This window comes from Cygnus atratus, chromosome 1 (genome assembly GCF_013377495.2).
Source record: "Cygnus atratus isolate AKBS03 ecotype Queensland, Australia chromosome 1, CAtr_DNAZoo_HiC_assembly, whole genome shotgun sequence".
NCBI classification, from domain to species: Eukaryota; Metazoa; Chordata; class Aves; order Anseriformes; family Anatidae; genus Cygnus; species Cygnus atratus.
Window position 1 is genome coordinate 128,877,588 of NC_066362.1, and position 288,358 is coordinate 129,165,945.

General features: G+C 38.6%; 3 protein-coding genes across 3 annotated transcripts; 1 reads left to right on the plus strand and 2 right to left on the minus strand.

Annotated features, from left to right (window-relative positions):
- Positions 1–3,453: 3,453 nt before the first annotated feature.
- On the minus strand, positions 3,454–38,785 carry MOSPD2 (motile sperm domain containing 2). Its single transcript, XM_035542194.2, has 15 exons — positions 38,736–38,785; positions 38,496–38,559; positions 29,911–30,066; positions 29,087–29,173; positions 26,596–26,750; positions 23,211–23,271; positions 21,897–21,935; positions 20,745–20,869; positions 15,369–15,539; positions 12,458–12,570; positions 8,876–8,972; positions 7,963–8,059; positions 7,193–7,322; positions 5,980–6,082; positions 3,454–5,471 (listed from the first exon to the last, which is right to left on the minus strand). Exons 1-15 carry the CDS (start codon positions 38,742–38,744, stop codon positions 5,325–5,327), a joined length of 1,554 nt encoding a protein of 517 aa, XP_035398087.1. The 5' UTR covers positions 38,745–38,785; the 3' UTR covers positions 3,454–5,324.
- Positions 38,786–39,176: 391 nt separating this feature from the next.
- FANCB (FA complementation group B) lies at positions 39,177–52,543 on the plus strand. The gene is made up of 8 exons (XM_035542048.1): positions 39,177–39,980; positions 40,986–41,138; positions 41,648–41,740; positions 46,205–46,333; positions 47,203–47,372; positions 49,399–49,853; positions 50,708–50,945; positions 52,047–52,543. Exons 1-8 carry the CDS (start codon positions 39,177–39,179, stop codon positions 52,465–52,467), a joined length of 2,463 nt encoding a protein of 820 aa, XP_035397941.1. The 3' UTR covers positions 52,468–52,543.
- Positions 52,544–87,039: 34,496 nt separating this feature from the next.
- Positions 87,040–217,848, minus strand: GLRA2 (glycine receptor alpha 2). Its single transcript, XM_035542117.2, has 10 exons — positions 217,781–217,848; positions 215,430–215,563; positions 196,729–196,796; positions 188,246–188,469; positions 173,558–173,640; positions 171,935–172,072; positions 168,993–169,207; positions 116,253–116,402; positions 114,225–114,344; positions 87,040–88,423 (listed from the first exon to the last, which is right to left on the minus strand). Exons 1-10 carry the CDS (start codon positions 217,846–217,848, stop codon positions 88,145–88,147), a joined length of 1,479 nt encoding a protein of 492 aa, XP_035398010.1. The 3' UTR covers positions 87,040–88,144.
- Positions 217,849–288,358: the final 70,510 nt, after the last annotated feature.

Consider the following 288,358-nt stretch of genomic DNA (forward strand, 5'->3'; position numbering starts at 1 on the left):
AAACAGGGGAAAGAATTAGATACCCTTCCTCAGATGCTTTTGCAATTTCTCCTCAACTTGGGAACCTGCTGGAGGAAATGGATGCTCTCTCTGAAGGCTCCCAGAACAGCATGACTGCACATGCTCCCCATATTCCCCATCCATGTACCACCAGCACAGGACAGTCAGCACAGGAATACTGGGATGGACTCTCTGCACAGGCTGCAAGTAAATTTCTTAACACCTGCTCCAAAACCCAGCAGGCATCCAGTGTGAGGGACAGGAAGAAGCACCATGTCAATCACAGTGTCTGCTAGTAAAGCAATATCCAGGATTACTACATACCAACATAATTTGTTCAAGATATCATTTAATTTTTTTTTTTTTTTTATGGTATAATGCAACGGACTGGCATAAATGAATATTGCTTTTCTAAGGTTTCCCAGCAATTTCCAGACTAGAATGAGAACCCACATTTGTACAGCCTCCTTGTAGAACAAAGCCTGTCTAGCTGCAAACTCCAGAAGAAAATACCGTTTTCCTTTAAAAGGCACTACAGAATCTTGAGTCACCACCATCAGCTGCATGCTTAAATTTAGGAAAAAAAATAAGAAAAATATGGTAAATGCTACTTGACTACATGAAAATGCACTTCACAGTATAGGGATCATAGTCGTTCACTCATGCCAGTAGGTTAAGCACCAATCTGTAAATGTTAGTTGTACCAGATTAATGAAGCATCTGTGGTGGTTGCCCAGATTGGCTTTCCTTTCAGCAATTTATCAATTGTAGCATTCTAGACAATAAAAGCTTAACAAATTCTGTTTATGCTTCTTTTTCACACTACCGTTGTCATCTATATTTATTTAAATGATGCTCCTCATTTCTGACACTTTCCCTGGAGCCTGAAGAACAGGTGTTCAGATATAGCTCCCAGCTGTCAAAAATGAAACTGGTAATGGTTAACAGATACGGGGCTAAGGAAATACAAGAAAGTTGTAATTCTGAAAAATTAACCACCACACAGGGTTTGTTAGACTGCATCGTCATTACCCAAAGGACATCTTAATTCAGATTTCATCATACACACAAAATGGGACCGTGATCCTCGTGGGACTGATACTGGAAACTTGGATTTGAGTTCTTGTGTCTGAAGAGTTTCTTTGCAAATCTAAGGAAACCATGTTGGATTGGAACCAAAACTATCAGAATTGCTTTTATTCCTTCTCCTGGGCCCTAGGGGAACACTTGCTCTAGAGAGACCACTTACACAACTGGCTGTGAGAACACACCGTGCGGCATTGATCCGCCTTGCACTCCTGGATTTCTAGATGAAATTGATACATGGGTTGAATCTCTACCACTTTCTTTCTCTTCAAGCAGCAATGCTAGTTTGTTGTTTTGGCTACTGTACTGGAATATACATATATACTGGAATAACGTGAGTAGATGTAACCCATATTGGCTCTGCAACACAAAGTACATATTGTACTATCTGTTCTTTCTGGTAAGTTCTAACAGGATAAGTCTTTTTGCTCCTTCCTAAAATAAGTTTGTGCAGGCACATTTATTTCAGGGGCAAGGTCTTGTTCAGACCTTGAGACTAAAGGAAACAGGCACAGCAACTTAATGTTTTTGAAGAATATTTCAAGGCACTCACTGTTTCTTGCTAGTTGAATCGCATCCTGGCATATCCCACGGGCTCATCAAGATGAGCAAAATGCATAATTTACATTTCTTCTAAGAAAGTATTTTCAGCAAGGGGCAAAACCTCCAAACATATTTTGCAAAAAAACACCAAGTGACATTAAAATAATAAATACATTCTACTGTGGAAAATAAAAGATAAATAAACAAAAGTTACAGGCTTTTTTTTTCTTATTCAACTTTTTCTAAATTTCAACCAACTCCAGTACAGTCCTAATGTAACTGATATGAGAATTAAAATTGGACAAAGGAATTATTACTAATAAATCAAGAGACCCACTGGCATAATGAAGAACTTAACAGCCCTTTGAGTGGGCTACCGCTATACTTTGGACTGTGCTGAAGACTGCAATGACTGGCAACTGAGAGGGTTTTGTGTTGTGCCCCCACAAAAAGGGCTTTGTGTTTGGACTTCATTATTAACTTCAGCTATACCATGACAATGAATTGCCTACTGCAATTTAAAAAACAACCAACCAAAAAAACACAAGTGCTATTAGCTGCAATCACCCAGCAATAACTGAATGCTCTCCAGCTGTTAGCCCAGCATTTCTTTCAATGTTTAGGAAAACAGAAGTGACTTAGAGCATGTAAAGTAGGTAGTTTGATGCACCAGCCTGGCAAATGAAGTAAATCAGGAGTTGAGATTGCTACTGGTAAAAATCTGGTAAGCTGCTCACTCGTTGCTCATGCAACTCAGGTATTTCAGTACTTCTACTCAGAAGTAGCAAAGTAGTAATTGCAAAGCTTGACTAGGAAACAATCTGAATCAGTCATCTGAATCAGTCTCAGCCAAGGCCAGCATGTGGAACTGCACTCACCTGCTCTGCGAAGAAGAAAAACCTCACTAGAGCCATGCTTCTTGCGAGGTAGATTTTCAGTACTTTATTTTCTAAGTAGTCTCTATGTGTAATACTGTACGCATTTACCATAAAAGTGGCAAAAACAAGATTTGTGAAGTTTGAGTTGAAAAGCAAGTCTGAAATAATTTAGAAAACTGAAAATGGGAGGCTATGATTCTCATCAGCTGCAGGAAACACAAACCCAGAAGCTGTCAATGCTGGAAAGTGCCTGGGAAATAGGCATGAGAATTCCAAAGGTTATACTGAAAAAAGTTAGCTTGAAACACTAACTTATAATCCCTTACCTTTGTTCCACCTATCATGGCAATGTAGCAACTGACACAACACCGAGTCAGTTACTCCTCAGGGACCCACCTTCCAGGGAACGATGAGCCACACACTCCAGAAACTCATATAAGATGTTTTTTTTTAGCCTCACAGAAGAGCCCACAACATGTTCCTCTTGGCTTATTAATTACTTTTTCCAAAACTAATGCATAAACTGGAAATACAGACTTCATGACTCAGGCACAGTATCTTGTGAAACTGCCACAGGATGTAAAGCAGTGAGCTCTTACCTGTAATGCATTTTGTTGAACAGTGCTGTATGGACAAATTTAAATTTGTTCTATTATTAATATTTAAACCATATAGTTATGTTTACCAAGATACGCATATTTGTATTGTGTGGATTTGCATTACTTCTGCCATGGTATTATCATGTGATATCTGTTTATCTTACTCTGCCTAAGAATTTAAGGTGATCTATTTTACTTTTGTCTGGTAAATATCATCAAAACTTCTGTTATGCAACAGACTATGGGTCATTACCATATTGACCCCTACTTCATGTTAAGTATCTGTAGACTAATGAGAACCATACCCAAAGATGGAGCTACTTTAAAAACACTAAACATTCAAAACTATGTATTTCCTCAATTTTATTTTGTAACTGCATTTTTCTGAAACATATTAAAATAGAAAAAAATGTTCATCTGATTCATCATACAAAGAAAATACCAACATAGTAATAAAATACTGAAAATATTTATGAAAGCACCAAAACATTAAAATATTCATATTGGCAAAGACTCTAAGAATATACTTCTTGCAATTTTACAGTAAAGTGCTATTCAATCCACTGAAATTAAGGAATCATTTTAATAGCATGGTTAGCAAGTATTATCTGAAGGTTACAAATTAGTTACCTTTGTCAACAAGACAACAATCCATTTTGCTCAAAGCAAGCATCTGAATTTTGTGCATGTGGAAATAATTTACACAAAAGTTTCATAGTAAGCAGTGAACAATGTAAGTTGCCAATTCATTAAGAAAACCAAATGTTGAGAAGCAAAATGTACAGAAATGAGATTAGTGAAAAATTAAGAAAACGCAGATATAGTAAAACTGTATAAAATAAGAAAGTACAGAAGACCATGCACCAAACAATTCTGAAGACTTGCCTTTTACATAGTAGTTTTTTAGTAATCATATTCAATCACTGCTGCTTTATTAGTTAATCAGTTTACCAGCATATTTTCTAAACTGCCTGTTTCTATTTCCTAGAAATGGTACTACATCTACAACACATTGGAGAGATACTGTCAGCAAACAGACAGTGGCAGAGTATTACCTTTATTTTTCCCCAATAATCTCTTCTTGTCTATTGAAGTCAACAAATCAAAACTAAATAATCTATTACAAAGTAAATTTGTAGCAAAAACTAATTCTAGTAAAGAAATTATTTTAAAATTTTAGACTTCATCTAGAGTGAAAAAAATAAATGTATGAAAGATACCATCAGTCTCCTTTAAGGTGTTTAGCATTTTAATATACATATTTACAGCCACGAATACAAAGAATCCTTATTAGAATAAATTCACACTAGCTTCATACACCATTTCTACAACAGTTTCAGAGAAATGGCAGATATAACACTTTTATGTTGCCTTCAATAACATTTAATCTTCCTGACTTGACTGTCTTTTTTCACGAATTCATCTGTGATTTAAGCATATTGCACATCTCAGAGTAAGTCCTTAAACTATTTATTAGCCTTTTTAGGAACCATAACTAGGTCATCAAAAGTCAACTGCTACACTCCTCCTGCAATCTGACTAGGATCTTTGGAATTGAACAAGGGTTATTTTCCTGGTCAACATGGCTGTGTGAATGTTATTTGTTTACGAAATATTTACAGTACGTTTGCATTCAGGAAAAGCACAAAAATAAGGAATTTAACTAATGAAAGCAATGACCCTGAAGTACCAAAATAATTACTAACAACAAATACCTTCTTTTATACGTGAATGTACATAGATTATACAAAAAATCTGCCTGTTCTACATAATTTCTGTAAATTTTCCTGAATGAACAAGTAAACCTTTAGAATACACTAAGCAGACTGCTTACACCTTCTATTAGAGTAATTCTGAATGTAAGAATATGATGAAAAGAAATTAAATACTGTATTTAAAGTACTTGAATAGAATAGAGGAAAAAAAAGTTTTAAATTATATTGTTGTACTTGGTTTCCTCCTTCCAGTTCAGTAGTATTAAGTTGTACAGTGAAAATAACTCCAAGCTCTAACATCTTCATGAACTGTTTTAAGCGTCAAGTTTCAGTAATTTCCTTTGCCAGTCATTCATTCCTTTTTTCAGAAAATTTTATCATCACTCATTGCTGTGGGCTCACAAACCTCATTTTGGCAGTTCCAGAATCTAAGAGCAGTACTGAAACCTTTTCCACTCACGTCCAACATCATAAGCAGCACCTTCAGAGCAAAGCAGTTTGTTTCAGCCTCTCTGGGTATACACCAGGTAGAAGCAGAAGGCAACAACAGTAATTGATAATAATGATAAAACGACTGACAACTGCTGGAACCAGAGGCAGCGATCAATCTGTTCGTGAAGTCTTTTATTAATTTGCAGTAAATGAGTTAGCTGAAATGAGAAATAGTTTCATTAATTTAAAATTACTACAAAGGAAAGTATTTGATGATTTAGAGCTATTTAGCCACAATAACTTTAAGCACAGTAAAAATATAAAAACGACTTCTCTTAGTGATACATTTTCTATCACAACACACTTCAGGACACTCTTCTCCTAAAGAAACTTAGAACTTCTAAGAGTTACAAATTATTTATATTGCCTATATCAAGCAGGTGACATCTTTATGCTAGGAAGCAGTAGATACTGCTGAGTTTCATTCATACCTGAGATCATACAAAAAAGAGAAATGAATAAAATGCATTGAAAACATATTTTATTAAATCATTAGCACTCAAAGTAAAAAAAAAAAAAAATTACTATCACTGGTTTAGTTACTCTCAAGTACTAAAGTTTTTCAAACAGTCTAACCTACAAAGTACCAAAGAAGTTTAGTACAAGAAGTTATTTTTATCTCTATCATATTTTAAGTTTATTCATCACAAAGGAATATACTATTACCTGCATATGTAAATCTTCATTGGTTTTTGCTGGAATATTAAATGCATTCTCTTTTAACGTAAGAGTAGAAGGCTTACTACTTTCTATGACATGACACCTGAGCCTGTTTAAAGGTTTAAAAAAAAAAAGGACACGTGAAACATTGTAAGTTTAATGTAACATTGAAAAATTAATAGGGAAAGTAAACAGTCCAAACAACTGTTATGTACTTTATCGTCTGTTCTGCTTGATGAATTTTATAAATAACCATTGTAACAATAGTCTGAATAGGCTTCCTCAGACCACCAATTACATTTAGACAGTTTTTCATACGTGAAGACAGCCCATAACAACCTGTAAGCTCAGGTAAAATATACCTTCCTCATTTAAAATTTGTAATACTGGATCCATTGGATTATTTAGTCAAAAACTTACTACCAAAGATGCAACAAGTTATTAAACAGCAAACAAAAACCAAAGGTTTTCCTTCCATTTTCATCTTTAGCAACAATATTTTTCACGTACACCGCCTTTCCTGCAGTTGAATATGCAGGAACAGAATTTCGTGCCATTATGAAAGACAGTGGAATCCTACACAATTTATAAATGCAGCAGAAGTTCCCCTAATCACATGCATACTTTTCCTAAAGATGTGCAGTGACATCACTAGATGTGAACAGATGTAAGAAAGGAGTAACAGGCATATTTAAAACAGTATATTGAGATACTTATTTTCCTACTGGTATTTTTCCACCGTTATACAAGGAAAACATACATATTAACAGGTGATGGGTTTTACAGAGATCTTCTCTACAATTATTTTTCCTAAGCAGTTAGGGAGTATTTTCTAATATTTCACAGAAAATAATTTTGCATTGTTAATTCTTTCCTTGCATGTTTCTTTTTAGAAAACTAAAGGGGCATATTCTTATTAAAAATATGTATCTACTGTACATGTGTATTTCCCGTCCATTGACATTATTTCCACTTATTTTTAAAGCAGTGCAAAAAAGCAACAATATAAAGAAAAGCATGTCCAGAACACCATGATGCTTTACATGTTAAAAAACTCCTCTAATCACTTCAAACAGAGAGGAAGTCACAGTGATATACTTCAGTCAGCAAGCGCACAACTGGGGTTTGTAGAATCCTTCACTGATTATGATAATGCAAATGCTAAAAATCAGATAAACGATGGCTAAAAAAACCTGTCAACAGAAAACCCTATGCTCACCTATGTTCCATCACTTTGGTCCTAGGAACTTCTTTCCAAAACTGAGACAGATCTTGTACACCTGATCCAAAAGACTGGTCCACTTCTGCTGCCATTATAAGGAAACGATCCTGCAGAGATGCTGCAAAACCTGCCCTCAAAGGAAAAAAGTAAAAATAAAAATAAGCAAAAAGGGTGCTTGGATAAAATAACAGTACGACAAAACATATATGGAGCATTTTTGAACAAAAACCTTATGAAATGAGAGCTTGTTTAGGGCAGGACATTAGACACTGACTTACTAGAAATAAAAATGATGAAATAATTCTCTTATGCTCAACAATTTTCACTATATTTTTTTCCAAAATTATGCAGTTGCTTTTTAACAGAGTTTCATGTGAATGATTCAATGGCAACCCACAATTTTGTAATGAAAGCATTCTCCAGCAAATTCACCTGCCCTTGCAACAATTTAGAAAACTTGATTTACTACAGATAAACTTTCACTGTAAGAGAGTGAGCCAGCTGCCCCTGTCTTTTTTTGTTTGTTTGTTTGTTTGTTTAAGACAAGAAACAGAATCAGTTGCAGTCAACATCTGGTTATGGCTAGCTGTAGTAAACCAGTATGGGCAGTCACTCAAATGCTGTCTGACAGTAACAAATGGTAACACTATCATACTTCAGTCAGGAGTTTCAGTCATCCTTACTACCAAACAAAGGTTTGTATCCAAAGTAGTTAGCCTGTTAATCCTCCAGACTTTGTAAAAATTCTACAATAAGATTTTACTTACCACCATGAAGAGAGACTATTATGTCTAATGATGTGCCAGGTTCACAGCTACTGTTACTGGGTTTAACTCTGTATTTTTCAGGAGCAGTTGTTCTCACCTAAATACAAAAAGTAACAAGCAAGCATATAGTTTATACATACAAACTATGACCTTTTCATGACCCAATTCTGCAATGACTAAAAATACCAAAACTGTAAAATATTGTTTAATACACAATGATGCATATGGTCTTTAAATTATCATACTCTGTAGGAATAATCACATTGTTTCATTTTTTCCTCTAAACCACTTTTATTCTTTCCTGTCTGGTATATCCTATTATTGTCTCTCTTATATGCATAAGTAAAAGCCAAGAATATCAAATGGACTATCTGTCAAAATCCTTAACAGGATTACGGAAACTATAGTTTATCTGTGTGTGAAGAGAACACAAACGATGTGGTGGAAAACCAAATCAAGATGCGAGTCAACTCAGAATTTCTGAAGCACACATAACTGCATTCATTCCTTTGATGGCGACATTTGCAGACGGAGCTGCATCATTATTGAGCATTACGAACTTGTTTCCAGCCAAGATCTAAAATGGCAAAAAGTTATAAAAAGATCCATTTTCAAAGCTCTAAGCATTTTTTTTTTAAGTGAAGTATTAGACTACCACCGAAGAACTAACAACTGCAATAGCTGTTTTTCTGTCAATGCTTCAAAGATTTGTATTGCTGATTATCCCCTTTGGTGTGGTACACCATATGCACAAATTCAGCCAAAAGATTTATTTTATCTGCTTCAAATACCCCAACAGAATGAAAATTTAGACTGGGAAAGTGGCTTAATAGTATTTCCACCTCCTTACCGAGAACTATGCAAAAAGTTACACGTTTCATAAAGTAAACCAGGTCATGCTTAAGATATTTACCTTAAAAGCTACTACGTTTTTAGTGACGTTTGTCAGAACTATCAAACACTTTTTTTCTCCGGTTTCTTTGGATCCAAAATATAGTTCTTCTGCAGGGCTAGTAAGAAATATTAAAAGAATTGTTTTATTCAAATCATCTTTACCATATATCATTGAAATAAACTGGCCACACATACAAGAAAATAAAATACTTTCAATCTTTCAGCTACAGTCACTATAAACAGTTTTACATTTAAAAAGTTGTGAAAAAAATGCAAAAATTTGTAGTGAAGCTTAGGGCTGACTCAGTGTCCACACGTGGGTGGATCTAGATGCAACAGTTGACTACTGCCCTTGACTGCTTCCATCTGGAAGAGCATGACCATCTGCAACAGCAGGGCTGGCAGACGTATATATAGTCACTTCACTCTCTGCATTTTATAATCGTATGCTAAGGGAAAACATAATTAGTTTCAATTAATGCTAATATGAAAGGCTATAAGCTGTTACAGCCTACTAGCAATTTCCACCTTGTATGTCTACCCTCGGTAATGGCCATCGTACACACATAAGAGGAGTAGGCGGGTATCTGTGAGGTATCTCAGCCACTACTGCTAAATTGACTTGTACTTATTAGTCAGTCTTCACATACATCTGAAGACGCATGCATAAAAAAAATCTAAATGCTTTGCTTATTTTTAACATTCTTGTGAAATTACGAGTCATGCATAAAGACTTTTAAAACACTGTTAAACTACTACAATTTATTCTGGATTTAGCATTCAAATGAACACTACTAGACTACTAGACGAGCAGGGCATGCTCGTATACTATAATTTCAGAGGAAACTAGAAACAAATGAAAAACATGTTTTCTTTAAATATGCCACATTAGGAATTTGCAAAGAACTCCCACAGTACGCAGTACTACAGAACTGGGTATTCTTTGACAGAAAACATTTTGCAGAAATGAATGTTACTTTACTTCTGCTCCCCCCCTTTTTAGAATGTCAGTTTCGCATTTGACCTCTTCCTCAAATGATCTCCTTTCATAACGCCAATTCCTTCTTCTCTCTCATTTAAACATACAATTGTATTAGCTAAGAAGAAAAATCCTTGGTGCTGGATGGCAAGCCTGAACTGCTATGCTAGAATAGGAGTCCAAAGGTGATTGTGTGGGGGAGGAAGGTGCCTATGTTTTGCAATGCATTAGGCAGTTCACATTCTTGGCGGTGAGGAAGGAATTGTGCTAAGGAAGGCAGAAAGCAAGAAACTGATGTGTAAAAACTGACTAATAGGGTAACTATCTCCTCCTCTCAGCTCTTTTATTCCTGTTCCCAAATTGTCAGCTTCAATAACCAACAGCAGTAAGGAAAAAGAATGAAGAAATTTCAGTTATCTTAATACCACGTTACTGCAGCTGTGAACATTACAGAAACTGCAAGATAAATCATAATTAGTATTGGAAAGCATTAACTAGTGTCAAAATAGGCAAAGAAACTAGCTGGAGGAAAAGAATATTGTGCCATAGCCTTTTTTTTTTTTTTTTTTTCCCCTACCACCAACTGTGGCAACTGACAAAAAAAAATAACACACACTTCAGGGCCAACTCTGAACGTTTGTTGTCTGTCAAGTCAAACAGTTGCACAGTATGGGATGGGGGTGGTATTTTAAATTAACACCAAAGCTCTTTCATTTCATACTACTTTCTTTACTATCTGATGTGTGCGGGAATAAAGCAGTTCAGATCATACTACAAATTCCAGTCTCCAAACATACTACAACATGAGCTAGTCTTGTGCCAGACAGTGCAGTGAACCACTGCTTTTTTTTTTCGTTTGTTTTGCCTTACCGAATGTAGTCATTTATTCATCAGGAAGGCCAAGAGAGATCTATCTTCCCTAGCAAGGAATGCAAAGCAAATGCAATAGTGATCTAAACCAGGAAGAGACGAATCGCTTGTGACCACAACTATGCATGAGCAAACAAGAGCCCAAGTTTGCCAGTTCTGCTTGGTTACTCAGCTTTGGCCGTCCACCAAAGCCACCAAATAGTAAGCAGACACCGGTTAAGAAGTATCTGTGCAGGGGGTACTTTGCAGCAGCACTTGGGCACAAAAATGCTACCGGTTGTTAGTGACTTCACAGTACGAGCACCGTTGTGCCTCAGCTCCCTCTTCAGTCTCTATAGGACTCCCTTGACAGGGTAATGCTAGTATCAGCAAACATAAGCTAACTTTACTGGCAGAGATTCCAATCATGCCTCACCTGTGATATAGGTGTTTGTGAGTGAAAAATCTGCTGGTTATTTGGTTATAAAGTAAAATACATAATGTCAACTCAATGCCATGAGAAAGACTCCAGGGAAATCAAAACTAGGTCTAGCTTCTACAAAGTGACAGCATCAATAAAGAACAACAACTGTGCATACTCCTTCAAGAGTTTACTCAAGGAACAAACAGCAAAAACAATAAAGAAACCAGTATTTTATTTTTCCATGACAGCAAGTATTAGCACCACTGTAATTGACTAAGTTTATTCTTCTTGAAATTTACATGATCTCCAACACCTCTATTCCAACAGCAGAACTTCAAAGATTAAGAGAAAAAAGGCACTTTATTTTTAATTTTTTTTTTTTTAAATGGACAGAAGGACGCAGCTTCTTTTGTCACACGGAGAGAAAGGAAAATATTTCATCTGAATTCTCTTCACACAAAACCTAAGTAGACGTCCATGGATTTCAGAAATTCTTTTAAGATAATGACTCTGCAGTCTATGCCTTTGTACAGCTATACAAGAAACTAGGACTATAAATAGATTTTTTTGCAAATAACTAATTTTCATTTCAGACATCAGGAAAATTTGACATACACAAAATGTTTAGATGCTAATAAACATGTCATTATTCAAATTCATTCAAAATCTAATTCAGTGTAGCATTTATGAAATTAGCTAAGGAATACCTATATATTATTTTCTTCATTCACCTAATAGCAAACTGGAAATGAAAAATAAAAGTTAACGTCTAAATCATTTTCTAAACAAGCAGGTGGTGAAAAGAAAAATAAAATTTCCTGATTGTTTTTTCTTAAACTTTCCAGATAAGAAGCACATTAACTGTGAGACATAAGAATCTTGGATGCCAAAATCTTCTAAGCAGATATACCATTTATACACAGCACTTCCCACAGGAAGAATTTTGTACCCTTTCATTTAAATTGGTTCTAACTACTAGTGTAGATGTTTACACATCTTAAGTTAAAACAAAAGAAGATTTAACAGTATTAGCTGTTTTCTCAAATGCTATTTCATTGGCTTAAGAAATTAGTGGCAAACCATTGACGGTTCTTATTACACATATTCACAAATTTAGAGCCAATGAGTTTCCCAATAGAAATGAAATATATACCTATTAATTAGCACAAAAGGCATGCCAATGGTTACACCAAAAGATTCACTGAAGATTCACATAAAACCAGAAAAATTGTAAAAATTTGTTTGTTTACAACTACTGTGCTGTTTAATAGTCTAAAAACAATTTAAAAAAATCACTGTTCAAGTGTCCAAGGCACATTGTTGAAAAAATTAAAGAAAATTAATATTACCTGATATGTAATAAAGGTCCTTTAAAAGTGGTTAGTGCTTTCTTTGCATTTTTTGGTTTGAACTCTGTTTTGTCACTTTCCTCTGATTTGGAATTTTGTTCTATAGAATTCATCTGAGTAAAAATCATAGTTATAATGATTAACTAGAAGACTGGGTTACACACACTACAGATTCATGCACGTATTTCAAGGAACATGAGGCTTATTTCAATTTATATATTACAGACCAAGCTTAATGTGCATTCATTCTTTAAGGATGATGAATGTCCACTGCGTTAAAAAAATGCATATTAGAAGTTACTTTATATTTTAAACATGAATGATGAAGCTTTTTTGCCTTCCCCGCCCTTGAGTATTTCCCTGATGCCTAATTGGATTATTTTTGAAAATCCCAGAAATAAAAGTTGCAGTACTTCAAATATCAGTTTACCAAGCACTGATGTTACTCTTCCACTGAAAAACCTTTCAAAGCAGACACCTCAATACAATCACTGCAACACTGAACAGCAAACACAGCAACAGTTCCACACTTCGTTGCATTTAAGAGATGCTAAACAAATCTTCATTATTTTTAAATGGAACTCTGAAGTACTGGACTTAAAAGAAGTAACAATGATGGAACTGGTACATAGGAAACTGCAGAGATACTGTAGGTTCCAAAGTTTTTCCTCAATATATTAAGAAGCTATATACATGTCAACAGGCTTGGATGTCCACATCATAATTTTAGAGTTCTTTATTTTCAACAAAGTGCAAAACAGGGAAAAAACAGAGAATCAGAAGCATTAGTGGTATGATGAAGATCAGCTACCTAGCTAAGCAGTTTGCTTAGCCTTGTGTTTATTCCACTTGAAATACTGACAGAAGAGAATCCAGATAATGTAAATTTGAAGTATGGGAATTAAAGAAATAGTTTTATAGAAAATAAACATAAAAAACACACAGCTTTTTTTTTTTTTTTTTTAATAGTTGTGGTTATATTAGAAGGTTATTGTGTAAATACACTGCACTGGTCATGTGTTTGAATTTATTCTAAATAACTGATTTAAATTACCAGAAAAAAATACTACTGTAGTGTACTTTAGAGGTGGAATCTCTTTCCAAACATCAGCGTTGATAGGAAAGGCACTTACAATTAAGTTTATCACTCATGGCTCCCTCTACGCTGTGAAATAACTAGGCATTTCTATGGGATGACAGGAGGCACACATAAAAAATAAATCAGACAAATTCTTGATGATGACAAAAAACTGCAGATAAACATTGGTACCACAATAAATAATAATGAAGAAAAATTCTCAAAGATCACTTGAAACCTGTCACTTTGGAAGCTGGCCTTATTCAAAAATAGTTAATTATTTATATTTAAAACACACAAGTACAAAATAGCTTAGGACTAAGAAATATCAACCATTCACAAAATAAGGGACTGTGTCTGAAAAACATTTTGGAACAGGATGCAGTATTGAAGTGGCAAACTGACATACTTGCTGTGTAAGAAATATAAAGTATTATTCTTAAATACGTGAACAGAACAGCAAATTGAAGAAAAACAATTCACTTTTTGTATTTTTCAGAACAGGAACAGTGAGATCTATAACCCAAAATTTTTAAAGTATACTAAAGGTGAGGCCTTAAACATGCCTCAAAGTTAATTGATACATGAGTAAAAATATCAGTCTGCTTAACTAATTAAAAAAGAGTAGCACCTTGATTATACTGTACAAAAACAGAAGATACCATAAACCAAACCATTATTTTTAACACTGTAATAGACAGAAATACTGTAAGTATAAAGCTGAAATCAACCAAGCAAATCAGATAGTAATTAAATAGAAATATTGAGGCTATTAAGCACCAAAGCCAACTCTCACACTAAGCAGGGATTCCTAATGTGTCCGTATCTGAGAGTCAGATCTTAGGAGACGTGCTATAACCAAAACAAGCTAGAGCCCAGTGGTCATGAAGCCACAATAGTTACATATTGCCTCCTTTTGACCTTAAAATCAGTGAAATAATCTTTTTATTTTGAATAGAATGCCAAGTTGCAAAAAACTGAACAGTGTAAAGTTAGCTGTGTGCTTCAAGTGATTCTGACAAAAGTTTAAAACAGTAAATGAAACCAAAATTAATACTAATAAAATATTTAAGTGCTCCACTCCATTAAATAGAAGTTTTACAATTCATATTCCAATATTAATTATGGCACTGGTGAATGAATTTCAGACTTCTCTGTTTTTTTCCTGCCATTTTTAAAAACAATATCCCCACTGACTATGACTGCATATTCTGAAGTATAACGTCATGCACTTATATAAAATAATGCCTTATATTTGTGGATAAACAACACTGCAGGAAGATTGTGTTGTCAGCACAGAACTGATAGATTAGCGATAAAATTTCTCCTGAGATTAAGTGATTACTTTCACGTGTTTAAATTTTACCAATAATTTTTAAAAGTTAGCTTTCAGTAAGGCATAAATAATTATTTTCTCACGTGTGTACTGATTTAAGCATCTGAGAACAACAGATGTATTTTAAAGTGTCTGCCACAAAATAACCCAAGCTTAAAAATCTACTAGCTAGAAAGACAAGCTTTGAAAACAGTACACAGACCTTTTAAATATTACTGTGCAATTCACTAAACTCCAGACATATTAAGTACTTAGTACAGACTTTACTCATTCAGAAGCACAAAGCTGGTCTTAACAGTCAAATCTGTGCAAACTAAGAAGCAAGGTTGAACCTGCAATTATATTTTTCAGGTTTACTCTGAACTTATTTCAAACTAAAAAAAAAACAAAACAAAAAAAAAAAAAACAAAGCAAAAGCCTGAGCAGAAAAAAAATTACGACTCCTATCTTACTTCGTAAACATAACATTAGTTCTGCCTCAGCCTTCAGTTAGATACCTTTTTCTGATTAAGATTTTGTTCTTCATTCAGATCCCCAGTTTCTTTGGCATCTGCATCTATCTCTTCTTTACTTTCATGCTCATCTTCACTAGTAATGGGCCCATTTTCACATAAAGGTGTTTGAAAATCATCATCAACCAGCGGAGGATAACTGTACTTGAAAGAATCCTAAAACATAAGGAGATTTATAAGAGACCACTTAGAATGATGAGAAGTACCTTCTGTAGTTTTTTTTTTTTTTTTTAATGGAAGCACTATCAATTCATTTTGTTTCATATGACTTGCAGATTTCATTTATCTATTTTATATTAGGTCCCTGTGCAGAAAGCTGATACTACAAATAGATTTGATTTTATCATCATTAATAAACAAACCCGTAATAAAGCCATTAAATTATAGCAACTGTTATTTATAGAGCCACACAGAACCATAGCATTAGGTCTGTCAAGGATCAGGATTCAAAGTCTTAGCGCTCAATTTTTTTTTGTTAGGTTTTATACCATGTTTCCTACAACTATGACAGCTTAGGACATGAAGAAACAGTCTCAAGGTGTACCGGGGAGAATTAGATTGGACATTAGGAAGAATTTCTTCATGGAGAGGGTGGTCAAGCACTGGAACAGGCTGCCCTGGGCAATGACGAAAAGAGACATGTGGACATGGCACTAAGGGACATGGCTTAGTGGTGGAATTCTGTAAGGTTAGGTTGACGGTTGGACTCAGTGATCTTGAAGGTCTTTTCCGCCCATGATGATTATTGTATGTTTCTGAAGGACGTTCAAAGTGATTAAAAAAAACTTCAGATCTTTGTATTTTAAGTTGCATAATATCCACAGCTTAAAAGAAATGTATTAATCCTTCAAGTTTAATCCAGTGTGTGGACAGCTCAAACTTTGGCATGCCAAAGCAATTCAAAGACCGCCTTCCAGAGAACTGAGGAACATAGAAGCAGCATACCAACATTCTCAAAGCTTCCACAGTGAAGATATCTTTTCTATTACATGACAAGTAGAAGCTAGATTTTGTTAATTAGAACTGCTCTTTATATTCTTAAATTAGTTTTTAATGTTAGAAACAATGTCTAAATAGGGCACTCTGTTTCTACTACAGTTTCAGTTTTAAACGCCAACTAAACTGAGATAGTTGGTCAGCTTTTCCAGTGGAAAAGGAAAATATCAAAGCTTTGACTTCTGTGAGGCAGACTTGAGCCATGCCCACAGTTTCCAAAGTCTGCCACCAGCAGAGTTAAAACAAAAAAGTTTTGTCTTCTCAAAACAGAAGCAACAATGTGATGTTAGGAAGGAAAAAAAAAAAAAAAAAGAGATGCTATGTTTGCTGCACATTTCACTTCACCACATTAATCCGTGATGCTGGGTAATGTCATCAGCTGACGTGAATCTCATCACTGTGACAACTCAAAGTCCCACACTTCCCAATCACAATCCATCAGTTTCAGTGACATGGGCTTACCTACTAACAAGGCTGAAGCCTCAGACAGGTAAACAAGACAGATTTATCCAATGCTCGATACATCCATTCCACAGAATGATGGCTTTCTTTCAAGGTGAACACAGACTTTACACAGCTGTGTTTGTCAGTAATGGTAGAGGTTTTAATCATGGTAGTGGTATTTTCTAAGACCACATGTACACAATGGCCATGAAATAGCATGCAAAAGGCCCACTAATACCTTAAACTTCAGGCCACTGACCTATAAAAGGTTCTTCCAAGAAAACCTAAGCTATAGGCTGTCAGTTCAGACCAGTGAATAGTGCAGCATTCTAGTCGCACACACTGTTCAATGCTGGCACCAGTGGAGGGAACCTTGAATTTAACAGGGGTGAACTGCTCACCTCTGACAAAAGAAAACTGGGCAAATAAACAAGCTTAATAATCCTATGAAATGTGCACATACTCGATCCTGTACAAAATGTTATTGAACTGGCAACAAATTTCCCTGGCCAGATAGAAACCTGTGTCTAACGAACTGTTCTATCATTATCTTCAAGAGCTGGAACTGTTCTTGTAGAATGTGGACTACAAAGGATTGTGAATCTAGGCAAACAAGTTTTGAATACATTTACTACTATATGCAAAGTATTAGGGAATGTTTTTTGTGCACCTGACTCAATGTCACAAACTGCTTATCATTAACTTGTTCCTAAATCTGTTTTGGGCAATTTCAACAAGTTCTTCAAGACACACGCACCCCTTGTAAAGAGAGAGAGACCTATGCAGCAGAGACAAGAAACGCTCAAAGCCAGGTACACGATACATAGCCCCTCTTTGATTAGCAGCACAGAAACAGTGACAGTCAACAGATATTGATGGGAACTCAGATATAACTTGCAAAGTATATGTGCAAATTCCTGCAAAAAACACAGTTCTGTTTTCCATTATTAGTATTAATGCTTTGGATGCCCTGAAGACACCTTTATCCACTAGTTGTCCAAAAATAATTAGGTCATTTTCCTCCTTTCTCAGCTGGGTGACAGCTGATTGAAGGATTTTCATGCTAAGGGAAGCCACAAATTTATCCTGTGAGTGACCCATGTCACAGCAAAACCAAAACATACTTGAAGACAACCTGACAGATGGAGACACAGAACAGTTCCCTTGATTAAGCAGAACAATTGGTGACTCCAAGGTCAACAATTCAAGCTGTATTACCAAACCAGACTTGATTTTTTATTTAATTCCAAAACTGGTCTCTAAAAACCATTCTTTTTGGACACCTGGATTCCATAGCACACACTTTCCCCAAAATGACCAAGTGACCTGCTCCACTAGCTGTTTACATCTGGCAAAATGAGGAAGATGAATCTCATGAAATGAAATGAATCTCAAGAAATGAAATGAATCTGTCAGCCTATGAGGAAAGGCTGAGAGACCTGTGTCTGTTCAGCCTGGAGAAGAGAAGACAGAGGGGATCTCATCAGTGTTTACAAATATCTTAAGTGTGGGAGACAGAGGGATTTGGCCAACCTCTTTTCAGTGGTTTGTGGGGACAGGACAAGGGGCAATGGCCACAAAATGGAGCACAGGAAGTTCCGCACCAACACACGAAAGAACTTCTGCACGGTGAGGGTGATGGAGCACTGGAACAGGCCGCCCAGGGAGGTTGTGAGTCTCCTTCTTTGGAGATATTCAAGGCCCGTCTGGACGCCTACCTGGGCAGCCTGCTCTAGGGAACCTGCTTTGGCAGGGGGGTTGGACCCGATGATCTCCTGAGGTCCCTTCCAACCCCTGCAATTCTTTGATTCTGTGACAACCTGACTCTACAGGATGGATCCTAGTAGGAAACTAGGAGAGAAAGGAGAGTCTACTTATGGCTAGAGTACTGAATAAAAACAGAACAGATACGCTGTGTTCTTTCACCTGCACTATGCTGGTTGCAAAGCTGAGCATGTTCTTAAATGACTGGAAAATCATTAAAAGAGGAAATGGATATAGGGAAAGATGCTTCAGCGGAAAGTGGAAGAAATTAGTTTTTTTACACATCAGATACCTTAAAAAAAATGAACAACCCCCCCCCAACAGGCCTGTCAACACTAATACTAGTAGATGCACTTCCTCTTCAGACTCAAGTTGTAAGTTGTCTCAGGAGAAAGCAAGCTTGATCACATCAAGAAAAAACATGCTCTCAGAAAAAGTGCTGGAGACGAACTGAATACTTGCTAACAACACTTCCAGATGGTGACAGTTCTGAGGTAAAAAGTTCAGAACACCTATTAAGCGTTTAAATACTGAAGAGACTCAATAGTTAGACAAAACATCTGCTGGTTCAAAATACAGAACTTAATAAACAGGAATGTTTTTTCTGATATAAATACACTTAAGAGTCCTTGTCAAACAGATGTACTCCTGCTCTACTAATTTATTACTGTCACTACAACTTAGCACCACAGCTAAGTAGGTTGGCCAACATGGGGCCAGCTTGGTCACTATCACTAGCTAGCACTGAGACCTTTCAGGACCAAGGCGGGATAAAGGAAAACTAACTCTGTGTGCTCAGTATAGGGGGACAGAGGATGCAAAAGGATATTTAGCAAAGCAACAAGATTCTGTCTTTGAAAAGGGAATTATCTACCAGATACAACAGTATAAAGCAGACAGGAGACACTGAGGTCTAAGAATGAAGAGAAGAACTTTCCCTGCTATTGCAACAGTAGAACAACAACTTGGAAGTTAGGCCCAGAAAGAGCCATTGCTGTTCAAATCCTTACCGAGGTCAGTAAAGACACCATCAGTCCTTCCCTCAGTGTCTACTACTGAAGTTCAGAGATTTCAACTTTCTCTAACATGAGCAAGTTCTTACACAAGACTGTGGAGTTTAGGCAGCAATTTTCTATGGAGAAGGATACCATCTTTTCAGGTGTTTTGTGATAGCAGTATCATTTTAAAAGTGCTTTTTACAGGGTGCTACTTTCAGTTGAATAAAAACAAAGTAACACTATGTACATTCTCAAAATGGTTTTGCATGATGTTCTGGCTACCAGCACTCTGCTTCGAGCTTAAATACTAAGGAACAAACTTCTACTTTGGCTGGAGTAGAATCTTCCTTTTCTCCATGTTGTTACTGTTTAACAGCAAAAACATTCAGGAGTAAAAGTAAAAATGAAAAAAAAGAAACATGTAAAGATTACTACAATGGGTTTATTCCATTAAAAACTGTTTGCAAAAGTTTTAAAGAAAAAAAATCCTCTTTCTGCAGATTCTATTAAAATTACGCAAAATTATTTACTAGCTTTACAAAAAATGAAGCTTGTTGCGCAAGAGCCTTGTGCTGTTTTGCCATTTAGATCATACTAGAATAGGATCCAGCTTCTGTCAAAGCAATACTGGATTGAAAAATACTTTGGAGTATGCTCTCTAACATACTCTTAAAAAGTCTTCTATAGAGTCTTAGAAAATGCAGCCCTAGGGACAACAAAGGAAAAATAATTGCAATACTTTCTTTACTGAACCATGGCTTTGGAGCAGGATGAAATCTATTTTCTGTTTGCAGAACCTGTATCATAAACCAACACAATCCCTCTTTAATTCATCAGGTAGGGGAAGAGTGGAAAAAGGCATTTAAAATGGATGGATATTTTTTGCTGTCGAAGGTCTGAAAACAAGATTTCTTATGACTTGAAAATGAATGATTAAAATCATTCATGAAACTGATTTCTGCGTTTCAGACTGCAAGATACCAATTTCTTATAAAATTAATCCATTTTTTACTAATGTGATTTAGAAAATACCATTTTGACAGAACGATCTGAAGGAATTTCAAATCCATGAAGTGCCAAGTTGCAACACCACATACGTTACTTAAATAAGCATGGCTCAACCTATCTCAAAAGGATCATGAAGTGTTAATATACTTACAGTTCCACCCATGTGAGGTGGCAGATATTCTCCACTGATGTATTCCTGTACATCACTCTTGTTTGTGAACTTTAACATGCTTATTGCATCTGGGCCAAGCCAACCCTTCACAATTTTAAAAGCAGCTTTATAATGGAAAAAAAAAAAAGCATATGTAAGATGTCAAGGTATTTTTCCCACAGTGTATCAGTAGACTTAATGAAACAAGTGAGCTACGCCCCATAAATACGGGCCTGTTCTGAAAATATCTGTTATAATGTGGGGACATGATGCAACGAAAAAAAATAATATTTACAAAGAAAACATTTTATGGACAGTGTTTTCCTATAGCAGAATGCAGACTTATCACAGACTTCAAGGGAAGAGAGTCTTCAATTTAACTAATGATGATCCCCTTGTCTCGGAGTTTAAACTAGCAAGTTCTGGAGAAAGTGGGGGATTGCGGTGACACACGGGAGAGTTGTAAAGCAATTGTATTTCCAAATCTGTATGAGGGAGGTTGGGAAAGTTACATATACACTCCTCCCATTTTAAACATTTTGCTGCTTTAAATTGCTCTGGTTTAGAGCTTTAAAACACCATAGTTATTTTACTGGTGGTAAAACTTAAATATACAGGAAGAACATAGAGCTAACATAAGAGGTATGTATTTTAAATAGCATAGATACTGGAATAACCTGCTTATCATATACATTATAATTAATGATAAATATTGAAGTATACATCAGAATACATGCATATAACAATTGCCATGTCCAGTGTCAGGCAGGCATCTGCCTTAAATTGTACAACCTAGTTTTTGGCTGGTCATTAGTGCTCAATGTTGATGACAGCATTCTTAAATCATGAACTCATCTAACTTTAAAGAATTACAGTTGGAAACATTCACAGAACAGACTGTTTACCAAAGTCTCCCAAGTTTTAAAGGTAACAGGACGAATTTTTACCCCATTTAAAAGTGTAACCCAAAATACAACACTAGACAGAAAAACATCAACGTGCAGCCTACACATCAACAGATTTAAAGATGACCATATAACAAATCCACCATTTAACTGTATCTAGAGAAAAAGATGAAAGATGCTTCTTGTTCACTCTGATTTTAAAGAGTTGTCATGATGTTAAGAAAACAAACCAAAAAAAATGACTTACCATTCATTATCCATGGCATTTCAAAGATCACTATCTTTGCTGAAAAGAAAAGGAAACAATGTTAGGTATTTCTGTTTAACAGGGAGTACAGTAATAAAGGTAATGTAAAAAGGGAATACTTCATTTTTTGAAACTGCCATGCTTACTTCCTTGAAGAAATTAGTTTATAGCATGTATAAGCCTATTTCTATTACTATATGAAGGCGGTAAGTATTTATGTGGAAACTGTTTACAGATCTCTCTGGCTTATTGTTTTTCTGACATATTGTTACCATAAGTAATTACCCCAGTAAGGCAGAGAAAGGTAAGGATTTATCCCGATCTAGAAAAGTAACTGCTTAACGGAAAAGAAAGAAGGTTAACAGGCATATTCTGCACCTCTTCTTCCCAAACAAATAGCAAGTCTCTGCTACACTTGTTCTCATTTTTTTTTTTTTTGTTTTAGGAGAGAAGCCTGAAAAGTTAGTGCCTTGACTCAAACATCCCCAAACATTTTTCTCAAATGTCAAAATTAAAACAAAAACATTGCTGCACTTCTATTTAAGTTCAATCTTTGACCAAAGTTCAAAACTTTTGTCAGTAAACTGAAATCTCATTTTGAGAGTTTAAGCAACTGCTGTTACAAAGCTCCAAAATTCAGACACTTTCACTCACATACAACAAGCTGGCAAAAGTGATTCAATTTTCATCTATTCATAAAAAATTAGTAGGCAACTATGCAGTTTTTTGCCAAGTTCACATACCAACATGCCTTAATCCTGTTCTGAGGAAGCAGACCATGGCTACTGAAGACTTTCTATAGCCAGTATTTTTTTGTTCCCTAAAGACTCCTAAAGGATACCACTTGTCATATAAGTTTCCAAAGCTTCACCCCAGACTAAAAAAAAAAAAAAAAAACGAAAGATAAAAAGGCTAATTCAATTGTATTAGATATATATAGTGATTTTCAATCTGCAAAAACATGCGGATTGAAAACTGGTAAATACAAAGCAAATTATTCATGTGTCTTGAAAAGTCAGCTCATTTTAGATATATTGTAAATAAACTTTATTTTCAAAATTGTGCTGATTTTAAGAGTGCAAAAATATCCTGAATCTACAATGTCAAAGTGTTCCATGCGCTTAGGCTTTATTTAAAAATCAAATCTTACCTTATAGTCAGAACACTAAATTCCAAGGACAAACCTTCCACTTATTTCTAAAAACCACATAAAGAGCATGCAAAAAGACTTCAAAAAAAGTCTCCCCCCTCATCTGCCACATTATTAAACGCTTCTGTTAAACAAGTCTATAGTGCTTCATATACAATACTTACTGAGAAAGTTTGGATAATAATCTGTAAAACAGTTGACAATAAAGCGAACAAAATCCAAGTCCTAAAATAAAAACAAAGTAAATAAAATGTAAATCAAAACATTAAAATATAAGCTCAGTTAAGATAAAACATTTATTGAATAGTACAAGATAAGTATCTTGTAGTCATCTGTATTCCTCATCTTAGACATTACAAACATTATCCAAATATGTATAATGCTTCTCATTTCATTAAATTGCTGCAGAACTGTGGTCAGACAGGCTTAGCTTTATGATATAACAGAAATTAACAGACTTATTATCAACACAATAGATTAGGTAATAAAGAAACTACTGATATTAACAAAATTTACGCTGTACAGGAAACACATGAAGGAAAAATAAAGCTTTAGCTCTAGGGAACCTGACAGATTACTGTTAGCTGACTTATAAAGCTTTAAACACACTGAAATTTCAATTGAATAACTCATATACCAAAAGGCATGCAAGATAACTTCATTCAGAATCTACCAGAAGGAAAAAGAAAATTTCATTTTAAGAGCATTTTTGTTGTTGGCATTAGTTAGTGCTATGTTGACAAATTATAGGCAGAGGCAGCACCCAACAAAACTGCCTGCATACCACCCACTGTAGGGGTGCTCCTGTCCAATGAGCAGCAGGTAAGATACAGCACAACCGAGTCTCCACTGCAAAATCCTGCTATAATGGGACTACAAAATAAAGAGCAAAAAGGGCATTCTATGAAACTGATATAGACAATACAGTAAGAGTTACCTTATCACAATAAATTACTTTGGTTAGGTGGGAAGCCTGCCACAAGCACTTATTTTCCTCAAACCCTCTAACAGAAAATTACCTAACAAGGAGACTTTCAGAGGCAGGACAAAACATATTACTGATAGAGGATCCCCCGATGCCTGTCACATAAAAACAGTAAAATGCTATAGGGAACTGGCTCCTAAAGTGATGTAAACACATTATTACTACATTTGCAGATAAAGTGATAAAGAAAAGCTGTATGAACAGGATTACCCACGACCTGAAAGCTTCATTAGGAGCTTCAGTAATTATCAACTAACTGAAAGCTTGGATATCTTTAAAGGAAGAAGATAGCATTTTGCAGAAGCATTTATCTCAACTAGCAGTTGCTTGTACCAAAACAGTATCTCCTACTTAACAGTATAAACAGTGATAGATTTTCAAGTAATGATTAGCATCTCTTGTGCATTATTAGCAAGGACACTGATCTTATTTCTGCTGTCTAGCCAAAAGCAACACTATCAGATATAAGGAGGTTGAATCCATTATTTTGATGAAAATCTGGAAATAAGAGTTTGAATTTGAGCAGACCATTCAATAACTGCATCAATTCTAGTTACCTGAAATGCCTCAACGAGGCATGAGCTATCAGAATTATCTGACTACATATCAATGACAGAAGCTGACATAGCAGATGAGACAACATTAACAATGGAACAAAAAATGTGCTCTGGAAAAGAACTAAAAACCCCAAGTTCTTTTAGGATAACTTTTATCCATTATTCTACATGGCTACAAATAGCCATAAAAAATATTCCTTGCAAACTGAGACTGTGCAATGGAAGACTTATGAACAGCACTTGCAGAGACTGTCTCTGGGAGCCTCAAACACAATGGAAATAAGTTGCTTCAGGATATGTTCCACAAATTAAAAAAAAAAAATCTAGCATGTTTTTTTTTTTTGTTTTCAACCATAAAGGCAATCATATTCTAGTCTTTCATTTTTATTATATAAAAACCATTGCTTCAGTATTATCTTAGGATGATAGATAGGCAGCTCTCAACTAACAGGTAAGAACTCCAATTCAGTTTTGTAAGTTAGGATTGGCCCACACTTATTTGTAAAAATGTCTTCTCAAAAGCTTATAGCCCTGTATAGCATGGCTGCAAGGTCCTAACGCAACACTGGGTTTTGCTCATTTTTAAAAGGCATTTCCACCATATAAACAAAAATGTAAGACATGTTCTAGCCATTCTTATAAAAGGATGGCGTGGCATTATGTAAGAAAAAAATCCAATGATTTTACCCAGTCACTGAGATTTCTAGTTACTGGGTATCTATAGATTCAATCTAATGACAGGCAAGAGCTCCACCTTACAATCTTAAACAGTTTAGATTCTGCTCCTGAGAGCGGATTCTAAAAACGCACTTCTCTGCTCAATTCAGCTGAAGAAAATGACCCACAGAACTCTGCAGATATTTACTCAAACGTCCCTTCCTCTCCCACATCCCCTTACCCCCCAAAATATCCTGATTTCAGGGATAAGTTAATAAGTTAAGGACTGGTAAAAATGTAGGCAGTGACAATGTTTTATTCCTCTAAACAAGTTTCTACAAAGAAATTCTTAAAGAAGATGGCTGCAATTAACAGGTAAAAAAAAAAAAAGACCTAAAGTAAGAGGTACAACACACATTCCCTCCTAAATCTATATAAATTGAAAAAAGCATTTTTGTGTCCTAAATGTTATCATTTTGAAGTTCGAACAGACCCATTGCTTCTTCTATACCATTACTAAACGGTTCTACTAATTGTAGTAGTGTCTCATTCAGCCTGCATTCACAACTGCAAATAAGGCTGCATAGAAGCAGACTCATATCTAACATGGATCACAAAAAAAACAGACTTGGGCTCCTTTTGTAAAGATGAGGAAAAAAGAAGTGCCTACTTGATAAATTGTTCTTATGTATCAAGCTAACTTCTCTTCACAAGAAAATTCAGTAAGTGAAGATGCATGCAGGGTCTTCAGAAACACACAGTTTAAACATACACGGCATGCAGGATGGACAGACAGAAACAGAATCAGAATTGTCAACTGAACATGCTGACTTTTCAGAACAGATCATCATTCTCAGCTATCGCATCTAAGGTCTCAATACTTCACCATTACCCCATTTTTCCTTCCTTCGCTCTTGACAAACTTTGATTTGTTGAAAGAAAAGACAACAATGAGATTTGAACTGTTAAGGAAGAGGTAGCAACTATATTCATTATAAGAGGTCTCAACTTAATTTTTAAGTACCTAAAAGGCAGTAAGTTCCACTATCATCATCCATAACAAGTGACAAACTAAGCTTGTGAGCAACTACTACACAGAGTCCATTTGGCTCCATCACTTACCAAATTAAAAGGAAGTTTTCAATGTGCTCTACAAGACTGAAAAACAGTTTAATATGTAACAATGGATTTCTGAAACTGTTTATGTCTTGGGAACAACCCCTACATATCACTGCTGTTAACTGTTAAGTTACTTCAGTTTAAATGACTGCACAAGAATCCTCTTCTGGGGAGAAGAGGACATAGATTAAATAATTGAGAAAGCAATCAGAAAAAAATAAACATACTTACTATGTGACTGATTCCAGTTTCGGCCATGTCAAATACCACTGTTAAGGGCTTTCCATGATCTCTCTTGGCGTAATGTTCTAACCAAAAAGCTACCAGTTTCTTTTTCTCAAGTTGCTGTTTTTGATCTCTTATATGAAGTTTCACTCTAAACCAAACTTGGGAGAATAAAGGAAGAAAAACACACAAAAATTGAAACAACAGATGCGGATTAGCGGGAAACATTTTCATAACCATACAGGATGCACTGTGAAATTTACTAATCCCTCTTTGTTTGTATTCTACATCCTTACTGATTTTGTGGTCACACAACAGTCAGAACAACTGGATACTTTTTTCCTTTTCTTTCATTTTTTTTGCGCATTTTTTTTTAATTATGAAAATGTTACAAATTACAGCAAGTAAGGGACAGTAGAGAATACTTTTCATGTATTTAAAGACTTCTACTACTTATTAAGAGTATTATTCAATAACTTCAAATTAAATGCATGCAGTCCTCAGCTACTGTGTTCTGAAGACTGTCATTATGACATTTACACTTCTTTTTCTGCTTAAGTTTTCTATGTTCTTGTAGTTGTCATGTCCTGAAAAAAAACTATTTATACACAAGTTATTATGAATTATATAACAAGCGACAGACCTTCCTAAAATAAAACTAAGAAGTTCAGAAGATGAACATTACTTAAATGAAAGCCTGATATATATCCTTCTGGAATAAGAAATGAGTCACACAGAGACAAGTTTCTCATGTAAGTAGCGTATTTCAAAGTAAGACTTCATAAAAGTGCCTGCAACCAAATGACTGACTATACAATTAAGTGATAAAAGAATTATTCAGGGGCCCAACATCAAGAGATGCCTTCATTTGTGGTACATCTACAATAGAAAAAATAGATAAGACCCGAAAATAGCAGTAGATGAGCTAATATTTTTCTCCTTGAAACGTCAAGAAGTTTTACTTAAAATCAGCTTTTCAGCTTGTGTAGAGACAGTTTTTTTATTTATCTATTTATAACTCCAGCACATTAACTGGATTCTGTAAACGCAGAATTTCAGAAAGATATCCTACTCGAACACAGGACTCTTTGGAAAGCAACCAATTCTTGAAAAGTTTCTTTATAGCTTAAAAGGTCTATTTCACGTAATAGTTAAAATGGAGTGTGTGGCCCAAGAAATATTTCTCAAATGCTCAGTAACCAGTAACTCTTTACAACACAATCTCAACTTGCATACTGAGATATTCTAACGCAGTAACATTCACAGAAGAAACACTTTGGGGATAGGAAATTGAGACATTGGTTATCATTCAGTGACAATAAAATCAGAAATTGTTATTCAGCCATCTGACTTGCACATTCCTATCACACAACTGAAGTATTCTAAGTCTGACCACCAATGCAAAAGTATCATGTCTTCCTACTTCATTTTCCCACCCTCTTCAATCTCATCAAATTGAGCCACCCAGTATAACGAGTTCAGCTTTATAAATAAGTGCTATAAAAATGTATCACCACCACTTAGCCTTCATTACTTACCTTGGAGGCTATACGAAAATCATGAAGCATAAAAATGCATCAACTTTTCATAAAGCACTTCTATCTTACAATAGTAAGAAAGGGGACAATTTGACAAAATACAGCTTATATTCCATGGCTGTATTTTTCTGGTCATTATTTTATCGGAAAACTAGCATATTAGTGTTTAAAACAGTCATTTCTATAACAGACTGGATTGTTAATGCATTTCTGGAGGTACAACCTGGCCTTGGTAAAAGAAGGAAAGTACAATTGCAGACTTAAAGGCTTTCCCCTCTCCCTACCCCCCATCATTCAAAATTATTGCCTGGATAGTCTATCAGGTGATTTGTTTTAAAAGACTCTTTGATTTTACAGCCTTTAAAGTTATTTCTGTCAGATGTTATACCAAATTCATTTATAGAAAATACTGCCCATCTACTACACACTCAAACCCAAGAGCACTTCAGGAAATATTTACTGTTTCTCTACAAGTCTTACTCCTTATTGCTAAGTTAATCACACAATTTGGGAGTTCATTCTCCACCAATTTTCAGCTGCTCACACTATTACTGAACATTCCAATGTCAAAAGAAAACAAAACAAAAATCAGCGAACCCCTGTAAGTATGTAAGAATGTGGGCTGCTAGAAAAGCAATGACAATGCACTGCAATAATCAATGTTTCTTCTACTTATATACTCAACACAGTAGATACAAAAATAACGCACTTCAACAGGGAAGATAAAAAAACCCATTGACAATTACAATTGAAGGTTTATGATTTTTGAAAATTGATGATGAAATTAATTATTCACTTCTGCGATCCAAAGAAATAATGGAAGTTACCAACTTCTCACAATACAGGCAGTTGCTAATACATACATACTTTTATTTTTAAAACATTTATTTTTCAAAACTGAAATGCTGGAAACAAAAAGTAATGAAGGATGACTGAATATTATGTTTTGTGTAACTTACATAATTTATAGCCTTCTTTATCATATCCGTGCAGAAAAAGAGAGCCATTTTCAAGTAATGATTTTGGAAGGACAGATTCAGTCAAGTCTGAAAAGCCAAAGGAAAAATTATTTCAGCCTTCACATTAATAATCACATTTCAACTTACCAGATGTCACTAAAAATGCAGAAGTCTAACAATATAAAAGTGTTTTCATAAACCACCTCCCACGTCATTTTGGAAATTAATGCAAAAATTGAGCTCATATGAGAATTTCATTATCTTCTTCCTCTCAGGCTGTATGATTGGATCTGTTTAGGAAGACAGAAGAATAAAATTCTGAGGGAAGAAAAAAATGCTGCAAGTGTTTATTTTTTGCTCAGATCTACAGCCCTTCTTGCTCTATCCTTCCTTAATTCAGATTGTGAAGTCTTGTAGATGAAGTTCATCTTCAAAACACTCGAGGAAAAAAAATCTGATCCATTCTACCTGGGGTGACAGGCCAATGTCAGCGTGATAAACTTGTATCACAACATCAGAGATATGAATTTCATTTATTTATTAGGACGCCATTTTAGCACACAAACACAAAACAAGAGATAGCTATTTTCCCTTCTTCCCCTTAAACAACATTGTAATAGATATATAGAAGTACAATGTTACAGTACTGGTTTATATAAGAAGCAATTTTTTTTTAACTGAGTAGAAAAGTTCTTGCTTAGTACTCTGTGGTATTTTCACAACCTTTGAGAGCAAGAAATGTAATGAAATTAAGCACAGAGGTTAGATGTAGTTCAACAGGAAAGCAACATTCGCCACCACAAGAATTACATAACATAGCTTACCATTAACAGTATATTCTTTCCTCCACTGAAAGCTTTGATCAATCATCTTTAATGTATCATCCACAACATCTTGACGCCAAATCAGGTAATTTTCAACCCATTTGTCATCTTGCTGAAGTCTTTCCACATCTCTGGAATCATATTTATCTGATTTATCTAGCAAATAAATCAATTCTTGTAAGAATATAGCATTTGCAATGAAAATAGAAAAAGAGATTTGTCAAGTTTCAACAGGCATTTACTAAATGTACAGGATTTCTTTTGCAGTCTCATACTTAAGGAGATAAAAATTTTCGATTAATTTTCTTGCCCATGCCATCTATCTACTGTGAAGATATATTACAAACACTACTGGATTACTCTCACTAGAAAGAGCAATTTCTTATTCAAAGAAAAAACATTAGAAATCAAGGTGTGTGTGTTGAGGAGTGGGGAGGTATAATTTTCCATAGACAAAAACAGTTTTTTGCAGTTAACACAAAAAGGTGTATAGTCTAAGAATCTGCGTAGTAACGGATGCGTATGTATTAAGAATTAGTAACTCAAGCTTGAGCTCTCTAAGCATCAGCATGACAGATCACAAAGTGTGGTATAAAAATTACTAGTTTTCACTGTGCTTTATATATCATTACATTCAACAATTATTTCACTTAAAAAGGAAATTATAGATTTTCCTTTAAAAAAATCTATACTTGCTATAGATTGTTACCTTACTGAACACAAAATACGTGCTACTCTAGAATAGTACAAATCCCCCAAGCCTCATATTCTTCTTATATCATGTTAACAAGACAACAGGTTAACACGCTTTAGGAAGTATTTATGATGAAACAGGAGTTGTTGGTACCCTTTGCTTTATTATTAATAAATAGCTTTTTTTGTCGTTGTTGTTTTGTCTTTAAACAGGGAAGTTTGTAAAATACAAATGCCTAAGTGAACACACTTTTATTGTAAACATGCTTAAAGGACAGCTCAGTTTTTAGATCAATGTTCCCCTTTCTCTGAACAATCTGCATCACTGGAATGTAAATCAAGAAAGAGCAATAGAAACAGGCTTCTGAAAGCAACAGACACTGAGAAGCACCTTTGCTAACCAACAAAAAATGTAAGCTCTTTTAACTATTCACTTAAACTGGTTAGTGACTTGACTGCTTTATGGCTAGCTTGAGAAAATTTAAGACTGTTCTTAAAATAGATGTTAATTTTCACATACTGGAACAACCGTTCCTCTCCCAGCAGCAAGAAATTCAAAGTAAATGCTTTCAGGGAGGGCCATCACAACTGAAATGAAGTATTTATAACTGTTAGTGGACGGTTTAGTGATGCCTATTTCACTTAGACCATAACGCTGCACAAGATGCTAAAAAAAACAACAAAACACCACACCATTAAATTCTAATATTTTTAGTTTAACTACCTACTTGTAATGATTTGACCCATTTTACTGATCTTTTAATTTATACTTTCAATTTTGTACAACATAAATTCAACTTAAATGCAAGAACACATCCCTTCTTCCTCCTCTCTGCCCACTAGCCTCTCATCCACTAAAAGCTCTCTTGCTCTTCCAATTCCCTCTCTGATCATTTCTATAATCGCACCAGACAACTTATTCCCTATAGTCTCACTAAGTCCAGGTCTGAACATCCAGCACACAAAAGACTGAAATGCTTTTCAACTTCCCTGTGGTTCTAGGTCAAGCACAGCTGGAACACTGTGCAAAGATTTTGAGCATTAAGTTCCGTAAAGTCTCAACTGCTTATTTGAAATTTGATTATTCCTACAGTGATTTATGATTTGGGTAGTTTTGTCTGAGAAAGATTAACAGTATCTAGTTTCGAGTTAGAATTCAAAAAAAAAAAAACACCACCCACAACAAACACCAGAGAGGATTTCTGCTCTCAGCATGGCTAATTCACCAGTTCAAACAGGTCACCACCTTCCTCAGTCAAGTCTTGAAAAGTAAAAGGGTAGAAAATTCCACCACCTCTCCTGGTGTAATATGCATTCCAATTCAAATCCCCTTCAAATATACTGTGACATACAGTAACTAAGCTGGCACATCCACTTGGAGCTAAAATAAGAGAACCGCTGCCTTCTGTTAGCCATGGCATATTAGCTATCCCTATGCCATGGACTATTCAATAGGGCATTGTGGCTACTCAGGCCATTTATGACTACTCAGAGCCACAGCAAGCTAGAGCTCTGCAAGACCAAAGAGTGAGTTAGTATCAGCCTTACATGTCTAGTGCCTGAGCTACGTAACTTGGCTTAACAACATCTAACATGCACTAGCTTACACTTAAGGATGACTGAGGTTAATAAGCAAAACATGTTTCCAAGACCCGTTCCACGTATGCCCTAGTTGTGAAAGGGATTTGGGTACAGTGCAATTAAAGAAAAATAACACGCCACCAGATAGAAACTAAAAGGATTCAAACTGTTTTCTGTGACTTTCTGTTCTCATTATGGACAACCAACAGAATGACAGAATAGTGCATCTTGTATCAAGTAATCATTTGAAAACGTCCACATATTATGCGAAACATGCCTCAATACACATTTGTGGGCCAGTGACAAATTTTTCCCAAACTGTGAACTTAGATAATATTGAAAAATATAAATTTAACTTAATGTTTTACAAAAATGAAAGAGAAATGGAGAAAACGTTTCAAACTGACTTTCAACATCACAATGTAAAGCAAGCTGGGTTGAGAGGTAAGAAAAGCAGAAAAATGCATTCCCACCCCTCCTTCAGCAACCAAGCTCTCTACAAAGTGACAGTCTAACTTTATGTATATGCAGCGCTCAAACATGTCAAACTAGTCAAATTCTGCTTCCACATGCACTTGAAGAATTTCAATCAGGTAAGCTCAGCAAGACTGATAGAACAACATGAGTACTGATTGCTATTTTAACCTTACCTGATTTATCCAATTCTTGCTACAAAACAAATAAAATTTAGAATGAGATTGTAAACCCAAAATACAATTGTATCTTACACACGCAAAACATTGAAAAGAGATTGCCACAGTCCTTCCAATACTGAAGTTATTGAAAGTATGTCAATTTAAAGGAGGAATTCCTTTTCAAATCCATGCGCTGCCCATAACTCCACAGACATTTGGAAACTTATTTTCAAACAACACTGTAAAAGAATCAGAAAGCTTCTCATTTTAAGTTACTCATGCAACATTTAACTGTAGCTACTGGATTATTAGGAATTTCTGGAGTTTTCTACCAGAATTAGTTAAAAAAAAAAATAGACATTTCTAGTTCTCAACATATAATTTAAACATCCTGCACAACAGTTGATAGGACAAAACAAAGCATCTTACCTCAGACAAAATCTCTAAGCCTAACCACTTAAGACACCCATGAATGCCTATTTATGTTTTTTTGTTTGTTTGTTTGTTTTTCTCCACTAGGAGGTTATGCTCATTTCCTCACACCTGCAGAACTATCACAAAGATGCTAAGACACTGAGTTCAGTCATCCTTTGCTGAGGGAGATGGGCATCTCTATCATTTAGTTCATAACCAACACTTCCTAAGGTACTCGGAACACTCCCCAGCTGCCCTGAGATTAAAATACAAGGAACAGCATTCACAGCTACTTCTGTTCAGAAAGAGCAAGCAAAAGCTGCAAATGGAACTGCAGTACTAGGTTTCTGTGACACGTTTAATAGGTAAGACAACTACCCAGAAGCTTGGAAGCCTGGTTCATCCTTCAGCCCAAGAGATTCATGCCCTATTGTTCATCCAGAGGAGTGCCACAACCAGCAGAAGACACACAGCCGGGATGCTGCAAGACTCTTCTGTTGAGCTGACGGGCTGTGTAGATACTAATCGAGACTCAGGTTCAGAAAAGAAAGAGAGCATGCAGTGCTTAGTTATGCAAATTGGCCAGAGAGCATTAAAACCAAATTCTACATTATATCTGAGGGAATAACAGTCACAACAGCAAGGAGAAGAATCCAAAACTAGCTCTCTTTCTTCTCACAGACAATAAGCCTTGAAAAATTTGAAGGGAAATTTGAAAGAACAAGAAGACAGTTACTTGAAGTTACTTCCATCTTCTCATTGGACATGTGGGATAAGGGGAGAAAAGACTAGAAGACCAAAAAAAAGTTCAGTTTGAACAACCACTTCTTCCTCTTACTCAGCTTCCTTTCTTCTTGTCTAAGTGAGGAGTTATTTATTATGGACACGTTCTGCCCTTTAAGTAGTAGTTGTCTTTAAGCTAAGAAACTTAAGGTGAAAACCATGGCTCAGCTAGCATCTTTGAAGACAGCGGACTCTATACTAAAAAACGAACAGCTCAACTCCTCAAGCATGTAAAACTAAACAAACATGAGTTTCACTGCAACACTTCTTCCGGAAGAATTCATGAAATTCTCTGATGCACAAATTGAGACGTCCTTTCTCTCTTTTTGCGTGCGTGTCAGTGCCATCTGCATTAACAGGAGATTGAAGCTGCACTGCTGTGCTTTCTTCTGGCATTCATGCTTTAGAAGTAGCAGATATGTGATGCAATTCAATAAGATAGAAGAAAACTATACTGCCTCTTTTCCAGTCTTGCAGTCCAGGTAGAAAGAAGATGATACTGAATAAGAGTCATCCACAAAGCTAAGAAGTAGGAATAGCAACCTACATGCCTCCAAACAATAATTAAAAAACTAAGTACTTTATTGTACAAAAGAATTGGAATAAGCAACTTATCAGATCATGTAAAATTTCCCATTAAACAAAGCCTTTCAGTTTAACTAATTTTTTCTAAAAGATATGTCAGTCAAGAAGTCTTGAGTCTGAAACAGTTATAATTACTCCTCCAGCCTTAGAAAGAGGAAACCCACTGTAATTGACTGTTGCCTTCTAACATGTTAAGATAACCACTTATAACCACTTAGATATGTGCCTTCGATGGTTAAGCAAGGAAATTGACAGGGCTGAAAGCAATTTAGGAATGTCAGTAGCCATACACAGACTGGGAGGAAGAAAAAAACATTTCCACCCAATAAGGAGTTGTTTCAATAGAAATAAAACTGCAAAATACAAATAAAATATGTGCCTCCAACAAGAGGTAATAAATTTAAACTTCCAGCAAAAACTTACACTATTGGTGATGATAAAAGCTACTTTGAATGGAAAGGGCAAGCACTAGTATCACATAGCTTTCGGTAGAAGTATGTTTGCTATCTTATCCATACATGTTTCCTATCTTATCCTCACAAAATTTCTCAGCCTTAAAGCCATGAATCTGAAAAAAAAAAAAAAAAACAAAAAACAGATTTTTCGGAGCATAAGCAAAGAAAAGCAGCTATTCAAAACATTACCTTAAGAGTTTTCTATGACAGTCATATCACTATGCTTTCTTGAGGATGCCCCAGACATCTAAAACCATATTTGCAATTGTCCCATATAGTTAATAAAACACATTTTGCCATTGGCTTGAAGTCATGATGAAATTTAATCTGTAAATTGCTGTGGGAAACCTCTCTTGCAAAGTTTTTTTGTGAAAATTAAGCTTTCCCTGAAGGAAAACGCAAGAGGATGCAAATGTGGAGGAACAAGGAATACAGACAAGAAAAGTAAACGTGCAAAAGGAAGCACGGAAAACAGACTTCTTGAATGGGAAAACCTACTAAGATTTCTAAAATCTAAAACCCACCAAGAATTATAAATAAATTCTATTGCAACATGAAAATGGAAGTTAATAGTCCGGGAATAAAAGCTAGTTTCAGAAATCCTCTAATGAGCGAAATCCACCAATGAATGAGAAAAGACTGTTTGCTAGAAAACATTGCTAGTACCAGTCAGTACTGGAAAATAATCTTTTGTTTTCGTTGTTCCTGTCACCACGCAGACCACTTACATCACCAACTCTCACAAAGAATCCAAACAGGCAAACAGAAATCAGGCACCAAACTGCCAGGACAACGTGCTGTCCACCTACCACATCAGACAGTACTAAGAAGATACTTTTCAAAGGCATACTTCCAATACTGAAAAGGAAGAGTTTTAATTACTAGGGGTATACATTCTTCACAAGCACTGAAGTTTTGTCTTCCAAATACAGCTTGAAAATTTACTGTGAGGGGAAAAAAAAGCACAAGATAACAGTTATCATAAAACACTGTTTTGCAGATAAGATCTCACAATAGCTAAGTTTTCCTTCTAAAGCCCCTCCAGGGCCACATGAGTTCAACAACTTCAGCAAGAAAATTCTCATGCAAACTTCAGGGAAATGAGCCAGTAAGGTTCTCTGACACTATTTTCCAAACTGTATCTAACTATTAAAACCATTCTTTGACTTAGTCACATAAATGAGAAACAGCCATTTAATTCAGAAACAGATTTATAGTGTTTTTATATGAAAATGACTGTCCCCACTTTACCTTGAAAATTGTCAAAACTGTAGCATACAATTTGATTATAACTTCTACATGAGACATTCCAACATGCAGTATTAAATCTGGAAGTTTAACATGAGACTTTTCTCAGTCAGATATACTTTGAGATATTTTAACATATTCTGCTTTAATCTAAAACACTGTATTGTGCCAATAAATTTCAACCAAAATAAAGATTTCCAAAGAACCTTTACATTTTCATTTCACAACAAAAATAAACACTACTGCAGGACCACCACAGCATATGTGGCCATTAGCAAATCATCCTGCATGGGGGGAGGAAATCCAGTAACTGTGAGTTCCACAAAGTGGCTCTTTGACATTTTAACACAAACACCAAGTGTCTAGAATAATCACTACCACTGTTTTCTTCAGACAGAAAATAAAGCAGCAGCAGCTGCAACTCCCCAGAAATAAAAGCTGCCTGAAAGTTTTATTCAACTATTACCACTTACAGCTCACTTGTAAATGGAATTAGGATCATTCTGTGGAGGCTGACAATTCTATAACCACACCGAACTTTCTATGAAAGCATCAGTTTCCCAATGTACCTTACCTTGACAGTGACCTTACTTTTTCAAGCAGACTACACTTGCTGAATATCAAGCAATCATTTGTACCTTTACAACTTAAAAGGTCACAGGTTTGGGGGTGTCTGTATCTGTGCCCCTCTGCATCCCTTTTCAAATAAGAAAGGATAGAAGAATACATTTTAGAATATATACAGTAAAGGCAGAAGGACCACAGTCACACTAAAACTTTGTGTTTTTCACACTTGAACTGAATGGGACAATATTAATTTGCTTGTGGCATTTCTAAATTTAAGGTAAGGACTTAAGAATGTAAACTCAAAAAAACCCTAATCCGATTTTCTTGAAAGGGCTGAGAGCCCTAAACCACAACCTGAAAAGGGAGCTTACTCAGAAAGTGTGTGTTCCAAATACTGCAGGCAGGATTAGAGCTCACCTTGCAACAGTGTTGAATTATTTTAGAGACTATGACAACCAGCCCAACAGCGGCTTCATTACAACTAAAGTAGTTTGTGGAGTTACAGGATTCTAATGGATAGTTCAAGTGAAAAGATAATACTCTCTTTGAGCAGCAACTGGTCTCAAAGCAGTTTAAAGCTAAGTAGGTTTTTTTCAGGGGGTTGTTTCTGAACAGCAAGTGTAGCTCTAGGATAACAGATGCATCTATCACAGAAAAACAACACATTAATTGAAAACATTCGTAGCCGAAAGAATTTATAGTTGAAGATTCTTCATTCTCCTGAGTTTCAAGGCTGCTAAAGAACTCAATTCACAAATCAAAAGGTAAAATAAACTCTTTCTCCCCTTCAAGACATTATTCTAATAATTTTATCATTACACTAGAAATACACGCCATGGCTAAACATGGGTCAAAGTAATTTCTTTATGACTATGAGAAGGACAAACATATGAAACAAAGTCATACCACATTCAAGATCCTCCAGAATTTATGAAGATAAGTACTCTAAGCGCTAATCACGAAGAAATTTTAGAGGTGTGGAAGCCTTATGAAAAAGTGGTAAGAAACTTCAATAGTTCTGATCAGGCACCTTAATGCACAGCATGTGCTTGCAGGATTTGGACTTATAGGACATGAATGCAACTCCTACGCTACTGGGCTCTTGCTGTATTTGCATTCAAAATTGGGCAGGAGAATGTTTGTAGGAGAGAGCCTTTACACAGTCACAGCTCTGCTTCCTGCAGCTGTTCGCAGACTGCCCTACCTGCTGTACAGCCTTCTACCCTAAGCAATGCAAATCGACTCCGGATTGAGCAAAAAGCCCTGCAGGCTTCCCTAGGTTCCCTCTCCCCCGGGGCTCCCCAGCACTCCCTGCCTTTCATTTACCAGTCCAAACGCCTCCGAAGCTAGAAGCCGGCCACGCAGCACAGCTTTAATTAGGATCAGCATTAAGTTAAGGTTCGAGATGCTCCAGAAAACCAGCTCCTTCCCCACACAAGCCGGCCTAGGGCAGGACGTTTTTACCCTAGGGCCGAGAAGCACCGAGCCCAGCACCACAAGCAGCCAAGGCGAGGGTCCCCGGCACCCCAAAAGAGAAACCCCTGAGGCAAAGCAGGGCAAAGCGGCGAGCACCGGGCGCACGAAGCCGCCGGTTCGGCGGCCGCCATCTCGGGACGGAGCTCACCTGGCAGGTACTCGGCCTCGAACCGCCGCCTCGTCTCGCTGACCAGCGCCGCCTTGTCCCGGTGCTGCCGAGGGCGAACGACAAAGGGGGAGAGAGAGAAAGAAAGAAAGAAAGAAAGAGGGGGAGACGTGAGGAGGGCCCGCGGCACCCCCCAACCATCGCCAACCGCCCCCCGTGAGGGAGGGAATGGGAGCAGCGGAGGAGGGGGGGGGGGGGGGGGGAGAGCGCGAGCCCACTCACGTCAGCCATGCTCCAGGGGGCAGGAAGGAATGGGGAGGGGCGGGGCTCGGAGCCGCGTGACCCCGCGGGAGGGGCGGGGAAACGAGGGGAAAGGGGCGGGGCTTACAGGCGGAGGCCCCGCCCCGCTCCCCCTCCCATCGTGCCCCGCGCGCGGCGGGAGTTTCGGACGGTTGCGCGCTGCCTCCCCTCCCCCCCCCCCCCCCCCACTTTCCGTTAGTCCGTGAGGGCTCCGAGGCCCCGCTGCACCCTCCCCTCCCCCCCCCCTCCCCGGGCTGGGTCCCTCCGCAGGAGCGGGCAGCGGGGCCCAGGATGGCCGCGGTGCCCCCGGGCGACGGGGAGCATGCCCTGCCCTACGGCGGCGAGGTGCTGGTGCTGTGGCTGGCGGGAGCGGGAGCGGGAGCGGGGCGGGCGGAGGCAGCGGCGGAGCTGCGCGTCAGGAGGATGGCGCTGGGCGCCGGGCGCTTCGCGCACAGGTCGAGCGGGGCGTTTGGCGTGAGGGGCAGGCGCCGCGACACCGGGATCGTCTGCTGCGGCTGCGCCACGCATTCCCCAACGGGCGTCGTCCTTCCCTGCGTGCTGCTGAGAAGGAAGAAAAGGAGCAGTGTTGTCAAGTACCTGCTGCTCTCGCTCCACGGCTCCAACCGGTTTGAGCTGTCCTGTCAGTTTGAACTGGACTACGAGCTGAAAGAGGACGTCAGGCTGTTCGGCGGCCCCTCGGTGCTGTGGAGGCACGCCGACAGGCTCTTCTACATCTCCTCTGACACCCGCACGGTGCTAAGCGCTCCTGTCCAACTTTCTTCTGTTGTGTGGGCAGGTGAAATTGAAGGGGAAGGCACTGTAGTCTTAGGGGTAAGAACCGCTCGCCTGCAAGAGAGCGAAGCTGAGGATGAGTTCTCCACTTCGGACAGAGCCATCTGGGGCACTGAGTTCTTTGGATACGCGATCGAAGCGCAAAAAATGCTGGCTAGCACGTGCTTCATGCCTCACGCGTACAGCAGGGTGGTATCTTCTGTCCACGTCTGTAAGAGCGAGATGCTGAAAGAACAGCTCAGAACATCAGTCGTTGCCGTCACCCACAAGAATCAACTCATCTGGTTCCAAGATGGTCGCCCTAAAGGTGTTTGTGAGCTTCCTTATGAGAAACCATGTTCAATAAAAACAGCCGTAACCAGTGGCAATCAGTTGCTATTTATTGTGTCTTTTGCCTCTGGGAATATATGTGTTGTACGGAGTGAGAACTTACAGGTATTTGTGGCCTTCAATAGCTCCCTTTTACTATCCTATCTTCTTTTTTTTTTTTTGTATGTATTGTTTTATCTGAAGCTTCTGCAAGTGAGAAGCTACATGTTCAAGTTCTATAGGTTTTTTGTTGTTGATTCTGTTAAAATTTGTTTTAAGTATGAATAATGATAAACTTTCATTTATTTCTTATATATTTGAAAATAAATCCTAGATTCTAATATTTAGTAATGCATTTTATAAGTCTGAGCCAAAGCTTCTGTTGATAATTAAAAACTTCCATAGTATGAGGACTTAAAGTTATAAGATGGTTACGAATGGGTTTACGTAATTTAGGTTAAAATGATAGTAAATTTGTATCGTTTTAAAGCATAACCTTCTTGAAATTGAGAAGCTTTTGAGTCTCACTTCCCAGTCACAAAAAAAAAACACTGCTCCTAAGGAATCATAGAATGGTTTGTGTTAGAAGGGACCACAAAGATCATGTAACTCCAACCTCGCTTTCCTTTCCTGAAGTCAGTAGTTACAAAACTACTAGGGTTTTGTAATACTCTGTCAAGAAGACACATAACTCAGGAAATGAAAGTGTCTGGTCCTCAGCATTTTATAGACATTGTTACTGTACAACTTTGGCTTTACATCTCAGTTATCTGTGTTGCATATAGTTACACATATTTCTGAATGTTAAAGGTATCATATCTGTAAGTGATCTGAAAGTATTATGAGTTCTAAATAACTTGTACAGCTTTCAGCTATTCATCTGTTTGAGTACACTGAAAAAGTGCAATCTTTGCCACCTGTGTTCTGGAAAGTGGCCTTCAAAGAGGAGTGGCTAAACTTTCCCAGTGTTACTGAGGCTCCAAATGATGGATTAAGGTCTTGGAACTTCTGAAAGGACTGTATTCCAGATGCTTGATTAGGGTGCCTCATTCTAAAAAGCAAGCTTCATCAAAACAACATCTCACGTACAAGACTTATTCCAATATATTTATTTTGAAACTTCTACTTTAGGTTGCTTCCAAATGGCAGAAGGTGAAGTCTGTTCTGGTAGATGATTTTGTTGGCTCTGGAACTGAGCAACTGTTGCTGCTTTTTAAGGATGACTCCAATACAGACTTGTTAAGTACATTCAAAATAACGGATTTGGGAAAAGTCAGCTATGAAGTAAGTTCAGTTTGCCTTTTCTCAGCTGCTCAGCCTGCGCTTACTAAATTAAAAAAAACTTAAGAAATTATTAAGGTACTGGTGCAAAGTGAAATTGGATGTATGTTGTGAAATGCCCTGAAATTTGAATACAACACTCTCTATCTGAATTGCAATGTAAGTTATCTGAGGAGATTGTTCTACTTCCTGGATAGTATCAGCATTTTTTCAGGAATTTAAAATAATGTGGTTGAAAATGTTTCAGATTTGCAACAGGTTTGCTACAATGCTTAGCTTTTAGCTAAGAAAATTAAGGTAAATTATCTGTCAATTATCTTCTCATAATTGGGTCTTTGTTATGTACTTTCAAACCCGAATTGCTTTCATAAGATAAGATTTTTCTTTTAGAATGCATGCTGTTACTCTTATGGTGTTCCCTGTCACCCCCCCCCCCTTTATTTTAGTAGGATGTAATAGCCTGTACCTTTCTTTCAGATTTTTACTTTTTTAATGTTTTCTTTTTTTTTTAGAGTGGCATTAATTACAAAGATGATGTTCCTGCTGCAGAAGGATTGCAAGAGAATGGTTTGCTTACCATCCAAGCTCTTGAAAAAAGATTACAGGTTTGTACTGGATAATTCTGCCTCTGTATTTTCTCCACGTTACTTTATCATTACATTATCCAAAGGGTAAGGTTAATGATACTGGTTTTTTTATTGGAGAAGTGATTCGTGGAGAAAACAATGTTATTTATTGTCCATTCTTGAATTGGTGGTAGTCTGTTTCAGTTCTCTCAGTTATAAATGCATATGGGTAATCGGAAGGGTCTAATTTAATTTTAACTAAAATTTTGAGATAACGCTGACGCTATCTTGTAAAGGCTTTGTAACAGTCATCTTACTGTTAGATATTGAACAACCAGTTTTATAAAATCAGAGTGGCTACTTATTTTGCTCAGCATTACATGCTTTGAGACAGCATAGTGTCAGGTTCCCAAAAGAGTGCCAATGAGCAGCAGCTAATCCTGAAAGAATCAACTTTTCCTCTGTCTATGGACTTCAGTCAAGTCAGCTTTGACTTTTGCCCTACTTAGTGACCACGTTTATTTCATCACCTGCTGACGGTTTTCTTCCAGTTATTAGCAGCTTTCTTAGGCTAATATTGCAAAGTAGAGTGAGTGAAGTTAAAATGCATCCTTTTAATTAGCTTCATTTATAAACCAGGCTGGGGGAAACTTGCTGGAGTATAAGTAATAATGGGAATATATTGTTGGCTGCTAGTGAAACATGAAAATACAACTTTCTAACTTTCATTCTGTTAATAAACCTCCAGCGTGCTCTCCAATATGTTCTTTTTCGGTATTGTGTGTGGTTACTTTGGTCTAAAGGAGATGGTTAGTAATTGACTAAATAGGGAAATTAAAAACAACATCAAATCCCAGCAACTTTAGGAGATAGTGTAAATCTCAAAGTGAGCCAATGATGTAAGAATGTAGTTAGTTTGTTGAGAGTGCTTTAAGTACGAGATAGGAGGTAATTATTCTGTTCATTTGAGAATTAGTGAAAACTTCAGTGTTGTGGCAGATGGATCTTCAGCCCTTAAAAATTGAAGCAAGTTGACTGGGGAAAAAAATTAGAACTCAAATAAAAGCAGGAATCCTATCTATTAGGGAAAGATTAAAAAAATATGTTACTGTTTTTAAATGACAAAAGAGATGTTTAGAGGTGCATCTTTCAAAAGATAAGAACTGTTGTTTGGAAAACACTGAACAATGGATTTGTCTTTCCTGGAAGGCAGAAGAAAGTAGTTTGATTCATTCCAAAGACCTCAGGAGGTCCCTTCCAACCCTAGATTTTTACAGCTCTTCGCTTTGCGCATTAGAGGCCTATTGGCTTTCACATACATAAGTGCATGTTTCCTTCACAATACACTACTTTCTCTTTTTAGACTCTTTCGATGGTCAGATATTTTAAAATTGAATTATTTGCTCCTGTTGTCTCTCCTTGCTCATTAAGTTACTTTCTCCCTCTACCAGACAGACATTAGTTTTCCATCTTGTTTGTTGATCCTTCCGCTTTTGTCATGAAGATCGTCTGCCCTGCCACTGATTGCTAACTGTTTTATGTAACTTGTCTTTTGACATTGTTCTTTTTAAATACCAGCTGTTTTTCTGTTTTACATCTTGGTGGATCTGTGCTAGGATCAAATGAATACTCTGTTTTGCACATTCTAATGGTTCTGGTAGAAGCAAGCCACTGGCTAAAGTTTTCATGTATCATCTGCTGATACAGTCCTTCTGACAGAAACACAGAATCCTTCATAAGACTTTTTTTTTTAAGTAGTAGATCTCTAATTTTCAAAGCCACATGCTAGCTCCAGCACTACAAGCGAGTCAAAAATCCTCTTATGTTTTAATGCTGTAAATCTTTGCCATTGCCATGGTGATGAATTTGGACGTAGGTGCCTTGGTGTTGCTTCCCTGTTGAGATCTCCGCTATTCTGTGTGTTTCCCTGAATAGTAAAGTGCTGTTGCTGCTTTGTTGCAATCTGATTTATTACTGAATTTCAAGGATGGTTGTTTTGATGCAATAGTGCATGGATCCTGCTTAGCTTGGAAATTTCCAAAAGTTATTTAGCCTTGGAGTGGGGGCTCTGATATTCATCATCAAAATTCGGGTCCTGTAGAAATTTGCAATTTAATCGTGCTTTGACAGTCTCTGTGGTATCTCCTATGTTAGGGCAAAGTGAAATAGCAATGCAGCCCTTTTTCATACCTCTGTTGTTACCCCTAAATATTTTACACTCATGTAGCTGTTTCCTAGCCACGTGAAAACTTTGGCAGGACTGAGTTGTGCTCCACTGCATAAAAATAGGCTGCACTTAAATTATACACGGTAATACATGTAAGCTGCATTTTACAGATGGTAAAACTGAAAAATCTGTAAGTCTATTTTTGGAACTGTTCTAAGTTTCTCATGCATTCATTCTTCCTTAACACTTTTTATAGTATCTTCTCAAGAAAACTTCCTTTGGCAGAGTAGTGCAGCTACGCTACAACAGCCACAGTTACAGGGTTTCTGATGATTTTAGTTGGCTGTTCTGGCAGGAATACTGGCCCGTTCTACCTCCAGCTACTGAACAATTTTGTAAGGATTATAATGCCACGTTCTTTTAACTGTGATAAAATTGCTCCCTTCAACCTGGCTTGCCTATTTCGAGGCCGGGTTGGTGGTTGTTTTTTCTTCTCACATCCTTCTGATTTATTGAATTGCTACAATGTCTAATTGTTTCTGTTCCCGTTCTAGTAATGTTGATTTGGTAGTGGGTGGGAAGTTATTCAAGAAATGTTATGTACAACTAATTTTTTATTAGTATTTTTAGTCTGAGCTTTCAGTAGTTTTTTTCTATCTTTGCTGTAAATCGATCCTTTTTTCTGTTTGTTTTCTCATAACAGATTTTAGTCACTAGAAAACCACAGAGCCTGTTACTTACAATAGCAGCAGCTTCAGACTCTAGGCCTCTGAATTATGTTTCCCTTTGGCTTTGTCTACTTTTTCTGTTTCACCTTTACTTTTCACAGTATTTTAAGTCTTACAGTCTTATAATGAATCTTCCTTTTCATTCTCTGCCCTTTGCAAAAAGGCCACAATTCTTGGTATTTTTAGCTTTGTTATTTATTTATTTAATTATGAGTGTTGTAACTTTAATTGCAGTGTGTCAAAGCACTGGCTGTTTTACTTGCAACTAAGTCTCTGCCTTAATTTGTTTTGTTTCTTATAGTGATTCATCTGTTCTGCTGTTTGTGCTGGATTTTCTCTTAGCTCTGTTGTATTCAGCTCTGTACTGCAATGTTTTCGTGTTGATATTTATCTTCTGTTTTAAAGTGATGCACTCTTATTTTCTCAGTTTCACAGCGCAAAGGTTGTGACTTCTGCTGACGCTTGTTGGTCAGTACATCTTGGGATATGAAACAAAGAATGTGCATTTCCCTTCTTCCAGAGACAACAGTAGCCAAGCGTTAGTCTAGTTTTGCCATGTGATAAATTTCAGTTCTCATTCTTGTGTCGCTTTGTGAGGGGAAGGAGAACTTGCAAAAGTTACATGATGGGTCAGCAAGCATAGATGAGCGAATCCTTGGTGGTTTTGACTTTTTCTTAGTCTGTGTTTCCCTGTTTGTTTTCTGTTTATTAGTTGCTCACTCAGGAGTTACTCACCAGTGGGACTGAGTAATGTTTTTATGATGACTGTAGTTAGGAAGAGATTATAGAAACATCTTTCTTCTTAACTTTTGCTTTTCTTTCGCCACCTCAAATCTGACACTGGAGTATTTTGTGGAATCTGGTACTTTGGACACATGGTTTGATAGGCGGCCAATCATTTTGTTTTATGATGGGTACTACTTGCTCGAAATGCTCTTTGCTGTTGCAGCTTGAGTAAATTTCTGTTTTCATTTCTGTTATTTGAAGTGCTTTTTATTCAGTCTTGCCAGTTGGTGATAACTTATCTTGATGTCTTTTTATTTCTTCATTAATTTAGAGGCTGGTTTTCAGTTCCAAGCTGTGTTCCCATGTCTTTTGTTGACAGTAGCAGACTTCTTGGGATCTTGTTTTCCAGAGGAGAGTTTTGAGGAGTTTTCTTAAACTAATAATCTGGTGCTGGCATGCCTTTTTTTTTTTTTTTTTAAACTGAGAATTAGCTTACATGTTTTTGTGTTTGTAAAACTGTTGACTCTTCAATATATTTACTTGAAAAACAATCAATACAAGTCCTGACAAAGAATCAAAATTGATGTCATTACAAAAGTAGGAGCAATAATGAAAGAGATTATCTACGTGATTTGAGAATATTTACTTTAGAAGTTTAAGTTCAACTCAAGCTTTAATATTAAGAGGCCAGGACTCTTAGATTCATACTTTGGCAGCAGAGTAACCTGACCCAGACAATATTTAGAAGTGCTTTTTGAGGAACAACAGGTTGTGATACTAGCGTAAAATGGAAAGTTAAAGGATATCTTGGTAGCTTCAATACCAATTCTTATTTGCTGTAGACTAAAGCCTAAGTCTGATGATCATTTTTATCTTTTACAGGCTGGTCTTACTTCTGTTCGAGAGCTACAGCAGCATTTGGGCCTCAAAAAGAGGGTTCTTATTGAATCATGCAGAGCATTAATAGATCTTGTTGAAGAAAGAAGCCATATTCTACCAACCGCAAAAAAGGTAAAAAGCAGAAGAGAACACAGACCACTTCTGAGTTCTGCTGAGCCATTTGTAGGGGGTGCTTCCCTCAACCACTTGTTACTTTTACCAGTAGGGATTGCCGCTATCAAAACTCATTAATTTGCTCTAAGTAAAGTCTGGTTCATTCTCTTAACCTGTCAATGTATGTAGATAAGAGTAAATTTAATTGCTTTTCCTTGAAATTGATTTACACAGTACCTCCTGACAACTAGGTTGGATGGAGGTGTAAGCTCTAACAAAGAGTTAGTGACAAACAGCAGGGGGAGTGTACAGTCCTAATTGACACAGTTGCCTAGGTAACATGTTAGATCATGGACAGTTATTTGATATGAAAAATTAGCTGTGATAGATATGTGTAAGCAAAATTGATTTTATAACGGGGGCAGAGCGAACCGCAAGCTAAAAAGATGATGGGGTTTGTGCAAATGTTATTTTAGTATGTTTCTTTAAATAAACATCCTAACTTACCTGAAATGCACTTGATCGTTCAGTTAACGTTGTTGTCCCCTTCAGCCAGGTTTAGACGGCAAATTTTAAGCAATTAATGCAATAATATAACTTCTAATACCTTAAATCTTCTTTGGACAATCAGTTATATTACAGTACAAGATTTATACTCATGCTGCTTAGGAGAGAATGAGTTGCTTTTGTCATTACAGCTTGTTTTTTAAGAAAAGGCAATTATGTATTTTAAATCTATTCTAGAGAATAAACTAGCTTATATAGATTTCATTTTGTGTGTCTTAAAAACACTTCCAGGGAACACTTCTGGTAAAACATTAAATAACGCAATATGAAAAGAACAAGTATATGCACTTAATTTATCTAAACAAACATTTTTCTGTAAGGAAGGTCTTGTCTCTCTCTGGGATGATGTAGAAAATCCTCCTCATTCTCTTAGTAAAGAGGCATCATCAACATCTAAAGTTCCAGACCACTTCGTAGAGAAATTGTGGCAGCGTGTTGTGGGTGAAAGCTTGGTAGTTGGAGTAAAACTGACTGAATCATTTTCCTGTAAGTATACGAATCTAATAATTTCATTCTGTAGTTTTATAGAAATTGAGACTATAAGTTAAGCCCTTCAGTAGCAAGAGTGGATTTTTGAGATTTGACTTCTGTCGTTTGAACATCCGTATATAAATTGTTTCATGTGTGTGTCTTGCCAGTATTGTTGTCTCTCTCTAGCACTGTGCAAAAAATACATTAGATAGCCAAAAATTAGTTGCATCAATGTAACTACATCGTTACTGGAGACTTCTTATAACAGAGCTTTCTTTGACAACAATTATAGTTTTTTATAGTCCCTATCAGCATAAGTAAGGTATACTGACGTCAGCATGTAGTGTAAATTTAGTTCTGTCCTAGCTATAATGTTCCTGCTGCCTTAGTGTTAATATCTTGCCATTCCTAGAGTGTGATTTGCTTAAAAAGAAGCACAGAAGAAAACATTTTAAATTCTCTGATCAACTTAATAGTATTCAGGTATGCTAAAGTCAGATATCCAATCAAATAAAAACATTTGCTAAGCTAATCTATTATGTAAATCACATGGAACAAAGAGGCATTCAATACTTAGTTTCAAAACTGTTTGTTTATTCTTATCGTTGTTGTAATGATTTGTTTATTTTGTACATTGGGATTGCTTAGTTCTGGTAGTAATTACTCCTGATGTCATTTCCCTCTTAGATGGAGGGAGCTAATTTGGAGCATACTTTAAAAAAGCAGAATTACATTAAACAAACTTATGTCGGTGGAGACAGAACTTGCCTTTTGACCTACATTCCCACATGCAGTGTAGCTGAGACTGCATTGGGGTAAGCTTAAAGAGTGTTGATGCCACTGAAAAGAATTCCGGTGGCTGTGAGGGAGCTGACCTATTAGGCCCTTCAGCTGTTCTGCTGGAGCTGTGGGTATATTATTTCTCAACTGCCAGGTTGCTGTAACTTTACAGGAAAGTTGACCTTGTCTTCTTGACAGCCTGTTAAGAGCCACCGAGGCAAGAGATTGGTTTTGCCTTTCCAGTGCTTATTCTTTTAGCTTTGATGACAATTTGGTTTTGAAATTGAAATACCTAATCCCTGTATAGCTTCAGAAGCCCTCAAGATTTGTATCTGTTCTTTAAAATCAGCAGCGATATTGCCCTATCCCCCATTTTTACAGTTGAGAAAAGATCTGTGAAGATGATGTCATTTGTCAAAGGTTACCTGATAGGCTAGCAGCAGAATCTAGGTCTTCTGGTCTCCAGTTCAGTACTCTATACGATAACATGTGGTTCTGGGTAAAAGGGCTTTCTTTCTCTCCACCCCAAAGCTGTAAGTCTTTACTGATTATTTTATTGGCTTCCTACTAATGCAAGATTGTAGTGATATTTTAGATTGCACTGTGAGGTGGTGATACTTCTCTGTGAAGAAAATTAGACATTTATAAGACTTTCAGGCGTCAGTGACATCTTGAGACTGAGTTGATAAAAAAAAAATCTTCATTAAGAGAAGATCAAAAACAGTACTATTAGGATTTCATGAAAGAACCATGTGTTGAATGAACAAAGCACTTCATACGTTTCAGGAAATTACTGAATGTTTAAGGCAATAGTATTTTAAATCTTTTATTTTACTCTCTACACACACTTTTGTTTGAATACCTAAAAAGCAATATAAAATACTAGGATAGCTTTTAGTCCTCAAAGACAGCAGAGTTGATATTTTCTGTATTTTTTATTAAAAGAAGATTTGGATTTTAAAAATAGATTACAAATGGTGTAGAGTATCTTCAAGAGTTATGTAGAACTTTCAACATATTCTGGGGGAATTAAATGCCCAAATTATTTGAGTAAAGTGAGGCATTGAATTCCTAGAAGCTCTTAATACCAAGCTTAGATGAAATAGTCATTCAAAATATGCTCTTTGTGCAGTTTCTGAATTAATTTGGAATGATATTGGAGTTTGGTAGTCTTACAAGTCTGTATATGTCTGAAAAGTTTTGGTTATTTCTCAGAACGCAAAATGCATTCCGTGAGTGCAGTCATCTTACGTGGATTTTTACAGGTCACTGAGTGATGTCAGTTTATCTTTAGTGGTGGATCAAGATTTCTCTTCAATTTCTCCAATTATTGAGTGTCGGAATAAAATCATTAAGCTGAACAAAGCCTTCTCAGCATTATCGGTTTCCTCGTGTCAAATTGAGCCTCCACTGAAAAAGATGAAATTGGACTTGCATAGCAAGAATGATCTGAAAAAAGAGGTTCATAAGAAATGTTCAGAGATTCATCTGGAAGGAGCGAAGACAGTCACTGCTGTTACCAGCCTTTCACCATTATTGGCATTTCATTGTGTATGTTGTGTAGTTCTTCTACATGCAAAGAAACAAAAACATCAAAATGACGGTTTACAGAAGAGCAAAAAGATCACTTTACTCTGTGGGAAAATTTTGTTAAGTCTGGAAGATATCTCAAATGGAAAATATTCAATAAAGATGCTAAGGGATAATAGTTACTGTACAGGTAAATGGCTTGATATGATTTGGGTTCATAAATATATGGTTGATTCTTCTGTTTATTCTAGATGAGGCTAAGTTTTCAGGGTGTAATTATGTCTCTCTCTTGGAACGCAAACTGCATAGATTTTTGAATTTAGAGATGGGTGAAATACAAGGCAGAAGAAACTTATCAAAATGGAAAAAAGCATGACAACGATTGCTATAAGATTTTGTGATAGCTAGCATTGGTGCTGAAGTGCGTCTGGAAAGGTTAACTTTAAAGATAAGTCTGAACATGGAAGGCTGCATCCTGCTTTTTTTCCTCTAAGATATTTACTATTGATTAGACACACGTTTTTCTGACTTAGCATTACTATTTTTCAAATAATACCAAAAGTAATTGTAATTGAAGCTTTTCCTCATCTTCACAGCTATTATTTTTTTTTTTTACTTTTTTTCTTTTAAAGTTCCTGATTCAACTGATTTTGAACTGGACTTTTGCTAATGTAGTGAAATGTCTTTCTGATCATTTTCAATGAATTTTAATTTTTTCCTTTAATGCTATATCATCAGCTAACACCAGCATGTCATCTTACTATAACGGGAGGCTATTAATAGTATTCTTTTGGCAAGGTGGTGCTTATCTTTAGAGCTCTCTTATTATTACAGATGAGGCTCTGTTAATCAGGTAACCATTTTGCTTGACAGAAGTAGGTGTAAGAATTTAGGTGAGAAGAAAATTTCCAGAGAACACTCGAATGCAGGTGCAGACTCTTCAAGTAAAACTAGGAGTGTGAAGCAAAAATCTATTCACATTTACTGCATGCAACCTGATCAAAATATTTAGGTCAAATATCTTTTTATTGTATTTTCTTGCAGGTTCCATGGAAGACATACTTGCTGTCCTTGCAGCATCTATGAGATTTTCCTTTCAGATTCAGTCTTCTGACTTCACATTGACTTCAGTAAATTCATGGTTACTTGGAGAAATGGAGTGCACGCCATTTAAAGAATGCCATGACCATATATTCTGTCATAAAGCAGGAAATGTATACGGTACAGTTTTTAACTGGACCCTGAAAAGTCCATTTGAAGGAGTTCTGACACTATTTTGCAGGTAAAATTGGTCAAAAAGTGTGCAGTATATTTATCTTACATATATGCTTTAAATCATCTTTATGTTGTTTCCTGCTGGTTTGCTACAGCTGCATAGAATTATTTTCATGTCAGAACATGAATTTTAATATTTAATGTTGTCTTTGGTAATACATTAGATTCCAAATATTCTAGTCTCCTTTAATATGCGCTTGGTACTATTTCTTTTTTTCATTTCAGTGTATCATAATTTTATATTCAGTATTCTTACAATAACATACAAATTTTATCAGCACGTTGATTTTCTAAGAAAAAGTTTAAGAGAATGTTAAAAAAAAAAAAACAATTGAATTGAAATTGAACTACAAATAAAAATGTCTTTCTGATCAGTGTGAGAAACCTAGCTACTTAGAGATGCTTGTGGATGCTTTTTGTCTTTTTTTTTTCTGAAATTTCTTAAATTTTTCTTTATAAAAAGACATCTGAGGAGCTCATCTGGCCAAACACAGAAAATAAGACAATTTTGAAAATCTCTGCATTCCTGTTAGAATGAATGTTGATCTGTCACTGTATCGTATATGCTATACAGGTGTCCAGGGAAGTCAGTTCCCTGATGAACACCAACACTGTTTTATCGTGGGTTCTTTCTGATTTTGAATATATGAATCTAAGTGTAACACTTTCTTACCAGTGACCATTCAAAATAGACAAGTGGTGAGCCACCAACCAGCTGTCCAGTGCATACCTCTTGACATCAACAACCTATCAATGACTGACTTTTTTGTTTTTTTGCCCCTGCATGCGGGCCAGGAAACACATTTCTTTGTGTTGTCCCATGTGGTCTTTACATACGATGAATCACTTCGTAAAGAAAGAAGCGATGCTTATGTAACTGTGCATATGTAGAATTAATGGTGGTGAAGCAACAGTTCTTTTGATGTACTTTGTCTAAGTGTGCACTCCATTAGAAAGTCCTTGCTTACAGTTATGTATGCTGTATACATGGTACTTAAAACCGTAATCGTCCAAAGTTTTTTCCCTGCATAAAGTAGCTTTTCTGTAGTTACCACTAAAGAATTTTGAACATACAAGGTAGGTTAATAATAATACTCTTATTTTACAGAAGTCTGACAGTCTTGTTCCAGTGCCTTCATAGCCTTACTAGAGTTCTCCCACCAAGCTGTGATGTAAAACTCCTGAAATCTGGAAGCAAAGGTGTACTTACCGAGCAGTTAGCACTGGCTTTGGAAAAAGAAATGCTCACCTCACGGACTTCTCTCTCCTCAAAAGAAAGTAAAGCTGAAAACAGTTTGACAAGGCAGAATGAGCCTGCCAAAAATATCAGTGATGCTCCTGTGGCTTCTTTACTGGACAGTGAGGACAAAGTTCAGCAATTCAGAATGAAGCTTCAGAATGAACGGGAAGAGAGTGTGCTAAATATGAATCAAACAATGAATGGTACCCTTTACCAGGAAATGGCTTTGAAAATAGCAGAAGCTCAGCTCAGTTCTGATATGATTGTGTGGAGACTGAGCAAGTCCTAGAAACTATTTATTTCGAACAAAGTTTTAATTAAAAATATTGTATTAAATATTTATATTTTCATAGATACTTATTTGTATTATTTTTTTAATCTCTAGAAATAACTATAGAATAACTATTTTGGTGACTTCTAGTTCAGCAAAAACAAGTATTCAAGAGTCATTTTGTTACAGATTTCTAAAATACATTAAGGTATTTTCTAATAAATGCTATTTCAAAGTTGTAATTCTTGATCTTGAAATACATTAGAAAAAAATAGCAAGCAAGTACTGTTTAAAATAATCCTAATAAATTTATAAGATGACTGCTTACACAGACAATGCTAAGCTTTTTAGAAATCTTAAGACTGATGTGAAGTTAGATCTTCAGTTAAGCAAACAATTTTAATTCATAATTTGAATATGAGGTTCGACAAATTCAAAACAGCAACAGCCTATTTTCATGATAGATCCAGTCTTTTAAATAACTTAGATTTAGCGATAGCTCTTAAGGAAGACATCTCTGACCATACCTTGCAGACCAATTTTTCAAGAGGCCACTGTTAGATCTGAGACAGTTTGGAGAACTTATTTGAGCTGGAGAAACTAGATCAGGCTGCCTACAAAATTTCAAGTACTCCTGAACGTTCACCCTGTAATAAAATGCTTTTAGATTTGAGAGGTCCATCCCCATCCAGAAGTCTGTCGTAGGGCTAATTTGGTTGGTAAATCCTAGATGAAACTCTGTCCTTCCTTGGACCTTAGTCCAGCTACAAAGATTTAGATTTGTTTGCTCGTTCCCTCAGTTGTAAATGATTATCTGCTGATACTAGCTGCTCAGTGGTTTTGTCTTATCTCAAATATTTTAAGTAATAAACAACTCCTTGTCTATGGAGTTGCTTCTTGTTTGAAGATCATAGAATCATTAAGGTTGGAAAGGACCTCCAGGATCACTTGGTCCAACCATCACCCTACCACCACTATCACCCACTAAACCGTGTCCCTAAGCACCAGGTCCAACCTTTCCTTGAACACCCCCAGGGACGGTGATGCCACCACTTCCCTGGGCAACCTACTCCAACATCTGACTGCTCTTTCTGAGAAGAAATGTCTCCTCATTTCCAAACTGAACCTCCCCTGACACAACTTGAGGCCATTCCCTCTAGCCCTATCACTAGTGATAGGAGTGTGAGGAGAGGCCGACCCCCAGCTCCCCACAGCTTCCTTTCAGGTAGCTGTAGAGAGCAATCAGGTCTCCCCTGAGCCTCCTCTTCCCCAGCCTAAACAACCCCAGTTCCCTCAGCCGCTCCTCACAGGACTTGTGTTCTAGGTCCTTCACCAGCCTCGTAGCCCTGCTCTGGACACACTCCAGGGCCTCGATGTCCTTCTTGTAGTGAGATGCCCAAAGCTGAACGCACAGCTCAAGGTGCAGTCTGTAGCACCTGTGCATCCCAGAAGAGAGCTGCCTGTGATCTTGCAGGTACTACTTGCTGTGACAGTTGTTATTCTTTATCAATTTTTTTTTCTTTTTTTTTTCTTTTTTAGTTTTTTAAGTGGCAAAAAGCTTTGAAAATCCCAAATGATAATAATTTGCTTCCTTTTTACGTGCCTTATGTAAGCAAAAAAACCCTCATGTTTGTCACCATTTTTCTAAAGTTGTCAAAACTTTGCTTTTCAGTTCTCCTGCAAACAAAGTTTTAATAGTTAACAATTTCAGCACACGCTCTGACAGTAAGAGTTAGGTGGGAAGAATGAAAGATTTATTAACCTAAAAGAACATTTCAGAAGAATACTGTATCTTTTTTACATTAGAAAGTTCTATGTATGTTCTCCAGAAGCATTAGAGATGCCAAGAATTTATTTTCAAATAGTGATATTTTTCAGTACAAGATGTCATCTCATGCTGGCAACCAGAGTTCAAGTAGTGCACATCTAAAGACAAAACACTGGCTAGAAAAACAGTAAATAAGAAAACGCTTTTGTGCTTCCGAAGTTCAATTTTGTTTAGTGAAGTAGTCTCCCTTTTGTGACACTGTGACAAGTAATGAATGTCTTTATTTTAGGATATAGACAAGGAAAATTTTCATGAAGTTGTCAAGAATGCCTTAAGAAAAGATACTCTGTATTTACTGGATGAGAAGGAAACATTAAAACCACCCACAGAGAGAAAAAGCCCTTGTTGTTAAGCCAAAATTCGGTCCAGCCCACAGTCAAAGCTAAGAGCTCATTGTCAGGGCTTGGCAATCTGTTGTCACTGGAATTCCCAGAAGAAAATATCTAATTATAAGCACTTTAAAAAAAATAAATGCAACCCTGTGATTTACAGTTAAAGAAGATGCCTTGGTAAACCAGCTGAGCAGGAACTTTCAGAGCAGCAAAGTTATTATTCATCACAAGGTACTTGAAGGAGTTTATGCAAAGCAGTGGAAACAGTCCAGTAATTGATTTGTATTGTAGCTGCATGGTGTCATGTAGTAACTAACCTTAGTATGTGTGTCTCTGGATCTAAAAAGAAACCTCCATTTGTGTTCTCATCAACCCCTTTGCTGAACTAGTACACTTGACCAAATAAAGAGAAGCTTCTAAAGGACAGAAGTTGTCAGTTTCTAATTCCATGAAATTGTTACCTATTATTATTTAAAAGCAGAAAAGCAGCAGTGAAATCACATAATTACGTGACTCTCCCTTAGAGTAGAACAACCCATACAACAACGTGTTTCTACTACAGAGCTCTTCCGGAGGCATGAATGCTTAGTTTGCAGGTCCTCAGACGAGGTCATTATAAGCTTTCCTAAGACCTCTGACACTCCTGAGAGTAGTTTTCTAAGTGACTGGTAATGCATGAGGATATTGCACAACTTTCACTGGTAGTGAGTGATGCAATTGGTAGATGCACTGTATATGCATGGGAGATTCTTTAATGTGGCAAAATGCTTGGAAGGTTTCTGCGGGTATGTGTTCTGAGCCAGGAATCATGCAGAAAATGGAGCTGTTCTGAACAGAGGTGGTTTTCTTTAAGCAAGTCTTTTGAGAAATGAAATTGGTTCATGGTAGCAGCAGTCCTTGTTAGGTGGGGATTGGTATTGCCAAGAAATACCTAATAAAATATTTGGATGCTTGATTCTGTAAATTTGCTTTTCCCTAATAGTGGATCAGGTTGGGGAAGATGCAGATCACAGACAACAGAACACTTTTTGTTAATAAAGCTCTTGCTAATAGCAGGTACCTTCACACAACACATTTGCTTATTTGTAATTACTCAGTAGGAGCAAACACTGGGAGGCTAATCCCAACCCCTCAGAGCTCTGACTTCCAGGCCGGTAGTTCAGAGAATTCCTCGAAGGGTCCTTTGCTTTGTCAGGTGCATACATATAAACCTGCAATGTTTTTGTCTTCATATAGCAACTGCTACCTGCTTATACAAGGTCCAAGTTATGCAATCTGCGGTTGATACAAGTGTGGGTGGTAGTCAAATTATACCCAGAGCCAACTTGTCTTGACCCCAAAGAGTCAATAAAATGTAGTTTTTAATTTCTGAAAACCAGCAAACATCAGTGACTTCTGGGAGACAGCTATAGTTTTCTGGCCAGTAATATTTAGATATGTACCTTGCAATGGCTCTACTACCAGCTGTTTGAAAAAACTTGGCTGTAAAAGAGAAGCCTGGTAAAAGAAGTATGAGTCGTCATGCCTAAATGCGCTGTTACGTCTGTCTTAACACTTTTAAAGTCTGCATGATTTAAGACTGTAAGATAAGGCATTGTGTCAAAGGACTGTTTTTCCAGCCAAGATGGTATAATAAATAAAATTAGTTATTATAGTGATTTTCTCTGTTGTTCTCAGGCCTCTCAGACAGGGAAAACCTGTCTGCATTAAAGCATTCTCTGTTGGATGGCCATATTTCTTTTTCAAGCATGTGTATGTATGTATTTATACATTTCAGATCAACCAAAAGGCTGCTGGATTGTTCGTGGTAGTAACAGCTAAGCCTTCTCTCTCAGCTACTAATTAATTGTTTTCCCACAGCTTTTGATAATTTGGGAACTGTGACAGTCTTGTGACTGTTTTGAATCATGCTGACTGTGCTAAGATGACAAAATAATAATGCTAGCATGTTTATCCATGACTGAGTTACTCATTAAATACTATTAACAAAGATGACAGGGTCAGCAAAAGGAATATCCAAATAATGGTAGGGTTTTTTTTTCCTCTCTTCCCTACTTTCCTGGAAGAGTTGAAATCTGACAGAGGTAAGTAAGAGTTGATGTAAGGATTTAAAATCTTGAATAGACATAAAGGCACAAGTGCAGGTGGGTTGTTTTTTGATTTGTTTGTTCTAGGTTTGGATCTTTTTATTTAATTATTGATTATTTTGTTTTGATTTGATTTTTTTTTTTTTCCCAGATGTTCTCTGCTCTGTATTCTAGGCATGCCGCTGGGTAGGAACAAGGTGAACATCTTGATTTTCAGTACAAGTTTCTAGCCAAGAGAAAGGTTGTATCAAATGCTCCCAGGGGAAAGGCAAAGGGGTAGGAGGTTTCATACTGCTCTTTAGTCTTATTAATTATTGCTTCAAGAAAGTGATACTACTTTGGTCTTTTGTGACCTCAGGTTTCTGGTATGTGGCAACCTCACCCCTTTATTGCATTGAGAAATTCATAATCCATAGGTGCAGGATGGCATTTGCGTGTTTATAACTTGGTTAGAGCAAAGACTGCTGGGGTGTCAGGTCTGCATTAGTCCAGTTCCTGCTTGAAATCCAACACTCGCAAAAACCTGTTGCTTAACTGTGGTATTTAGGTCAGGTCCATGGGTTCATAAAGCAGTCTCAGATTAACTAATCCTCCTCCTCATTGTTTAAGTGGAGAGGTGGTGAATCATCTGCCCAGCTGCTATCCTTACCTCTGCAGAGAGGTGTAAAGAAAAGTGCTTTGTAATGAGTTCTTCAAAACCACATTTTCTGCCTCTGTACCTGCCCCCTTCCCTTTTCTCAGAGCCCTAGTTACAATTTTGAACTGAATATGTGATGTCTTTTATGATCCTGCCTTTGAAATGTTCTCAGGCATGAGGGGAAAAACAGAGGCTGCAAAATCTTCCCAAATACCTGGATGATGGGACTCTGCTGTTTCTGCACAGCCTGTACTGTTCCCTCCTTATAGGCTCTACCAACGCCGTGCTTTGAGAGCCTTCATGCTTTCCTTCCCCTCTCAAAAGTGATCAAATGCCAAAGACCAGAAAGACAGTCACTTTTAAACTTAACTTTGCCCAGCGTTTGTCATATTGGGAACAGCTATATTTTCTTTTCCAACAGATATATCTCTGCTAAATCAGATAATCTGTGGATAAAAGTCACATCCCTGATGCAATGCACACCTTCATAAAGCTTTCAGGTGCCTGGAAGACTCAAACAAGTAATTCTGTAACACAGATAAAACATTTCCTATCCACAACCCTGACCACTACCACCACCCCTAGCTGAGTACTTGATGACTAATTTTGGGGATAAGGTGTTGAGTTTTTTTTTTTTTTTTTTTTTTCCAGCTTTCTGTAATTAAGGCTTCCTCTTAACTCAACTGTACTTACTGGCAGTGGATTTTATTGCTACTCATAATCATTCAAAAACTTTTCTTTGAATTTGCCTCTTAACATCATGTAAGCAGTCACTAAATGTATTGTTATACTACTACAATTAAAAAAAAATAATCGAAATGTAGATTAATAGATAAGATTTGTAGAAATTCAAAGAGGGAGTGAATTTGAGAGGGGTTGACAGATTTTTTTGCCTTTATTTTTCAAGTATGAAACTTAATGGTCAAATTAGCCGGGTGTGTCCAAATGTTGATAACATAATAGCTTCTTTAATGATCCCAAATCAGTTGAGAAGGATGAAGTTACATCAGAGAAATCGGAGGAAGTTGTAAAATTGTAGGAATGCATGCTTACCCAGTGCAATGAGAGGAAGCAACAAGAGACAGACAAACCAGTTCAGTACTCTTCACTGTTTGTCAGCTGTTTGAAAACCACCACCTAATCACTGAGAGCATCTGTTGAATTTGAAGATCTGTTCAGCACAAGTAAGAATCAACTCATATTCCATAGAATCACCTAGGTTGGCAGAGACCTTCAAGATGATCAAGTCCAATCATCAGCCTGACTTTTGCCCACCTTCAGTACATTGTGTGCTCTTCCTCATTCTGGCCAGTCAGTGTAATGACCATGTTGTACGTAAGAGTGTTGCCTTTCACCATTCCCTCAGAAAGCTGTCCATGACAGGATGATGTATACAAAAGCCATCCTATGAATAACAATTACTGTCACCTCAGCAGGTGAGTTGGAGAAACCCAAAGTTACATTTTCCAGTGGGAGTCAATCATCAGCCTGCTAATGCTGGTGATTATTATGAGATTATTATTTTATTTTTTATTTTATTTTATTTTTTTTTCCTAGTGATGTCCATAAATTTCTCAAAATATATGACTCATATTTATTTAGTCAAACACTGTATTTCGGTTGTGGTTAATTAACTAAAACACTCAAGACTCTAAAATTTGTTCATTCCGTGTGGTCTCAAGTCATGCTCATTGTGGCATAATTTACCCATTGCTTGTTCAGAGAAGTGCCTGCATAAACGCAGGAGTGAACCATTATATTCCTGGGGTAATTTCTTAGTGTTTCCGTCTCACTGCAAAACTAAGTGAACTATTCCAATGAAAAGTGCCTCACTGGTAAACAGCACTTTCTTGGTAAAAATGGTATTTTTAAAATAGAGATCAACATTTAATAATTTTAAGGAAATAATATTAGTTTCACCCTTTAAAAGAAATGAATTTCATTGAAAAAGTGTGCTCTGACTGTATATGTCTTGCTATGACCGACTGATACATTTCAGAGGCTGGAAGAAATAAGATACTTTATTACTGCGATGTTTTGCCTCTGAAAGAAATAGCTAATTTAAAAACTTTTCTTTGTTATAGTTGAATAAAGAAATAGATCTGGCAGAAATACTCAAAGCAGATGAGTAATGATCCCTGTTTACTGGATTTTCCTAAAACTTCAATATATTGTCTTCTGAAGTTATATCTAGATAATCCACTGAAATATCATAAACTATATAGGCTTCTCTGGAAAAAAAAAAAAAAAAAAAAAAAAAAAAACACTGAAAAAAGTTAAAGAAGGAATAAATCCCTCCTTTGTTTTTTCCACTGAAGTGATATAAATTTCTGTAAACTTGTTTATTTTCTGGTTAAATTGACATGTTGTAGGCAAAATGAGGATAAATAGTAGAAGAGTACTACCATTTTGAAATGAAGTCCTTCTGAACTAAGTATTTTTTCTTACTGGTTCTTGAAAATTCTTGGAGTGAATTAAATTCCTTAAAAATCTACATTAACCTTCTAATTAGTAGTGTGTCTGAAGATCCAGAATTTGAATGTTTTAAGAGACCGAGGATAGCTTGAGGTTATGATAATGATTACTTCAACACCATTTGAAGTTTTTTTGTAGTTTTGGTTTGTTTGTTGTCTTTTTTTTTTTTTTGGTGGTGGTGTGGGGTTTTGTTTGTTTTTTAATTTACTAGAATTTGTGGCATATTAGACAGCTCATACGCATGTAAATCTATCCCAGTGACACACCTAATCTAGGGAAAACTCACTTTTAAGCCATGTGCCATTCATGGGCCATCATCTTGCCCAGTGATATTTCTAAAGTCCTTTTATATTGGTTGTTAACCCTGACCCACATACCTCCCCTTCACCTGTGGAATTTAATTTTTTCTGTGTGATTAAAATTAAGAACTTCTGCTTTTAAAATCATAAAAAAAAAATTTGACATGTCGACATATCAGCATTTTTTCATAGGGCTGGGAAGTGGCTATTTGTCTGTACAAAACTAAAACCATTTCTTCCACTCTGAATCTTGATTTAAAAATCTTTTGGGATCCACTGCAATCTTTCCTCCCCTGCTTCCCCTTTGCCTATCCTGCTCTCCTTTTTAGGCCTGACGAAACCTTTGGTTAAATCCTGGCCTCATCCAAGATGACAACAAAGATTTCTAAGGGCTTCCATGGTCTGGACCTCCATGTGGTGATTTGGAACCTGCTTTGATCTCAGCTCGAAGTTCATTGCTAGAGTGGGGGGGATTCCACAGGCCCAGATCCAAAAAATATTTTTTGCTTTTTTGCCCAAGCTTTCATCAGCTGTTAGTGTAATTTTTGAGTAGGTACAACTTGGCTGAATGTCGCAAGTTAAAAGCAGAGAATAACAAATAATATACCCAGCAATAAATTCAGACCTGAATTTGTTTTGCAGTTAATTATTGTTTGTTTCTGAGTCTCTGTTCTTACTCTTTTATTTACTCTGACAACAAATGCAATGCTTCAATTTCATTTGAAATTGTTTGTAATAAAGCAGACCAATAATATGCCCATATTCAACAATGTAATAGTACATCTTGTTTTAGTAATTGCTAATGATATTTTGGGAAGTAAATCTTCATGTCAAATTGCTCAAATTGAGAGCTAAATGAACATGTGCTTTGAATACCATAGGTGGGCTGGAAAAGAAAACCAGACTTCAGTCATAAGCTATGAGAAATTGTTAAAATTACATTTCAGGACAGGGGAACACCATTCCAGGGGAACTCCAGAAGGAATTATTAAATTTCTGTCAGTGTGCCCCTCAAAACATAAGGAGCTCTACAGCTATCACCCTCCCACTCAAGAACTGCTCAATCTCCCTGTGACAGGAGCTGTTAAATGGAAAAGTGATATTCAAACAACTAAGGCAGTTGGGCTCTTTCTCTTGTGAGTTCAAAAGGAAGAAGAGCAGGAGGAGTAGTCCTCCTGTAAGATGGACGCAGGCGGCTCTGAGGATGTGGGTTTCTCTGAGGTGATTTTGGTGATTTGTGAGACTACAATTTGGGAAGTGGCTTGCTTTTTTTGAGATGTTCTTTCGTATACCTCTGTGGTCTTGTGCAGCTAGCAACATTAGCATAAAACATTTCATTTACCTTAGAAGCTTCCACAAGAAGCTTCCACAGTGCTGATACATTGCTTCAAAGGCATGCGTAGGTGCTAAACAACAGTGTTACCTTATATAACTTCCTGAAAAAATATATAAATAAATAAGCGAATAAGTTCCTCATCTGTTTCTCATAAGAGGTTTTATCTTTTCCCCTGTCAGTTTACAAGTCTTATTCTTGTTACAGGTGATGTGCATTGATTTACCTCACCTTTGTGCTGGAATCCCTTATCAATCTATTCTGAATCAGAGCAAATCTTATCTTGTAAGATAAGGTTCCTGAGCTTCCCTGCTTGCAACATACTGCAATTACAAAGCCATTTACACATTTATATTTGCCACAGGAGGAAAGAAAAATCAGGCTTGAATTTACTCCTCTATTGTCTTGAAAAGCAAGATTGTATCGCTGAAGGAAGAATAGAGAACTTCACTTGATACCTGAAAAATAAAATTTTTTTTCCAAAACCAAAAAGTGACTTTGGTATTTAATTTGAGGTCAGCTAAATATGTTTTTTCAAATACTCTTGGAAGAAATAAAGTCATATTTAAACATCTGGGTGACATTTATTGGTGACTAGCATACCACATATCTACTGATTAATAATCCATGGCAGACAGAAATGTTGCGTGCTGAAGGTGCACCTGGCTGCAGCTGCCCTTGGTTGCCACATGAAGTAGTGGGTGATGCTGTGAGGCCACCTGTGATGGATGTCTCACTGAAGGCTGTGTGGAGGATCTCTAAGATGGGCTTTTATGACCCAGTTTATCAGTAGGCCCTGCCTTCCCCCAGCAGCGGCCGGAGGCTGAGCTGGCCTCAGGTGCCTTGGTGTCACCAGACTGCAGGGAATGCCTACGTAAATGTCTCCATGCACTGCTAAAATGAGGGTGGCAGGGCACAATGCTCTTGGTTTATTTATGTGTCTGGAAGCTGTGTGGGTTTGGTAACAAAACATCAGGTTCATGCAGTGAGTTATTTGTTTCTTTTTCCCTCCTCCAGGCAATCTAATTCATAAAAATCCTTGTTTTTCTCTATCCATCTCAGTTACTTGCTTGCAGTGACAACTACCAAAGAAGTTTGCGGAGTTAATAGGCAGATCCCAGTCTGGGAGCGCTTTACTGGTGACCCAGAGTGAAAGCTGTATTCATGTGTGCACTCTGAGGGCTGGGGGACACAAGGCCGGGTCCCCTGCCATGGTCTCACTTTCCAGCTGCTGTCAAGCTAAGGATGATCCTGCTAAGAAAGTTCATGGTTCAAAGCTGAAGCAAAATCATTTTTTATGAGGCAGGCAGTTAGATGTCACTTTGCCATGCTACAAAACAAACATCTCCGTACCCGGTTTTAACACAAGATGCCACGGTCTGACTCTGCCCCCAGCACAAACTGACAGAGATGTTCCCAAAAGTGCTCCGCTGTTGGTGGCTGGAGGCAGATGGCTGGCTGACGAGCAAACACACGGGGAAGGGATGATTTCTGTCACTGTGTAGCTGGAGCTTGGCTGTGTGTGTGTGACAATGAGGACGCAGGTGAGGAGTAATTTGTGGTGAATAGGTTAATGCATTAGACTCGAGCAGCTGTCTCACCTTTAGAGGGTCCTCATGTTTCAGTTCTTGCTTTCTGCCAGGGATCTCTCTAAAAGAAGCCAGCATGAAGGAGATAAAGCAGAATGTGGCAAATTACATTGATTCTGCAACTTTGTTACATCAACAATTAATGTTCATTGTCCTAATGGTGTTTGTGAGCCTTCATGGAGTGCAATGTTAAAGGGGGCAGAGGAAATAAATTCCTCAATAAAAATTTGTAATCTGGACTTTTGCCAAGAAGCTGCCGCCTCATCAGGTATAAAATATCCTCCTTTATACTATGCACATTATGGAGATAGCATTTCTGATGGAAACCAACTGTGAGGCTGCTCTCTTAAAGCACTCAAATAAAGTCTAGTACTTGTTCAGGTGAATAGACAAATAAACGCACAGTGACTTGTTTTGCTTACACCCACTAGTTTGTCTATTTGCTTTTTAAAATTTATTTATTTTTTATCATTATTTTTCAAATAAAGGGAACATCAAGGGAACATCTCAACAGTTGTATGTCAACAGATGACTGTATGGGGAAATAACTGGTGTGAGCTCTGCACTTTTATGTCTTTGCTAGTACTTTGCTGCTTACCAAAAAGTCAAGAGGCTTCCATATTAGAGATGAGGGAGGGGTTCAGCTCATTAGTGTGCATGAAATGTTTATTTTCCTCATAGCATTTTATTTTCCTGGTTCTTTTTCTCTACTGTTTCACAATATTATTATAAAGCATGTTTTTTTTTTTCTTTTTTTTTTTTCGTGTTGACAACAGAGCACATTAAAACAAAAAACTTTCCAACACCCTTGCATTAAAACAAAAAACTGCCCAACCCCCTGTGCATGTCCAGGTAGTAAATATCTAGAAGTAATTCATGCATATGGAAACCATTGTAGGGATAATTAGTCCCTGGCTATGGTATAAGACCCTGGAAACCCAACAGCAAAGTTAAGATGAGAGTTTATCATCAGTTTTTCTTCCTTCCAAATGGCAGATAAAACGTAGCTTTTCTTTCAAAAATATTTTTTGCATAGATTTGTTCACAAGAGACGAGAGGAACTTGCTACCTGGCTGAATGTGACCTGTTTGATTTGATCTTGCTGGATTTGGTGACATAGCCATAAGACTGTCAATAATAAGCTTAACTGGAGTTTAGCCTTAAGACTTTGCCTCATTACGCACCGAACGGAAATTTTAAAGTATTTTGATGACATATTTTGTATATTTATTATAGAACTTTTATGAACATATAGCAAGCACTCATCCATATCCTCATTTCTGTTACTGAACTGTTGCTTGTATCTCATTGCTATGTATAAGACGCAATGCTACATTTCATTTGACGTCCAAAATTGAACTCTTCCACCACTGCCAACTGCCACCTAGTGATTAAATCAGGAATTGCAATTAATCACTTCATGCTGCTGGAGATCATGCGAGAAACTCGCAGCTAGAATAGTTCTTAAAGATAGCAAATTTATCATTGTGATTAGAGACGCCTGTTATAAAAATTTTATCTATGTGAACTATGAGTAAATCAATTTTTAATCTCCTAATTAGAGTACTATACAGTTGCAAAGCATCAGTTAATTGTAATGAGATGCATTTTCCCAAAGACAATATTTCCCATTCAGTTTTAGCTGTGGTTTATATGCATAATATATATGTAGTGAATGTTTCCCAGGATACCTCTCAATTGATGCATGGCCATAGACAGGATGGAGGGCCAGCTGGATAGCATGGTGCATCTGTTTTACCTCCTTCATAAGTCACATTTACCACTCCTGAAAATCCACATAGAAATTTTTGTGCAAGATCATAACATTCCTGTTGGCATACTACCTGGTTATTTCTGTGTTTTAAAAATACATTTTTTTCCAGTATTGTTCATTTTGTGTGCAGAGGAAATGTAAAAACAGAAACTGTTTTATGGAGATGAATTACTTTGCTTTCCCTGGTACGATTTCCTTCCAGCAGCTCTCTACATGCAGGCTACCTCACCCTTAAGCCCTGCGTTTCCTCAGTTGTTTTTCCCCTTCTTTATGCTACCCACATGCCAGGCTAGGAGCATGTCCTGCAGAGCTCAGCACTGTGGCCCTTGGTAGGGATCCTCAGCAGCACAAGGAGCAGCGTGGGAGCTGGCCGGACCTCCTGCAGGGTGCTGAGCCTCCCCTTGGGAACAGCACCTGTCAGTATGCAATGTTGATGAGACAGATAATGTGATGTTTCCTCCGTTATGCAGCTTTTTGCAATGCTTTGCTGGTCATGACCTGATGCTTGCCCTGACCCAACCTGGAATACAAATTTCACGTGCTCAGTGTAACTGATGCGACACGACCAAATCCAGTGCCTCTCCAGGCATAAAATACCATCCTTAATCCTAGTTTTGCATGAGATTTATTTTTATGAACTGTAGCTGGTGGCTCCTGAATCTTTGCTTGCTTGGTCTCTCTCGATGCAACACAGTTCCTGATATAATCTCCTATTGCCCTGCACTCTCTTCTCTTGCGCTGACCCACAGAAAGATGATGAGAAAGGGAATTGTTCATCCACCTTTGTATGAAATTCAGCTCTGAATGGTAAGATCGTAAACAAAACTAATAGCTTCTGAAAATAAACTGGTACCCAGAATGCAACAGGTTGTCTCCAGCTGCAGAATAAAACAGTGCCTGATCTGAAAGACATAAACTCCTCAGGTAAACAGCATAGCTTTCAACAGAGAAGGACATTATTTTTCAAAGTCATTTTTATATTTACATAATTATATTCACGTAGACAAAAAAAAAAAAAAGAAAATATGTACTTTAGATCATTATTACTAAATTCTCTGTGCATTTTTTTCTGATATCAGTGGAGTTGCAGGAGGAAAAGTTTTGGCCTTTTATGCTTTCATGTTAAGAGTGTGAACAGATTGGAGCAGAATTTGTCAAAGCTAACCAGTATATTATAAATCTATTTATCTGTTCTTTGCCAATTTTATTTTTTTTTTGAGGATATCTGTATAGAAGACCAAAAGACCACTGTGATTAAAGTTTCTGAAATGTTGGTGTATTCTTAAACAACTCAGTAAAAATCCCAAGGGAAAAAAATAAAAGAAAAATGAACCAATAGTCATTCATATGGCAGCTGATCTCACCCAATAGACTTTGAAAATTGATAATTAACCAGAGACAAGAAGGTTCATCATTTGGTAATGAGCTGCCTACAAAATCATCTGATGAATAAAGGCTGTCAACCAAAATCTCTTGGCATGACATGTCAAGCTGCAGGGCTTACTACAGATGGCATGTTGTGTCTGACCATCTGATCGAGTCAGGAGATACTAATGAAAATGGGATGTGAGCTCCAGACAATATTTTTTAATTCTTCAAAAGTGGCAGAAACAATTTGTAGAATCTCCATATCCTCCACGGTGTATTTCAGGGAAGGGAAGAGAACGCAGTCCCAGGCCAGTGTTAGAAGCAAAACACAGCATAAAACAACAAAATTATGTATGCATTATTTAACACCATTACTAGAGAGGATGCAGTTGTGGAGAAAGAGTTACAGTAAGAGGATGATTTGGAATCCCAGAGCATTTATAATATCCGTCTTCCCTGTGGCACATACTGGCACACATACAGCTAGCCGCTATTTCTTCCAATTTATACAATTCAAGGCTGTTTTTCAGCCCTTTTTAAGAGGCCTACCCAGCAGACTTTACTCAAAGGTGAACTGTAAATGATAGCTACTCTGGGCTGGCGCTCCATCTACCCAATAATACACAGTTGAGCTGTGCAGTGAAAACCATCAATTCTCTGGGGCTGTGTAGCAGTGCACAGATGTTTCAGCTTTGTGGAGTTGCGGGTGCATAAAAGCTATTTGGATAGAAACAAATGGTGTTGAAGGGCCACATCTTTTCTCTCTCCAAACCAGACCACACCAAAACGTGCTTCAGGCTTCATTCAGCCAGTTCCCTCACGGTGAACATTGGCACTTAGCCCAAGATGAATTACTGTGAGCTTACCCCATGCAAGACAAAAAAAATGACCAAAAAGTGACCACCCTGGCCATGTGGAGAGAGAGCTGATGAGAAGCTAGCTGAGTAGGTTTGCAAGAGCCAAGGCAGCTGTGTGGCTTCCAGGGCCAGCTTCTCCCCCTGGGAAGGAGGCAGTGTGGGAATTTCTTGGTTATCAAGAAACCTTACCCACCTCACCCAGCAGTAAAGTGGAGGCACAGGTTGTTTTACCAAGCCAAGACAACCTGCACTATTAGAAAACCCCAGCCCAGCTCACTCCAGCACACCTTGCAGCAGGAGGATGGCACCAACCTGGCAACATATCACATACAGCACATCACATGTGCCTTTCCCTGTCAGACCATAAGGAAGACAGACATAGAATATCCTGAGTCAGAAGGGACTCACAAGAATCATTGAGTTCGATTCCAGTATCTTCTAAACAAGGAAAAATGGGTAATGGGCAGCAACCTGGCCTAAGAATTGTAATTGAACTCCATCAAGCCAACCTGAAGTCAGCTTGATACTCAGGTTAGCTAGGGAACAGTCCTGAAGAGCTGATGGTTCTCAAAGGATATAAGAGGTTTGTCCAAAATGGTTTTGTTGTTTGTTTGCTTCCTGGGGGGGAGGCTTTCAGGATGAACCCCAGTGGAAAATGAAGGACTTGACATGACAGCTGGTGTCCCTTGTTCTGGATTATATACAAGTGATCTAAGCCAGACCTGAGCACAGGTATCTTGGTGCTCTTGAGTAAGTGATGTAAGAGAGTGGGTGAAAAAAATATATGAGAGAATGGTTGTTAACAAGTAGAATGGAATTTCTTGGAGCTGTTAATATAGAAACATCACCTCCTCCTTCCATAATATCTTACACTGAGTTTTGTCCCACTGTTCCACCCAAACACACACCTGGCCAGGAGAAATAACTTAAGCTGCCTGCCAGGCAAGCCAGATTGTGGTGGGCTGTCCCTGTGATGCTGTTACCCAGCCGTGGAGATTGTGCGAGGTGAGCTTGGGTTTGGCAGTTGGGTCTGGGCTGCACATCAAGCTGAAGCAGCATAATTCTGTAATTGTTTCCCAGGCAACCTTGGAAATGGCATAGTCGTGTTCATACCTAATGAACCTGGCTCCACGTGAGTTGCCTCTGATGGAGGCAGTCCCTGCCATCACCAGTGCCAAGAGGTGGTTTATTTGGGATGAAACAACATGTCCTCCTGTAAGTTTTTAGAGCGGGCTGATAAGCCCATGGGGTTTCCTTGAGGGGGCTATCAGCAACCTGTTGGCTTGATGAATCTCATAATGGTCTGTAAATATTGATTAACCCCTTACAGAATTTTTTCTTGTGTTTGGAAAGTGGAAACCAAGAAAATATGCACTTATTTATTTATTTTAGGTTCATTTCAAGGTAATTGAGACTAATGTTGCAGTGAATAGAAAAAATATTTCCTGTTCCCCTGCTGCCAGCACGTATGGGACACACATGACTGCTGCAGTGACGCCATCTGTATTGAATTAAACTTAATGTGTGTTTCATACATGCAGCAGTAAACAATGTGCTGAATACAGTATTTGGCAGAGGTCACAAACTTTCCTTTTAGTTATATTTTAAGATATTTTTGGACATTTAAGATAGCCTAATTATAAAGGTAAAGAGCTCTGCAGGCAGGGTTAAAATGATTTTGAACTTAAACCTCAGATTCATTTTCTTAGTATGTGCTCTTCCCAAATGGCATCAATTGCATTTTCTAAGGCTTTACAAATTAAACACACTGATTAGAAATTAAAATTAATCCATATTAGTATGCCAGAGCACATAACATCCAATGTATAAAATCTTTTTCGTGTCCTTTATCTCCTTAGCAGACGTACACAGTGTTATCTCTTGTTTTGTGCGTGGCAGTAACATTATGAAAGACCTCCGCCTTCCCGTTCTCCCCATGTGAACCTAAAATGATCACACTTATTCACAAAACATGACAACTGTGAGCTGCACAAACATTTCTGCATTACCTGGTATTATGGTTTTGACTGGGATAGAGTTTATTTTCTTTGTAGAGTCTCATATGATGATATGTTTTTGATTTTTGTTGAAAGCAGTGGTGATAACACAGTGATGTTTTCAGTTGTTGCAGAGCAGTGTTTGTATACAGCCAAGGAGTTTTCTGCTCCTCTCGCTGCCCTGCCAGCCAGGAGGCTGGGGGTGCAGCAGGAGCAGGGAGGGGACACAGCCATGACAGCTGGCCCAGGCTGGCCAGAAGGATGTCCCATATCATATGACGTCATGCTCAGGGGGAGGATGTCTGGAGTGATGGCATTTGTCTTCGCAAGAAACCATCGCACATGATGAACCCTGCTGTCCTGGGAGTGGCTGAACACCTGCCTGCTGATGCGAAGCAGTAAATGAATTCCTTGTTTTAGTTTGCTTGCATGTGCAGCTTTTGCTTTACCTAGTAAACTGTCCCTATCTCAACCTATGAGTTCTTGCACTTTTACCTATCTGATTCTCTCCCCCATCCCACCTGGGGAGAGTGATTGGGTGGCTGTGTGGGGCTGAGCTGCCTGCTAGGGCTAAACTGCAACACCTGGCCTCTTAAACATTGAACCAAAGCCCTGCTGGAGGGGTTATAAAGAGTCATAGAATCATGGAATCATTAAGGTTGGAAAAGACCTCCTAGATCATCTGGTCCAACCAACATCCTACCACCAGTATCACGCACCAAACCATGTCCTTAAGCACCAGGTCCAACCTTTCCTTGAACACCCTCAGGGACGGTGACTCCACCACCTCCCTGGGCAGCCCATTCCAATGCCTGACTGCTCTTTCTAAGAATGGTGTATGCCAACCTGCTATTTGGCTGCACAGCACAGAAGGTTTTCCAATGAACCTCAAACCTGTGCAAGCCTTATGCAAGTCATATTTTCCTGTATGCATGTCCTTTCAAAGGAGCAGTGGTCACTTGCAGCTGCTCTATCTCATACTGTCACTTTTACACCAGAGATGCTGTTTCACCTTAGCTTGTTAGAAGAGCTCTACAGAGAACATTTCCACAAACAGCTGCCTTTGTTCTCAGCAGGGATGAGGCTATGCAGCCCTAAATGTTGGCTGCTTCCAGGAGCACATCTCAGCTGCCATTCCTGAGTCATGACTGAAGAAATCCTCCGGAAGAGCTTGTATGTAGGACCAACCTTTAGTGTGCAACAGATAAACTCACAAAAAAAAAAAAAAGAAAAAAAAAAGAAAAAAAAAAGGCTGGTGATGCAGAAAGAGATAAGAGCCAATCCACCTGCTGTGGCTGCAACCACAACACTGACCCCACATCTAAATCTGCCAGAACAGACTCCCATGGTGATGCCATCTCTGCATCACCCAGGGGGCTTTCCTTGATCTCCGGGAGGCTCAGCAATTACTTCTAATGACACAAGGAATGAGAGGTTGCCTCTTCCAGAAAAAAGAGCAGATTTTTGTTGGAAGGCCATTTTCAAATGCAGAAATAATAAGAACAAAAATCAGTGTTGATCCAAAACATTATTTGAAAATCATAAGATGTTTCCTGTATCTCCTTCAAAGGAAAAGAAAAAGAGAAGGAAAATGAGTCTCTAGATGCTTGGGATGTGTTCAGGAGAAGTGTAGAGGTGGTAAGGCTTAGCAAAAAGCTGTTTGGCAGGAATGATGTTATAAAACCCTGCATTGTCTTGGTTTGCTCCAGGAATCCAGGCAGTTGTCTATCCAGGTAGTCTTTTAGTTCCCGTTTCTTTAGCACTGATTTGAAATGCGTGTTCTGGTTATTATTTTTAATGTTTTCCCCTCAAGGTGTCACTGCAGGGTAGACTTAAGGCTATTTACAAGTTCCAGCTGTATATTTTCATTCCTAAAAACATTTGGCTTCCTTTGAAATGCGACCTTAACTACAAACACCTTGGGTAGATAATGCATTGTTTGAAGGTAATGCAGCATCTCAAATATCCAAATAATGTAAGTTAAGTTACCCTTCTTCACATTTTCGTCTTTTCCGCATCATTGTACAGTTCACCTGGGAAGAGTTATGAATGACTACAACATTGGGTTTAAGCCCATTCAAAAACAGCTCTCTTGCTAGTATTAGAGAAATGTTGATCCATACCACCTGTCATTCTTTCCTCTGCACTAGGGTTGCTGCTTGCACTAGCATCCCGTTGAAATAATTTTCTGTGAATCTTACAGTTTTCTCTGCATGTCTGGAATCCAAAAAGCGGTCAGCAGTGCCTGACACATTACCTGACATCTCAGGTGGTCAAAACACAGAGAGAACAACACGGGCTTACTTAAAGTGATTGCCTCTTTGTTAAACAGGAATCGAGATGGACCTTTTTTTTTACCATTTGTTCTCAAAGTGGTGCAATTGATAGGAGCCTTCATTTTGTGAGAGGAAATATCAATTATTCCACTGGCAGTAGGAGGAATAAAACTTTATATTGCTACATTCCCCCATGTTGCAGTAATCCCATTGCCTTGTCTAGTCCCTGTGACACCTCTCTCTGAGGGCAACTTACATGCCAGCTGGCAAATGCACTGATCCACCAGCCAGCAGTTCTTAAAAAAAATAATAAAAAAATTAAAAAATTAAAAAGTGTAACACATGAAATCTGCCTATCTGTTAGGGAGATGAAGGGATTGATGAAGAGATTAATTTGTGTGTTTTTGTTGGTGGTTGTTTGTTTTTTTAACTTTTACTGAAATCCTGGCTTTTATATATCCTGCAGGGTATTTTGAATGTGTACCTTACCAATTTCAATTAGCCAGTGAGCTCAAAGGTGATGATTCACAAGCACCATTTTCTTAGGACAACAAGCTAAAAAATATCCAGTAGGTGAGCTAAGGAAGTTTTTTCTACTGTGACTCAGATTTCTTCAAGATCACTCATCTACTTGCTTATAGGAGTATAAGGGAGTTAGTATTCTGTATAGGCATGGAAGACAATGGGGAGTCTAATACTTGGGTGGGTACCTGCTTTGCTCCATGGTTACTCTGTGTCCTACCTGCAATACATCCAGCCTCTTATAACAAGTGTCTTCTTCACACTTCGCAAATAATGCAAAAAATGCAAATAATTTGCACTTCAGTCTTATCAGGTACAAGATTGTGGTGGAGCTGATGAATCATGGAGACTGACCGATCTCAGTCTGGAGTGGTTCATGCATGTCAAGTTTAAATGTGTCTTGGTGGGAGAAGATAGCTCTCACTGGTGGTCCTTATTCTACTACTGTCTGGTAGATGTTTTGACTCCAGACTTTCTTAATTTTTAATTTTTTATTTTTTATTCTTTTCTGTCCTATCTGCTTAGCCAAGTATTTGATCAAGCACCCCTAAGAAGGAAAGCGAGAATGCAATGAGGGTCAGCAAGAGGCTTCTACCTTTTCCTCTTCACCCAACTGCATTTTATCTTGTGCCTTCCACTGTTTCTTGTGACACTTTCCTATTGCTGACAATAATAATGTATTAACATTACCATTTTTGCTGGCAGTAGGAGAACATCAGAGCTACCTCTCAGAAAACTGATTGGGTCAACAGTGGGTAGTATAGAGAGATCCTGAATTAAAGCACGCCTGGCTGAAATATATAGAGAGATGTAATTAGGGGCCATTAAGCTGAGCATCTCTACTTGTGATGCAGTTGTGATGATGTTTTAAGCCAGCCTCTGCAATCTAATTACATTCATTAACCATATCAAGAGGATGTTATAAGGGTGATAATTCAATCACAAGAAAGTTAGAAAATACCAGCATTTAGGTTTTATCTATGATCCAAAGTGCATATTACACAGCAGTCTCTGATTACTTTATTCTAAATATATTTTAAAATCCCCCTCAGAAGATGAAATCTAGACACAGGAGCAGAACCTGGAGGCTAGGTGTGGAGTTGAAATCTTCCTTGCAGCTATCCTAGCTCACAGGATATACATGGTTAGTGAGAACTTGCTCGTGCTCCTGAGTTCACACCCCTGTTAACACTCAGATACTTCCAGCCACCTCTTTCCTCACTCTCTGCTGCTGCACTCTAAAATAACTTTGCTCTTTTCCAGCAGGACAGGGCTGCACTGATCCCAACAACCTCTTTACAGAAATTGGCTCCTGCCTGCAGATTTCTCTTTTAACGGACCTTCATCAGGAACTCTCCCTCCACCCTGATGCATGCTGGCACCCTCCATGGCAGGTGGACTTCACAGTCACCATTTACCACCAGGCTTCTGAGAAATTTTGTTGCTGTCTAGCAAAAGGATAGAAATGAAGAGTGGACAGTCCATGCTGTGCAGAGCATGCAGGGCTTGCCCAGCTTGGCAAGTGTAGAAAGGGATCCACTTTAAGACTAAGAAAGTGGCGATGTGCACATTCAGAGGAAAAATCCTTGCAGATTATTACTGCTGAACCCACAAATGTAATGTCTACACAGCAGTCAGAGATGTAATTGCTGCACATTCTGTCATACCTGAACAGGCTTAGCCCCACTAATTCAATAACAACAGTAAACTCAAGCGGTTCAATAACATTACAGGCTCAATCACAGAAACAACAATGGTGAAGATACAACAACACGACCTTCATCTCTGCACAGCTCCCTGGGCAGCCAGGGACTGGGAGGGTCGGGCAGCTGGAAGACATCAGGTACATTGGTATTATCATACCTGTCAACTGAACTAAATTTTGCTCATTTGTGCACTACAGTGCATTCCTTGCATTTTATCACAGATGTAAGCAACAGCATGATTTAAGAATACAGTACATCTGTTTGCCTGCCCCTGATTATGACTATTACAAAACAAATGTGAACATTGCTAATCAATTAGACAAATTGTGATTTAATTTCCTCAGGTACAGCTAAGTGACAGATCTCAGTAAAATATGACTATGTGAAAAATTTGAGGACTCTATGTTATTATTTTGTGAAGTTTATTACAGCTAATGAGTATGGAGTACCTTTCTCTGAATTAAAACAAAAACTAAGTTAATAATATTCCTCTGAAAACAGGGAAAATTTCCCATCCCATGAAAACTCAATATTTCTCTGGAGAGAAACTGTGTTGTATTTTTAAATATAAAATTAATCAGAGCATCCCAGACCTAGACAGCAGGGATACAAAATAAGGATGCTTTTTCATTTCAGAAAGTATAGGGTGAGTTACCAAGCCTATACCACTGAGTTACCAAGACCATTTCGGCTCTTCAGCACTCATTAAGCTGCAAATGTTGAGGTTCAGAGAACTCAGCAGTCACCTTGTAGTCTAGGATGTATAATTGCTCTATCCAATTTTATTTGCCCTGCTTAATGCAGTATGTCAATTCATGACATATTGATTTGACTTATAGAAGTAATTTTTTTTCCAGTTCATTTAAATTATCGTTTAGACTGAACATGCTTGAAGGAGATGTCTATAAATTATGTTGGCTTTCAGTAAGTCTATGTTCAAAAGTACAATTCAAATAGAAAGTGTTAACTAATTTTGTCTAATTATTGATTTAAGTCTACCCTGCTTCTGGAAAATGTAATTACCAAAGTTGAATTTGGCCAGATGCTCTGAGGATTATATGGATTCAGATAGTAAAAGACGGAACTTGGTCTCCTAGATCGATGAAGGAAATGCATTCTTTGACAGTGGTTCCAAAGATGTCCAGCAGTGACTGAGAGCGTCTGTTTGTCCTGCTAGCCATCCTCCAGAGAATAGAGAATGTCAGTTACTTTCTGGGACCTTTCCAACATGGTATCTCATTGAAATATCGACCAGAGTGATGCTCTTTGAGTGAAAAGGAGGTCAGATTAGGTCTCAAGCTGAAATGTGTGCCTGCATAAGTATGTGCCTTATAAATGAATTTTGTATTCAAAAATGACTGCACTCTTCTCACCCCCAGGTCTGTTTTTTCCTCTACAGCCCAATATGAACACCATCACAAGGACAAGAGTCTTCTAAGGAGGCTCTCAAGGGAGGGTCACTCCTGGAAGAATCTCCACCAGCCTCAAACCTGTGAAGCAGAGAAGGACAAAGTCTCAGACACTGACAACAGAAAATGAGGATCACCTTTTAAATTGTGATTGTTTGAATGATTCTTGCTTGTTGCCCAGGAAGGAGGTGACCCCTGAGAACAGCTGGGGTTTCCCAGGTACATACCCAGGAATCAACCAGGTCCTTGGGGAGCACGCTTTGACAAAGCTGCTCCCATTAATGGAGTTTCCTATGAGGTGATATTGTCATACCATCACATTAAAAGTTTTAAACTAAAAGTTTCTATTGTACTTTTTGCACTACTAAAATACTAATTCGTTTTTCTTTAATGAACACTGTAGTATTCCTGAAGGTTAAATTTATTACTTCTAAAAGATTTCAATACTGATCAAATAAAAATCTTTTGCTGATACATTCCTGAAGAGTAGCATTAGGTTTGTAGGAGGATTTGAAAGATTATATGCAGGATTGTAAAACAGCTTTAGGATAACCTCAAATTCATGTTTTTGAATTACTACAGTCTCAGTGCAGCAATCATGGTGGGACTCTTTCCTTTTATTACAAATGTTCAGATTTATTTCTGTCAGGAAAATGGGTGTCTCTGAATGGCATTCTTTCCCAAACAGTTTAGGTGTGTTGGAAGTCTTCCTTCCGATAAAGGTTGTTTTCCACTGGTTTGCACAGCTGAACAATTAGTGGGGTCAAAAGTAATTCAAGGCAGGCGAGGAACCCAGCTGCACTTGTGCTCCTCTTTGTGCTCAGCTTGCCTGACCTTCACCAAGCTCAGCAATCTTTTTGGCAGGGCAGTGAGGAGATCAGAAGTCTTTGGGCAAGGATTTGAAGGCTGGCCAGGAAAATTAGGCTGGGAGCAAATGTCAGGGCACGGGGATTATTTGCTGCTAAGGGAAGGTTTGTATTGATTCAGGACTGTCTGACAAACCCAGTGCTCCTTGCAAAGTCAGGGGGCTGGGATCTGTGTTTTTTCAAGGCCTATGGTTGCATGTTTGAGATCTTTTCCCTCTGAAAACCATGATATTGCATTTGCAGGAAAGAGATTCCTGTGAGGAACTGAGATAAAGCTGATGTGATCTCTGTGGGGACTTCCCTGCAAATGAAAGGAAACTCATGCTACTGCCCTGCTTGGTCCAAGGCTGGGGAAGATGTCCCAGCTGGCCAGGAAGCACGGGTCACCTCCCTCTGAGCTTTCAGCCAAGAGAAAACAGCTTGCAGCCCATGTGGCATGTCAGGGTGAGCAGTACACACCACGTTAATGCTCATCGGGACCCAATGACCTGTCAGTGTGGGTTTGGCAGCAGCGCCTGGACTGCCCCAGCATCTGTGAGCTGCACGGTCAGGGCAGCTGGGAGCACATAGGGACAGCTTGCTCCTGCCCCAGGGGGCTGCCTGGGCTCGGGGAGGGGAAGCAACAGGGAACAGCAGTGGCCAAAGTGGCCTGCACCCACCTTGCAAAGGAAAGCCAGAATGTATGGAAAAAGCAGGTCCTGTGAGCTCAGCCCTGTCTGGGCCCAGGGAAGCTTGGAGCAAAATGGGGCTGTTGCTATTACACCCATACGGGGAATGCAGAGAATCATGACACAATGCCTCATGGCCCCTGGTAGAGGATGCTGGAAATGATGTAATAAAAGCTTCTGGACGTGCATAGCTGCTAATGTAAGACATAACCAAGATCTACATCCCAGTACGTGGCAGTTACTTGTGTGGATATTGATGGTCTTATGAAAGCCTCTGTTGAAATGATATAGGATCAATGAAAAAGAGCTGTGTTGTATGGGAAGATCTGAGCGTCCTCTTTTAATCTTTTAGCTCTGAGATATGTAAGTAATGTTATCATGATGGAAACACTGCTGGGTTTGCTCTTTCATTATGACACTCCTCCAGAAAAATGTCCAACCACCATTTTTCCTTTTTATTTTTTTTTGTTCTTTCTTTTTATTTTTCTTCCTGTTAAGGTGTCTTATAAGGTCCTTTAAAAGTTTCCCATTACAGACACACAAGGTGTAACCTATTATGTTCCCAGGGACCTCATGCCCTGGTTAAAAGGCCAGAGGTGTGCTCAGAAACTACTCCTTGGAAGAAAAAAATGAAGGGAGTTATTAATCAATGAATGGGTAAAACTCCAGGCAAAAGAGTTGCTCTGGCTATAATATTTAAGACTGAGATTTCCAAAATCACTTAATAATTTTGAGTGCCTCGCTTCTTGGGTATTCCACTGGAGAAATCTTTGAGGCCTTATGTTCAGAGAATAAGTGCTTGGCATTTCCTGAAAATTATGTCTCCGTTAACATATTTCAAGTGGTGCATGAAGAAAGGGAGCTATTGAAAATCACAAGGCCAAGATGTTCTTTAGTGACTTAAAATGGTCAGACAAAACATATTGTCATGCTGAGACACAGCTCTTCAAGGATTTTGAACATTTTTTTTCCTTCTCTGAAAGAGAGATTAAATAACAGTATATCTGAAATCTTACACTGCACTTCAGTTGTGTCATGAAAAATGGAATTCCTATTTGATATTAATGGAGCAGGTGAAACGTGAAATGATATTTCTTTAATCTTTAATGAAATTTCTGGTTTTAGCATTTAGCTCATCTGTTCAGTGACACAGAAGAGCTAATAATATCACTGTTTTTTGAAGGATTTATTCACTATGGGCAGCCTGATTTTCTGAATCTGTAGGAGACTGCTTAGGTGCTCCAATGATGCATGAAAATAATAATAAAAAAATCTCGTGTCCTTGAAGCCCAGTGAGCAGATTTGCAAAGGTATAATTAAAAAAAGAAAAAAAAAATCTCCCAATAAGCCAGCACCTTGGAACAGGAGCACAGTGGTTTAGAAAATAACAGCTCTCTGAGAATTAACAGAAACAATGGGTTCTCAGGAAATCTTCAAATGAGGATACTCTATAGCTTGGATAAACAGCTATACATTCAACACTAAAAGGTTGAAGGGTGCTCTCTGTAGCAAACTGTTTCTTTGGTGAACTACCTTACTGATTTAGAATTGAATACTTGCTTTTGTAAAACCCCATGAGAGGGTTTACTCAGAAGGTTACTAATGAAGCTGAAAGATTTGTGGAGAGGAACCAAACTTTTCTCACAAGCGCTAGGATGTATAAACCAGAAAATGCTGTGCATGACAGAAAGTTTTCTATCAGGTTGTCTATTGATGCTTACCTCTTTATTTCTCTCCATGTCCTGGCTGCTCTTCCATCACCAGACAGTTGTCCTGGGGCATGATGTCAGGAAATGCCTCTTGGCTGAAGAACAAGATGGAGCAGAAATAAGAGGAGTACCTGGGGGACAGTGGAGGAAGCTCCCATGGCTGCACAACCTGAGTGCTCACCGTGAGCAGCATCCAGGAGACAGGGAGCGATAGGAACAAAGACAAACAGATACAACCTCCCACGGTTCCCTAAAATCCCTTCACTGACCCCTTCCAACCACCACACTCACTGATATACATTCAGTGTTCCCTCTCCAGCCTAACCTTTTTGGGGCCATGATAGGCTACAAGATCTCTTGAAGTCATTCCCACTTTGAATTTCCACTATTTCAGCGCAGACTTCTTTCCTTTTTTTTTTTTTTTTTGTTTTGGTTTGGTTTGGTTTTTGTTTTTGTTTTTAGTTTTTGGTTTGTTAGTGAGGGAAGGAGGAGATTGACCTCTTAAAAGAGAGGAACATTGGAGGAGTGTCCAACAGATGCAGTTATACTTCCAAATTCAGAGATGCTCTCCAGTACCCATTAAAGCTAGCTGGTAATGGAGCTAATATAAGCCTTGGCCATTCTCCCAGCTAACTGTCCTAATAATAGAAATAGCCCTCCGACTGAGTAGCTGGTACTGGGGATCTGCCAGGTGATTTCCATTAAAAAGAGCAATAGGTGACAGAAACCCAGTACAATATCATTGGTGGAGTCCTGCTTCTCTCCTTCAGAACACAACCAGGATGAGCAAGAGGAGGTCCATTCTCCATGCCCTGTTTTCAGTTTCCCTTTTGTTATTAGCACTTTCCTGATGTCTCTGCTCTTTTTGACTTCTCTCCAAAGTCTGCTTCCCTTTGTTTCCCACTTATACTATGTCTGCACACATAGCAGTGCAAACAAATTCCCCCTCTCATCCTTGTGTTAGTTAAAAGGAAGCCTCCAGAGCCTGTGTGGCTAAGCTGGGGAACAGTGCTGTGTGCAGCTCTATGCTGGTGGGTGGATTTTCCTCTATCGGTCTTATTTTACAAAAGATCTAGCTCACTTCTTCCATGCAGCCTGAAGGAAGAATCACCTGTGAAGCTGGAAGGGCAGCTAGTAAACCCATCAGGTTTCAGTGGCCTGAGATGAGATTTACATGAGGTGGTCACATAAGCTACTGGTGCATAGCCATGTGGCCATTTAACCACAGTTTGAAAGCACCAGTGTGAACAAAAGGGATCCAGCAACCTCTAAAAGATAATTTGTCCAAGTTACCATGAGAAGATTCAAACATTTGTAACATAGCCTCATCTTGAACTACTCCAAGGACCATCATTGCTCGTAGCTTAATCTAGATGCTTCTGGACATGTGCATCACTGCAAGGCAAGAATCCCAGTGCCCCATGCAATGCCTGGGAAGTTGGGTGGCTTTCCCAGGTGACACGAGGACCCTTCTTAGCCACAGCTGGGGCTTTTAGAGCCTGTCCATGTCATTGTGCGTTCTCTGCCAGCACGAGGTGCAGGGAGAGGTTGAAGAGCTCTCTCCAGGCCTCTTAATTCATGTTTCCCTTCTGTTTTATTAACATCAGCTCAGATTTTAACTTACAGAAAAGATGTACCTCAGTAGTACCCACAATCACATTTTCTGCTAGGCTCTTCAGATGTGACCCAGAAACCTTATCAGAGTGCACCGGGCAGAGTGCCTGCTTAGCAAAACTCACCGCAGACATTATCTGAGGGCTGCCATTTGCAGGATGTCTGAACAGTGCCTCAGCTATTTCAGATGACATATATATTTAATCCATGGCAGTACATTAGCAGATCAGACTTAGATTAATCAGGCTGAAGGTAAGTTTTGGACCTTTTCCACAACTAGGTCAGAGATAAATAAGGTAGATTGTCATGTGCCACAACACAAGCAAGCACTGGGTAGCAGGTGAAATTTTCAGGGACATCAAGCCAAAGAGATACTGTAATAAGATTAAGGAAAGCAAAGTGAATGGGGTGTGTGTATCTGCATGTGTGCACACAAATGTGATATATGTGAGCTTTTCAACTTGCAGAAACCATTAATTTCCACTGAAATTTTCTCTGCTGTTATAGCAGGGAATATGCAAATTTGCTTTATGCGAAAATATCCTCCTCTATTTCCTTAGCGTTATAAAATCAGTCCTGCCCACTGATATTAATACAGAAAGCTACAGCTAGAATAACAACACAGCTGTTCAAAACCAAGGAAAACCCTTTAGTTTTGAGGCTCAGTAATGCCTGGAATATAGTCATCAAACACAGGGGAATTAGTTCCTCTGAAAATGGAATAGGTCACATTTAGGACGTCTAACATAAAATGTGACTGTGGGTATTAGTGGGACACTTTTCTGCAAATTAAATATTGAGCTAATGTTAATAAATCAAAGGAAACATTAAAAAGCTCTTTAGCCTGTACCAGTGCCCCTTGGAAAAGGGCTCTGAAGCACTACTCTACACACAGATTCCTCAACACCAGAGGGCAAGTGGTGAAACATCTCATTACAGTAATTCAAGGAACCAAAGCCACCAGACTCCAAAGCGAAAGTGCTGTAACAGTGGATGGCTGAGATGCAGATTATCTTCCCTACAATGAAGCTTTCTAAAGGATTTTTCACTATCAGCTTGTAATGGCTAGTATTACATCTGAGGTGAGTACAAAAGTTTCCTTTTTTGTTTGTTTGTTTTTTCTCAAGCTACTTTAAGAAAAAAATCAAAAGATACCATTTTGTTGTTGTTGTTTGTTTTGTTTTGTTTTGTTTTGTTTTTTGCTTTGCTCCTTTCAAGGAAGATTCTGATTTCCTTTCTTGGAAGATTCTGATACTCTTCCAAGCAAAGACCATGCTTTCAAGGCCCCGTGACAATGAATGTCATACACATGAAAGGAGAACCCAATTTTCCTGCAGCAGGCAGCTCTTTCAGCTCTTCCTTTTTTAAGCTAATGGCTTGGTAGTAGCTCTTCTCCTCACCCCTTCTCTGAAGAGGATCTTTGGCAAACCCTGTTAGGACGTACACTGACAATGTCCCACATTTCTCCCGGAGGATGAACCTCACTAGCTTATTGCATGAAAAATACACTCAATCTCCTTTTCTAAAGGTTAATTAGCTCATTACAGACATTTGTCCATGCTGTTCTTGTTGGTCTCCCCCAAAAGCAGCAATGCACATCTCTCCTTCACACTCCAAGCAATATCTTTGAGGACATCTTTAAGCACACAGCAGTTGTCTTCTTCCAGACTCTCAGGACTCTTCATGATATTTCTGCCTGACAATGCAGAAAGAGGAGGGTGTAGTGTCTCCAGTGTGAAATAAGTGACTACAGCTCTCATATTCTCATTGGAATTCCTTCTAAAGACTCTTTCTAGCTCCATGTGCAACGTTACTATTTCTTCTTATTTGGAGCATGTGTCCTATCACCCATATTGCAGTAGGACCTTCATTTTTATTAGCAGGATTGTACCCAGTAGACAAGAGTGAAAGTGTCCTGAAAATACACATTTTATACTTGGACTTTCTTTGATGAATTTTTCCCCTTCTCATTAGTATAATCTGGAGTGGTTTTTGCTCCTGGCCCCACCACTGCCCTGCTATGTGGCCACTTCTTAATCACTTCCCAACCCTGGGGGTCCCCTTTTTCCCATTCCCCTTGGCTGACCTTGCTCATAAATCCAAGATGATGTGTGTATTGGCTGACTCATTCCCCCATCCCCTCCACTGCCAACACATTTTAGCTCCCTCTGTTCCTCTTGCACCATCCTGGTGTTCTTCAAATCCCTGTCTGTACTCTCCTGGCACCTGACTCAGGAAAAGCCTTCACTGCTCCTGAGGACCGATGAGCTGAAAAGACACAGATCAGTGTTTGATGCATTCTGGGTCAGCCAAAGAGAAACACACCTGCAGCAGCTGACTCATGTCCTCACATGAATGCTGCTGAGAACATCAATACCACTGGATTTAGCTTGTGTTGCTTGCACTGATCTCTCTCTTTTCTCTTTTCGGAGTAAAGAAAAACAAAGAAGATGGTTTTTTTTTGAGTGCTGCAGTGTCTCTCAAACTATTTCCATGGCCACAGCTGCATCCCAGTTGAATATCTGGGGGTGGGATAGGACAAATGTGCTGGTAAAGTGATCTCTGAACAGTCCCCCACAACATGTTTAGCCTCAGGACGTGCTTCAGGCCTCAAAAGACCTTCTGGGCAACATATCCCAGGTTTGGGCTCTCTGAGGCGCCAGGAGAGTCACACTTGCACATGTGCTCCTTGTCCAACAGCAACCACTGGTGGTGCATCCTCCCTTCTCTTCTCTCACCTCTCCACTCCGAAGCCATGGTGTGCTGTGTAATGACCATCAAAGTTGTTTTTCAAGGACATATCCAGACTGCTCTGTCCCAGAGACCATGCAAGGCAGAAAAAGAAGACTTGCTGCTCAGAGAAGGGAATTCTCCAGGACCCAAGGGGTAAAGATGGGACTGATCCTGTTGCAGTGATGTCAAGGTTAGCGATCTGAGTCACTTTAGGGAAAACAGGTTAATGCCAAAGCTAAGGTAAAGCAGAAATTTGTGAAACCCTCAACCTATTTGTGTCAATGCATTGTCCCTAAGTGCTTCTAACGAACATATTCCCCCTGGGGACCCTCAGGCTTCTTGCAGTTTTTCAACGATAGCGGAAAGGAGCAATGCCTCCAGCTGCCGTCTTCCTAGCATGGCACACACTGCCTGCTGTTCCCAGAAGCAGGAAGCCACTTTGCTAAAAATCAGATTCAGATAGTTAGTAAGCTGAAAAAGCTGTTTATTGAATCAGTTATATAGCTGTTCAAATGACTAGAGAGCATTTTATATAATTTGTCCCAGTAAAAACAGAGTTTAGCACAAGTAAAATGCTGTCAGGATACCCAGAATTCATTTCTTTTTCATTAATACTGCCTCACAAGTTTTCTCTGTAGCAAGAATATTAATTGAGCATGTTTGTTTTGGTAGGACCTTACAGAATTGAGTGTATGCATTTCACAAAGTCAGTTTTCCTAATTATTATCTGAGATGCTTATTTTGACTGAAGTTTCTATTCCCCCTTAGGGGATACTGAAGAGAGCTAATCCACTATGAATATTTTCCTTCCCAGATTATTTCTGCTGCTTAGCATCGGAAACTTATCTTTCATTAGGGACTGAACTGGAAGCTATTGAAGTCAATAAAGCACTTTTTTTTTTTTTTTCCTTCTGATTTCAGTGAGCAGTGCATTGGAATTGGAAACAAATTGGTTAGATGAGTTCGTCTGGAACTGGTGAAACTGCTCTTGTTCTGCAGCTTAGCCCTAAATGTGATGACATTTCATATTTTCCATGCAAAAGTAGGAAAAGTATCTTCAAATAGCCAAAATATCTTCTTTTTCTTTTCCTGTCAAGTCAGAGAAGATTAATTTTTAAAGTAAAATCCATAAGGGACATTTATGGAGAAAGCATGAATTTGCTCAGAATATTCTCCTAGGTACGAGTTCCTCTAGGAAGCCTTGGTTTTGGTTTTCTAGTGTTCCAAAACAGTGTAAGACATGAACATTTATGTCAAAAAACATTAAAATAAATTACCTTGAAAGTCTGGAAGAAGCTGTTATTTTTCAAGATACCATATTATTTATAACAAAAAAGGATAGATTCATTAAAATGTTTTCATACTACTTTGTGTAATGCAAATGTCATCCTATTTTTTTTTTTTTTTGTTCCTTGGCATGTTCTAATTTTAGAGGAATAAAGATTATAAAGCTGTGCACATACGCTTTATGCCCACACATTAAAATTATTTATTTCTGTATTTAGAAATATGTTTCTAAACATAGAAATGTCAACATCATACTGTGTCAGATCTCTTGATTGCATTCATTAAATGTGACTTCCAGGTGATGCAGGATTCTCTTTCTTAGATAAAGACACCAGTTCAACCCAGTGAGAGCCCCCTGCAGGAAATGCTCGTACCAGTAATCTAAAAGATTAGTTCCAGATTCCTCCAGAATGTTTTTCATAAGATCTGCTATTTATGGCTGTAGGTTTTGGTTACTGCCTCACCTTTGGTTAGGCCACCTGGGCCACCAATGTCAATAACAGGTTTGAACAAAGATGAAGGGCTGTAGCTGTTCAGCCTGTAGTAACTAACCATAATTTTCCCATCAGCTCTTTCGTATTGCCTATTTTCTGTTGCATCTCGTGCTGGGGAAGAAGAGAAGCAGGACAAAAAAGTCACAGTGCCTGTGGAGGAGTGAGGTTGGCCTTTACTCCTCACCTCTACAGCAGAAGAATAAACGTCTGTCCCCAGAGGCATCATGCATCCCTGGAGTTTCCCCCCAAAATTATGAGTTGTCAGTAACTCATGTGAGACTCCAAAAGCCTCTATTGTTATAACACATATCACCTATGATTCAGAGTATCATAAGTGATGGCTCGGTATCCTGCAAAAAAATGTATGGAGAAAAATAAGCAGGATAGAGGAACAAAAGGAGATCCTTCATCTCATATTGCACATTTTTCTCATTTTCCTCCTATTGCAACAAGGTTTTTCTAAAAAGATCCTTTTGTTATTGATTTGGCTTCATCATAGTGCATGACAGCATCTATCCAGTGAGAGATGACTAAACCTTTCTCTTCGAGTACTGAACCACTCACGTCCAGCCAGTCACAACAGGATGCCAAAGACCTGACCTGATGTTACATTCTTTAAAGACCTGCTTAAAGCTTTTAAAGCTTTCTTTATAAATTAGGAGTCAGTATAATTGCTTTATAGCTAAATGCAAGTAGTTTAAATGTCCTAGGGCTTCATTTTGTCTTACTAGCTAGAATTGTAACCTGCAGTTTTTCCAATATGTCTGGATGCTCTTTAGAATGAATCCTGGGTCTCTTTCCTTCTATCCTGCTGTGTCTCCTGCTTCACAAAGGCTATTTGTCTGGGCCTTATTTTCTAAGCCATTCTTTTTCCTCTTAAATTACTGTCTTGAAATGAAACTGCTTCAATATTTTATTCTACTACTTCTCTGAGTGTGAAGTGACTGGGTTTCGAGTCTTGTTTCTCTGGTAACCCTACTGAGCATTCATTTAGGAAAGTCATGTCCTCCTGTAAGGTCTGCTAACCTTGTTATTAGACTTTTTATCTGCAGGCAGTTTCTCAGCAAGTATACATCTTCCTAGTGCCAGCCATGTTCTTTGAGGAAAGGTTGTCTGATACCAGTCTGGTATCAAACACTCTCTGGGTAAGACACTTCACAGGGCCATTGACCAGTATGTCAAGAAGTCTTCTGTATTATGTGGCCATTCCCAGTTGCCATGCTTGGCGGGCTTTGTCCATTTACATGCATTATTTATGTCCAAAATTTAGTCAGATATTTCCAAGATTCATAACTAATTGCTATTTAGCTATAAATTCAGTCTGTCTTCAGAAAAGAGACCCGTAAGGATTTTGTGAACAGATTACTCCCATGATTAGACCTAAGTTTTCATAAAACTCAAGAACTGAGTAATCTTTCCATGCATGCTGTGCATGCCATACCTCAAACATGATCAGCAGAATATTTTTTAGCAAGCGGTTTAGTCAATGTTTAAAGCCAAGCACTTTAAAGTGTGCAGGTGACTTTGCAGCATGGGTGCTAGAGGTTCATGGCATGCTGGCTTCACTTTGATCAGAGACCTGCAAACACCCATCAGCTGAGAACAGTTTTGCAACTCTACTGCAAAGGGCTAAAATGGGGGAGTGGGCTGCAGTGGGCAGCACATTAGCAACAGATCTGGGCACTGAGAATAAACATTAATCCTGGCATTACACCTTAATTTAAAGCAGAATTTCTAAAATGATGAATGGGTAAAAGTGTGCTCTGAATGTTTATGCACCAGTGAAGGCTCCTAACTTTCCATACAAATCCAGCTGACAGATGGGGATCTTCAGCCCACCAGAGCTCATGGAACTAGGATTGCACTGGGGTTTTTCTCAACTGCACTATCCACTAATTGAATACCGTTCTGTTGTAAAAATGAATAAAAGAAAATCTTACACTATGAAAATTACAGATACTACGATAACTAAATTTGAGTCAAAAGCTCATTTTGAAAAGCCTAATAGTTTGAACAGTTGTCTTGAGTTCTCCCTTTAACTTCTGCTTGCTCCTTCTGGCACTGTCAATCACATCTGGATCCACAGCCTCAAAGAGATGAAGCAGACTATTGCCAATTCAGTCCCGGGGTAAGTAGCAGGAGAGTTTACAGATCTGAGGAGGGTATAGGGAGATAACATACACAGCTGGCTTTCTGCCATTGACCTACACAACTGTTTGGGAATTGGCCTTGTCAAGATCTCTGGGTTCCCTCCCTGGTCATGGGAGAGGATGGTGCACCAGGGGGGTGCAGCTGGTGGAAGCCACTCAGGTTGGGCTCAGCTCTGCAGGACTTTTGGAATATGTCACACCCTAGCTGCATTTCTGACATACTACTTGACATACTCCCAGGGGTGGCAACATCCCTTTTACCGTAGAATAGGTAGAAAAAATTGGCATGTTAGACCAGTGTACCAGATCAAGAGAAGTTTGCTCTTCACCCTCTTTCTCTTGACTGAGCAGTGACATAGTGGTAGAGCTGGGTCTTGATGTGAACAGCCCAGCTGCATAGGAAAAAAAGAGTGAAGGAAGTGTTAATAGCACATTTAGCTTTATTGAAATTGAACAAATAACCTTTTTTTTTTTTTTAATAAACCCTTTTACATCAAGTGTAAAATTTTAATGTTTGATTCATTTTATGTTACAGGTTGTCTTCTTCTGTGTAAGCAAAAATACCATCTTTTAATTATTATTTTATTTTATTTTCTACTTTAAAACATGTAGCAAGGATTTGAATAACGCAGATCCGGCACCAAAAGGTAACAGGTTCTGAAAATCACAGTACAGTTTTAAAATTCTTAGGTTAATTGATGATATTTAAAATGATAGCCACTTTGATATAAATTAGAGGTCTGTAAACAAGTTGTGTTTACCTATAGAGCTATTGATCGCAGCTACAATGAGAGCAATAATAGAAACTCAATGCTAAACTGAGCTACACCTTTGAGGAAACAAGTTCTTACTAAGTAGTGTGGTACAGGGTAGCACAATAGGTAAAATACAGTTTGGCACCTCAAGTTGCATGTAAAACCAGCAGAAATAAAATGAAGTAAGTGCACTGTATTCCAACAAAAATAAACTGGGCAGTTTCACTGGTTTTGGAGTGTCAGCTATCAAATAAATCACACGACACACAAGTTCAACCTCAAAATTACAATTCTAGTAAAGCAAGATAATATTAAAATGCACACCCACAAGGATAGTAAAGTATAAATCTGTTTTTTGTTTGTTCATTTGTTTTGCTTTGTTTTCTTTTCTTTTGTTTATCTTCTCTCCCCTGTCAGTAGAAATAATTTACAACCCACAAAAGAAGGACTCCTTGGTGAAACCACTAACTACAGACATGGTCATGGAATGTAGCTCAGTAGACTTGTTTCAAATAGAAAGGCAACATTATCCTGAAAAAGTTTGGTCCTCTTATAACTCACTGTACTGTAGCCACCACAGTCTCTTGGTAGATGCTTTAGGAGGATTGTTTGTTTTCTGATTCTCTTATGTTTCAAACAATAATATCTTGGTGATAAAGTTGGGTAAAATTTGGCCCCATTTACAGATGTCTGATTAATGCTGAATCTGGAAGAACACTGAGAGTACATAAAGGGACCCCTTATTGACTGGTCTCAGGCATACTGTTTCATGCAATAAACTTTTCCTTCTATAATTCTTTTTCTCTTTCATTTTCTCTTCAGAGTCCTGAGGGGAAAAAGAAACCTTTAATCCAAATGACAGAAAGACATTTCATTGTTTATTTACATGTGGATCACTTTGGCTGAGTAGTCCTGGCAAACCAGAGTTGCCTATTTCTTGTGAATGTCCTCATGCCGTATAATTTTGTATGTAATCCAGTAAAAGATGTTGAAAATGAGGAAGGCGAGTGGGAATGCAGCACGGGATATTGTATCAATCCTTTTCGCACGGTCAACAAACTTCTTTTTGATGGAATCTGAATCCTTTGGTGGTGCTGGCGGTGGGTTAGGTGGAGTAGCTTTGACTGCTGTGCCATCTTTCACTTGGAGACAGTGACCCATGCCATAGCCACTGAAATTGAACCGACTGTCACGAGCAACTTCATCTTCCTGGGAGATAAAGAAGAAAAATAAGTCAAAGAAGACAATAGGACACAATCACCTGTGTATCAAGCGTGACATATACCTGAATAGTTGAGGTGCACCCCTTCAAAGCACCTAAGCGAATTAGCTGGTTAAGCTACGATACAAAATATGGATTTAAAAGACAAGTGAGCAATTAAAACTCACAAGAAAAGACATGGAAATTTGGTGACTGCCTTACTTTCTCTCTGACTAAGCCAACAGAGCAAAGAGTTGTATCCCAACCCTGTAGAAGAGGAAGGGATACAGCCCATATCTTCCTACCCCATAGGAAGAAATCTGACTTCACAGACTCTCATCGCCCTCCTTGGGCTTACCATGGGGAGGAAACCTAGTCATGTTGGTAGCAAAGAATCTGCTCTGGCCATGTTAATTTAAATGACCCAGGGATCCAGGGGCCCAAGATCATGGTAAAGAATACCCTTGGCTCAGTCTAGTGGCAGCCTAGCACCTCCATCCTTGATTTGCAAAACAAGGGTTGATCTTATCCTCCCCCACCCCTGTGCTTGTAGGGATGCTCCTAGAATCAATACTTCAAAATTCACTGAACACTTGGATTTAGTGGTAACAGGTGCAATATTGCAAGCTAACATAGCAACATCTTGCAGAAATCCATTTTTTCTCGTCTGACTGGGTAATATTTGTTTTTGGGAAGGTGAGTAACTTAAGTTTATCATCATGACCATGTGATGAAAGGTTTGTGTCTGTTTGTGCTGGTATATTCTCACAGCCACTTCTCCTGCCTGAAAGCACAGTAATATATGACTTAACAGTTACTGGCAGCCTTCCACAAAGGATACAAAACCAGCAAACAAGCAACTCTAATCTTTCTCATTCCAGCAGTGATGAAATGTAGTTCCACCAGCTTGCCCTAATTAAAGACCTTCTCTTTGACCAACAAATACTTCATTGTTGACTTTAAATGACCTCTTCTTGGGTTCGCAAGCAGCCCACTCACTCACAGGGAATACTCCCTCATATCTCTCGCTAACCCACAGCCTTCTGATCTTAACAGAGAATCAGAGACCGCAAGAAAAAACATCAGAGCAGCAAGATATTTAATACTGAAGGAGCATGTTTGCTGAACTTGGGATGGGGACGAAGGACAATTTACACCAAATCAGGATGCAAATCACTGCTCCTTTGCAGAAGCAAATCTTTTCATAATTACATTGCTCTCTCCTCGTCTTCAGCATTGGAATTGGATATATCACCAGGCTTGCTCTCCTTACCTCGGAGCTGACATGCAAATATGAATAACCAGTAGTGGGATCCAAGGCTACCAAATGAGAAATAGTCACTCTGAGGTGATGTGAGTGGTTATGGAAGGAGGATAGGCAATAAACAGTGCTTTTGAGCTCCTGTCACTTCAGGCTGAGGACTATTCTACAGTGTACCCATTAACAGGTGGATAATTGCTTTATTGTAAGACTGTTTGAGCACCTCTCCAGGGTTTATATCCCTTCCATCTCCGAAGCTCATCATCATTAAGGCAAAGAAGCTTGGTCCTTTCCTTTTTCAATAGTATTTATTTAGAGTTCACAGTTCCTCTTTGAAAAATCCAAAGTTCTGCTTGTCCTAGTGATTATAAATATGTAGACTATTTAAAGATAAATCCATTGAGACCTAAGTTGTGGGCAGTCCTATGCAAGACTTCTCTCACATGACTCAATAACATCGCACAGTCCTCCAGTAATACAGGATGCTGCTTTCCTTGCAGCACTTTCCCTTTTACTGAGTTTGAAGGATAAAATATCTGCCCAGGACATAAAAGGTGATTAAAAAGGGTAACAGATTTTCAACAGCTGTGTTACCATATGTGCTTCATTCTTTTTTTTAAGTTTAATTTTGGTTACTTGTGAGGGACCTGGGGGGAGAAGTGGGGGCAAGGGGGTGGAATAAAATGTCAGTGCAGGACTTGGAAAGCCCAGACTTCCATGCCCTGCTGTGCCACAGCTTTGTTGTGTGGGGCTGAGCAACTCATCTTCAATGTTATAGCGTTTTTTCTGAGCTTACACTGTTGTAATTCCAGCGGGAAGCCACCTAAGACATGGACATGGACCTTTAAACTTCATTCTTCCAGGCCTTCAGCACCCAACCCTTAGCTGTAAGGAGGCACCCGTTTCCCAAAAGTATTCAGAGCCCCGTATTTTCCCCTACAGACAGTTGGCTGCACTACTTCTTTTTTACAAAACCCAGAGGAAAGTGTGCCCAGGTCCCATGCTAGCTTTTTATTTAGGACTTCAATCCTAAATTCAGTTTACACTGAATACAAGAGGTACAGCATTCTTCTGGGATATGAGGAGTATGAACTCGGTTGCCTTCTCTTCTTGAGTAGATTTGAATCTCCTTCTCCCTGATCAAAGTTTGTGTCAGCTTGTTGGGTTGTTACCTGCTCTTCCAACATGGAGCTCTTTGCTGTTTGCAAAAAGTGAGAATTTATGTAACTTTCCTTTTCTTAAGTTTACCAGAAAAACTCTTTTCAAAGCCTAATAACTAATGAAGAGAATGGCACTGTTTCCACACTATTTGTTTCCATGATTGATATTCCACTCTTACAAAAACTTAATATTACTGACAGCTAAGGATTGTAGTTGTTGTGATCATCTAAATCTCTGGTTGGCAGGAGGGCTGGACCAGATGACCTCCAGAGGTCCCTTCCAACCTTGACTACGCTGTGATTCTCTGATCTAAGTGCCTCTGTAAGCAAGCAAAGCCACAGTCCTTTCAACCCACAGATAGCTCTCAGCTCCATCTCCATCACATTGCTTTCAGTGGTAAAATCCACCAAGAGTTGAAGTGGTTTTGCAGTCTTGCACCCACCAGCCCTTTAAGCACTGCCAGCACCTGAAGTCTCACTGGCAAGCCCTGACACCGTCAGAGCTCCCCCACTTCACCAGACATTACCTGAAAGACCTCAAGGTGGTGGGGTCTCTGCTCTTTTTCATGAAAGAGGTCATTAAGGTTGAAAACTGAAAATGAAACCCTGTGGAGATCAAGAACCACATGTCTATGGGTTTCCAGTGAGAATGCAGTCAGGTGTGTGTCCTGTTGGTCCCCTGAGCCCTTGAACCTGCTCCACCCAAAATGAAATGGCAGGGAATGAGACTTTCTGCTGTTGAACAAAATGGACCCAGAGGGTAAATCTAGCACTGGAACTTCAGGGTCCATGCTGCTTATCTTACTATGGTGTGGACCACTTAGAAAAGCTTTCTTCAAGATACACCTGATTCACTGGAGCTTAGCACTACACTACATGTGGTGACACCTCATGGCCTTAGGAACAATGAAATCCCCAATGTACTTTCTTTTAGCAATACAGACATGGTTAAAGAGATTGTCTTTAAAACACCGTAGTCTTACTACAAAGACATAATTTGATGTTTCAGAGTATCTTCCAACATTCTATTATACATAAAGGACTTTGGGGAAGAGTCATGGAGATAGGATACCAAATGTAGATCCTTTGACAAAGAACTCTTTTTTCATGTTTCAGTATGTGAGAAATTCATCTCAAGTGAATTCCCTTAACATAGTGCATGTCTTCCTTTCACCTGGAGGCTTGAAGAACTACTGGGCAAAATACCTCAGGTACCCTCTGACACAGCTGCAGAATTCCTCTTCATTCCCAGCATCATATTCAGTTTGTACAATCTCACATAACCTACAGTGCAGACTCATCCAAAGACAGTCCTCAATTAGTGCTTTTCACCAGCTTAGTCACTGGTAGAATAGTGCAAACCACTTTGCAAACATTTCAATCTTTATTTTCATTAGACTATGCATATGACTTGCATTTGTTTTAAACCAGACAGGATCTCACTTGCTTCAATCCCTGTTTTTGTTTGTTTGTTTGTTTGTTTGTTTGTTTTTACAGGTTTTGAAGCTAAGATCAAAGAGTGGGTAGAAGCCACTGGACATCAACTGGAGTGGCAAAATCCACTGACATTGAAGTGAAAGACTTTATCCTTCTAAAGGGATGTAAAGTTAGTGTTGCATAATGCACACCCCATAACTCAATCTGCCTTTGATAAAGACACAAGCTAGGATGAAAAACAGAAAAGAAATAAATAGCAAGATGAAAGTATTCTTTTGCTCTGTTTCTCTCAGATGTTCACACTCCTGAGTATTTTAGAAGAATTATCCACTGAAAACTAAATACATTTCCTGAGAGTTGGGCAAATGGTTTCTGCAGATGCATTTTCAACACCACATAATTTTCCAAATAGGTTTTTGTGTATTATATTATGGTGTCATACCAAACTTATTTAGATGTTGACTTTAACCAATTTTCATCAAGAAAGACATGATTTTTTTTTTCTCAATTTTTAATTTCCTTTAAGAATACAATAATTTTATTTGCTTTACAAAATAATAGCATTAGATTCTCTTGTCCTTGCTTTACAATAGACAACATCTAAATCAGAAGGATCATATTTTTGACATGGTTTTCTTTCTTCATCTTCATCTTTGAAAAGCTTTATTTTCTACTCTGTCAGGTTTGGAATGTAACTCATACCATCAACTTCATGCCAAAGCAACCATGAACAGGAAAAACACTTCAGAAAATCAGTCCATTCTCTGCCTTGCTTGCACAGCTTTCTATACAATGCATTCTGAATTTCTTTGTCCAGAACACTTTTAAATGCTTATTGTCAGAATTGACTCAGTTTTAACAATGAGGAAAATGAGAGAGAGGCTGGCTTCAAACAGTGTATTTAATTTACTCTCTGATGTGATTTATTCATTTAATTTTGCTACTCTTTTTTCCAACATATGGTGGGCAAACGATTTAAAAGACTATCTAGTTTAATTAAATTTCAAGGACATAGGAAATTAATTTTAGCTATAGGGTAGAGAACATCAGGGAAATTTTCCTTTTGGCATTCATAAGCACAAAGTTAGAAAACCACAATAAATTTAGGCTTGAATGCAAAATGGAATCGATACGAATTAGACAGCAAAATAACTTCGGAGACTTCATTCCTAAATCATTATGATTTTGAAACAACTCCCATCTCTCAGTACCTTACATAATTCACAGTGTGGTTTTGCAAAGACACTCATGCTCGCATGATTTCTGTTCTCAGGAGTCAGTGAATAAGTGGATGAAGGTAGTTCAGCCAAGAATCATGGCTGGACTTTCAAAAGCTTGTTGGTTCCCCACAGAAGGCTCTCCGAAAGTTAAATTGTCAGGTGAATTGTCAGAGAAAAGGTCCTTTCATAGACTTTTCATAGGCTAACTGTTTAAAAGACAGTAATGGATTTTAGGAATAAAAGATCAGTTTTACAGCTGAGGGATTTTCTGGAGAGGATCCCCCAAGCATCAGCACTAGAACCAGCAACAAGGACGAGATTTATAAATGATCTGGGGAAAAGGTTGCCAAGTGAAGGTACACAGGAGAAACAGGCTATTCAGAATGGACAAATCTCAACGAAGCAGAAGGATCTCTAAATACTAAGTGACTAAGTAATGAAATGGCAGTAGGTGAAATGCAAGCTAAAGCACATTGCAAAAGGTAACCCTGATTAGACAAAGACAGTGATTAACTCAAATTGGTTCTTTTTTAGGTGAGAATTGTGGGAATTACCATGTAGATGACTGTAAACATTAGTCCACTACTAAAAGGAAGTCAGGCAAACAAATCAGAAAATGTCCTTCTGTCGATTTCTCCACTTAAAGTGTGATCAGTTTTTGAACATGAGGAGCACTTCTGGTCATACAAAGGCAGGAAAGACATAGCAGAATGATATAAAGTACAACGAGGAGCAGCAACAATTATAAAAGACTTTTTATGCATGCAGGGATCCGATGTAGATGAGATCTCTTCAGCTTAGAAAAGCTGTGTTTGAAGGATGGGGGAATATTACAGATATCATAAAATCATAGTGAAAATTAATTAATGGAGGGAAAATGAATAGTTATAATATTTTTTTTTCCCAATGCAGGAAATAGGATAAAACACAATGACACATGGAGGAAGAAAGGCAAAATTTATTTTTAGGAGGAAATTATCTTTCATTTACCTGTGTAAATCATTGTGTAAGAACATTTCAGAGGATGAAAATAGCACAACGGCACAGATTCAGGAAATATACAACCATGTGCGGCTATTGAATGTGCAACCTTAGTTCATGAAAAAGTACACCCTTAGCTGCTTGTTTTCAGAATACAGAGAAGTCCTTCTGGAGGAACCTGGAGGTTTTAAATAAATTTTTTCTCAATATACATGCCCAGCCACTTTCCATACAATATGGCATGTCTTATGAGAATTCAGATCTTCCATCTCTTGGTGATATGCTGGGAGCTGGAGCTAGTATTGAAATGCTCTGCATTTCCACTAATTTTTAGCACTTTGAGTGTCTTTTTTTTTTTTTTTTTTCCCCCTCTCTTCACACAGCTCTGCCTTGAGGCTAACTCCTGCTGATGCAGAAAGTGATGACTCTCACACAGCAAACCTATTTGGTCATTAACAGACTTCTCTGTTTTTTTCCTTCCTGAACCTGATCTCAGGAACCTGATCTCTGGTCTGTTCTTTCCTGACCTGGATCTCAGCTCACCTGCACCAGATGCCATTTCCTCTCCTCAATCCAGGTTTAGGAGCAGAAAATAATGTAAAATTCTTAGTTTCTCACTGCAATCCTTCCCAAAGTATTGATCAAGAAGGGCCCCAAACTTGCTCTAAGTATAGTTTTTTCCTAAATATTCACCTAGGTGTTTCATCAAAAACATAAGAAATCTTTCACTGATCTTACTGAGTGATATTGCTCTGTCAGGATGCACCATTCTGTGTGCAACAGTGGTTTTGTCCCCTTTCTACCTCTCTTAACACAAATTTTTCTGCTCAGTGAGGTTTGCTTTTTCTCTCATTTGGACACCCATGCCTTATAAAATCTAAGTGAAACAGACCTTATATTATACACAGCATCGACATTTTCATTAATGGAAGAGAAATCAGTCATTGCTGTCTTCAGTAAGGGTTTCCAACGGACAAATCTAAGCTTGTTTTAGAAAGCTGTGTTTAATAATACCTCCTATCTCCAATAAACAGCAGAAGAATCTTTGAAGCATGGCTGATTTACTTACTCTTTCTGTAAGAACAGCAAGTGAACTGTTGTTAATACAATAATGAAATGGTAGTTAATGTGGCTTTGCCCTCGTTGAGTAGGAATTGAGCATTATCCAACTGAAAGAGTAACATAATTTAAACATGTTGGGAAGCAAAAATATTTTCCTGCCTTGAAATATCTTTAAGTGGTACCTAAATTTTTCAAGAAAATCTTTAATAATAGAGATTATACAGTTAGTAAGGGTGATTGGTTTATTACAAAAAAAAAAAAAAAGTCCTTCTTTAGTAAAGCAAGACTTGTTTCTCTCAAATTCTTAAATGCACTTAATATAAATTTATTATTCAATTTCATGTTTTATATATAATATGATTAATATTTCAATTTTTGTGGGGGAGGGAGGGAGAAAGAGATGAAATGATGTTTTGCAAAGCACCATAAATGTTATGATAGATAGTTATAGATCCTAAAGAAGAGCAGATCTATTTCTGGCACAGAAGAACTGTGCCTCAGTTTCCATTTGTTTTAAATGACAGTGTCCAGGCTCAGTGATCTGTGAGTGTCATACAGACTCACTTTGCCAGTTTATCAGTGGGAATGGCACATCAGTCTGTTATACATCAGAGAAATGCACGTTAATGACCCAGATTTGAAGGATAATCTGCTCTGACCAGAAGTCTGGTGGATATGGGGTGATTAGTTTCTCCTCATTCTGTCTGCATGTGAAGCTGAATAAACTGCAAAGTTAGCGTTTAAGTGTGGGGCTATTCTGACATTTTACCTAGCCTGTGAGATGGTGGCTCCTGGGCCCATCAAAGCACCCAGGGGAGGACAGCAGGGCATAGGGGTTGGGGAAAAGCACGAGGACTGCTGGATGGAGAGGTGGAGAGGAAAGAAGCACAGAGACACCGTGGCTGTGGTTTGACAATGAACATAGCTGTGGATTTCTTCTGCTCTCGTTAACTGAGCAGCCAGTGCATCGGTGAGGGTTGTGCAGCATACAGCTAAAGCATCTCCAGTGCCCATACTTAACCTGTCTACATCCTGAACAAATGCAAAATAATGTAAGGCCCCCAAAACCAAAAACACCAATGGAAACTTACCTAAACCCCACCTTTGCTGTTTCCTCTTGCTCTCTGCAAAACAGCTGCCTCAGGACAGACGAGCTGCACCACAAGCAGACTCTCTCCCACCCGCAGCTGGCAGCTACTAAGCCCCATCCTCAGACTGCAGCTCCCCCTTGCCCTGACACCTGCTGCCTGCCCAGAAAGTCCTGTCCCAGGACATATCCTGTGACACAGGCCTCCATGTGACATTCAGCAGGGAAACTGCCACTGCCTTTTTGCACGCAGGAGACCTGGGCTTGCGGCCCCCAGTTGTGGATGGGGGTTCCTGAATGCCTGCCTCCCCAGGATTTTTCCCAGAAGTTTCTCTGGTGCTTTTTTCCAAGCAGATTTAAATATTTTGGGGAAGATGATGGTTTTTATCGTGCCTCTGGGAAATTTTCTGCTGCTCTCTGCCTCAGCTGTAATAACTTTAGATTGCTTTTTTAGAGTACCCCTGTGCCCTGACCTCAGCATCTCAGAGTATCTCATTTGTCAAACAGCCAAAATTTTAAAAAAAAGTGTTATCTGTGTACAAAGCCTGGAAATGACACTCGTGATTTGATTTACGCAGATTATCCTCCAGAACAATACATTGCTAGCCAGTTTTTCGAACTTGGGTTTCAGTTCCTGCAGCTCCCCAGTTACTGGGGCCAGGCAACTGGGGCCAGCCCTGCAGCCCAGGCTGTGACAGCCCAGGGACAGCGTACACCATCCTCCCTGCCTGGGCCAGGCACTAGCGATGCAGCGCTGTGACCTGAGACATCCGTGCCCACCACTGAGGACTGGCAGCATCCCACTCAGTGCATGCTGAGAGTGGGGAGCATCTGTGGGAAGGTTTGGGGAGAAGGGAGGAGAGAGGCTTCCCCTGCACCTCTGCAGCTCTGCATAGGGAAAGGGGAAGGGGAAGGAACAGGCTTTTTTTCTCTTTCTGTAGAAGGATTCTTTCCTTCAAGCCCTTTGCTAAACAGCATCCAGCACAAAACCCAGTAAACATAGAAAGGGATTGCCAGAGCTTTCTCAGACAGATTTCATGCATTTAATTTATGCAAATACTGCACAAAACAAATTAAATATTGCAAATTATATTAATAATTTAAATTGTGCAGCTAAAAATAGTCAGGAATATCTGCAACATCTTGAAGTGTTCATATGCAAATTTTATAAGTTTTGTTATTTTTTTTTTCCTGAGGAGACAAGCCAACTGATAAATCAATGCCTTCCTTTCCCAGTTATCAGTTATTAATATGGACTCCCAATAAATAATATTTTGGGGTTGGTTTTCTTTTCTTATCTTCTATTACACAAATTATCCTTTCTGGCTTTGCATATCATTTAGTTCTTGTTAGCCAAGATCTCAATCTGCATTTCTCTAGCTGTTTTTACTTTGCTCTGAAGCATGATTGGGTTAGACAAACTACTTGCCAGCAATCTGCGCTTCAGACTTGGTTTCTGAAATTAAATTGTGGCTTCTTAGAAGCATCTTGACTGTTTGAATATATTAGAAATTTACTACACAAATCCACTTCCTTATTTTCATTTTGATTTGTTTTTATGAGGGTTGTTCTATAAAGGTCTGATATTATTTATTCACGGCAAAATAAACATTCATCATGGGGTAAAAATCAATGGCACTCAATGCTATAGCAACTTGATAGTCTAATCTTTACACAGGTGTTTTTTTTTCTTTATCTGGTAAGTAATAAATCCACAAATCCTACAAGGTCATTGGAAATATGCATACAACAGAAATGAAATAAGATTTCATTTAAAATGAGTTTGATAGTTTTTCTTCTACTGTATTAAACACAAAGATACATATATACGCTCACACAGTCTGTATACACACACACGTGTAGATATATGTACATATATATGTATGTGTGCATCTACTTAATTTAGTAATCTAATGCCTTGTGTATTTGATAAAGGCATCTATCAGTGAGAAATTCAGAGATAGATTTGCTGTATTCCAGTGTAATGTTTGGAGCTCTCTCCAGAGCATTTCTCAAGCTACAACCTCCATTTTGCTAGCTTTTCTGCTTGCTTTTCCCCTTCAGATGGGACTGTAGTTCTGACGAGCAGGGATACAGGATGCACAAACAAGGGTCATTAAACATTCCCAATGCTCTCTGCTCATGAACAGGCTCTTTGGTGGGGTGCTGGCACCTCTCCAGAAGGACAATCTGCCCAGACCAGTAGCTAAGCGATAGATCACCTTGTGGTGGACTTTTATTACTTGGCAAAACTGATTAAAGGATAAACTGAGAGAATAGATTTAATATTATATAAAAAGCACAGGCAGACCAAATGTGGAAGAATGACTACAGCAGTAGAAGAGGTATTCTTGAGAGAGAAGCTCAGATGTTCATCTGATCTCAAGGCTTGTTCAAGATGATTAAAAAAAATGGGAGAAGAAATGTCCAATTGATTTATCTAGAGGAGAGAGCATGAGAACACCCTATGCCAAAAAGCTGTTATTCCAGCAGCCTTCCCCAAATGGGTATAATGCATGTTTCATCTTTCATGTGTTCTGGAACAATAAGTTCTAAATCAGTGTTCCCAACGCTGGAGCTCTGGAAAAGCCTGTCTTTGGGAGTACAGAGGAGATCAGGACTCACTTTGAGGGCCTAAGACCACCTGATCTTGAGGTGTTATTTCTGGGAGGGACTAAGACCTGGGGAAGGATTTTGTTCAGCAAATGTGCCCATAAGTCAGAGCGTGAAGTTGTGTAGGAGCCCTCCTGGACCAAAGGAGATGCAGCAGCATGGACTTCTACCTCACTGGACCTCCAACAGCCTCACGAGCAACAGGCAGGAATGTTCTGCCAAGATCGAGCGATGTGATGACTTTGGGAGCAACCTTTTTTGGGGATTAACCTGTTTTGGGAGTGCACAGTAGCATACCACACATTGTGCATTCACAACGAGTGGACATTAACCTGATTTGCTTGTCCTCTGAGCTGAAAACATGACTGGTGTCTTGAAATCACTAATGAGAAATACAAGCAAATCAATTAGGAAATGGTATTGAAAAGCCACTCTCAGGCTGTCTCCTTCCTTCTGTAGCTGTCTCTTCTGTTCATGATTGCTTTTCCACTTTTTTTCTACTATACATTTTGCCTCATTAATTCTCAGTTCTGCTCTTGCCTACCTCTTTCATGCTTTCACCCTTGCTCATTTCCAAACACAAGACCTCCACATTCTGCTTGTAAAATTCAGTTCCTTCCTCAACCCCTGCCTACTCTTGCCCCTTTCTGGTCCCTGCAGCTAAATTCTCTTCCTCCAAAGAGAAGACAAATCATTAAAGTAGAGCTACACCTTGCCAAGACCACTTCTGATCTGAGAGGTGTTATGTGAACTTTTAAGAATAATCAGGAATGGATTACTTTTTTAGTGAAAAGCCTGCTTCCACTTCTGCATAACCATAGAGCTCCTAATTGCTCAGAGAGGTTCCAGCATTACAAACCATTTTGAAATGTATTACTATGCATTTGTACTACTGTTCATGATATATCGCATGCCCTACTACTGGTGTGGAAAGCTGGAGATTGCCAAGTGCGTTGTTGGCCCACGGAGCCTCCTGTGCCTTTGTTCTGACTGCCCAGAGCTTGCAACCAGATCCACTTGGAGGCTTTGGAAAATGAACACAATAAGTGCAAAAAGCAAAACCTTCAAGTGGGATTTTGCTTTTATTCCCAGTTTAAAACCCAGCAAAGAGTGTTATCATTCGTGCATTTTACATGTTCCAGTTTACTAAGAGCTCAGTAGTGGGGTAATGTGTGCATATAGTAACAGATTAAAGATTTGGCATGCTCTAGAATACTCCAATGACGTGTCCAATCACAGCAGTACCATCTGCTTTTCCTTATACGTGCTAAATTTATAGCACTGTGTTAATTTCTATATTAGTTTACACACCACCTACAGGAAATTATATTCAACAGATAAGCAATATTTGGGCTTTGTTGTTTATCTTTAGCAAACAGTTAGTAAACGTCTCTCCAATTACTCTGAGCTCTCATTTTAGAGAAAGGAGGCTAGAGATCACTAACATTGATTGTCCTTTTTTATTCCTGAAGGTGTGGCAGTGACTCACAATTCAAGTGTTATTTCCCTAAATTGTTGTTCATTCAGATCTGGGTAGAATTTTGAGAATGTTTGACAGACTGAAAGGTGGACAGACTTCCACCCAGAGTCTGGACACCATGACAATAGAAGAAACCTGTATTTTAGCTGTATTTTAAATTATATAATTAAATGAACCCCTCTTATACCTTGTGGAAATTCTACTGCGCAAGAAAGCTCATTGTTAACTGTACTTTCTCTTCAGGTGGCATTCAGTTTGATGCTACAGAAAATGCCACCTTATTGATCAACACCGTAAACAAACCTACAAAACACGTGGACATGTTCTACCTGTTATATGGAAAGAAACAAAAATAATAGAACAAGACCATGGAGTCTGCACAATATTGGCAATATTCCACTCCTCAAGCTTGGTCACTGAAACTCTGAAGCATGGGAAGACAAGGTGGGGCTACAAAAGGCTCCATTTGACAAACATCTGGGGTTTCTACAAGACTCTTGCCCCACCAGCACTGTGGTAAGATGGTTTACTGAAGATCCCATAGCTAGCCCATTTGCAGCATCTCTGCATGACATTGTGCTGAGTGATTTCTCCCCATCAGATGAAAGTCTGAGTTATCCCTCCCTGGGTACGAGGGAAGCAGGCATTTCAAAGTGCAAGACCACTGAACTACCACCTGAGGGGACAATTGTCTAGAGGATATTTTTTAAATGCATTTGCCACATTTAAATAGATGGTTTCAGCTTGCCAGTCTTGGAATGGCTCCTAAAATAAACATCAATATAAAGAATAAGGCAATTTGTTTTGGGTGATTAAGAGAATCTGGCTCATATATCCAAGGTGTGACAATTCCAATCACATCTTCATTTCAATTTACAGGGAAAGAAATAATCTAGGCTTTGTTATTGTTCATAATGCTGTTGCTATATATTTGACATGATAATCTACAGTATTAGTCAGTAAATTGACTCACTGGACTGCCCTTGATCATATGTTCCATTTTCTGCTCAGCAGGGCCCTCTCTAACAGCTATATATAACCAGGGAGAAAAAAAGAAAGACAGCTTTCTCTTAGATCATCACAATATGATGTTGCATTCGGTTTTCCTGTTGCTTCAAAGGTCATAAATGATGTGATCTTTTTGCCATCACAGATAATATATGGCTGCTGCTTCTCTGACTTGTCAACTCCTCATACAGAAATCCAATACTCCCCACTTGTCATGTATTCATTTCCGACGCATCTTCTCTTGCCAGGCCCAAAATGAAATAGTCATTGTATTCCTACCTGCCAGTTTTCAAGTCTTGGCTTGTATGGTCCTCCCTTGTCAAAACCCAGTTGTCACGTTAGCAATCCACAAGTACTTGCAGTAAATGTAAAATCTCCTGACCTTAATTAAAATTCTGTGTGCTTTTCTCTTAAATAAATAAAATTGTTATGCACCTTAATCCCTAGCTCTGCTCTTCTTCCATAGTTTTTCTATGTCTGATTACTAAGCTAATTGCACAGGCAAGTTGCTTTTAGACTGCATCATGCATTTATTAGTTTTATATCACTGTCAAAATAAGTACTAAATTAATCTTGTCTCTTCTTGTATGTATTTTGAAAAATTGTTTCCTCTGTCCAGGCAGAAGTTAAAATTAGGAGTGACCTCTAAAGGGGGCTAGAGGATGAAGGGCAGTTCTCAGGGTTAAAAAAGGATGAGAGCAGAGACTCAGAAAGCAGGCAGCTTAGCAGGACATCAGCACAAGTTACAGAATATGAACTCATGTAGCTGTATTTCAGCAGCGTATCAGCAGCTGTGTAACCTGGACTGCTGCCGAGGAAGGGGAACTGCAGAGCCTTGGGACAGAAAGAGCCTATTGCTATTGCTGTCCAGAAGGGTAAATAATTGTTCAGAGTCCTTTTTACTGACCTTTGTTCCAGGAGTGCTTGTGAGTCAAGGAGAATTACAGGGTGTAAATCAGAAATACTCAGCTACAGGTCAGCACATCCACAAAGAGACATAATTCAGCTCACAGTCTCCCTGAGGAGCAATCCCTCACAAATCTCTCTTAAACTCCCTCCTGATATATTGGGCATGTTACAGAAGGAACTGTTTAAGAGCACTGATTAATATTATCAGCCACTGTAAATCTCCCAGTGTGCTGCCTGTTGCTGGCAGTGCCAGCTGGCTCTCAAGGACCCTTCTGGTCCTGTCTTCTGTGAGCCTCTGATTCTGTGTTTGTAATATGAGGAATGGAAAAGGAATCAATAACTGGCCAGGACAGGCAGCTTCCTCAACATTGTAATGCTGTTTGCATATTTAAAACATGCAAAGAGGCTAAAGCCTAAGCCTCTTTACTTCGAAAGCTGCTAGTAAAAAAGATCCCTGGGTTCATATGAATCTGGTACCAGTTCCCAAGACATCTTCACTTTGATATGGAAGACAAGAGAGGAGGACTTGTGGGAAAGAAAAGTAGAAATTCACGTTGCACCACAGCCTGCCAATCAGCCTGAGGTAACCCACCTTGGGATTACAGGTATCTGCCTCCGGCTAAGGCAGCCTGCAGCTTGCACAAGAGGTAAGGAACAGTATGCCCCCCAAAATGCTTTTCTATCTCCCCTCTGCTGAATAATACCACAGGAGAGCTTGGTTCTTGTTTCTTAGCTGAAGGAGGTAGGTATTTGACAGACTCATGAGAGTTGGGATGGGCAGCAAGAAACATACTGCAGAGGCAGTGACAGGAAGAAAGGGAGACTGAGAGCACTGGCTGAGACTCTGCATGCAATAAAACCATCTATTAGCATCATATGGGGTTGGAAAAATATTCAGGAAATAACAGCTTTTAAGCTCAAAACCAGTGTAAGATAAAAACAATCATGTCATGATACAAGTCTGATATTCAACCCTAGCTATAAATGCCCACCAGATAACTCATCAAAAAAAGGGGAAAAGCAATAACTGAACAAAGCGCGATGAAATCATCAGTCTGCATATGTCAGTTGAAAAAAAAAAAAAAGATTATTTTTACAACAAAATAACACAACATAAGCCACAAGGGAAAGTGAACAAAGATCAAAAAGCAAATAAGAAACAGACAACACAAGTAAGCATCACCAGTATCTAGAAGTAATAAAAGAACAGGAGCATTCAGCACCAGAGCATCTTAAAAGAGCTGTTGTGTACTTGGGGAAAAAAAAGCATCCTTCGTGCAAACTTGAAAAAAAAAAGTCTTTATTTACAGCTAGGGAGCAAGACAACATTTTCTGTGCCTGCAAAAACTACCCTTTTTCTACTTTTTATTGTTCTCTTTCATACTCTCATACCTGTGTAGCTTTTTATTATTCTCTTTCATACTTTCATACCTGTGTAGCTCACTACGAAAAAGTACAGTTTATACATCCTCCACATGAGCACCCAGCACAGGTAACAGTAAAGGCAGAATAACAAAAGACTAACCCATTAGCGGCAAATACAGAACTGACTCCACTGTAGTTCATGACAGACAAATCTAGGACATCTCCAAAATAAGGAACAAAATGACAGTACCCAAAAACTTTAAAAAAAAAGAACTGCAACAGCTAACTAATCAATTGCTTTTCTGTAGGATCTGAAGCCACATAAAAGGTGAAGATATAGCACAGCAGAACTGGCTTAGTGTTACATGATATGTTTTTTGTTGTTGTTGTTTTTTTGTTTTGTTTTTAATTATGGGAGCAAATAATCTTGTTTTTCCCCATTGTTTTTGCGTACTTCCTTGGATGGGTTAAGGATGACAAATAGTCCCCCAACCACCATCTGAGAAATGCAGGATAGCAGGATAAAGCTAGCTTATGCTGAACTCCTTAAGTGTGTTGAAATGTTCCTGCTTTTATTCGCATCATTGTACAAACATAAATACATCAGATGAGGAAAGAAAGTACAAATACCAAAAATGCCTCACAAAACTAACTCTCCTCCTTTTTCTTTCAGCCCTGCTCTCCTTGCAGACACAGTCACTGAGCTCAGCCTTACTTTTTCATGACAAATGCCAAATGTACCCTGTGAATATGCATTACAATTTGCAAAGTCATTAGTCACCCTGTTTGCTTTCATCTAACACATGGCTTTGGTTATTTCTATTCCTTCAATAACCTTGTACAAGATCCTTCTCCACTGCCAACACCCTTTTCACTTCACACAATTCTGGCTGCTCCAAAGGGCACGTGCACTCCTAGTTGCACAAATGCTGAGGAGCTGATATGAACATCTCAGAGCAAGTTTACAAAAAGTGTTTCAGTAATTCATAAATCTCATTCAGAAAACTGAGAGGAAATCCACTTTTATGGGGTCTGTGTTGAAAGACTTGACTATTGCCAGGTAGAAAGTTTAAGCTGAAAACAAATGCTACAGCGAAGAACACGTTGAATATGCTGAAAAGGCAGAAAGCCTATTTGCAAACTGGGTAGGGAGAGCAACTAAGCTAATTCTTGTTAGGCTGTTAGGCAAGAGTTGAGAAGTAACTAAAAAAAAAAAAAAGTATCTATATAGAGTGATAATTCTGAAGACAGCATGAAAATCAAGAAATGACTAATCCCCTTTAGTTTTGCTAGGCAAATCATTACTAGAAACATTGGTGAGGCCACCTGGAGTGAGAAGCGTGATATCCAAACATAAAAGGCTCAGAAGGAGAACTAGAATTAATAAATTCAGAAAACCTGAAGCCCAGGCATGGCAGGACATGCCAGTATGTGAGGCCCTGGGGGAAATTGACAATTACTAGGCAGACAAGCACAAATGAGATCTGGTGACCTCTCCGGGAATCACAATCAAAAGGTAATGTAGGGAGAACAATGTCTAAAATATGTTGTGCCTCCTCTGCTTTTTCACCTTAGACATGAACACTTACACACACAAATGCCCATGGAATGACCTGTCTGCTAGAATATTGGCTGACTTTATGGTCTAATAAGCAAACTGCAGTTAAATACCTGCCTAATTTGCCACTGCTGCTCTATAAAGGATGGGGCAGGAGCTTGCAAAACTTACAAGAGAGGTAATTGTCTTTTCTGAGAGCCACTGGAAGTTTATAGGAAATAACTACATAGCCTATTGATAGGACTGAAGAGTTAATGAGCAAGAGCACAAAGTAATTTTCTGAAGACTTGAGTACCAACTCACTGGTGTAAATATCTGTGAACACAAGAATGTCCCCCTGAGTTTCACATGGGAGTTCCTATGACAGTGGCAAGGTCATCAACCTGTCATAGTCTGGACAGACTACTTGTGTAGTATTAGCATTCATGCTGCACATGCAGTGAAACACATGGTAATACCCAAATACATCCTAATTAATCTAACTAGGTGCGTTACAATGAAAAAAAAAATAGCGTTAGGACATAGCAGTATGTCTTCTGGACAGACGGTACCAAAGGCTGTAAAAGAGCATCTCGTGAAGGACAAGTTGTCTTCATTTCATCAGCCTGTAATGGCGTCACACTCAATTAGACTTTCTATAATTTCCCTTGCCTTCCATGCTCAGAACAGAAAAAAAAAAAGAAAAAAAAAAAAAAGGCCTACAATTCTGCAGATGGAGCAAACAAGGAGACTTAGTGTTTGATTTTACACAATGCTTTGCAAAACATCAAGACTGTAAATGTTCCAAAACCTTGGTTTTTGCAGAAATATCTGTTGCACAGCTCTTGCCTGTCAATATGACAACCAAGACAAAACATATTAGAAGAGCGAGACCTCCGTGGAAGTGAAAAAGGAAGCTGACATAAGTTAACAGACAATAGATAGATACATTTTTTTGGAGAGTTTGTGCTAAAGAGCATCAGGGCTGCTCCATGCAGGTACCAATGTGAGGCTGCATCCTGAAGAGGCAATGTACAACTTGATTTCCTATAATGGAGTATAAGAACTCATGTTTGTGCAACTCAGATAACCTCTAATGAACAGGGTTTATGATCCCCACTCTTAATTAGCTATTCTTTTGGCAGATGAAGATTACAGAGCACCTGAAGGCAAGACTCCACTACCAGCATGTTTGGGAAGGCTTAACAGAAAAATGAATGAGTCAGTCCTAGGCAGAGCACTTCCATGTGACTACCAGAAAGAATCACCTCAGAAAACTTTATGTAGAATCAGTTGAAGAAAGTGAGATGAGGCATCAAAATAAAGATTTCCTGTCACCTCAGAGTCTTGTCATAATATCACAGAGAAATCAAAACCTTGGCACCTCACTAGAATAACCTACACTTATGCAAGTGGATTATATGTGTGTGTGTACAAATGCACGCACACTGTCTGTGTGAGAAATTATACACACAGGTTAGAAGTTTAATGATTCAAAGAGCTATGCAACATCTCAAGCAGATGTTACAAGCTTGATGCAGAAATTCACAGGCATGATTCTGGGTTTCTCTTAGTCCACGTGTTTAGGTAACCACAGCAGCCTTTTCTGACCTTTCCAATCTGTTTGGAAAGAGCTAAAAACACTCCGGCACACTTATTCTGCCAGTAACACCCAACCAACCACTGGAAACTGAGCTTACCAATAGTAAGAACACCACCAGTCCTTCTCGGCATTGATCCTGTTGGAGTACAGAAGTGTTGGGGGAGCAGACCCAGGGCTGTGCCAGCTCTGAGATGCCATGAGAAGAGCCCAGTCACAGAGAATGGAAGTGGGTTAGTGACCTGTGGCTGGCCTTGGCAAGTTTTCAGATGCTTCCAGTTTGAAATGGGAGAGGACTCTGGGAAGACTCAGTAGCAAGCACTCAGAATATGTGGAGCTTCAAGGTGTTAATTCCTCCGAGTGTAACTCATCCTAGCCCCTTCCTCCTGTTGTAGCAAAAAAAAATCTCATTCCCTACAACCTACTCCCAGTTGGCCAATTGCCAATTTGCTATTACCAATAATAATAATAAATAAAGTAATAAGAAAGAAATCCATATTTACACTAACGTCTTTCTCTAGCAGTGGATCAGGTGAAATAAACATCTCTGATCATTAAATCAAACTAAAGGTGTCAAGAATCAGTCTCTGACCCATCAGTTTGCTATAAGCAATGATTAGTAACATGAAAAGGAAATACAAAACAGTGCTGTTTTCCCTTTGGGGGAAAAAAAATGAGTGAGAGAAAGAAAGAAATTACTGCAACACTGCTTTTTTAAAAGTACTATAAAAACTGGATTTTACTGGAACCCATGAAGTTTTTCAGACCTTGAGACACAACGAGGTTTCAAAAGTCTAGTTAATACAATTTGGTTTTGCACAATGTCATTTGGACAACATCATTACAGAATGCTTCACAATTAATTACATTCAAATAACAGCTTCCATCCCCTGTGGAGAATGGGATTAATTGGGTCAGATGTAAATATGCATTTCATGGATCTTACTGAACACTTGCCCATCTCACCAATTTACCATGTAATTTGATACAACGGGTGTGCTATCCTCTGGAGATGGGCAGAACAAGCACAGTTGCAAGTCTGGGTAGAAATACACTGATACAGCAATGCTGATATACTTAGCCTGTATTATGCTTGGCTACAACAGTGTCACACTTTCATTCTCTTGCAGAAACACTAGTTTGTGCTTATTCATGCTGAAATACTCGTCTGTTGGATATGAAGCTTAGGACAGAACTCAGAACTGATAAGAAGTGTTGTGATCTACAAAGGATCAGAAACTGTCCTCCTCCTAGGTGTCTTCACTCTCCCATTTCTCACCTGCAGTGAGAAACCCTGAGATCAGGGCTTTGTTGGATCCTGATTCTGGGCAGGAAAAGAGTAAAGATAAGATATCTACAATGGGATAAACAAAGGAGCCAACGTGGGACAAAGTTTTTTTCCTTGATACCTTGCGCAGCCTAAGCCAAAGTCTTGAGACTGCAACGTATTTTCATTCTCTTTTTGGACACTTGGTCAGGGACAATTTAGGTTAAGTGTACTCCTCCTGCAGACTTCCTTCTTCATTTTTGATCATGAAATGTGTATTCAACATTTTTTTTTCCACTGGATTTTTTTATTAAATAAGATAGGTCAGAATGCACCCAATGAAAGAACCACCTTTTCTAAAATAATCTGGAAAACTCAAGTTTGTGCCTGTGTCAGGTGGCTCTTGAAAAGCTATTTTTTTGTGCTTTAAAGCATCAAAAATAAGAACACTGCTTCCTGTCTCTTTTTAGCTTTCTCTGCCCTATTTTCAGTTTGCAATCTCCCCTAGGTATAGTAAAAAATGAGACATTTGCACCCAGCTGGAGAGTACCTTTCATGAGCTGGAAAACTGCAGAGTTCATTTCTGGTGTATTTCCTGCTGTTCATGAGTAACTACCAGGACAAACTCACTCAAGTGAAGTGCAAACTTCAGTCCCCAAGGCTTGTCGGTTCAGAGCTGATCCTTTCAGCCACTGCATGCTGGGTAGGTACAAGAGGGGACTTGGAGCTTCTAAAGCAAGAGTAACACTACCGAGCAAACAAAAAAACTCTATCAGGTACATGTTCAGGCTTTTGCAGTCCTACCTTTCCCAGGTGGCACAGCATACTGCTGTTTCATAGCTGCAGATCTGAACTTTTGTGGTTTTTATTGTTCAGCAGCTCCTTTAAGCTTCTATGTTCTGTGACACTTACATCCTGTTCATATCTTACTTAATGTTAACGATTAATGTGCTAGGGTAGTTGCAAGCTGGCCAATGTGATTCATTATACTGCATCATGTCCTGGCTGGTGTTTTGGAGCAGAGCCTGGTCCCTATGGTGCGATTATCTCCCACGGGATACTCCATGTTGCACCTTTCTGATCATTTCAGTGAATATTAATATTTGCCATTTTGCAGTCTTATCAGCCTCCCATTAGTTCTCTACTTCTCTGGATTTCACTACCTCTACACTAGGCTTTTTTTTCCAGTCCTCCTTTTCACTTATATTTTTCACAGAACTATGGATTTTGTTCTCCTGATTTTGTCCACTTGGCTCTGTCTCTGCTCTGGTACTTGGTTACGTTACTTCAGCTTGTATATTTGAACTCTACCAGCTTTTATAAATGCTTAGATATTTGTGACTTGATACCTGGAGGCGTTTCTCAGAAACTAGTATTATGTATTCCATAAATTAGTCTGCCTTTAGTTACAGAATGGTTAATGGGTCCTTTTTTATTATTATTTGGGTTTCAGAATTCTCTCTTTGGAAATATAACTGTCCTTTTTCCCTTCTGTTTCTTGATTTCAAGTGAAATACATAAAAAAAGTCCATCATCACATAGTGTTTGAAGCTATAATACACATTAATCACAGACACAATTATTTTAAGTTTTCCTAGCTTCTTACAATATTGCAACAAAAACTTTAGTACTATTTTTCACAACACTTGTAAACAGTTCCTTATAAAAAAAAATAATAAAAAAAAATCTCTATTCCACTGTTTCTTTGTCTATGCTTGCTTTTCACTGGAAAATCTTCTGAACACATTGGTATTACTAAATTTTTTTGATCCATTGCTTGTATACCACCCCCCCTTGGCTGAACATCTTCGTTTCCTACAGGTTACTCTGTCTTTTAGGACTCTTGTCCCTCTTCAGGCTTCTGTCTAGAGGTAGACTAAGAATTTCTGTAAAGATATTTTTCTAGTTTGAAACAATGCTTTAATTGTGAATTTAAATGTTTAAACTCACTATAGTAAGCCCATTTAATAAATAATAAAGATACTTTGATGTTAACTAGGGCCAATGCTAGTCTATTCATGCTCACAAACGAAGATAAACAAGGACATTCAGATGAAGTTGCACGGGGAAACAGCAACATGTTGAAATATATTGTGCCTATTGTTTAACTGGTTCTGTGTGGTTGTACATGGGACTGCTACTTCAAGATAATGATCATTTTGGTGTATTTATCTTCTGCTAGAATTTTTCTGCACCATTACATTAAAGTGCTAATGCAATTGCCCTGGAGAAGGAAAATAACCACAATATCTTGAGCATGTTTATCTACAGCAGAAGCTACCCACTCTTTAACCCGCTAAGTAAGCAAGATGTCAGAGAGAGAAAAAGCCATTCAGACTCAGATTCCTATTTTTCACAATGAAGCTCATGTGCTAGAGCTTGCTCTCTGAGTACCAAAAATAGCACAGCAAAGAGGGCTTTCCTTAAGCACTTCCATTATTCACATGATGCGGCATCTTACATAACGCAAACCCTGCACGTTATCCCACCGAGTGCTGTACACACAGATGCTAGTGGACAAAAATTTCCATTGGGGACAGTAGTAGCAAGTGCTTTAAAGGCCAAGTCAGGATAAAGGCAGTGATTTTTTCAACTGGCAAGTCTAGGAAAGCTTAGAAAATTTACTGGGGGTCTGATGGAGGGATTTCGATATGATTAAAATGGCAGAGATGGTCTTTGCTGCTCAGTGCGCGCCTCCCCTTTTTGAAGATGGAAATATTTGATCACCTTGACAGTTTCAATGGTTTTGTTCAGGATACCTGCCTGCCCACTGGCAGTTCCATCCAGAGATCAGCAGTTCTCTGGACCGCTCGGCCAGCTGCTGCCACCTCTGCTTAGCGGAGTTATCCTTTGCTGCTGTAACCACTGAGTCTCAGTCCCAGCTCTGTCATTCGAAAACACCATTTGTGCCTCCCTCTGCTAATCTGCATGCATCTGAGCCCTGCTGGCTGCAGCACTGTTATTTGTATTGCTCTGTGTTCCCTGCACATGGGATTAAAGTCTGTCACAGCCTCCAGCTGCACAGTTTTTTGTTCAAGCTACAAAGTATTGATTTTAACACTAACAGTCCCAGACTTAACCTCTACTCTTGGTCATGGTATAATTTAGGAAGTCATCTTTGAGATGCTGGTAAGAATACTAGTGTACTGTGACTCATTTTTACTACTGAACATATAATAATTACAGTTTTCAAAAAGGGATGATTAAATCCATGTAAACAGAGTTGTTTTCCTGGAAAACTGTCATTTTGGAAAATAAGCAAATCTTGTTTGATTATTACAAATCATATTTTAAAAATCAGTTGTTTTCTTTCAGGTGATCTGGCACTAAGAAAATTTAGATTTTAATGTAATGAAACTGTACTACATCTTCAGTGCCTTCAGACTCATGGCTTCTGTAGCATATACACTATATATACAAAAAGTGGTATCATACATAGTAAATAAAAGCCATTTCTCTCATCAGTGAAATGTAGTTACTGTTGGATGTATTTCACTGTGAGCAGGAAGACTACACAAATGTTTAGGATAAACATTGAATATTTCCTCCAACAGAAACTGCTCGGGGGGCACAGACAGGTTGCAGGTCTGAGTAGCGAAGGACATAGGGTTTTATTCTGTATGGAAGGTGGCAACTGGTCCTGACAGTGCAATCTTTTCTAATACAGTGACAGGACAGTGGTTCAGCTGTAAATACAGTTTCTTGTACATCAACAATGCAGCCTAAGCTTTCCTAGAGAAACATTAACCAGCCTGACTTCTGGTTTCAGAGATTTGACAGGCTTAGGTTTGTTGTGCTTTTGTGCAATGCTCTGAGGGTTGCAGCACTAAGAGGAACAAGACACAGAAGTAGCAAGAACAAAAGCAGTGATAGAGGTGTAGGCTTACAAAACCGTGAAGAGTCTTGTTTTGTAGATATAGCTGCTTAATCTAGGAATCTTGCTCAGGCATGGCTTGGTCCTTACTTTTTCAAATTAGCACTGAATGATGCAGTATAAATATTCAATCACCCTCTCTTCCACTCTCTCTTCTTGACCATGTCACAGTCACTTGCCTGTGAGTTTTACGTTTGCATTCACCATAAGCCCTTAGTTCAGCGAGCAGTAAGTCAGCGAGCCAAGCTCCCTGCTTGTGAGGCTTCTTGTGGCACCACAGGCTATGTTCCCCTGTGCACATAAGTGTCCTTTTCTTGAGCAGGAAAGTACAGAGCTGCACCTATGGCAGCACTGCTCCAGAAACCTCCATCTTGATGCATATCCTGTGTTCACCCAGCTAGAGCAGTGTTGGGTGTTCTCTAGGGGAAATCAACTCCAATGCAGCTTCAGGTCTTAGGGCTTTACAGCAAAAACAAACAAACAAGTAAAAACAAAAACAAAAAAACAAAAACAGAAACAAAACTAGAGAGATATAGTCCCTCTTTGTACAGTCCTGGATGTATATATAATATCAATATTAAAAAACAGAAGAGAGATTTCTGCAAGCTTCCCTTAGGCAGAGGGTATCTGGGTCTTATGCGAACCTTAGCTGGGCTACTTGTACTAAGTGACTGATAAAATACACAGCACTGCGTACTTACTTGGACTGGCTTTGTAGATGTATGACACCAGCTTTCCGCTGGCAGCACAGTAATACTGATCGTATCTTCTAGGAGACACTAAAAAAAATATTTTTGTATTCATTTCTGTATGTGTGTAAATATGACTATTTCTACAGTAGAAAAAATGCAGAAATGAAGGCTCTCTTCTACTGTTTGATACTGTAGCTCTTTAAGAGAACAATTTATTACTTTGCAAGTCCTCTATCCTAATTTTGCTGTGTAACAGGAGCAATGTTTTTTGTTTTGATTTGGAAAGCCAGTAATTCCCTTTACAGTGTACAAAATCCACTGAAATCATATGCATCTTATAATCAAATAACTTTACGGACCTTGATCAAAGTAAGAGGCCCATTACAGCTTAAAAGCTGTTCAGGCAATTTTTTTTTGCTTTGTTTTGTTTTGTTTTGTTTTGTTTCAGAAAACCAGGTCCTGAAAGATTTAAATTCTAGACCTATTTTATTTAAACGAATGAACCGGTAGCAAGCAGTGAGCTGCACACTAAGCTCGTTTCTCTCTCCATCACTGATTTTATTACTTCCACAACTCACCCATAATCTGGATCTATCAGCTGGTATTGTATTGCTTCAGATCTGCTATACATCACACTGTGTAAAAGATTTCAGCCCCATGGTTCTTCTCCAAACAAGTAAAAAGAAACCAATGAAATACATTTTTTGGTTCACAGCTATTCATACTCCACTAAACAAGGTTTAGGACAAGATGAGAAGGAACAGTGCAGGCTGACAGTTCAGGAATAAATACCGCACCAGTAAAAATGTATTTCATTATACATACCTAGTTTGGTTGGACTGCACTCATCTGAAAGATGACACAGTGTGGGGTTTTCTGTCTCAAGGCATTCCTTATGCTCCTGCTTCATGGTCTCCCTCCCTCCCCCAGCCATCCCCACCCCACAGCTCCTCTCCCCCCCCAGGTTAAACAGGGTTAGCCTTCAGAATATACATGCACTTTGCTTAGGTTTGGAAAGGGAATTGCACAACCCAACTGTGGGAAAAAAAGCAAGCATAAGGAAGGGTCACAAGAACGTGCAACATGAAACTGCTGTTCATGCTGGGGACAGTACTGTATATTTTGTGGGGACATTTAGCAAAGAGAACACAAGAGGTTACTAGTGATGCCATGAAAATTATCCATTCTGCTGATTTATGACATCACTGTGCATACAAGATCTCTCTCTTGCTTTCTCTTTCTCACTACGGTTTTACCCTCAAACTTGAATTGCCGATCTGATTCACTGTCCCGTAAGCTGATGACTCTTTGCTCCGCAAGCCATTCACGCGCCTCACGGACTCGACGCTTTCATTCCCAACAGTCATAGTCTGTGCCTGTCCCCAGATTGTCAGCAAGAATGAGAACAGCACAGTGGCAACACAATGACATACGTACACAACACGCAAAGAGAAGAATGGTTCAGTTAGAGAAGACCATCATGCAAAACAACACGAACCACTTTCAACGCAAAATAAACTGAGAATAACGTTGTGAGAGACAAACTCAGGTAAAGAGATGCAGAAAATGGCTCACAAAAAGATGGCCTCAGCATCGCTATTCTCTATTTTGAAATTTGTGCAAACAGATTCACAGGAAAAGTGATAGCAAGCCTGTACAAATGGATGTGTCTTACTCCAACAGAATATTTCACAGTATTTAATTATGCCATTGTCCATTTTGCATAGAATCAACTGACTTGCTTAGGCAGTGTCTTCTGGAGATTAGATTTTAAATACCTTTCTCTTAATAGCCACCAAAATAATCCTTCCCACAGCAGATGAATGATGACTGCCATGGACCAAAACTTCATAATTTTCAAGTGATGTCACTGTCATAGTGTTACCAGTGGTGGCTGCTTGCCAACTAGTTCACCCCTAATGAAGACATCATACCCCAAACTGAATTTACAGACCCAGTTCAGCAGCTTCTGATGCTGCTATGCAGTTTTTGGAAACAGAGGTTTCCAGTGGTAGTACCTCTGGCTTGTGTGCCTGCAGATGAGCAAGCATTTCTGGTCTCTCCCGTAATCTAATATTAACGGGAATCTCAAACCATCTTACAATAGCATTAAACCAGAGGACAGCACTGGATTGCTTCCCAGAGTATCCATCAAATATTACATTAGCTAATGAACAATTATTAGACAGACCTGTCAAAACAAAAATGCCCTATGCCATTGTTGTCATCCCTCTTATAAGGAAACCATTATCTGTAGCTTGAAACACTTGTGCAGCTTAAGTGAATATTTACTTTGCCTAGCAAATGTTCATGTGCAGCAGCAAACACAAGAGTTTCTACTGATACTAAGATAACACTGGCACAGATACAGGAAGGATAAAGATGTTATAGTTATGGGAATGATCATAACTGGACTAAAATTCAGTTTAATATATATTCTTGCCTTTTCATTCACCAAAGGGGGAAAAAAAAAAAAAAAACAGGAAAGATTGACAGACTTCCTAAAAATATTTTTAGACTGACATCTAAGTTAAGAACAAGCCTCCCTTCTGCATTTCAGTTACTGGTATAAAATGATATAATCATAATTCTCAAAAAGCATTTCTTTGCTAAAAAAAAAAAAAAAGTGAAATTAGTATCAGTAACAAACTGTGAAATGATAGGATATAGAAAGGAAATTGTCCTAATCCTTCCCTTTTTCTGGGTGGTCAACTTTACTGGTTTTGAGCATTGGTGGTTTAGAAGTGAGGACAGAACTGCTGATCACACCTGCAGTGGGCTATGCTAAAGAATTTCCCATTTTAGCATAAAAAGACACCAGAAAAGATAGGTCTCAAGCACATGCTGATGTCAGCACATCTGGATGATGTCAAAGAAATAATATTGGTACACTATCTGTGTCACTGCTTCCAACTGTTCCTTATCTGCTAGTTAGTGCCACATAATAGCATAATATTTGGGGATTTGAAGAAAATATAATGCCAGTCCAGACTGGAATAGCTAATAAATTTATATGTAAAGGTGCAGCTGCTTCAGCAATTTCGAGAAGAGAATAAAATTCTTGGAGTCTGTGACCAGTCTATTGACATTTATTGATATCTTCATGAACTGCAAATAACCACACCAGCCAATTTTCAGCTCTTTCTCAACACGTAAAGCACTCAAAAGGAAATTTTAGAATAAGACTCTCCTGCAAGGGCAACAACTGAAGTGAGAAATCAACCTGTGTGTCAAGAATGCTGTCAGGGCAAAGTCAATTGTCCTGAGTAAAGGGCAAGCTGTACCTTGTTTTGTCTCCTTTGCCTTCTTCGAAGCCTCAGAAACTCCTTGTGCTGCCGTGAGACAAAGTTGACTGCTGCGTATTCTAGCAATGCAGCGAAGACAAAGAGAAGGCACACGGCCATCCAGATGTCAATAGCTTTTACGTAGGAGACCTAGAAAGAAAAAGGACATAGCATATTAAGTTTCAAACTTCTTCATAAGCTGAAGATATTGACATGAAAAAGTAAACACATTTCTGCACAGCGTGAATTCCAGTTGCTCGATTAGGTGGTTGTTTTTTTTTTTGTTTTGTTTGTTTGTTTGTTTTGTTTGGTTGGGTTTGGTTTGTTGCCTTGTTGGTTTATAACAAAATAATCCAGCTATTCATGGATATGTGTGTTCACAAAGAACACACAAATTATGCGCTACAGCCCTGAGCAAAAGAATCAGGATAAGTATAACAAAATACAATTGTGTTTAAAACTCAAAATCCCAGTTTATCAGAATGAATATGAATACAATACCTATTGAAAAAAACATCCTAGAAAGGTTGTTTTTTTTTTTTCACCATTTTTTCTCTTTTATGAACCAATTAGCATATTGATTAAATGTCTACGTTTGATATCTATAACCTGAAAGTAAACTCAGGGTACTGTATCCTAATGGTTGATATAACTTCACTAATACATGTGGTATTAAATGTTCAATCACAGTTGCTTTACTTTTATCCAACAACTTTATAAGTAAAAATAAATCTTCACAGACATTATCCATTAGAAATACCCAAATACCAGATGCCTTTATTATAGCAAAACCCTATTCTGATTTGAGATGACAGGTCCACAATACGATCAGATGTATTAAGCACAGTAATGTCACAAGATTTTTATCATATTACCCACACAGCAGGCCAAATAGTAGCCAATTAATGAGCTACACACTATCCATATCAAAGGTACATTGTCCTCCATAGCTGTATTTGGCCTCTGCCTTTCTTTGTAGTCTTAGAGTTTTTAAGCAAAAATCTTATGATTAAGCAACAGCAGGATGTCTCTACTGTTTATCAGATATTACATCCAGGGTGGAATTATAATCATCTGACTTTTAATGTCTACAAAATATATGTGAGTTAGTTGCCTAAACTCCTTTGATATAAATGAATCAAGGAATGAAGAATAGGCATTTCTAGGATGCAATACATCTGAGCTGTTTTAGATGTCTACTTTAGGATGAGATGAATAACACCCTAGCAGTGCTTTTTTGTCTTCGCGTCTGTGTATAGGAGCTTAGAACCTCATGATCTCAGCATATATGCGTGAGACTTTATGCAGTTGTCTAAATAAAAGCATCACAAACTACCATCTTAGGTATTTAGCCTCCACTTGATAATCCAGGACAGCACAAATCTCCAGTATCATGATAGCTGGTCCTCTGGAGATATCTCAGAAAGCCAAAAGCATCCCAAATGGCACCACCACACAACTGAATTAAGCTAAGAAAAATGGATTCTACCCAAACTCTGCAAAATTATAATCAACAGGCATTTAATGTCAGAGTAGTACCCTGCAGGTTAAGCAATCCAGTGCAGTCAAAACATGCAGTAGACTGAAAAGAGAGCAGAAAAGAATGTGTCATGCATCTAACAATCTCATGTTTAGTAGAGCCAATATCCACCTCAGGAGACTCCCCTCTTACCCTAAGATACTTTGCACATGCTATCCAAATTGTCCTGGCTCTTATGCTCACGGCTATCATTTTGTGACAAGGGAAGCATGCCTATCTCTGTAGATTTTGCTCCTGTTCACCATGTGCTTAAATAGCATTATTTTTCAAAGCCTGTAGAACATTTTTGTTAACATCAAACAGAATATACTGCACTATGTGTTCCAGCAAGCAATACAAGAGGAGGAACTAGCATTTAAAGCATGGCAGAAAAGATACAGAGCTCCATTTTGCAGATCCTGAACACCGAGAAGGTCTTTTTGGAGGAGCCAAGTATTGTTATACAGCCTGCATCAGGAGAACACACATTTCTGCAGCTGAGGCTATAGTCCAGCTCCACACTGCACTGCCCACTGCAGCGTTCACAGTACAGCGTGCCCAGGCTGGGATGGAAGAGGACCATTCAGCAGGCAAAGGTGATAGTGTGAACCTGTGCCTTTTGGTTAGATATCATACAGGTATGCATTTCTCTCACACAGACAGAAAAATCTTACAAATGACATCTTTGTTGAGCAGCTGGGAAACCCAGTGAAAACTCTGCGATGCCCCAGACACTCTGTGCCACAGGCTGAAGTGCAGTAGGAATCAAGTCGCTGTAATTTCTGTAAAATGCAGCTAAGTTTAGGTTGTTTGTTACCTTCCTCGAAGGGGCAGCTTGTTTTGCTTTACAAATGCCCTTAGGAGACATATTAGACATGCATAAACAGCTGGACTGTGCTGCCAGAGACAGCACAATGCAGGGAGCTGAAGTCACAGGAATCAACATTTCTGACTGTGCAAATCCTATCCTGGTGGGCTTAAAGCAGTGAGGGCAAAATAATAAAGAAAACTCCGAGTTAACCTTCCTGCCACTGACACAATGCTGCCATAAATGGCATCCACACACTTGCTGAGCCATCTGGATTATTTTAGATCCAGGCTGCTGTGCTGGGATCAGAGGATCACAATATACTTGGCAGGTACGCAGCTTGTTTTATTGTTTAGTCATTGCCACACCATGGCACAGATTTAAATGCGCAAACAGAAAGCAATTGCTTCCAAAACACATTCAAAATAAATATATGGAAAAGTGCTATTTCACTTCTAAGTGATATCTGACCCCCTCATTTCATATCACTTTATATCATTTTTTTTTCTGCATATCTATCCCTGGTATGTACAAAATTCTGCTGTTAAAAATCTAAAAGCCTATGACGTTTTCTGAAGCCAGATTTTTTTTTTCTAGCCATCCCTATGCCTGGAAAACTATGTGAGTCTTTTACACCAAGACTAGGAGGTCCTCATCTGGTACACATTTCCAGGGAAGTTTTAAGGTGTGTGCCCAGCTTTTAGATCAGCACTTGGTGTGTGCTGTAAAGCATACACAAAACAAAAAATCTATGGACTTTAGGGTCTCTTCCTGCTTTAGCTGACTTTTTGTCTGTATCTTCCTTCAATTAGGAAAGGGCCACAGCTACCAGATCACAGACTGCTCTGAAGTGAGCCCCTCCCAACCACCCCTGCTGAAGCTGTTCCACTTTGTATGAAAACACATAAAAATACATTGGCTTGGGGACTGGGAACAGTCTCCTCTTTCCAGATGTAAATGATAACCTGTGGAATGAATTCATCCCCTGTCTGTGTCCTAAACACATGCAGTGATTGAGAGGGCCGTATCACAGAGTATTTCAAGGTGGATGAACAATTTCCTCAGGGACATGAACACAGAAAGCTTGTGAATTTGATCTACACATTCCAGGTGAATGCTATAACCACTTGCCTACCAGATGCTTCAGCTTCTCACTGTGGTATCTCACATGTCAATGAAATGCTCTTTTCTAGAAGCTCCTCAGCATTTCCCACTTATCTCCACAGGAAACTCTCCACTCAGCAGGCTCTATGATGTATCTCATTCCTAGATGCTTATTTCTCCTTTGCACTGTACAGGGAACTTTTCACATCTAATTTTCAGTTAAAAATACTTCTGAGTGACGCACTCTTAGGAGCTGGGGTCTGCAAAACTGAGTACTTTGTGATAACATAGGCACACTCCTTGCTTTGGCAGATTCTTCCACCAAGCCCAAAAAGAGTTAATACACTGTTAGCAGCTATGTTTTTTTTTTTCCCAGTTTGCAGTCTAGCATGAAAACTGATGTGTCTGCCCAACCAAAAGGCTAACAGCGCTTGCTTCAGTAAGGACCTCATCAAACAATGCTTTATCTCCAACTTCCCTAACTACTGCATCCAAGTTCTTTGAAACACAGTCACTAATGTGTGCATGTTTTTGGAGAAGGTTTCCTTGCACCTAACTAAAAAAAGTTATGTACTTTTTTTTTGTTTGCGTTTTTGTTTTTAAGTTAATACTAAGAAATAAGGGGGGGGGAGGGGCAAAATGCATCTAAGTGGAACATAGACATCAACACCATAGTCAAAAGAACTGTACTCTCTAAAAATGCCTATCTGTCATTTTTGACTAAGTCTGGAGTTATGGATGGCTATTTCAGGTGTAGATATCTGCTTTATACAGGCCTGTGATGGTAACATAAAGCCTGTAAATCATCTTTGTTACCTGGTGTCTTGTTACCCCACACTAGTCTACGTATTATGTACTGTTACCTTAGTATCTACCACCTTTCTCATAACTTCTCTTACAGGACAGAACACAAGGCGTACAATAACACTACCAATTCAGAGTTAACATTATCAAGCTGCCAAGCATAAAATGAAGAAGTAGTACTGGTTGTTGTTTTTTTAAAGGTAGACCTTGTAAAGCATTCTCTGAAAAGCCCATAACCCTGACAGTACGCTGGCTCCATTTACTTTGCAGTACTTTTAGAAATAGTTGTTTGGAAACTCTGTGTCATTCGGCGTTATCATGTTCAGAAAGCACATTAAGATTTTTTTTTTTGCCCTTTTCTTTCTTTAAATAGCTGCTCTGGTTTTTACTGTATGTTGAACAGCTTTTTTCTTTTTCTTTTTTTTTTTCCTTTTTTTTTTTTTGGATGGTGGTGCTGGTATTTAATGGTTCCCACTAATAAAACCATAAATTATGTCAATTATTCAGATACTCTGTAAATGTTTTAGGGCCAGCTCTATTTCTTTTACAGCACAAGCCTCTTGAGACAACTGCTTTAACTCTCTGATTCAGTCTAACAGGTGTAAAATGGGAATAAAGACACTTCTATTCTCTCACAGTATTCTACATTGTGAAAATAATTTCAATAAGTAGTGTAAAGATCTCAGAATTCATATATTCATTTATTTTTGTTGATAAGATCTCATTAAAAAAATATCTTTGACTTGAGTTATGAAGCCCAAATCCTTTATTTTGTACAATGCTACATTCTAGGCAAGAATTTTCAAAGAAGCAAATCTTCAGCTACTGGGAAATGTACAATTTGGAAATAAATGTCTCTTATGCAGTCAAAGAATCTCTCAGGGAAAAAAAAAAGTCAGAGAAGTTTTCAGATTGGAAATATAGAAATAGAAGAAAGTAACATTTTAACTCAAAACTGAAATCAAAGTTAAGTAAAACTGCCTTCCTGTACTAGGAATTGATGTTGCATTAAATTTCATTTTACTTTTTAAATCAAAGCACTTACAGGAATTTTTGTTATCATAAAATCTGAATTCATAAAGAAACTGATAGCTCTTTCATTCATATCAGCTGTACACAGTCGAAACTGGAAGCACCAGCCCTAGTTTCTCTGCATTTTCCAGACAGAAATGTTTCTGAATGAAGAACATGCTGTCTGTATCTTCTTCTTGTTTCACCATTATTCTGGACCTCTCTTTTCACCCAAGTGTTTCACTGCCATGAAATATCATCATGCTAAAACAAATTCTTATCAGAAAATGCAAATTACTTTCTCAGTCCTAAACTTTCAGGCATTTTATACTATTCTGTTGTTGCAATGCTTTCCTGTTAATCATCCTTCATGTTCTGCAATTTTAGACAGTCATAATCACAGTGCAATACCTTGACTGGTCAGCTCAGCAAGACTTTCTAGCTTACTGGGGAAAAAAAAAAAAAAAAGAAAAGAGAGAGAGAAAAAGTGACAGCACCAACTTTAAAATCAATGGGATTGACCTAGTGGTGGGAAAACCTTCATGAAGCATTCAAGTATGACAAGTAAAGCAATTGCCCATCGCAGCTGACTCTGTGACCTGTTCTCAAAGGGCAATTGTTTTGCAGGACAGTAAGAGGGCTGATCAGTATCAGTTCTAACTGCTGGGATCTCACTCCTTTACACAAGCATCCCTGGAAATATAGAAAAAGTCCTCTAGGCCAAAATACTCTGCCTTCATATGTTTTACTTTTTCTGTGGAACAACCATGTGGGCAGAGAAAGGGAGAAACTGGGTCATTTTTTCTTGCCTTGACTTGCTCGGTCCTTGGCCCCAACCCAGAGAATACCTTGGGTTAGGAGCTAGAGCTTTGCTTGGGCTTGGAAGTGAGTACACAAGCTGCAGAAGCTGCTTGGCCCCTTCTACATCATAAAAAAATATGGAAGAAGGTGAGAACAGACAGGGAAAGGAGGCCCCTAGAGGTCCGTGGTTTGGTAATTCCAGTACTTAGAGCCAACGAATATTTTACAGCCAAGGACAAGAAGCTTTCAATACATGTTAACATCCTCACAGAGGCGAGTTCAAAATCAGTCTTATAAACAGGAACAGAAACCTTTGAAAGAAGAGTAAGGTTAAGAGCCTTGGGATGGCGAGGCCATCTTTGTGATGTTTATAGCGCACCCACTACAACACACTAATCAACAACCAAAGTAATGACAAGGTTTATTGCAGAAAGGAATATTGTCATGCTCCAGAAGTTCAGTGTGAAGGATGAAAAAGGAGGGAATGATAACAAAAGCTGTCATCTCCCAGACTGCAACTGTGGCAAATGTTTGTTTGCATCTTCAAGACTTCATTGCTCACATTCTTTCACTTATATATTTTTAATGAAAAAGATTAAGCTATCAAAACTATTATTCCGTTACTGGAAAATAAGCACTTGTACTATGGGCCTGATTGTAACAGGAGATGGTTCGTTGGTGATTAAGTTATATGGAAGTTGTATGTGCCTGTGCTGATTTTGGCTGGGATACAGTTAATTTTCTTCATAGCAGCTCATATGGTGCTATGTATTGGATTTGTGATGAAAACAGTGTTGATAACACACCGATGTTTTAGCTGTTGCAGAGCAGAGTTTATCCTGAGTCAAGAATTTTTCAGCTCCTCATGCTGCCCTGCCAGCGAAGAGGCTGGGGGTCCACCAGAAGCTGGGGTGGGACACAGCCAGGACAGCTGACCCCTGCTGAGGACAGCTAACCTCTAGTGACTAAAGGGATGTCCCATACCATATGAGGTCATGCTCAGCAATAAATGCTGGGGGAGACGTTTTCAGGGCTGCCATTGCTCGGGGGCTGGCTTGGTGTCTGTCAGATGGTCATGAGCAATCGGGTTTTGCATTACTTGTTGTTCTTTCTTTTCTTTTCTTCTTTTCTTTTCGTTTCGTTTCATTTCGTTTCGTTTCGTTTCGTTTTGTTTTTCGTTTCTTCTTGTTCTTTTTATTATTATTTATTTTTTTCTTATTAAACTGTCTTTACTTCAACTCACAAGTTTTCGAATTTTTGTCCTTCCAGTTCTGCCCCTCATCCCACTGGGGCAGGAGAGTGAGTGAGCAGCTGCACAGAGCTTAGCTGCCTACCAGGGCTAAACATCAGTACTGTCCTTCACCAGCTCACTTACTTCATTGCTAGGCAGGTTGGGAAGATACTAGCCCGGCTGGTGACCTTCTTTCCTTTTGAGGTTAAATGGGGTTAAAACCAAGTCCCAGATGTTCCACTCCAGAGCCCAGCTACTATCCTCAAAGTAAAATGTTTATTTTATGCTCACATAACTGGTTTGGTTGGCTCGTTGGATGAATGGAAAAACAGCAATAACTGGTGAATGTGAAACACACTTTTCCCAGTTATTTTAATAAAACAACTTTACTTTTTTAATTTGACTAAAATATCTTGTTCATTTTTTCCCCAGAAATATCTGTTTTGTCTTCCATTTTCTAATGAAATGTGGAACATTTTCAGAACAAAACAAGGAAGAAATATTTAATTTAAAAATGCTGAAAAAAACTATCCTAACCTCCCTCCATTATTTGAAACTATCCACCAAATCATCAGGGATTCACAAGTTGTTCCAGTCACCCAGAAATGCCTTTTTTAGTGAATAAAATATTCATCCGATTTTTTTTTTCGCTCTAGTTGTATCGCGGGTTCTGCCAAGTCATGAGATGCTAAGCTTCCCATCCACCACTGATGCAGAACTAAATGCTGACTGTATTCAAGCCAGAAAAAGTATGGAAAACACTTATGATTTGTTGTGCCTTCAAAGATGAAGAGTATCTTCTTATATTCTTTAAAGATGGTAAGGAAGTTAAAGCATATACAAAGATGCTGGGCAGGGGCCAGAGGAGGTGTTTAACAAAATTCATTAATACAGCTAATAGTGATTTTAGTGGTGCTAACCATCCCAAAATGCTGCAGATGCAGTAAGTATTTGTAAGCGCTGACTGCCACCACTGTACCAGTTCAGTCCTACTCCCCTGGAAGAGGGAGAACAAGATGCTCCCCACATTTAGTCAGACCAAAAACTGGTGAACAGAGTGAAACTGGCTGCTGAGAAACCACAAGTACCCAACACTTTGTGAACCTCTGCAACACATGGTTGAAACCTGATTCAGATGACACAGGATTGTGTTATAGTGCACTGTATCAGCAGCAAGTGATAAAGGGAGCACAGAAAAGTTACTTCACACAGGAGACCCCTATTTCTTTAAAGTGTGTAACTCTATTCTGCATGATATATTACAAAAAATAAACAGGTGTACCAGGTAAAGGAAAGCTATTCTAGAGAAGCAAATATATATATATATATTTCTTTTTAGCATGAGCTGTGTCTGTACATTTTATGATCTTTCTTCTCATACAGCATATTTACACCTCTAAAAATGTAATCCCATAAATACAGAGTCAGCTATCAGGCTGGTGAAGCCAGAAGACTGTTTGTTTTTCCTTCCCAAGGGCATTTGAAGTATTGGCATATTCATCATGTGTCATTTTCTGTGATCATATGGTGTAGTTGCCTTGTATTTCTGTGGTGGGTTTACTCAGCAGGGCACCTGAGCTCTGCCACAACTGCTCTCTCACTCCCCATCCTCAAAGGAAAAGGGGAAAAAATATGATTAAATGGGCTCAAGGGTTGAGAGAAGGACAGGGAGATCGCTCAACAACTATCAGCATGGGCAAACACACTCTGCATAGGGAGATTAATATAATTGATTGCCTATTGATAACAGACTAGAGCAGTGAGAACTGAAAGCAAACTACAAACCTCTTATCCCCATACAACCTCTTCTACCTCCTCCCCCCAAGCAGCACAGTGGAATGGAATAGGGGCTGCGGTCAGTCCCTAACACTGCCTCTGACGCTCCTTCACGGTCCCTCCCTGCCCCTGCTTCCCGTGGGGTCCCTCCCACGGGATGCCGTCCTGCCCGAAATGAGCCTGCGGGGGCTGCCCACAGGCAGCAGCTCTTCAAGCATTGCTCCCACGTGGCTCCGTACCACGGGGTCCATCCCCCAGGAGCAAACTGCTCCAGCACGGGTCCCCCACGGGCGGCAGCTCCCCCCAGACCCCCTGCTCCTGCGTGGGCTCCTCTCCACGGGCTGCAGCTCCGGCCCGGGGCCTGCTCCTGCGGGGGCTCTCCATGGGCCGCAGCCTCCTCCAGGCCACATCCACCTGCTCCACCGGGGGCTCCTCCACGGGCTGCAGCGTGGAGATCTGCTCCATGTGGGACCCATGGGCTGCAGGGGGACAGCCTGCTCCACCAGGGGCCCCTCCACAGGCCGCAGGGGAACTGCTGCTGCCTGCCTGGAGCACCTCCTGCCCTCCTGCTGCACTGACCTTGGGGGGGCTGCAGGGCTGCTTCTCATTCCTCTCTCCCAGCTGCTGTTGCCCAGAAGTTTTTTTTTTTTCTTTTTTTTTTTTTTTTTTCCCTTTCTTAAATCTGTTTTCACAGAGATGCAAACAACATTGTGTATTGGCTTAGCTCTGGTGAACAGCTGGGTCGCTTTTGGAGCCATCTGAAACTGGCCCTTTATCTGACATGGGGCAGCTTCTGGACTCTTCTCACAGAGGCCACCCCTGTATGCTCCACTACCAAGACCTTGCCTTGTAAACCCAACACAATTTCCCCTTCCTGACAATTCATTCTTTCTGTTCAGGAAGTTTAGACAAGATGCACCACTTCCACTTTAAAGTCCCTTGACTTCTTTGAAAATAGTGTGATTATTTTTAATGAGAAAGAAAAGAAAACGAGCAATAGCTTGTGGTAGTTTTTCTAACCAAACATTTTGCAGCTGAGAAAAATCCTGTGATTTGGACAGATAACGGTGTTGGTAGTCAGTTTGGGAGCAAACCCAGTGGTTTTATTATGCAGTGATAATGCAGGGACTGGCTGGCCTCTCCTACTGGGAATGAAGTAACACTCATATTGAAATTGTACCCACAGTCAAAAGCCTGGTTTTGCAAAAATGTAGTCAATTATGTGTGGTCTCAATTTTGACTAAGATTACAATAAAATGGAAATGTATCTTATCAAGGCCTGGAGCTGAATCTAGTTCAGACCACTACAGAAATGGTTAACAAAAAGGTAAAGAAGGGAAATAGTGAGTTATCTGAAAATAAGAGGTTCTGGTGACCCTGCCCCAGAGCTGTGTGTTGAGTTCATGCCTCCTAAACAAGGGCAGAGTGGGACTAGGAGTGAGCAGATCCACATAAGGATACATGAAGAACTCAGAATCAGACCTCCAACACCAAGCATAAGCTCTCTCCATATATATTCCATACATCTCTGTTCTTTTCCTCGATCTTATTTTGTCTTCTTCGGTCTTCAAGAAATCAGTGTTGAATAAGAGCTCACAGCCATTTGACTGTCTTCTTTTTCCTTCAAAAGCAATCAGATTTCTAATAAAGCTTTCTACGGTCAAAAGGAAAAACAATCTTCCTGCCCTCACCAAAAAACTAGGACTCTGCAACCGTGAACTACCCACAGGTTGCTACAACATCTCAGTTCCCCATCAATTAATCCTTCAGATTTGGTTTGTGAATAAAGAAAGTCATAAAAGCAATCTCATTTTGGAAGAAATAAAATACCAGTATTTGTGACATTTCTTGTGTATGGACTGAAGAAACTAATCAACAGATCAGCAGAGCAGTGGTGATCAGTTTATGAAGGTGACAAATAAGGATTGATGTCCCTGCTACAAAGAAGCAGCTTCTCATTTCTAAGTAATTGAAAGACATTTATCACTCAGAAACACCCCCATATCCAGCTGGATCTGTGCAAATTGAGAATTATGTGTGGCTGCTTTAAGATATGGGCAAATACGCATAAGGGCAGCCTTTACAGATACATGACAATGTCTCAGGTATCATTTACAATAAAAGTTTCTGAGTCTTCCTTCCTAGTGAAATCTAGATAATATTTCTCTAATGTCATTAAATGCTCACTTGTCTACTTGGACTCTAAGTGGTAAATTCCTCAGTGCATAAAATTGTGGATGAAAACAATCACCAAGGAAAAAAAAATGAGGAAGATTAAAGTGGAGTCACAAAACCATGATTGCATGATTGCTGGCAAGAGCTGCTGGCAGGATTTTGAAACAATGTCATTAAATTCATTAACAGAGTGAAATACTGATACTTACCAAAGGAGAATTTATATTTCAGATTCAGTTGAAATAAGAAGCCAATGTGGTATGTATCTGGATATCTGGATACAGACAAAATGCCTACTTTTGGAATGCCAGGTTCTCTACTATGATTACTACTGTGATTACAGTTTTTTTGGTTGGTTGGTTGGTTGGCTTTTTTTTTTTTTTTTTTTAACAGAGCATTAACTTAGGTTCAGAAAACCCTTTCTGTTTCCTCTGTAGATCGTAAACTATCTAAGTCACCTAGAGTGAAAAGTAATCATCATTCAGCTCAGCCACATCCATTCTGAATGCAGTCATTACACCTGCCACCCAGTTAGGAAGAATTGCACTAAATTCCATTATTCTTTAACCTTTGAAGAGTTAACTGACTCAGTGCCTGTTATCAAATAATACTCACAATATTATTTTTGTAGCAATAGGAACAAATCCCTTCCTTTCTCATCAACCAGGTAAGAACCACAAAACTGGTGGGCAGCAGTGTAGCTGCTGTGATTAATACCAAGAACATTTGCACCTATACATACATTCTTAGGTATAAATTTTTTTTTAATTTGATATCAGTAAAACTGGGCTAATGCTTAGGTGACTGCAGAACATTCTAAAACATCGTCTCCATGATGTATTTCCTATTATAGTCACAACTAAGTGAATCATTAAAAGTTATCCAATTCATTGAACAAAAAAACAAATACCTAAAATTAGAAAAAGGATGCCTAGGGCAATATGCCTTTTTTCTTTAACTCTTGGTCTTTGCTGAAGAGAGTTGATTTTTCTAATTCTTCCCTAAAATTCTACTCCTAAATTCTGGATTTCTTAGGACTTTGAGCAGTTTAATCTGGTGGAAAAAAGCATTTGTTTATTTTTGTGAATAGAGTTGATTTTTGTGACTGTCAGTCTTTCTAGATTAGAGATGGGTAAATTAAACAAAACCTTTAGTTAGAGAAAATTGCCTTACCAACTCTAAATACATCCGAGTAAAACAACTGAGAATAGGATGGTTCATTACATTACATTACTCAGTATCTACATATGCTTCTTTCTTGAGTATCACTTGATTAGTTACTGTTCCTGAGCCACATATCATTCTTAATGATTCTTCTGGCTCTGTATTCTGCATTGCTACTTTCATCTGATTTGACTGGAAGGGAGAAAAAATATGTTTGTGTGTGTGTGGATAGTTTAAGCAATATGTAACTAATAATAATGGTGCAACAAAACAATCTGTATATACGGTCCATCAAAGAATTCACCTTCTATTGCTTTTTTTATTCTTTTTTTTTTTTTTTTAAGAAAAAGGGATTCTAAATTAAAATAGGTCTCCTTAAAAAAGATTCCAAAGCTGACATTGAAGAAAACATAGGCTCAGGAGGGATAACACAACCCAATTCCAATTGTAAGTGGTACTGAGTCATATTTCATGTACAGTAAAGCACTTTAGGAAATGCAGAATTGAAAGAAGATGTACAATGGGAATAATAGAATACGCTAAAGGTGAAAATGTGTGCAGAAAGAAATTGATGGTCTGAATTTTAATAAATAGAGAGAAGCAAAATGGTATAAAGAAGGCACGTTAAGGGAGAGAATAAGGAATTAAAATAACTGGGTTTGAACAGCAGCATTTAGCAAGTTTCTTACAATGATTTTATTTTTATTTTTACTAAATTTTAGCTGGATCCTGTCCCATGGACTCCTCCAAGGGATGACCCATCTGACTCGAAATGTAGGTCTGATCAACCAGCTCCAGACTGACAGGGGTGCTCCAGGCAACCTGCACCACCTCTTCAGAAGAAAAAGGCTGGGACTCAGGGTTTATATTGCACCAGGTTTTGTGTTAGAAGCAGCCCACACAACAGGTTTGAAGTACCTCCTGAAGTACCTCATTTCCTGTTTTTCCTGTTCACATCCTTTGGAATTTAGTAATCCTTTAGTTCACTTTACTAATCAAGATCTACTTGTCCTTTCCAGTCTGAGGTGTCTGACCGATTACCTCCTGTTAACTGAATTACATTTTTGATCCAGTTGTGGTAGACCATACATTGGAATGAAAAAGCAGGAAGAAACAGCACAGGAACCATCATTGTATGTTCCCTTTAGTGTCCCTCTAGAACCACTGGGAACACAGAAGTGCTTCCTGATGATCAGAACCTTGTGTTCAAGTTTGTTCCCATTGCCTCTTGTCCTATCACTGGGCACTGCTGAAAAGAGCCTGGCTCTGTCTTCTTTGCATCCCCCTTGGGTATTTATTGACATGGATGAGACCCCTCTGAGCCTCCTCTTCTCCAGGCTGAGCAGTCCAAGCTCTCCCAGCCTCTCCTCATAGGAAAGGTGCTCTAGTCCCTTGATCATCTTGGTGGCCCTATTTGGACCACTTGGACTTTTTCCAGTATGTCCACATCTCCTCTTGTACTGAAGGGTCCAGAACTGGGCACAGTCCTGCAAATGTGGTCTCACCAGTGCTGTGTAGAGGCAAAGGATCACCTCTCTTGATCTGCTGGAAATACTTTGCCTAATACAGCCAAGAATACTGTTAGCCTTCTTAGCAGCAAGTCACATTGTTGGCTCATGTTCAACTTGGTGTCCACCATGACCCACAGGTCCTTTTCTGCAGCGCTTTCCAGCTGGGTGCCCTCCAGCATGTGCTGGTGCCTGGGGTTGTTCCTGCCCGGGTGCAAGACTTTGCACTTCTTCTTGTTGGACTTCATGAGGTTCTTGTCAGCCCACCTCTGCAGCCTGTCAAGCCTCAGAAGAGACCATGTCATCTTTCATGCTCACTTTCTGCTGCAGATCCTGATTATTTGTAATAGCTTACTGAAGATCTGTTGATAACATTGCAACTCAGAATGCAATTGTCTCCTTAGCAATTCAAGAGACAAGATAATCTGTTGATTTATAGTAACACTCGGGCCTCCAAATTCTGAGCCTTTGCTTCCAAGCAGGAGTCGTGTTTCGTTTGCAGCTATTGTGTTTTTCATAGAATTTGATTCTCACTTGAGCTGTAAATCCAAGTACTTTCTGAATCATACTGTAATGTTAGATTGTCTCCAGAACTGTAATATTAAGAGCTTTGTTCAGAACTTTGCCGTCATGTAGTGAGGCTGAGTGAAGTCATTTTCAGCCACAATATATATCACAGTTAGAAATCTAGTAGAAATCTATTGCAAATATATATATATATATATTTTAAAAAATCAACAGCTAAGAACATCATTACTTCTCACTGAAAAATGTTTGTGCAAAAGCCTTCTAGCCAGGCATTCTTGTGTTTGGGGCACATCTATTTTCTCTTCGCAGCTTAGTTTTGAGCCAAAGTACTGGAATTTCATAACAGATGAGACCTTTTTCTGAAGGTTATTTGACTGTTTATCCTAAAATCCAATGTTTGCTCCTATAAAAACCTCTTTGCTCCTCATCCATTTTCTAATGCCAGAGTAGGTGCATTTGTTCTGGACTGTCCGCAGCTACAGTTAAAACATTCAGACACTGTCTGAGGAATAGGGAATCAGAGCTGCATACAGCTGAGCACTGGAAGTGCCCACAACACCCTCAGCAGTAGTGACTGAAGCAGCCTAGAGTACAGAAGGAGAGCTATATGCAGGATCATGCAGACACCTCTCAGAAAGGCTGCCATCAGCCCTGGAGGTTCAAAGCACTGCAGCACAAGTGAGGGAAATGGTTTTCATGTCACTCTGATGCCACTCTCTCAAGAGCTGTTGAAGTCTGTTGCCCCATAGCAAGATAAAGCTTTCTGGCTGCTTGCAGGATGACTTTGTGATACTGACAGACAAATGCTTACCTTACAAACAGGCTGGAGAAATCCTGGAGGGAGCTAGCAATTCCATATCCACCGAGCATATCACCACTGCTCAGTGAATATTCACAGTGAAGAACATTCGTCTTTGCAGGAAGTAGGGAAAATATAATTTCTGGTTCTTTTATTTCTGTTTGCTATGTGTTAAGCTTTTGCATAAGGTGTATGGAGTTATATCCTTCCTGAAAGCATGGCACTATAATAGGTGATACTGGTCACTTTACTTGTTGGTTTTGTGTGTTTCTGGTTTGTATCACATGCTATGTCTTTAGAAGAGTGAATAGGAGAGGTAGAGCCACCTGCAAGGAGAGGAGGCTGCTGCATCCTCAGGGATCCTGTTCAAACAGAGAAGCTTTGAAAGGCTTAATGATATGGCGTCTGGAGCAACTGCACTGTGGAAAAGTCAGACACGCCTCAGAGGTGATGGACAGAATAATTTCCTAACACCCAGGGGGGACCAAACTGAGTTTTCTGCTACTCAGTCAATGAGATGGCTGGAATCGAAGACACGGGAGGCAGGAGGAGAGCTGTGTATGGACCTTTGAATTTCTTCTCAGTCTTACCTAGTTGCTTTGAGCTTTCTTTGCTTAAAAAATAATAATAATTAAAAAATAATAAAAACAGTTATCTTTTCTTGATCTATTCGTGAAATATGGTTAATGAAACATGGGGGATTCTTAAGTTCAGAAAAACTTTTAATCTCTTGAGGCATCTAATTATGAGGAGAAGATACAGGCATATCCATCTCAAAGCTCTGGCTGATTCAAGGTCTTGACACAGGCACCATTTCGGGAAACAAGGACACTCAGTGCCTTTCAGCAGACTGCCCAGCCTTTCATGTGTCAGGCACTGAGTTAGAGGGCGTTTCCTTTGATACTCCTCTCTGCACTCCCAGGGCTTCAGAGCAAGAAGCAAAAGCCAGCTTGTTCACCAAGAGCATAATTTGCTGCTGCCCCGCAATGCTCCCATAAAGAAATTGCCAAGCAGCTCAAGGGGCTCTTCCAGGGATTGTTGCTCATGCAGAAGTCACAGACCTGGATGCCACAGAGCATGTTTTCTGCTTTCCTTCTGACAACAGGGCCATCTGATATGAGCACTGCACAAGCCAAAGTTTTACAGGTCGCACAGAGCACATGTCAAAGGCAGGAGGGAAAAGAAACTGATTTTCTGGTCTAGGGGCAATTCTGAACTCCTCAGGTAAGTCAATTGCCATGCTACAACTTAAAAGAGGCTGCAAAATTGAACCAGCTTATTCAAGAGAAGACAACAACTTATATATAAGTAACAACCTATATAACTTTACCCCTGTTAGTTCCATAACCGGGTAGAGATGAACAAAGCTTTGAAGCAAGTTGTGTTAACTCCCTCTCTCTCTCTCTCTCTCTCTTCCTCTCTGAGCGCCATAAGGAAGCTCAGAAAACACATTGGCCATAATTTTAAATCATGAAGATCAGGGTCAAATTATAACTCTTTCAAGAAATTTTAATAAACTGGCAGCAGCCTAGGTAAGTAATTCTATTTGCATAATTAGGAATGAACAGATATCTTCTTTGTTTTGTAGTCATTTGCCTTACTGATAAGTCTAAGATAGTAATATCCACCTTCAGCTTTCTTTCCAATGCTACAGATTCTTGCAACATGAGTCTTTTCTGCTGCTAGCATAAATGACTACACCAGGAGCACACACCTACATCCTTTATACCCACATGGTTATTACAAGTTCCACTTCCATTATGGCTCAGCAGAATTAGCATTTAATATACAGTTTTGACTCCTAGTAGGTCAAAATAAGAGCCTAATAGTCCTGTGTAGAAGCCCAGATTGTGCTGCCCTGTTACACAGCATTTTCATTCAACTTTAATACTTGTAGCTTTTGAAAAGTCCTTCTCTCTGACCCTGCTAGCAAGTTACTGAGAAGAGTGACACATGGCTAGAAATACAAAGAGACACACTTCATATTATATTTAAGAGCTATCTTTATGTCTGATAAGTTATTAATAGATGTCAGAAATTTCAGTAACACTTGCTCTATCATTATTAATTAGAGCTGTGGAGAAGTACTTGCCTGGCTGGTGAACCCTGGTAAATGTTTCTAATATGAACTGACATTTTCTCACTTGTCATTAGGTTTGAGATGAAAAAGAAAACAAACAAACAGAAAAATCAGAGAAATATTCTGCATGAAGCAGTACGTGTTAGTAGAGAGTAGATTGTACATAATAAAACTCAGAGACTGAAAAATAGCTTGCAGTATTTCTCTGTTTTTTTCCCCTGAAAGATCTTAATAAAGAGTCTCAAAGAAGCTCATCCACCTGTTTCCCAAAGAGTATGTACAATGCAAGGAAATATTACCAGATCCCTTTTATAAACAGGGAACTTAAGGTGTACACACAGCAACCACACTTCCCAGGGCAGCAGTAGGAGACAGTGGCAGAGCTGTGAACAAATCTTTGGCTACCACAACCATGTTTTACAGTCTAGATCATCCTTCCCAGCTGGCTTTGAGAGAGGGTCCACACTTCTGGCAATTCCGCAGATATGCCTAAATCCACAGGAACTTTCTGGGGATGACTGGGCATCACCATCACTCACCATGGAGTTTTGCAAAAGATGCCTATTTATATCATTGTCAGGTACATCTTGAAGAGAATGGGAGAGTGACAGGAAAAAAATGTGGATTAATAATACCTACTCCTTACCTGTTGATGACTATGTTTTTGACATAGGAAACAATGAAGAGAAATTGAAAAAGATTTGAGATTTTTGTTGTTTGTTTTTTTTTTTTTTTTTTTCAGTATAGGTTATCCTCATAGTTAAGTGGCTTTTTTTTCTTTCTTTCTTTCTTTCTTTCTTTCTTTCTTTCTTTCTTTCTTTCTTTCTTTCTTTCTTTCTTTCTTTCTTTCTTTCTTTTTTTTCCCAGCATATGCAGCTGCAAGAGAGATTTTGCTTAAGTTTCTAATACAATCTTTATTTTGTAAACATGTTTGTCAAGTTTGCAACACTTATGCTGCCTAAAGGGTACTTTGAACCTCATGTTATTCCAGCAGCCATGACTTTGATTGATTGCACATCAGGAAGCTTAAGTACAGAAAACTCCTACACAAAATCACTTTAAAGTATGGAAATTAAAATTTAAAGGCTGCTTCTTTAACATGCTTCTTGTTGCCAGGGCAGCCCCAACCCCAGTCTGAAATGTGGGGGCAGCAGGGATGAAGGGGGGCACAGCCTTTCAGCCATACTCCCACGTGTCATAGGCACAAGCATTAAATTAAGTGGTGTTAATGTGGGAGGCAAGCAAAGGAAAAGAGCCTCCCAAAGACTCCTGTTTCTAACAAAGCCACATCTGTTTAACACCCGTAGCTGCCAAGTAACCGCAGAAGATCACAGAAAAAGCCACAAGCAAGACCTGGTTCTCCAACAAACGTGCTCACAATACCCCTTTTATGCACATCCCACCAAACACCATCATTGCCATCCAACTGATATTAATATGCCTTTACCACAGGGAGAGGTGCACACAGCAACCTTCACCAAAAGCTTCTTCTCTTTAGTGAATACCTTCAGAGCTCCCCAGCATGTTTGTCAGCAGCTTCTTCTGCTCAAGGTGGTCTCCAAAGAGGATCCGCTGAGCTCTTGAAGAGCCCTTTGCATTCTTAGCCTACAGTAAAGTGGGGGCCTACAGAAAAGCTGGGGAGGGACTCTTTGTCAAGGAGTGTAGTGATAGGACAAGGGATAATGTTTTTAAAGTAAAAAAGGGTGGATTTAGATTAGAAATAAGGAAGAAATTCTTTACTCAGAGGGTGGTGGGGCACTGGACCAGATTGCCCAGAGAAGCTGTGGATGCCCCATCCCTGGAGGTGTTCAAGACCAGGCTGGATGAGGCTTTGGGCAACCTGGTCTGGTGGGAAGTGTTCCTGCCCATGGCAGGGGGGCTGGAACTAGGTGATCTTTAAGGTAATTTCCAAACCAAACCATTCTGTGATTCCATGATTCTTATCTGAGGGCTGTTATTTTTAGAGTACATATCTACAGGAAGTGTTCCTGTTGGCACTTGTATTGTAATGCAGCAGGTGCAGTAACATGGATTTTCCACTGCTGCAATAAATGCTCACAATCTCATTCCTAACAAAAACATCCCCTTTGCACAGGGCAGGTGTGTTTTTGAAACTGCATGAGGTCTGATTTTCCGTAAATTTGCTATCTCATACTATATTCTTTCTTTCAACTCAAGCAACGTTCCCTTCTCGGCGTTTCTCAAGAAAAAACAAACAAACAAACAAACAAACAAAACACAACAACAAAAAAAAAAAACAACACAAGCAACCAAAAACAAACAAACACACAAAAAAACACCATCACCATCAGTTCTCCAAAGTCTTTACTCTTTTCCACCCAATGGCTGTGCAAAAGAATAACAATTAGCTAATGGGGAGTGTTTAATTCCTCTTTCCTCTTAGTCCAGTATCCCATTGATCCCATAATATGGCAAATTATATGGGCACTTAAGTCCAATAATAAGTTCAAACACTTTGCCTTCATTCAGCTGCTGCTTAACTCTGGAGATAACCTAAATTCGGTAGGTCTTTCTTATTTTGACTTCAAAGTCTTCTGGGCAGCTGAGTTCTGCTCATGCCCAGAATAGCTCCTGGTATGTGCAGGGAAATATCTAGCTCCAGCCTGGGTCCAAACATGATTCAGGTGCTGCAATGAGAACATTCTGGGACAGTGCACAGGGCGCTTATTCAAAGACACCTAACACCACTCAGAATCTCAAAAAAACAAAAACAAAAACAAAAAAGACTTGGTGGTTGTGGAAGTTTTAAAATAAAGTCATGGCAATCTTTCCATAGGAAGCTTTGTGGTACCAGCCCTCACCAAGGAAGAGGGAAATACATCCTCAGTACCTTCCCAAGCCTGAGAGGATACCAATGCATCTCTTCTACTTCCTATGGTATCTATATCAGGCCGTGGGCTGGACTGGGAGGAGAAGGGTCTTTAAAGCTCAAATAAGAGCTATTCTGCTGCATAGAAAGGAAAGCAAGATTCATGAATTTAGTAGCAAGGAAGAGGAGAAAAGGAGCTATCAGTTAGATGCCTCTGGTATGTTGTCATTCACTGGCTATAAAGAAGTGCCTTATGTCATTGGTAAGCTATTCTCTCTATCCAATTTGAAATTATGGTACTGTTACTGTCAGAGGAAACATCCTCAGCTATATGAATGATAGGGGCAGGATTCAGTTTACCATCAGAACAGATAGGCAGCTCCTGGGTAAACTTCATCCCATCTACTTTAGCTGTTTACTGGCCATAGGAATGAATTTTCTCTCTGGAGGTATCAATTTCCATCCACTGAAGAGGGAACTAAGATAAAGAATACCCAGTGGCCAAATCGATCTGAAAAGCCACGTTCAGCATTCTGGGGTGAGGTAGGAAGCTAGAAATACAGTATAGGATAATCTAATGAAATTAATTTGGAGTTTAATTTAGAAACTGCAAAGGCATAGGGTTCCCTGACGTTCCATCCTCTTTCTCGATGCAGTCTCCTAATTGGAAGAGACATTCCCTTGTTTTAAACTGATATGTCTCTTTAACTTCAAGGCTTGGCATAGATAAACATGATTAAAATACAGTTTAGAAAAAAATGTTCAACACTGCCATTTATTTTAAACATTATTGTTTAATCACCAATTTCTCTGTGGTAATTATGCTATGTTTAGGCTTTGGGATTTTTTAATCAGTGTTTTCCTGTAGCTTGGGTATGATTCCTGTAGAAGCTTCATAATAACCAAATAACTAGGACAGCCTAATCTAATAATTTGTGCATGCATAGGATGTTTGGGGGAATTATTAAAAGTTATTTTCTCACTAAAATGTTATCATCTTAGAAAGCTGAGATGTTCCAGGCCTATGACTTTCCATTGCAAAAATATTTAATACAGTTTTATGCACCAGATTGCAGTTGCGTGTTAGTGTCATTTATTCCATTGATTTTCCCTTTTGAAAGGAACCTTGCTAGCCTCTAATTTTCACTTAAATAAATCCTAACAACCAAAATAATGTTGTTCAAATGGCAAATGTTTTCTGAAATTGAAAGCTGGAATATTTGTCTAGGCTAAAAACTATTAGCAAGGCTCAGATATGCTTTAGTTTGACAGGACTTGTTATTAACTTTGGATGTGAGACCTGCACAATTTCCTTCTGTTTTAATAGTGTTGTATTTCAGTCCACCCTCCACAACTAATTTAAATGGTTCCACAGGTAGAACCTAATCACGTTTGCACACCAAAATGGTATTCAATCCCTTCATATAAATTTCCCTGCAGTGTAAAAACAGTGATAAAAAAGAAAGACAAAAATAAAATGAAATAGCATGAATGCAAGTAGCATTACTCAGACTTTTTTGTTCTACTGGAGCAGTCTGAATTTCAAAGCCACCTCCCACACATACACTCAAGTGTAACATTTTGAAATACAATACTTCCTCAGATGTTGCACTCATTGTAATGCAGTTTATTCCTAGATATGGAGTAATTGCTATAGAAAGCAAAACTACATCAGTATTTTTCTGCTCTAATGATTCATTCTGGACACTGAAAGAAAGACCTGACTTACAATAAATCCAACCAAAAACACAAGAAAAGGAGAAGAGATAAAGATATGGGCAGACAAACATCAAATATTATTCAGTTTCTTGGGCCATGATATGCACAGTATGCCACGACTCTACAGTCATGCATGCCTCATATTTCTCATTTGAATGATAATTCTTCTTGGTGTAATTGTAGCATTGTATCCATTATCCTTTCAGTGAATTATCCTATACATTTTTTTTTTTAAGTCACAGAACTCACACCGGAAAGGCTTTATTTAATCATCTAGATAGCCCATAGCAACAAATTGTGACAAGTTTTTCTTAGTGACGTTAAGGAGGCAAAGGCTTACACTGCTATTTGTATACCCCTGTTACTTAGCCTTGATTATTGCAGAAATAATGTTTAGTGCAGAAAAGTTCAAAAAACTTTTAATAATAACAGTTGTATCTGAATGTTGACTCATTTTTCCAGTGCAAAACTTCTTGTTAAATAGAGACACTAGCAGTTTGGTAGGGGAACCAAAGATACTGTGAGAACCCTAGGGGCTCCAAGTCTTGGTAGCCTTGGCCATCATCACCCCACCCCTGCTCAGATCCTGGGCTACAGTGTCTTTTTGGAAAGACCCTGGCCCAGTCTGTGCTGCAAGTGTCCTTGGCCCCTGGCTTGTTCTCCACAGTGGAGCAGCCCAACTTATGCCACTCCCTAGCAGATATCTTTGGGCTACTACCACTACTGTCACAGTCATTTATGATTTACTCCATTTTTTATGGGTCTTTCCTCCTGCTTTGTGTTTGGACTCTGAAGTGTGTAAGAGCATTTTGCGAGCAGCAGTATGAAAGCTACAGAGCTTTCAAATAGTTATCCTGGGGAATCTCAAGTCCACTGAAAACTTAATTTAAGATGTTAATTTATGCATGATCTTGCTTTAACTTATCAAACCTGATGAGGAAAGACACAAAGGTAATAAATACATAATAATTCAAGACAGGGTGGCTAAAAGTTGGTGATGCAACATTACGAAGCTTCAAGACATTCTTCCCACTCTAGATCTACGCAGAAACACCAGGCTTCACAGGACCTACAAATGCTCTACAACAGAAAGAGCTCAGGCAGTGTCCCCAAACTTTTGTGCTGCTAAGACTTCTGGTAATGGATCAGTTTTTCTTGAGGCCTCTCTGGTCTTTCTTCACAGGTATGAATGAGAGATGGCAGAAAGCTTCTTTGGGGAAATTTCTGGTTTTCCCTTCCACAGCTGGTTCCATTACTCTACACACATGCCCTTCTTTTCTACAGTCGTAAACAATGAGTGAATGATTCCCCACTTACTGGAAGAACAGTCTTCTCTGTTTCTAATTCTTATTTTTATTTTTTAGTTGTTGTTGTTTGGAATACATGTTTTTTCAGTGATTCTTGACATGAGCCAGCATTGCACATTCACAGCCCAGAAGGCCAACTGCATCCTGGGCTGCATCACCTGAGGAGTGGCCAGCAAGTCAAGGAAGGTGATTGTCCCCATCTGCTCTGCCCTTGTAAGGCCCCACCTGGAGTGCTGCATCCAGGTCTGGGGCCCCCAGCACGAGAAGGATGTGGGGCTGTTAGAGCAGGACCAGAGGAGGGCCACGAGGGTGCTCAGAGGGCTGGAACACCTCTCCTATAAAGAAAGGCTGAGACAGCTGGAGATGACAGCTGAAGAAGAGAAGGCTCAGATGTGACCTTGTTGCAGTTTTTCAATACTTAAAGGCAGCTTATATAAAAGGTGCAGGGCAACTTTTTGCTCAGGCAGACAGTGGCATGACAAGGGGGAATGGTTTTAAACTAAAAGAGGGGAGGTTTAGATTGGATGTTAGGAAAAAATTTTTCACTCAGAGGGTGGTGAGGCCCTGGCACAGGTTGCCCAGAGAAGTTGTGGATGCCCCATCCCTGGAGGTGTTCAGGAGCAGGTTGGATGAGGCCCTGGGTCTAGTGGGTGGTATCCCTGCCCATGGCAAGGGGGGTGGAACTAGATGATCTTTAAAGTCCCTTTCAACCCCAGCGACTCTATGATCCAGAACAAACACCTGAAAAGTTAAAGTTGAAAATAGTTTTACAGTTTGGGGAATTTTATCCTAGTCTTCCATGCTACTTTAGCAATTCCTATCTTCAAATTATGAACCACTGGTCATAGATTCACGTATTATGTTGTTCAAAACAAGGATATCCAAACCCTTATATGGTATAATAAATCGGCTTTGGTGGTCTTTGAGATGAAATATATTGAAATCAGCATGAAATTCAAGAGAAGGAAAAAAAGAATGATAGTAAGGATGACATAATTTTGAGTTCCCCTAAAATGAAACATACAAGGAGTAGTGGTGAACATTTATATCATTTTTTCTCTTTGCTTTTAGTGGTCTGTTCAGCAATAACGCAAAATTATTAGAACAGCGGCAGTATGTTAGGAATATGAACACCATCTTTCTAAAAGTACTTGTCTGTCATTAATCTAGGGTAGAATATTAGTAGTCCCAAAATAAGACTATTTTCAGTCCTTATTTCTGTTTTCCAGTGACCTTATGGTGACAGAAACTTCTACTGTCATGTAGGTACTCTTTGTTTTACTTTTTTTAATGAGCTCCTACACATCAGAGACTTTTCCCTTTGGTTTTGTGAACCTTACAAAAAATACATTTGTGAAAAGATGCCTTAACTGCAACTTTTAAAAAGCTGCTGTGGTTTCTTTACCTGCCCTTACATCTTCTGGTGAATAGTTCACTGAAGGTCAAGTTTGATCAATGTAACTGCCATTTTTAGGCTTATCTTCATTCATGAATAATGTCAGAATCTCTTCTCTCCATTTATACCCTTAGGTAATGGCACGATACCCATGATTTGTGCGTAGTGAATGTTTCATACCAGACTACAATTGCCTGCATGGACAAATGCAATGTAATATGTGCATCACTTCTTTGGTCCTGCCAAGACAATGAAAAAATATAATGCTACCCTGGCATCTGAGAAAGCCTGATGCTACAGTAACCTGCCACATGAAGCATCCCTAGGAAGCCTCCTTATCTGCAGCAGATGGGAAAAAACTAAAGTCTCCAGCAACATGCAGTCTCCACATGAACATTCACTGAAATCTTGAGTCAGTGCCCAGTTGTAATGCAGGACTTCAGCTCCACTGTTCACAAGCTCCAAAATAAAACATGTGGTTAAATCTGGACAAAGGAGGAGTACTCAGCACCTGACGAGAGAGACTTCTAACAGAGCCAGCATGGTGACTTCTAAAAAGTGGACGTAACTACAGTTTTCCCCACATCTTTTTTTTTTTTTTAAATAAGAAATGCCCTTCTGAGAATTTTATTTCACAATTGTATGTACGTAAGTAAGTTCAAACCATTATATTTTCCTTGTAAAACATGTAATTACTCTGCCAAAATGAATTATGAACAGTTTGAATCCCTCTTAATTTATATTTGTGGAGCATCAGTACATGATAAACCGCTTAATCACATCTAGTGTTTTACCAGGACCACAGGTCCCATTCAAAGTCATTATACACTGCATATATGGATTATGACCTCCTGGGTTATAAGAAAGCTTTGTTCCTCCTTATACTCCTTGCACTGAGACCCAGATGGATGGGGACACAGAGAACACCTGGTCTTGGGGAAATTAACTCGATGTGTGTTTGACCATTCCCAAACTTGCTCAACCAAGTAAAGTAGAATCTCTGTGCCCATCTTCAAAGGCCTTCTGCTCACTTCAAAAATGAAATCCAGTGATTTGCTCTGATGCTCTGAAAGCACAGGTCAGCACCTCAGACTAGGTTACTGTCACACAGGTTTGTTCTGTCTGGGCAGAACGGTTAGTCAGGGAACATGGTCTGAGCAGTTACACACCCAGTCTCCTCCATTTATATGGAAGACTGCAAGTGACATTTCCTTCTCACAAGTAGCTACTGACTATGAACACACTGTTGATTCTTTTCTCTGTGACACATAGCCCAGGAAAATGGCAGTAAATTAAGTTGTTTGTAAGTTGTGATCCTCTAGACTCTTCAGCCCCTGGAGGTGTAGCAGGCAAAGGCCGTGTGTCAAACTGCCTGTAAAATCCCCTTCCAGCCCAGGTCTGCCTGGTGTAGCGAGCACAAGCACCTACACCATGTCACAGTTTCACACTAGCAAGCTTCAGGAACCTGCATTTTCCCTTGGGGACAGTGATTTTAAAATACTTGAAACGCATTTGTTTTGTGTTTATCCTCCTCATTTTCACATCAGGGAAATATGCCAACAGTTTGCTGGGGGGATAGCTGGAAGTGATGGGGGGAGCACTCTGGAAATACTAGGAAGTTACCTGCCATCTGCATCAGTGTGATGCATGGCAACATGTAGAGCCAAACACAGCTCTGTGGTGCTTACCCTCATGACAAGACAGAGCTTTAGTCTGAGCACCTGCAGGTATGTGTATGTAGAGATAGCCATGGCTGCCCCATCTCAGCTTTCAGCCCTTCCTATTCAGGCAGTGTCAAACCAGTCAGGCAAACCAGAGAGCAATGGTGTCAGCTGGGAACGGGCAAAGCCGCTGCTCTGTGCCACACATCTGACCCAGAGGGTTTTATTTTGAGGGACTCTTCTTTGCAGCCGGCAATGTTTTAGAAACAAATCCGTACTTTTTACTAGGATCGTGATGGAAGTCTGGAAAATTCCTTCCCTTTTAGTCTTCTGTGGTGCAGGACAAACTTGAACATCAGTGATATCTGCCACTTTGTTTTCTAGAGGAAAGTGTAGCAGACAGTTCCTCATTTAAATTTTCTCTGTCACTATCATTAAACTCACATTTGGAAGGATTCTTCCAAAGAAGCAAGCTTCATGTTATTGTAAGAACAATAGAATGAGAAGTGCCCTTGCTGTAGTGTTAAAAAAAGAGTCTTGTAAATGTACAGCATTCACGTTAAAGTACCTCTGAAATACCAAGGTTCACGGGAAAAATAAAAGCATTCTTTCAGTTTCTTTAACAAAAGGGTAATCACATTAAGATTCACAGCAGGCCTTCTATTCCTTTAGTGTTTTTTTTTTTTTTTTACAGGAACGCATGCTGGAATATAAGATCAATGGTGATGGCATTACTGCATAATTTGCATATGGCTTTGTGAGATGTTTATTACATTTGGTGTAAGTATTTTTGCATGACCTGTGTTTTCAATGTGGGTGAGCTGTGTGGGAAGGGGATGAGTATGTGAGCTCCATAATCCCCATACAGAAATAAGAGTAACAGGCCAATACTAGTTACTCATATCTTGAGAAGGGCAAGAACAGCTTATTTACTCTTTACATGTCTGATTCATTGCTTTTTACTCTCTGAAACATGTCTAGCTGGAATCCTTGTTTAAATCATGACATTTTTACCCTGATATTGAATTTAAAATAAAACAACCTAAACACATGCATATAATAATCTGCTGTAATTTTTCTGATTATCACGTTTGCTCATTGCCTTTTTCTGATATGATTTCTGAGTACCTTACGGACAGACAGATTCTAGAAAGGTGTACATGCAAACTTCACAATACATTAGTCAAATTTCAGAAGACCGAAGCTGGTCACAGAACTATGTAGGACATCTTTTATCCACTTCCATAGAACATAAGAACAACAAGCAAGTGTACAGTTCTCTCTCACTGACACTGTCCTGGCAGAAGATAGACTACCAGCTCCATCATTTGGTGGCATCCAGGCTTACTTCGCATACTTCCTGAAAATGAGAACTAGTTTACCATAATTCTATGACATGACTAAACTGACACCACTGACTAGCCAGCAACATTCAACTTTAACTGACAAGAGCTATCTCACTGTCAGCTATTTAATCATAATTAGCTGACATGATACTGGACCTTAAGTTCCTCAGAAGAGTCAGTCGTGCAGAGAATCGTGTTAGCTAATTTGATTTTTGACTTCCATGTTCAAAAGAAAATTGATGTTTAATCAAGGCAACACCTCCAAAGTATTTCTCCCATTTCTCTTGTGCATGCTCTAAGTCTTCAGACTGTCTAACACATTCATTTGACGCCAGCCTAATCAGCACACTATTGATTATGTGGTGAAAGAGTGCAACATGTCTGAATGGGAATGAAGGCAAAATGCAGTGCATACACTGCAACTTTTTAAAGTCACAGTTTCCTGAGCAAAAATACCTGTAACATGCTTTCCTAGATTTCAATTTTTTAACTTTTTTTTTTAAAACCTGATTTCTAAGGAAAAGAACACTGTATTGCTGTACATGTCCCTCCTGCTGCTCTATGCATATATCTCACTGCCAGTTCTCAAAGAACCTTGAAGAAATCGAGCAATTTGACACCAAGGGAAAAATTAAAATACCCAAAGCTATTGAATCAGGAAAACAAACAAACAAACAAACAACAAAAAACCTGCATTTGTTTGCCCTCTGAAAAACAGTTGTACAGGAAGCACAGCAAGTCCTCACCTTCCTGGCTGGCCAACAAAAATGTGTACTGCTCAGCTAGCCAACACGTAAATATATCTGGACTGGACAGGACAACCATTTCTAAGGGAGTCTAACACAGCAGACATGGGAGAGAACTAGGAAGGCCATTTTATACTGCAGATACCACAGTACTAATGAACCAGATTTTCCTACAGGAGACATCCTCAAAACAAACAAACAACCTCCCCCCCCAAAAAAAAAAACAAAAAACCAAAAAAAAACTAAGCCAACTAAGCCTCTTAATATCTACATTAACATAAAAAAAAAGTAGTAAATATACAGTCATGCTTCTAGCTAATCATTCAAAGCCACATAAGGAGTTATTCAGACAGCCAAAATAAAATGAATTGAACATTACTGCAAGGGCACTTCTCATTCTATTGTTCTTACAATAACATGAAGCTTGCTTCTTTGGAAGAATCCTTCCAAATGTGAGTTTAATGATAGTGACAGAGAAAATTTAAATGAGGAACTGTCTGCTACACTTTCCTCTAGAAAACAAAGTGGCAGATATCACTGATGTTCAAGTTTGTCCTGCACCACAGAAGACTAAAAGGGAAGGAATTTTCCAGACTTCCATCACGATCCTAGTAAAAAGTACGGATTTGTTTCTAAAACATTGCCGGCTGCAAAGAAGAGTCCCTCAAAATAAAACCCTCTGGGTCAGATGTGTAGCACAGAGCAGCGGCTTTGCCCGTTCCCAGCTGACACCATTGCTCTCTGGTTTGCCTGACTGGTTTGACACTGCCTGAATAGGAAGGCTGAAAGCTGAGATGGGGCAGCCATGGCTATCTCTACATACACGTATGTTTGGGTTCTCAGAGTAAAGCTCTGTCTTGTCGTGAAGTAAACACCACAGAATCACAGAATCATCTAGGTTGGAAGAGACCTCCAAGATCACCTAGTCTAACTTCCGACCTAACACTAACAAGTCCTCCACTAAACCATATCACTAAGTTCTACATCTAAATGTCTTTTAAAGACCTCCAGGGATGGTGACTCAATCACTTCCCTGGGCAGCCCATTCCAATGCCCAATTGCCTTTCAGTAAAGAAGTTCTTCCTAATATCCAACCTAAACCTCCCCTGGCGCAACTTTAGCCCATCCCCCCTCATCCTATGACCAGGCACATGGGAGAATAAACCAATCCCTACCTCGCTACAGCCTCCTTTAAGGTATCTGTGTTTTATGACTGTCTTGATGAAACTTCCTCATCCCTAATTTGAAGCTTGGAAAATTGAAGAGTACAGAGCCCAGTGACTTGAGCAGAATCATCCAGCCTACAGCACACAGAGCTGGTCTCAGCCACACAGATAGCTTTTCAGCAGAGACATGCCAGATTTTATATGGCAGGTGCAGTGAACTCACTGTCATGAGGTGCCCTCACCCAGCTGTGTGTGACATGCTTATTAGGTCTGACATTGTCTCTGTTACCTATAGATGCCCTTGTAATCTGGTTGGTTCTGGACCTGAGCGATGCCTTATGACCTCAGAGAAACTGGGAACAGACTCTGAATCTGAAACATTTGGTCCAAAGAATTCTTCTACCTATTATGTTTCCATACCTCACACTGGACAGATGTCCTTAATTAGTGGTAACAAGAGGTTACCTCAAGTCCTGAACAACAACCACCAGAAAAAGAAGTGAATTGTGATAGGCATATACTGTACACTCTTCAAGCTTCAGCTTATAGATTGTTAGGTTTAGAGCCATTCCTTAGGAGGTGCTGAAGCACCTCTGCTGAGCCTTTCTTCTCCCCTATTCAACTAATTAATTCCCACAATAGGGAGCAAATTGAATCAACCTGTGATCCATCTTGTCTCCCACAGTCTGATCCCTGCACACGTAACTATCTCTGCTGCCTTTTTCTCTGCTGCTCACAGCCAGGCCCTTTTCCCAGTCTCCCCAGCCCATTTGCTGATTCCCTGCTGTGCACAGGCCCTGTTCAGGAGCTGAATAGTCCAGCACAAAAGATTCTGGCTTTCCAGGGAGCAATGCAGAGTAATTGCCCTTTCCCCGATTCCCATCCTGACTGGAATAAGGATGAGGAGAGGGGGAAAAGTTTTGTGGCTGAGTAGAGGGTGGCATGGTAAAGGCAAATCAAGGAGGGCTTCAAAAGACTCTAGACTGGCTGTTGTGTATCTGTCAGACTGGTATATGTCCACACGTGAGACAGGATAAGCTGCCTTTTACTTTCTGGCTTTCCAGGGAGCAAATCCAGCCCCTGCAGCTCAGAGTACACACTTGCCATTCTTGTTTGGCTTCTCCTTCCATAATAACTTGCAGCAGATGTTTGATGTTGCACTCACTACTAACTAGAGATGCATATTGTTTTAATTTCCATTAGTGAATCCCTGACACTTTCACAGTATTTTTCACGTATTTTAATACTCAGCTGATATTCAACACAGAACAATTAAAATCTCCATTTCACAGAGGTAGTTCAAAAAGTCTAATGTGTACTGGAATGTGAATTTCTCTTTCTGAGAAAGAGTGATTAGACTGACAATGCAGCCTACTGAAGGGTTGCCTTGGCTACACAGCTCTTTAATACAGAACCTGCAGAAGACAATCATGGCAGAGGTTTGGTCAAAGCCATCCACTCCAAGATATAATTCCAGTACCATCCAGCAGGAGTCCAGTCACTGCTGAGGACAGACATAGCCATATGACTGGGTTTCCTAGCACTGTTTTAGCAGCTGAGCCTTGAAATCCACTGCAGTTCAGCAGAATGCAAATAAATAACAGCAGAGGAGTTGCTGCAGCCATGATGGTCTACAAACTCAAAAGCAAGAAGATTTGAGGAGATGAGTTCTGTCTTTTTAGAGCATGTAACATTCCTGAGAAAAGCAATTTGATTTGGGGGATCAGGCATTATTTGTAAGCATAACCCTGACAGAAAACACAACACACAGAAATCACAACACACAAAAAAAGCAACAGTACAATAAAGAGCCTGCTGAGCCCTTTTTTCATTCTCTGAGGTGGTTATCTACTCTCTCCCCCCCCATCCTGTAGGTCCAGCCCATGATGGGCTCTGGTTCCTGTCTCAGAGGCTGTCTCACCAGATCAGCTCAGTGAATTCTCTGTCCTCATAAAGGTGAAGGTGGGGAGGAGGTCCCAAGGACATGTAATAGAAGATGAAAGGTGTAGTGAGGTACAGGAGCCTGTGGTTTTCCCCAGTCTTTGTCTATAGGAGTGCTGGTCCAACCTTCTGATAGCAACAGAGTCAGTGATCCTACATCCTCCCCATTCTAGCCTTCATGAGAGGCTGCTGTAAACGTATGGCTGCAGGGTGACAAGAGTCAGGGGCTAGGGTGGTTCAGAGAAACTTATGAGAAGAAACAGCAAGTTGTCAAGAATGAAACTGGAAAGATACTTTCTGTGAAACCTCTAGATGTAGTCACATATTGTCTCTGGCTCTTTCTCTTTCCCCGATTCCCATCCTGACTGGAATAAGGATGAGGAGAGGGGGAAAAGTTTTGTGGCTGAGTAGAGGGTGGCATGGTAAAGGCAAATCAAGGAGGGCTTCAAAAGACTCTAGACTGGCTGTTGTGTATCTGTCAGACTGGTATATGTCCACACGTGAGACAGGATAAGCTGCCTTTTACTTTCAACTACAACTGTATAATCAGTTTCAAAGGAAAATAGTTCTCTTTGCCTGTTCTTGTCTGCCCTTATACTAGAAATCGCATTTTATCCTCCTTTGAGGTGCATAGCCTGATATTCCACAGCACATGAATTTTAGTCAAAATTGACTTTATTCTGATCAGGCATGTATAACATTAATTTTTCTCCATTTATTAAAAAAAAAAAAAAGAGGTAAATATTGTTCAACATATCCCAACACATTATAAGCTACTTCCTCAATATATTGAGGTGGGTTAAATTCATTACTGATGCCCTTTTCTCATAAAAGAACCAGCTTCTATAATAATAATTAATAATAATAATAATAATAATAATAATAATAATAATAATAATGGTTTGCTTGAATTTCTAGCTCAAGGAAATAATGCACATTCAGAAAATAATTTTCTCACAAAAATATATGTATATATATGTATTTGACCTGAATAAGGAAATGGTCATAGAAGGCTTAAAGAAAGTCATATTTTAGTGGTAGAGTTGGTAGCATTAGGTAATGGTTGGACTTCATGATCTTAAGGGTCCTTTCCAACCTCAATGATTCTGTGATTCTGCTATGGCTCAGTACTCCCCTAGCAATTTGAAAGTCTGCCACTCCCACTGCGCACCCCACTAAGCACTCCTACAGGACTTAGACACTTGAAACATTTGAGCACTTTCTTCCAGAAAGTGGAATTTGGCTGAGTTCTAGGTAAATAAATGTAAACTTCAGGGTAAATATTTATTTTGATTCTAAGTGCGTAAGGAAGGGCATGAAGTACTGCTAAAATCCTTATTTGTTGTCAGGAAGTAATATTCAGATGTTATAGGTCTTTTCTATCCTTAAGTCATGAACGTAGAGACAAGTCAGCAACAGACATTCAGTTTTGTCATTTTTTTGAGAGGGAGCAAAGGGTAACTTTTACTTTTCAGTTTTCATTAGGACTTGTGCACTTATAAAAAATTCATATATGCTATTGTCCTAATGGGTCTGAGAAGGCACAAATCTGTCTGACAAGCAGAAAGATATGAGTGATGCTGCTCCTAATGCTTACATAAAATCCTGCCTCTCTTATGGTGTTTTCTTCCTCAGTCCTTGCAATTAGCTTCCATCATGTCTCAGACTTGGAAAAGCAGCAACTAACATGACTTATTTTCACAGATTTGTAAAAGCCACAATAAAAAGCAGAAGGACCTCTGCCCTGTGGGCAGGGAGGAGGGCTGGCATGTAATGAAATAGCAGGTCTTTTCATCTAACAGGTGATGTCACCAATTATTCTTGTCCCTTCACACAGGGCCTTATTTGCTCAGTAAATTTTAATTACTATAATCTAAACCTCAGTTTCTTTTGTTACCCTAGCTACCTGCAGTAGATAAGTTGTCTCCTAAGGTATTTCATATGAGTGGGCAGTACTGACTCTTTATGCAGGCTAAAAATATTTGCTCTCTTAATGCCATGGTAGGTTCTGTCCATAAGAGGATTAATTAAACCACGGCTGTGAATATACAGATATCATGGCTGCCAACTGCAGAGCACACCCGCACACTCACACAAACAGCACAGTGATATGAATTAATGCCTCCAGTCAACCCTGTCACTTGATCTACCAGAGAACTTCTTTATTTGAGCCCCATTTGGTTGGCTGTGAAATGAATGTGTACTCCAAGGGAGCAAAGGACTTCATCACAGCTTTAAGTCCTTCAGGCAGGTTTGTGTCCTAGCACACAGGAGGCAGGGGAGTGCTTTAAACCTATACGCAGACACAGAGAGTGCTGATAGCTGTCTGTCAGGGACTCTCCAAGCATGGTCTGAAGGAGTCTGTATCTCACAGGGCAGGATTAACCCATACTTCACCAAGAAGTACCACAGATAACTTTGCAAACAGAGAATACCACCAGATGTTCCCTGACAGTCAGGTGTCCCTGTAACTTTGCTCTAGGTTTTGCCCAACTAGCACAACAGCAAAACATGTTAATAGAAACAGATGTTTTTTAGTGATGATCACGCAACAGCAGGCTGGCCAGAGCAGAACAGAGAGCAGAGCTGGCTCTCTGCCAACATGGTCAGCATATGACTGTGTTATTTCACCTATATGGGTTTGGAGCTCTCAAGTCACCTTCTGTGATGCACAGCCTAAGATAGCTCTAAGGTACATCCAGAGCCCATCAGCCATTTTCCAGGGTTCCTCACCCCTGGCCAAGGCCATGAAAACATAACAAGAACAAGGGTAGCTGTATGTGCAGCTTGCTGTTCCCTTCCCTGAAAAGGCTGAAATGGCAACAAAAGAAATGGGACACAAATCGACTGTAGGACAAAACATTAAGCAATAAATTGATCCTACAGTGGCTTTACTGGAATGATGCTACACCAAATCTTCTGGTACACCTCTGTTAAACTTTCTACCTTGTAACAGAGTGAAGTGTGGGCAGGAGAAGTAGGCTGTTAGCACATGAAGTTTCAGGGACTTGTTAGTAGAGTGGTAGGTGCCATTCATTTGTTGTCTGTCAGTTAAATCTTCAGGTGAACCCAGAGGATTCAATCTGTAATTCCTAGGGTGCCCTGTATCTGAAGGGTCTCCCGTCTTGTCTTTGCATGTCCTTTCACTTCCCGGGCAAAGTCGGGCATGCAAGCAGATTTTCAGAAACCAAGTGGAGGCACATCAAAACTATTCAGCAATGAGATACAGAGAGAAGCTAAAAGGCTTAGACACCTAACTGTCTATGCTTGGCATAAACACAACCACTCTTCCTTGGATTTAGATCCTGAAATCGACTTCTGTCAGCACATCTTCGCTGAGACAACTTGCAAACTATCAGCAGCTGAGCAGTCCCCAGCCCATGGCTCACAATCAACGGTGTGGTCCTCCACTACTGAAGGGCTCTGCAGTTGTGCACATTGACAGCCAAGCAGGATATTGTACTCTTGTATTATTGACCCGAGTAGGTGAAGGTTGAGAACCCAGGAGTGTACAGCAAGTATTTGGCAGGTACAAAGACATGTTCTACATGATTTGGAAAGAAATAGAGAAATGGGTACCAGTTGAACGTCTTACCTTCCAGCTACTGACTACTCTAGGAGATAGGAACAGTGCCAAGAGATCAGGAGAAGGGGAAAGGGAGGAGACGGAAAAAGACAGGCTTTTCTCTACTACACAAATAACAAAAGACTTTTAATTAAACATGGCTCAGGAAGATGCTTCTTGTCTTTAGCTCTAGGCAGAGCAGAAAGCTAATTCCAAATATTTCATGTCCCTGAAGAGCTCCAGACAGTAGTAGGACATGGCCATGTCTTGCCTACACCACATACCATGCTGTTGAGACATACCCATTCCAAGAACTGCCTTTCAAGGCTCCAGTATGAGCTGGGGTTCCTCATCTCTCATTGGATCAGGAGTGAGTCTGGTGCTGAAACAGCACAGACAGCTTAAACATTTAGATTATTAAACTGCCAGTAACAATGTGTGGGGGCCCCTAATTAGCATGAATCTTTTGCATTTGTTTCTCAGATATCACTAAGAAATTTAGAATATGTCTTTGTGGTATGAATCAGGACATCTCTTCAGAAGTGTAAATTAACCCTCTGTTGATTTGCTAATACACCTTTCCCATATCTCTTTGCTTGTTTTCACCACAAAACACAGGTATTCTTAAACACATTCATAGGAAGTCAGTGGTTAAATTTTTTCCTATAATTGTCCTGGATGTCTATGCTATCTCAGCTGCACTATCCCAGTATCCATACAGCACAGCTATATGATAAAAACATCTTTCCATTCTCATTCACAATTTACACACCCATGGAGGACAGGATCAGTCCTTATTACATGGCACCTCTCATAGTTCATGTGTAATTATTCGTCCACTGTAACTTCTAAAACCTTTTGAGGAGTTACTGCTTTCCAAAACACATTTCCTGAAATGTAAGCCATATGCGTGTAATAGTATGAAAATAAAAATTGTATCTTGGAAATATTTGGAGTTTGATGTGTTGCTGCTGTTCTTCTACTATTTAAAGAAAAAAATGGTGATCTATCTACATTTTTCATAAGACTCTGCAGAGACAGAAGATTATAAACTAAAATAGCCAGCAAAATTGTACTTAGTGCACAAGCTACAGATATGTGTGATGACGGGGGGGAGGTCATTGCTGCAGCATTTTTACAGCTCTACATCTGACCTGTGATTTCTGCAATAAGTGGAGAGGATCAGAAATCTCTGGGGTGTAATTCAGTTCATCTATTTGAGACATTTATATTATTCAGTGGAGTTAAGCTTTAGAGTTAAAATCAGACCTGGTTTTAATCAGACCCAGAGATCTCAATTTCCCAGTTTTATGCTTCAGTCTGCTTGTTATTCTGTGATCATAAAATGTCATCTTGACCCTAAGAAACTTTCCTGAATTTGATGGGTTGGTATTTTCAAGCAGAAATTAAGACTGTGCTAAAAAATTCCCCATAAGTCAAAAATCCCAATTTTTCAACAGACAATTTAGGTACTTGGCTACACTGATGAGTCCAGAGCATCACTTGGACCCCTGTGCACTGCTGAAAGGTAAAGAGTAGCTAATTTCAGCACCTTCTTGCTGCTTCTCCAAAAGCCATAAATGCTAGATAAGCTTAGCGACAATTAACAGAGACAAATATGAAAAACACAGCAGAAGGAGATTGATTTCAAAAAGAACATGCTTCAGTGTATTCATGTGCCTCTCCCAGAAAGCCTCCCATACTTTCCCCTTTCATGTGTTTAAACTATGCATATCTACCAAACCTGACAAAATGGCATGAAAACCCTGTGAAGAGAAGCCTTCTCCAAAGAAATCACACTCCCACATCTGGTCACAGCTGGAAGCCCTGCAAGAGCAACCTTTCTCACGACATCCTGGCAACTCCAGATGAAGTGTGCCTATATGTAAGGGCAGAGAGGCAGGATGGTGAAGGATGTGTGACTGAAAAGATTTGTATAAATATGTTCACTTCAAGTCCTTTTCTACAAGTGCCATGAGCAGTACAAGGATGGATTTCTTTGTATGTTTTTCCATTTTGGCTTTGGTTTTGTGTGAATCCACCAATTTACAGATTCTAGGCTAAGTTAATAGCATCAGAAATTAGAGATTAAAGAAATTAGAGTTAAAGGCAAAAAGGGTGCAAGATTCCACAAATTCCATTCTAACACTCAAATCCCAGTTGCACTGCTCATATCTACTGCTCATATCTACCAGTTATTACTGACCATTAGCAGCAATGGTGAGATATTTTAGGCCTTCTATAAAGGCTTTTCGTGATGTTCTAGTAGGCAGAAGTGTTGAAAGTGTACAAAATCCCTGATAAAATTCTCAGAGGAGGGGAACGCTCCCTGCAACTGGCAAAATGTGTTTATTTGTAAAACGTAATTTCACTTCTGGTTTAATCTCATCACAGAATTCTTGAATTGTAATTCATTTTGAGAGTCTAAATTACAGAATATTATGATTCATATAAAAAAATGACATTCAAAATCTAAATAATTGCATATAAAATATAAAAATAAGGTGCAATGGTAGGTCACTGCTAGTTTTAAAGCTAAAATGTTGCACTGAAGCATATCTTGTAGAATAAAAAGAATAAAAGAAAAGCAAACGTTTTCATAAGATGGGTATATTTGAAACTGGTTGTGGTTTCACAGCTTTGTTTTTCTTTATCAGCAAACCTTCCTGTTGATTTAAGATCCCAAAATCTTCAAATTCTAGATATGACCAAGAGAGAACAACAAAGAGACATTATAAATCACATAAGCGTTCATGTGAATAATGTTGAAATGTTGCAACAACTTCCCCTTATGTGATCACATAGCACTGAAACTGGTAACAGCACACACAAAAATGTACTTGTGTATAGCTTTCAAATTTGTAACATAACAAAATCATTCAGTGAGGAAGTGCTACCACATATTTGCTGGGGTACGGTGTAGCTCCATTTTCTTCTGAGATATCCATAGGTCATTCTCTCAGCTCAAGACTATATTTCATGTGATGCAGCCTCCTGGAATGAGGAGGTAGTGCATTATAAGAGACAAAAAAGCATCTGAAATGTCAGAGAAGGACACATAAAATGCAAGTGATTCCCAGCTTTCATGAAGCAGTTGCAATAGTGTATCCAAATGGAAACACTTCATGCTTTACTTGGGTAATTCAATTTCAAATAATCGGAATAAAAATCACTACATTTTCCATTAAAATAAGATATTCGTCTACAGATTGTTGATGTAATTAAATATATATATATTCTTCCATCAGAATATAAATGTCCTCAAACCAGGTCTCCAGCTGCTAAGTTAGCCAGAGGAATTTGTATCAGTTTAGAGAAACAGAAGATTTAGCCTCCTTTACTAAAAAACAGTTGTCATCTGCATGGTCTATGCTATTTCCATGCATATGACAGATCCATGAGTCTGGTAATACTAGAGAATTTATCCAGGAAAGTTCAGCTTTTTGTTTTCTTTAAGAGTTTAGAATCTCTCCACGTAGCCTGTTGGGCATACTAAAGCAGAGGACTCAATTAAATGCTTTATATTAGATTCTGTGATGCATTTTTAACCTTGTTCATGAACTGAACTCTAAATGCATTTACACGAAAATAGCAAACAAGCTGTGACCCCAGTGAGTAAGTAGCTCTGACAATATAGACTAGACTTCAGCACCAGTCTTCTGCACAGAGGGAGAGATACCTTCTGAGCCAGACACTTAAGATGCCTTGAATTTTCCTCTCCTTCCTTCAAAAGAACAATGACATCCACAAAGGTCTAAACATCCACAATGTGAATAAATGCTACCCAGAATGCTCAGAGAGTAAGGAACATTATATAAATTGTCTATGACTGGCAGACCTATGCATAAATGGAACAGTGCTACTGGTATGTCACTCAAAATGGTCTAAGAAATCAATATTGGCTCCAGTCAGTATGTAATGAGACCAGCTTATGTACAGAAGGATTTGATAGGATTAGATGATGACAACACATTCTTGAAATGCTTAATCATTTTTATCTATAAATCCTGGCACTGAAGAAATAGTTAACTAATATAAGAACTTTTTTCTGATTTCCTCCTAGAATGCACAAAGCCATATGCTAGTTTATGCTGAGAATTGATTTTTTTAATCCACTGTGAAGTTACACATCTACTGTTTCAATTATTTTTGCTTGGTATGTATTCAATTTTCTTTCCTAATTTACAGCTCTGAGAGTCAAACTGAATCTTTGTGATCGTGCAGCTCTTTGCCTGTAAAATTATTACTGCAGACTGAATTATGCTCTGTGGGCAGCCCTGCTAGCACTATGCAGGGCCTTAGAGTCATATCCTGTAAACTACTTGTCTTAAAGATTAACAGATATTTAACAGACTGCAATGAAATAAGGGTCTGGTAACCTCTACATCCACAGTTCATTCACCCTAATCCCTGTTGGCATTGCATGTGAAAAAGAAAGAGGAGGTAAAAATGCATTTGTTTTCCAAAATGCAACAGGTTTGACCTTAATCACACTCAAATAGTAGATACGTAATGATAGGTAAGAAGATTTTTATATAACCACCTCTCTGAGGAAAAACCACCACCACCACCACCAAAACCTTCATGTTTTGAATATTTCAAAATGATGATGATATGTGTTTCACTATTTTTCACACTGTGTTTGGGATTTCCCTCACATAACTTCAGACATCTGATTTTAACGCTGGTCATCTTAGCTTCCCTTATTGACTTGCAGAAAGAGGCATTTGAAATGCGTTCATCTGACCTACCCTGTATACCTGTCTGGGCGTCAGAAGAATCTTGCTGTGGAGGTGTCTCTTTTTCTCTGTTGACTAGAAAGGCAGCTTAAAACAACTTTCAGCCACCTAAGTTTTGACAGATTAATCTCTCCACAGGTTTACAAGTTCAATATTTTTGTTCTGATTTAAAATTGCTTGTGATATACAGATGTGTATAATAAAGTAGTCATCATTAGTATAAGTGGAAAAAAATTGCTCTGGTTTTCTCTGGAAAACTTTAGAAATGCAAATGCAACAAGGACACAATTTCTTTCCATTATGGGTTGTTATAAGCTGCTATTATAAACCAAAACTGAAAATAATCCTTTATTCATGTTCTCTGCACATAGCTACATATGGATAATTTCAGTGTATGTATATCACTAGTTGATTTTAAGCAATAGCTATTAGGGTCTTGTGATCTATTTCCTCCTCTCTCTTCCCCCAGACCCCATATGTTAACTTTTTTTTTTTTTTTTTAATTTCCTGCACTTTTTTTAACCTTACATGGATGGAAAAGTAACTCCTTATATTATTACTGTTCTTCAATTACATAAGCAAATCACTCAGGCTAATGTTGCCATTAGTGGTCTGTGGTCTCACAATTAACAAAACTCATAAACTTCTCTTCTCTTTTATGTGTTCCACCTTAATCCAAATCGTTCCTATTTGGTGATATGAAGACTTGACTTCTTATGAATTCTTTGTTTGTTTCACTTATTGCACCTAAATTATCAGCTGTTTGCCTGGCTGTGGACCAGACTCTTACATAATTAGGTTTCTCCTAGCTGCCCTAGACTCCATCACTATTTAACTGGCCAAATGGACGTAAATAGACATTTTTCACTAAACTGTTTTATACTAGTTGCAAGTTACTACCCAGTTTAATCTAACTTTTCCATTTTGATTTCAATTGAGTTCTCAGCATACCCCCTTATCCCACAAATGGCAAACAAAAGTCATGGAAATTTTCAGTCTTCCTTCTTGTCTGTATTTGCACTCTGTTACTTCTTTGTAAGTTTTCTCTAAGTTTTCTCCCACTGAGTATTAGCAATTTAGAATCAGAAAGCAGTGACTTGGCCTAATGTATATGGAATGAGCACAGGCTATAATAAATATTTTCTTATTTACTAGCACTAAGGATGCTACCACCATGCAATAATTAAAGATTTTAATAACTGCAATCACAACAATCAAACAGGATAATTTCATTATTATTATTATTAACATTAATATCCTTTATGGCATCAGAGGAGGAACAGAAATAGCCATTACAATTGAAAAAAAGCTAAAAAGTAAATATTTACAAGACAGGTAAAACTAGAGGAATATGAGAATCAAACAAGGAATAAGAGGTCCAGAAAAATGCCAGATGAAAGAAACAGTGGTAGAATTATCAGCAATGGCAGGAACAGTATAATTAGAATTACTGGGCACATCCAAACCAAATACTTTTGAAAAAAAGCCCAGTATCAGGTCATGCTGTGAAATCACAGAGAGGGCCACAACTGCAAGAAGAGCAGCTGTGACTTGCACCAAAAGTGGTTCTGAAAAGGGGAATGACAACAGAGCATCAGTTATGCGAAACTGTGGGTAAAAGGTTAATATGGCTGTTGAGTCTATAAACAGAACATAGAGGAGGAGGAAGAGGAGGAGGAGGAGGTGAAAAAAGAAAGCTATATTAAGAATTTGCACAGTAGTGTAGTTGTGATTGCTATATTTAAAAAAATTATATTGGCACAATGACGAAGAAACAAAGTTGAAGGCTGAACAAAATGTCTTAGAAGTGAGAGACATAAGAACCTCAATCTGTTTAGTTTACCAAAAAGGAGATCACAAGGTTGCTCACTTCCATCAAAGGATTTCTTGAATAAGAAAAGACATTATGTCTAGGAAGCCTAAGTAGTCCAGAAGAAAAATGCACAACAAGGAACACTGTCTGGAATGTAAAGCTGGAGAATCCTCAGTCTCTAAGAACATTTATTTTTATTATTAACAATAATATTACATAATATTAAATTTATATATCATAATAATACTATAATATATAATTATAAATGATATATAAATAGACATGCAATATTATAGTAATAATATCATATGATATTATATTAACAATATTTATTATTTATAATGTAGCAACTGAAATAAACATCCAGACTTCATTTTCAAAACAAGATGATACTCTTCTTTAAGACACATTTGAGTCAAATATAGAACCCAGCTGTAACAGCAATTAGATCCAATAAACAGTGTTACCCTAGAAGGTGACTTTGTCCCTTCTGGACTTGGGGGGGGAAAAAAAAAAAAAAAAAAGATTTTTAATTTCTAGAAGTCCATGAACTATCCCAGAATAGAAACAACTGATGACTTGTAGCTTCCTATACTAGCTACAGTGAGCATGCCTGGAACTCACTGTTAGGCAGTGTGGTCTTGTTCTTTTCCTAGAACATTTCAGTGCCTGAGCCTGCTCCTGTGGCTGAAGGACAGTTTTAATTAGAGCAGTTTTGCTCCGAACTTCTAACATTACTTAAAGTTGAAAAGTGCCTACCAGTATCTCAGTAAATGTTAGATTTGAGTGGGATGTGGTTTTTCCCCTCCCTAGGGATTTTTGACATTTCAGAAATGCCTTCTGAATTAGAACAAAAAAAGAAAATATAAAAAGTCACAAATCGCAAATCTTATTTTTTTAGTATCATATCAACTGAACCACTTTCATCATTTCCATTTTCATGTCAAACTTTTCAGATATTTTTAGATTGATTAGCTTTAGATTTCCAAGAAAAAAGGCAGTTTCAAAATAATAATAATAAAAAAAAAAAAAGGATGCCTTGGAGAAATCTGACACTGGGACACTGGTGGTTAGAAGTCAACAACGATCATTTAGGGAATTTTTCCAATAAATGAGAACATTATTGTAAAGTACCCTTTGCATGGCTTCCACAAAGGATTATTATTATTATTATTATTATTATTATTATTATTTTTACAAATAGGAGATCCTCAGAGAAAATGTCTGACGCCATCTAAAATGCATATTACAGCTCAAGCAGAGTGTAATACAATGTGAAAGAGGAGCTAGGAAGATCTATTTTCGGTTTTAGCTGAAAAAAAAAAAAAAGAATTTTTTTTTGCTTGAAAATGTTGTAGCTGAAAATTTATTTTCATTCTCTCTTCAGGGTAACATTCAGTTGTTTTTCAGAAGGACATCTCAAAAAAATATGAATTACAAAAAATCATGCAGACAACAGCTAGCAGTGGTAAGCATATATTTTAAGTCTTTTTCACTGATGGTAGACAGAGGAGCTGGGTAAGAGGCTTTTGAACTCTGCTGCAGTCAACAGCTGCTATTTAGACTGCCTTGCCTTGACTAGGAGGGAAGCACGTCCGGAGGAAGCCAGCATCATCGTGGAAATCATGAATGAAACTGGCCGAATGGCTTGCCATGAAGTGCATTACCCACATTCAGGCAATCCACAGTCTTTTAATTAGATATGCCTTTCAACTTGGGAAAAGCTTTTACTGAAACCTCATTAATGTAAGAAGCTAATCAACGCTTATAGCTGCATTCACTGAGAGTGTTTTACCTTTAAACAATTCTTCATGAAATCATTTGCCAAGCTACATCTCTTGCCTGGAAGCATGTGTAACGCACACTTTTTTGACTGGTTGCAAAACACCTGTCTCCTGTTCCAGTCAATGTAGAAAAAGATAAGAGATAACCTCTAAATGCAGTAGTATGGTTGGCACATAACAGTTTTAGTGTTATGTTTTTTTTAGTTTGAGCAATGTTGTGTTTATCCCCTTTCTAATAGGGCATTGGAATATGGTAAAAAATAAATACATTTCTCATTTCTCATTTATCAAAAAGACTGCTATTCACTTGTACAATCAACACTACATTGTTACTAAAGAATGACAAATATACCAACTTCAGAGAGAATAATTAACCAATTAAGAGAATAATTATGCATTATTATTCCCACTCACTAGATAGGACAGAAGGAGAAAACAAGATGTAAGAAAGACCACATTGCTTCCTGGAGCAGTGATTTTGTGAGACATAAAAGCAAAGTTATCTTTGTTTTCATATCCAGGGATAGTTATATGCATAACTAATTTGTTCTGCACTGTTTTCTTTGTGGCATAACACTCGTGTTCCTTGACTTTGGCAAGCCCTGGTAAGAAATAACAGCAATGGTAATATCTGAGCATATGAATGCTTTAATTTAAGTCATTCTCAATGACTGGATTTTGTTTTCATTCTGAGAAGATTCTGTTTCTGTTAGGAGGTTCAGGGGAAAGCAAAACACAGTCAACATATCATGAAATAGATCCTGTCAGACAATTATGGCTTCCTTAAAAAAGCAAGAGAGAAATTTGACTTGTTCGAGAAAGCAACAGAACACACTGTCCAACTGTAAAAGTCTTTATCATAATCCTGACATTTGGGTTTCTTCAGTTCCTTAAACTTTTTTATTTTTTTTTTCTCCCTCCAGTTCCACACAATTTTATACTGCATTTAGCCAGTTTTTGATGAACAGAGCATACTCAATCATAGACAGATTCTGATCAGGAATGTGTTACTCTCATTACTGTCTGTGACCATCTACATGGTTCCTTGGAAAATTAAGAGGTGTTTTGAAATTGATCATGCTGTACAAATGGGCTGGTATCAGTGCCTCCTGACTGCAAATAAATTTTAGAAGTACTACTGTTCATCATATTTCAGGACAAATCTATCAATAAAGTGTTTTGATTGACATTAAACACACAAAGAAAAATGCCCTTCTGGAAAAAAAAAAAAAAAAAAAAAAAGAGATTCTATGAAAAATGCATTTATATCAATGAAATACTTTAAATTACTTTTTAGTGTCCCAGCAGACCATTTTTTAATAGAAGTTGTTTCTCCTATCAGTGACAGATATTGATATGCTCTTATCATAATAGTGCCATTATTGATAATTATTTATAATATAGCCTGCACTATAATTCCTATGAAAACATGTACTGAGGAACATTCATTATGTTGTCTCTTTTTCCTAACTTATGTTTTCTGCTGTGATTTAGTCACTTAAGTTTCTCTCCAGATATATTAAGAGTTCAGACTCAATTCTCTAAAGGCTTAAGCTTTGGAAGAACAGGGAAAGACAACAAACTGTCTACTTCTCACACACAGGTATGTCTAACACAGGATACAAGCTACTGAGGATAAAAGTACTGCTCTCACACTCCCTCAAGATACCCCAATTAACCCCTCTAGGCTTCTAGGAAGAAGAAATAAGGAGAAGAGAATACTTCATCAAGGTTTTTAACTTTACTACTAAGGATCTGTGAATAATGACATATTCTAGAGTGCATGACTGTATTTCCATGCCTTAAAAACAAATTATATTGTTTTCTTGTCAATGGCTAATTTAGAATTGTTTCATTTCAAAAGCTGATATTACTATAACAAAAATAGTGTTCCCCAGTACTTGCAAATTAAAGTTATCGTCATATCATATCACAGGCATAAAAAGAAAAAAAAAAAGACACCAAATCAGTTAGTTACTCCTGTAGAAGTCTGATGCATCCATGAAGAAAAGTAAATAACTTGTCTCTGTTTAAACATGTGTGGGGAATACTTCTAGTCATCAATATCAATAAACAAATTGTTGTTTTTTTTTTCCAAATAGAAACATTTCCCAAATGAAAAAAACAAAACAAAACAAACAAACAAAAAAAACCTTTTAGTCAAGTTCTTACAGTTGCACTGCAACTCAAATAAAACTTTGGGAAAGTAAGGCATCTGTGGCCCAGTTGCCTTAAAGCAGCAAGCAGTTTTCAGTAATGTTCAGACTGGATCCAGTAGTCTTAAGGTACATCACAAATGAAAGCATTTTTCACAGGCTCTAGGGGGTCCCGTCAACATTATTTCAAATGAAACATTCACAGGAGATATTCATAAGTAATATTCTTAGATGATCTAATAGAGTCAAGGCTTGAGATTATTTGAAGTGAATGAGCCACAACAGCATATGTCATTGCTTCAGAGCGGGCCTGCAGTGCTTATTTGTGCAAAAGAGCAGCACTACGTGCTCTTCAGAGAGCTGCTAAAAGCCGCTAGAAGGTCCTGTAGGGTGCAGGAATGAAGCTCGAGAGTCCCAGTACTGTGCCAGGGTTATGAAACAACCAGCAGAGTGGCGTGCACAGTAACTCCAGCTCTTCTCTGATGCTTGAAATAGGCTATGCCAAATGCCAGACCTCCCAGATGACTGCATTATAAAAGCCAGGAAGTACCAGGAGTACTCAAACTACATCCCAGAGGTATTCAAACACATCTTAATGCATATTTTTTGCTGTCACGCATGGCAGCAACTACTGTTTCTGTAGTACAGTAAATACCACTGTCTCCACTATACAGGAAAGTAAACTATAAAGTTTAGATTAGTACAAGGGAAAAAGTGACTGATTTAATCTTCTGTTTTTTACTTTCATAGAGTAAAATCTGTTATAAAACCTAATGTATTAATATTTATCCAGTCAGTATCTCCTCGGTCAGCTTTGCACAGAATGAAGGGCAGCATGAAATTCACTAGAAACCATATACAAACACTTCAAGATCCAAAGATTGGCCAAGCTAAAGAGAATAACGTGGTCATTTCTAGCCACATATTTAGATGCTCTGTGTAACAACTACATCCTTCTGTCTCCTACTCTCCTCACAAGAAGCATAGATCCTGCTGGGTTTTGGTGTTGTTGTCGTTTTGATTTGTTTTGTTTTCATCTTCTTGGCCTTGCAGCAGAACCAAATCTTTGGTTTCACAGAACTGGAAGTAATAGATTCATGATGACACATATATAACCGTGCCAAAGCTTCAGATGAGATACTGCTGCCGCTGAAGTTGTAACTGCATAGGTTAGCCCTGTAAGTATCTACCTAGATCTTGAAGAAGCAAGTTTGAAGGAAGGAAAACTGTCTTTTACAAGTTGATGTGGGCCAGGGAAACAGAGAATTTTCATCAGGCCCAAGCATTTATTATCAAGCTATTAACATGGTATTAACATGGCCACAGTGCTATTAATACTCGAAGTGGCAGGAAAATTCTCTCTGGTACATCACCATGTACCACTTTTTCCACTACTGTCAAACTTTCTCTTGCCCTCTAGCACAAATACATATATCTTGACTAGAAACTATTGATAAGAAAATGTAAGTAACGTGAAAAGAAGAAAGAGTAAGGAAATTACATATAAAAGTTGTAGATGAGAACCAGAAAACACTTGTTTTGAGCTATGAAGTTATGAGCATGTGTTTATAAACAATTTGACAGACATTTATTTTATAGTATTTTGTAGAACAGATTTTTTGTACACAGAGCTATGTTTAGTATGTAAGTTTCTACTGAAGAAATTCCTTCAATAAGTCACAGCAAGCAAACACATACTAATTTTTGACCCTTGCTTTACTTTGGAAGTTTTTGTTGAAAAAAACTTCAGTGAGTTCCTTCGTTAAGTAGTATAGAATAAATCCCTGTATCCAAATTCAGATACTGTATGGAATATAACAAAGGGTATTGAATATGCTGTGTGAATACAAGATTTAGTTGTATCTAGGTTTCTGAAGCTCAGAAGAAAAGAAAAAAAAAAGAAAAAAAAAGAAAAAAAAAGAAAAAAAAAGAAAAAAGGAAGGGAAGGGAAGGGAAGGGAAGGGAAGGGAAGGGAAGGGAAGGGAAGGGAAGGGAAGGGAAGGGAAGGGAAGGGAAGGGAAGGGAAGGGAAGGGAAGGGAAGGGAAGGGAAGGGAAGGGAAGGGAAGGGAAGGGAAGGGAAGGGAAGGGAAGGGAAGGGAAGGGAAGGGAAGGGAAGGGAAGGGAAGGGAAGGGAAGGAACTTCTCTGTGAACTTCTTTCTAAATCTACTCAAGGACACTGAACAAATTTTAAAAAGTGGAAATTTGTTTGCAGTTCCCCCATCAGAACAAATAAATATGTAACATAAGGTAGACATATTAAATACCATGGCAGTGTTTTAGGATCATCACGTCTCCAACAGGATTTTGTAAATAACTAATAAGAATAGGGTTGGCCTAATTATTTAAGCAACGTGTCAAGCACTCAGACATACAGCTCATATTAGCCAAGAACTAATTAACATATCTCATGCTCATTGAATTACTCTTGTACTTCCTCCTCAGATCCTGAAACTAGAGTAGGAGTAATCTGTCAAAAACTTCTTCCATTCAAATTTACTTTTTTTTATTTTTTTTTTGCCATATTACTGCACCAAAATGCATCATCTCTGTTTTGTTACATGAAAGAGCAAGCTATCACCTTAGACACTCTGCTTCCTATGAAAACAAATGAACATACAATGGTGTAATTTCTAAAACCAACATCTATTCCTTTTTCTCTAATGTTATTTCTCCTTATTTCTTCCTTTTCATCCTTTTTTATTTTTATTTATTAAGACTTTTTTTAACCCTAATTCAAAATAAAAAATGTGATGCACTCTCAGATCTTCTTTACTTGATAACTTTTGGCATTAAAGAAAGGAGAGGTTACTTTCTCAGATTGGTCTGCCAGAAGCCAAAGAATCTTGAAAAGGCTTCAAAAATGCTGAGGATAGTGGATGACATGTAAAAGCAGTAATTTACTACCAAATGGAATGGACTTCATGGACTTTGGCTTTGCAGGTCTCTGCACCTATTAGAATATAGTGCTTTTATTACAACTGGTAATGCATTTAGTGATCCAAAGCAAAATGAAGTGAATGGAAGTCTTCCCAGGGGGTTCAGTGAGTTTTGAATAAGATTTTTTTTCTGCGCAGACTGCTCCCTAGGGAAGGAATATGCATTCATTAAGTACTACACAGTAAAGTAACACAATATCAATGCTATACAACTGTGTAAAATAAAGCTACTATCATTTACTTGACTTAAAGTATCTTCAAATGTTTTGCTTTATGGCATGAAAAGTAATTCACTTTTTTGGACTGTCATTGTTAAGGTTTGGTTTATATGTGTGTTCTAAGAAGAAAGCAATCTGAAAAATACCCAATTATTTTTAATAATTTCAAGCAAGAACTCTGTCATGTAATATTGTACCAGAGTTGAAAACAATATGTAGGTAATTACTTCTAAACAGTACCACTTGCATCATTTAGATAGTAACTTGAAAACTAACCAAAAAAGTAACTAGGTATCTTCTTGGTGCAATTCTTCTTTGCCTTTCTTTAGATAAAGGAATTATTGCCTTTAAAGTTTGTGAATGTTGATGCTTGGTGGGGTTTGTTTGTTTGCTTGCTTGCTTGCTTGATTTTGTCTTTGTTTGTTATTTGTTTGTTTGTTTTGTTAAAGCTATAATAAAATAATGAAGAATAAGGAGAAACTCTTGGCAGGAGACAGTGGGTAAGTTAAAGGTAAAGTCAAATTCTATAAATGCGTGTTAAGAATAGGACACAAAAAAAGATGGGGAAGAATACAACTCTTGTATTCAAATCTAGGCTGCTTTCACAAACCAAAGTTGCATCTGTTTTTTTCAGTGCTCTTACCAAAATAACCCTCCTCTCATGTCTTATTATCTTAGATATTCATGCTTGGAGCAATTTTGGAATGGGCATTTTATTGACAGCCTAACTTCCTGTGTCTTGGCAATATGTAGACAGGACTCAGAAAAACATTGCTTTTAAAGAGCCATTTTGCAAGTTCAGATTTAACACTGATTTGATTCAATTATTTTTATATTTTTATTTTTAAATGCATTTCAGCTGGACAGATTTTATTAAGAAATACAATTTTAGTGTTAACTTACAGATGGGGTTTTAAAATAGCTAGGTTCATGAAACAACAGCAAGAAAAGCTTGTTTCTTGTAATAGAATCATAGAATATAGAGAATGGCCTGGGTTGGAAGGGATCTTAAAGATCATAGAATCATGGAATCATTAAGGTTGGAAAAGACCTCAGGATCATCTAGCTACAACCCCCCTGCCATGGGCAGGGATGCCACCCACTAGATCAGGTTGCCCAGGGGCTTGTCCAAACTGGCCTTGAACACTTCCAGGGATGGGGCATCACAGCTTCTCTGGGCAACCTGTGCCAGTGCCTCACCACCCTCTGAGTGAATAATTTCCTCCTAATATCTAATCTAAACTTCCCCTCTTTTAGTTTAAAACCATCCCCCCCCTCGTCCTGTCATTGCCTGTCCGAGCAAAAAGTTGCGTTCCACCTTTTTTCATAAGCCCCCTTTAAGTACTGAAAAGCTGCAATGACGTCACCCTGCAGCCTTCTCTTCTCTCAGTAGGACAGCCCCAGCTCTCTCAGCCTTTCTTAATAGGAGAAGTGCTCCAGCCCTCTGAGTATCCTCACGGCCTTCCTCTGGACCCGCTCTAACAGCCCCACATCCTTCTTCTGCTGGGGGCTCCAGACCTGGATGCAGCACTCCAAGTGGGGCCTCACAAAGGCAGAGCAGAGGGGGACAATCACCTCCCTTGACCTGCTGGCCACTCCTCTGGTGATGCAGCCCAGGATGGAGTTGGCCTTCTGGGCTGCAAGCACACACTGCTGGCTCATGTCGAGCTTTTCTTCCACCAGAATTCCCAAGTCCTTCTCTGCAGGGCTGCTCTCAGGGAGTTCTTCTCCCAGTCTGTCTTCCACCCATGTCTGCGATTGGCCCGACCCAGGTGCAGCACCTTGCACCTGGACTTGTTGAACCTCATTAGGTTCACATGGGCCCACTTCTCAATCTTGTCCAGGTCCCTTTGGGTGGCATCCCATCCTTCTGTTGTATCAACTGCACCACTCAGCTTGGGGTCAGCTGCAAACTTGCTGAGCATGCACTCATTCCAGTCATCTGTCATTGATAAAGATATTAAACAGCACTGGTCCCAGGACAGACCCCTGAGGGACACAGCTCGTCACTAGCCTCCACCTGGACATAGAGCCATTCTTCTTTGTGTAAGGAATCAGATACTGCTGATGTGGACCTGTACACAAACATGGGTGTACTGCTTACTTTTGCACACAGAGCCTGTTCTGAAGCAATTTGTTTCACATCAGTCCCATGTTTCTTATGGCACAGCTCAGCTGCATTCACACAGCAGAAATGCAACAACCAGGTGTTTTATGACTGAAGTAAGTGTACTGGACTCTCTGGTGAAGTAAATGTCCTTAGTGTCTGTCTTCTGGCAAAGGAACAGTAAAAAATTCTAGGAGAGGATGGAATGGGGCCAGAGCATCACCTCTGACAACCACTGAGATAAATCTATTTAATCTTGAAGCTGGAGAAGAACCTCTCCAATAATCAAATTGCCACAGTCAGTATATTCTGGATCTCCCCTTTTCTTCAACTCAGCAGAAGTCCAGAAGTGTATCCAGCTAATGCTTTTCATTGCAAACAAGGGAGAACATGAACAAAAATTTCAGCTGGATCTAAGGCACATGATAAAAAGTCTTTCTAAAACATTAGCTTTATGGACATAGTAACACTGCAGAGCTTCTTGGCAGAGTGTGCATGCTCTGTTGGAAATGTTGGTGGAAATCTCCACTACAGTGATTGTACCACTTCCAGTACTCAAGGCAATTAATTTGGAAGAAACTTGGAATATATCAGCATGGAATCATGTTGTACCATCTAGACACCATCTTCAGTAACTCCAGGCTTGCTATCTACAGAGCCTGCATGGTTCTTGCCAAGATTGTCTCTTTGTTGACTTTCTTCTCAGAGTGTTCATTTGGTAATATTGACTGAATTGTCTGAACAAATGTTAAGAAATTACACATTTGAAATTCTGAGTTAATACATGAAAGATCTTTAGTTTGCATGGAAAATTATACATAGCTCCAAGTGAGCAAATGAAGCTGAACCAACTGTTGTAGTCACCAAATTTTAAGTGATACTTTCTTATTACCAACAGAATAGTAACACAATCTGTGCAGTTTTTAAAGTCACCCTATGTATGCTCCATTTGAACAAATTACAGTACTTGGAATGAGACTAAATATGACACTGAGTGTAAAGCAGAACAAAATACAACATGCCTTTTGGAGTGGATCATATGCTATACAAACACTCAAAAATTGTGCTTTCATTGTTGCTAGCATGGTTTTATGATCCTAGACCTTGCGATTCTGGGCATCTGTAAGAGAGAATTCTTCAGGGAATTTATCTCATGACTCCACAGATGATTGTAAACTGATCTACCTCTGAGTTCTCTTCCAGAAAATTGTACAAAACCTGAACACACACAATAAATTCTGCTGGGAATGCTAACAATAAAACCATTAAGGCTGTGCCCATGCTGAAAAGAGCTGTCATGTTGACTAATCAAAGAACACAATCTGTAATCTATAATCTCATCTACAGCAGCTGCCCCAATTTAAAATAAATAAATAAATAAGTAATCAAGCGAGATGATGTTTTTGTGAGTAGACCGGATGGAGAACTGCAGGCAACACTTGAATAAGAACATAAACTAAATCTGCCATAAAACAGAGAAAGACATTGACAGTTCCTCACTGAAAAGATTCTCCAGAAACACATTTCAGGTATATATATGTTATATATATGTATTTTATACACACACAAATATATTTATATATCCATCAGATTAAATGCCGTATCTAGCCATGTCAAGTTATTTGGGAGACTACATTTGGGAAACAGTCCAGAAGAGACGAGACAGAGTTTATAAAGTCCCCAGTCTAGTTTTCAGGAAAGTGATTTCAGAAATACAGTGAAGTACCTACATACTTCAGAAAACCTGTCTTCTAAATATTGATGTCTAAGTGTCAAAACTAGCAGTTTTAATTTTTAATTCATTAAAAATCCAGAGCTTAGAACACTCTCACCATCCCGCAAACCAAGAGAAAACCTTAATTCAAATACCAAATACCTGGATATTTCTTTCTCAGGTATTCTTATCAAATGCATACATACACAGATCTTTAAGAAACTTCAGAAATACTACCATTATTTCTTGGTAATAACAAATCTATGGTGCAAAATTACTTCCTTACTTTTGGGAGGGAAGCTCTTGATCCTGAACTTTGGGTGGTCATTGTCAAAACTGTAGTGATACCCAGTGCAACTCTAGCCGGAGCAGCGTCCATGTTGATCCAGAAAGAAACCCAGGACAAAATGACTATCAGCAGGCTAGGAATGTACATCTGGATTAGATAGTATCCCATCTGACGCTCCAAATGAAACTTGACTTCAATGCATGTAAACTTTCCTAGAACAAGAAATTATTTTCATAAATGTTCTTTGCACAGTTTTATCTTGCTTTCTAAACATATATTAGATGTGAGGCCTGTTTTGTAACCTAGCAGTACAAGTCAGCCACTTGTTGCACCCTAATCTGTGAGACACATGGAGCCCCTGAAGGAGACTGTGTCCAATTATTCACATTAACTGAGAAAACAAGTATTGGAACAGTTGTTTTACCTCCAGAAAATATAATATTTTTTTCTCAAAAATTTAAAAAGATTTTGTTTTAAAGTATACTGTTTAGTATTAAAGGGTGTCAGTATTTTGCTCTATTAATTGCATGAGATTAAGTAAACTTGTCATTAGGCAAATTATTAACAATCAGAGTCCTATGGTAGATTTAATTCTGGCCACATCATTTGCTTTTGTCTGTGGGCTCTACTTCTAATGGCAGAATCAGCTCAAAGTTTACTTTGAGTTTCACCAAGATGCTATCTCCTGGAAATCCACAATAATGGATTACCTCTCATGTGAGGTAAATGGATTACCTCTCATGTGAGGTAAGTGATTCTCCAGACAATGAATACCTGCTTTGCAGGGGTAGAGGAGGACGGAAGTTTAGGATTGCCTGACAGTGGAGATAGCCATGCAGTGGGGATGTAATGTCCTGAGTTGCAAGAGCTCTCCAGCTATGAAGCCAATCACTTTGTGCTAATCTCCATATTAATGTCCTTGCTGCGGTTTAAATATTGTGAATGCTCTCACTCAAGGTAGACTATCCAAAGCACAGTAATGTCTGTCATTCCTGAAATGTCATGCTAATTGTTTTAAAGAACCCCTTTTGTGTCAGTTGGTCAAGTACACTTGAGGCGTTGTTCCTCATAAATCCTTTTCAGGCGTAATAAGACTTTTGCTCCATTTTGTGATAAACACATAATTTCTGCTAGTCTGAAAAGCAAAACGGCAGGTTCATACAGGTAAGAGAGTTGTTACAAAGGACAATGCAGAGGCAATTTGTCAAAGTGAGGAGAGGGAAAAAAATGAGTAATCTGGTAGGACAGAAGCTGTGAAATGAGTGACTCTGAAACCTGTGTAGACACACATTCTGACCAGTCTGTCCATACAGAAGGAATCTGGTTTTTTTCGAAAGAGGCTACCTGTGGCAGTGATGGCACTGGAGTAGACCAGTCTGCCAAATGCTCTCCAGATTCCTCTAGCACAATCTGGGTGGAGCACCTTGCAGTGTAGGTAGGAGGAGAAGGCTGAATACAGCTTTCATCTATATTTTGATTTAACCCCAAACCTGAAAGACCATGCCTCAGAGAAGACAGTAATGCATTACTGTGGATGTATGTAGGCAAAGTTTTCTTTGGCTTGAATACTGCTTCTCATTTCTCCTTCCCAGGCTACACACTTTGAACTAATTATACAGTCATTTTGTCTAACTACATGTACTGGGAACTACTAACAAGCTTTTTTATCATTTACGGGGAATCTCCATGGGTATACAAGGAAGCTATTGCCCACGCTCTCCCTCCCCTTTTACTTTTGATGTTCCACCCTGCAAAGTGGTTAACTGAGGGTCAGCAGTTAGAAAAGCACATGAGCTCACCTATTCAGAGCTTGAGTCATGTGGTGGGAAATAGTTAAACTTTGCAACAGCCAAATTACAAGTGCATAAATTCTGTTGATTGATATTTACTTCTGATGCTCCCTTTTACAATGAGCAGTAATATTAGTCCCCCTTTCCACAGATCTTGGATTGTGGAATCACAACAAGTCCTTCCTTGGCAATTTGGGCCCCAAAATTAGAATTTGCATTTCTAAAAATTAAAGATGATAATTTTATTTTCACAATAAAATAATGTGACTTTATTTTTGACAGGGGCAGAACATCTCATGTTGTGTTATTTCACAGAGTGAAACAAATGTCTCTGATGCAAACAGATTGACTTTTATGCTGAAATGATGAAAAAAACTATTTTAGATGACAGGGATTATATCTAATCCCAGGAAACATCCAGCAAACCATTCTCTAAATGCTGGCCTTATTAAACAGACTCCAAGCAGATAAATCCAAAATTTTAACAGACCTCTCTCTTTTCTCTGCTCTGTGAAGCTAAAGATAGAAAACACATTTGAAACTTTTAAAAAGCAAAAGCAGGGAGAAAATTACATTATTTAGCAAACAAATTCCATTCATTTCATGTCTGTACACTAGTCAGATCAGCAATGAAAACATTGTCACTTCAAATACTACATCTCACAAATCAGACCACATATTTTTTTATATGCTGGTGAAAGTTTGATATTTTTCCTCAGTAGTATTTTGATATACTGGAGAAATAAATCAAATCTGTAAGACTCAATACTTTAAAACTGATGTATCAATATAGTTTTAAAAAATAGTTTGCTATAAATGTTTCATTTTGAGAAACAGGAAATTAGTAGATTTTTCCAATTTTTAAAGTTTTTAAAATCCTTAATGATTTTAAGGAAGTTAGAATATAAGGATATGCAAGTTAGAGTATCCTTAATGAAGCTAAAGGAAACTTGGAAAAAAAAAAAAAAAAAAGAAAAAAAAAAGAATCTTTAAAGCAAACAAAAATAAAAGGGAGATTTTTTTCAGATTTAAAAAATGAGTGGCTGAATCAAATTTTAATTTCAATATATATATATTCATTTCACTCATCTTTTCCCATTTCACATTGACAATAGATACTATTAAGAAAAAAAATAGAATAATGCTCACCAGTGTTGTAATGTTTTGTACAATAACCAAGTTCTTTATCTTCTTTCAAAATAAACTGTGGCAAGGTTAAGCCTTCTGCAACCTGCACAGGTCCATCACTTAACCACTCAAATATCAGATCGTTCATAGTGTAGCCGACTAAAATAAAGAAATCAGAATTCATTAGATGGTAACTGACTGAAAACATCAAAAGCAAGTATTATTATGTCTTAGAAATGCCATTTATTCCAGTTAATGTGAACTATATTTTTCAACTGATTAACAATAGCAGAATTGCTGTTAGTTGCTAATTTCCCAATACTTCACTCCTCCTATACTAAGAGCAACAAATGTATAACATCATTATTTTCTGAAATACTGTCTTGGTTTGCCCCTAAAATAATTTTGCTGGCCTATCAAAGGTATTGTTTACAACTGAAATGACATTTTTGTGTGTCTGTGTGTCTATGTATCAGCCAACATTTTGCTTTGTTTACATTATTCTTTCATTATTTAGTTGTTGGGCACCAGCAAACAAGGATTTCCAGACTGCATGATGCTCGGTCCTTACCTAAAAATAAACCTGCAGCTTTTGTAAACCTTACCACTGGGAGGTGTGTAGTTGTAAGAGAGAGTCTTGAACTCTCTGAAGTCTCTTTGACTGCAGTGGCTACACATTTACAAGTAAATTAAAGAAGCCCTGACCAGCTTGTTCTTCAGCCACACACAAAGTGGTAACCTGCAGCTTATACTCATATAGGTAAACCTGTTTCTCTCCCAGATAACCACCAAAAAAAACAACAACAAGGTGGCCTGGCACATACTGGCTATCAGGCATGATTGCTGGCTTGTGTTGTTATCTGAAACACTTCTGGTTTTTTTCTGACTGTTGCTTAGTACTGGTCAAAATGGTGTCAAGGATCCTGTTAACAGCTACATCCTATGGATGAGCGTGTGCTAGAACCTAAGTCATATTTGGTTTATTAATGTTAAGTGACAGACAAGAGGCACTGGGCACAAACTGGAGCACAAGAGGCTCCCTCTGAGCACCAGGCAGCACTTCTGTGCTGTGCAAGTGATGGAGCACTGCCCAGAAAGGCTGTGGAGTCTCCTCCTTGGAGATCTCCAAAAGCCACCTGGGCCTGGCACTGGGCAGCCTGCTCTGGGTGTCCCTGCTTGGGCAGGGCTTGGAGCAGGTGAGCCCAGAGGTCCCTGCCAGCCTCAGCCATGCTGTGAGTCTGTGATAGCCAATAAGACCGTTGCTTCATTTAGTATGTTGCTTGCATTTCTCAAAAGACCTTAGCATGTCTTGATGAGACATAGCTCATCCCTGGCTGCGTACTAGTTGTTCTTACTTTCCTGAGGTTTATTTTCTCATGTACGGTACTGTTGTGGTTATTCCTGGAAGTGGTGCAGCCCTGACGGGAGAGGTGGAAGAAAGAAAGGAAAGGGAGCTGGAAGAGCACAGTGAGCAGGGACTAGCACTATAGCTGATGGGTAGTTAAAGCACTCCTCCATGACTTTTCATCACAAAATAGGAATACTGAGTCTGAACACACAAATACAAAAATGAACATACTATCTAACCACCAAAAGTTACGTTAAAGTCTTGTTGTTCACTGGGTAAAGCAATTGGACACTCACAGCTCTCTAGCTGCATTGTACATGTCTGTACATCCATAGGAAAATTCTTCAAGTCCATGGGACAGGATAAGGTTAAAGTAAGCCTAAAATTGGAGGAAAAAAAAGAAGAAGAAAAAAAAAAAAAGCTGTTGTTAGAAATCTACAGATTTTATCCAAAGCTCCATATTTATAGTTCGAAAAATCAAGGACAAATCTTAGAGACTCAGAGACCGGACTCTCTGTCCCCTCTTAGCTTTTAAGGACATAAGAGTCTGTGAAGACCGAACATGTAAGCAAGGCAGGCTGCATTGGCTGGACAGAAAAGAGGCAGAGACAAGAACAGTAAGACAGCAAGAAATGCTCTCCACTAATGTACCAGTGAATGTTTTACATAGAGCGGTGAACCCAAATAATACAAAACCTGAAGTGACTGATCATGGGACGGACATGCATTTTAAGGCTTTGTTTTGGAACAGCAAAGGAAGAAAACATAACAATTGAGGTTTTTTTCAATAGAGAGTGCTTTTTTGGGGTATGAGACCCATTTTCAACCATTCATTCTTACTGCTTAGTCATTAAAAGAAAAAAAAAAAAACAGTAAAAACTAGAATCACATAACATTTAAAGATAAAGAAAGCAGAAACAAGAAACTAAGCCAAAAGGAACATTATCATACAAACTAAATTTCTCTTTTAATTTTTCGGTTGTTTTTGTCCCACATAAAGCATAATTTTACTTGGATGGGAATATACTGAAAGTTGTTTTTTTTTTTTTTTTTTTTGAGGGGAAGCAGTGGGTAGGTTGTTTATTTTTCTACAGTTGATTTGAAATCTGTTTCAAGGTTTCTCCTCTGCTATATTTTCTTGTATCTGTGGTGAGAATAAACTGTTTTTAACAAGCCAAGGTGCTGGGATGACATAATTACAAAAGACTTTCTGCTTTGGGAAAAAAAAATAGTTAATTGTTCGTTTTAGTTTATATAAAAAGAGCACATTTATTAGAACCAAAGGGCCAGCTGCTAACCTAGAAAGTAGGTTGTCCTACAGGCAAATGTGATCTGTATGAAGAAATATTTCACTGTTTGTCTCCTGTGGCTCCTCAAGACATATTTGTGTCTCAGCAAATACAGCTTAATCTTTCAGCTTGCTTCTTCATCATGTGAATTTTTTTGGATGGTTTGACTGAATCACTTAGTCCTACTGTCCTGCAGTCAAATCACTATGATGAGAAGATGATATTTAGAAAACTGTAATCAAAATGTCCTGAATCTAATCAAAAAGCCCATTCACCATTTCCGTGCTTTTGCCTACTCATGGGCTACATAGAGAATTTACCGTTCTTGTCCTCTTGACACCGGCTTCAGTGTGCAAGATGACAATATCAGGATATCAGAGATTGGTTGTCGGTGGTAGTGAACTGCATTGAGATTAAGAAAAGAAAAGCACCTAGTAGTCCTCTGTACATTACCATAGGAAATAAACTCTTATTTAACCTTTGGGAGCAAATAGCATATGCATTAAAAAGAAGCCATTAGAGAAAAAAAAAACAAACACATTTTGTAGACATATAAATGCCATGGAAATATGACCCTTACTCCTTCTTTAAATATTTGAAGTGTCCTGAAAATGCTAACTAGTCTCATTTTTACTAGGTAATTTCCTGGATTAAGGATTGAGCTGTTCAAATTGCTGATTTCCAGTATTAACAAAAGACTGCTTCTGCCTTTTTTTCCTGAAATGTCGATATATCAAATTCTCTTCCTTCTTTTCAGTCATCTTCTAAATATGGGTTAGATTTTTAAAGTTCATTTCAAGAGTGTCTTTATGCAAATGATTTTCTAAAAGGCTGCAAAATATGTCATCTTCTTGTACTCATTGAAGAAGATATGGCCTATCTACCATTTAGATTTTACTGACTGTCAAGCATGGATTGTAGGCTGACTGTTTCTTCTCTCCTTCATCCCTTTCTCCTCCCCCAAACCGTCAAGGAGTCTGGGGGCTTGACTACATACATGGGAAGAGGTGTCTATTCTGTTAGTTTAGTATGAAACTAATTATTAATCAAATGCATCCATCTACAGCTTCCAAGTCTCCCAGGGACAAATTGGTCTATCTCCACAGATGGCTAGATGGATATGTCAATTTCTCTTCTGCGGGAGAGCTGAAAAAATGATTATTATGCTGGTTCACACAAAGGTTGACATCTCTTCTTCCTCTGCCTAACCAACAGTGTCTTTCAGAAAGGCTAAATTATTTTCTGCTTACCCTGACAAATGGAAGATAACTTCTATTCACTGATTGATGAGGTTAGCTCAAGTTACCATGCCATTACAGCTTTATCACTACTTGTTGTTCTTCTTAGCAGAGTAGCCATCCATATTTAACATCTTTGCCTCTATAATCCTTTTTACCAGAAGTAATGCAAGTATTGAACCCAACACTTGTTGCCTAGCATCATCTGTAGACCCACTGATTTTCAACAAGATTACAACAAGTTAAATATTCTGCTCCCGAAGTCTGAAGTAGCTCAAGTGAAATCTACGGTGGTGGGTCATTTTATAGCAGTTGACACTTTTTCATTAAAATATATATCTATGTATATATGATCCTGTATGTGTTTCCATACTTAGGTGCCATGCCACCACTTCTACATTTACATTAATAGTGAAACAGGATCAGAAGTGCTTAGGCTGATGTAGCTACCCACATTGCCTATAACAATAACATTGACAGAAAAAGTTTCAAAAAAATGAATGTCTCAAATTTAGTTGGCAAATTCAAGAGACGCCCCCAGAGCGCAAAGCGCAAGTTTAACTGGCAATTACATTGATGAGTACTTTAATCATTAATAAAACAGAAGAAACTGCTATAGAACAATTATTTTTCAGGCACGCCACTCCCAAGGCATTTAAGATTCATAAACACCAGATTTTGTAACCACCTCCTAGAAGATAGGCTCAGGTCACACAGGTAGCTCAGGGAGAGTGCTCTGGGGATGGGGACTTTCCATTTTGCAGCTGAGCAGGCAGGGGTCAAAAGAGAGCTGGAGCTTCAGCATTCCAGCACATCAGGCACAATGCCAGGGACAGCAGGACACCCTGGAGGGGAGGCCGAGTTACTCCCTTCTTTCCCTCACCCATCCCACAGTCAAGGAAGAAATGAGCCCTGGAATATTGCAAATAGAGTATGAACAGAACAAAACGCAGAGGCAGAGAATGGACAATTAGCCAGCACTGTGACAAAACAATAATAAAAAAGAAATCACTAATATTACTGAATGATGTCATGGCAGAGGCAGGGCTGTAACCAAATACCCCAGGGATCCTCTTCATAAAGTCTAGTTCATACACTAGGTAAATCCTTCTAAGCAGCATCTGCTGATGTTCCTTAAATATCTTCAAAGTGCAATGGACACTGATCAGATTTCTTCACCTAGCATTTCATTCAAAATCCACTCTTTCATACCCTGGTTTCAGCAGAATGTCATAAGATATCATTCAGACTTGGGCTGTGGGCCTGTCTCTCTTTCCATCCCAGCTCAACATCTTTCATTTCTGTTTTAATTTCTGGTAACCCCAGAAAGTCCCCTTATCAGCATCATCCAAAGGTCAGCATTTCCCACTTCTGCAAGCAGAGAGGCAGAAGTCCCGTAGGCTGTGGCTTCCCTTATTACAGAAAAACAAACAAACAAACAAAAAAAAAAAACAGTGGGAAAAAATAAATAGCAACACTCAAGCTGGTGATCTTTAACACCTGAACACTTTGTTTTGCAATGTCAGTGTTTCCTCCAGATGGAAATGGGCTGGCCCTCAGATGGGCCAGCAGCAGAGCTCAGCCCACTACAGATGCCCTAAAAATAGCAGCTGTAGCCAGTCATCAACATCCAAGGAAAAGCCTGTGGAGGGAGGGTGGCATATATGTGCAGCCAAGAGAGCTCAGGGGTATTCAAGTGCACTGCAATGAAATCCTGAGCTCACTGGTGCTCACCTCATTCCCCTTTATCCTTCACCCCTGTCCTATCCTTTCTCTGATCCTTGGACATACTTTCCCACCTCCTTCTGTGCTTGCTCTTGCACACCACATTTCAAAAAGCCCAGTCTCTTTCCTCTGCATCCTTGTTTATCATTGTACCTTTCCCCTCTTCCTTTCCTGTTGCCCTCTCTTTTATCCCAGTTCCTGCCACATACCATCCCCACCTCTCTTTGGAGCCAGGAGGCCAGTCCGCTCTGATCCGCAGCAAACATTAAATTGTGTTCTAACCCACTTCATGTTTACAAGCAGCTAATACAGCCTGATATGTTGTGACTGCCCCAAACCTCACTTGATGTAAGTGATAGCTCCCATCCAGGAGGAAAGCATTGATCCCATGAGAGAAAGGCCCCGTGGATCTTCCAGCACCAGGTGTCTGACAACAAGGAGAATAGCATTTTCATTAACAAACCTTCAAGTGTGGCAGTTTGTGAGTGGGCTACAGAACACCAGCTGCCTCATACCATTTTTATAATGAGAAATAACTAGAATCAGACTTAATTACGGAAGTACTGTTGGAAATTTAAATAGTGCTGGTGACAAGGGTACAAGTCATCTCTGTCTCCAAAGAAAGCATGATTAGCTTTCAACAAGTAAAAAAAGCAACAAATGCCTTGCCATGAGTGGGCATGGTATCAAAAATAACTTTTTGCTTCTATTCTTATCCTTTCATTCTTTCAAGCTACACCCATCTGCAGCTTAGCTGGTGGGACAGGCAACGTTACAATCTGGGAGTTTACGCTGCAAACACCAGAACACAAGTAGCACGTGCATGGTCATGTCAATATTGGCCACCTGCCATTTCAATGAAAATTCCTATACCTGTGCAAAGCCAGTGCTGGGCCTGTTAGAGGAACTGGGATTTTTTTCATCATTGCCAATTCTAAAGATGCTATCATAAATTCCACGATTTCTGATGTTTGTCTTAAAGCTCTGAGCTGACAATAAATGTAAACATCTTAGCTTTCTCCCCCCTCCCCCCCCCCCCCCCCCCCCCCCATTGGAAAATTGGATTTCTGATCCTTTCAGCTGCTGAAAGAACATAAAAATATTGCCTAAGCACAAACAGGCAAAGTTTCCCATTAACTGGCAGGGGAGATGGAGTTGCACAGCAACCGTGACAGCATCGCATGACATGGGAGCAAATGCCATTTAGACTAGTGGCACTGAAACAGGCAGGAAAATGTAAAATCTTCTTATATTTTTCCTAGCCCCATCTCATGAATGATCTGTGCCTGAAATTAAGGCACACACATTGTTCATACATCAGAAGGCCGAAACAACAACAACAGGAAAGAAGAAGAAGAAGAAGAAGAAGAAGAAGAAGAAGAAGAAGAAAAATGGTTACATTCATCTTTTAAAAGGCTTTTCATTGTGTAGACCATCTCATTATTTTTCAGAGACCTGACTCATCATTTTGAATGTCAATTCTGGTAATTTTTACAGTTTACAGGCTTTGTCGTGTTAAATGGAACAGTCAAACTGTCTGCTTTTCCCCTTATTTTTGAGGAGCCCTGGAATTCCTTTCTAATATTTGTCATGTTCTGCAGTTTCATTTCTGTCAGATGGGAACGGGCTGAAGTTGAGCTTAGAGGAGACATGGAGCCTTCTCTGCTATGGCAAAAAGTGAAATGCAGCCTGGAGTTTCACGTACTGCTGTTTATGAGCGTGCTGTCCCTCCAGTGCTTTGCTTTGCTTCATGTACTGCCTAAAAAGGGAGCTGGCACAGAATGAACAGGGTGGTGGATTTCTCATTATGGGCATCCCACTTCTCATTGTACTGCCAGTATTGTCTGTAAATACACAATGCCAGCACATGAGTTGCCAGCAAATGATTTCCCGATTGTTGCTCAACCAAATCTGTGGAATTACATTCACGTATGATTTCATGTAACAGTTAAATTCTGTAACCACCTGTTTCCTTTCCAGGAAGAATCTTATTTCATCTCTCCATTCTCCTCTGTTATTTTCTATCTTAATTTTCCTGCAGTATGTGTTTAGGATGCTGCTGCTTTCCTCCTGGAATGATGACATCTCTGTACTAAGCCATATATTGCAATGCATTTGGCAAAAGACCTCCATCCCTGAGAGCAAGTTCCAGGAAAACGTTTTTTTTTTTTTTTTATGCCATTTACTTAGAAAAGGCTCCTGTACCTACAACTTTTTCCATCTAACCTTTGACTGCTCTAATGTAAGCTCAATGGTTAAATGCAGTGATCAGTCACTAGCAGTCAAGGACAGACATCACTGTTAACCAGAAGGAGAGCAAGCATGCAGATATGTGGCTTGGCTTTACAATCCCGTTGGCATAGCTGTCCAGAAGTAACCACCTGCCAATATTTTTTGATCCTGTCAGCCAAGACAACTGCATGTGTACAAATTGATCTCCAACAGCATTTCACACTTCTTTAACTCAAAAAAAGAAAAAAAAAAAGAAAAAAAAAAAAAGCCTTCCTTTTTATTTGAGACACAGGAATATAGGGCTGTAGAAGTGACATCTTGGACCATTAAATATGGTCATCTCCTATCACATATAGTCACATCATCCAAGCCCTTTCAAAAATTATCATGGTTCATTTACTGATACTGAGTTCCTTCCTATGCCTTCCATTATTTCTGTCGGAATATTGTTTTAGGAATTCAAAGTGTAGATGGCTGGAAGGTTATAACTTCCAGTTTAAGCTTTCTTATGACCAGCTCAGAGCCGTTTGTTCTCTTGGCAGCATTGTCCTTCAGTTTATGTAGCTCTTCTGTTGTGTTTGTATTTACCTCACATCCAATGTTTTGGTGTGTCAGCTGGAGACGTGCACAGAATTAGAGGAATTAGTGAGGCAGTACATGTTCAAGTATAATGTCCATATCCCCACTTTGCTTTAAATGCCTGATGAAGTGAAAAAGCAACTAATTTTGTGTCATTAAAATGTAAATTATTCTTTCCTTAAGCAAGATGATCAATGGGGTTTTGACAATAGCTGTGCTAGTTGCATAACAAAGTACCTGTATTAGGCTTTATTATTTATTTAGGAGGGTTTATTATTTTTATGCAAAACAAGTACATTAGGCACAACAGAAAAATAAGGGTATTGGAAATTCGTTGCTAGAGACTCAGCCTGGATTTGTATGTAGATTAGGAGGAAATGAGAGAGAGAAAAGTGGCTGATGGGAGGGCACAGTTAAGAAGGTGTTAGGAAACCATGCAAAAGGATGAGAAGCATCTGAGACCATTTAAAAGACACCAAAAGGAAGGGAGATGATGGTGAAAGGAGAACTAGGAGGAAGGGCAAGAAGGAAAGAAAAAAAAAAAAAAAAGGTGAAAATTGGGGAGCTAATCATAATCCAAAGACATTGAGTTCAGCAATAATTAGAATGGCTACTTGTCCTAAAAAAAGGACACAACATTTTAGCCTTTGAAAGCATTATTATTGTAATTATGCCCATGGGAAGACAAATTTGTCAAGCTTGTTGGATTCACATAGCATGCAGTTACAATTTCAGAAGTCACCATGTCCCTGCAACAAACAATGCATAGTTTAATAAAGTCTAGTGGTTCTAGCACTATTTATATGTCTGTAAAGCCTCTGCCTACAGTACAGAATAGCTAACTCAAAACTTCTTTATATGTTTTCCATTTCAGTCAGAAGTTCTGCATTTCTTCTTAAATGTCTTTATATATATATATATGTATTTAATGTAGAAAAGTTACTTCAAGACTTGTGAAGATTTTTTTTTTTTTTTTTGCTTTTGGAAAGTCATGGCAATGAGCATGGAACTGGAGTTTTGTCAGTGGAAGAATAAATAATTTTATAAGAAAATGTTCATGTGTTGATTGAGATTCACTTCCAAGGGACAATCCCCACCTTGTCAATATCAATATTATTCTGGTAGAAGTTGAGGTAATAAATATGAGTGTGAGGTAGGAGACAGGGGTTCCTACGTAGCAAACAGCCACTTCAATCGTGGTAACAGTCTGTCTCCTCCCCCTCTGCTAATCTGTCACATGGAAAGACAATGCTGCTAGTGAAGTCCAAATCCTCTTAAATCCCAACACTGGATTGTAAAATAAGATTGAAGTCATTGAACTTAAGCACAGGATGTGTGCAGAACTGTGGAACGTAACATTTTCTACTACTCTGTTAGGCTAGACTTTGCCGTGCTGTGGATGATCACACACAACGATGTCAACAGGTGTAAATGGAGTTGCATTGTTGGGTGGCTGATAAGGTTTGTACTCTAAGATTATTGTCCTACCCTAAGATTATTGTCCTACCCTACCCTAAGATCCATGCCTTAATTTACTGTAATATGGCAACAGATTTTGTAGTAACACTAAAGATCTAAGATATACTCTTATTTAAAAGTAACATTTTTCAGGAGGGTAGTGGACATCATTTCCCAAAAATAGTCTATTGTGAATGGAAAACCAGTGTAACCTATGTATCCCCTAAATCTGCTTTGCAATTTCTTCCCATAGGGCAAAGAACACAGGTACAGAGACTTGCACAGCACAGGACTTTCACTCAGAAAAGCTGAATTATAGAAGTGTTATAGATTAATTCTGATGATTTACATGGGCGATATTGTAACCATAGATTGTAATGTAACCCAAAATAGTGCATGGTGTGGTGGTGATCCAGAGGGGGTTAGACTCAGTGGTCTGTCAACGAAGAGTCAATTTTGGAAACTTGTGGGTAACACAAGTGGCACAGGAGATGGTTTTGTAAATAAATGTGCTGGTTTCACAGATACCTCTCCTTGGTTACATAAGTAGGAGAGAGCTTTTGGATGTGCCAGCTCATCCCGTCAGACACTTTTTCCAAATGGAGGGTCTATAAATCACCCCCAGAAGAGCTGCACAAATACAGACCAGCCTAATAGCTTGTGTTTCCTGATTCATGATGCTGTAGCTGCACAGTGCTGCTCTCTAGTAGACACCACCTTCCTCTGTAATAACATTTAACAATTAAATCTAGGTTAAGAGTTGAAACCACGCAGAAGCAATTGTCTAAATAACTCCAAAGACAAAAAAATGCTATTTTGAAAGACTTGAGGGATTTCTTCCTAGGTATTTCATTGCTCTTGTAACAGGAGTAACAAAAATAGGACAGAAAAATAATTTGTGATATGCTCAAATCTCCTCCCTAGAATTCCAAATAACTCTCTTGTCAAATTATGCAACACCTTCTAAATTCTTTGCATATTTTAAAAATATGAAGTAATCTGCTTTGTAACTCTGCCTGACTAAATGTAATGGCACGACATTTCAAAGTACAGCTTCTCAGCCTCTGTGGTTATTGAAAGTGCAAGGTTCTCTCTGGAGCAGTATTTAAAAAACACTAAAACAAACAAACAAAAAGAAGAAGAAAGAAGAAGAAAGAAGAAGAAGAAAGAAGAAAGAAGAAAGAAGAAAGAAGAAAGAAGAAAGAAGAAAGAAGAAAGAAGAAAGAAGAAAGAAGAAAGAAGAAGAAAGAAGAAAGAAAGAAGAAGAAAGAAGAAAGAAGAAGAAGAAGAAGAAGAAGAAGAAGAAGAAGAAGAAGAAGAAGAAGAAGAAGAAGAAGAAGTTGATGTTGTTTGTGGTTGTTGTTGTTGTTGTTGTTCCAGCCTCTTTACCTTCCTGGCCAATATATTCCAGGTTCAATGGATCAATGCTACTGTTGAGTTATATCAGCTTGTGCATCAAGCTCATATGACTGAGATGCACTGAAAAAGTTAAAAGGAGAGGGAGGTAATTAATGCATAAAAAGGAAGGAAGGAAGGAAGGAAGGAAGGAAGGAAGGAAGGAAGGAAAAGAAAAGAAAAGAAAAGAAAAGAAAAGAAAAGAAAAGAAAAGAAAAGAAAAGAAAAGAAAAGAAAAGAAAAGAAAAGAAGAAAAAAGAAAAGAAAAGAAAAGAAAAGAAAAGAAAAGAAAAGAAAAGAAAAGAAAAGAAAAGAAAAGAAAAGAAAAGAAAAGAAAAGAAAAGAAAAAAGAAAAAAGAAAAAAGAAAAGAAAAGAAAAGAAAAGAAAAGAAAAGAAAAGAAAAGAAAAGAAAAGAAAAGAAAAGAAAAAAGGAAAGGAAAGGAAAGGAAAGGAAAGGAAAGGAAAGGAAAGGAAAGGAAAGGAAAGGAAAGGAAAGGAAAGGAAAGGAAAGGAAAGGAAAGGAAAGGAAAGGAAAGGAAAGGAAAGGAAAGGAAAGGAAAGGAAAGGAAAGGAAAGGAAAGGGAAGGAAAGGGAAGGAAAGGGAAGGAAAGGGAAGGAAAGGGAAGGGAAGGGAAGGGAAGGGAAGGGAAGGGAAGGGAAGGGAAGGGAAGGGAAGGGAAGGGAAGGGAAGGGAAGGGAAGGGAAGGGAAGGGAAGGGAAGGGAAGGGAAGGGAAGGGAAGGGAAGGGAAGGGAAGGGAAGGGAAGGGAAGGGAAGGGAAGGGAAGGGAAGGGAAGGGAAGGGAAGGAAAGGAAAGGAAAGGAAAGGAAAGGAAAGGAAAGGAAAGGAAAGGAAAGGAAAGGAAAGGAAAGGAAAGGAAAGGAAAGGAAAGGAAAGGAAAGGAAAGGAAAGGAAAGGAAAGGAAAGGAAAGGAAAGGAAAGGAAAGGAAAAGAAAAAAGAAAAGGAAAAGAAAGGAAAAGAAAGGAAAAGAAAAGAAGAAAAGAAAAGAAAAGGAAAAGAAAAGAAAAGAAAAGAAAAGAAAAGAAAAGAAAAGAAAAGAAAAGAAAAGAAAAGAAAAGAAAAGAGAAAAAAGAAAAGAGAAAAAAGAAAAGAAAAGAAAAGAAAGAAAAGAAAAGAAAAGAAAAGAAAAGAAAAGAAAAGAGAAAAAGAAAAGAGAAAAAAGAAAAGAAAAGAAAAGAAAAGAAAAGAAAAGAAAAGAAAAGAAAAGAAAAAAGAAGAAAAGAAGAAAAGAAGGAAAGAAGGAAGAAAGAAAGACATTTTGCTAAAATAACCTTTTTGGCAGATGCTAATATTCTGAGCTGGCTGGCAGCCTGGAACGAGTTTTTGGAAATCAGGTAGCACGAATGTGCAGCTCAGAGAGAAAGCAAAGTCTCCCATGTGGTTCTTTAGCATTTTACTGGTGTCCCAGGTGTCCACAGTGGGACAGAGAAGATATGATCCTTGCCCTTGGAACATAAAATCAGCTGAGCAGTGTACACAATACAAAACCCAGGTATCATATGGGATTTGAGTGCCAGGAACAGGCCTCTCAGTACCATCGCATAGCACTGCCATTCTTTCCAAGTGTGTAGTCCCTCTACAAAATCCAGTCCATGCAGAGATCATTCAAGGGTCGGGAGCTCAGAGGGATGAGTCACAGGCATCTGGGGGGTGACATTGTGTGGGATGAGATTCTAACTCTCATTGCTTTTCGGCATACAAAATATACACAACATAAGCCAATTATACTGAATGCTGCTATAATGAACCCCTCTCATTGAGTGCTCTCTGCAGAGGGCTTTAAAACAAAAACTATTTTTATTTAACAGTTTTCTGCAGCTCATAGAGTGCCACTGAGACTGATCCTGAATAAAGTGCAATTGTTTGCTGAATTTAACTTTACTGTAACTGATGACTTTTAAAATCCATGCACTTCTAAGAGCTGTGGCCATGTCACTAGTGACAAAAGTGTGCATTTGTGGTATTGAATAAATCTGGTTTCCCTTCCCAGTGTTCTTGTTCTCTCTGCAGTACCCAAGGTTTTAAATCAGTTTTATCCAAGGACCTAGTCTGTGTGCTAGTTCGCTTCCAGGGCTGGAGCAAAAATATCATCCTCCACCTTAAAACTTCAAGTTTGGCAGTCCTTTAAAATAATACAGATTCTTTTGTGAGTATGAAACTAAACCATTATAGCTTCATAATCCTTCATGTTTCCCATACCCATCACCAAATCTCTTACAAATATTGTAGGCTCAGAAGCTTTCTCCATATTGATCTTGCTTCAGGCTTTATATAACATACATACCATGATATCGATATCTGAGATTAAAACAGATACCAAGGTAGTCATCTGAGCATGCAGAAAATATCTAAAAATAAGTTTAGACTCCTAAACTTACATGATTCATAGATGAGTACATCAACCACTCTGGCTTTATTTTTCTATAACAGCTCCCAGTGAATTAAATATAGATCTAGCAGTTTGCAAGCATGAGCATGATAATTAATTATTGTAACGTAAACAGTGACTGAAATCTAGGTCATGTCTACCATCACCAGTGAATGCAAGATGGGTTATCCTTCACTGAACGGAGGACACACAGCTCCATGCTTACCACAGGATAAAACAATTCCCAGAATTTAGCACTGTGTTGGGAGTAACATAGGGACCATTCCCTCAGTGACCTTGAAATAACTTACCTGAGCACACATCTCCTACACCGTTTCTTTTAAGTAAAATATGGACCATAACTATGGCTTTCCAAATTCTTATCAGAAAGGGCAGGATTTACCTCTCACAGCATTTAGCAGCATAAACCTGCTGTGCCTCTGGTATAGCATATTTCCCTGTTTAAGTGCACTGTATAGGGAAGATGAATACTGCTGTTGTATAATACACACAACTTGTTTCTTACCCATTAATTACCGGGAGATGTTTTAAGTTCATTTAATAGAGACAGTGCATATTTATACAAGATTAATTTGCCCTTGATTTTATTAAATTTGGAAATATGACAAAACAGTCTACACTACTACATTTCAGACATATTTGTGAAGTGCTTTAAACATTTAGAGCACACTAAACGCTAAATGTTAAATATCACTGTGTCAGGTTAAGTCCTTTTGGTGTAGTAGTGAAAATGGCAACATTATACTTTTCCTGGTGTACTGAAACCAATCACTAAAATATGCTTGTTTGTGTCAACACAGCACAACTAACAGCAACTGGCAACCAGCATCTAGAGAATAAAGACAAGTTTTTCTAATTACTTCTGACTTCAAAGTCCAGTACTCAGCAAAGATTTCTTCACTGTAAAGTGTTATTCAAAATTCTATGCCATGTGAGAAGTACCAGGCAAGCCTTTGTTGCTGTTGTGTGTTACAAATGAGAAACAATGAGTTTTGCTTAGTCCTCCGTTGGAATACTGCTTACTCTACTTTGTATGAATTTGCATTTAGGTGTGGGAATTTTACAAATGTAGTATGACAGCTTGAAATACTACTTTTCCCGCATGGACAAATGTCAGAGAAATTATCTGTCTGTATTCAGAACAGTGCCCAGCTGCACTGTTGCCTCCAATAAGACAGCGTCTGATGTCATTCATACAAGCAGATGCATTCATTTCTTTCCCAGGATGAAACAAGAAATATTTGTAAGTGACAGCATATTTATCACTCTGCTAGTGCTAGTTTCATCCTTCTATCCTATTATTTTTCTCAAACTCTTCAGGTATGTCAATTTGAAACCTTGGTCAATAAATGTATATGTTCCACACTGGTTAATCTATCCAAATACAAATGGGGTCTTATCGAGTCATTTCCACTGGAATCAAGTAAAATCCAGTACTTGGTGACAGAGCACTGGAACAGGCTGCCCAGGGAGTTTGTGGAGTCTCCTTCTCTGGAGATATTCACGGCCTGTCTGGACGCCTCCCTGGGCAACCTGCTCTGGGGAACCTGCTTTGGCAGGGGGGTTGGACCTGATGATCTCCTGAGGTCCCTTCCAACCCCTACAATTCTGTGATTCTGTGATTCTGTGAAATGGAGAAAGTACCATGTTATTATTTATTAATCTGGCATCCTACAGAACACCACTCTCCTTAACCTGGATCAATAAAAATTCCTCAGTGAAAATCCAGGTCACAAACAGAATGCCTTGTCAGAAACAACTGTCTTCTGAATTGATTTTCCTTACCAACAAGTAAATTCACTAAGCAATCTATTAAACAGATACTACCATGTTTACTTTCCACAAAGCCAGAATGGGAAAAACTAAAAAGCATTCCCAGGAACACACAAAACATTTTTTTAAACCACCCTAAGGGCAGTGGTTTTGCACCTTTGACTACTTATACTAAGTTAATGATGCACAGTAAGCTGAATGTCAAACAAATACTGCAAATTTCCTGTCGTTTATGCCTGTGAAATGCAGTTGATTCTCTGCATATGTCCTGTTTCATCAGATCATATCCAGTCATATTTTGTCAAACAGTGTTTATTCATTCAGCCTAAATCCAGTCACATGACACACACTTCAATACACTTAGTATTAAAACAAAAGCTTTCCATAATTCTAGTTATTTTTAACTGTGAAAAGATACATCCGATTACACAGCCACTCATGTGTCATTTACTGTGTTTCAAGCCCATTTTTACTTAAGGTTTTCAGAAATCATTTAAATACTATTCCCCTTTACTTTTGAATTACAACCCACCATCCACTAAAGAGCTGATTTCTTCTCTTTGTAAGAAGACTTGAGCTAATGTTGATGGGAATTACTGAGGAATACCTATAAAGAAGTAGACATCCGTAAGTTTCCAACAAGGTTAAGAAGTACTGCTGTGCCACTTACAGACTATCTTGTGAAAAGTAAAAGCTTAGCAAAGGAATGCGGGCATATTTTCTTTCTACCCTGCTGTGATTAAGTCTCATTTCAGTTGTATACAAGGGACAAGAAAATATTAAATACGTAAAGTGTGTTCTGCAAGCCTAGCTGCATCCAGAAAAACAGGGATTGAGAGGAAAGAATGGGATGAAGAGCAGAAAAATAAAGTTAACTGGTTTACCTGATACTGTACAGCACTTTTCCAGTCTTAGAAATCCTTAGCAGCTTGTTGTCTGTTGTGACATCATGGAAGTTTGCTCCCTTCTCATTGGCAAAGAATAAATCTGGTTTCCAAATAGAGTCCAGCATAGAGGGATCCAAATCCAAGGAATCATCAGGATATTCACTGTAAGCCAGGCGTGAGTCATTCCACTGCTGTCTCAAAAAAATGTTCACTCTGTAGTCCTACAGAAATGCCATATAAAAAGGTTACTGAGCCACTTACCAAAATTGGAAGCCCACTTTAGCTTTCGTTATGCTATTACACCTATTATAGTACCAGTGTTACAGCAAATATTTATGTTATCTACTGAATGTGAGAGATGTCATTTGAAAATTAAGCAGTCTAAATGCCATACTGAACCAAACAAACACAACTGGTACATTTTCCAAATCAAAATTACTTCATTGATGAAGAAAATATTAACTGCAACCTCCAATGTTAAATACAACCTTCTTTCAAATGCTATGGATCATCCCAGTGGTACTTAGAAAGTCAGAAAGCATCGTGGCTAGCTATATACAATTTCAACAAAGATGCTATAAAACTACTAATTTAAATAAATTGCTTCCAATGTGTAAATCAATTATTTCTAATGTACTCATGAATAGTTGCTAATTTCAGTGAAGCCAGATTTGTAGAGAAGAAATTAAATCAGCACTTCTTATTTACTGTTTGCATCCTTATTCTATCTACCGTATGCTTTTCTCTGTATGTTATTTCATTCACTCCTCCCTCCCTGTATCCCTTTAAAATTGTTCTAATTGCATTCTTTTGCTGAGTGGTCTGTTAGTCACAACCGGGAAGACAGCAATTATATAGAGGTTCATTTAGAACCAGCATTAATACTGTGATGAGAACTAGCTATTAAAAAAGAGTATGAAAAGAGCTTTCAGGGTCTAATCCAGAACCCAACAGAGAGAATGGAAAGCTTCTAATGCCTATTCTCCTTATCCTGAATTTACAAAGTCAACAAATAAAAGCATCATCTCCCCCATCTTTCCCTTCTCTTATACCATATTTACCTGAAATTATAGCAGTTAGCTAGTCTGTGAATACTTTCTTGGAAATATATCTACTCTTCCTCTAAAGGGAAAATATTTAATAATATTTATATAGGTTATGTTATCTGAAGGAATACATTAGCAAATAATTCTGCCAACTGTACAAAAGCCTTACATTCAGGATTTGTTTTGTAGTAGCAGCAGTACATTAAAATGGCAGCTCTGTGCTTTTGACTTGGAAAATGTATGAGTTGGCATGGGTTTAGTTAGGCCACTGAACCTCATAGTCTAAAGAATTCATCATTCTTGAAATGTAAATAAATATTTTCACTCTGATTAGAGCTGCAGTACGCAGCTTGCCAAATACACAAACTCCATGGAATGAGCCCCACCAAGCTTCAGCGTTTCCCACCATTCTGTCAGTAGGTTCATGATGAAATGTGCTGCTGCTCAGGCAGAATATTTCTAACATCCAAACGGATGTAATTTTTGAGACCTATGGAATGATATTTCACAATCTTACTAGGAATGTGTATTTTCTCATTTTCATTATCATTTCCATATTAGCTGTTGTGTAGATGTGAGTCAAAATATGAACATCTTCTAACCAGAGCAAGACAGACCAGATAGAGGTCTAAGAATAACATGTTTATTAAAGATACTTAGAAAAACCTGTATCTGCTTTTCACAAGCCACCACACTTTTTATGATGGTGTTGTTTCATGCAGTTTAAGATCAAGTATTAACTTGCAGTTCTGATTTTTAAAAATATCATCACATCTTGTGAGGATACAGCAAAACTAAGCATACTTTGTCTTGTTTCCTGGTCTTAAAAACTGTCTTATAAGTTTACATGGAACAGTATCAGTAAAAAAGACAGGAAAGCCCTTGACCTTCATTCTACATCAAAGAAGGCAGGAACTGTCATCAGCGATTGACATATCACTGTATAATAATATACAATTGCTATTGCTAATTTAGCAACTGTTTTTAATTTTTCTTAGAAAAGATATGTAATGAAGTCCATAGAAAGCAGAGGGATTTTTCCCCCATGACATAGAAATCATAAATCAGTCAAATCAGCAAACTGTTTAGGAATATCTAAAAATAAATAAATGTGCCTTCATGAATTTCAGTAGTTGTTGATTTAGCTAGCAAAAGCTACTCTGAAAAATCCGTATTCATAGAAGAGCTTGCATATAATTATATATATTATACCAAAATCATAAATAATACCAATAGAGTTATACTATCTTTTCCAACACATATGTATGTTGAAAATATATTTTCATAATTCATAAATATATTAGAGCCATCACACCGATACACTTAAAAAAGCTTTTGTTGGTGGTGGTGGTAGTGGTTTTTCTCTGCAGATTGTGTTAGAAGCAAAACAGCACTGAAACCTTTCTTTATGTCTGACTGGCTTTACTATCTATCTATCTATCTATAAATATCTATATCTATGTATTTATGTATATATAGAGACATTTAAATAAGAAATAAAAATGGAAATGTAACTTGCACATCAAAATACCAGTTACTTGTTTTCTCCTATGCTTGTGATATAAGCAGCCAAGAGGGATGTGCATTTACACAGTCAGATGTAATCGTGCAGAATTTTGAATTTACTTTTCCTGTGCTAACACTGTAGCTATCTTATGAAGAGAAATTCTCCTGAGAATGATACCACAACATGGAGCTCAGGCAGACTATAGTGTCTATTTTGTGAGCTCCTGAGGGTAGGTGTGGGTGGACTGTAGTAATGCACTCCTACACTACCACACGTACACCTGCTCCACAAATTCTTTCTGACAGCACCACTGTTTTGAATGAGAAGTGTGGACCTGAAGTTTAAATCTCTCTGGCAATATTGATGCCAGCAATAGCTCAAGGTAACTCAGATAAAGAGTTTTCCTCTGTTCTCAAGACATAAGATCATGGTAATGCTAACACACTAAAGGAATATTCATCTGATCAGTTTTATTAGATTTATATGAAGATTTAGGGACTCAATCCATATATATACTAAGTTTCTGTTATAGGAATCTGGAGAGAAAAGATTTTTCCATTCACCTCATGCTGGGCAAGGTCAGGGATGGCAATTCCGCAGCCAGCAGGCTCACTCCCCAGACCTTCCACAAAGTTTTGCGTTCCTTTGGCCTCAGGCACTGCTGTGTCAGGGTGTGCTGGGGATCCCCACTCCCTCTTCAGTCCTGTTTACTAACTCTGAGCTTACTCCCATCTTTGATCTTAGCCTTCCTCCCACCTTCCCTCCGATCACATTGACCACCCAGGTGTTGAGTCAGTTGTCTGATGCAAACAGCAGACTTAGCTGGTCTTGCATACATAGGAAGGGCTAACCAGGGAGACTACTCTCTCGCCAAGTCCCGAACATGAGTGCTAACTGGAAAATAGTGGCTTAATTATCGATTTCAAAGCCATGCAACAGAAAAGTGCTTGGTTAACAATGCATCTAAGCATGCAAGGTGTCCTCAATGGCTTCATTGGGAGTCCTTTATGCAGTTAAAACTAGACACGTAAATTGCTCAACTGAATCTAACAAGCTTATTTGTAATATGTGTTTTCTTGTGGGAATATCATCTATCCAGCCACAGCCAACTTCTATCCCCACTAAAGTTTTTAAAAGAATGGCTATTTTTTCTGCTAACGTAAGTACTCAAAACACAACTGGAATCTGATGCATTTATCCCAACAGAGAACCTGATGCATAGTATCAGTTATCAATTATAGGGCATAACGACAATAATAATGTTCTCATTGTTAGTCATTTCTGTAATCAGCAATTAGTTCATCAATGCACAAACTGCTCTTAGCTTCTCCTACAGCTGATAGCTAAAAAATCCTGGTCATTTGTGACACTGAACATCTGAATTCCTTGGGACTCTGCCCAGCCTGATGTAGATTACTCATCTGTGATACTCAACTGCAGTCATGCTGTACAGTGGATTTTCTGCTGAATACTGCATGTGTGAATGCTTCCAAAAATAGATACAAAGCTTACTGGCATAATTGCTTTATTCTGTGAACTTACTCAAGAAAATCTTTTGCTCTTTCTTTCTTCTTTTTTTTTTCTTTCCTTTTTCCCCCCAACAATTCTATCAATTCTATCTTGACTATGATCTAGCCTTTTTTACTATTTTATTTTGGTATAATATACATCATTTTAATGCGGAAGAAACTGTTTCCTTTGGAACAAAGAAAAATCAATCTTTATACTGTCCCACATGTGCATAATAGAGCAGAGAGATTAACATATTTGCATTTTGTTTCTGTAAATCTTTGGGAACAAAATTCATGAAAACTCTGTGGAATTCATCCACTTGGAGACAGCCAGCACAGACCTCTGTTTTATTTCTCAATTAAGGATTTTAGCTTTTAGAACACACTGGGCATAACACATAGGCACAACACAGAGTTGTGCTGACCTTCACACAGGGATAAATTTCATTCTGGTGTTTAATCAGAAAAAAAAAATGAAGCTACTACTGCTAATGTTATTGAGAACTTATTGAATTAAGCAGGTCTGGGACTGTAATCCTGTTTGCCATGTTCATTTCTCCTACTGAAAGCCTCTCTAACAAGTTTTCATCTCCCAAGGTTTCCAATGAGTCACTGCAGCTCTTCCAAGTTATATCTTGATAATGTCCCTTCAGTATGTATACGTGGTTTCACTAAGCATCCCTGTCCTCTGAGACAAGAACATCTCTTTTTGACTTACAATCCAGGGTCTTAAATGAATCTTTTAGTTTTATGTCAAAACTATCAAGAGTATTTTACAGAGAAAAATGAATACTAGGAGTCAAACAAAACTCATTATTTACCACAAGGGATGCCAACATTTTTACCTTGATTGCATCTATTTCAGAAAGACAAAGTAAATGAAACTATAATTGATGTCTGCCTCTCAGAGCAATTTTAAAACATCCTAAAACTAGTCATACTAGTCAGTAAATAAGTGACAGCATTAAGAAAATCAATATTAAACCATTGTACAGCATCTAAGAGAACACTTTCCACACTTTCAGCAGATATTATGAACAAAGCAAAATAAGAAAGCCAACAGTCTTTGTTTTCATGTACTTGAATGTTTAGCTGTTTTCAGCAGAATGTGTTAATGAACATTGAAAAGGTGCACATTAACATATTTGATAGACGGTAAAATGCAATGAGGGGATTTAATCAAAGCAATGAAGGAGTCTAATTAATGCAATCAGCATTAGGTCGTGCAAATATTTTCATTGAATGCCATCTTGTAAAGCCAGTGACGGGCAGGATTTTTTGCTACTTAAAGCTATGCTGATGTCTCTACATCTTAAGATCAACAGACACAGCTGGATAAAAAAGGCTACATTCGTAACTATATTTTAAGAATCTTTTAAACACAGGAAAACAAAGTTTACCAAAAATAATAAAATGTGTCTGATGATCATTACGTTACATTAAGATTATGGTTTTTTATGTCATTTAAAACTTATTTTTAATTTCCTTTTTTTTTTAAGTTTGCAAATACGTACTCTAAAGCATTAACACATCTGTTTATTTTTTATCTGTGTATGTTACAGTTGTATCATTTATAAAAGTCTCTCCTATACAATTTAAGAAAGCAACCTGCCCTAGTAACTACTTGCCCTTTATCTCTGCAAAAATGTTAAATAGCTGTTGTTATTTTTTTTTTTTTGTATAAGTAAAAATATTTAGGAGCAGGGGACTTGTGACTCTACATTCCTTAGTTACCTCTTTCCCAAGTGATGGCATAATTACAATTACATTTAAATAAAGTATTTTAATATTAAATATGATATTTAAGTTAGGCAAAATATCTGCTGTTCCTTCAAAAAGCAAAGATTTCAAGGCATCTTTTATCCCATTAAATAATAATAATAATTATTATTAGTATAAATATATATTTAAAAAAAACTCTTTTGTATAACTTAAGTATTTTTCTAGGTAACAAGTTCATTTTTTATTTATCAAGAACTCAGTCCTACAGGATGCTAAGCATCTTTATTGTCTCCAGTTTCAGCAAACAGAGCAAGACCTGGGCACTGTGTAGAAATTATCAGAAAACAAAGTAGTGAAACTATATTGCAATCACTTCAGAAGCGTCCATAGCTGTCCATTACATCCCAAGGTAATGGACAGCTATGTTATGCACATAACTCTTCCAAAATTTCAGTGAAGGTGAGAGCACCCTTTTAAGTTTATTTTGTGGGAGAGGAGTATTAAAGAATCTAAAATAAAGCCGGGATTTGTCACAATACCTTTTCTAGAACAGTTTTAACCCACATACAGAAGCATCTGGTAATTATTATAGCTTTATTACACTATTATATTATTATATTTTCATCAAAAAATATCTCTCAGTATTAACCTAGTAATCAGGTGTATATATGCTTGGATAAGTTAACAGAATCTTCTTCATTCATTGTTTGAAAAATAAGATTAAATAACTCAGCACCTTTTCAGATGTACTCAGAAAAAAAAAAAAAAAAAAACATTTTTCTTAGGAAATACTAAAGAAAATGAAAATCTAACTCCAGACTAGGAAAAAAGAAAAAGAAAAAGAAAAAGAAAAAGAAAAAGAAAAAGAAAAAGAAAAAGAGAAAGAGAAAGAAAAAGAGAAAGAGAAAGAAAAAGAAAAAGAAAAAGAAAAAGAAGAGAAAAGAAAAGAAAAGAAAAGAAAAGAAAAAAGAGAAGAGAAGAGAAGAGAAGAGAAGAGAAGAGAAGAGAAGAGAAGAGAAGAGAAGAGAAGAGAAGAGAAGAGAAGAGAAGGGAAGGGAAGGGAAGGGAAGGGAAGGGAAGGGAAGGGAAGGGAAGGGAAGGGAAGGGAAGGGAAGGGAAGGGAAGGGAAGGGAAGGGAAGGGAAGGGAAGGGAAGGGAAGGGAAGGGAAGGGAAGGGAAGGGAAGGGAAGGGAAGGGAAGGGAAGGGAAGGGAAGGGAAGGGAAGGGAAGGGAAGGGAAGGGAAGGGAAGGGAAGGGAAGGGAAGGGAAGGGAAGGGAAGGGAAGGGAAGGGAAGGGAAGGGAAGGAAAGGAAAGGAAAGGAAAGGAAAGGAAAGGAAAGGAAAGGAAAGGAAAGGAAAGGAAAGGAAAGGAAAGGAAAGGAAAGGAAAGGAAAGGAAAGGAAAGGAAAGGAAAGGAAAGGAAAGGAAAGGAAAGGAAAGGAAAGGAAAGGAAAGGAAAGGAGAAAAGAAAAGAAAGAAAGAAAAGAAAAGAAAGAAGAAAAGAAAAGAAAAGAAAAGAAAAGAAAAGAAGAGAAAACAAAAAAGAAAAAGAAAAGAAAAGAAAAGAAAAGAAAAGAAAAGAAAAGAAAAGAAAAGAAAAGAAAAGAAAAGAAAAGAAAAGAAAAGAAAAGAAAAGAAAAGAAAAGAAAAGAAAAGAAAAGAAAAGAAAAGAAAAGAAAAGAAAAGAAAAGAAAAGAAAAGAAAAGAAAAAGAAGAAAAAAGAAAAGAAAAGATTGGACTACAATTTTCATTTCTATTTTTTTGTCTTTGGTTTCTTTACTCTTAAACTTCATCAACTTTTAAAAGAAAAATCTCATCTTGAAATGAAAATTCGAACTATTTAATTTTTAAATTATTAAAATGAGTTTTTTGTTGTTGTTTTGGCCCTGTTTGTATGGCTGATAGTCTTCTTTGAATTATTCGAAATCTGCATTTCAGTCACCTGGGTTCGTGTCATTTTCAAGTATGAGATTGGACCTGAAAATACCCAAGTTTTCTCATAGCTATATGTTTCAGTCATTTGCCTAAAGTTCATTCAGTCACTGATGTGACTGCAGTTCAAAGAGATAACTAACTTATCTGCAGTTCATACTTTAACTAAGTTAAAGAAGATGTTTCTGGTACCTTTGTCAGCACAGTCTGCAGCAGCAGATAATTCAGTTTGGGGTGTAAGACTCACTCAAAATATCAGGTTCTTGGCAGGCAACCCTACAGCTGAGCTCCAACTATTCCATTCCTCTGCTTTTTTGGTGCTAACAAGAGCTGGGAAATCTGCCTTGGGCATCCCTTTATTTGCTGCCATCACAGTCACTACAGACTGTGGAACAGCCACTATATATATACATTTAGACTTGATAGTTGAGTTTAATAATGTATATATCTCTAAATAAAATTATTTTATATTTCTTATATTTTAATTTAGCTGGTAGTACCTTGAGAACTTAGCAAATGTCCCCACATCTAGAGCATCTCTATTCTATATCACATCCCACTCCTTCACAAGATGGCTTCAATGACCAGTCCCACTCACCATTGTAGTTTCTGCTATTGAACCAAAGCTGTTGATAAATATGTTGCAGGTAACATTTACAGGAGGACCTGCAAGTTGAACAATAAATAGAAAAATTGACAGGTTGTGTTCATGACATATATTACGTATTGTTGTTCTCTTGCCAATGGCATCATAGCACTTACCATTGTGGTTTCTGTGACTGATCCAAAACTGTTGATAAAAATATTGCAAGTAACGTTTACTGGAGGACCTGTGGAATGCAATAAAAATGTTGCAATATACATTGAAACAAAAGTACAGATCCCTCAGCCTCCGCACAAGCTGATACAGATGTGGCTGAAAACAAGCAGAAAGTGAGTTTTCCCAGTCAGATCACATAAACGTCTATCAAAAGAAAAACATTATCAAAACTAAATTAATTAACCTGGTTCCACTGCAAGTTGTTATGTAAATATGCAGGACTGCATCCTTCTATTTAAGGATGTAGGAAAAGTTTTGGGTGAAAGCATGATTGTAACAGCTCTTAATCCACTAGCTCCAGTGCAGGATACATTACAGCATTGCAAACACTCCTCATTCCCTTTCTCTCAGACTTACAGTTGGAAGATTCTCTCTCCATATCTATCCCACTCCATGTCTAACAGCTTGGCACTGAAATTCCCAACAAGGACCACTTTTCGTATTGACTCCAGTCTACTGGAAAAGGACTTAGAAGAGCAGGTCTTCATGCATCTGATATGGAGTTGTCTGCCTTGCTATAACAAAATATTTTAGCAATATCTGTTTTGTCTTGACACAGCTGTCATTAGGCAGCTGTTTGTAATCTCTTCCCTTCCACCTCCTTTCCTGCTATTTAGCAGGCACTGATGTGTAGCAGAATGAATGGGGACTTAATATTTAATTAGTTTTCTATTAGTCCCCTAGATTTTTAGGCTTGATGAAATAAACAGGGGTTCACAACTGAATTAAAATGGATTATTTGAATTGCCTGAATTTTAGTGACACAAAAGTTGATATAAACATTTAGTATCAAATACTTTTCTCTCTTTTTTTTTCCTCATTACTATTTTAATCACACAACTTTCCCTATATTTAAAAAAAAAATAAAAAAAAAAACAGTGCACAAAACATAATTACTTATATTCAGTTCCACCTTTACATCAGCAATTGTTTACGAATGATTTAATTATTATTTTTTATTTATTTTTTGAAGAATGGAAAGACAAAGTGATGTGCTTAGTGACACACAGTAGTGCAGAATGCTACAGTATCATCTTTCTGAGTGCTAGACTACCCACCTTCCAGGAAACAAATTTCCTGCCTTTGTGAAGAAAAAACACAACAGTAATATATTTTAAGGTTGTTAAATTCCAATGAACTATGTTGGTGAACCTGCAGGTGCATGGCCTTGTTCCTCCCCAGGAGCATGAGTTTGCACTCCCCCTTGCTAAACTTCATGAATTTCCTGTTGGTCCACCTCTACAACCTCTCAAATTCCTTCTAAATGGTGGCATAACGCACTGGTGTAATAAACACTCCTCCCTGTTTTATATCTCCTGCAAGTTTGTTGAGGGTGCATTCTGTCCCATCATCCAGGTAATTAATTAAGATGTTAAATAGTGTAGGCCCAGTATCAACCCCTGGAGTGCACCAGCATTGCCTGGCCCCCAGATGGACTTTGTGCTGCTCATCACAACTCTTTGACTACAACTCTTGCTCCAGACTTGCCCACAGGTTTTAGGAGCATGGGATTAGTGATCACCAGCCTTATCAGTAAAGACCAAGACGAAGAAGGCATTGAGTACTTCAGTATTTTCCATGCCTTGTGTCACCTTCTCTTTAACCTTACAACATTGTCTGGCCAAACTATCACATGTGAGCACCCCAGGTTTCAGTTCCTAAGTGACAATGGAAACCGGGTAAGCTCAGATAAACACAATTACATGCGTTAAGGGATTTGTTACTATACCACAGAATGCAGGACATCCATACACTGAATGGTTACATGCTATAGTATCATATCTTATAACAAAGCAAATATCTCCTTCCGTTTCAGTACTCAACCGACATAACATCTGTTACCTTCTCTCTGCTGCTAGATGTGGAGCTGTATAAGAACTCAGTAAACATAAGTACTGCCAACAAAATCAGTCACATTCCCTTCATTCTCAAAATTATCTTGAAAGAGAGTTATTGGTGAGTTATCAGTCTTTTTTCCTGGTCATTTATATTTGTTTTTAAATATCAGAGGTGTAATGGTGGATTTATAATCATATGAGAACAGAAGGTACTTAGTAAATGATCTTATAAAATGACATCTCACCATATAATTTACAGATTCTGAGCAAAGAGCCCAATTTTCTCTTAAAGTCACTCTGTTAGTGGTGGGTTTAGTAAATGTGCATAGGAAACATGGACCAAATGAAGTAAAAAAAGGAAAAAAAAATATCTGAGCACTGAAGTTTGCAATGCTTTTATTATTTTGTCTACTGATTTTATTTTTATTTTTTTTCCTATAGAAGTTGATGCAATTATTCCAATGGGAAGAGGTTGTACAGGTGTTGTATGTCTTAAGGAAGAAGTGTTGTTTAAAGAGGGCACACCACATCACTTTTTCCCAAGAAACTTTTCACACACTCACCCTCCATTCTATCAGACTTTTATAATCTAATAGCTCATTTAAAATGAAAGCAGTAAAATTCTATGAAGTAAATCCAAGGTTTGTGAACATAATCTAAAATTTTTCAAAGGTAAAGAACACATTTAATATGATTTTGTTGCCTAAAATCTCAAAAGAGTTGATATAACCTCTACAAATTTAAGCAAAATATACTTTATAAGCAAACTTTTTTTACTGCCTGTTTTTGTCACCTAGAATGAACAAGCAAGCAGTCTAGGTGCCTTTCAGGCACATTTGAGATTGCCAAAGTCATTTTTAAGTCATGAGAAAAATGCCTATTTCATAAAAGTACTCAGGCCAAAAAATAACCCCCTGGTAGCTAATGTACAAATCCACCAGAAAGAAGGTGTCTGGTATTCTGACAAGCAAACAAGATATCATTTATGTTCCCTGAAACTCCCTTCCCCTGCTTCCCTGTACGGTGTGTTGCTGTTGCCAGTTGATGTGACTCTCCAATAGACTGTCTTCTTAATAAGGCCTGACATTGTAATACGTCATACCCCTCCTGTGACTTCAGGGCACTTTATGCTCACAGAAAGTCCTCAATACTCATCCGCAAGAAACCCTGAGTATATTGAATATCCCCCTATATTTGCTTTGGTATATTGCTTCATAGCTCCTGTACCAAAGGTGCACTGCTGTGACCTTGCCACTGTCTGGCTGGAGAGTGAATCCTTGTCATCTGCCAGAGGGGGCAAATCCATCTCAGTCTGAGGGAGTACCACTGTTGACTGGTGAGTGCTGAAAGCTGTAAGCTGAGACCAGTCCAACTGCTAACTGCAGCTTTTGATTAATATTCTCAAATTTGGTTAGCACATGACCCCAAAGCTTCCTTCATTTGGCAGGTTCATGGAAGACTTACTTGCACTCTTTCACTGGACATCATTCTAACCACAAATAACCATATCTGTATTATCACGTCCACCTCGACTCTGTGTATTTGGTGCATTGTTTCTAGTCTGCACCTGGCAGCCTTTTGCTCTTCACATTAATTTCAGCCTTATTGCTAAAATGTGTTTGTTAGGAAAATTATAATCATACTGCATTTGGCAAATACATTAAACACAGCACAGCCAGCCGGTCAAAAGAGGTGATTTTCCCACTATATTTAGTGTTGGTGCAGCCTCAGCTTGAATATTGTGTGCTCCACAGTACCAAAAGTTCTGGGCTACACAGCACAGAAAGGCTGCTGAGGTCCCTGAAAGCGTCCAGAGGAGGCCAGCACAGCTGGAGGCATGGCTGGAAGGCATGTGTTGTGAGGAGAGGCTGAGGACACTTGGGCTGCCCAGCCTGGAGGAGAGGAGGCCCAGAGGCGACCTCGCTGCTCTCCGCAGCCTCCTGAGGAGGGGAAGCGCAGGGGGAGGCGCCGGCCTCCGCTCCTGGGACCCGATGGCAGGGCACGGGCACGGCACAGAGCTGCGCCGGGGAGTTCAGGCTGGGCATCAGGAAACGTTTCTTTGCCGTGAGGGTGGTCACACACCGCAACAGGCTTCCTGGGGAGGTGGGTGCTGCCCCGTGCCCATCAGTGCTCAAGGGGCATTTGGGCAATGCCCTCAGTAATGTGCCCTAACCTCTGGTCAGCCCTGATCGCTTAGGCAGCTGGACTGGTGGTCTTTGGTGGTCCCTTACAACTGAACTATTCTAGTCTAGTCTAGTCTAGTCTAGTCTATATAAAAGATTTAAAACAATACCTGCACAATTGTCAGTTTTGTAAGGCAAACTAAAATACAGTTCACACACACAGAGGCATACGGGTACACATACAGAGAACTCTGGGCAAAGCAGAGAGGCGTGGAAGCAAAATTAGAGATAATGAACCAGAACTCTCATGGAATGAAAGTGAAAATTTTGGCAAGATGTTGACAGATCTACTAAGAATCTTAAGTCCAAATCTTCCATCTTTTTCTTTAAACAGTATTTTTTGGTCCACCTTCTGACTTTGGCACATGTGCCAATGGAACAAGTGCTTTGCCATTATCTTGGATAATCTATTTAATTCTGTATATTAGTGAGAAAGCTGAACTGAACTGCCTTTCTCCTCATGCCATAGAGAGCAGGATAAGGATCAGGACTGTTTGAAAAGATTAAAATCAATCCCTTCTGAATGTAAGGATAAAGCAGGGATCCAGAACCAGGACCATAAGGCAAAGTGAGGGAACAGTGATCGCACTAGGGACTGGGTGTCCCCTCATCAGTGGCGTGGGGATTTCACACCCAAGCTTAAATAAGGGAGGGGAGTGAAATGTGATTGAGGGCAGGAAGAGGACACATGCTGACCTGAGAGCTGGTAACACAGATACCAGTACAGCAGGGTAGAGTAGCAAGATTTTTGAAGATAGTTTTTTAAGTTGCCAGTTCTGGAAGCAGGCAGGGTTTTAGCAACCATTTCTCCTCCACCAAACCGAACAGCCTCCAACATCCAGCACAGTCCTCATGAGACCAGAAACAGCCAACTCCCATGGAGGGCTCTGCTTCTGCAGCTGCAGTACTACATGTACCTGAATTACCACTTCAAGAGCTTCACAACGCATATCTTCATGGCCCTGCAGGCACATCCTTGTATGTCAGGCAGCAACACTGATCTGCTGCTGGGACACCACAGCTTGCCATGGTCATTAGGCAGGAGCAAGTTATTTATTCTTCGAGCTTCCTCCCTCCTCAGAGTGAGGCAGGCAGGGTAAGGACTGGAAAAGTGCTATCAAATGTGTCTCAGCCAGTCCTGTGGCCAGGGACCATGGATACATGGCCAAGGAAAGAAAGGGGGCTTTGATGTGCTGGAAAAATTCCCCTGAGGCACAGGGGTCCTGAAGCTACTCCAGAAGCAGATCAGCTTGTACACGTTTTCAATGTTCTGCCTAAATATCTAGTCCAATCCCTGGTGAGAAAAAGCTCATGATTTAAGAAGTTTACTTAGGTTTTTGTTAAGAAAGCAGGAACCACACCACAGGTGGTCTTTATTTCAAGTACCTAGGTGAGCCTCCTTCTCCCTTTCCCTTTTCTTCTGCCTTTAGGCAAAACCAACATTTTCCCCCATCTTTCCTCCATCATCTCATTTGTGTCTTAACAGCAAAGGAAATATATCAGTCATAAGAAGCAAAACTAATAACACCAGGACAACATAGTCACCCTAAGGGTTGAAAATCTAGGTGACGTTTATTGTTGGGGAGTGATGCTTTTTCATTAAGGACATTGTTTTTCTATAGGATTTCTGTGGGGCACATCACCCTAACTTCCTAAGTATAATCATGCCAAGAAAACAAAGTAGTCCTTTTTCTTTAGATGTGTTCACCACAAACCAACATTACACAGAAATTATTATGCTTACATCAATTTTATTATTCATTGATGGCAATTGTATCTATTAAACAAATGAATAAAATAAAAAGGAACCTCACAAGGGCAGAGATCTCAGGAACCTCTGCAATACAGCAATTGTATGGTACTTTGCCCTGATGTAATTTACTGGGGAAAATAAAATAAAAACAAAATTATTGTTCTGCTTCATCAAGCTAAAACCAACATACTCTGAAAGTTCATCTGTCATATATAAAAACTTAGCTTGCTGAGAATGCCATGTCTCCTGGTGGGAATGTAGCAACAGTTTTGTATGCTTACTCTTGCATCGGAATACAGAATTGTATTCTGTGAAGTCAATGTACATTTATGAACAACAGGAGAAGTCGAAGAGCCACAAAAGCATTGACAGATCCAGAGCGAAATCTGCAGACAAATTTAGGTGCCTAAAGCCTCTTTAGGAATCTCATGCCCATGGATATTACTGAGCCCAAATACTACCAAGTAGTTAAAGAATATATTTGAGCAATGCCACTTATTGCAGTGATATCTGTAGAGTGGAGGACACACAGAATGCTCTGCCCAAAGTAGGTAACACTAAACAGAACCAGCACGAAAGCATTACAGTTAAAGGTATGCCTTAAGTACATTTTTTCCCTAGTTTTTGTATCTCTGCCTATTTCCAGAAGTGCACATGTAGGCACACACACACATATAAATATACAAAATGGCATCAAGACAACTCTTCTTTTACACCAAAATTTAAGCTGCTTCCGTCATTTGTTTAACTTCAGAAAACATCTGAGCAAAAATGCAGCCTTACAACATTACATGGATATAAAAAGGGCACGTCACATTCCAAAATTGAAAGCTTAAAATACCACTGAAGACTTACAAGACAAATACTCCAGTGATTGTCAGATTCAGGTGATTACAGAATGAGTCACAGAAATAAAAGGTGTCTGAGGTAAGTAGAGCTAAAGCCATCCATATATGCACTGACATAGTCTGAGGTCAAACAGTAAGCAATCAATTTTTGAAGTGGTATGCGAGTTTTCAGCTGTGGGACTATTGCTGAATGTAACAGAAGTCATGCTGCTAAAATCCCATCAGCACGTCACAGGAGGAAAATCCCTGCTAAGATGCACTTTTTGTGCCTTAAAGTGCCTGTGAAAATTGTTGGATTGGCATGCCTTGCACTGAAGGAATGCCTCTGTCCTCAGACCCAGCGCTGGAAGAGGAAGGTGAGTCTCATGCTGCAAAACCTCTTCAGCTCTGCATTTGGCATTACAGGATAGTCCATATGACGTGTTCATTCTTCCCTGCCTCTTTCTGCTAAGGCTGATAACAGAAACATGTATTACTGTCAGCTTTGGGGTGCAGTGGGATATTTCCATGCAGATTATCTAACAGACACCGCACAAGAACAATTTTCAGGCACTATTTCATTTCACTCCCCAAACCAGGAGCTCAGAAGTGAAAAGCCCTTTAAACAGTTGACATGCTCCTGATTTACCCAGCTAACCTGAGCTAGTCTACAAAGAATATGTAGCAATAACAGACACAATGGATCATATAAAGGCATTGGAGCTGACTTTCACATAGGCAGTTCGAGGGCTGCTACCAGTGCAGTCATGGCAGGTTGGAATTCACTGGTGGCCAGTAACCTCAGGCATTATAGCTCCTGCTGAGCTCTGTATCATCTCTATGTGGCACAAAGCACCTCTGAGCAAATTACTTGAAAGCTAGCTGAGATATTTCTACACAAGCCTGTCACACTTGTGACTGAGTGCAGCCAATGCCAAAGCTAAAATCTTGCATGTGCAAATGAGTCTGTGGAAACAAATTTAAAGAAAAAAAAAAAAGTGAATAAGAAATCTTTGATCCAAAAATTTCCTATTGGAACTAGAAGCCTGGACTGCAAAGGTACTTTAGTACTTATGTCAACTTTGAAAATATTCAAATAAATGCTTTAATTCTTCATATGTCCATCTTTTTGTTTTTTTTTTCTCTGAGCTCTCCTCTCTTCTCTCATGTCTTTCCATTCTGAGGAGTGACCAGCACCTCATTGCAAGGCATTTATATCTGAAGTCTTTGTTCCTGCAGTGCAAGAGAGAAATGGGTACTTTCTGGTGAAATTGAATTGTTAGCTTTTCTTATGGGATGAAAATATCCAGGCACCTACTTGCTTTGTTTTGTTTTGTTTTTTATCACCAAGTAATTTTCACTAACATGAGCAAATGGAAAGCAGAGGCTCTCAGCCTCACTGGGAGCAGGTAGCAGAGATGCTCCTTGCACCTGGTTCTGAGAAACTGCTTGCTTGCTTTGCATTAATGAAGACAGAGCTCTTTGCTGCTGATCAGCATGTGAACTGCCTAATGTGTTCAGAGGCCTGGGACACTCCTTAATGTGGTTAAATAAAATATGGTATTACACCTCTAGTCACGAAATCTGCATTCCTGCATAGGGTCAGTCAAACTCTTCCTGGGTAATCTTATTTTTAATAATATTTTACAAATTCACTGTAGCCAATTCATCTAAGAGACCACACAGAAACACAAGATAAAAAATATGCACTGAGAGGAGAAGGCAGGAGGAAAGATCTGTTTAATGAAAAAAAAAAGTATTAATAATAATACTGAAATTCTGTTAACCCAGTCTAGGCTTTTATTTTCAGTCAGAATTAACTGCTTTGTTCTGTTCTGCATACTCACCTCAAAACATTTATTAATAATAATAAATGGTGTCTTATTCCGTTTTCTCTAAATATTTCTTCCTTTGTTCCTTCTCTGCGATTCCGATCTTGCACCACAGAAACTGACGGAAGCTTAGTTATATGTGTCAATAGGTACAGTCTCAAATATAGATCTTGGTCACTATCACTGTCTGTATTCAGAGAGGTCTCAGAATATATTTTAACTGCCTTTTTATTCTTCTGAGCCTTGGACACTCACCTTATTTCATAATTCTGCCAGCTTTTCTTTTAACTTCTCCCTAATGTTCCTTGCTTTACTGTCAGAAGGCATATGCAGGAGTTCAAGAAAAAGAGCAGTTTGGTTGACTAACATTATTGACCAGACATTGATTTATTGTCGCTAGGGAATTATGCTCCAAATGATGTATGGGACACAGATGAACAATGGGATTTAGACAAATGAGATGGCTCAGGCATAGGGACAAATGACAACAGAAAAGGTCAGGAGCTGATATAGATGGCAATCTGCAACTGGTCAGAGACAAAACCACATATATTCACCACACCTAGCACTAATATTTTTCTTTTTGTTTTTAAACATTTCAGCTGTTGGGAACTCCCATTTTTGACCTCCTTATAATTCCACTCATTTCCATACAATCTATGCAGAATATTACTCTGAAATTAATTCCTCCCTCCTGACCCATCAGCTGTTCTGTTGTACATTTAGCTCAGTCTCCTGTACCCTCTCTTTACAAATCTTGTCTCCCTCTGAGAACCTGCTATGTTGTCTCCCACATCCTGAATAATAAAAAAGGATCTGCAAGACCTCCTTTAGGCCCCCTCTACTTTGCCCTTGTGAGGCCTTACCTGGAGTACCACATGCAGGTTTGGGCTCTCAGCACAAGAAAGATGTAGACATGTTAGAAGGAGTCCAGAGGAGGGCCACAAAATGGTCAGAGTGCTGAGCACCTCTCCTATGAGGAAAGGCTGAGAGAGCTGGGGCTGTTCAGAGCTGGGAGAAGAGAAGGCTCCAGGGAAACCTTGTTGCGGCCTTTCAATACCTAAAGGGGTCTTATAAAAAAGATGGAGAGGAACTCTTTACTTGGGTAGATAATGACAGGACAAGGGAGAATGTTCTTAAACTAAAATAGGATAGATTTAGATTAGACTTTAGGAAGAAATTCTTCACACAGAGGGTGGTGAGGCACAGGAACAGGTTGCCCAGAGAAGTTGTGGATGCCTCAGCCCTGGAGGTGTTCAAGGCCAGGTTGGATGGGGCCTTTGCCAACCTGATCTAGTGGGTAATGCCACTGCCTATGGCAAGGGTATTGGAACTAAGTGGTCTTTAAGGTCCCTTCCAACCCAAGCCATTCTATAATCCTATGATTAAGGCACTTCTTGGATGTCTTTAACCAGCAATTTTTCAATCATCGAGGAACTCTGTGTATAAAATGGCTTGAAAAATGGAAGAGGAAATGAGAACTCTTCACCAGCCTAGAAAATAAGCATCTTATAAACTGGCTGGCTTACTTTTTTATTAATGCCAAATCACCTGTAGTAAAGAAATGATAAGCTCTTCAATGCAGGATGCTCACTGCATCACTGAGAGGACCATCACATGGTTTAACAGGCCCAAAGCTCTGCTGACATAAAGTTCATTGCAGGGTCAGAGTACAATCTTTTTACAGTTTCTATGACCAATATCCATGTTAAGTAGGAGTCTATTACAAAGTTGCCCATATGAGACTATATTCACACTGAGGAGCTTACTGGCCTATATGGAATCTGTCCCTAACTGTTTACAATTTTGATAAGTCTACAAAGTTTTTCTTATACAGGAAATATATATGTGTGTGTGTGTGTGCGTGTGTGTGCTTAGAAACTGTTTTTAACAGATTGTTCAGGCTTTACCCCACGCAAAACCCACCTCAGAAGTGTGAAAAAATAAAAAATAAAGTAAAATAAAATAAAATTTTCAGGGATAAGGAGCCAAAGAATGAAAAAATCATTCTCAGTATTATGGAGCCAAATGTCTGTAAAATTCTCCCAGATTATTATTTTTAGGATGGCTCCTATAACCAGACTGACCAAAGGTTTTTAATACCACAGACTTCTCCATCTGATAGGACATCACAATCTGCAAAGGACAATTGCTGCAGTCTGAAGTTCTTATGTGGAATGGCCACGTGCATTTTGGTTTGTGCATGAATTTATGCATAGGCAACAGGCTATATTCACATCCTGACAGAAAGCAGTTTTCACATCCTATGTTGGTTTGATCTAATTCATGTAATTTGCATGCATCTCTTCAACAGAGTGAGATATTGCTTTAAATTTCAGTGTGAGAGGTTATAGCAGCATTCCTGTCAAAGTGCTGTTATTATTTTATTTATTATTTAGGAGTTATTCTTTATTAAACACACTAAACAGCACAAGAAGAAGGAGCAGTCCTGATAAAATGGTTTTGTAACCTAAGATGAAAACATGAAGACAACACACATTGGGAATGTAGTCATTAGAGACAGCCTAATGTAACAAATATTGATCTGGTAAATTTTAATCTTAGGTTTTCCCTAACTGTGCTGGTTTAAGGAAAGCATTTGGCTTCTTCTCACTTGTATTTCCTTAAGTACAAAAACAAAGGAGATAACATAGGCATGTTCCTGGGACAGAATAACTTTATCAATTGAATATCAGTCACTATTCTTTAAGAGAAACTGCCCACAACTCAGCTAGTCTCAGACGTGCCCAGTTTCTTCCATGCATTCCTGAGGTTTGGAGAGACAGAAACACAAAGGTAGGTGTATTAGCTTTCAGAGAAGAGCATCATAACACTACTGTGCTTCCCTGGACAGGCCACTGTTTGCTGTAGCCAACAAAATCTTAGTCCTGGGACAGGTAGAAGCAGCTGTAATTCTGATGCATTGGTGGTATTTCTGAGTCCCTCCTCAGTAAGGTTTAGGTACTTCATTCAGTATCCACAGTTCAGATCATTACTCTGCAACATATAAAATCTTTGAAAGAGCAAGCAAGAATTTCAGTCTTTCCTTCTAAAACACAGCCAGCTTTGCAGCTAATAACAAGACATTGGGAAATTCCATGTAGAAAGAGTCGTTTCTAGGATCTTCTATGCATACCTCAGATCGAAGGGATGCAAACTCGCACCTCCTAAGCTACAAGTCTATGGGTTTTTTGGGAACTGGGGAGAGAAATCTCTCACTGTCATCTCATATTGATAGTGGATGGGATTAATCCCAAAGTGCAGCTATGGTCACTTTTTAAAATAGTTAATAGGTGAAGATGGTGTTCTGAACTCACCTTACTGTGCAGCAAAGCACTTAGGATACAATATTTGGAGAAAGAGAGAAACTGAACTCATGAAAATTTGTATCTTAGCTGTCAGAGTAATTATTGGGAAGAGTGAGAGAAGTGCTGGTTTCCAGTTCCTGTCCTTACAACTTTTTCTGTAACAGGTATGTCAACTGACCACAGCATGAGATGGTTACAACAGTCACATCTGCGCACTATATCAAAACAGTCAAGACTCTTAGACAACCAGCTACAAGGTTAAAAAGCCATGTTTCCCTTGCATTTTCTCCCTGGACTAAGTAACTGAATACTTGGTGATCTCTCATGCTTTCCAGAATTGTAACCTTTATATTTCTGTACGCTTTCATTTTAACCATGGATTTTGTCTAAATGAGATCGGCAGGTAGCTATTTATGCCATTATGCTATTGAATACTCTTCATTTGAAAGCTGTGTTAGACCCTGTACCACCTTGTCTGCATCATTTAGAGGGCTCTTCTCTGCAGACCATTAAAATCACTTATTTCTGTGAAAGACTGTGAAATGCATATTTGGAAGCTGAAGTATCAAACAGACACTTTCTGATAACTTAATCAGAGATTTATATTCATATTGGGGGGTGGGGAGGATTAAAATAATGAATCTGCCTAATAAAACTGCACATTTCTGCTTTATGTGTACATATTCCTAGTTACTGTATCAGTGTATGGAATAGATTTTGCAGTTTACAAATGTTATAGTAAATCAAGTGTACATGTTTTATATATTCTATATATAAATTGAATGTTTTTTAAGACAGCCGAAACATAACAAGACACTTAATTACTGACCCCAGGGCATTGGCTTCAACTACATAAGATATTTAAATCTAAACCCGACACTGGAAATAATGAAAATAACACAATTAAATTAGAACATGGCGAGAACAATAGTGTCTCCTGTTTAGATATCAAAAGACTTTGGATCTGCTTTAACATTTGTTTATCATAAATCCCCTTGGCAGTTCATGCAGCAGCAGACCAATATTCCATGACTACTGCCAAATCCATTGTTACCTCTTAATTAAACCACTGGTACTGAATAAAAGCAACACACCAACACAACATGAATGACCATGGCTAACCTTTTAAATATAAGAGAAAACCAGGGACAGATCCTTAGCCTGGAGGTCAAGCAACATTGTGTTTACACTGCTGCAAGTTCACAGCCTTTCAAACTTGCTTTGGAGGGAAGGAAGCTATTTGGAGGAAGCTCAGAAAGAGATTCAGGGAATAAGCAAACACATAAGCAGTGTAGGTAGTCGGGGAGTCTACCTGAGCTTGCTGTCTGGCCCCACTTGTCTAGTAGGCTTGACATAACCTAACTAGCTATGAAATTCCCATAGAGTGCTGATGTTCTGGGAAAGAACATGAAACTAAAAGAGATGGGGAGAAGGACAACTTCCATAGCCCTCTTTCCAAGGATTTATAAAAGAAACACAATTGAAAGGTTCCTCACATAATTGCAGTGGAAAGCTTTCTGCATGAAAACATGCATTTCTAGAGCAGTGACAGAACATCAGTTTCTTAGCTACTTTTCTACAGTTGAAGAAATAAAACAAAACAAACAAACAAACAGAAACAATCAACCAGTCAACCAACCAAAACAAACACAAAAACACCCCCCTCCCATACACACAAAAACCCTATAAAATAAAATAATAAAAAAACAAAACAAAACATGATATTCTGTGGGCAGGATATCCTCATATAGCATCTTATATAGCATCTACCTTTACAGTGAGAGGCCTGTTTCAAAGATGAAAGTAAATCATAAGCATACCTCCCTAATAATGCGCACATCTCAGGAAACCTGTGTTTAAGGAGTGTAACAGCCTGGCTGCTTCCAAAAACTGGCCAGGCGTCTTCCCTCCGCCTACAATAAACATTCTGCATATGCCCTATCATGTTCATCAGTAGGGTGCACTTCCTTCCTATGTGATGTCTTGCCTGATTCTGATCTGAGCTTCTACTGGGTGTGGCCTTTTGAGCCTCAACTCTATGGAAAGTAGCCCAATGTAGAATACTCACTGCATCTGATGCTATGGGCAGTAGTTGTTACCAACTAAAGTCTGGCATTGGGATCGTTAACCACTGGAGAACAAACCATGCCAGCTCCGTGTCATGTATATTTTTCAGCCTTTTAATATATTTATAGGTTATTTTTCCAACAGGTATTTATTGTGAAGCGTATGTTTAGATTAGGGTAAATTTCATCAGACAGTGCCTCTTCTTAGCATGTACATAGAAGCTGCTTTTATGTATTACTCCTGATGTCATTCATTTCACCCTTAAACATCATTCAGTGGTTTCTATTCATGATTTTTTAAATATTTTATTGTTGGTCAACTTAGGTGCCAAACAAGCAACAGGCTTGAATGCATGGGAAAAACTGACCCTTGGTGCCAAGGAGTTATAGTATTAAAGTGCATAAGCCATTTCCTGTAACAGTTGTCAGGCTAATTTTCAGTAAATGACTTAGTCCGTGTGTTTATTATTCAGATGTAAACCCACTGACTCGGAATGAGAATGGCATTACACCACTGTAATCACAGACTAATCTTTTACAGCTACAGTCATTTCATGCCCAAACTACGTCCCTCCAACAAGACTTCTGAGTTCAAAAGCAGCAGCTTTTGAGCAAGTTGGTTCACACTGCATTGCACCATCCAGTGATGAGGATAATGTTGATGGGCACGCTTGCTACACATCTCCATCTAACTCCATGAAAATCAGAATATTCTTAAAAAAAAAAAAAAAAAAAGACGATGGGAAAGAATGCACTGAAAACATAGAATTAAATTCAATAAAAATAAAATTACTCTCATCCTCATTATTAACAATTTCTGGAGATCTTGGGGACAAATTCCCCATCTCTCTCCAGTGCATGTCATCTACTTCTTAAAGTATTAGGCATAAAGGACTTAGTAATGCCTATGGGTAATTAGTTTTCTCTATCTGATCAGTTCTAGTTTACTTTAGATTTTAAGTGATTTTAGAAGATGAAGGTATTACAACACAGAAATAATTTATTATGTTCTGGAGGTTAATACTTGCCAAGAAATCTTAAATTCAAGCTGACTTTCCATCAGCCTTGCATCTCATGTTGTGATTAAGTTGTAGGTTGATCCTGTGTACCATGGCATTGCATGTAGCATTCTTCAGGAAGCCTGAGGTGAATATACAGGGACCTATGATACCACTTTGCCATCTCTAGTTTCTACCAGCACAAAACTACGTTCTTGGCTAGTCTTATAACACAAGTGCCCTGCACTACTTCTGGCTTTGTTGAGGAAAACAAAGAGAGCAATGGAGAAAGTACAAGACTTCACTCTGATTTTTGTTGTTGCTTTTTATCATTAAAAGTATATATCATTGATATTAATCACACAAAAAGAACATCATGCAGGTTCACTTTTTATTATTTTATGTAAGCCACACTTAATTGATGTTATAATTGAAAAAGAAAGCAAATCAAGTCATGGGACCCCAAGTGTATGTTTGCTGTCAACAGAAAGACTCTCAGGAACTTCAATTAGTATTAGCTTGTAGCCTTCATATTTACATTTAAAAGTATTCCCTTCTGTATCCTTACAGAAATTATTAGGCTATTCAAATTCAATAAGAGATAAGTGTGAGATGGAAAAGCATGCATTAAGTATCTGACAAAGTGATTAAAGAAAGGCAATTTTGAGAGCATCATTCTGGCACTTCTCTCTGGCTGATCATTGGGGCGACAGTTTCTCTAAGTCCCTGGTTGCTCTGTATCTGACCACAGGCTGTGTCAACAAGAACCAGAAATCATTCTTTGTGTTCTCCAATGGTTGTATAAGAGAGAAAGATAGGAAAAGAAAGGATCTTAAACTATACAGCACTGCTAGGAAGAAAAAAAGAAAAAGAGCTAGGCAGTGATACGTGTTCTTGATGTCTAAACGTTTATATATTCATCTGTTGCTCTCCCAGTGTCTTCCTGAATGTTCTAATTCACAAGAGCCGGTTAGGCAAAAGCAGCAACTAGTGATGAAATGCTTTATTTGGATAAAACACCTTGTTCCAGTAAGCAACATTTTCCTCTCTTTTTAGAATGTGTTGCCTTTATTTCACAAAATAATCAAATAGGTTCTGTTTTTTCTGTTTTCCAGTAATTCAGACTAGTCATAAAAACACATTTAATTATTCTATAATCAGTGGTATAAGATAAATGGGTTCTACTCAGTTGCCTTTCCAAGAATATCAGACTTTTCTGACATTTTAAAATGCCTGGTGGACTAGGAGAAAGATATATAACTGGTCTAAAGCAGAAAAAGTCAGATAAACACTTGAGTAGTGAACACATTATCTTCATGCACAATATCTTTTGTGAGTCACAGGAAATGGATATTAACACCAGACTATACACAAAGTCAGATATTTTATCCCTAGTTTAATCTATTCTTCCCACAGATATATTTTATGCTTAAAACTTCTTGCCTTAAAATACAAAAAATGTTATAGATTGGGTAATCTTTTAATATCTCATACATCAATAGAGTTATGTGACTTAAAATATCAGTATTGTACAACAGAGCATATCACCAAAAAAAAAAAAAAAAAAAAAAAACCCTCAGACTAATAAATGTTAGAAATGGAAACAATTTGTATTAAGGTCACAATAAAGATTCAGTACAAAAAAAATCTTTATAATACTTAACTCTAATCAAGATAAATTTATTATGATCTCTTTGCAGCTGTGCTCTTATTCTTTATAAGGAAAAAATGTTATATAGAACATTAAGTACTTTTTATTCTTTGAAAAAAATAACAAGACCTGGGTAACTATAACATAGGCATGCATCATAATGACTAATAAAAATAGTTATCAGCTGAAAAGGTTTTCACTTGTGCTGTGAAGTTCAAACCCAGATGACTTAACTCTCTAGTTCATAAGAAAACCTTGTATACCTCTCACGACTGAGAGCTCAGAGATGTGAAGTTATGAAAAAATGCAGATCTGTTTGTCAGTTCAAACTGCTGCAAAGTACCACACCACACTAGAAAGTGATGTCATAAAAGTATACATATATGAAATGCCAGACTCTTTGTTATTAAACACTCATAGGTGTCATCAGGCAGCAGCTTCACCTTGGGAACATGAACTATGGGACTTGGAGGGGAGAAGTATTTGTCAAACAGATCAGCATGTACCTTACATTGTGCACACCGTACCTGCTCTACCCACTTGAGCATCAAGGGAACAAAGCTGTGGATCTGTCTTCTCCTAACTTTTTCACAAAATGCTTTTAGATATGTGTTGGGGGAAATAAAGAGCTGTATTTTTATTGTCCTATGTACATGGCTGCCAGTCTCACTGATTTTACCTGAGCTACAAGAGATGAAGCAGAAGTCTTCTTTCACTGTCCATCCCACAAAAAGGGTAGGAAGAAGTTCTTAGCAATCTCAATTCAGGCATTTTCTGCCTTTATCTGCATTCTCTGAAACATCTCTGATATTCATGCAAACATATTACATGAATGCAAAAACCTAATGTAATATTACTACAAGCCAATGTGGACTCCAATTCAGGAACTCAATAAACACTTTGAAAACTATTCTGAAATTAATACTTAAAACTTGTCTGACTAGAGTTTTATTAATTTAAAACCTTTGGATCTGAAAGTCAAACTAGATTCCTCCTCACTGGTAAGCAGTCAAAAAAGACATTTCATTACAAGTCTTGTAATTTGCACATGTGAAAGAGAGAGAAAATGATCTTTGATCTAAATTTAATTAAACACTTTTCTCATTGACATGTGAGCTCCTTTTTTCCTAATGGTTCATTCGCTGGCTAAGAAATGATTATTCCACTCGTTATCAATGTTCACAGCATCGCTAACAAAGATCAGCATAGAAAAACATGCATTTTGGTCAACAAAGCCAATAGATACGAGTGCAAATGTACTTTGGCACCAGATTTATTGAGGAAGGAATAGTTTTATTAATTTTCAAAGTAGAACTACATTCCAAGCTTTGAATTGGCTTAGAGGAGCCTGTTTGGGTGGTATTAGAGAGCTCTCCAAAAATGCTAAATATTTACAATGAAAACTTGTCTCCAGTCTCTCTTCATTTGAAGCCAAAAGACATTCTGTGTTCACTTCCACCAGGATTTAAAGGTCTAGAGCAAAGAAAACGTGCTCTGATAGCAATGATTGCAAATGAGGCCTCCAGTCCACAGCCTTCTGGAATAGTGGTGGTGATTCTCCTCAACTCAGTCAAAATTTTGGAAGAAAAGGGGAAAGCGGAAATTCCCCAAACAAAATATGTTTTTGCAAGTTTGTAGGGATCCTGAAAAATTGATTCTTATCAAGGTTACCCAGATAAATGTTGTGTGCACACCCTGAGTCCTACCTCCCTATTTTGGGGAAGAAGATTTTACTTTCTTCAAGTTGATCACAAGCATAGACCTTTTTTTCAGAAAGAAGGAAAAGAAGCCTGCTATAAAGAAGATCACAATTCATCATGGAAATGTTGAAGATCGGCTCTTCATGGCTTAAAAATTTCAGGCACAAATCATCTCAATTGTTTTTAGAGGGGAACCTGAAATCTTTTTTACTATGTGGAATTAGTAAGATCTTCAGAAACAACCTCTGGCAGCTAAGTATTATTGTCATGTACAGGTAAATTTGAAAAGAGGGTTTTCAAGCTCTGTATCCTTATCACCCACACTGCTCCCCCAGTATTCCCTTGAAATGACTGATCTCCATGACAATATCACATTAGAAAACTGAAGTTATTGAAAAGAGAATAAAAACCTAGAGGTAACACCCTTAAAACTACATTTTGGCCAAAAGGTAAACAATTAATTTGTCAGCAGTCTTAAAAAACTTACCTTTAAAATTTGGTCTGATTCTAGCATCATACCCCGATGTCCTTCCCATCAATTTGTCCAAAAAATCTGAAGGAGACAGGGTCTGTGAGGGGGATTTTCCAGATCTTGAATCATGTTCTTTACAGAAAGTCGTCCTAAATAAATTATTAGCCACCATTAGCTACTATTTAGCTAGTGTTTCATTCAAGTCATGAAGAAATTCGAGGACTAAATAAAATTGTCTCAATCCAATGAATGTAATGATTAATATTTTTATAGAGCAATATAGTCTATTTTTTCATCAGAATACTTTATTCTATACATAAAAATGAGCTTCAGAAAGTATGCATGGACACAACTTGCTCTTCACAAAAAAAAAAAAAAACTCAGCTTCAGGAAGAAATTTATTAGAGTCTTAAAACTTTAGAAGATTAAGTTTACTATTTATCTTAATGTATAGGACAATCACACAGAAACTTTGATATCTATTTCATATCATTGTTTTAATTATACGTATGCAGTTAAAATGCATATATGTTAACACTGATTTAAGGTGGTCATAAAACTCCAAACAATAGCTGGCAACACTCACCAAGCAACACTGGAAAATATGTTTGTTTGTTTTTTTATTGGAAAGGATATAGATTTTTTTTTAATTGTTCTTTACAAATGCCACCCAAAGAAGACTGAAATCATGCTAATGAATGTCTGGATTCTACCCCAAGAGGGCAAAAAGGTTTCAGAGTCGGTCACATCTGATATTAACAGGGTTTTTCTTTAGTTTAGTTTAGTTTTGTTATTTTTTTTTAATAATGAACGTCAAATTATAAAAATGATCAGTATTATCACCAGTTGGTATTTATATGCAAGCTCTTAGAACATATCTCTGTTTTCAGGTTTTAAGAGCAAACTTCTGGTACCATATCATGCATGTGAAACTTTCTGTACATAGCATATTACATATTGCAAGCACATCGGGTATTTCAAAGCAAGAGAATTCATGAGTTTCCCCAGGTCATTCACAAGGGAAAAGAAACTATAATGAAATAGCAATATTTGGTGTGCAGGGGCACGGATTTTATCATAAATAGCATTATCTTGATTCCAAATAACCAATGTCATAGTATCTATGTTTCAATATAGTCTTTCAGCTATACAAAAAGTAATTCTATCTCTGTCTTCTTAACCATTCTCTATTTAAATATTCACCCAAAGGGAACCACTCAGTTTCATGAGTGTTTCTTGTTCTTTTTTGTGCATCTACATGTAAGTATAAACAAAATAGATATACAAGTGAGCATCTGAAATTGGAAGCAAATATTAAATCTTTTACCTCTTTATAAAAAAAAAATCAAAACTGTTAAAAAGCAATGATAGCAAATTCTCGAGGTGTGATTCCCTGCTTTTTTCAGGTTCCATATACAAAGGGTAGTTGCTTCTTTTTGCTTTTGTCAGTGACATGGTACTGTTACAACATCTTTAATTTTTAATACAAAATAGATTATATTTCCATCTTAAATCACAGAAATGTTCAGGTTAGATAAGAAAAACTGGAAGATTAATCCAGTGCACTTATCTGGGATGATCCTATATAAATTACTTCTGTTTTCATTCCGAATCCACTAGTTACAAGTTGTGTTGTGATCTCGTGTGTGCAAACTCATTAATATAAGCATCATTTCACTCTGTCACTGTATATATACATCAGTATGCATATAAATACACTTTACACGTGTACGTGTAGATACACAGCTGTGTATACTACAATAATGAATCTCATCTGAAATGGTGTTTTGGCTAATAAAACTGACCTGTTTGCCTTGTACCGCAAAAAGTCAATAGCTAAAGCAAAAGCTTATAAAACATTTAAAAAGAAAAAAAAAAAAAAAAAAGCAACAATCATATGTACTGATAATTTAAGTGGGCATAGTACTGGTCTAATCCAGGGTTTTCCCAAAATCAGAGGGCTGGCTCTCTAATTTCAAATAACCATGTCCCTGACAAAACTGATTCAGTCATTTCCAGAGCTTGAAGAGGAGGGAACCGAAGCAACTTCCTACATAACCTCTGATGGGAGCAGAGATTAAATTCAGAAGAAAAACTGAAGGAACTGCTTTTAGCTATACTGATAATCAGTGACAATGTATGTCTTTGAATAAGAGAAATGGAAAATAGATCACCCAAACTTGATTTTTTGGTGTGTTTGTTACCAAGCAACGACTCTCTGAGTGTAAAAGGGATAGCCTATATAGAATGAACATGAAATACTCTCAGTACAGCAAAACAAACTAGGTTAATGTGACGTAGTTTCTTTATAGTTATGATTTCCATAACCTCTGAAAAATATCATCACATAGAACCATATCACCTACCTGAAGTGGTTTGTCTCTAAGAAAAATGCAAACAAGGTTGTCAAAATTTTCACTAGCTGCCGGTTCATTCCTCCTGCTTTCTGTGATGATTTTGGAAAATATCCCAGAAACGATTCCAGAGAGATGCAGGGAAAAAGTACGCTGGTGCTGCCTAAATTCCCCAATTCAGCAATAGTTTATTTTTCTTGGCAGTCGGGAAGAGAAGGTCTGGATCTCTACAAACTGGGGGTAAAAAAGAAGTGCCAGTCCTTGGAATCATGGTCAGGTCAAGCCTAGGCTCATCTCCAGCAGCCAACACAAAGGAGACAAAGCATCAGACCTGGTCGCTCCCTCGCCTTGATTTTAGTGCGAGGGAGAAAGAAAAAAAAAAAAAAAAAAAAGAGAGAGAGAGAAAGGAAGAAAAAAAAAAAAAAAGGAAAAGGAGAGCAAAGAGGAAACCCCACTACCCACAGAGCATCACGCAACGGGGAGCAGCGCTGCGAGCAGTCTGTTGCCGGTGTGTTTTATTCCCCCTTTTGCTTTGAAAAGTAGGATTTAGGAACGGTGGCGGGGCTAGTGGCTCGGTCTGCTTCTCCCCTCTGTCGGCAGGGAGGGTGGGACGGGTGGAAGGAGGGATGGAGGGACGGAGGGGACGGAGGGTGGCTGGATGGAGGGAGGAGGAGGGCGGGGGGCTGCGGGGCACCCCGGCGCCTGTGCCGGAATGAGGCGCTGGGAATTCAGCACGCGGACAGCTCCGCGCCCGCCGCCGCGCATGCGCCTGGCGGCCTTTCGGGTGGGGAGTGGGGGATGAGGGGTGAGCGCTCGCGTGCGCGCCCGGGGGCCGGTGAGGGTCCGCCATGTCGCAGCACCGCGCCCCGGGGCTGAGGGTGGGCAGGGGGCAGAGCGGCCCCGGTGGGGTCCGGGAGGGTCTCTGCGGGTGTGAAGGGGGACTGGCCACTGGGGAGGCCGTGGAGGAGCATGAAATGCTGCCTTCCCTCAGCTGCCCGCATGGTTATCCCTGCCTCCATCCCTCTCACAGTCCTTACTGGCTGCTCCTGTGTCCTGTGCAACGCCCTGTCGGGGAGCTGCATGCCTCCACGTCAGCTCAGGTGGTTCCTGCAGGAAAATCCTAAACTTTCCGTGAATCGGAATCAAATGTGCTTAAACAAACTGAAAACCAGTTCATGAAAAATAATTATAAGTGGTATTTTCCCCTACCGTGCATGCCCAAAATAATTTACTCTTCTTTTTCCAGTTTGAGGTCCAGCTGTTTTCTCCCACCAGAAAACCTGTCTGCTTGAACATTGTTTTGCTTCTGCAAAATTCACACACACGCACACGTTTCTCATATCTCCAGGCAAAAAAAAACTACCACTTCATGACAGATACTTTTACCATGCTTGGAGTCATAGTCAAAAATGTCTTCTGAACAGTAGTTGCTGTGTTCACACGTTAGCAAGAGATCAAAGCCACTTACCGTTCATTAAATTAACCTCAGTTATTGCATTTTGTTTATTTTTGTTTAATGCTGTAGGACGTCTGGAAAAAATATATACCTTACTAGCTATTCGTAGGTCCAAATGGTAGATAATATTAACATCTTATGTCATAAATAAATAAATAGATAAATAGAAAAAGCAGTCCAAACATGCAAATCTAAGTTAAGTCCTTATTGCCTTCCCTACCAAGTCTGTGTCAGTAGCATAACGGAAGGTCCAACAGAAGAAAGACCACAAAGTTTGCATTTATTATAACTATCAGCATTTAAAGGTAGATACTGAGTTGATGCTGAATCACTGCACTACGACATCCTCTAACCTCGTCAGAAGATAGTTCTTCATGCTAATGTGATATTAAAGAAGAGTTATGTCTCTTACTGCAGTGTCTCATTCTGAGGAATGAAGCTCACTAAGCTACATCTGGAAACAATAAAATAGTTTTTAGTCAACAAAGACATTCTTTTCAAATTTTCTTCCTATCCCTGTCTAGGTAGGAACCCAATAATGGTGCTATATATTGTTACCTTTGGTTAAGATAAATCGAGAAATTGGAAAGCAACAATCTTTACCGGCTGCAGGCAAAACTATGTCTCTTTAACCGACACTGCCACCTGCTTAAAAGTGTGGGGAATCTCAGGAATGCATGCAGAGTTCCCATTGCATCACTGAATACAGCGGGTATCTTTCAGATGGTGCTGTTCACAGGGATCTTGTGATATGACATGCATTTAAAGACCTATAAATGTTCATTACCTTTTTTGTTGGAAAAAGTAGCTAAACATTTTTAAAGTTTTTTTAACTGGAGAAAACCTACTTGAAAGTCTGCTTTCCAAGATTTAGCTGCTAGCAACCATTTTCTACTCTTCACAGTTATTTGAAATGCTAAATAACTATATCCCTAAGCTAAATACATATATATATATATGTGTGTGTGTGTGTGTGTGTGTGTGTGTGTGTGTATATATATATATATATTGCAGGAAGTGCTTCAAAATAACCTGCCCTTAATTAGGGTGGGGGTTCTAAAAACATGATGAGAGATGTAGTAATACGAATCTGGGGTACCTGCTCCATCATTCCTGACATCTCCCAGTGCTAAGAGGCTTCAGTGACATGTTAATCAACATGGTAGTTGAATCGAAGTACCAAACAGAAATTAATAAATGCTTTAAAACGGGGATTTACTAACTTAAGGAACAGCCTGTTCAGCCTGGAGAAGAGGAGGCTCAGAGGGATCTCATCAATGTCTATAAAAACAAAAGGGAGGATGCAGTGAAGACGGAGCCAGGGTCTTCTCAGTGGTGCCCAGTGCCAGGACAAGAGGCAGTGGGCACGAACTGGACCACAGGAGGCTCCCTCTGAGCACCAGGCAGCACTTCTGTGCTGTGCAGGTGATGCGCTGGCACAGGCTGCCCGGAGAGGCTGTGGGGTCTCCTCCTTGGAGATCTCCAAAAGCTGCCTGGGCCTGGCCCTGGGCAGCCTGCTCTGGGTGTCCCTGCTTGGGCAGGGCTTGGAGCAGGTGAGCCCAGAGGTCCCTGCCAGCCTCAGCTCTGCCCTGATTCTGTGAACTGCAACTTTCACTTGAATAGCTCTCCTCAAAACTCTGAGGGATCAAAGCAGCTATTTTCTCTAACCAGAGGGCTCCAGGTCATGCTCCCATCTGTATACTGGGAGGAGGATTTTACTGCATCCTTTACCCATTTTCCACAAATTGGAAAAAAAAAAAAAAAAAAAAAAGTTGTTTTGACAGTTGGAAGTCTCTAAAATCTCTAAAGTTACTACGTTGCCATTCATTCACAATTAAATGGTGTCTATGAAATGCACAGCCAATTGTGAGGAATAAGCTACAGCTCTACAGGTCAGGGGAAATAACTGCCTAGATGTCCACAGCACTTTCCCATGTCCCCTTCCTGCTCAAGAGCCGGAGCCATCAAAATGCAGCAGTTTCTATACGAGCTGTGTATGTCCTGTTCTACAGATGTGATTCTTTCCAGTGCCACTCATCTGTTATCTCTCACAGCACATTTTTGACAGCAGAAGTGTGGCAAATGAATGGGAGTCAAGGACTCCCATGCAGTATGGGGGAGCCGGGGAGGGTGTGTGTGGTAAAATGGCATGGGAATGTGAAGAAAGATGACAGGAAAGTGCTGTTCTTCCAGTGAAGAGGCTAAATAATGCATCCTTGCAGTTCCCCTGGAATATACCAAAGATTAATAATGGTACTAAATATGATATATTATGTTGAGTACAAGTTAATTCAGTCACCTCTCTATTCTACCTGAGTTTCTTAAGCACTAACTGCTGAGCAGAAAATAGGACAGAATCACCCTGTTTCCATGTAAATGGTTTTATAACAGTTAATTGGTGGCACATGATTTATATTTGTTTGCATTGTGTGCGCATTTTTGGAAACCTAAGAAACAGAAGAAATAAGGTCATACCACTTTCCCAAATTATGATAAATGAGTTATCCAGGAGCATGCTTCTGAAGGAACAAAATCCATCATTTCAAATATGCAATTAGTGTCCATGAAAAGAGAAAATTCAATATAACTTTCAAAATGGCATGTCAGATTATCATAATTGCTGGATGTTTGTTAACAAGACCAAGTGTATTTCACTATACTGCCAAACATAAATTAATAAAGAGTACATCCTATGTAAAAGGCACAATTATAGTGGAGGGAAAAACAAAAACAAACAAACAAAAACCTGAAGGTAATCTAACATGACTGACAAATGACAAATTAGGGAGAAGAAAACAACTGCCCTGTTTTTCAAACTGTACTATAACAAATAATGCAAAGGATCAAAAAAGGTAAGCAAATCCTGTTTCTCTTTAAGAATTGTATTAGTAAAAAGTCTCTGTCGAACAATGACAATAATGCCCTTGTTTATATTAGGACAATGTAATAGCTATTTATTCAGCTGTTCAATATAAAATAAAATTATGTATTTCAAACATTTTTTAAATCTGACATTAACAGCTCTAACAAATCATTTGTCAGTACAGCTCCATTTTGCATATATTCAAAATGTTTTTACATCCTTCTTTCTCTTTTTTCTTATTAATTGCCTGAGTCTCATTAAACTTTTCAAAAAGTATTTTCAAAAAGTGTAGTCCTTATTGTTCTCTATTACATATTTTTTCCCCTTTTAAATAATAAGCATAGATGGAAAGAGATTATAGTAATTTTATCTTAAATATAATTAAATATAATAAATATATTCTTTGTACTGACTTCACTTCCTACATGTGAATTTTGCTTTCTGAAAGTTTGAGTCTATACAGAATATAGAATATATAGACATATTTATCTACTAATTTGATACCCTTCAGTGATAAGATCAGCCACTTAGTGGAAGAAGGAAAGGTGGAGGATGTTTTTTTTTCTGGATTTTAGCAAGAGCTCTGGAAAAAGTGGCTTCCTAGTCAGGTGCCTGATGCCCCATGCCTGTTCAAGAGGTATTTGAATATGTTTAAACTTTGAGTCAGCCCCAAAGCAGTCTGACAGTTGGACTTGCTGATCTTTGTCGGTCTCTTCTGACTGGAACTATTCTGTCCTGTCTTGTCCTGTCCTATCTTGTCCTATCCTATCCTATCCTGTCCTGTCCCATCCTGTCCCGTCCTTACAATACCAGTTCCTAGTGTGATTTTTTAAATTTTTTTTTAAACACAGTAAAGATAGAAAAAATAGAACGCCCCAAATCTCATTTGAAAATGTGTTCTCTATTCAAGGTGTGACAGTTTCACAGTATCATTAGGGATTTACTTCAGTTTTAACAGTCAGATCAAGTGGGTTCAGCCCTTGTTTTTCTGGCATTGCCATCAAATTATTGCTTTTCCCAAGAGCTTTCTATGCTACAAGGCCTGTTTAAGTGACTGATAACACCTTGCTTCTGGTGTGGTACCAGTGAAGCCATTACAGTATACAGGAGCATTTCATACAAATAAAATGACATCTGGTGTTTAGAGTAGGATAACATTGAAAAAAAGGACAAATATGAATATAGTTATATACACATTAACCAGTTCAAATCTCCTTATCTTAGGGAACAGTAGGAGGAGGAAAGGTTAACAAGAGGTACTAATTCAGTCCTTGACCTTCTTTTGTGGTTCATACTGGAAGGCACAGGCAGATATCCAATAGGAAAAAAAAATTCTACTCAGAAACATCACAATATTGATCTTATCCTGCATTTCATATTGCCTCCTGGAAATATAGATATGGCTCTGAATCACTGATAGCTCGTAGGTGTCATATATAACTTAAATTACATGCATGCATTACATATCACAGGCTTCAAGAAAGTATTCAAGGAGAACCCTTCCACCAAAGGCAGCCTCTACTAATGACCAAAAATCAGTCTTAAAGTTTAAACTGATGCCTTGTTTTTAAAAATGTTTTCTTGTGAATCCAAAATTTCCTTACTTGGAAATACTTGCTGGGTTATTGGAAGGAACTCCAGTAGCCAGAAGCAGTTTGAGACCCGTTCCAGCAGTGAATTTCTCCCTCTCTGCACTGTGCTGCTTTAGTTTATGACAGCCAGAAGGCAGAGAAAGTGGCATGAATTAACAGGGTGCTATCCATTGCCTGTTTTGTTGTTGTTGTTTTTTATAGAGTCCAGGAAAAGTATAAACAGCAAATTACATTGTTTACTTCTGCACACTTACATCCAAAGTATTGTTAAATGTGTTTGTGAGATAAGTTCTTGTTCCCCTCTGTGTGTCTGGGCTTTGTATTACCTTCCCTAAGACACTATTGCTACGTGAAAACATTTTACAATTCTTCCCATATATTCTTGTTTTAATCTCAATTGAATGTAAACATCCTTAATTAAAATTTCTACAAAATAAGTCACATGCAAACTGAGGTTACTATGTTAGGCCACTAAAATGAATGATCAATGGTGTGAATTAAATTATTTTTACATCTGCTGTGTATGAACCCATACTTGAGAAGTTTATTGTAAATACATTCTCCTGCCCACTTCCTTTGTCTACTTTATCAGCACAAGAGGGACGTAGAACTTCCAGAGAGGGTCCAGCAAAGAGCCATGAAGATGATTAAGGGATTGGAGCATCTGTCCTACGAGGAAAGACTAAGCAAACTGGGCCTGTTTAGCCTAGAGAGGAGGAGATTGAGAGGGGATTTGATCAACCTCTACAAATACCTGAAGAGACAATGTAAAGAGGATGAGGCCAAACTCTTCTCAGTGGTGGCCAGCAATAGGACCAGGGGTAATGGATATAGATTGAACCACAGGAGGTTTCATCGCCATATGGGGAAGAACTTCTTTACTATGAGGATGACAGAGCACTGGAACAGGCTGCCCAGAGAGGTTGTGGAGTCTCTTTCTTTGGAGATATTCAAAACCTGCCTGGATGCCATCCTGTGTAACATGCTCTGGGTGATCCTGCTTGAGCAGGGGGGATCTCTGGAGGTCCCTCCCAACATCAGCCATTCTGTGATTCTGTGATTTATCTGACCTAACTGCAACTATGAGAGAAGTTTTTGTAGGACCATTCATTTCTTTAGAGTTTGGTGGCCAAGCTGTTGAATATTCATCCGTCTCTACTGTTTCAAATTTTTTTTAAGTCTTGACACAAACAGTGACAAGAAAGTACTATACAAAAGACTTGTCTCATGGATGCCTGGTAAGATGACTAACAAAGAGTTCTGTTATATCATGCTATTAAGATGATTTATCTAGTGAAGCAAGTGCTTCCAATATATATATACATGAAAGTTCCGTCACAGTTCTTGATTTCATTTGCAGTAATTATTTTGTTCCAGATGTTATATATTAGTCTGATGAACAAAATATCTTACTTTTACTGTAGAATAGAGACTTCAAGAGGCAGCACAATTGTATAGTAACGATGACTAATGCTGCACATCGTAATCAATTTAATCACGTCTTCTCTTAATGCTTGTAAGCTGAATTTGCTTCTGTTCTGATGGTATTATTTTGTAAATTTTGATCTTTGATATTTAATCAAGTATGCATTCTTCCTAGCTTGCAACAAAACAATATTTTACCCCATTTAATGCTTATCGAGCTTATTCAAAATAACATTTTAAAATAGACTTTACAATATGGCATCTGATCTAGGCATAAGGATGCTAAGATCCAGAACATTGTAATCATATATTTAGAATGAAGAAAGCTATAAAGCTTAATTTATTTATAAATGGATTACAAGAGTTTCTTTAAAACGATCTTTTAATTTTATATGCCTGCTGAGGAGCATGATGAGATCAATCGTAGTACAAAATATGAATGATTTAGGTAATTATGTCCTGCATGTGCTGGATCTATCTTACCAGGATTAGCCATCCCCTAGCAAATCCAAAATGCAGACACATGGTCATTTTCAGTACTACTAAAGAATGTAAAAATTAAAATAAAATAAAATTAAAATTAAAATTAAAATTAAAATTAAATAATAAAATATAAAATAAAATAAATAGTAACAGGTGATATTTGGACACCTACATATGGCATTTTCAATACGATGTTCTTAAGTGACAAAGAAAAGTGCCGTGACTAAAGCATGATGTATGCAATAGGGTAACAACATCACAAAAGAGATAATGCTGTGTGCTCTGAGAAGCCCATTTTGTCATTTTCCACACTACAAAAGTGGCTCTTACTTCAAATTTTTCTCTAGCTTTTACTAAAGAGAAGTATCAAGAGCAAATCTGTGAACACGTGGGTGCATAAATATCTTTCCCCTCTCTTCTCCATAGTTCTAGTTACTGGGAAGGAAAGTGGTTCTTCTACCTCACCTTACAACCTCTTCAGTTTCAAACCAGGACAATGTAGAGAGGAAGGGGCCTCATTTTCTGCATCCCAGTGACACACTCTTAGCTCAGCAGCCTCCTGGTAGCAGGCAGAATGCGAATATTCCTGCTATAAGCAGTCTGTGTAACTTCAAAAGCAGAGGAAAGACCCTAGAAGATGCGTTGACTTCAGACTCACAGGCTACATGTTATTGGTATGCACATTCATAATTAGTTTTCTTTATGAGTAAAGGCAATTTACAAGGTATCTTCTAAGTCATTAGCAATATTAGAGCTATGATTGTTTCTTAATTTTAAAGCATCTCTTTGCTTATGACAGAAATATATTCTGTTGTGGGGTCAGGTGCCTTGACCTATAGGAATCAAAATGCTGCTGAGTACTGCCTCAGTCACATTTGATTAAGACCAATCCATCTGTAAGGCTGTTTGAGATCTGAAGATGAACAGTGAAACTGTGATTTATTTATAAATTTATTGAGTAACATCAGCATGCTATGTGATTTTATATAAAAGACTTTCTTGAATTCTTCCTAGCATACAACTAATAATACATAGTACTAGAAAATCACATAAACTAGTAATTTAAACTTGTTGGGAAAAAATATTTTTCAAGTGGTATACAATCATATAATTAAAGGATGTAACACAATGCATTATTTATCAGAGTAAAATGAAGATTGCCCATACATTTCCTGATTGGAATGCTTAACCATGTGCTTATACTCCCACCTTAGTTTTTGTATGAATTTTTTTATTAATTCAGTGTTTAAATTATTAAAATCTAAACTACTCTGCTCACACCTGATGGTATTCACTAGTAAAAACCAGTGCTGAGTGATAGAGAGACAGTAGAAGGAAAATCAGTCACAAAACACATCTTTTAGCTAAACTCTTTTCTCTTTGGAAAGTAACTAAGCAATAAATGTATATTAAACATTTTACCTATATTATTGCTACTGCCCCAACAGGAATTTGACTAATGCTTATTAACTCACTTTATTGATCCATAGTCTATGTGGTAATAAGATTTTATGAAGAGTTACCAGTTTAAAATTTCTGTTCCCTCTCGTTGAATATGCATAATTATTATTGACACCGATGTGAGGTATACATTCATTATACAGTATGTACTGGAGGAGAAAATGGTTCTACAGAGAATTTGAATCAGTTCATACCTATCTTTCAATTGTTTATACTCTAGGGAATAAGCAAAGGTCATTCTTCCGGGCTTTTATCCTTTCCTGCCAAAGTATGAGCCAAATTAAAGTCAATTGTAGTTTCATTGAAGCTTTCAGACATTTTAAGTATTCAGCTTGTTAACCAGGTTTGTAAACAAAAACAAACAAAACCAACACAAAACAAGACAACAACAAAGTGTTTTTCAAGTACATTCCATAAAGCCTGCTTATGCCAAGACCTCAGTCATCTCCACAGTCATATTTTATAGTCAGGTAATTACTGACTCTTCTAAAATCATTTAGGTCGTGGTGTATCCTAACAACAACATCCCAGAATCTACATATTCTCAGAAATATATATATTTTGACAAACTTAGAGTGTTCAGCTTTTGCCGCTTCAACAATTATAAAACTAAACACACACACCAGAATAAATAGATAAATAAATGAAAATCAAACCCTTCCTGACAACAGAATCTTAAAAAATTAACAAGATTGTCTTGCAGCTGTTGCTATGTATATTAAAAATGACAAGAACAGTACTGATTTTTTTAAAGAAGGATATTAACCACCCACTAGTTGATGTTGTGGTGTTGTGGAATTAACCCTGATAGTAGGCAAAAGACTGACATGAATACAGAAAGACAGCCTGCAAGTCTATTTAAACAAACAGGGATCCAAGAGTAACCAGCACCCAGAGCATAGCTACTGATCGTTAGTGATGCAGTCAGACATATATATATATATATATATTTATTTTTTTTAGAAAAAAAAATAAGGAATATATTTTAAATTTTCTATTTACTCATTTTTTAAATTTAAATTCTTTTCCCTGATCTGCATCATTGATTTCTATGTATCTTCATATAGAACTCATATTGGTATCAACAGGAATTGTGACTATCTGATTTACCTCCTACTGCAATCAAAACAAGTCTGTTTTCTGACTTCAATTAGAATTCATATTCATTGGGAAAAGGTGAATAACTATGCAGAGAAAGGAAAGGAAGTGTTCAGACATTTGCTTCTTTTTATTATTTTTTTTTTCTGAAGTAACTTTTTAGAAATGTAAAAGTGATATTTCTCTGAATATAAATGCTAGTCTTTTCCACTTAGCAGAGATCAATCTTTTTGTCTTGCATTTTCTTTAGAGCACAGCCTTCCTGCATTTAATTTCCTCTCTTGTAACGGAACATTATTCACAATGTCACCGATCCTTCACAACAAATTCACAGTGCAGCCTAGTCTTTTTCACATTATTTATTCACTTTCATTTTTTAACATATATCCTCAAAGTATATTCCCACTTTGTCACATTCTAAACACTAGTTCAGCCCCACAAAAAGCATTGCTCCCTACAATAATCTGCAGTTTTCTTAATAGGAAAGATAACCCTGTTCTTTGGCCATGAACTTCATCTAGAGTCTTGCATGGCCATGAACTTCATCTTCTCCAGGGCAGCAGTCATGGCACCGAGCCTGCCGGAGTTCAAGAAACCTTTGGACAACACTCTCAGACACACGGTCTGATTTTTTGGGGTGGTCCTTTGGGCAACCAGGAGCTAGAGTTGATGATCTTTGTGGGTCCCTTCCAACTCAGGTATTCTATGATTCTAGAGTTTCCTGACCCATTAAAAAAAAATCAGGTCATTAGTGAAATACTGAGTCATCTCAACAAGTGGCAGATACCTGTAATGAGATTCTCATTTTCCCAGTGCAGAACTACAAGATACTTTTTAGATGATTACCCAGAAAGACAAGCGTAGACTTATCCTACAAGAAAAAAAAAATAGCCTAAAATGAAGATGGTGTTCAGGCTATAAAGGAGCATTCCTATTTGGATAGTGTCATAGCTTTATTTTTAAGCAGAATGCCACATGGACATGGGTAAATTGGAAAATATGTTCTTAAAGCTGTGCATTAATGTAAAAGCAAATGCAGATGTTCACATAGGCACTTAAATTAGAATTGAGTCGGACCAGTAAAGATCTGTTATTATTATTCAGGTAATATTGTTGCTAAGTCTGATGCACAAAATTGACTGAGGAGCAGTGCTTCTGGGTTATTCGTCTCCAGCAGAAAACTTGTTTCAGGACAGTTGCTTGGGAATACTGAGAAATCCAAACCTGCTGTGTCTCTACTGCTTGAGATTCAATGAGGTCACTGAGTCACTGTGACACCACAGCACTGACTCTGAGCTTTGAAAGTTCAGCTAAATTTAAAAACAAACAAACAAACAAAAGCCATTTCCCAATTGACCATTTCTTCCCAAGGAAAAATGAAACCCTTATGAAACGAGCAGTATTTCCCTTTTCAAATCATGTTTCTTTTCACCTACAAGAAAAGAAATCTGGTCTGAAAGGGAAATAGCTGTTATTTCTTTCCCTCTTTCATGTATTCCTATCTTCAGACCTTCGGAATCCTTAATACACAAGGTGGTAGAGGATATCACTGGGAATACTTATTACAGCAGTGCAGCTGAGCAGCTGGCAAGTAACATATCCATCAGCTTTGTTCTTCAACGTGAAGAAGAGAAGGAGCTGGGGAAGCTCTCATCCTTAAATGGTCAGATTCAGAACGTTCTCAGATATCACTCAGTATATTAAAGTCATCAATACTGGACAAAGAACATGACTGACTCCCATAATTATTATGGATTTTCACTATTGATCAGCATTTTGAGAATCTCTTTTCTTTGCAAAGTTAAATACAGTCTGATATCACATATGTGGGAAACAAAACCAAGCATAAAAAGAATAATACTTTTTCTATCATTCCAGATATTCAAGAACAATAAGAATAAAGGCATTTACATCATATATTTGCATCACACAAAGTTTTCATGTGTTACCTGAAATTTATATAATATTGTAGCCATTTTCACCAGAAGCAGCTGATCACCACAATGTGACAGCCTCGATGCCTTTGCTGACTGCATTGCTAATGCTGTTGTGGTTTAGTTCCAGTAGGCAGCTCAACACCACACACCCACTCACTCACTCTCCCCAGGTGGGATGGGGGAGAGAATCAGAGAGGTAAAAGTGCAAAACCTCATGGGTTGAGATAAGGACAGTTTACTAGGTAAAGCAAAAGCTGTGCATGCAAGCAAAGAAAAACAAGGAATTAATTCACTGTTTCCCATCAGTGGGCAGGTGTTCAGGCACTTCCAGGACAGCAGGGCTCGTTCTGCATAACAGTTTCTTGGGAAGACAAATGCCATCACTCCAAACATCCGCCCCCTTCCTGCTTCATCCACTAAGTCATCCATATCTTATGGATGACTATGAAGGACATGACTATGGATGACTATGAAGGACACCAAATTGCTAAGGCAGGACTTTCCTTTCACAAACCAATGTTAACTATGTCTGATAAAAGCCTCATTCATTAAATGCCTTTCAATAGCACCTAGCTTAATCCTCTCCATAGCGTTTCTAGGGGCAGGTTAGACTAACCTAAGCCTTCCTCGGTCTTCTTTTCTGCCCTTCTTTTTGATCATCATCTATGGTCACCTGACTCAGTCAGTCAACTACCTGATTCAGTCACCCTGACTAACAATAAAATACAAGTCTAAGTTTCCATGGAAATGATACAAATGAGATGAAAAATGATATATAACAACAAGTGAATTCCAGATTTGTAGAATCTTCTGAAGAGTTATAAAAATAGTGTTATTTCAAAGCTTAATCAAATTTTTATTCATACTTTTTTTACACAACCTAACATTTACTGCAAATATTTTGGAGGTATTTGCCAGTTCTACCTTGTTCAGTTCCACATCATTTAATAAAATTTTTCTGAGAACTGGAGTGTGGGAATTTAACACCACCTTCAGAACAGGAGGTAGCAAGATTCCTCATGAACCATTTGAGCTAATTAAAGAGGTTTTAGATGGCCAATTATTAAGGAGAACATTATTTTTCCTAATTGATAAAACCTCATTTCCATTCTTAAAGATTAGCCCTCATTAATCTGAAACAAAGCAGAAAGAAAGCTGATGAAATGTCATGTGTAGTCTACTTCCAGCTAGACATCTCAGTGACACTTGCAGTTCTTTAAAAAAGGGGAGGACTGTATAATCACTAATAATACAACTTGTCAAGAACTGTTCCATCCATCAAATTAATTTTTTTGGCTCCTCACAGTATCTTTAGAACAGTGAAGTGAACCTCAGGTCCCTCATTGTTTGCTTTGCATTGGGATGTAAAAGGAAATATAGAGGTAATGGGGAAAAAAATGAACTATAAGCAGCTGACTTCATGTAAGAATGACAAATTAGTCAGTTCTGTAGCCGCATACTGTATGTGATGGAAGTTATTAATGGAATTTCCATGCCCAGCACAAGGGAAAATTTTAATCCAATAAATAAAAAAAAATACATACACATATATGGCAGAGTTTATGTGTTAAAGCTTTTTGTTTCTCAAATAATACTGTTCACTTTACAAAATTAGATATATCACTTTTTTTTTCTTTTTTTTACATCTGACTGTATGAAAGAATGAGACAGCCAACAAACAGGAGGCAAAAAGAAAAAGAAAAAAAAATGCGTGCAACAGATTTTGGATCAAACAGCTTGAAATGATCAGTAAAGTTATTTCTGTGTACAAAGAAAATAAACTTCAATAACATAAACCAAAGTAAAGCTATAACACCAATTTTCTTATTTGGTGTTAAGTACTGGAAGTTATCTTATCCATTTTGTTAGTATAGGTATTGGAAAATGTCAACACTGTGACACATTTGTTCAGACTAAGATTTTATTTTGCCTTTTATACCCTCAGAAGACAGCATGGGTTTTGTAATCTAAGTCTGTTTGTATGAATGACTCCACAACTATAATCCACAACTCACTGGTTTCTGTGAAATGGCGAAAAAAAATAAAAATAAAAGTGTTTACAGTTAAAAGTTTGAGACCAAGAATGCCCAGTGGTCCATGAAGAGTTGTGAGAGTTGGCAGTAATCAATGACTCTACAGATCATCATAAGATGGAGTCTTTGATTTTGCCTTGTGTTCAGTAGGACGTACACAATATCTGCACCCAGGCCATGCGATGGCTTTCCCATTCTCCTTCATGCAACTTCTTTCATCTGTGCACCTTAGTAACAGCATGTACCTAAACATAGTTTTGCATGGAATGTTTCAGTTAGCTTTATGACCATTTTCTGTCCTTCAGTTCCTTAACTGAACAGTAGCTCTGCACCTTTCAGACCAGAATTCATTAGATATGCCCGATTCTGACATAGATTTCTTGCAGGCGGGCCTCACAATTCCCCCTGGTTTCAGTTTTACTCAAAAAGGAAAGCATCCAATGACTGCTAATGGATCTGAAAACCAATATTTTACTGTTTTTAGCACAGTTTGAGGTAGAAAGAGCTAAAAAGGTTTCTATGAGGCATCATTATTTTAACTAATCTGAAGTGATCCATCCTGTGTATACTATTCCTGAGGCATTCCTAGAAGCATTCATTTAAGTGATAGAGTGTTCTTAGTAGAGAAAGCATTTCAAGCTTTCCTCATTATTTCCAGATGTCCCTTAGACTATGGCTGTTAACAATTGTATTTGGTTCCAGAGAACACAGAATAAAAATTACAACATAAAAAGTACTGTAGCTAATAAGGAAATCCAACCAGGTACAGGGACCATGCATTTTCCTTTGAATCCCTTGCACCTAGTAAGAAGTTTAATATAGCCTGCTGTTCTTTCTGATAACAGATGGAAAAACAACATTCAGCATTTGCAACAATTAACTGAAAATACATGCTAAGATGTTATTATTTGGCTGTAAGTCTGTTGCTTCCCCTTCAGACAAGCTCATATATTTTGCTAGGACAGAGAGGCATATATGAAAGTACATGTTCACATTTTTCTTTGAAATACAATCCTTCTGAGTACCACAGAGTTCCAGCCAATGGTCTCCTATAATTTGTTTGCTGCTGCTGAGAGCCATATCTCACCAAAAGACATAATAATAGCAGCGTGCTAATCAAAACATGTTTGAGAACTTTCAAAATGAGGATAACACTTTAAAAGGCTTACAGCTGAAGTTGAGCGACTGATATTATGCTGTTTTTAAAATGGTAAAATTATATTGTGAGCTACAAAGAGGAGCATCATTGGTAAAAAAGCTGAAATGATCTTCCATTCTGCTCAGCACTGGAATGGGCTCAGCTGAGAGGCTGGGTCCAGGTTAGGGTTTTGTTTTCCTGAGGTCTTCTGACTATTACGGGAAGGTTCAAAGGAAACAACCAGGGCAATCCCCCCATATCAGTACAGACAGGGGGAAGAATGGATGGAGAGCAGACACATGAAGAAGGGTTTGGGGATATTGGTGGATGAAAAATTGGACGTGAGCCAGCAATGTGCACTTATAGCCTGGAAAGCCAATTGTATCCTGGGCTGAACCAAAAGAAGGATGACCAGCAAGTTGAGGGAGGTGATTTTCCTCTTCTCCTCTGCCTTTGTGAGACCCCACCTGGAGCACTGTGTTCAGCTCTGGGGCCCCCAGCACAAGAGGGACATGGATCTGTTGGAGTGAGCCCAGAGGGCCATGAGCATCATCATTTCCTATGAGGACAGGCTGAGGGAGTTGGGGTTGTTCAGCCTGGAGAAGAGAAGGCTCCAGAGAGACCTTACAGTGGTTTTCCGGTACCTAAAGGGAGCCTACAGGAAAGCTGGGGAGGGACTTTCTGTCAGGGAGTGTAGTGACAAGACAAGGGGTAATGGTTTTAAACTAAAAGAGGGTAGATTTAGATATAAGGAAGAAATTCTTCACTCGGAGAGTGGTGAGGCACTGGCACAGGTTGCCCAGAGAAGCTGTGGATGCCTCATCTCTGGAGATGTTCAAGGCCAGGTTGGATGTGTCTTTGGGCAACCTGGTCTAGTGAAAGATCTTCCTGCCTATGGCAGGGGGTTTGAACTAGATGATCTTTGGGTCAGTCTGTTTGGATCAAGCCAAATCATTCCATAATTCTGTGATACTATGATTCTATGAAGAATGATCAAAGGTCTAGATGTCCTGCAGACTGAAGAAATTTTTGTTCCTCAGTCTAGGGAAAAGGAGCCCAAGGTGGTGTGCAGCTGTCTTCAACTAGAGAAAAGGTAGCTGCAAAAAGAAATACTAATAAACTCTTCTTTATGCAGCCTGGGGTAGGGAAAAATATAATGGGCTTAAATTACATCAAAGAAGATTCAACCTCAAGAAAAACTTCCTTATAGTAAGTATATTTGGATGCCAGAACAGATTTGCTGACATTGCTCAAGTGTCTTAGGACACTAATTATTTGCTATTTCTTAAAGAGGGAAGCATCCGTCCTACTCTGTATTTTCTTTTCTATAATCAATATAATACCTCCTCTTGTTTTCATCCTGAATTCCTAATAGATCAAAACTTACTGCCCTTCACACTGAAAGGACAAACGTCTTTCACAATCCTTACACATGTCTATGTAAGTGCATTTTCAGTTTTGTGTGTCTGGAGAAACAGCAATGGAGACTACTCCACATGCAAGTAAAAAATTTAACAGAGAGCTATCAAGAGGCTAGTATGAATCACACAACCTGTAGAACCAGTGTTTGAAATGAGTGGAGTTGTGGGTAATTGTTTTTCTGAATAAATCTCACAATGTTTGCATCTTTAAACCAGAAGGTTTTAAGACCACAACCCCAGGGAGCACCTTCAGTGACCAGTGAATTGTTTTTCCCAGAAGCATTACAGCTTTCTAGTAACAAGTTTATAGATGCATTTAATCTCTCCTCTGTCTCCTGCAGCCTCATTCCAAGTAAATATTTATAAGCAATTTCTTTTACAGAACAGCTGACATTCTGGGGAATTCCTAGTTTCCAGATAGTTTGCTTGATTAATAGGAATGGTTGAGGAAAGATCCATGTTGCTGAATTTCAAACAGTGCTCAGACCTGCAAAGAGCAGACAGAAAGCACTCCAGGAACACTCTCCTGGTTTCCCGTGTTCAAAGTATTAAATGTGATTACAGCCAATAGAGATAACACAGGTTTTGTTTTAGCTGCACCAAAAATGCAAAAACTATGACTAATAATTTCACTGATCTATAAGGTTAATTAAATTGTAGTTTATAATTTAAGAGCACAATAATACGCAGAGCTGCCATGGAGCAACTGAAATGATTCCCTTAGTCTTCCAGTTCCTTTTAAAAAATCTATGTAATGTAAATAATAGGAATACTGTGGAAAGTAAATGTTCAGCTATGGGGATTTTCAACTTCCTAATGACAGCATGAAGTGTATGAGAATTATTTCTAGTTGGATAGCATCTTTGTGTGTTAAAGATTACTTGGGCTAGGAACTGAAGCTTTTCATCTTACCTCTCACCTAAAGAAGCATAATGGCTTAGATTTGGGTGTAGGCAAGATAAATGTCAGGTAAGAATGATAAAGGTGAAAACTTTCTCCTTGGTCTTTGGGAGAGGGATCATAGTTCCTGCCCTTTGAGTCTTTGATGATATTCTTAATGCATACAGATTTGTTTAAACTAATATTGCTCCCCTTGCCTTATAAAAATAATAACACACTAAGTTATTCTTGAATATTTAGTTTCCTAATTTGATGTGTATTCGAGTAGGTCTTCAAAGTAGTCTACCATTAATATTGTACCTTTTGCAGAATTATAATTTAGTCCCAGAGAGACAGAATCAATTTGAATGTACTTATTTTTAATTTGCAGAATAGTGAATTTATGAAGAACAGTCTTCATATTTTTAAGGAACTGGAGATGCGCCAACACTAGTGTTACTAAGAATTTTTTTCCTAATTACTATGTTGAACATGGTTAATTTCATACCAGTCATGAGATTTTACAATAGGTTGTAATATACAGTGAACCTACACTTCCACATTATATCAAAATCAGAAGTGATAATTGCATTGTATCATCCTACAATAATGGTCCAATTAACCTATCATACCCTGTTATAGTAGATCCCATTTTGACTCTGTAGTTATGTCTAGTTAAAAAAAAAAAAAAAAAAGTGTTCACTCTATGCATTAAAGAAGCAGATAGTTCTCCACTTCCTGTGCCAGAGAGAGCATTAAGCCCTAAATGAAATCACTATTTTTCTCCTACAATCTGGATTGTACAAGTAAGGTATATCTGGGATATACTGGAAAAAAAATAAGTTAAGGTCTGTCTGGGATGATAATTAAATAATTAAACAGAGAAGTCTTGCCAGCATCTTTAATTATATTAGTCTAAGGTTCATACTGAAGGAAAGGTGTTGGTTTTCTACAGCTTCTACAAACACCATCTTGATTTTCAGTCCCCGTTCCTCCCACTGACACTTGACTTCCATTTCTTGTCATTTTCCTCTTTTCTAGTAATATATTTCCCTGTGTTTTTTGTTTGTTTGTTTGTTTTGTGGTGTTTTTGTTTTTGTTTTTGTTTTGAACTACATGTAAATTTTAACTGAACTTACAGTAGCATGAAGTTCTCACAATCTGCCAGAAGTCCTCAGTGAATCATGAGTAATGTGGTTACTGTGAGGGTGCCCTTTGATAGTGCTCCCACATTCTAGGGCTGCACCTAAACAAGTGTTTGTTGAACATCTCACTGACACAAAGTTATCTTGACTTTTCACTTAGAAACCTGGTAGTACAGCCATGTTAGACCTTATGTAGGTAAAGAGAGGAGGAAGGATTTTGTAATGACTTGTGCATTGGATAAGCATAAAATTAGAAAACTAGAGCAATTCAGTTTGGAAGGAAAAGCATTTAAATTTATACAACCATTTCACAGTGAAGAGGTCAGGACAGAAAAACGTCTGTACAACGTGGCACAAACATAGTAGGGATAAGGATACTAAGGTATCAGTATCCTTTCTGTGATTTCCTCTCTTCAGATCAATTCCAGGTTAAACTTAAAGCTATCTTACTTGACACGCTCAGGGAAGAAAGTGGAGAAGAAGCTCTTGCTCTGCCTGGAGACAACCACACTACGTAGCATCTACTATTGCAACTATTATAGCTGCTATATTCATTACTCAGGCTTGTCTCCATGAGTGGCATGGGTTCAAGGAAAGGCTTCTAAAGCACATCTTTTTCCCACAGGGAGCTGCAGGAAGGAATTCATCCTTCTGTGGATGGGAGTCTGTGAATGACTTTCACAGAAACCAGCTTTTTAATCGATATAAATGTGGATCTTCTGGAGTTATTTGAGGGTGAGTTTTCTTTTTCTGTCTCAAAACTTAGTGAAACTGTAGAAAGTGGAACTTAGAAAGGACAAAGAAATAATTGCCATAAAATGGCTGAGGAATCATTAGGGAAAGATGAGGACTTCCACAGAGGCCGAATAATGGAAAATGGAAGAGGAATGCACTGGAAGCATTTTGGGGAAGAGCTAACGGATAAGACAGAAATAAATGGGGAAATAATTATAAATTGAGGATACTTCAAAAGGTGAATAAGACTGCTTTACAAAAAAAAAAAAAAAAGGAAAGAAAAAAAAGAGAAAATTGGAAGACAAAAATGATAAAATTTATGCTTTACAGATACTGACATGAAATGTGGAAAAATGTTTTCTATAAAATAGAGATAAACTTGTTTGTCTTATTACTGTCACCAAACAATATCTGAACTCATGTTTGCAGACTATAATTGGCAGATTTCCACTTATGCCATTTTTTTTTCCTTCACATTTCTGTTACTGGCATCAGCAAAAATCAAGTGTTAATTAACCTTAGCAGCAAAGCAATGCAAGACCATGTTCTGAATTCAAAACATCTTCTGACAGGAGACTGTTATCTGCAGTAAATTGTAAGTAATGCTGGCCTGTCAATTAAACAGGACAAGATAGGGAAAAAGGGCAGAAGATCTTCACATTGCTTTCTTGAACTGAAAAGATCAACAACTTGGTCAGTCAGAAATAATTGTCTGCATCACTGCTTGCAATTACTTTTAATGTGACTGTGGTAATATCTGCTCGCTGTGCAGTACTTGTGAGCCAGGGAGATGAAACAGTGTTTGTTCATGTTTTTGAAAGATGTGACTCAAGGATAGATGTTTCTCTGCAAAACTGGAGGTGTGTTTCAGAAAGAAATGCACAGAATAATGACGTTCTCTAAGTTGTCTGAAATCAAGTACAACAAAATTCTGAAACAGGACAAAATTATTCAAAGTAACACTGAGCTTGGGTAACAACAATAATGCTGTGGGGGGGCTGGCCAAATAAAAATAACTTAATTGAAGATATTTCTGTATAACTGCTTTCTTTTTGTTGTTGTTGTTTTCTGGTTTTGGTTTTGTAATCATAACTTTTCTTATGTCCTTAAACAGCTACCAGTCAAACCTTCCCAAACTCAAGGAAATGAGGCACTGTGCAAAAGAAACACTGAGGTTGCATAGAGGGGGCAGCTCCATGCTGTTGTTTCTTCAAAGCCTTCTGGAGGTGAGAAAGAGCACCAAAACCAGGCTCCAAAAGAGGCTGCTGCCAGAGGGCCCTTACGAGGAGGAACCAAGAAAGAAAATACAGGGTGCAAGAAGAACATACATCGAGGAAGAAAAAGTCCAAAGTAGAACTGGTCTTCTTTTTCCAAATTTTCAATTCCAGTGGAAAATTTTGATAGGGTAGATACAAAGGTCAGCCCTGATAAGGTGGATTAAAACTGACAAAGTTCTGCATGTTTCTTACCTGCAGTTTACTTAGTAGAAGTGTATATATATACATATATATGTACATAATATAATTTATATATTATATATTTATTATGTATTGTATATTTATATAATATATTATATAATATTTAATATAATATAATGTTTTATATATAAATATATATATTATGTAATATATAATATATATTATATATATTCTACTAAGTAAACTGCAGGTAAACTGTAAAAATCTGTATATATATATATGTATATATAGGAAAACATATTTTTCTTGATTCCTTTTCAGTTTTAGTTTTGTTGTTGTTGTTGTTTATATCTCATTAGATCTTTATATGTTTTTTCATAAGCAGTCAATATCTGTTTGTTAGTCACCTGCTCCTACAAAGTTCATACCCAGCAGAAAATTGAAAAATAATATTTCTAGTAATATGGTTTCAGAATTCAAATTATCTTTTCAATATGTGAGATCAAGAAAGATTGAGGCATGTGGGTTTTTTTTTGGTTTGTTTTGTTTTTGTTGGTTGTTGTTTGATTGCTTGTTTGTAGTAAATAAACATTTAATTATAAGTTTGTTAATTTATAAAATTAAATACACAATAATTGAAATTGAACAACAAGCTAGAAAAGATTGTAAACACCACAGGCCTCCTTAGTTTTTTTTTTAATTATGAAAGTTTCACACATAGAGGAAAAAGTTTATTAAAAAAATTCATACTTAAGAGGGTACAATTATGGATGGCACGTTAACTGTTTCATAAAAAAAAAAAAAAAAAGGTAGTGAATTTCAATGGATTCATAAATTTTATTTTTTTGTGGTAATTTCTTATTATTTCTACTGAGGTCTTACTAAATAATCTATTGCTTGTTGTCCAAATCATATCATGATTTTGCTAATTAATAATGAAAACATCTCTTTGTGCCACTAACAGAAAAAAAATCAGTTCTGCAGCTGAAATTTATTAGTGTGAGCTCTACATAGACATGTCACTCCCCCCAAAAATTTTTTTTAAATGTCAATTTACAGACCACTGGCCTCTGTTGTCTCATGGGTTTTCTCCACTTACCTTCAGAATCATTTTCTTCTACCTTCTACTACTCTCTAAGGAACATATTTTGTTCTTGGGGGAAGGATGCCCAGGTCAAGCACAGTCTACATAACATCCTATCAGTGAATTTGAGATTTCTACTGAGGAAAAAAAAATCCAAATCCCTTGTACAGTTTAACTACGACCAAAAGCAAACTGTGCTTTTCATTATCAAGACCCTTCATCTGGGTTCATATTAAAAGAGAATAGAATGAAGAGAGGTAAGAAAAGAAATGTTTTGCTATAAATTAACTACAAATAAATGCCTTTTGGCATTCACATGACTACCCCAATATCTTACCTTTCAGTAACAATTTGCTCACACGATTTGCAAGAGCAAGGAAGCACGAAATGACTTGTCCCTAGCATTATAGCAATGTCAAGAGAGTTCCCAGCTTGCACTAGATCTATCATTTGTATTTCTAATTTAAGCAGCTGAATTCCAGCAGCATCAACCTTCCCTTGAACTATTTTATAATTGCCTGCAAACACTTGTGTTTTGTTTGTTTTTCTCACTCTTAATACAAAGGTGGACAATCAGCTTAATATGGTTTCCAAGTTTCAAGTACTGCTCTGTCTCTCCAGTCACCAGAATGCCATCCAAGCAATACCATGCAGCATCTGTTCTACAGCGATTTGGAAAAAAAAATAAAATACACTGCTACACTCCTGCATCCCAAGGCAACAAGTTACACTGGAGTAATCTTTTTAATAACTGATGGCAAGGCAGGATGACCGGTCAGCACCACCTTCTGGTAAGCTCGTACAGAGCTCGGTGAGCCCCGGCCCTCCTGCGACACACTGGGTGAAGGAGGCATTGATCCATGTCTGAGAAAAGTTTAATTGCTACTTTATAATCCTCATAAACTGGTACACCACCATCTGTTTTCACTACAGTGCACATACAACAGGTGAGATTATTCCTTTATTTTCAACATCCCTGTGCTGCAGTTTCACAGAGACTCTTGGAAGCATTTGGGATGGCTTTTGTACAGAGATGTGGAAATGCTCTGCCTTTGGACTTAATTTTTGGACTCAGCCTTGTTAACAGAACCTGCTCCCTAACATGAGAGTGAAATTTTACTTAATGAGCAATTGCCTGCTGACTGTCTAATACCTAACCTCTCGCAGCCTCTGAATACCCCTTGTGTAGTGACTGCTTCCCCCTTCCCTGCCATACAGTGCCAAAACTTCATCTACTGCTATTACATTCATTAAATTATTCCAGAACCACTGTCTTCATCAATCACTGATATTTGGCCCTGATTTTCTGCCCAACATGCCACAAGTGCTTTTAAATACTTGTTCCTAAGATGGGCTGTAAAGTTGCATCAGACACACACATGCACACACACACACAAAAAAAAGAGTCAACAACTGATTGTTTAAAATGATCTGAGATGTGGTCTACCTTAAGTGATGTTCCACAGCACTGGATTGCAGGGTTTATATCCTAAGAAGACCAAAATCCTGCCATGGTGAGGGAAGAGGGATGCCCTGTCCCTGGGAGGTGTGGTGCTGGCACACCAGGGGAAGAAGGCCATTGGTACCCGGGGATGAAGGAAAGACAGGAAAAGCAGACAATACACAACCTCTCTGATGAGATGAGATCCCATAGCAAGCAGGCCTGAGGACCTGCTTGAGTATATTTAGCTCAGGGACAGAAAGCTTTTATTCCTTTTATGTATTTTCCTCTAACATGCTTTGGATTGTCACAAAGTTTTTTTTTGTTTGTTTGTGGGTTTTTTTAGATTTTCAGTTAGTTGGGATAGACCCTCTTTCACAGGCACAGTACTTGTCACAAGGTGATCCTGCTCTTGGTGGAAATGTTTAGAAAATAGTAAAAGTCACTGTAACTTGAATCTAGCCATGTGATTCCCCAGCAGCAGACAGGCTGGTGGTACAAAAGGGTGTCCAGAAGTTTCAATCTAACACAGCTGTGTATGAGCAGCATCACACAGGTATGTAGCTTGGCTGAACCTCGCAGGGTGACACTAGCTGAAGTGCACTAGCTTGCGCTGTTCTGCACTGGAGGTGCACAGTTCCGTCCAGCACCTTTAGGCATCAAAAGCCTGTGAGTTACTGCATTTTCTGTCCTACTTTACCATTATTAGATGAACTCAAATGACCAGTTTTTTAAATAAAACATTTACACATTTTTAGAGAACTGAAAAGCAACAGTCTCATCTAAGTATCAAGTATGACAAGTACTGAGATTTTCTTAAACTGTAAAAAGACAGATGGTCTGGCAAATGGCTTGGCAGTTAGCCTTTGCTCTGGCTAACAGAGAAACTGATGAAATTGCACATGCTTTAATTATATTCCTATTTTCAAACCACAGTTCTAATGTTTTCAGGGTTGTAAGAGAAGAGGCTGTGTTAATCTTTTTTTTTTTTCCTTTTAATTTTTTTTTTCTAAAAGTATCTCTACTACTAAAAATATCTCTATCATTGAAATCAAAGCAGAAATCATTCAGATTGTCTCATCATGTCCAGGTACTTTAATTTGATCCCATCTTGCAGGGAAGTCATTTACTCACAATTAACTTAAGACAACAACAACAACAGAAAAACAAATAAATAATAATAAACAACAAACAGCAACAACAACAACAACAAACAGGTAGGTCTTCAAGTTGTGTGTGCCTGAATTAAGAACGCATGGACAATACATGCGCTCATTCACAGCAAAATATCATACATACACTAGAACAAGCATTGCAATTTAATGCAAAATAAAATGAAACATAATTCAAAATTCAAGAACTAACTTGGAAAAACATTTGTGAAAGGTTTCAACAAATCACTTTAAACTCAGTTACTAATAATACATTATGTGATGGCTGTAGATGCAAGCAGCAGCAGCAGTCAGAAACAAGGTGGACTAGGGAAGCTCAACTCTTAGGGTTTACTCAATGAGAAGAAAGAAGGATCCATTAACACAAACTACCCTCTATCCTGACCTTTTTACTCTCTCTTTGATAGTCTCTCTTCATGTTTTTCCACTTTCAGCTATTAACATAGTCCTGCAAAAATTCTTCTTTACAAATAATTTCACTAGTTTTCCTGATCTCCTAAATTTGAATATTGGTGAAATTTGTCCTGCAGCAGCAGCTGAATCCAGATATCTCTATTATACCACAGTAGCACCCAATGACAGCTTCAGGAGTTTTCCATTCACCATCAGCCAGTTCAAACATCAAGATGTCTATATGGACCAAGCCCCCAAAACACCATCTTGTGCTACCTCCCCTTATGCTGTTGGTGAACCCAGAGGAGCCTTCATGAGTATATTGGGTTTACGTGGCAAGGTTTTGGTAGCAGGGGTGGCCTCTGTGAGAAGAATCCAGAAGCTGCCCCATGTTAGATAAGGGCCAGTTTCAGATCGCTCCAAAGGGACCCAATGCTGGCGAGAGCCAAGCCACCAATTAGCAATGTTGTTTGTGCCTCTGTGAAAGCAGATTTAATAAAGGAAAAAAAAAAAAAAACTTCTGGGCAACAGCAGCTGGGGGAGCAAGGAGAGAGAAGCAGCCCTGCAGCCCCCCTGGTCAGTGCAGCAGGAAGGCAGGAGGTGCTCCAGGCATGCAGCAGGCTGTCCCCCTGCAGCCCATGGGTCCCACACGGAGCAGATCTCCACGCTGCAGTCCATGGAGGAGCCCACCGGTGGAGCAGGTGGATGTGGCCTGGAGGGGGCTGCGGCCCATGGAGAGCCCCCACAGGAGCAGACCCCGGGCCAGAGCTGCAGCCCGTGGAGAGGAGCCCACGCAGGAGCAGGGAGTCTGGGGGGAGCTGCCGCCCGTGGGGGACCCGTGCTGGAGCAGTTTGCTCCTGGGGGATGGTCCCAATGGTATGGACCCATATGGGGGCAGTTTTTGAAGAGCTGCTGCCTGTGGGCAGCCCCCGCAGGCTCATTTCGGGCAGGACGGCAACCCGTGGGAGGGACCCCACATGGTGCAAGGGCAGAGAGTGACTCTGAAGGAGCGGCAGAGATGAAGCGTTAGGGACTGATCATAGCCCCCATTCCCCGTTCCCCTGCGCCACTCGGGGTGAGGAGGTAGAAGAGGGTGGATAGGGAGAAGGCATTTTTAGGGTTTTATGTTGTTGTTTCTCACTGCTCCAGCTTGTTAGTAATAGGTAATAAATTTTATTAATCTCCCTACGCTGAGTCTGTTTTGCCCATGACGATAATCGTTGAGTAATCTCGCTGTCCTTATCTCAACCCATGAGCTTTTTTCATTGTATTTTCTCCCCCTTGCCATTTGAGGAGGGGGGAGTGAGAGAGCAGTTGTGGTGGAATGAGATGTTCTGCCTCTTTTTCTTGTAGTGATATCCCGGCACAAATATGATATAGTTCATGAGGCAGAGTGGAAGAAAATCGTCTTCCTCCAGCAGGTGGATGCTCACAGTAAAGTGCCACAGATTTCATACAAAGCAGGACATTAATATTTTCTCTTTGTAGGGCTGAAATGTAGTCTGTAAACCATCTGAAGAAGTGCCGCACTAGTAGAAATATTTCTATACAGTGCAGCCAAAGAACAAGAGAAGATCACACATAATCACACCTCAAACCAGCAAGTCATCATCAAGGGCACAATACGCTGTACAACAGGTTACAATATAAAGCACACTGAAATTTTGTGAACCTTCCTACAGAGAAACAAGTCACCTTCCCAGTGACTTCTAGAAATGTCTTTCCTCTTTCTAGTTGCTTTGTTTAAAACTTACCCGTCTCTACACAATCGAGCAGCAAATTTCCTTTCCTATTCTCAGGACAAGAAAAATTGTTCACAGGAAGAAAGCAGATGCTTAAGAAAGTCAAGCCTGAAATACAGTTCAGCAGGCCTGAGCAGGAGAGCAAAGCTAGGAAACTATTGAAACTATCCGTGCAGGGAAACAACCTTTAAGATTACACAATCTTAGGATAAACCCTTAGCTGCAGAAGTCAATTTTACCCCTTTCTCATCAGTGGTCTAGAATTTCACATCTACTGTATAAAGGAAAATATAGCCATCTGTACATTTTACTTGTTACCTGCAAATTCCTATGAAACAATACTTCCTCCACAATGTATAGTTAAGTGCTCTGGCTTACACTTCTCTAAACTATATGCTTGTCTATTAAGCAGCACTAGCAGTGCATGTCTGCCCCAGTCAACAAAATGGACCATGGCCCATCCTTGGCTGAGTTGCAGAACATCTTGCAGCTAAGCTTTCTACTTTACCCCCACGCCACCACCACCAACCCCCAAAAAACACCAGCCTTATCCATATCACTTATTAAGAATAGTCTATGGCCCATGCTGTTCCCTAAGCACTGTTGGTCTTGCATGAATAGTGCTTATTGATCACAAAAACTGTACCAGAGAATGTGCTGACAATTCAATAGGATTGGGGTCCACTAACCTACAGCCTTACTTAATGAATACCATACCCCACTGTGGTTGTAACCCCAAGATCATGAAGTCCAGCTGCTGCCAGAATACAGAAACTAAATTTTATGGGTCTTTCATTAAAATAATCTGTCTCCATTTTAAAACAAGTGTGGGCTTTTCTTCCTCTGATGCTGAAAGGGCTGGAGCCCTGGAATAGAAGAACTGCTTCCTTCTCAAAAAAAGCATACCATAAGGCATGCAAGTTCCACAAATAATTATGACCAGGTACCTCTTTAAAGCAGAAAATTCACAGAAATTTCAGTTTGAAAACAAGCCAAGCAGTAACATTTTGTGGCTTCTCTGACATCCAAATCTCTTTCTTCCACCATCTTTGAGGCCTGTCCATGGGTCTGTTCCCTGCAGAAACCAGCCATGGTGCTTCTTTCATATAGTCAGTGTCTGTGCCACAGCTTTACTGTCAGCTCTGCCTCCTTCCCCCACCCTACTTGCCACATCTAGGCTCTGAAAGCTTCTTCCAACCAAATCAGCCCAGCAGTTCTCAGGGAGAGGGACTCTCCTTTTTCTTCCATCAACTTCACCTTTTAACCAGGCTGTGCCAGCCAGCATGGGATAACTAAGCAGCCTTACATTCTTCTGCCTGGCCACATGGTCTTTAAGATAATTCAGAATATAAGTACTAAACACGGTAAACATCCACAGTCTATGTTGTGTACCCCCATGTCTCACCTGCAAGGCTGCTCCAGAGCCTCACTGGTTTCCTAATGAATTGAGTTCTGATAAATCTAAGGTTGAGTCTACTGCTAAGTCTAAGGTTGACTCTTGGTCATTCATATCCTCTTGGTTTTCCAGTATTACATATCAGGTAGTGCAGAACAGACGGATACTAGACAAAACTCATTTACTGAAATCTCATATAGCCTGGAAAATCTCTTGATGCTGAGGAACCATTGCAACATTTTCCCACCAATTTCTCTGAATTTAAACCAAGCTCTTTTTTTTTTTTTTTTTTTTTTTCTGAGATCCCTCAAATCTCTCATTGGCAGAGCAACTTCTGGGCCCAGAGGCAGCGACCAGCTGTTAGGCATCAGCTTGAAAGCGATGGCAAAGCACACTGCAGAGGGGCTCCTGAGAAAGAGAGTCCAAAAACCTGGTCTGTGAAGCCTATAATGTGGATCCATCCATATTTCTGGCTTGGGAAAAGCCAGAAAAGCTTCCATATTTCTGGAAATAACACACCAACTTTTGCATAAATTAGTGCCCCGTTAATGCAACCTTCCCTGGGCTATTAGACTGGGGAAGTGGTGTTTGAACATGCCTTTTTCTACATTGGCTGAGCTATTTGCATTCTGTACCGCCCACTGGCTCTGCTCTACACCCTAAACGGCTACAAGTGACAGCAGGGACCACCTTGTCTCTTCCCCAAGACTAAGCAAGAACAGGCAAACAGACCAAATGATTCATCCTTTCATCTTTTCAGATTACCTGGATAACTGCCTGGTCACCAGCTAACAGAGTAAGAGCTGATGCTATTTGACAAATATGGTGAAAGCAGAAGGGTATTAGTTTAAGAATTTCAGCATTAAATGGTAAAAGATCTATCTACAATGATCTGCCAGAAAAAGAAATGCCATTGGAAACCTTGTCATGCTTCTGTGTTCTGTCATATACCAAAGCACAAAGAAAGGCATTCAGTGTAAGCTTTTAAATGATTTTAAGCTTTATCGCAAATTGTCCTAAAGATATCTTAGTATGACATGGCATAAGTTGGTTGCCCATGACATTTATTTTATTTCCTATGGCATGACAATTTGCCATAGTATCTGCAGTGTGATTCAAGAATGGAACAAAGAGCAAACAAATGTTAATGTGCCGTATGCAAACAACATTTAAATTTGCTGTTGGCAGTATAATTCGAAGCATTATTCAGGAAACTTCCAGCCATGACCCTTATTAGAAATGTCAGTCTACAGGTAAGTACTCGCACCTATTTAAAAAGAAATAAATCTGCAGGCTTTTTTTTTTTTTTTTAAATTAGCTTTGATGGGAATATGCTTTTTTTTTTTTTTTTTTTAACTCGTGGGTATTTACACTGTCATAAACCTAATCTTGACAAAATCTACCAGATTTATTAATGAAGTACTCAATTGTGTACTTTAGAGTGTGAACAAGATGGATTTCATCCACCACAATGATTACAGAACCAAAACATTATTTTCATTTTTAATTTCAGAATTTTATATAAAATTTGAGACAAGTTAGTTCAGAGAGTAACTCTCATAGGGCAGAATCTCTGTTTATACAAATAGACACTGCTCTCTTCAGTGAAATTAAATCTAATTGCTGATTTTAAAGACTTCTTTGAAGGAGTGTTGAGTTAAATGCTACATGCCTATGTATACAAATGGGGAGGAGAACAGAAAGAAATAAGGGCAGTGTGCACCATGGGAGGTAGGCTTAACCACAGTCCAAATAATCATTCTGTGTTGAAGTAGCCTTTTCTCTAGGAAAAATTATCTAAACCCCCACACTGCTGTAAGAAGTCCGATTTCTGATGAAAGTCCATTTCTAAAAGAATGCTTGTTGGAACTGCAAAATAAGTCTTGAAATAGAAGAAAGACCTGATATGACAATATAACCAGCAAAATAGTCCTAAATGTTTTCTAATACACAGTCCTAAATGTTTTCTAATACAACTGAAGCAATTTGTTCTGATAACCTCTTTTAACAACATAGATCATGGACCCCAGTGTTCAACATACTGAATGCTAAACTAATTCCTGGGGAAATTCCTGGTGAGGATGATCCAGCATCTGTAGCACACTTTTCTTGTCAAGCAGCAGTGGAGAGGTCCTCAGAGAGCTCAGATCAGTCTCTGCTTGGTCAGTGAGGGTATCACCACAGCCCTAATGTGTAGTCCACTAAATGTAACCACTCTCATGCACCGCACTGGTCAGATACTAACCTTCTGATGTCATCCAAACACAAGATTTCAGTCTTGTTAAAACAGAAGGTAAACATAAACATTAGGACCCAAGGGAATAGCATGAAACTGCAACAGAAGTTCTGACTGGGTATCAGGAAAAGGTTCTTCACCAAGAGGGGGTCAGGCACTGGAACAGGCTCCCCAGGGCAGTGGTCATGGCACCAAGCTTACCAGAGTTCAAGGAGCGTTTGGACAACGCTCTCAGACATAGGGTCTGATTTTTATGTGGTCCTGTGTGGAGCCAGGAGCTGGACTCGATGATCCTTGTGGGTCCCTTCCAACTCAGGATATTCTATGATTTATCCCAATGGTTTTCAATGATGCTATACCATACATAGCATTTTGGTGATACTATAACATCAGCACTATGTATATATGTGTGTGTGTGTGCCTTGTGACTGTGTATGTGTCTGTGCCTGCTTGTGTGGAAAACTCTTATCCAAGGCTTTTCATTTAGCAATAACAGGGTATAATTATTTCTCTTTGGTCAAATTCTTCTAATGTTGCTTTTTCTATCCAAAGTAAAATTCAGCCAGCACATTTAATCCCATAAATATTCATCACAGGTGTCTGTATAATGTTTATTCCTAACTGGCTGTGCTGGGGAGAGGTATACTTGCTTATGTGATGTGTATTCATCGGTGCTGTGGTACTATAAATTAGTTTTTAAGATCTGGCAAGTTTAGTATATTTCATGTGGGTTTGTTCATACTATGATGGAACACTAATAACTTGTAAAGGTTTCTCACTATACTCATTTTACTAACATGATTTTTGTGTTAGGAAAAAGATGGTGAATTGGTGTTCAGTATTATCATTCCAGGTAAAAGCACAACATCCTAACAAACACAATACTTGATCTTTAAGTCTATGCCTTGATAAACCCATTTACATGAATCAGGTCAGAACAGCTGAACATGAGATGATCTGCATTTATTGATTAAAGAATCTCACTCAAAAGGGATCCTCACTGCTTGCTGAATTTGAAATTCTAAAGGTTGCCTCAAAATAATCAACTTTGTGTTCATGTGTGGCTGGTTTCTGGTTTACCCCTTTTGCTATTCACAACAGTATCACTTTATGCAAAGCACAGGCTTGCCTTGCTTGAAACACGGTAATGCAAGGAGTATCGTGCTATTAATTGCTCAGGGATTTCACTCTTGCATTTAAGACAGCAACACTGCAACCTCGTTTTTCTCATCATAGTAGGCAGCTCTATATACTCTGCCCTTAGGGCCCCCCATGCACCCAAACACACCCCTAGCTGTCAGTGTGACTGTAAAACCCTGCCTGATCTCTTCTGTGAACAGCTACATGTCACTCAGCTTTCAGAAAACTGAGCAAGGGCTTGAACAAGCCTTAGATATAGTAGTCTTTGAAGCCTTGTGCAGGAATTGGAAGGAGTGTCACTGAAAAGGAAGTTTGACCTCCTCCAGTTTCTCTCACCCTATGGGCATCTGGCTCACATGTATTAGCCTTACAGCATACTAAATTAATTTGTCCAATTGCTGCTTATAATGATCGCATGGTGTTTTATATTCATTGTTCTTGAGGTACCCTAAAGCAACACACATGTTGCAGCATTATTTTTACTTTCAAAGATCATTTCAAAAGCCTGCAGTGTATCAGCTCTTTATTGTTCCAGTTAGACAGGAACAAATAGCTGCAACTTGCAGTTCTCTATTGTCTGTTACCCAAGCAGTGTACATCAGATATCAGCATTTATGTTCTAGAAACCTGTCACATGGTACAAGTGTCTTTTATACTGGTAACTCCAAAGTTTATTAAAATAGGTGAAGAATAAAAAACAATTAGCCAAATCACAACTCAGGTATCTGGCAGCAGTGATAGATCTCATATTCCATGATATATCATTTTTTCTAATTGACCTGGGGCTCCTGTACACAGGAAACATGCCTGTTCTGGGATTGCTGTCTTTAGGAAGACTGTTCATGCAATCTTTGGACTCTTATTTGCATGGTGTGTAAGAAAGGCAGGGTGTTTGGATAGTCATCTTCCATTATACAAAGAGAGTAACTGTCTCCTGTTCAGAGAGTAACATCTTTTCCATCCATTTCTCAGGGCTGACCTCGAGACCTGTGGGAGATGTATCACAGGAGGCTGTTCCCTTCACCTTAGGTAGGTGAGCACTTATGTCTCTTATGCCTTCACCTCTTCAGGCATGGCATGCAGGGACTGGAAGACAAGTGACATGGATCCCATTCTCACTGGCCATGTTTATCTTTTGTACAGAACTTATACTTTTAGTAAGTTCTTTTGTTTGCTTGTGTTTAACACAGCCTATGATTTTTTGTCTTGATCAGGGAGCAAGTTGGCATCTGTTTTTTTGTGATTGAAGTGGAAAAAGACCCTTGAAAGAGTGTCTTCTCTTATCTTTGCACCAGAAACAATCAGGAAACAACCTTTGGGTTAATGAAGCTGGGGAAAAGATTAATAGAATTAGTGAAAGCAGTAGAAAACTTTTTCCGTGCACAACTGTCTCTTTGTACCATTTCTCATGAAACATTTCCACACACTCATTTTTGTGGCTGTGAAGAAAAAGGTGGAGGTTCAAAGCTTTCTCCTCAGATTAGAGGATTTGTTGTAGAAAGAAAGAAAAACAAAACAAACCAAGAACAAACAAACAAAAAAACTTATGTTCTTGATTGAACCAAGCTATTTTCCAAAGTATTTTTAGATGTGACCAAAAGCCCTAACATTCTTAATCAATCAGAATCAATTGTTCTTCTTGAGTTGCAGTTATTACTTTCCTTATTTAAAGGAAACATATTTAAAATTATTTCACCGTTTCTGAAAATCATTATCATCATCTTCATCATCATCTGAGGTTTGGGGGATCAAATACCTAAAAGGAAATCATAGATGGGAATTCTACTGAGGTACAGAAGTTACCATAAACAGAAGAATGAACAAGGTTCATTTGAAACTCATCCCTCAAAGAGATCCAGAGAAGCCCCCTCCTGGACTTGTTTTTCAGCCTTCAGCTTCATGAACAGAGGATGACAGGCACAAAATATCTCAGGACTCTTTAACTTAACATGGTAAGAAGAGAGATTACCTTCAGAATGCTGTGTATGAACATATACAGATATTTGTTATTCCCATTCTACATAGTCTGGGATTACACAATGCAGACTTTAACTAATGTAGTTTTACTTGGTTCAATTTTTGTTACTTAACCCAAAGTCATTGCTAAAATAACCTACAGCAAAAACTCCTTCATCCTATTTCTGCATATCATTATTGCTCTTTGTCTCTCTGTTCCCTTCTGAGGAATATGACGTCTGTTACCTCCATTAAATCTAAACAATGACTCAACCTGCAATGACAACACAAAGCTAGAAAATGATTTCCCAAACCCATTTTCAATAACATTTGCAATGGAGAGGTCCCTAGTAGTTATAAGAAGATGAGAACACAGAGAAGCTGACGCACCTGGCAGTCAGAAGACCAGTCTGCCGCTATTTCCAAGCCAATTCCTATTTAATTACAAGATATTTTCTAAAAGAAAATTCTACCAAAATTAATAAATATAAATTTCAACGTGATTCTAAAAATGGTCTGCTTATGGATTGCCTCAATTTCCTTTCCAGCATGCCCTGTTTTTTTTTTGTTGTTGTTGTTTTTTTTGCCCCTTGGTTTCATAATGTTGTTGGGCTGCATGTTTTCTTTTTCACTTTTCAAAAGAGAAAGTTTGTCATCCTTGTCAATCAAAAGATCATTGGAGCTCTTGTGTCCTTCCTCATTAGAATATACCCAATCAATTACATCCATTCTGTTTTCCTCACTATTTTCCTGAGTTTCCTCTACCACCCATGAGTATTTTTAAGCATCTCAAATTATCTTATATTTGATAATGACAATGAGCGTCCCCTTTTGGAGATAGCCCAGCAACAGGATCCTAAATCTAATTTGGGTTTCTTGCCTCTTCCAAGACTCTTGTAAACAATCAGTTTCTTCTCATGGGAAATCAGCTTAAAAGGAGCTACTGCAGACAAATTCCTCTAGGACATGTAGGAAGGTGTTCTGCAGAAAGAAAACAGTAACCTTACTTTTCTCTTAGCTGGAAGGTAGTGAAGTTTGCATCACATGAATTAAGTGCTTGTGAAGGCTCAACCAACCGAACTCGTTCTCGGTGCCTCTCTCTCCTTCACAGTTACAGCTGAGTCTGAGGGAAAACAGGTCAGCTCCCTCAGTTCCTCTGGCAGGTGAACAACTTGTTCCATCCTTTTGCTGTGGTTCGCCTGGAAATCAAAAGAAACCATTTTCTGAGAGGAAGATGGTTGTGTATGCATTAATCATAGTTTGTGGGGGATTCTCCTCTGAGGCTGTACAAGGAAAGGAAAAGCAAGCACCTGCTTCAGGAGGTAAGCCCTTAGGGACAAACTGCAAAGACAAGTCAAGGCAAACACTTGTCCTGCTGGTGAGGGTGGGCTGAGAAAGACCTTGCTGTAACACATGCCATAAATGGGACATGGAGAAAGCTGGGCAGGGCAAAATTTTTCAGAATATTTCAGCACATAAAGATGCAATCAGAGCCCAGTGGGATTTTGAAAAGCATTGGAGCAACTCAGGTGCTTCATATCCACTTGCTGGAAATCCCTATCTGGTTCTTCTGGTGCTTCAAGTGCTTGCAAACTGGGCGGATCATTTGAGCATTATGTACCCTGAAATGCCCAGAGCTAATTGGGAAAGAACTGGTCCCAGAAACCTTCCTTCGATGTACAGACAAGTTAACTGGGAAAACTGCAGCAGCAGCAGCAAGGCAACCCTCTCCACCAGGGACCATTTCTGAGCCCATTGCCATAAGCTTTGTACCTTGTGGCATGAGGGGAAGTGTTGAGAGGATTTTGTGAAGTACTGTCGGTCACTGCAGAGAGTAAGGGGAGGGCACAGCACCAGAAGAAATGTAAGTTTTGAGTGGCCTATAAAAATTGAAGCTAAATTAAAATGGAAATCTCAGTATGCCTCTCTACACTCAAGAGGTCTTGGTATCTTACTTCACGTCACCCACAACTGCAGCCACATACCTTCTAACACTGAACAACGCATACCTAAGTGTTGGTAACTTCATTTTTTACCGCTAGCCATATTTTTTTTTTCCTTTCATCCCCTTATATTGCTATTATGCCATTCTTGCTTACCCTCATTTTACCCTTTGCCTTCCTAATAGAAGGTTGTAAAATGATGTTTCACAATATGTTCTCTGGGAAAAGGAAGAAGTATATCATCTGCCATCATCAAAATGGACAACAACTCTCACCACAAAGCTCCTGACTACTGAGGGGGATGTCACTGCATTGTGCCCTGTGGAGTCCCCATCCCACCACCCCACACCAACCATAATGGAGCATCCTGCAGCACCTCTGCCAGACCGTGCAGATCCAGCTTTCACTGGGACTTTAAAATACCTTTAATTTATCACAGTTCCAGGTCTGGAACTCAGAGCAAGTCAGAAAATGTCTCAGGCACTCATTTTTAAGAGAATGCCATGCCACTCTTTTTTTTTCTTTTTTTTTTTTTTTCTCCAAGAAATTTGTTTGAAGGTGACCTTGTAATTGTACATGGTCACATATAACCAATGTTTCAAGATTGCTGTGGTTTTATATTACCTTTAATCAATGCAACACATATTAACTAAGTACTTCATTGTGATCTTGCATGATTTATTAGGTCTTCCTTCATTAATGTGTTTGATCAGAAAAGTAATTAAACAATGAACTGTGGCAGCAACACATACTTTGCATCAATTATTAAAAGCAGGTTTCTTGGAATAAAAATGTGATAATGAATGCTTGAGCTACCATGGGTTACATTTTATGTCAAATTATCTGAACTGTTAGTAACACTAATACTTGGCTTTGCCGCATATGAACAAACTAGATATGACAGTGGTGAAGACAAGCATACTAAATTTGTTTCCAACACTGATACTTTAAATAACAGCAGATAAGGGTTGAGTTCCTAGACTTGAATTACTATGCAGGTATGTCCTATATATTAATATCTGTTTTTTAAAACAATGCTAGGCTTCTTTTGTCATCTTCATTACCAGTTACTAAGTATACTCATACCATATCCGGAATTTGCTATGCTGAACACAGAAGGTATTAGTGATGTCTCCATGGATAAAACAATATTTAGATCCCCCATGTGAAATTTTAACCTAAAAAAAAATAAAAAAAATCTATTTCCTTACTTGTTCTTCAAAACGCATTTTTCCTGCACCATTGTGGTTCATTTTCCTATGGTTTACTAAGCCTAGTTTATGCCAATCAAATTACTCATGTTGAGAGTTATTCAGACCTCACAGGATTGTTCCTTAGCAGACAACGGTACTGCTTTCCTGGGTGAATCTCATTCTGCTCACATTCCTCTGTCAGATACTGAGAATTACACTGACAGGCCATATTCCATACTTGCTTCCCTCTCAGTTATTTCTGAGGAGATGTTCTCATATATTTGTCATGTTTAGTAGAAGAATTAAAAAAAAATCCCATACTCCTCCTTAAGAGGGAAGTATTCATTCCACTGTTCCTTAAATGCCATGCTGCTATTTAAAGCTCCCTCTACTATAATCCAGGATTGAGATAATAATCTATCTATTTTATTTCATATGCTTGATGCACTCTTCAAACATTGGACCCCAACTGTTTTGAGAAATACTACATCCCTACAACCATGCATTCATACCTGTGTCTGTCTTATTAAAACACATAATTTTGAGAAGTAGTTTCCTCTTTATTCCCTGTTAATTAAAATCTAGCTTCAGCCGTCTTCACCACCATAAAGTATTTGGACTGAATCTCCTCAGTGACAGTTTCATATATTGCTCAGATCATCTCCCAGATGTGGCCAGCCATGAGCTGATTAACTTCTCGACCAACAGGACATTTGGAGGAATACATTTCTGTAATGGGTTTCAGCTGGTGCCAGAGGAAGGGAATGTTCCTATGAGTGGGAGTTTACTGTCTTTCATGAAATTGGCTTACAGTATACCATTGCCATCTGACTTACAAAAGGCACACTCACTTCCATCTGGCTGAGTTTGTAAGTTTGCCTGCACCTATCATTCACTTCTAGATGACAACCACGCATTATGCAAATGCCGGTACTCTGATGGAAAACAAAGATAAGCAATAAAAATCAGTGTTTTTCATAATCAGTGTACATTTCTTAGAACTTCTGTGTTCTCCAACAGACCTCCAGTTTCCCCAGTGCAGTCAACTGAGCACAGCAATGATTCTCATCTAAATAACTACTTACTGCTACTGCCTTCCTGTTACCAGCTTCTGCTTTCCATTCTTAAACTGGCATCTCACTAACAAAAAGGTGCATCTGTCCTCCTTCTGTCTTATGCAGAAGACAGAGCACACATACCCCACACATGCAAGAAGTACAAAAGAGCCCAGCCCTGCTCTGGATGGATTGGGAAGGATTTTGAATTAAAATTGTTCTAAAATCCCTTGATTCATTTAAGTGCTACTCCCACAACTGTTAAGCTTCTTACCACTATGAATTTACAAATATGTGTATTCTATATATACTTACAGTGTCACACTAAAATTTCGAGAAGCTGCAAATAACACCACAGCCCATCCCAATTTTTATTACACTAGATACAGGCTTTTATGCAGGATTCTTTAGCAGATTTCATTGCATTGTACTACAGAATGACAATACCAGGATCTTTTATAATATTTTGATGCTACACTATAACATGCTTAACTTTTCTGTTATATGCTATCAGGTACAAACACTGTTTCATATAGAAATATTCACTTTAATCAACTTAACTAAGAGAATCCTCAACCTGCACCATGGTAAATATATTATACAAGTTTTCAGGCTGACCAGAGTTTGATACAGCCTCAAGGCTCCCTGATTTTTCATATTCTAGGAGTTACCATTGAATGTGATATAGATAAAAGGACATTATTATCAGTAGGGAAAAAGAAAAGGCGAGAGAAAAAGAAAAAAGAAAAAAAACCTTTCTGCTTGCAAAACACATCATCCTTTTACACAACCAAAGATAATTTAAGGACATTGTTAGCCTTTATCTGCAGTAAAGACTTAAAAAGCAAGCTGCTATGAAAAATTAATTCTGATAAGTATCCAGACATGCTTCTATCTGACCAACAGCACTCACACTTGTTTCACCTTCCCCGCAACTTGCTGTGATGCTAACCCCTTGTTCTGCTTTATCAGCTCCCAACCTTGGGCTGAGCTTTCAGGCTCTCATGTCGTTTGAACACCGTTGGCATCATACTTCAAAAAGTTGTCTTCTGTTATCTCAGATGTTTTGTGAAAGTCCAATTGAGGATGTTTTTCCCAAGTGGGTGCTGGAAACTGAATGTTTCATTTTATCATGTGCCAGCTTTGGTTACAGCAAGGACTCTCTGTACAGCAGTCAGAAAGGGATTTTTGCTTGTAAAATGCTTTAGAGCTCATTCAGAGCTCAATGACCACAGATCTGCTCACTGTCCTATAGCATGTTTCCATTTTGCCTTAGCTTAGGTGCAATGCTGGAGTCCCTTTAGGTTAGATTTAAATATTTGTGCCTTTATTGCAATGCTCATTTTACTTGTACTACAGTTACAGCATGGACCTTCGGAGCAGAAGCAATTTCACATTGTCCAACATTACTTAACAGTTAAAGCTTATACAGTATTTCTAAATGTCTTGAGACATGGAAGAACAAGGTGAACAGTGTTTCAAAGGAAGTTCCTAATGGTGAATATTTAGTGCCCTTTTCAGGATTTGGGAACAGGCACCCAGGCTACAGAGGGGAGGAAGAATGACATTATTTGGGAAAAAATAGGCACTAAAGAGAAGACCACACTTAGAGGTCAGGTAGTGGAAGAGTGCTTGTGCCATGATAGTTCCCCCAGAAGAGTCTCCATTCCAGATAAGTGTCTCTTACAGTTCTTTTAACTTAGTGATATTTTGTTCTACATTTTTTATCTTTGTTAGTACCCAGGCTGATCATGCAAGGGCTGAGAATGCAAAGACAATAAGAAAAGTATCCAACTTGTTGATAGAAAAACATAAGTTCGGGTGGCAAAAAAGAGGAAAGAGGAGTTTTAAGATCCATTCACTATTTAGAGTAGTTGGAGAGATACCTCTTAATATGAAAGAGCAGAAGCTGCTAGCTTGCTAGCCGTTGCTTTCAGATAACTGCTTGATAAGGCCTTTTCTTCCACATAGAATTTGCCGAGGAGGTTTTAAATGACTGTGATCTGCCAATGATAACTCTAAAATCCATCTCCTCACCTCTGGAGATGGCTACTCCATGTCTCTCTAAGATATATGATATCTTTCCAGGATGCCCATTTATCTGTGCAGATGAAGATCCATGGATCTGAAGGATCTCCTACACCCTTTCTCTGCTATACGCAGTAGGAAAAAAAAAAAAAAAAAAAAAAAAAAAAAGGTTTCTTCACACAGTTTACTTCTTACCTATCAGACAAAGTCATTACTTCTGAAGACAGGCAACTCAAAACTACAGTAGTCTTTCTGTTTCTCAGAGTTATTCGCATAACAGTCTAGTCAGTCTGGTGGTCCTCAGATTGCATCAGGACTGCAGAGCAAATATCTGTTCTCTTTTTTCCTTCTGCTACAAACTACTTCTTGTTCACCAAGACAGACAGCTTTCTGTCACTGCTAAAAAGACATGCAGGCCTACTTAAAAACAAACAAAAATGCAAATTTTACATGGCACAGAGTTATTTGCAGGTACATGAAAACTACATAGATTTAACCCAGCTGCTGTATGTTGATATTTCAGTCTTCAAAGTGCTCTTCTTCCTTCTGTATTAGCCCACCATTAATGTGAAATCCCATGCTCGAGAGCTTTAGATGGATAACTTATGCCTTTCCAACGTCCCTTTATTTTCTCTACCCTAATGTGCCACAGGAAGATCAAATTCTGCCATTTTTCTTTGTTATTGTTGTAGTATTGTTGTTGTTGTTGTTGTTTAAAAGGACTGAGAAAATAATCTTCTCCAAGAGTAGCATTTTCTTACACACCAAATCATCCTGAAGTATTTGTACTGTAAATATGATTCCAATCGGACCTCGCACTTTTCAAATCATTGCCTCTTCCTTAGCTCCCCAAGCAACAATGAAGGCAAAAGACAGATGTTGCTGGGTAGTTCCTGTGTTCTTGAACCTGGACTGGAACCCATCCTTCTTACCATGATGCAGTCAAGATTAATATATGCTTTTATCTCTCAAGTGAAAGTGCAGCATTTATTCTAATGAACACTGCCAAGATTCAAGCAAGTTTATTTCCAGTGGACCATTTTATCTGCCATTTTTCTTAATGGGAAAACAAATGATGAAAATGAAGCCTAGCAGACAAAAGCATTATAGAAAGACCTATTAAGCCAGAAGTAAACTCAGAAACTCAGAATAGCTTTCAAAGCCAAACATAATTTATTTGATCAAAATCAACTAGCCCCCCTTCAGCTGTTATGACTGTGCACTTCCGTAATATGCTCAGAGGGATGCGTATCCTAAAAAGAAAAAAAAAAAAAAAAAAGTGGTCCCACTGTTAATTTCTGAGGCTGAAAACACCAAAAAGACATTTGTGCATTTTCCACACCTAGTAAGTCTGACTGTAGTACTTTCTCTTCTCTCTGGTCCTAGACAGGGTGATCACATTACTTTCCAGATTTACTGGCTACACATGGAACAGCAGAAAAGAAGAGGACATAAGGAAGAGAGAGACCTCTTACCATGAGACATTTAGGTCAGTATAAGACAAATACATGAATACAGGATGCCTGTGTCTGAAAGTGAGCTGGTAGTCTGCCAACTGCCTGGCACAACGACTGAAGGCAGGTCCAGTTCTCCTCCTCTTCATCAGCCTGCCCTATACTTCTGAAGCCTTACAAGCACCTGTCTCAAACCAGCTGGTCCCCCAGGAGACTGTGTTGCCAAAGTCACAAACAAGCCTGCAAAAGACACACAGCAAAACTATGTCTTTCATGTTGTCATCAGATTGTCTTTATTGCATAACAATTGAAAGGACAAGCCTGCTGAAATAGGGAACAGATCCAAAGCTTGCTGCTTAAAATGATTTAATGTATGCCTCCTTTTAAATTCCTTCTTTTCACTTTGGAAGATTTTCTAAAACACAAAAAAAAAAAAAAAAAAAAAAAAAGATTTTCTTTCTAAGTGGAGTTATTTATTCTTGGCTATATGGGAGGACATAGCTTTGTCTCTGTTTCTATATTTCACTGAGTTTGAAAGACCACAAAATTTCAATGCAAATGTAAAGTGTATGAAAACATTTGAATCAAAGAATCATAGAATAGCTTGGGTTGGAACAGATATTAAAAGACCATCCAGCTCTAACTCCCTTGCCATGGGCAGGGATGCCACCCCCTAGTTCAGTTTGCCCAAAGCCCCATTCAACCTGGCTTTGAACACCTCCAGGGATGGGGCATCCACAGCTTCTCTGGGCAACCTGTTCCAGTGCCTTGCCACCCTCTGGGTGAATAATTTTCTGTTAACACCTAATCTAAAACTCCTCTCTTTTAGTTTAAAACCATTCCTCTTTTTCTGTCACTATCTACCCGTCTTTTCTGCTCTACATTTTCTGGCCACTCCTCTGCTGATGCAGCTCAGGATGCAGTTGGCCTTCTGGGCTGCAAGTGCACACTACTGGCTCATGTCAAGCTTTTCACCCAGCAGAACCCCCAAGTCCTCTCTGCAGGTGTTCTCCCCGTGAGTTCTTCTCCCAGTCTGTGCTCATGTCTGGGATTGCCCTGACCCAGGTGCAGCACCTTGCACTTGGACTTGTTGAACCTCATCAAGTCCATGTGGGCCCAGTTCTCAATCTTGTCCAGGTCCCTTTGGATGGCATCCGTTCCTTCTGTTGTATCAACTGCACCACACAGCTTGGGGTCAGCTGCAAACTTGCTGAGGGTGCACTTGATCCCATGGTCTATGTCATTAAAATATAATATATATTAAACAGCTCTAGTCCCAAGGTGAACCCCTGAGCGATACCACTTGTCACTGAGTGACCACGTTATTTGGCCTAGCTATAGGGTTTTGTTTTGTTTTGTTTTTTTTTCTGTACATTTTTTCATGCTTTAAGGAAAAATATTGCATATCTAATATTTGGCCAAATAATTAGCTTCAGTTAACTTTGCCAAGTAGTATTAAAAGCTACTTCAAATTTTCCGTTAAATCCTGAAATCATTGAATTAATTGCAAACATAGCAGGCATCTCTTCACATTTAATGTTCAGAAAATCTGTATTTCCTCTAATGGTTGTGCTGCAGATATACCCTTCAAAGGAGGTAAGGAATCCTCACAGGTCTGTCTGTAGGCACTTATGGTATTAAGTGCTGAATTCTGCATATAAGAAGTAGCAGGAAAAAGGAAAATAATATATTCCATGGTATTTTCTTTGTTTATAACTCTACAATTTTCAAAGCCTCTCATAAACTATTGTTTTGGCTCTCTCCTTTCACCCTTTTTTAACTATACTATAGTTACTATAGGTACTTTTACAACTCACCAACAACTAATGCGAACCCAGATTGAGAATAAAACTTTCCAATGAACTGTGGCATCAAGAATTTTTCATGCAGGCTACTGCCAAAGGTAATCCTGAAGGCTCTTTTATCAGCAAATGCTTCACAGCATAATAAAATGAAATCATTTAAGGCAGGCAGTCACAGACTGTAAAGGATATCACATATAACAAATGACATTTAAAGAGGCTTCAGAAATTCTGTAAGTGCAACCTGTATCTAAGTCAAGGCATTACATCTCAAACTTGCAGCTGTATGTTTTAATGTTTTGCTTCAGTGTGACATTAACTCCCTTTGGCATCTTTCGAAATCATAAATCCATACAAATCAAAAGTTTAAATATTGTCAAGATAAATAAAATTGTAGTGATATGCCTGCAGGAACTCTTAAGGTCTCTGATTCCTTTTAGAAACTCTGTCACCAAGTTGAGGAGAGGCTGGCATGATTTTACTGCTTCTGATGGAGATAACTCAATGCTGAGTACTACCAGAACTAAGACTGAAGGAATCAGAAATACGCTGCTAACTCTTTACTGCCCTGGTTGGTTCAATGTATGCAATTCCTAAATCCCACCCATCTCAGCTACTTCATATTATTTGGATGCAAACAATTCTGCACAAAACAATAGTAAAAGGATTTTAAAAAGCTAAGGATGATATCTCCACATTGTATCTAGGTTCAGAATTGCAACAGCTCTTTCATTGAAATGTCAGGGTTTCTTTGCTTCAATTTATTTCTATGAAAAAAGTGGAAAATATAAAGAAAACATTTTCATTAAAAAAAAAAAAAAAGAGGAGGGATTACTAATCAGCTCAAAGGCCAGGTTCCTTTTCTAAGTATGATTTGCTGTTGAGAAAAAAAAATGCCTTTTTATTTGTCTGTAAAATACTTCATAAACCTTTCATGCTTTATTGACAATTAATAAAAGTAATAATGATATACTAACAAGCCTGCTGATTTTAATGTGCCATAAAGAGTTCACAGCTTCATCCACATGTCACTATAATCAAGGGACACCAAACAGATTTGTATAAGAACATTAAACATTGCAGATTTAAAATGTAGATCACATAGAATTGAGTCTTACTTTAAGTTAAAAGGTCTAGGGTTTTGAAGGAGTTGCAGAGTTTTCTTTCTTGTATGATCCGCTTTACAGTGCTAAGAAGGATGGGGAAGCGCACAGATGAGCACACTTTCACTTCCATATATTGCTGCATATATAGTTTCTTCTGAATATGTGAGCTGAATTAAGAGAAAAAGAACTGTGAATGTGAGTGAGAGCAAGTGAGACTCTCTGCTCTTGGAAATGTTCAAAAGCTGTCTGGATAAGGTCCTTGGCAACCTGCTTAGGTGGTTATGCTTGAGCAAGGGGCTGGACCAGATGACCTCCTGAGGTCCCTTCCCATCTCAACCATGCTGTGATCCTGCAGATCTGTGAGTTCCACAAGTAGAAACAATAAATAACACCTTAAATCATATTCTGCTGAAATGCAAGGTAAATATCATAGAGTCATAGAAACATAGATCTATTTGTGTTGGAAGGGACATTAAAGAGCCCTGAGTTGTAATCCCCCTGCCCTGGGCCAGGGCTACCTCCCACTAGACTAGGTTGCCCAAAGCCCCATCCAGCCTGAGCTTGAGTACTTCCAGGTATCAGACATCCACAGCTTTTCTGGGCAACCTGTTGCAGTGCCTCACTACACTCATGGAGAAGAATTTCTTCTGAATATCTAATCTAGACTGACTCTCTTTTAGTTTAAATTCATCACTTCTTGTCCTGACACTACACTCACTGACAAAGAGTCCTCCGACTTTCCTGTAGGCCCCCTTTAGGTACTAGAAGACTGCTATAAGGTCTCCCCAGAGCCTTCTCTTTGCCAGGCTGAACGACTCCAACGCTCTTCAACTCTCTTTGTAGGAAAGGTGTTTCAGGCCTCTGATCAACCTTGTAGCCCTCCTCTGGACTCACTCCAACAGGTCCATGTCCTCCTTGTGCTGAGGGCCCCAGAGCTGAACGCAGGGCTCTAGGTGGGGCCTCATGAGAGTGGAGTAGAGGGAGAGAATCTGGAGGAAAGACTCCCTCTAAAAAGGGAGAGTTCTCTATCATTGAAATAGGAAGATCCTCTGAGAGTGTCCTTGCAAATATCAGGAATTTCGTGGCACACAGCTATTATAGCTGAAGGCTACGTAGACTTTAAGTGATCTCACCTGTAAACTAAGACTTTGTTAGCATGTCCCTTGGGCATGAGTACTAAATACGCGTGCTTACTGCTTCCCATCCCCCTCCTCCCCTCCTGCCCCCAAGGGAAAAAAAAAAAAAAAAGCATTTGCAGGAAAAGCATCTGAGTGAAAATGAGCAAAAGACAGAGTGGTGCATCAGAGCTGCAGACAGCTACATGTGTTAAAGTGTAACAGAGAAAAAGTTCGTAAGAAAGAGTTCCCTCAGCCCTAACACCAACCTAAGCCTCATGCACCAGCATTTTGGAAATAAGATGTTTGCATTAGCTTCTTTATGTTACTTAAAGGTCAGAGGATAATCAAGACTGTGTAGTGGAGATGGCTGGTTGAACACAACTTATAGGGTTGGCCAACTTTACCAGAGCTGGGATCCATCAACTGCAATACCCTGTTTCTAAGAGCAGTGAGTGCCAGATGTTTCAGAGAACACTATAAAAACTGTCTGTTGTGGACAATTAAGTAAATCACTCCTTCATGGAGGAAATCATCTCTCAGATTCTGGGTCTTAATCAACAGAACTGAGGATGGAAAATCTCTTCTGGACCAGTGAAACCACTCCCCTTCTACTTTAAACAATCACATCTTGTAATGACCTTCAGGAACTGATCAGAAAAAAATGGTCAAGCCCCAAAGTGTGAAATTTTGTCTCATTACTCTAAGTGGATCTGTCTCTAATGTAACTATGATACATCTACACATCTCTTTTTCAGCCTTAAATTCCTCACATCACTAATGTCTTATGACAAAATGCATCATAAGCTAATATCTTGTATTTGGTGGTATGCTTTAATTTTACAGCCTTTCACACCAGCAACAGTATAGCTCAGCTCCAGATTCAAGCACCTAAATTCAGCTAACCAAATGTAGATGCTGTAGATGCCTTAAATTTGAGGGCTGGCCTCCTGCTGACCCCAACTGTGAAGTTAAACATTCAAAACACAATGTAAAAGTAATGCAAAATACAAAGTACAGTAATGGGGACAACAGAAGCTGTGAACCAAGTTTAAGTTCAGACATTTAACTTCAGAGCTGGGAAAGCTTATAGTACTCAGAGCTGGGAAAGCTCATAGCTCATCTTACACCCTCATAGTCAGGATACCTCAGCTGGGCTGATGGAGTAATTCATAAAGCCACTGCAACTGGTTTACTTTTGTCATTTATTTTTTCTCAAACTGGTTAGTCTCAACTAACCAGCTGCCCACCCACCTCCCAGTGGACTTTTCCCAAATTGGAGCTGAGCAGTGTTTCTTAAATTATGTCATTGATATATATACCACAACATTTTCAGTGCGCTACCTATAAAGATGCTGCTGGTGTGCCTGAGCCCAGTTTGAGACAATCTGGACCATGTTTAAGCTGTGGGTGGTTCCTCACCGAGTGGCTGACACTCATTCAAAATTCAACAACATTTCTGTTAGCAAATCAGATGGCCAAGAGAGATATTTAGTTCCTAATGTAAGCTCTGTTTATCTTGGCAGCAAATTTGGAAATGCTTAGAAGTTTAAAACTGGGAAATGATAGATAATTTCTAATATCTGCATTTGATACAGGTTATTTTATATTAAATGTTTGACAGCTTTAAAACTGAAAATAATATTCATTGAACTGTTCTGGATTCATATACGTCTCAGAGTTAGGAAAATAATGAGTAGTAGTACCTGAATTTCAAACACGCTCGTTCAAGAATCTTATACTCATTTGATTACACCCAGTTTACTTTAGAAACCTGTTCTGAGCAGTCTGAAAATTATAAAAATGAAAAGCTACACTTGACAGATAAAGCTGTGAATGTAAATTCATGTCTTCCAGAGTGCATATGTGTGTCCAATACAATCCCATAATTTTTCTGAGAAGAGAATCCCTTCAATAGTACATTATAATGATGAGAGAGGTTTTAAAATTTAAGTGGATGGAGTGACTGGTCAGAACGGAGTAAGAAGCTGTGTTGCAGGTGCAAATTTTTAAAAAGGTGATGAGTGTATCAAGTGAGGGGTTGAAAATTTCTGCTCAATCTCTTGTCAGTACGCAACTGTGTTTTCACAAAAGATGTGTTTTCCACTTAATAGAGAAATAATAGCAATACTGAGCAATTTGATTTAGAAATCCCAGTCTTCTCATTCACAGAAGTTGTACTTCACTTATACTTCTACTCTAATTCTCCTTCACTAGCCACCTTCACTGGGTCAATGTAATCTTAAAGCCAGCAACATCCATGATGAACAAGGTCCTTCTCTCCCAGAGAGGTGACTCTTGACTCTCGTATACATAGTTTGACCAGAAAAGTCATCTACAGAGGAAAGGAAATTTAAGGTTACCAAACTGCAGCCTCCATGAGACATCATAGAATTACTTTGATTTGAGGAATTAGAATTTCTTATTATGATTTTTTTTTTTTTGGCCAAAGTGTGAAAATTTTGCTTGAAAATAATGTCAGCACTTTAAAATCTGTATTATTTTAACAGCTTGACATGTGTATCAACAATAACTGAAGCAATATGTGTAGCAATAGAGTAAATGACCACAGCAGCCAACTAGCATTCTAAGTGCACCTTTTCTACACCAGCAATGGAAAAGATTTGACTCTAAATAACTAAAGGCATTATTTAATAGCAGTCATGCAGAGAACAGAACTATAGTTATTGCAGCTATAAGTTGTATTGTAGCAATGCATTATAATAAGACTTTAAGCAGCATCAATGCAACCACAAAAACATGAACTTTTCCAGCACTCACACTCAGTTGTTTTCTCTCTATCCCCTACTCTCATTCAGTTTTCAGAAGTCACCAGGAGCACATGTACATCCAGGAGAACAAACAGATTTAGTCAAAGGGCTGAAGTCACCACCTTCGCCAGCAGCAGACTGGCATTACAAGCTAAGGGTAAATTAGGCTTTGAGCTTGCACTTCCCTCACAACTACAATGTGCTACAGTCACTAGCAAGCTCCAATGGGTTTCCAGAAGTCCTACAGGATCACTGAGCAGTTGTCATCCATGTTTACCTGGACAGGTTTGCAGATGTTGCCATCACTGGAATGACATGAAGATACAGAATGAACACAGGAACCAGCCCCAGCAAGTTATATTTCTCACACTGTAGCAAATAATATTATTCCTTTATAGCAAAGAATATTGTTCCTTTATTTTATTTACTTACAAAAGGTCACATTTCTTGCCTTATGTTGTAGAAAAGCATCATGAAGAAAGTATACAGGCCCAGCTGGTGGCCCAGGAGTACCACTTAGTTATTATGGGAAGCCCATGAATTGTAACTGTAAGTTTCTGATGGCTCCTTAAGCACAAAGCAAAAGAGCCAACAGCGAGACTGATCTCTCTGAAGACAGGCTCTTCCATTCCTATGCATTACACACAGAACTGAGGAGAGGGAGTGATACAAGGCTTTTATTTTTTATTTTTTTCCTCTCTCAGTCCTGGCCCAGTCCACAACTGACACAGCAGAGTTTCAAAGGCACTTCTGTTTACAAACCCTGAAGACTTGGGACCTACATCAACAAAAAGGACACATATAATAAAAGTAACGTGTGTGTTATAATATCTGTCTGTTCCCCTGGAAGCCGGGCAATTTTCTCAGCACAGAAACATCAAGCTCACAACCTCAGTTCACTGCAACCTTATGATCTGTTAATTCATAAACCTGCCACTACAGCTTACTTCCATAAACTCAGTTTGAAATTGGTCTAGTGCAATCTTGTTTGGTCTATTAACTCACAATTTGTCTTGATCTTTTGAAGATGGCACCAGTTGCATGTCCTCAACATAGACCAGCAAAATAATAATAAAAATAATCCTCTCCTTGCACGCAAAATCTGTTAACCTGCTGCACAGGATCTGATATGAACTCTGCAGCAGAGAGAAGGAAATCTGTGTTCAGTCTGTTTGGTAAATAAACACAGAGCTCAGATCATGGCTGAGCTACAGTGGCAAGTTTATGAGTCAACAGATCATAAGGTTTCAGCGAACAGAGGTGCCAAGCTTGATGGTTATCTGATGAGAAAATTGCTTATGGGTAAAGAATTTAAATTTGCTTTAAGTGAATGTTGGAGCAAGTAAGTTTTAACTTCATTTTCCATAAACACTTATGACAGAAAAAATTAATCACATGTATCTACAGAAAGGGAAAACAACAAAAAAAAATATGAGAAGTTTTCTTTGACATTACAGGTTAAGAACCAAAAGCTGTCTCAGTAAATACTATTAGACTTTTTTATTTTTTTTTTAGTAGTTACCTGAGACCTACTTGAAGGCACACAGTAAGCAAATATTTAAAAAAAAAAAAAAAAGTGGTTTGCATACACCTACACACCCCTTTCAGCCACCAGAACACAGAAGAAATCAAACTATTATTCTCTTTCTGTATTTTTTAGATGCAAGTACAACATGCACAATAACAAACAAAGATCAAGAGACAATACCAACAAGGACAACATGGAAAATGAGATGAAAAGATTCACCACTAGTAATACTATAACACCAGAAACATTTTTAGAATGTTTTCTTTGTCACTTTTTGCAGAGGAAAAAAAAACTGGCCTACAATCTCTCCTCCAGACTGCATTCTGATGCTTGCTCCTCATGTAACTGGTTTCCTCTGTATAGCATGTGTAAAGAGAAATAAATCCTTCCTCTTGGTACACAGACCTGCAGACATTTTTACCATCAGTTCAACACTGAGAAGACACACAAGGTTTTCTCTTGTAACCATATTTATATTCTCTCCTTCTCTCTCCCTCCTAGCAGACAGCTGAAGCCAGGATGCTTTTCTCTCGCACAAGGCAGCACACCAGAACCAGCACACCAAAACCTCACGATCTCATACCCATTCCTCAAGCACTTGAGTAGCTCAGGATCTTCAAGAGGCCAGGCAAGAGTCCCACTGAGGTCTGTGGACACACAAGCTGAAAGACAAAGCTCAAAGAATAAACAAAGAATAAACCTCACTGAGGCAGCTTTGTCCAGCCAGCAGGCTATAGGTATTTCAGAGTGCAAGAAATGACAAAGCTGTTCACTGGTAAACAAATATTACAAAGCTGCAGGTAGGCATTAAAAGGTTAGATACATCATTTTACAGACTGTCCTGTATGACTTTTAAGAATAACATGATCCATTTGCAGATTTTCAAAAATGGGAGCTCTGACTTGTCACAAGTTTACTCATTCATTTCTCTCTCCATGGTCACTGTTTTTTTTCTCAACTGAGAACCTGATAAGAGTGTCTGGCATATGCCGTCCTTCCTTATGTATCTTAGAAATTAAGATTCAATATTTTTATGTGTTTGTTTCTCCAGTTGAAATTGCCCCAAAATGTGGGGCTTGAAATTACACTGCAACCAAACAAAAAGAGTTATCACTAATAACCAAAATACCTTTAGGGACAACTTAATTTCTTTTTATGACAAGCTCACCTATCTGGCTGACCAAGGGAAGCCAGTTGATGGTATATTTTTAGATTTCAGTAAATCTTTCAGTACTGTTTCTCACAGCATCCTCCTGTACACAATCTCTCTCATACATCTAGATATATACCTAACATGATGTGTGTACAATTGGCTGATGGGTTGAGCTCAAAGTAAATGAAGATGACGGACAGTCACTAAAGTTTATGAAGAGCAAGTGACAAGTTCTGCCCCTGGGAAGGGGCAACCCTGACTATATGTACAGACTGGGGGATCAGAAGCTGGAGAGCAGAAAGGGATCTGAGGGTTCTGGTCAATGACAAGTTGAACATCAGTCAACAGTGTGCCTTGGGCCACTTGACTTTACACTTTACTTTACACTTTACTTTACACTTGACTTTACACTTGGGCAAAAGGGCCAACCGTAACCTGAGGTTCATCAAGCACGACATTGCTAGCCACTTGAGGGAAGGGATTGTCCTGCTCTGCTCTGTGCTGGTGTGGTCTCACCTCGAGTTCTGTGTTCAGTTTGTGGCACTACAGTATGAAAAGGACATACAAATGTTAGAGAGTGTCAAAGGAGGGCTACAAAGATGGTGAAGGATCTGGAGGGCAAGACGTATAAGGAGCAGCTGAGGCCGCTTGATTTGTTCAGCCCAGAGCAGAGCAGGCTGAGGGGAGGCCTCATGGCGGCCTGCAGCTCCCTCACGAGGGGAGAGGAGGGGCAAGCACTGAGCTCTGCTCTCTGGGGACAGCAACAGGACCCAAGGGAATGGCATGGAGATGGGACAGGGGAGGGTCAGGTTGGGTGTTAGGAAAAGGTTCTGCACCCAGAGCATGGTCAGGCACTGGGACAGGTTTCCCAGGGCAGTGGTCACAGCCCTGAGCCTGATGGAGTTCAAGAAGCATTTGGACAAAGCTCTCAGACATAGGGTCTGTTTTTTGGGTGGTCCTGTGTGGAGCCAGGAGTTGGACTTGATGATCCTCGTGGGTCCCTTCCTACTCAGGATATTCTATGATTCTATGATGTCTATCGTGTAGCAATCACTTGACTTATATCAGCTGAAGACAGAAGTGATAAACTTTGTAACAGCTAACTTAAACAAGCTTTGTCATTGTATAGGATAAGAAATAACTTTCTTATTTTTTGAGTTTTCTTCTTCACTTGGATTTCCTTCTCTCCCAGTGCTTTGTCCAAAAATGGAGCCTGTGATAATGGCTATGCAGTGTGATTCTTCTCAGCATTCCCTAGGGTTTTCCTAGCATGTCACAGTTACTTATTTCTGACTGTATTCATTAACTGCCTTCAAAGCATTTCCATGGACCTACCTTCTCATCAGGATCTAAGGGCTCTTATACAGCCTCCACTGTGCACTGGTGAAATCTATTCAGGACTGTTTTCACCAATTTGTGTGAGCACATACATTTCTTCGACAGTTTTGAAACAAACAGAAACTTTGGTTTATTCAGCATATACTTATAATTAGCTCTCTCCTGATTCTTTTTTTGCTTATCATTTCCAGGTGGAAAACAGTCACTCAGAGATATTCTTTGTTCTAATTTAAGAGCCAGTCTTTTCCAAATCACCTGAAGGAGTCATACTGAATCTGGATGAGTCTGCCATGTAGGAGAAGAGCTTCTAGTTTTCTTTCAAGTCTTTGCCAACTTTATTCTTCACTCTTGATTGTTTAAATGTGACTATCATCTGATTAACACCAATGTGTCACGGCTGAGTTCCCAGTTAATCAGCAATGTCTTCAGCTTCCATGTGACACCCCAAAACTTTTCCAGAAAGTCAGGGTTCCATAACACAATCAGAGCACCCATCTCCACAAAGGAGAAGGCTCATGCAACTGTGTTGCTGTTCACATCATTTTGTACCTATAAATCAGCTTGCCCAGGTGTAGAAACCTAATATTAAATTTCTTTCAGGAAACATTTATTTATGCACATATTAGACGAGTTGCAGACCAAAGTGCCTAGCTGCAGAAATAGGGCTGACTTGTGATGGGAAAGAACATTGCTGTGAGATTTTACATGATGGCAATGTGTATGATGCAGCAAAGCTCTTGGAATAAAAGATTTTGAAGAATCAGTCATCTTGTTTTGAGGCATGTTGATGGCAAAGGATTTGACTTGAGGCTACTCATGTTTGACATTGTCTTTGCTTGTACTGAAACTATTCACATAGAAAACAACAACCCAATGTAAGGAACTTACAAAGATAACCAAGACCAGAGTAGTACAAGCTGAATTTCCTTCATTCTTCCCATCTCCTTTGAATAAATAAACTTCCTTACACCCTGACAGACCAGGGAGATTAATTCAGAATGTGTATGCACAGTACACCTGGCAGACATGATAAAGTTTGGCTCAAAGAGCTAAGATGAAACAAAGGCATAAATAAAATGAGAGAAGGATTTACAAAAGGACAAAATACGGGCAGTCATTTAGAGATGACAGTAATTACTTAAGTAAATGTCAAAACTCTTCGAAGAAGCAAGGGGGATATTATTCATGAATATTTAAGGCTGAAACATGTGAGCATGTTGATTTGGAAGATTATGTTCCTGTCTTATCTTCTCTGTGATAGCTATGGGAATGGATATTAAAATCTGTTCCTGTACAAATTAAAAGAAATCACTTACTGTTTGAGGACCTATTGATTCCTAGATATATTGAAACCAATGGTCTTTTAGTTCACTCAAGGAACCTACAAAAGATTTATACCATTCCTGAGCCTAGCCATAAGGATGAAAACAAACAGAAGGAGGTCCAGATACCTGTAAGCATGCAGAGACATTTTCCCTGCTATAGCCAGGATCTTCTGACCACAGTGGGAAAACAGAAATTCACCAGACCTCTCAGCTCCATCCCAACTTTCAACATCACAGGCAGAGGAACTGACAGACTATTATATAACAAGCAACCACACCCAGCCAAGCATGGACAGAAGTTCAGCACTGCTCTGCCATACACTTGCCTCCACCAAGAAACACCTTTTTCTACAGGACACCCTGCTACACAGCTGTCATCTTCCGACCCTAAATGTGCACACACACACTAAGCAGCTGCAACTATTTTTTTTACAATGACTTACCAGTATCATTAACTGTCAATATTGGCAGATGAACCTTATAAAATCAAGTGATAGTAAATAAAATGGGAGAAAAAAATCATGTATCGAACTCTATATTTGTGGGATGCAAGTGGGGAAAAAAAAAAAAAAGGAAGAAACATTCTAACTCTACTTAAAATGATGGACTTTGGGATGTCTGATGCAATGTAAGTGAAAAATTGTGGGTTTATCATAGACAGTTCCATAGAAACTTCAATTCAGTGCCTACCAAAACAAGTCAATGCTATGATTTATTAGTAAAAGAGAGAAGGAGAGGGAGAAGGAGAGGGAGAGGGACAGGGAGAGGGACAGGGACAGGGACAGGGACAGGGACAGGGATGAAGGAAGGAAGGAGAGAAGGAAGGAAGGAGGGAAGGAACAAAGGAATGAACGAACAATATCAGAAAGAGAACATTAGTATACGCTTAAATATATACATGGTTTCCTTGGTGCACAGTCCTGGTTACCCTCCCCACCTCCATACCCCCAAAGGGAAACCTTTTGAGAATGGTGGTCAAAAACATGCACTAGCTTCCATATGAAGAATGACTTTGTAAGTTAGATCTCTTCAGCACGGTAAAGGGATGGCTGAGGGGAATATACACAATCATGGCATGGAGAGGGTGAATTCAAAGAGAAGCAGAGCTGGGGAACATCTCACCACAAAAACTGTGAGGTCTGAAACTCCACGGGGACTCAAGGGTGTGGGTCTGAACAAGTACTGGAAGAGATCCACTGAGTGTAACTAAAATAGAAATCACATTAGGTACAGAGACTTCTTGAGCAGGGAATGGTCAAAAGCCAGAGGAATAAGAAGCAGAATGTTGCATGCACCTATTAACTTTGATCTGATTTTATTCAGTCATTTTTGAGTTTTTACCAAATGTTTTACATAAAATGCAGCTGCTATAGAAGTTGCAGAGTTTAATGTTTCACACTAGAATTATCCTGTATTTAAAGTCTATTTTTTTCCCCTTTTGATTAATTAGTATTTAAGCCATAAACAAGTCCACTCTGCATGAATCTGAACATTCACTTGAGAAGAAAAATGAAAAGGCATCTTATATCAAAGCCAAAATAATTGCTGAGGCCATCCTTGGCCAATATAAATGACACAATTCTCAATATTCTCTCATTTGTACTGAAGGCCAAACCAGCAGCCTCAAAGATCCATGGTTAGAAGAGGATTTTATCTCCTTCCTTCCTGTCAAATTCTGCCAAGCACATGCATATCTCCAATCAGGAGATGACCTTTAAATCCAGTAAGTGTTTTAGACTCTTTTATACTGCAGATATCTTTTTAAATATGATATAGACCATGCTGACCACAGAGGTATCCAGCTAGTTTCCTTTAATGCAGTGATTTGTGTCAATTGCCACTAAATTAGGCAGTGAGGTAGCACTCACTCACTTGACATATCTTTAATGTTCCTGGTATATGCTGAACAGCAGGACATTGCTGCTTGTAGTTAGCCAGAAAGTCTCTTCTTTGTTCTCACATCTGAGTAATCTGGGTTTGTATCAAGGGAAAACTTTTAAACTGTTCCATGTTGGACTAAGAGAGCCTGTTTTAAATAAATGTAAGTGGGAGAATTTAGCCTGATGACAGTTCAATACTGTTCAACCCTATAACTTATAACACAGAAGACTCTGAAGAATATTTCACTCTGAAGAATGAGATGTTTATTCTAAATTATCACCAATACTTAAGGAAAGCATGCTTAATTAACATAGTAAATGTGATGCTAGCTTAGGATGTTATCAACTCTGATAAAACCCACCAAAAATTACATGTTTCTATAAATTTCAAACAGCAATTCAAGTATAGAGAGGAAAGGAATGATAGAGAGGATTCCTGATAATAGACATTAAAATATTTGTTTATACAAGTTACTTGCTCTGGTGTCATTAGCTGCTTCCCAGTGACACTCATAGGAATTCAGAACTGAAAGGGCTGGTGTGATCATCAACAACAAGGACAGTTTTCTGCAAGTGTCAACAACCATTAAGGACAAAAGAGATCACAGAACATCTGCTGCCCTAATGTCCTTATTAATACAGTACCCCCACAAGCCTGTATTAATATAAAAGCCTTCATACTCCTCGGTTATCTTCTAAAACTTGTCATTATGAGGAAGAGATGTTATTCTTTACTACATTGACAGACTAATAAAAAGCATAAGAATAAGCAGTCTGATTGGAAAAGAAAGAAACCAGTAACTTTGACAAGAAAATGTTATGATTCTTCCATTAAAAGAAAAAAAAAAGTTTAAGCTTGCAACTGAGATGGCAAATGCCTTTGTGAATGAGAAGCAAAGTCCATTTTACATCCATCATAGGAGGACCAGAGATCCAACTGCCAGCTCCATACATGGGACCATCTGCTCCTTCCAACCTCCAAGATAATTCATGATGTTTTGTGGCAGTCTGGCAAGATCAAGCAGAAGGTGGATTATTCCAGTGATTCTGAGTGAACAGTGGCTTTAATCTCAGATATCCATAGTCCCAGGGTATTCCTCCTTCTGCTCCTTATGACTTTATTTTCAGAAAAAAACAATTAACTAAGTTCACAGCCAGATGACGTAATTTCTTCTGTATGCAAATGCTGCTTAATCCCTTTGAGGCAAGAACATTATTTATTTCATTAAGCTAATATAAAGTCTGTCCCTTTTACCTTATGGTACCAGTCTTTATCTCAAGGCTCATTGTACCTCTGGTTATTTTACATGCCTTCTATTACCAGCTATTATTATTGTACATCCAAGTGTGTATTTGTGTTCTCTACTTAGTACTCAGCCATTTTGTTCCAGGAGATAAATTATTGCTAACTTGTCTACCTTGCTAGGCACTGCATCTTCTGGCATGTTGTTCATATATGTATATGGATGTGGGTAGTTCCCTCTCTGTTTATTGTACTCAATGAAAGATCAGATGTGTTGCTAATATTCTGCATGATCAGATGTGTTACCAGTATTCCAATATATGTATGGTAACAGCTCCTTTCCCCACAGAACATTGGAGGGACAGAGAAATTCTAAATTACTTCTTCATGCTGTTGTAAAGACTTTACAAAATGTAGTCATTTAACAGCTTATTGGATGGGCTTCCTGAAACAGAACATTAATGCCTAGTTATCCCATGCTACTTCATTTTACATTCTCAGTTCAGGGCAGGATTAGGATCTTCCAGGATGAAAAACAGCAAGTAATTCCACCTATCACTGTTCAGAGTAATAGCACTGTCATCAGGTTCAAAAGGAATTTAATTGTTTGGCTGCTGATATTACCATTCTTTTCACTCATCTGTCTCAGGCTATACAGTCACCTCTGAAGAACATATTCAGCTTCATCTGATCAGAACTTCTTGTGATTTTTCCTCTGTATGTACAGCAATGTTCCAAGACATCCAGAACTATAGTTCTCAAGAACAATTGGTCCAAGGAAACATTAGCCTCAGCTCCCATAGCTCTTGCTAAAAAAAATTCTAGTGCTGTTTATTTTTACCCTTCATCTATCACTTTCAAACAGCAAATTTTTGATAACTTACTTGTTCCATAGAATGCATTACAGACTTCTAATAGATGATCTATCTTATATTAATATTCATGTCTTTATTTATCTTCTTTCTCAAAAATTTAAATTTGGTACTTTAAAAAGATACAAAACATCTACATTTAAAATCATGTTCGCTCATCAGTGTTTAATGAGCTTTTCTACGCTCTGATCTGTTCCATCAACTCCTACATCTTTGCTCACTTTCATATTTTCTCCCCCATTTTTCATAATATGAATTAAAAATGTATAAATCAGGCTCTCTCTGAAACGGGAATACATTATTTTTTTTTTTAATGGAATGTAATGAATCAGAAGAAAGTGCCTAATACACTATGTTTGCCATAATATGTGTCTTATGATTTACACCATTCTTGAGAAAAACTTGTAGTGCAAATACTATTTATGTATTTGCACAATTCCTACCCCAGCATAGCCACGGACCTGACACCTGCTGTGAGTTAAGAAAAGACACTTTTGCGTTTCACACTGACTATGAAGGTACAGGTCAGAAAGATATCTTGCTAGTTTACACATTAGGAACAAACCTAGATTGCAAAAAAGCTCACATTCAAAGTCTTCCTGTCTTCACACCCAGGTTAATAACTCTGTGCTCATTTGCCAGAACTGGTGACACCTGGGCCTACTAGATATGTTTGGTTTCCAGGTATGTAGGCACTTCAGCTGCCTCTTGTCTTGCATCCTTCATGGAACTGTGATCTGCAGGGTGCAGGTACAGGCAGTCTGCTGTACCCACATCCCTAGCCTCTGATGAGTCAGAGCTGTTTTTATGTGGGTACGGTCTCAAGCTCTTTCACTCACATATTCTGGTCCCAGAAGGACGAGGCAAGCTACTTGCATAGGTTCCTCAGAGGCATCCAGTCCCTTTGAGAGAAATTGATACACAGGACAATAGGGTCCCAGGGTCTGCAACCCTCTTGAGCCAGAAACAGTGGAGCTCAAATGGAGATCAGTATTGATCACAACATGAGACATTTCATGAAAGCCAAGTGGAATACTTCACTCACTCTCTGTGGTATAAACTGACCCACCTCTCATTTTTCAATTCTGAGTCTCAAGGGCAACTGACAATTAAGCCCCAGAGGATGAAAATGGTAACTCAGTTTGGAGTTTCAGTGGATACTAAAAAAGACAGACACAAAAAGATTATTTTGGCATGCTACTATTTACTTGTACTCTCACCTCTGGTAACCTCTCTCTTCCAGTAGTGATAATTACCTACCTTTCTTTCCATGTCATAATGACTAAAAATCTTAACTTTTCTTCCCTTGCTAACATCCCTCTCTGCTCCAAAGGTGCCAATCATCCTTTCGTCTCAAATTTTATACTGGATTAACATAATTAACTTAAATTCAATTGTTCTCAGTTTGCTCTTATCTTGAAGAGTGATGCTGTTCCTCCTTCAGAGCTCAAGAAGGGCTGATGTGTTTGAAAGCCTGGGTGTTTTTGCAAATTCTATCACCATAAAAATAAAAAATACTACCAGTTTCTGCAAACTTTGCCTCCATAAAGCCCTGAAAGTCTTTCAGTAATGTGATATTTACATGGCTGACCTTTAAAATGACTGGTCTGGCTCAGTCTCTGAGGACTTCCTTAATGCTACAAGCATATTAAAATATGGTGCACATTAACAAAGCAACGAAATGGCCTAAAAAGCTTTTAAGATGGATGCTCTAAGCTGGGAGCTGTTTAGAAAAGAAAAAAAAAAAAAAGATTTAAAGAATTTGCCCCACAGCAGAGCACATGAAAATTCTCAGAAAGACTCAGCTGTGTGTATCGCTCACTAGGGATACATGCCAAATGCACTGATTCTGCACAACATGGGTACAGATAGGCTGTCTCCCTATATATTGCAAGTAGCAATGGGGACGGGCAAGAGACAGCTTATATGACATAAAGTTTAAGGTTGGTAAACAGGGGAACAGACATACAACTACACAAGTACAGCCAAGAAATAGTTGACAAAGTAGTTCAAAAAATGACGAGACTTTATGTATATGATGAGACTTTGTATATATAAATGACGAGACTTCATATTTTGTTTCAGGTCAATATAATATAGCAGGGTGTGTGGCTGATTGTAATTGTGGCATTCACTATTATGGGACTAATTTGTCTTTCAGTAGCAATGACAAACTGAAGTAATAAAGATTTTAAACAGTGGAACCAGTTGTTAAACCCAATAATGAAATTAAAGGAGATTATGGGAGTGTATTTAATATAAATTTGTAGAGACAGGCAGAATACTGTTATCTGTCCCTAAAGGCTCATCCTGTTGTCTGTGATGTGTGAAGTCACAAGCAGAACCAAGGAAACAAGAAAAGATTTTACTATAGTTGAGGTTGGTACATTCTGCATCGGGTCTGCTGAACACCATCAAATGTTTTAGTAGTGGATGAATGAGGATCCATTTTCAAAAGCACTACATTTGGCAAACTGTAAAGCTAAGTTTACACAATCAAAGCTGCCTGAAGCATAGTAGCAGATGGCATTACAGACAGATGCTAGGAAAGAAAGTGTTATTTTCTGCAAACATACACAAGCACTGAAAAGCTGTTTAGATGAAAAGGTTATTCCATTATGTACAAGTTGCTTGTTGTTTTTTCAAGAACAGGGCCACAAACTTAAACTTTTTCTTTTTCCTTGACAAATGACAAAGACAAAATAAGACCATGTTTTAATTTATGCACTCAGAAAAGGTACTAGGAGAGCAAAAATGAACAACTTAGTTTTGATTTGTCTTAATTTTTTTCTCTCTCCCTCTTTTTTTTTAACATTAAAACCTTGTATTAGGAAGAAAGACTGTCTTCCTGTGTTTAACAGTACTAGCTTATGCCTTTTTTTTTTTTTAAGGCTGCCAAATACAAGAATACAAATGGGGTAGATTTCAAATGTTGTAGAATATTTCTTTTTCTAGGCAACATCCCCATCTGCTACAGAACTTTACATGTAGAGCTGTTCATTGTTTCTCTTTTGAAAGAGACATTACAACTAAAACTGTACTGAAATGGGAGTCAAAATTTTCTACAGAATGAAGACTCAGAATGACTTCAGCACAAAATATTGTATTTCTTTTTTAAAAGTTGAATAACTTGCACAATTGCATATTGTTATACATTTATGTTAATTTGGTCTGTATTTCAAATTTATCATTAATATACATCATACAAAACTGTACTCTTTTTCATTGAAGAATGAAGTTGGAACAAATTTATTTTCCAAACTTTCTTAATGTAATCCCCGTGAAATACTCTGAATTTAAAAATCTGCATTTTCTGATAGAAGAGAGTTCCTTAGTGTTGTTCATTGGACAAGATGGATACTTCATAGCAGTAATTTGGTGGTTATTTTTCAAAGCTTTATGTGAAGACATCTACTCTTCTCCTTCTGTTTCTTCCTTCAGAACATGCAAAAATAAATAAATGTGAGTGTACAGACAGAAACTTAAGACTATTAACCTACCCATCTGTCCAACCTCCATTCAGGTAACAGATGATTTTAAAAGTAGTTCCTCCCATGAAATACATCTCTGACTCTCAGAAGAAATCACTTCTGTTTTTAACTGCCGTGTCTCTAAGTGCAGCTCTTACTGATGAGTGCAACGTTTTAGAGCAAACTCATGAAAACCTGGCCCCTCACTTTCAGGGTCTCAAAGGAGCAAGCTTCCCCCTCTTGCTAACTCACACACTGTGTAAGCATTTAGTTATTGGCTAAAGGGCGTTCAGTGACAAAAAGCCATCATGCATGTTTTATTTTGTCTTCCAAGCTTGCCATTTTACAACAGAATGATGAAAATACAATGCCAAGTTCCTTCAGTGGGCTGCTAATTTTAACACAAGCTGAAGTAGTACAGCTAAGTTTTCCATGAAGTAACTAGTCAGTTTAATTATAAAATGTACTAATTGTGGGTTTTGGTCACAATAAGTAGGAGAGATAAAGTTAAAACTTCAACCAAACCTAAAACACTGTTAGGAAAGGCATAGGATAACAGTGCTTCTCATTATTAAAAGGTATCACCATTTAGAAAATTAAGCATTTGGTACTCTTAAAAGCACCAGCAGAACAGTCTGACTTTCACATCCATCTACCTTACTGGTATATTTTAACACTTTTTCTTGCAAATACCACTGCAAAAAGAATATTTAGACAATTTCAGCCTATGTGGTGAGATTTAAATGGTCATTCCATCAGTCGGTGTCTCTTCTTCTGCTAGCAACTTTCAGGTGATAAAGAGGTCTTAAATCTTTCTAAGGTAAACATCACTAAGCAATGGTCAAGATGAATCAATGCCAGTACAATTAAGCAGAGGAATGTATAAGATTTACTCATTATGGGAGCAAAGCAAGTCTGGTTAATATATGAAAGATGACTCAGAAATACAAAAGGCATTTTTAGAGCAAGTGAGTTATGCAAGTCTGAAGTATCATTCTTGAGAAGACATATGAGTTAAACAACCAACCATAAATTCAGTGTTAAAATATCAATTTGCATTGTTTGCTAATTTACCTTAAGGTACTTAGAAGTGTGTCAGAAGCAGATATCTTAAGGTGAATATTTTAGCATCTCTATAGCAGATGTTTGGTTTTCATAAACCAAGCATAAAGTTTACATTTAAAATAAAAGCAGGTGTGCCTCATCCACAGACTAATTGCACTGTAAAGCAAAAACAGCAAGGTCCTCTTCACAGAATTACCAAAGACATCATCCTAGAACTAGATCCGGCTACTTAATACTGTTCATTAGGTGGGAACTGTTCCCAGAGCAGTCTATTAAAGCCATTTCCAAGCCACCTTATGCTAGACTGGGAGGGGATTAGCATATGTCCAAACAAAAATTTTAAAATCTTTTTCTGTTCCCCGAAGAGAAATGAAATGAACACACCTGAATTTTCTAACACATGACATGAGAATACAGTACAACTATAAGAAAAAAAAAAAAAAAGTTCATTGTCCATGAACCATTCTGTAACGAAAAATTCTTTTTTTGTTGTTCAATCAGATAGCAAACCTCAACATAATCAATCTCCTGCTGACTCTGTATCAATGTAGAGAATTAGAAGGAAGAGTTGAGAAAAATGTATTTAAATGTATTTTTATGAATAAAGGAGATGATATCATTTCATCAATTTTTGTAACACAGTTTACTTGTTTTCAGAGAACACCAGCAATCTCCACTTTGAGCAATTCTTCTCAACATGGGAAAAGAACATCTTTCAGTTCCTAAGGACAACATACACCTACGTGAGTGCTCACTCAAGTATCCAAGCCTTGATGTGCTCAGGCTTCTGGTCAGCAGTCATGTAGGACAAGAAACAAGTTTTCAGAACAAACATGATAAGAACATTTCATGTGCTGAAAGGCATACTCATAAAATGCTATATAAAACATAATGAGTTTTCTTAGCAGTTATGGTGGGGATAAGAGCCAACTTTTCCAACCTACAAAATACAGTCTACAAATAAATATATGTGAACTTCTCTTCTCACCTCTCTGCCCTCTCCTTTCAGCCACAGGACACTCACCTGAGAAGCAAAACAGACAGGAATCTTTCAGATAAACACAAGCCATCTAATACCAACTAAGTCTCCCTAGCTTCCCATTTGGCCTACAACTTTCTCTCCAAAAGTATACAGACTGTAGGATCCATGGCTTGTCTACAGCCTTATGAATGTTTTGGGTGCCCCAAAGCATCTCGGATAGTACTAGACACTCACAAATAAGCACCTGAATATTACCTCATGATTTGCAAGGGAAAAACCCCAAGAGTAACATGAGAATACTTTGTCTGCAGGAACATCATCTTCACATGTTTTTTTTCCTCTCACCCACTGATTCATACTTTGGCCTTGGCCAGGAGACAGCAACACTGCACAATAAGTCAATGGTAATACACATCCTCCATTTCTAAGTCCTTTGTGAACTGAATTTCCAACACTGTCTGGAGATGTCTCAGCACAGCTCTTTCCAAATCACACCCAGTTGCAATTGTGCCAAGGAGCTGCCATCCTGCACCCTAGTGTTGTCAGAATATAGGAACACCCAGACCCTACATGTACTTCCTTTCCTTTAAGCAAAAAGTGCACTACCTCCCAAATTACGGTGTCAGTTGAGACCAGAGACAGTGCTGAAAATTCCAGGAGGACAAAAGCCAAATAAGAGCAGTCTGAATTACAGAATAAAAATTACAAGATATAGAAAGTATAGCTGAAGGTTCTCTCATACTATAAATTAATCTCTAGAAACAGGAACAAAACATTGTTTATAGTAATATTTGAAGTACAAGGAAAACCGCATTAAAATGTGTCCCAGAATATACTTCAAGAACCTTGCTCTTCTCAGAATTGCTATTTGCTGATAGGACAGCTTTTGTGCTGGACTCTCCTTCCTGTAGATGAAGCTGATAAAGAGACAATTAATACATTTAGGAATTACAATCAGTTGTAATTAAAATATGAAAAATGATAGTCTAGAATTCACAAAACAGGGTAGTATCTTTTTATATAAATTTTATATAAGATATGTATTTTAGTGATAATTGTAACATACAATCCTCCCTGTATCCCACAACGAACCATGTTAGAAAACTGATGGATTGTGTTTACTATAGGACTAATTTTCTAGGTCTCATTTGCACTGTATCCTTCCTCCAATAGTGAATTATGGAAGCATTTAACTTAGTATTTTGAAATTTGTTTGCTCATGTCAAGTACCGCTATGAATGCAAGTAATATTAATCAAGTATACATTCAAACAGCAGCCTGTCATAGAATCATAGAATCATAGAATATCCCGAGTTGGAAGGGACCCATAAGGATCATCAAGTCCAACTCCTGGCACCGCACAGGTCTGCCCAAAAGTTTAGACCATGTGACTAAGTGCACAGTCCAAACGCTTCTTAAATTCAGACAGGCTTGGTGCAGTGACTACTTCACTGGGGAGCCTGTTCCAGTGTGCAACCACCCTCTCGGTGAAGAACCTCTTCCTGATGTCTAGCCTAAACTTTCCCTGCCTCAGCTTAACACCGTTCCCACAGGTCCTGTCACTGGTGATAATGGAGAATAGGTCACCTGCCTCTCCACTCCCCCTCGCAAGGAAGTTGTAGACTGCGATGAGGTCCCCCCTCAGCCTCCTCTTCTCCAGGCTGAACAGGCCAAGTGACCTCAGCCACTCCTCATATGTCTTCCCCTCTAGGCCCTTCACCATCTTCATCGCCCTCCTCTGAACACTCTCCAACAGTTTAATGTCCTTTTTGTACTGTGATGCCCAGACCTGCACACAGTACTCGAGGTGAGGCCGCACCAGCACAGAGTAGAGCGCTGCAGAGTAGAGTCAAGACAGAGTTCATCACATTTTTTGCTGAATGTACATACACACTCCTATGAGAGCAGGCAAGGGGGTGGGAGGTGTCCCAGTTTTGGCTGGGATCAAGTTAATTTTCTTCCTAGTAGTTGGTGTGGATGAAAATAATATCGATGGCACACAGATGTTTTAGATGCTGCTGAGCAGTGCTTACACCAAGTCAAAGACTTTTGATTGCTCATGCAGCCCTGCCAGTGAGGAGGCTGGGAGTGCACAAGAAGCTGGGAGGGGACAGAACCAGGACAGCTGACCCAAACTGGCCAAAGGGATATCCCATACCACATGACACCATGCAGAACAATAAATGCTGGGGGGAGCTGGTGAGGCAGGTTGCTGCTGTTGTTCAGAGACTGGCTGAGCATCAGTCAGCTGGTGGTGAGCAGCTGTGCTGTGCATCACTTGTTTTGTGCATTCTTTTTTTTTTTCCCTCTTTCTTTCCTAGTAAACTGTCCTTATCTGTTAAAAAAAAAAAATTTACTCTTTTACCTTTTTTTTTTCTTTCTTTCCCAATTCTCAGGTCTCTCCTCAGTCCCACTTGCAGGGTTGAGGGCATGTGGAGGAGAGGGTGAATGGCAGTGTGGTGCTTATCTGGCTGCTGGGTTAAACTGCAACAAGGGGGGACACAGCTGGGACAGCTTATCCCATCTAATCAAAGTGATATTCCATATAGCATGACAACATGCTCAGCAATAAAATTTCAGGGAAAAGAACAGGAAGGGGTTAAGGTGTTTGTCTTCCCAAGTAACTGTTACACATACTGATTTCTTACTTTGCAAGAAAGCTGCTATACATCTACCTACTAAGGGGACATAAAGAATAAATTCCTTATATTGCTTTCTTCCATGCACAGATTTACTTCTACTTATTAAACTCTTTATATTGAACCACAATTTTTTTCTCATTCTTTCCCTCCCAGTTTTCTCTCCCAATTACTGCAGGGAAACAGTGAGCAACTGCGTAAGCGCTTAGCTGTCAGCTGGAGTTAAACCATCATAGTCATAAATCTAAGGGCTTTTAAATAGAGCAAAACAAATTAAAAAAAAAAAATCTTCTCATGTTTCCTGTGATATTTACATAAATCTCATGAATTTGGAGGGAGGGGATAAAAGGTTCTTGATTTCCTGTATAAAGGTGCAGCATACTGAAGAAACATTTTCAACACTGCATACTGAAATGAAACTTACTGGACAACAAAAGCCAGACTCGGTAACACCATATGTGAACGTTCAAAACCCATTTGAGTCAGCCACAACGCCATCAGGTCACAAGTTACACATGATTTCCTCTGGATAGACCACTGTTTGAGTAACCTCATAAAGCTGTTCTTTGTAATTCAGGAGAAAAGCTAACCACCCTGAAGAATGCAATCTGCTCAGACACCCGGGAAAGCACACAAGAACAGCTCTCCCCATCTGTGGGGACTGCTGCCCTTCAGAGGTGACGCACAGGACACGTCAGAAGGCACCGAGGGACACCTGGGGAGAGGTGTGCTCTGCCTCCTATCCAGCAAAGCAAGCATAAAAGCAGAAGCACATGCAGCCTGTCCCTGCTAGATCCAGCTGGGAAATCTTTGGTGGATGCTCCCCCTCCTCCCTGCCCCAGGCTTTTTGTTTTCTCTAGCTGAGGTTAGGTTTTCCCTTTTCTCCTCTCAGCCAGGTATTACCTAGACCTGGCAATTGTTTTCTGACAGAGATTTTAGTAAGAACATTCATATCCAAAAAGAAAAGCTTAAATAGTTAAAAAAATAAATAATTAGAAGAATTCACAGTCAGATCTGGTCCCTCTCATTTATTTTTTTTCCATTTTCACAGGTCATGTATTCAGGAAATAGCCACTGCATTGGCAAAAGCCCTTCTCATCTTGTCTCACTGGCAGCATCTCTCCACTGACACAATTCAAGAGCAGTGGAAGTGTGACAGTGGAGCTGCATTGAGAGCAAACCCATCTCATTCTTCTGTCCTTTCCATCAGCCAAAGTAAGACAAACACACACACACACAAATATATATCTTTATATATAAATACATGCTTTCATATCGTTGCTGGATACCAAGCTTCAGGCCACGTACAAGAGAAAACACAGTTCTTCAGATCAGGGCAGGGAGGAAGCTTGGTAGGGAATGTATCAGGGACTGGAATAAGATATCACCAGCAAAGGAAAGCTAAACGTCAGACACAATGACAGAAAAGACCAGAGCTATACATAGTCTCACCTCATCAAAATATCCTGTTAAACTTTTTGTTCAAAAGGCATTGCACAAGACAAATACAAACTAGCAAGACATTGGTTAAGACTCTTCTAAAATCTGATAACCCAAAATAGTTCAGCTCCAAATGTAGCTGGCTTGTGTTGTAATGTTGAGAAATAGCATAAAACAGTAAAGAAGATGAAGAACTTGGTAGTCTGTCATCAGTAGAGCAAGCCCAAATGTACAATCTTGCTCAGGCATCTTTCTCAGTCTGGTCTTCTCTGACAGTGTTTTCCATTTTGTGTAGCTGGGTGCTGACTGTTTTGTCTTTCCAGAATAAGTACTCGTGTTGAGGTAACCACTCATAACCACATCTCACGCACATTACTATCTTTCTCATCCACTTATTAAAATCTAACAGAGCTTCCACACAGTTTACCTCATATAGTCAGGCATGGCTCTCATCTTGCACAACTGTTTTTATACATTGATGGGAATGTAGTGGGAAAACAAGACAATGAGTCTAGAAGTGATCCGTGCCTTAAAACTGAAAAAAAGTTGTAATGCAACTAGCATTCAAAGCCTTATGCAGTCCCCACAGTTTCTCGAGTTCAAATCAGTCAGAATGAAAGGACTTACTGCTGTTAAACAGTCTTTTGGTTAATTCTTGTTTGCTATTGATTTTATCTCTTTCTGTTACACATTTTTTTGCTACAGTGTAAGTGAGCACAGGACTCTGCACCTTAGTGATGAGCACAGGACTCTGCACCTTAGTGACCTTGCTCCCTAAGATGGAACTTTGCCTCTTATGGATTTTTTTTAGCAAATCAGATATTGGTGCCTAATTTTCTCACTTCAGTCCAGCAACTCATTTTCTCTTTCACTGACTAGATTTACATGCTTGTGCTAGGCTCTGTAAACCAGCACTGCCGGTTTCATTCCTTGTCAGTCTGGATCACAACCTCACCCGGCTGCTCTCTGCTCCTGAAACAGGATTTGTGGCTGAGAATACAATTTAGGGTATTTATCCCCAACTTGACTCCATTCTCATTTCTCAGGAATCATTTTCTTCCCACTGTGCTTATAAGCCTGAAATGCAGTTTAGGATTTTCAGGCCACCAAACAAATTTAAATTTAATTGTTTCATGAAATAGAGCTGCTCTCTTGAGGAAATACTGGCAGAAACCCTGCCTGTGATATTAAACAAGGATTTGGATGGGAGATTCAGAAACATGACTGCAATATGATCACAGTGTTAATATAAGTAATTGTTAGGCAAAGGAGAAAAATTTCCACTACCTTCAGAGCCCTTCTCATAGAATCATAGAATGGCCCAGGTTGGGAGGAACATCAAAGATCACCTGGTTCCAACTCCCCACCATGGGCAGGGACACCTCCCACCAGACCAGGTTGCCCAAAGCCCCATCCAGCCTGTCCCTGAACACCTCCAGGAATGGGGCATCCACAACTTCTCTGGGCAACCTGTTCCGGTGCCTCACCATGCTCTGGGTGAAGAATTTCTTCCTTATAGCTAATCTAAATCTACCCTCTTTTAGTATAAAATCATTCCCACTTGTCCTGTCATTATCTGGTTGAGCAAAAAGTTGCTCTCCATCTTTTTTATAAGCCCCCTTTAAGTTTGAAAAGCTGCAATGAGGTCACCCCGGGGTCTTCTCTTCTTTAGGCTGAACTTCTATGCAACATGAGAGGAGGCGGACTATTTGTTAGACAATGTAAACCCTTATTCCAGCTGCTCTTTCTGGAATTCTCCATTTCTGAATGGATACATCTTGCTGAAATTCCTAACTAATTCATTCCAACTGTTTTGCCACTACCATTGCTGGCTATACCACAGGCCAAGCTCAGCAGCACTTACAAGAAACCTTGCATGCATGTTGTAACGATCCTCAACCTTACAGTCCACAGCCTTCCCTTTTCTGATGCTGACCTTGGCACCACATCTAATTTGAAAGTTTAACTCACTGGAGAAGGGAACCTGTTCTTGCCAACTGTGAAGCATGTTGCATACATCCTTAGTAGTGATATTAAACTATGGCTTGGTAGTTTGTGATGTCTACCCACGCTTACCTGGTTTATGTGTTCACATCATCCCAGGTGTTATGTTTAGTACCATCCACTGCCACAGAAGCACATGCAACCAGGAATAAATTCCTCCTTCACCCAACTTCAAATATCCAGTTTCAGTGCCTGAGGCAGAAGACGATTCCCTGTATGCCCAGTGGAGAGGATTTACTCGGGGTGTCTGATTTAACCCTGTTCTGTGACTTCTCCACTGGGATGTTGAAGTGGTTCAAACAGGAGCGGGAGAATATTTTATGCAAGGATGACTCAGCTTTAAACCACTTCTTCTGAGTTTCTCCACGTAACAAAATGCTTGCCAACCAAAGAGAGAATGGATTTCAGCATCACACTCTGCAGGAACCACAGGTGTGAAGATGTTTCTCAGCTCCACATCATTTCCAGGCCTGCATTGAAGAACAGACATCTATGGCTCTCCCCAAAATGTTCATTCACACAGACATGGTTATCTGAGAGCTGACCTTAGCAAAAGTTTCCAGAGTTATTTGCGTTACCCCATGAGGAGAGGAGACACAAGATGTCTCCTTCATCCTTCAGTCCACTGTTAGCAGGCCTAGAAGCTCCTCCTAGTTCACAGACCATATCTCCCTTGAACTCAGACACCACCCCCTGTGAAGTGAGAGGTCAGAGCACAGAGATGGTCAGATGCATGAGTATCCAGCCTTTCACAGTCATAACCACAGACATGAAAAGCTATCCTGATTAGCAAAGATTGTCCTCATAAAACTAAGCTTGGTTTGTTACCTCATTTTTGCCTGTCTGTCAGGGTTTTTATTTAAGCTGTAACTCCAGAAAGATGTCAATGTTTCCTGAATTTTCAGAGAAGTTGCCTGCCTAACTCAGGGCTTCTGAACAATCCTTTTTTTAACCTTCATTGTTTATAAATGTTTTCAAGTCTCAGCATCTCCTTAATCCACATGTTTTCCTTTTACCAGCAGTCCCTGCTGCACATTATCACACCTCACTTAGGTATAGCTGAATAAAAGGCATAGCTAATTATTTAGCACAGCAAGTGCTGGGGCATCTTAGGGTAAGTAATGTATGAAGTCAGTTGTGTGTCAGCAGTATGTAATGTGAACATCTAGTTTTTTGCATGAGACCTTATTCCAGTACAGTAGTTACATCCATGGATACCTAGCAGTTTGCTAGACTAATCTCTGAAAGAGTTCCTAGAAACTGCATAAAAACAGACCACAATTTCCACATAGGGGACAGATTGGTGACAGAATGTGAACTGGCAGCAAACCAAATATGAATGCAGAGTTTAGCTCAAAAATGCCCATGCTAAAGATCCCATGAAATGTCTCTGGGACACTCAGCGAGGAATAAAACCCAAGGTACACATCTTTATTTATTTATTTATTTTCCTTCTGTCTGGAATTTAGCAGCATCTAACTTCAGACCCATGTATTCACATGAGGTGAAATTATGGCTCATATCAGCTGTATCTCCACCC

What these genes read in the sequence shown, in the direction of transcription:
- GLRA2 (XM_035542117.2), bottom strand. Translation starts at nt 217,848, where the DNA reads ATGAACCGGCAGCTAGTGAAAATTTTGACAACCTTGTTTGCATTTTTC. An exon ending in AATCAGACCAAATTTTAAAG is followed by an intron (nt 196,797 to 215,429) that starts GTAAGTTTTTTA and finishes TGCATTCCACAG; the next exon opens with GTCCTCCAGTAAACGTTACT. An exon ending in AAAGTGCTGTACAGTATCAG is followed by an intron (nt 173,641 to 188,245) that starts GTAAACCAGTTA and finishes CTCCAATTTTAG; the next exon opens with GCTTACTTTAACCTTATCCT.
- FANCB (XM_035542048.1), top strand. Translation starts at nt 39,177, where the DNA reads ATGGCGCTGGGCGCCGGGCGCTTCGCGCACAGGTCGAGCGGGGCGTTT. An exon ending in TGGGAAAAGTCAGCTATGAA is followed by an intron (nt 41,139 to 41,647) that starts GTAAGTTCAGTT and finishes TTTTTTTTTTAG; the next exon opens with AGTGGCATTAATTACAAAGA. An exon ending in ACTGAATCATTTTCCTGTAA is followed by an intron (nt 47,373 to 49,398) that starts GTATACGAATCT and finishes GGATTTTTACAG; the next exon opens with GTCACTGAGTGATGTCAGTT.
- MOSPD2 (XM_035542194.2), bottom strand. An exon ending in CGAGGCCGAGTACCTGCCAG is followed by an intron (nt 30,067 to 38,495) that starts GTGAGCTCCGTC and finishes TTTATTTGCTAG; the next exon opens with ATAAATCAGATAAATATGAT. An exon ending in TAAAGAAGGCTATAAATTAT is followed by an intron (nt 26,751 to 29,086) that starts GTAAGTTACACA and finishes TATTCTCCCAAG; the next exon opens with TTTGGTTTAGAGTGAAACTT.